The 288,358-nt window shown below is 38.1% G+C and overlaps 1 protein-coding gene across 1 annotated transcript; it reads left to right on the top strand.

The window, feature by feature from the left end:
- Window positions 1–8,222: 8,222 nt before the first annotated feature.
- On the top strand, window positions 8,223–19,944 carry PAX1 (paired box 1). The gene is made up of 5 exons (XM_043989816.1): window positions 8,223–8,493; window positions 9,166–9,795; window positions 11,641–11,783; window positions 12,464–12,683; window positions 19,853–19,944. Exons 1-5 carry the CDS (start codon window positions 8,223–8,225, stop codon window positions 19,942–19,944), a joined length of 1,356 nt encoding a protein of 451 aa, XP_043845751.1.
- The last annotated feature ends 268,414 nt before the right edge of the window (window positions 19,945–288,358 follow it).

Raw genomic sequence — 288,358 nt, 5'->3', positions numbered from 1 at the left:
GGTTAATTGTTCATAATCATGCAAGCAGTAAGGGGCAGTGGCAAGATTTGAACCCAGTTCCTCTGACTTCAAACCCACAATTCATTCCACTACAACGGTTCTGATTTTAAGCTTAAATGTCTCTCTCATATTATAATACTGCCACAAAAGGTAAACCAGTTTTGTAATCTAATGATAGAGTCTCATTAGCAAAACAAAAAGCATTCATTTGCAGCTTTTCTTTGATTTATGGTTTCCTTTTAGAAACTCATTGCTTAAACAAGACTCACCTGTTTTCTAAGAAACAATAGGAACTTAATTTCATGCAAAGTTGCATGTTGGTGCTGTGTGCCTACACAATCAGTGTTGTTACAGTTTTCAGAATATTTGTTCACCCTCTAATACTGATACAGGCTCTTTCAATGCGTACAATCTACAGACCCTGTCTAATATTTTCCATACTGGGCAATGAGATCACAAACTCCAAAACATTAAATCAAAACCTTAGGCATAACGGGTCTTCAATAAAACTCCATGGCTCATAGAGAAGGGGTGGGGGGAGTAGAAAATTAAAACCATCTCAAGGTAGAAAATACATACATACGCATAAATGAAGAAGGCATTTAGATATCAGGACAATTGCAGAAAAAGAAAGAAATGCTATGTCTCAATACACCTAGAGCAACTACTAAATTGTCATTAGGTTGAAGTGACAAGAATGGATTGACAATAAAACATAACTTGAAAAGAAAAACAAATCCAATTTGTGTCAAGAAAATTGACCATACTGTAGGTTTTACAGAATCTCTTTCAAAGTAATTTCAGTAATTTTAAAGACAGATAATACAGGTGGATGTGACATGTATTCTATAGAAATAACCGATAAGGATGTGGGATTAAAGAGAAAGCATGCAAATTTATGCTGAATAATCAATTTTAATAAAGTCGTTCCCCCAATAGTCATTCTTTCAGATGATACATAAATATAACTAATGAATAAACTAATATAGGAGATAGAAAGCAGTAAAGCAAATTAATGTAGGAGATAGAAAGCAGTAAAAGGCAAAATGATACTAAGATTTATTTTCAATGCCTCTGTGAAACTGGATGAAATTGTGGTTTTAGAAAAAATACAACACAAGGTTCACTGTCCATTTGAAGTTTAGGGAATCTGGAAACCATCCGTTTGCAGGTTTCAGTATTCTTCTATGGCGGAAGTTTTATTAAACAATCATTCATGCAACGTCACTAACTTCATACCATTTTTAGAACTTGAATTATGCATTTTGTACCGAAGATTCTAGGAACTGAATTTTAATAAGAGATCATAGATATCCAGGTAAGTGAAGGGATAAGGAAAAGGTTCAATTATGTTTTCTTATAGCTAATTCATTCTCCATTTACTGTTTATCAATTGCAGGCTAAGAAGCTTCTAAAACACCAACTCTAAGATCCTAGAGCAGCTCATTTCAAGATGGTTCCAATTAGATTCTGCTCATGTAGATGTCTCACATGTGTAAATATTTGCAATAGAGCAAACATAATCCACAAGGGCATCCTCTAGTCAGCAGCACCATCGTCACACTTCTCCATCTTTGCAAGTAATCGAGTCGTTAGGCACTCCATTTCTCTTCTTTTTACAAATGTCTACTCACTGTGTTTCCACTTCTGATCTTTTGTACTCAGGCTAGCACCTTTAAACCATTAGCTATTCTCTACTAATAATTCTTAATCCTCTGCAAGCTATAAACTATTTGGTAATGTTTTAAGTCTTCCTATTGTGCTATTTTAAAATATTGCTACTTAGTTCATTAGCATATACCATTAAAAAAGGAAGCATTTAAGCAAACCAATGCCTGACACCTTCCAACAATTTATAAATGAAAGTGAATATAACAAGAAGGGACTATATATACATATACAAATATATGTATATATACATATATACATATATTTGTATATGTATATATCCCAAAAGGCATATTTTTTAGAAAAAAGGGTGGGGGCTTAATAAGGTAAGACAAAATCCAAAAGAATGAAATCTAATTATTTTTCTGCCCCTATGACATTTTATATGTGGTGACAATAAGCCCATTTCCCCAGAAAATCATGAACTAATGCATAGCAGTAAAGAGAATTAGATCCTTGCATATTAATACAAATCTACACCTGGAAATACCCGGAAACAGAAGAGAGTCTTATCTATATGGCTATTTAATCTATCATCTACCCATATATATGTATATATACATATACTAAACACTTTGCTCATAGGCAAACTGCTGTTTTTATCTTTTTCATGTCTTCTACTTTACTTTGGAAACCCCACAAAAATTATTTTCTCTTCTGCTCAAAATAAAGCAGTATAGTCTAAATATAGTATCCAAATTCCTGCATCTCTTGGCAAAACTTTTCAGCTTTTATTGTACACAGCCTAGTTTAGCCTAATTTAGTTGCGATATTTATATGGGTAGGATTCCATAACGAAATAGTTCGATGATTTCTTTTTTCCCCCTTCTACTAAAATAACGTTTGAAACTTGTCTCTATGCACTTCTCTCACACCTCCCAACTCTGTTACACTCACACCTTAACTAGTCAGTTTCTTTGTTCTTTTCAAGTGAGACTTCTGACATTCAGCCTTATCACATTAACCATTTCCCGAGAATACTCCTGGAATGTCAGCAGCCAATATAGAAGGAAAAGACACTCCATCATCCTTCTAGCTGCTGACTTTAACCACTTTCGATAATAAACATTTTGAGCCTAGCAAATAAAATGAGATGCTTGTCAAAGATCAGACTTAGTCCCGCCTATGTTACATTAAGGCCGAGTTAAAATAAGCTACAAGGATGGGTCCACGGTAAGGAGAGAATGGCTGTTTATTGATCTTAGAAATATTATTTAATACTAATTGGCACGATCTTCAGCACCTTCCACTTACAATATGATGTGTTTGTATGTTCAACTTTTCAGCGGCAGGTGCTGTACGGAACATCCACAGCCAGGATATAAACACGGTGGTGGAGAAGGAGGGAGTAATGTCTACGGGGCGCCACGGGCGGTCTGAGCTAGCACACAAAGTTCGATTCAGCCTCCCCAGCTCACTAGTCCTCGCTGCGCGTGCACATGCCCTGTTCTGAAGGCAGCGCCAGCTAGGCGGAGGGAGGACTGGCGAATCCCCTTCCTTTTCATCCTCTTCGTTTTCTGGCTAGATCGCCCTCGGTTCGTGCATTTTCTTGGGTTGTTGAAAGGCCTGGGTTTGGGAAGGACCTCTCCTCCATCCTTAATCTCCTTTTTACTTTATTTCTTCAAGCACTCACTCCTGGACGAAAAATTTCTTTTGTGAACTGGAATCGAGACACAACAAACCCCAGTCCGGGACTTGTCTCGACAGCAGTGCGTCTTCACTCCCCTCCCCCTTCCTAAAGGATAGGTTTATAGGACAAGAAATTTGGCTTCTTTATTTTGATTCTTTGGACTCTGCAAATAATACCAATCTCAATGCAATGACTTAAAAATATATTGGAGTTTTGCCACATTGCCATTTTCCAATCTAAACTAAGACGTTTGGTTAAGTTTGCTCGGGATCCCAAGGTTGATGTGCAGGCAAAGAGGTCCCCTGAGACTCTTCTCAGCCTGCCAAATGGGAGCACGTTACTACTCAGAACCTCGTATCTAAATATCCAATTTGCCACTGAAGGCAGGGATCGGCAGTTTGCTTTTCGGGGCTTAGATGGTTACTTGTTGGTTTGAAAACCCATTTTATCTCAATCCTTGAGGTTTCAACTGGAGCTTCAGGGACTGTTCAGGAAAAGGAAAGGGACGTTTGAGAAACCGTCTTGGGTCTCACTTTCCTCATCTGTAAAATGGGCGTTGGATTACATGAATTCCAAGGTGCTCTGAAATTCCAAGTTTCTAGAATTTCGTAACCTAGTGACTGGGTTGAGGCTGATTCACCAATTTTCCCCTGCCTCCTGCGGGACTCATTAATAAACATATATTTAATTTGTATTCCTCTTCCCAAAGTACTTGAGTTCCCTCTCCACGGTCAAATCAGAAGACACGTTTTTTTCTGTGTTGGTCCAAAAATTTCCCAGGGTTTGGGGTACTAAGATACCTGTACAGATGAAGGCACTTCAGACCGAAAAAGGGTTAGTGTTAGTCTGAAAATTCTGCAAGCTGTGTAAGATACCACGCAAACAGATCTTGAGTTTTTGTTCCGTTTTACTCAGAGACATCAAAAATTTGCACTTTTTTTAGACCGAAACATTAGCTTACAGACACTGTTTGCGTTTGTTCTGTCGGGTGTCTGTGGGAGGGGTGGGGGTGGGGTTAAGAAGAAGCTCTAGGAGTGATGGTGGTGCTAGGAGGGCCGAAGTTATTGAAAGGACCGGGTGACAACTGGCAGAGGGGTTAGCTCCCAGTAGTATTACTGGGCCCCTGTTCTTTCGAATCCTGAACCCCTTTGCTCTCCTTTACTTTTAAGTCGGCCATCGAACAACAGTGGCTATCCCTATTCACTATTATCATTGTTATTAATAATGGAATTAAGTGAAATACCACCAAGAGAACCAAAACAGGCCACGGTACACGGAGGACTTTTTATATCGTCGAATTTGTATTCTTTCTTCCCAGTCGGGCCATGTGACTGCGTGCAGTAAATTATTCCAGGGACCCGAGCCGCGACTGATCAGATTCCCAGAAGCCTGAGGCCAAAGTGGATTCTTGACCCTGGCGGTTCCCGCAGTCGCCCTGTCCTTCCAAGTACTAGCTGCCTCTCTAACCAGACCCTGAGCTCCAGCAACATCAAAGGGGCTCCTGTACTGTGAGGATCATTATTAGCTCAAGAGTCCGGGATAGAATCCTTAAGACAAAAGCGAAAACGAAAAACAAAAAGTCAGTTACCTGCAGTGTTTTCGCCCTCGGGGGCTCCCTGGGGATCTAGACCCTTTGGGAGAAGTTTGGGCGAAGAAGACCAGGATCTCTGTCTGGATAGTAGTAGAAAACTTGGCTTCTTCAGGTTTGGTCCTTAAAACTAGCCTCCAGGTAAATCCCTTAACAAAAGCTGAGGTTGCAGCGCAGCGAGTAGTCCGTTTGCCGACAGGGGGCGACAAACTGTTAGCTTTTCCCGCAGCGGCGGCGGAGAGAAACTTTTGTGTGGTCCAAACTTCGCTAAACTGGCTGCTGCGGCACTAGCTGCGGCTGCTGCTGCAGCCGCCTCCACCGCCCCAGCAGCCGCCTCAGCGGGAGCCACCTCAAGCCAGACCCCATAAGTGTTTCTACTGTTCTTATGGCTATTAATATACCTTTCCTTTTACACCCTTGCTCCATTCACTTGGGAGGTTGCTTTTCAAAGGGGTCTTCCTACATAAGATGCTTTAAATAGATTGCCTTCTCTCCAAAGGGAGAGGTCAAAGTGAACATTTTACCTGTCAAAACTATTAGGGGGTAAAAATAACTCCTTAAGCCAACTGGCAAGTTGGCAAGTTTTGTACACGCATATTAGATAAACTTCAGCGCATTCTAATAAGAATAAAGCTAGTGTTTATTATTGCCCGTTAAGTTTACAAAGCGCTTTCTTCGCAAATGAACTCAGTATCTCTTGGGGATCCTGTGAAAAGTCAGATTGTGACGTCGAAATAGTTGGTCGAAGCTCTATTAAGAGACTATCTTGGAATTCTCCCGGGATCTCCAACAGAGCTTCTGCAAGGAGAAATACAGTAGATAACCTGAGCGACCAAGCGGCCCTTCTAACCATACCGGGGCTACCAAAGGTGATTAGAACATCTTGGTTGTGTCTCGAGATAGACATCTCAGGATGTCAAATTCCCAAATTCACGCGTGAGAGCCGCTAAAAGGGTGCTGTGGTAGAGGGATGTCCCATTCTCTGAGCAAAATTAATTGAGCCTCAATTACTCTTTTTGTTTTGACTGGCTCTTTGTGTGTGTAAGCCCTTTTGAAAGCATTGTCTTTAGAGCTTTTAAAGCACCCTTACTCCCAACACACCTTGGCTACTGGATTTGCTGGCTCAGACTTCCTGGTGGAGGTCGGGTTGATAGACCAAAGCTAACCCAAATCCAGTGCACCTTCTATTTACAAACTGAACCCCCAAATCCTATCGCATGGTCTGCAGAAGGAAAGGCTTTGGGGAAGGGAGAAAAAACGATTTTTTTTTCGATCCCCCGCCTAAGGCCTTGCTTTATCCTTCCCCCTTGTATCCTTTCCATAATCTTAACCCCACCTCTGATACTTTCAGAAGGGTCCCAAAAGCTAGTGTTTATTTAGACTCTTTGCTCTTCACACAACATTCTGCTCTCGGTTATCCCAAGTGAACGTTCTAGTCATTCATTTAAAATCCAATCTTTCTTTGAAAAAGGTGAAAGTTTGTCCATGCCTTGTCCCCCTCGAGTCTTCCCCACCCCATTTCCCGTCTTCTTAACTCCGAATCAATACAGAAATTTTCTTCCCCAGGCTTCGGTCCTCCCGGCTGTTCTGAAAAGCCCTAGGCTGCGCAGAGTGGGGATTTATGGCCCTGCTCCTTTTAATTGGCATATTCATATATGCTGCTTAGGAGCTAACGATTCTCTCTGGTCAAGCAGTCAAGGTAAAAGGGTCAGGGCCAGCCTGTTATCTGGGCCCACGCTGATCTTTTCCATCTGTGAGTCTTTGCGGGAGAAATAACTGCGGCTCAGATTGGCAACCTGGACGCGGTCCTGACAAATTGCACACAGGCGGGCTCTTGGGTTTCTCGGCCTAGGCATTAGTCTTTGGGTCCGACATTCTTGCGACTCGGATTTACAGAAGCACACCCTCTGGGACCCGAACGAGAAGACGGACACCCGGGGAGGAAGGACTCTAGTTTTCTTTTCCCCGGTTATTCCGTATTTCTCCTCTCTCACCCTCCTTTTCCCTTCTCTCCTGAGCCCCGAACATTCTCTTCTTCTAGGCACAATTGTACAGTGGTACTTTCTGCTACAAGGTCTATTCTCCAGTTCCAGACTGCGCTAAACCGGAGCTTGGAACGGAGAGCTCTCATAGATTTGTGGCTCCTGACTGCATTTTTGTAGTAAAGAAAAGGGAATTCCCACGGGACAATCTATAATCGCCCATTTGTTACGAAGGACAAAAACAATTTTGAATTTGTGATGAAAGTAGTTAGAACACTGAAATCACTGGTAAGAGAATTACTCGGTCCCCTAAGGTCTCTGATCTCTTAGAGAGAGATTCCCTCACATTCTCTACACTCTCCTCCAAGGAGGTTTCACTAGTTCTCAAGCTAACAGCCCATGTATATAATTCGGTCACCTTAGAAGCAGATTTCCTGAAATTGGGAGTCTTTGAAAACCAGACATGGACAGGGAAAAGTGTGTTTGAGATGATGGTGGTATCCGACACCTAAGCAAAAGACTGGAAATGGTTGGATTATTTGCAAATGATTTCCTTAAGTGTGAGTTTGGGGGGGAATGGGGGAAAGGGACTTTGCTAACTCTTGTCAGGACAACGACCTTCAAAGACCCACCCTTTCAGGCACTGTCATTTTTCACCTCCTAAAAAAGGCGGGGGGGGGGGGTGTCTGTCTGGGTGTGTGGGCCAAGAGTTGGAGTCTCCGTACCCTTTTCAGTCAATGAAATAACCCTGGCATCCGGGATCAGTCCCCCCTTAAAGGGATTGAATTCACAAGCTGTTTAAAAACAGAAAAAAATAAGCAGGGAAAAATTGGACCGGCCCGGTGAACCTAATCAAGGGCACAAACTGGTGTACACACATTGGCTGCCTCAAAGACAACAACCAACCTGCAATTATTTCCCAATTACTTAACAAGTGAGCCCTGGGAAGGGGAGGAGGGAAAAGATTTGAGGGGTTCGGGGCTGCGGTCAGAGCTGAATACCCAGGCTGGAGGTGCCTGCCTGGGTTTGGGTTTCGGTCTGGGATGAGTGAGACACTGGGTTGGGGCGGAGTGGGGTGGGGGTGAGGGGAAGGGAGGAGGAATGACTTTGCTTGGTGGGGGGGGGGGGTGGGGAGTAGAGAAGAGGAGGGTGTAGAGGTGGGTGGGAGGAGGGAGGTAGAGTTACACACCAGAAGGGAAGCCTCGCCGGAGCTGCCGCGGGAGCAAAATGACGGGAACCAATGAAATGCCAATGAACGCGTCTCCGGCGTGACCGCCGAGATTGACGTGGAGGACACGTCAAATTGATCCGAATACACTGAAGCCTCCTGGTCAGACGAATTTATCCCAATCGGATGAAGATCACCTTGGGGTTTAAGGGCTGCCGGAGTTGGAAAGTGTCCTGGGAGAGGGTCACCGAGGGGCTGCAGGGAGGCAGCGCCGCCGCGCTCCGGCTCCCGCTCCCCAGCAGGAGCGTCTCCAGTTCGAAGTGGGGCCGTGGCTCGCCGCTCTCGCTCTCCTTCCCTCTATGTATCTCCGCCCGCACCAGAGCACACCCGGACTGCGCCCGGCCCAACCCCAGCAGCAGCTCGGGCGCCAGGCAGCCGGCTCTGCGCGCTGCTATGGGTAAGAGAGGCAGCGGACGCCTGCGAGCAAACTGGGTCGGGGCTCTTCTCTTTTCCATTATCCTCGTTCTTTCTCTCTGCTCTCCCGCCCCCCCCCCCCCCCGGGTGAAGGGCCTGCCTGCTCTGGCAGGCAGCGAAACTGCGTCTGCCGGCTCACCCCCAGCGGAGGGGCAGAGTAGGGTGCACTTTCTTTTGCAAGTTTGAGTGTGTGTGTGCGCCTGTGTCGGGGGGGGGGGGCGGGGGCGGCGGTAAGAGGGGACTCGAAATGAGAGTGTAGCCGTGAGTCCCTGTGCTTTTCTCCCCTTTTCTCTCATCCTCACTCCATCCAACACAATCTTGCCGAACACAATAGCACCCGCACTGGGGAGTCTGTGTCAGGTCGCTCTGCTTTGACTGCTCAGATCTAAGGGATAGACCGACTGAACTGTCAGTTTATGAACATCCACTTGATCTCTTCGGAAGTTTATTGTTCCGGATCCCTCCATTTGCCGGATCAGCAGTGGTCCAGGAGAGAGCAGGAAGAGAACTTTTCTTTTCTTTTAAAGCGGTGTGAATCTTTGTGGGATAGGCTGGATTTTCTCTTTAATTCTTAATATTGAGTAATCATCGTATTTTTTCTTCTCGATTCCCATCTCTTTGCCCCGCATCCCCTCCCCACCCCATCCCTTTATAGAGCAGACTTACGGAGAAGTGAACCAACTGGGCGGTGTTTTCGTCAATGGGAGACCCCTGCCCAATGCCATCAGACTTCGGATCGTGGAACTGGCCCAGCTCGGCATCCGACCGTGCGATATCAGCAGACAGCTCCGAGTGTCTCACGGCTGCGTGAGTAAAATCCTGGCGAGGTACAACGAGACCGGCTCCATCCTCCCCGGAGCGATCGGAGGGAGCAAGCCCCGAGTCACTACTCCGAACGTGGTGAAGCACATCAGGGACTACAAACAAGGGGATCCGGGCATCTTCGCCTGGGAAATTAGGGACAGACTCCTGGCCGATGGGGTCTGCGACAAATACAACGTACCTTCAGTCAGCTCCATCAGCAGGATCTTGAGGAATAAAATTGGGAACCTGTCCCAGCCCAACCCTTACGAAGCCACCAAGCAACCTCCCCCACAACCGGCACTGCCTTACAATCATATTTACCAGTACCCTTACCCCAACCCCATGTCACCCACTGGGACCAAGATGGGGAACCATCCCGGAGTTCCTGTCTCCGCGGGACATGTCAGTATCTCCAGGTCCTGGCCCTCTGCTCACTCTGTCAGCAACATCCTGGGCATTCGGACTTTCATGGAGCAAACAGGTTAGTAAATAGCCTAATACGGACCTATAAATACATTTAGTTCTCTCTCTCTCTCTCCCTTCTCTCTTTAGGGTTGTTTGGGTGCCCTTGTGTGCTTTTGAAGGCAGTGGCAAGGACTAAGAGTCGGGGATGAGATTTGGCTAGCAGCACCAATTCTGGGACGGGAGAGGGGGTAGTTAGGGTCCCGGCCATGTGTGGGAACGTTTGGACATCTTGAACTTTTTATGAAAAACGTGGAAAATATTTTCTTGGGGATGATAGATTGTCGACCACAAATTCGGAGTTTTGAAATTTCGCTTTTTCAGTCTTGCAAAAAGAATGTGGGCGCAGCGAATCCATATCGCAATTTCCTTCTGCCAGATCTAAACAAAACAAATTATCTCCATCAGTTTGTTTGACCTTTTCCTGGAGGCTACAGTTCCTTTCCCACCATTACTACCACCCCCTCATAGGTCACCTACCCGCCATAATAAAAGAAAACGATTGTCTTCATATTTATCATTATCATTATTTTAAAAGTAGGTTTGTTCTTCTGGGGCCTGTGTAATGGGGGAATTGGAAGCTACACCATTACAGAGAGTTTGTGGAATACTTTATATTCAAGGCCTTTTAGGGTTTATCAGTTGAGTTAACTTCATATTCAAATTGTTGATCACTCATTTCTCTTTGGGCTCACCGACTTTGGGGAAAGACGGGTTCATTGTCTTCCTTAGGCAGGATGTAGTTTGTCCATGTAAAGTTTGCCGTTGAAGTTACTTCCTTTTCTGTCCTGTGCACATGACCTCTGCCTTTCTGTGGCTTGCCATAAGTGGGTAGGCATTGCGTCCCTTCAGTAAAACTCAAGGAGGGAGTCAAAGCTTTCTGTGGTAAAGAAATGAGGGGGATGTAGCAGAAGTTGAGAGGTGGTGGTGGGTGGTGGTGGTTTAGAGCTCCGGGAGCCAGAAAGGGGTTTTGTCTATGTGAAAATCCATTGTTTCTTTGGAATTGGTTTTCAAAACCCAAATGCTGCCCAGACAGACTTGGCCATTCCCAACTTCATTAAACCTTCTCTAGAAGGATTAGATTGCTCAGGCTGGTTAGTCAGTTCCCCACCAGAAGCCACAGACATGTATCTCAAAACTTTTTTTTTTAAAGAATATACAATCAGAATGCCTCTAGAGAATAATAATTACATATTATGCAAACACAAATATCAACACATCGGTGTTCAAGACACTTATCTCTTTGTTTACTGCTACCCCCAGAATGTTGTCTAAAAGTATTCCCCAAGTGGAACTAGTCCTCACATCTTGGTCTGCTTGGATTTAAAAAACAATATAAAAGTGAGGAAAGTATTTAGAATGCCCTAACCAGTGTTCACTTACTACGGCCCCCCAAAAAAAGTTCCTGCTACGTTATGTAGGGTGTTAAGGCCCAATCTCAAACATCAAATACTGCCCAGAAACAATTTCACAACATCTGTACCCGAAAGCCTCAGTGTTGGAGAGAAAAGGGAAAAGGGTTGAAATCAGATTGCAGCCCAGAGAAAGCTTTTGAGCAGGGCCCTGCATATAGTGAGTGAAAGCGAAACAAACTTGGGTGGACCGGCTTCTTGCCTACTTTAGATTCCTCCTTCCCCCCCCCCCCCCCCGTTTTTAAGGCTGCCGGGTGTTCTCTGGCTCTCCCAAGGTTTATTCAGATACAGTCACGCGTGGGCGAACGTGGGTGAGTGTAAATGACCCCTCGCCCCCCTCCCCCCCCCCCCCCCCCGCGTTTTAGTGCTAGGCTTCGTGGCTCAGGTGATAGGGCCAAAGTGGGTTCTCCAGGTTCCCAGATGTCTTCTCACATTCTCTTTTCCCATTCAAGGGGCACTCTCTGGGACTGAGGGCTCTGCCTACTCCCCCAAAATGGAAGACTGGGCCGGTGTGAATAGGACGGGTTTCCCCGCCACACAAGCAGTGAACGGAATTGACAAAGCGGTTATGGAAGCAGACATCAAATACCCACAGGTAATCAGGGCCTGGGAAGCCTGGGAAGCCTGGGTAATGCTGTAGCGACAATTAAGAGCATCCCATTTTGGTTTTTTGATAGTCCCAGCTACAAAATGGGGAGGGGGAGCAGTAACTAGATCCCCCCTCTTTTTTAAGATTCAAAACAGCTGAGAAATGTTCCTCTTTCTTGTCCTCCCCCCACCCCCAGCCGCATTTAAAAGTTGACTTTGCAGAGGATTTATTTCTCTTTTAATTCTACACTTTTGAATGTAAGGTTAGATCTTAGGGCGCAAATTTGGTGCTTGTTCAGCGCTTCACATCCTGTGAACTCTGCGGAGCGGCTGTTTGGATTCTCTGGATTTTTTTGTTTGCCCTCGCACGTCCCCTTCCTCCTGGTCCCATCCGGGGTCCATTAAAATGCCATTGTTTTCTGTCCAGCTGACTAACGTATTTAGAGTAAGGGCCAAGCTTCAAGATTAATAACTGGTAACCTGTTCCTCCTTCCCCGCTACTTTACAGCAATAAAGGGGAACATGGTGAGGGGGAGGCGGGCGGGTTGATTGGGAGTTATAATCGGGCTTTCAAAAGCACCTGAAGGGCACCAAACATTTGAGTCCTGGTCCAGGGATATCCGGGTGCAGTGGTGGTGGGTTGGTTGGTGATGTAGTCTCTCTCATTTTCTCGCCTCTACCCTTTAGCCCACTCCGAGTCTTTCCACTGTGGGCAGTTTCCTCCCAGCCTGCGCCTATCCCTCCTCCAACCAGCACGGAGTGTACGGAGGCCCCGGAGGCGGCTATCTCACTCCGGGCCATCCCTGGCCCGCGCAGGGCAGTTCCCTGGCTCATCACGGACCCGGTGTGACCGTGCACGGGGGAGATCTCGCCACGGCCATGGCGTTCAAACACCCCAGCCGAGAAGGTAAGAGGGCCGGGAGCCACGGTTAGGGGAAGGGATCCGAATGCCCAGAGGAAGTCATTAGCTACTAAGAGGAGACTGGGAGCTTAACTTCAGGATCACACCGCAGCTGAGGTAGGGTGAAATAGGATGGATGTGGGGGTGGTGGAAGTGCAGGAATGAAGTTAGAGAGATGTGTAACCGGAACAGAAATTTAAAAAGGTTTTTATTTATTTATTTTTCAATTTGGACATGTATGGTCATCATTCTATAAAGGCTTTTCAGTATATATGTAGACAGAGAATTACTTGGTTGTGGCACACATAAAACTATACTTCGTTTGAATTGTTTCAAAGGGCTTTTTTTTTTTTTACTTTTTACAAATAAAGGTAACTTTAGTCTCAGAACAGTGCTGAGGTAGGTTATATTTTTGTGTCCAGACTTGTGATTCGATTATTACGGGAGAGCATAGGATTAGATGACCTCAAAGGTGACTTGAATTCTTAAATCTATAATCAATCCTATGGTTCCCTTAAATTCCTTTCCTGAAAACCCTTTTCACCTCTGTAGATTTGGATCTGCAGATCACCTGAGAAGCACTGAGAAATACTTGCCCAATGTTACACAGTTGTGGGAAAGGCAGGACTTGAACTCAGATCTTGCTGACCTCAAGGTCTGCTCTCTATCCCACTGTCTCACTTTGAAACTGAGGTCAAGAGAGCTTGCCATAACAAGGTCTCCAAGGTTGTAGATAACATTTTTTTTTTATTGGACCAGTGATTTCATACATGTGGGGAACTCTGCCAATGCAAGTGGGCAAAAGCTCTGTAATTTATAGTGTTAAGAGAGCTTCCCAGGGCACTGAGAGGTTAAGGGACTTGCCCAGTTGCAGAAGTAACATGTCTCCATATCTATTTCAACCACTTTGACTCCAGATCCTTTCTCTATCCACAAACCCAGGACATTTCCCTATCTCTCTAAGTTTGAATCTTAACTCTGTTCATGATTTTGGCATGTTATTTATCTTCTCTGGGCCTGTTCTCTATCTGGAAAATGAGGGAGTGATTGAAGCATGTCTAAAGCTATTCCAGCTCTAAATCCCGTGGCTCAGGCTGAAAAAAAAAAACAACAGAAAAACAAAAACCCTTTCTCCTGCAAAGCCCATTTGTTCCCATACTCCATTTTGTCAGCCAGCCTCATTGGCTTTAGTGAGGGAGAAACGTTGAAGAGATAACTTTCCAATGACTTCTCTTCATCTATCTAGTCTAGAACCCTCTGTTGTTGGACCAATAATCAATTGATCTTTCCTCAGTTGGGTTTCCAAAATGTGTCCTGTTGCAGGTCCTATTGTACAAATGCAGTTTTCAAATCTATCCCTGATAGACCAGGCAGAGTTGTCTTCTTGATTTAAACAAACCCCAGGAAATCTGGGCCTTTTCGCTTTGACAACCTACTTCCCAGATTCACACATTGCTTTTCTGATTCCTAGTGTAACACATTGCTTTTCTGATTCCTGGTCACTTATCTATTGGTTCATGCTTTCCAAAATTAGTGAAAACTGATCATTCTTAGGGCAATGTGAACTCTGCTTTAGATATTGGCTTGTTATATAACATCAGCATAATGGAAGATTCACTGGACTGTGAGTCAGGAGAAGGGTTAAGTTTGGGCTCTATCATGAACAGTTTGTGACCTTGGACAAATCACTTCTAAGAGAATGTGCTCAGTTTCTATGATTTCAATGGCTGTGAGTGGATAGCATGAGGTAGACAGAAAGTGCTAATCCCAGAGGTGTGAGGGGACTGAATTTCTGTTCTTTCCTTAGCCTCATGTTCCTCACTTGTAAAATAGGATTCCCAGGAAGGGAATTGGTTTCAAACTGGGATTACAGTTTAGGTCAGCTGGATTTATCCTTAGTAAAGCACATGACTACCATATTTTAAGGAAGCTGGGGGTTCGGTTCACATTTCGTGAAAGGCTTAGATCAGATGAAATACAACTATTTGAAAGGGATACTTCTTCGCCAAACCCCAAATCCTAAACTATTTGGAGATGACTGCTGCAATAGTTCAAAATGGCATTGTCTAGAGGCTGGTGAATTTTGGGGTAAGATCTAGTTAATACAATTTTTTAAAAATGAGCTTCTTCCATTCTTTTATTCTCTTTTCAAGGGCTTGAGGTCTACTTTTTTCAGGGAAAAATGAAAGATCTGGGGAATAAATAAATTCTTAGCTCAGAGTTTTGCTTTACTCGGGCCTTCAAACTATCTGTGCCTTTTAATTAATTTATTTATTTTTAGACTACATTGTATTAAGTGGAAAGGAATTGTTACCTATGTGATTCAAAGAAGTAGCAAGTGACTCCAGTTTGTTCCATGTAAAATTTAAATTAGCAGATGCTGAAACTATATGTAAGATGAACATTTCCATGATTTAGGATTCTGTCCCAAATGTTTTATTCTACCTACATCTTTAACAAGGGGATGGGAATAACAGTTTCTTAAAATATTATTTTATCCAAAGACTTATAAAATCCTAACAAACCATGAAATGTTAATAATTACATAAAGGCAGAAATATTTCAATCCTAGGATTGTGATTTTTCCCTGAGGGTATTCCCTCTAATAATGTGGAATGAAACCTTTCCAGGCCTTAGAAGATGATTTCATGAATTGCCTTGGATCCCAAAATTCATCAGCTAATGGTCTACCAACTGGTGATTAGCCTCCCTGGAATTTGCTAAGCCAGTTGGTCCTCTGGCAACAGAAATATAGTCTTTTACAAGACCTTTAGATAAACTTTCCAATTATGAGCCTTTTCCTCCCTCTTTCTGCTAATTACTTTTAAATAGGTAGATGATAATTTACGAAATACAGAAACAACCTTTGAATATTTTACTTAATTGTCTTAACATTTCCAACTGGTGTCCTTTTCTTCATCATAGGGACATATTTGCACACATTTCTCAACCTTACTCCCACAGTAATTAGACTAATAGCTAAATTAGTGATTTCTTGGTTTGCTTATTTTAAAAATCATGGTCTTTGGTTCAGAACTATGGAACATTAAGCATCCCATTTAAAATGACTTGTGCTGAAATAATCAAAAAGTAATTTCTGTGGTAAGTCTGTTGAATCAGGTTATAGATCAAGATAGAACACAAATGTAGTTACAATAATGTAAATACACTTCGTTTGAAGGGTAGGGATTATGAAATGTGGTACTTTAATGGGATTGTCCATGCAGTTACAGAGATAGTAATTTCCTTACTTTAAGCACTCCACTCCCAATTTTAAATATAGAACTGAAGTAGTTTTTTTAAAGCTTTTTTTTTGGGGGGGGGGTTAGCATTTATTACTTTTGAGGCATCATTGTTTAGGAAATTTATCATTTAAAAATAAGTCATCATTTCCTGAGAATATAAATTATTATTGAATCTTCAACTTACATACATTTCTGGGAGTACCATTTAGAACCCAAGATTACTAATTTCTCTTTTAGAGGGTGAAAATAATATACCATTGAAAAAATAATGAATTTTGCTAATCTACTGTCAGACTTTTGAATTGGTAAATATATCAAGTCATATAGTAGTAACCGAGTGTTGGCCTGAGATTCAGGCTCTGGTTTGTGATTTTTTAAAGCAAGTTATTTAACCTCTTTGAGCCTCAGTTTCCACATGTTTAAAGCGACAGTTTTGAACTCCATATCTTCTGAGGTCTCATACATCTCTAGATATAAGTTGAGGGGTGAAGAATTCCATGGTTCTATTAAGACCTATGTTCAGGTCTTGCCCCTGTAAGATACTGATTATCTGACCCTAGGCAAGACACTCAATCTCTCCATGCTGCCAGAATTTATTCCCTTAGACTTTACAAATAAATTGTTCCTGTTTGTGGGTGGAGGGATTTTCTACACTGGAAATTCCCTACCCCAGATGAAATTACAAATCAGTGTCATATATTTTATTATGGTGTCCCACAATCTGAGTCAATGGGTAAAGAATAAAACTGGAAAAGTTCCTTTTCTTCAGTACAAATTAATTAAATTTCAAATTACTCTCCTCACTTCCTTTTAATAATCACCCAAATTCATCACCTGGTTTCCTATACTCTGCTAATTAGCCTCTACTTATTTCAAACTATTATTATGGTCATGGTGAGTCTGAAAATTCTCCTGATTTTCGAAGACAAATTAAAGGGCCAGATCATTTGGCTTCATCCACCAGTCCTGGTGGCAGAAGTCAGGCATTTATAGATCTTACCACCCACCACTCTTCTCTGAGTGTCTCAGGCAGTATCGTCTTGTTTACACAGCACTGGTGATCATTTCAATGTGGTCAGAACACCAGGACAGTTCCCCCAGGACATTTGGTATTGAAGTAGCAGTTTGAGAAAACATAGAAACTTTACTGTAAAATCGACCCTGTCTTCGCAATCAATCACTGGGCTACGAGCCTCCGACCCCAGCCTTTCCAACTCAAGGCTGTAGAGACTCAGAAAATCCAACTAAGTTAAATAAAAGAACACTTCCCAAATGTAGATATCTGTTTTATGTAATAGAGGCAGCATGGCATGGTAATGAGAGGGTCAGTTAGAATCAGAGAGACTTGGTCTCTGACACATAACTGTCTTCAGTGAGGTTGAACAACTCATTCAATTTCTCAGTGGCCTGAGTAACTCTCTTAAAGTCCAGAAATTTTAGACTAGGAAGTTTCTACACCAAGGAGTTAATTCCTTATATGGGTGAAATGATAAATCCCGATCAAAAAGGGGAAAAAATAAGGTTACCATTGGAAAGTTCTTGGAGAATCTTTGCATTTTTACCCTGCCCTCACACAAGTTGTCTCTGTTCGTGGACCAGTTGTCCAGAGAGACCTTAAAAGGAAAAAAAAATACACATTACGCTCTGTTTTTTTTTTTCCTTATGAAGAGCCATTAGCAAATGACTTTTCCCTATCAAATAGCCAAACTTTAGAAGAAAACTTCAATGACAGTCAGGGATCCCTATTGGCCCTTACTCAGCACTGGTGGCAATCTTTGTCAGGAAGCTGGGATCACCAATCAACTCAATCGAGAGTCATTTATTACATTCCTATTACTTATTCAACTCCAGGCACTATTCTAGGTCATACGAAGACAAAAGGAGACTAAACTCTTGCTTTTATAACTGAAAAAAAAAAACCCCAACAAAAACAAAACAATTCTTCCTGGAGTGATTCCCTCGATTCCCATCACCCTCAACCCCTAACTACAGGCAGAATGGATGTGCATTAACATCTGCAGAGACAAGCACGGTGGGCTGGACCTGGAGAATTGACTGGGTGCTCATAGCAAAGCTTATGGAAAAGTAGGGGGAAAATTCAAATAAGGAGTTAGTGTGGGGGAGGGGCTGGTGTTGCCAGTAACTAGTGATTTAGTGGGAAACACCAAAATCTGTCAGGGAGGGGGTATTTGTAAAATTTCATTTATTTATTTTTTCCCCTGTCTCTAAAGTCAAAAGGATGTTGGCGGAGGCGGCCTCAAATGTTTTCTAAACAGTATACTGCTTTTGATGTGTGCAAGATGGAAAGGAATTGAAAACAACTCAGGCCTGGGCACTGAGTACCGTGTTTTGGAAAGAGAAGGGGAGGAATCTAGAGTCTCCCAGTTTTTTAAATGTCGTGCCCAGAATGGACCATGGGTTTTCAAAACAATGCTCTATTTTTTTTTTTAAACTGGATCAGTCGATGAAGGACTGAGGGTGTGTTTATGTGTATGTTGGGGAGGCAAGGGCCAGGGCCAGGGGAACGCCTGGCGCTCTCCACCCTTGCTTGGAGGGTGCACACAGGTGCGGGCCCAATCCCCCGGGCAGCTGGAGAAGAAGCATTTGTTTAAACAGGACCCTTCCGGGGTTAGGGGAAGGTGAAGGCTTTCAGACATTTGGAAATGCAGAAGCTACTCAAATTAAGGTGTCCTGTGCTTGTCCTGTAAGCGACAAATGTCTGGGAAGGAAAATACAATTAGGCTTCTTGGGGGAATGGAGCTGTTGTGGCTTAGCATTTCTGGGAGAAGTGGAGAGATTGAATACGATGTGTGTATGTGTGTGTGTGTGTGTGTGTGTGTGTGTGTGTGTGTGTGTGTGTTGGGGGGACGATTGTGCAATTCTAGCGTCACTTTCTGGCTTCCAGTAGCATAAGTTGGGTCTCTTCCCAAAACCTTAAATAATAGAGTGAAACATTAAATAACATATGACCTGGTAAATACGGTGTCACTTAATATAGCGGCAAACATTCCTCAGTACTTGTTTATGACCATCAATTATGAGACAGTTTATGCCCAGCGGTCACAGACTAGGCGGGCTATATAAAGTCCAGCCCTCTTCCTCCTCCCTCCTTAAAGTGCAAATTATCCGCCTATTTCGGAGGAATTCAGACCGCATTGAGTCTTGCATAGTGTATAATCTTTGGTGAGCCCTCCCTCCCTCCTTTCTTTCAGCCGGTGGTTCCCTGGTTCCCATTGCTGCGAACAGAGCCACGGGTATCCAACCGGGACCAGCAGCTTCTCTGGGGGTTCTTGGGCTCTCGGGTCTCCTGCTGCATGCTGTGTGAAGTGCTTGCGCGTGTGGCGTGTGCTAGGAGACCAGAAGTCTGGGGAGCAGAAGGGAAGCAGAAGAAACTCGTTCGGTCCAAGTCTCGTTTATAATGCCCCAGGCTGGGGGAAGTCAGTTGCTGCGGAGAAAATAGGGTTCTCTGCTCTCTCTCTCCAGTTCAGCGCTATGGTCTGCAGCGCCGCCCGCCGCTTAGATATATCTCTTTCCCTTTCCCGGGTTGCTAGTCCTCCTTAGATTGCTTTCTTTTCCAACTCCTACTTGTTCTATTATTCTGCCTATTCCAGACGCGTTCAACATTTCCATCTGACTCTCTCCTCTTGGGGAGTTGCCATATCTTTTGCCCCTTGGTAGAAACGCGTGGTCTTTGTTTCTTCAATACATGAGCTCCAGCTCTGGAACAGACACGTCGAGTTTTCTTCCCTGAGATGCTCTCCTTTCAATATAGAGAAGCAGTTGCTTGGAGGGTGCATACAGGTGTCCGCGCGCGTGCGCGTGTGTGTATGTGTGTGTGTGGGGGGTAATAGAGCAGGAATATGATGCGCATCCGTTGAATTTGAAGACGCCTATTATATATAACTCACCTTTTTTCTTTTTCTTTCTCAGTGGCAGATCGAAAGCCTTCCAGCCCAGTCGGCAAACCCCAAGATACCCTTAATAGCCTACACGGACTGTCTATCCCCGCTTCTTCTTCCTAGAGAGGAGCAGCGGCTTCCCGGCGCCTGAGAGAGAGAACCGAAAAGGGATGGGACCTGTGAGAGGGGAGGGAGGCATGGCAGTGGAGATCAGGTGGGAATAAGCACCTGTAAAAACTGCAAGCGGGTTTTTAAGAGTCCTACGAGGATGCTCCGATGCAGCGGGCAACTTTGGGGAGGGAGGAGGATTGGAGAGGAAACGAGCTGAGATCCGTTCCCTGCCTTTAGAGGACCTAGGTTATCTGCCTGGGAAAGGGCTAAGAAAGCGCTTAAGACCCGCTATTTGCCTAAAGGATTTGCTTTCCAACGCATCCCCACCTATCCCCGCCTCCTTTCCCCCAGTCGGGGAAAGGAAAGGGTGAATTTGTCGCTTTTTCTTTTATTTCTTGTCCGTTTTTGCTTTCTCATAGTTAACTGGATTATTTAACTTTGCCAGACTTTGAAAAATTCTTTCTGCACTATGCGTATTTCCCTTCTAGACTGTCTCTCCTCACTGTCCTGTCTATATTTTCTCTCTTTATCTCTCTTTCCCGGTTCTCATATTTTGGTTGTCTTCTTTATTTTTCCTCCATCTGTTTTTCTTTTTGTCTACATCTTTCCCCCCTTTCTCTTTCTTATCTGTTTCTTTCCTGTTGGTTTTTTTTTTTGCTGGTCTTTTCCCTCCTCAATCTTCTCCATCCCCGTGTTTTCTCCAGTCCTTTCTTTTGCTTAGAGCTGAAAATAACCTTAGAGATCACCTAATGATTAGATTCCAATCCAATTCCCTCACTTTATGGATGAAGGTACTGAGGCCTAGTTTCTCCATTTTTGAACTGCCCTTTTCACTTCTTGCTGTCTTTAGCCTTCTTTCCATAAGTGGATAAGTGCCTAAGTCCAGGGACCTTCCTTATCCAATACCAAGCATAAGCCTTACAAATGATCATTCAACCTATCTCCTGGACTCCCAATCCCCAACCTTCTTTTGGGCTTCCCAAACGCCAACTTCTGCCCAAACTACTTTCTCAGTTTCACTATTGGCCAAAGAATTTGATCCTCAGGCCTCCATTCTTCCCTGCCTTCTCCCTCGAAGACCCAATGCTGCAAGGAGAGCCTGTATTACCAGAAGTCCACAATAGGAACTGTGATGATTGCCTCACTGCCTAGAGAAATGGACAAATAAGTCACAGCATTTTATTTTATATTTTTATAACATGAATAAAAATCCAATGAAACTGCTACTCTTTCAGCCCTTGGTATATTTTCTAGAAATCCATGTATCTTACTGCCTTCCTAGAGAGTTTCCCATATCTGCTCCTTATACTGTAATTTCACCTGAAAGGAGACTGGATCAGGGCCCAGGAGAAAAGACATCTTTTCTACCAGAACATTTTGTAGCTATACTAGTTTGGGAATTTTCTCCTCTCTTGGAAATGCTGACTTCCCAACCCAGTGAATCTGACTAAGACTAAAACATATTATTTTGGGTGTTCTGGAGTTCCATCATCTGTTAATTTCAACCACTAACTGCTGCCAACATTATGGATTGTAAAAGTGTGTAAGAACTTCTGGCTTGTGAGTAAACTGGTGGGTTGTAAAATTTGAGAAGGATTTCTCTCAAGCCATAATAGCTAATAAAAGTTTCAAGTTCAGAAGCTCTTGACCCAAGATGTAAAACTGCTGTTTAATAGTTACAAAAAACATCAGGGTGAAAGTTTGTAATATTACCTGTTGAATATGACTATCCTGCGAATAAAGATAATTATCTTCCAGGATTTCCAAACAAGTAGGGAAAGATAATCTTATTTTGTTGGTTTGTTTTACTGTTATTCCTGATGCCCCCTTTGCTCCACCCCCCACCCCAGCCTGGAGTAATGGAATTTTCAAGAATCTCAAAGTAATTTGAGTTGCCTCCTCTTACTTTTACAAAGTATAAGTTAATTAGAGGGGCATCTGATTTGCTTTTTAGCATCTCCTTATAGTTTAGGCAAGGAATAGGAATAGGAAGTAAAACTGGGATCAATTTATTTGTTGACCTGGAGAAGCTCAGGCAAAAAAAAAATGCTTTGTGGGAGCTGGAAATAAATTATTAAATTGAGGATTTAAAAAAAATATTTTATCCCCTCTCAAATGCATTAAAACAAAATTTTAACATTAGTTTTTCTTTTAAGTTTTAAATTCCAAATTCTATTCTTCCCTCCCTTCCCTCCCTGCTTCCTGAGATGGAAAGCAATCAGATATAGGTTATGTATGTGCTATCATGTAAAACATTTCCATATTAGGCATTATAAAATGAGTTTTGAGGATAATCTTTGGTTTCAGTTAATTCCTTTTGCCCCTAATTTACCAGAAATTACAGCCTACCACAAAAGGTTAATTCTCACCAGACTAATTAATGCTCAGAATTGTCACTCTACACATGGGAGAAATTATGGTGGAGATAGGCTTAATATAAATCATATAATGGCTTGTGGAATAGAGCTCATTCCCAGACCACATATTCCAGGTCAATCATGGGATAAATTAGTTTGTTAGAGAAATGCCACTGTCATATTTTATTTAAAATGTAGCAAAAACAATCAAATAAAAAAGCATTTGGATAAGGAGTGGGAAGACTATTCTAGTCATTACTCTGTTCCTAGCTAGCAGTATGACTTTAGGCAAGTTACATTTTGAGGGGCTTAGATTTCCTGACCTGTAAAAAGATGGGATTGTATTACATGGTTTGCAAGTCTCTTCTAACTCTAACATGTTAGGATTTTAGGGATGTTATGATTTATACACAGATTGCTTCATAATAGAGTTAATTCTTAGAGGGATAAAGGAGAAAAAGGAAAAGCAGCACAACTCAAGTTTTCTGAAATAGTAACCATTCTAGGTAAAATCTAAATAAAATTATTCCAGGCTGAATGGGTTGTACTTTGTATATGTTTTTCTGTAATCAATGATTTTTAAAACTCATGGGATTATTATTAAATTATATACATTTCTTTTAAAAGCAAATATGTGACTGCTTTCCTAGATATGTAGCCACACATGGCATGTTGAGAGAATCATGTGATATCAATGTGGACCATGCTTCAAACAAATTTGTTGGAAACCTTACTCTTTTTGAAGGTAGCTTTCACAAGATAATGCTGAGATTTTATACACAGTCTTTCTTCACAGTTTCTGAAAGCTCATTTCACAAAAATATTTCCATTTTATAGACAGGAAGATTGAGACAAAGGGATTAAAATGACTTTCAAAGGGCTATGGAGCAAATCATGGGGATGTTTGGGAACAGAATATAGTTTAATGCTATCTTCCCTGGGATGCATCATCTTATTAGGCAAGACATTATAATCAATCTCATCATTATTGCTATGTATGTTTTCTAGTCTGGAAGCTCTGATTTTCCCTATTCTTATAGTTTAATGGCTATAAGGAAGGTGTCCAATGAGGGTATTGAACTAGAGGACCTCTAAAGTATTTCAAAGTTTTAAATCTATGATACTATACTACTTAGGGTTTTGGATTTACAGATCTAGGATACAAGTTCAAATCATGAATCTGCCAATTACAACTTGTTAAAACAATCTTCCTTAGGGGAAGTCCCTTCTATGAGTAAGTTTCTCAGTCTCTTTCAGTTCTGAATTTCTCAACTCCCCATCTGAACTATGGCCACATCAACATTTCTTCTGTTTTCCCTTTATTAGGTTGGGGGGCATGATAGAAGGCATGGAAAAAGCTAGGGAATCATAGCTTTTTGTTGGGTAGCTGGTTTTAATGCTACATATAGGGTAGAAATAGGGTAAAAGAAGCATTTCCTGAAACACCACTCCTCTCAAATAACAAATTTGTATAACAAATAAAAATCAGCCAGGCACATTGTCTACAAATTTCCTAGGTGGGGTATTGCCAAATAGTTCTGGTGATTCCCCAGCTATACTTTATACTCTGTATTGGTAGGTCCAAGTTCTTCACAGTTTATGAACCCGCTTTATAGAATTCTTGAGGGAGGGGAAAAGAGCATAGACCAATCTGGCCTTGCAAAGGTGCCAATGTAAGAAGAGGATACTTGCTTTTGGGGCCTTTATTTTTCAATTAACAATGTTTTCTGAATGTTTTTGGGAAAATTTATTTTTCTCTATATCTCTAAAACAACTTTTTGACATTTGTCAGAGATAAAGGAATATTAACGAGAGCTAAAGGAGCAGAAAGTGACAGAAAGGGAGAAAAAAGACGAAGAAGAAGATGACGACGATGAAGAAGAAGAAGGAGGAGGTGGTGGTGGAGGAGGAGGGGGAAGAGGAGGAGGAGAATGGGGTACATGAGGAGGAGGACAAGGAGAAATAAGAAGGGAGAATAAGAAGACAACATTTCTTCTTTTATAGTTTTTTTCTTAATTAAGTACATCATAATTTGTTCTACAGATATTCAAAGGGAAGCTACCAAATCTCCTGATTCAAAGCTGACAAGTGTCATGGAGATGGAAGTTTCAATCACAATGAAATGGGTCACTCTTGGCTAAGAATAAGAGACATAAGCCAATCAGTGGAAAATTTTCATTTTGCAGGAGCAGTGGCTACCCATGGAATTTCAACATATACGGCTTCTAAGCAAATCCTTTCTACAAGCCCCAATTTTACTTAGAAGAAATATGGAATTGTCCCCTTGAAGGGTTAGCTTATCATTTGAATGAGCTGAAAGAAGCACACAGATCAGAGCACTCATTGACAAATGTGTTTGCATTACTTTTTCCCTTAGCTGTCTCTTGACTCCCACTTAAGAGGACAGGATTTATTTAATTGAACTATAGCTGAGGTTAAAGTACATTGTAGACTTCCTGGCATCCACCTCCCTACAGCTAGGATTACATTGACCTAGGTTTCTTTACAAAAGAAACTCTACCTGCTTGAGGTTATGTTGGGTAATATGAAGTTTAGAATCTCTGCAAAATTTGCCAAGGGAACTCACTTGAAAGAATTGTGCATCTAGACATGCTATTTAATGAGAAACATCTGATTTCCACTTCCAATAGTTGGGAATTATAAATTAAATGGTATTTGGTCTTCACCTTGACCTTAGTGCCTGAACTTTAGCTTCCTTCAATGAGACAATGTCCTGTGGGTGAGATATTTCTGGTTGGTTAATAATTGGCTCCCAAACTTCTTTGGCATTAAAAAAAGAGGACAAGAAGGAATTATTCTCCCCTGCCCCCAGGCATTCAGTAAAATGAGAACCACACATTTAACCCCCATCCAACTTGGGAAATCTAAACATTTTGGAACAACTATATTCAATGTAGTCAGTATTTTTCCTTGGGGTTGAATGCTGTCTCTGCTTAATTTTGAGGAGACCTTATATCTCAAGTCTCTCTATGTCTCTGTCTCTCTGTGTCTATTTATCTTTCAGTTTGCTGGGCTTTTCTCTCATCAGTCTGTCTGTCTCTCTATTGTTGTCTTTCCATGTCTGTGTCTCTGTGTCTCTTCTTTGTCTCTGTCTCTGTCTCTCTCTCAAAGTGATCTATGCTCTTCAATGGAACCACATATGTTCCTGAGTTGGCCAAAGAGAAAAGTGGGATCATAATTAGAGTTTTCATGGGTGATGGGATTTCAAATGTATTGCAATTTAACCACCTGGGTATTTTTAAATTTTTTTCCCTTAAGGATGAAATGAACAACAGTGCCTGGTCAAGTGTTCATTCTGCTATTAAATTACATTTCCATCCTGTAAAATTTTATTTTTCCCTTTTCTGGTGAAACACATTGACTTGATATATTATCCTCAATGAATTTTACTGTGTGGGCTGCACAATTTGATATTTCTCTGAGTCTCCCAGTCACTCCTGGGTGAAGTCCTATCTTTCAAAGAAAAAAAAAAGTCTTTCCCAAACAGACTCTGACTAAATGCTTTGGTTCAATGCCAGACTTTCTGGATGGGAACTCAGCTTCCATGTGAAATTCAGCAGGAACTCTTCAATCCATTTGTCAAATGATGATTTTAGCCAAATTGGAACCTAATATTTGTGAAACCTGAATAGCTTCTTTGGCATTCTGGTTACCCAGACTCATTAACCTGCAATGGGAAATGAAAGACACTGTTTTTGCCACCAGAGGGAGCACATATTGTTCCAAGAAGACAAAGGAAAAGTAAACATGAAGTTGTCAGTACACAGAAGTTTTATTATTCCACCCAAGTTGTATTCTTTCCAACTTTGAAGGAAACTAACCTAGAAGGTAGCCAATCGGACTGGTTTCATCACAGGCTTTGCTTCTGGAACAAAAGAAATAGGCTTTTTTTTACTAACTACAATCATCAGGAGGTGGGCCTTGCCAGTGTGTAAATCATTAAATAACATACATTTGAATTAACAGGAAGGCACTCGTGGATCCTTGAAGAAAGAATTTTCTACTGAAAGGTATTTGTTTCTAACACATACACACAAGTGAATATGAAGCAATTATATCTATATTTTAAAAGCTACTTACACCCAATGAATGGCATTTTTTTTGAGGGGCAATGAGGGTTAAGTGACTTGCCCAGGGTCACACAGCTAGTGAGTGTCAAGTGTCTGAGTCTGGATTTGAACTCAGGTCCTCCTGAATCCAGGGCTGGTGCTTTATCCACTGCGCCACCTAGCTGCCCCCAATGAATGGCATTTTAAGAAAATATCTGAAAACCTCAACAATTTGGTGATGGCTGTTTTATAATTTGGGTTAGATTTTCCCTCATCACATGAATCCATTTCTTTTAATATGACAATGAGTACTCTAATTTATATCTTGTTCATTATATTTAAATCATAGAATCATGTTGTCAATCTAGTGCTGGAATTAACCTTAGAAGGCATCCATTCCAGTTCCCTTATTTTGCAAATAAGGAACCTGAGACTCAGAGATTAAAACTTACTTGCAAAAGGTCACACTGGTATAAAGCATAAAAATAAACATCAGGTCCCAGGTTCTGTGATTCCAAATCCAGTATTTATTCCAATACACCAAGTGTAATGCCTTCAGTTTGAGGTCTTTAAAACATTTTTCTCACAATGAGTTTGTGAGATAACTTGTGTGATATTATTGCCCTCATTTCATGAATAAGGAAACAGAGGTTCAGAAGGGTTAAGTGACATGCCCAGGGTTACATACAACATGTAAGTGTCAGAGCCTGTATTCAAGATTAGGTGTCCTGACTCCATGTTCAGTGCTATTTCCACTATACCAAGTTTTGATAACAATATAATATTGTAATATTGTAAGTACACAATTTGTTATTGTTTCTTCAAGATTAGTAAACCTTATAGGGAGACAAACACCCCAGCAGAGTAACTATCTCCTAACCTTTCCCTTTATTTCGTGGATAGGGAACAACAATAACAAAACCAATTAGAGTTGATGAAAGGAAATCATCTTCTGTCTTAGGATAAAAAAGCTAGCCTTTTCCTTCTTTCCCATCTTTACCCCCAAACCTCAAGAGAATAAAGGGTGAAACTTTATCCCATACCTACTCTTTCTTTGAAGTCTTCACATTTTCAATGAGTCAAAAGATGGATTTAGTGCTAAATAGTTAACAAATACATGTTACAAATGAGATCTCAGAATGTGACAAAGCCTCATCTTACCAAAATATTTGACATCATTTAATATGCCTAGGTCCCTCAGGTAGCGACAAACAATTTAAAGGCTGTCAATGCCCTGGAGAGTTAATCAAGATCTTATGACTACTCATGGATTGTATGTTGGGCTATGTCAGAACTGTGGGTGCTCTGTCTGTTACTCATGGTGGTCCCATGACTCATCACCAATGGATTAAATCAATGTTTATGTGGTAGGTTAAATATAATTTATGTTATGTGACCATGTTTGAGGATATAATAAGACCATAAAAATGGTGTTAAAGGGTAGCCTTAGTACATCAGGAAACACATTCACCTTAGGTTGAATAGACCATGGAGCATCACTGGAAATCCATTTCACTTTGAACATAGATCTAGATAATCTTTAGGATAGCAATTTGGGCTAATATTTGCATTACTTGGGTTACTATTTGCATTCCACTATATGGAATCCTTGTTTTATTTTTTAATGGATCCCACATTATTTACATAGTATACCAAGTAGGTCTGCCTGCCTTATACTGAAAGAATATCTTGATCATAGCAGATTGTGGTTTAAAGAGATCTTGACATAACTAGGCCAGCATCTTGAAGAGTTCAATTTAATCCATCCTCTCAGAGACATCAATTCTATTTTTAAGATGGCAGAGAAGACATTTCTTTTCTTTTCTTTTTTTTTTTTCGAGAGGCAATTGGGGGTTAAGTGACTTGCCCAGGGTCACACAGCTAGTAAGTAAGTGTCTGAGGCTGGATTTGAACTCGGATTCTCCTGAATCCAGGGCTGGTGCTTTATCCACTGTGCCACCTAGCTGCCCTTAGAAGGTATTTCCAAAACAGCTTTGAGATATTCATGCTGGTGGATGATATGTGGATGTGTAGCACATCCTCCTGGGCTACTTTTCTAACTCCCATTCCCACTAGTGGGATGATCACTACCTTTCCCTTCAGAGTTATAGAGGGCAACCCTAAGGGTCTGGGGATAGTTTCTAGTAGTGTTGTTTATTAGCTCTCATTATTTGTGCCCCCTACTGATTATCCAGTTGATATCAATTAGCCAGCCAGTTAATTATTTTTTACTTTGGCATGTTTACCAAATATAGTAAAAATAGTTGGTAATAAACATTTCCCCATAACATCTAGAGTACATTAATCCATAAGGAATTTTAGTGTTCAAGGGAACATGGGCTCAAGCTCAGTGGCAATGAAATAACTCATAGCTTCTAGTTCAATCAAAGACCATTTTTTCCTTCCTGGAGTCCTAATAAAGTTCTAAGGTATGTGAAGCTATCTGCTGAGTACTGGGGGGGGGGCGGGGGTGTGTGTCTGTGTCATAGAGTACTGACTCTCCACCAGGGTCATACTTCATGAAGCTTCCTTTTCTCAATTCCTGGCTAGATGCATCATTACTGGTTTAGTTTTTCTGATGACATAGGTTAGGGGGGCAGCTCAAGGAGGAGCATGATACTTCTTCTGGACTCACTTTCCCTATTTCTCTCCCCTGCTCCATCTTTACCAAATCTTCTTCAAATGAAATCTTCTTTCTAAAAGTCCTCCCAAAGCTTGATTTTTGAAGTATTTTCTGGAATGTCCTTCTCTGATATCCAGAAGTATGAACATTTTTTTCAATCAATCCTAATAAGACTGCCATCTGATTTCATCCAAGGGCTTCTCAAATTGATTAACTGGGTTATGTGAAACTAATTTAAGCCTTTATGGATTGATACCTCAGTACCTAGGAATTGTTCACATTTGCTTTATAGCTTTGATTGTTTCATTCATTCTGTAACTCTAAGAAAGAGATCTTCTCACCTGATAAGGGTATAAAGACATAAAGTATTTTGTTATTTTATGTTAATTAAGGTTGGTGACCAGGATACTCTTCTCAGAGATAAATCATGAACCTTTTTTTTTTTTTTTTTGCAGGGCAATGAGGGTTAAGTGACTTGCCCAGGGTCACACAGTTAGTAAGTGTCAAGTGTCTGAGGCTGGATTTGAACTCAGGTCCTTCTGAATCCAGGGCCAGTGCTTTATCCACTGTGCCACCTAGCTGCCCCAGCCTACCTATATTCTTTTTAAAAATTTTTCACTTTCTTCCATTTTTTCCCTTTAAGCAAATTTTCTTGTACAAAATGACGGATATGGTGATGTTTTATATAATCATACATGTATTACCCATATATGATTTTAGAAAATGGGTATTTTGTCAATTTTTATAAAACCATGACTGGATACACATGTTAACTATTCTTTCATTTTTTCTGTCCTATACCAAAACTCTTTAATGATGGCAACAACATAGCTCTAAGACAAAGAGTAGTTTCTCTTCTCTGTTCTTTCATTCTTTCCTTTAAACATTCATTTAATCTTTTAATATTGTCCATATTAAAATTTTGGCATTTCCCTTTACAGGACTTCAAAAATCCTTCTATAAAAACATTTAGTTAAAAAGATGTACTTTGTATATCCCCTTACCAGTAGATTCAGCTCACTCGGGGCTAAAAGCAAAAGCTTTCAGACTGGTTTCAACAAAACACAACTGATATTTCTCTGATGAGTTTAATGTCTTTGAGCTTATTCTGTGTTCCAAATTTTCTTCCTCCCTCCCTCCTCAACCCTCCCTATGAAATCAAGCAATTCAATATGTCATACTTATGCAGTTATGCAGAACATCTTTACCTTCCTTGAAAGTGTTTTGCTGTTTACTACTCTCTCCCCAAATCTGCCCTTCCCTCCTTCCCCTCTTCCCCCCCCCCCAATCTCCTTCCTCTCCCTCAGGGCAACAATATATTACTACACCCACTTGAGTATGTATGTTAGTCCTTCTTTGAGTCAATTCTGATGATATTATGGTTCACTCACTCCCCAGTTCCTTCCCCCTCTTCCCCTCCCCTCCATAAGCTTTTTTCTTGTTTCCTTCATGTGAACAACCTCTCCCCAGACCATCTCTCCCCTTCCTCCTCCCCCAGTCTATTTCTCCTATACCTCAACCCTATTTTAAAGATGTCATCATGGGTTAGTTAGGTGGCACAGTGGACAATGCACCAGCCCTGGACCCAGGAGGCCCCAAGCCCAAATCTGGCCCCAGACACAAGACACCCCACCCTGTCTGCCCCACAAAGAACAAAACATAAATGCTTTACAGATATCATCCCTTCGTATTCAGTTCAGACCTGTGTCCTCTGTCAATTCCTTACTGAGATAGTTCTTATGAGTTTGAAGTATTATCTTCCCATGTAGGAATATAAACAGTTTGATCTTTTAATATCCCTCATGAAGCCTTTTTCCTGTTTATCTTTTTATGCTTCTCTAGGGTCTTGTATTTGAAAGTCAAATTTTCTATTCAGTTCAGGTCTTTACATAAAAAAATGCCTGCAAGTCTTCTTTCTCATTGAAATTCCATTTTTTCCTCTGAAAGATGACGCTTAGTTTTGCTGGGTATGTGATTTTTGGCTGTAGTCCCAGTTCCTTTGCCCTCTGGAATATCATATTCCATGCCCTCCGGTCCTTTAATGAAGAAGCTGATAGGTCTTGCTTTATCCTTATTGAAGCTCCACAGTATTTGAATTCCCTTTTTCTAGCTGCTTGCAATATTTTCTCCTTGACCAATGAGTTCTGGAATTTGGCCATAATATTCCTGGAGGTTTTCTTTTTAGGATCTCTTTCAGGAAGTGATCGGGGGATTCTTTCCATTTCTATTTTAGCTTCTACTTCTAGAATATCAGGACAATTTTCCCTCACAATCTCTTGGAGAATGGTGTCTAAGCTCTTGTTTTGGTCATGGTTTTCAGGTAGTCCAGTGATTTTCAAATTATCTCTCCTAGATTTATTTTCCAGGTCAGCTGTTTTTCCAAGGAGATATTTCACTTTGCCCTCTTATTTTTTCATTCAATTGGATTTGCTTTACTGTGTCTTGGTTTCTCATAAGGTTCTCATAACCTTCCATTTGTTCAATCCTAATTCTTAGGCAATTATTTTCAGCAGACAGTTTTTAAATCTCCTTTTCCATTTGGCTTTTCAAATTGTTGACTTTTGTCTCATGACTCTCCTGCATTGCTCTCATTTCTCTTTCCATTCCTTCCTCTCTTTTCTCTACGTCATTATTCTATCTCTCCTACTTTCTCTTCAAAGTCCCTTTTGAAAGCTTCCATGGCCTGAGACCAGTTCATATTTTTCTTGGAGGCTTTGGATGTTGGAGTTTTGACCCTATTATTATCTTCTTCTTCTGAGGATGTATTGTGGTCTACCTTTCCCCAAAGAAGTTTTCGATGGTCTTCTGCCTTCTCTGCCTACTCATCCTGGCTTACTATTTCTTGGCTTTTTACTCCTTCTTAAAGCGTAGCGCTGCTTCCAGGACACACTGTTGGTGCTACAGCATGGCCCAGGGGGTGATTGGGCTTCTTCTCAGCCTGTCTGGCTTTTGCATAATCACAGCCACTTTCTCTTTGACCCGGAAACAGAAGTCTGATTGAACTCTGATTCTCTATGGTCGGAAGCTTGGCGTGCTTTTGCCCCTCCCCCACTGGGCCACTTCCACTCGATTTAGCCCACTGGTTCAGACCCAGGGCGCTATGCCGAAACTTCAGTAGATACCGCCTCCACTTCACCCTGGCCTACTGCTGAACCCCCTCACCAGTCCGTGATCGGAGCCTCAGAAGCTGCCAGTGCTGAAGACTATGACATGTGCTGGAAACAGTGTCTGGACTGCATGCTGAGCTGTTCAGCCTGATCAGTAGATGATCAGAATTGCCCTCTTTTGCAGAGAAATAGTCTCAATCTGTTCTTATGTGCATTAGGCTGTTCTGGGTTTTGATTTTTTACCGCATTATTTGGGTGTGAATGGACAGGTTTATATGGAGCTTGTGGGAGTCACAGCCTCTCCTTTGCCATCTTGGCTCCGCCCCCAGCCTACCTATATTCTTAAAGCCCCATCACTTGACTGTTGGCATGGTGATGGATTTTTTTGACCATTGCAACTCTAAATTACTTATTGAATTATAGAAGACTTGTGACATTCATCAGTGTGTGTGTTTGAGGGGGTTACACATTTAAAATCTGTCTAATACACCTTGAACAAGAATTTCCTGTATAAAATATGTGAGTTCATCTGGTCATTGCTTGAAGACTTCTAGTCAAGGGAAACTACCTACTGAGTCAGCATTATACACTTTTGGACAGTTCCAATTGTTGGGAAGTTTTGCCTTCACAACAAGCTAAACTTTTCCTTTTTGAAACTTCTATCCATTGTTTCAAGATCTGTCTTCTGGGACCAAGAAGAACCAGTCAAATCTCTTACATATGATAACCATTCATATACTTGAAAGGAGCTTTAGAGGAGTTTATTACCTTATGAACCTACTATCCTCCTTAAATCTTCTCTTGTAAATTCTTTCAGATTATCTTAATATGACATGAAATTTTGAATTCATTAAAATTGCATATCTTTGAAGGAAATGTTCATGCCTTCAAAAATAGTTGTTTTGTAAAATATTTAAAAGGGATAATTTTAGAAGTTAACCTTTAAAATGATATATATATATATGTATATATATTTATATATCCACAGATGTTGTTATGTGAAGAGAAGGTATAATACATTAAATTACATATCTTTCTGAATACTTATGTCTCATCCACATGCTTGAATGTATACTAATTAGATATGAGAATGGACTTCCAAATCCCGATTTTTAAAAATTTATTTTCATAAACATAAAAATAAGCAAAGATATTAATAACCTTAGAAAGAGGCTAAAATGGTTTCTTACATATAAAGATTATATTTTAAAGAGAGAAGTAAATGAATTATAAACACATGCATGGACTTTCTCATATAGCATATATATTTTTTTTAAAAAGAGGAAATATGTGCTGAGTATTGTTTGGTTTTGGTTTCATTAATACTTGAAAAAAAATTGGAGATGTCAGAAATATTCAGACCTTAACTGGGGTCCACCATCAAATCTTCCATTTGTCACATCCAAGATACTTTTATTATTTGTTTTTTTCAAAGATGGTACTTTCTGAAAGCCAGCTCCAAAATGCCACTTGAAATTCAGGTTTCTATTTTTAAATACATTCCACAGTTTATGGTAAGGATCTTTTCTTCCTGTTTAAACTTCCAGGTTGCTCTGCTTAACTGACTGAAGTTTCAATTTCTTTTAAATTTGAATAACATGATAGTCAAGTCAAACAATTGTGGTCTTCAAGATAATATTTACACTAAGGCAGAAGAGGCCTATGAAAGGAAAAAAAGTGTAAAGAAAAATAATGTTCAGGTCATTATGGTCATGTGGAAATGATTCTATAAAGGAAGTAGAATACTGCAAATATCTTAGGTAGTATCTCCTTGAAGCTGAGAGGTCCAGCCAATTCAGCCAACTGCTTTTGCGGTGTCATGAAAATACAACCTGAGAAAATCATCTATATTAGCATGAGTTCAGAGCCCAAAAGAACTTGGAGTGGATGACAACCAAACAAACTAGAAGTAAGAGGAATAATTGTTTTCAATTAAATCCAAAAGTTCCTGTAAGACCATTTGGGTCAACTTTTTTTTTTCTTCTGTATCACTTTATACTAGTACAGAAAGTCTGGTAGAAATTTTGTGAGCTTGTATTCAAAAATGCCTAATCCAAATTTGAAGATAAACTACAAAAACCTGTTACATAATTTAACCATTTATAATTTCATCGATAGCTATTTTTTGAACCGGATCTGTAGATTCATTGATATAATAATAATAGTGCTTGGGGCAGCTAGGTGGCGTAGTGGATAAAGCACCAGCCCTGGATTCAGGAGTACCTGAGTTCAAATCTGGCCTCAGACACTTGACACTTACTAGCTGTGTGACCCTGGGCAAGTCACTTAACCCCCATTGCCTCGCCAAAAAAAAAAAATAGTGCTTTAAGGTTTCCAAAGAGTTTTACATATGATATCTTGATCTTCACAACAACCTTGTGAGATAAGTGCTTTTATTTATCCCCATTTCACAGATGAGGAAACTGAGGCTGAGAGAAGTTAATACTTGCCAAGAATCACACAGCTAGTAAATATTTGAGGAGAGATTTGAATTCAAGTCTTCCTGACTATACTGAGTCTTCTGTAATGATATAGAAAAGATGATGATAGTAGCTAATATTTATATTTCATTTTAAGCACTTTATATATTTTTTCTCACTTGATCCTAATGACAATTCAGTCCTACAGCTGCTAATGTTGTGGTAATTTTACATATGAGAAAACTGATGCTTAAAATGTTTAAGTGACTTGGCCAGTCAGGTAACTAGTGTCTAAGGAAGAATTCAAATTGAGACCTTCCAGACTCTAAGCACAAACTTCTCTCTTCCCTTAGAAAAGTAAGCACAGCCAAGAAAACAATATGTACAATGACTACAACAATGTAAATGGAAAGAATAAACTCACACACATATACACAATCAAAAGTGAATGCTGCAAGATTATAATAATCTTTATAATAAAGAGGAAGCTTTGCTCAAAAGAAGAGATATAAGAACATTCCCCTTCCCCATCCCTTTGTAGAGGTAAGAATTCCACAGGTGTTTCACATTGCACATATCTTCACACTTTTCAGTGTATTTATCAGTTATGCTGATTTTTTTTTCTTTTTGTCTTAAAATGCTGATTGTTATATTTGATGGATCTCTGGAAAGGGGAGGAGAAATTATGATGATGTAAAAAATAAAAGACCAATAAAACTTACTTAAAATACTGAGTTCAGCAGCATGAATAGAAATATACCATTAAGAAGGAATTAAATAAATCACCAGCCCTAGATTTAGCAGGACCTGAGTTCAAATCTGACCTCAGACACTTGACATTTACTACCTGTGTGAACCTGGGCAAGTCACTTCTCTCATTGCCCCTCAAAAAAGAAAGAATGAAAAACCTAGTAAAACTAGATTGCAATATTTTACCCACCTTTAGAGGTTGGCTTATCTTCTTCTTGGGGAAAAGATTAATTCCTGTTTTGGGGGTTTACTAAATTGACTACGAAGATATCATTTGCATACAATACTCAATAAATACCCAGTGACTTGTTTTAAAGAGTAAATTATCAGTCATCTAAGTGTTTAGTAGAGATTTGCCATGTTTGATATTTAATCACAAATTTTTTCAAATACTTAGAGTAAAATAAAATATACATAACACCCAAACTATATGGAACATAATTTATTTTTTCTTTGATGATTCAGAATGCATTTTCCTCATGGTTATTATTGAGAAGTGAGGAAACAGCTGATGTATACTTTTAATTTGGATGAAACAACTGAAAACCTGCCCCTGGTTGGGGCTCCAATATATTTATGGGGATCCAAGATCTTATCAACTCGCAGAATGGCTCTACAGGCTCCTAGCAACAGAACTGCAGGTTCACCCTTGGTCTTAACTCCTTGCTCTCATTAGGCAGCTTCAGGCACCACCCTGGGTCTATGGGCTAAAGCTCTAACTCAGATTGGGGTCAGAACAACATAACTCTTGATCAGTTCTATTCCTGTTCTTTGTCCAGTCTTCCTGATTGCAGGTCCAGTGCTCTACCCACTACACCACATATTTCTATTTCCTTGAATATTATTTGTCGATGGGAAATAATTTTTGGATTCAAGTTATGGTCCTAATTTCTGTCATTTAATGGGTAAAGACATGCCTCAAGCCATATATCTTAGGCATGCCTCCTTTCCTACTAAATGCCATTTCTACAATAAACTCACATGGCAAATAACAATTTATTTATCCAAGTTGATTTATCCACTCATCTAAGTTGATAGCAAAACAGAAATCAGAGCAGATGCATTTATCAAAGTATTCCAGAGTGAATGAGCTCTTCTATTGGGAATGAGAGAGAGAGAGAGAGAGAGACAGAGACAGAGACAGAGAGACAGAGAGAGACAGAGAGAGACGGAGAGACAGAGAGACAGAGAGACAGAGAAACAGAGAGACAGAGACAGAGACAGAGAGACAGAGACAGAAAGACAGAGAGAGACAGAAACAGAGGCAGAGACACAGGGAAAGACAGCGAGACAGAGAAAGACAGAGAGAAGAGAGAAATGGAGAGACAGAGACAGAGAGATAGATACACAGACAGACAGACACATGCACACACACTCAGAACCAAAAGGGAATTCCCTAAAGTCTGAAGTCTAGTAAACTGAGTATAGGGACATGATCAAGGTACTGGCTCCTCTACATGTCAGCTTCTTCCCTGTCTTTCTCTTCCTTCAGGCACCTTAAGATTGTCTGGAATCACATATCTTCTCTCTTCAAGTTGAAAGCTAGACCATGATCTCTTTTCTTCCAAGTTTTTACCAAGTTTGTCCCTTACAAAGGCAAGGAGTATTGATTAATCATTCTCCACCAACAAGGAGAGTCTTATCCAAATGGACTTTAAATCTTGCTTCTTGCAAGGGACATAGTTTCAGGCCCTATCCACACTTGATCCAGGACCTTGATTCTTGTCCTATTACAGAGCCATGGTCCTCAGCTTAGTCCTTGTCCTGGAAGGCACTGATTCCTGCTCTTCTCCCTATGGAAAAATGACTCACTCTGTGAAACTCCTTTGTATTTCATTATCATCACTTAGTCTGATGCTCCTCTTTGACCTTTGGTGGGTAGTACTGTGAGAGAGCTAGATGTACTGCTTTCTCCTACTCCATCATCTTTTCCAGTCAATCTATCCTAATAGTCACATTTTAGTCTCATCCATTTAAATATTTCAATGTGGGGGGCAGCTAGGTGGCGCAGTGGATAAAGCACGGGCCCTGGATTCAGGATGACCTGAGTTCAAATCCGGCCTCAGACACTTGTGTGACCCTGGGCAAATCACTTAACTCTCATTGTCCCACCAAAAAACAAAAACAAAATAATTATTTCAATGTGGCAGTAAGGACTTCAGTGCAATACAGTTATACACACATAGATACAACAGCCAGTTTATGCTAGGTTGCTGGCAATTAGAGGAATCCTGAAAGTCTTACTGCTTGACCTCTTAGTTTTTACCTGTCTAATCTTCCTGAATGTTTGAGTTGGAAGAAGGAACCAGCCAATGTTTCCATCTCTGCTATCTTACAGCTTCCATAGTTATGTAGAAGTACCTCTACTCTCCCATTATATACTTATAAAATGCTTAGTATTCAGCAAAACAATTTATAAAGTTTCTCATGGTATTTTTGCAATTGCAATGGAGAGGTGAATTATAAATATATAGTGAGGTGCATTGGAATGGATTAAATGGCATACATTAACAGTTTGATATCTTGGAGGACCTCAATGGAATGCCCCAAGGAATTGTCCCTGGCCCTGTGCTGTTTAACATTTTTTGAAACCAGGAAGACTTGAGTTCAATACCTTTTCTGATGAATATTGGTTGTGTGACCATGGGCAAGTCACTTCACTTCTCAGTACTGCAGGCAAGTCTAAAACCATAAGTTGTAGATAAGCTGTGGACCCTCTTTTGGTAAAGTAAGTTTCCTCTTCCAGGATTTATCTATATCAATGCAATTATATGTAAAGAATTAATTGTTATTTGAGGTTTTTATGCCTCAGCATGCACTGGCCTGGGGCTCCGCAAACCGCACGGTGCTCCACCCACTGGTTGTAGCCCTTGCCAGGGCTCTGGCACCTCACGTCATCACCACTCGATGCCTACAAGGGCCTGGGAAAATTATAATGATTGGAAGCCTAGTGAGGGCAGTCATGTGACTGTCAGAGCAGCCATCCCATTGGCTGGGGCTGTATGGGGTGTTTCTAGGTTTGGGGGAGGAGAATTGGACATTCTAAGTGGAAGCTGGAAAGCAATGGGCGTTCTGCTGCGTATTTTCAGCTGATTCCTGGGCGGTGGTATTTTTTCAGGTATTATAATTTCCCTTTCTCTGTTTTATTTCCTTTCCCTTGATCCTACTGATCTATTTGTGGTTTTTTTTTTAGGTTCATTCTTGTTAAAATAAATCTTGTTCTGTTTTGAGGGAGGCTGCCGGTCTCCTTGCCCCAATATTGCGGCGAGCCGCTTAGCTAGCACTCCCCAATTAAAAATTGGTCCCCACATATAGATCTAGTCTTGATCCCTCTCAATGACAGATAAAATAATAGGTGGCATGCTTATCAAATTTGCTTATGATACAAAACTAGTATGGTTAGATAGCATGGTGGATGACTGAGTCAGAAGTCAATAAAAGAACTTGCTCAGCTAGAACATTGGGCTGACTCTACTAAGATGAATTTAAATTGAGATAAATATAAAAAGTCTTACAATTAGATTAAAGATATGAACATCATAAGCACAAATGGGAGAGATATAGCCAGATATTCAACATGTACTTACTATGTGGCTACTTTATACCCGATACTTTGCTAGGCAATGTAAACAGAAAGACAAAAAATGAAATAGTCTCTACCTCCAAGGAGCTTACGTTTCATTGGATTCTGTAAGGGTGTATGGTCTTTTTCACTGGTACCTTGCTGAATGAACACAGGCTTGGGGCAGCCAGGTGGTGCAGTGGTTAGAGCACCGGCCCTGGATTCAGGAGGACCTGAGTTCATATTTGGCCTCAGACACTTAACACTTACTAGCTGTGTGACCCTGGGCAAGTCACTTAACCCCAATTGCCCAACAACAAAAAGAAAGAAAGAAAGAAAGAACGCAGGCTCATCTGAAACAGATATGGGGGTGTACTCTGAGGTCATTGTGGTTGAAAAATGTAATTCAACAGACCCCCCCCCAACCCCCAATCCTAATACAGTCTGATTCTGCACTAAAAGAGGCATAAAGTTCAGGGCAAAGTAGCTGATAATGCCATTGTACACAGTCAGACCCTATTAGGAGCATTGCATTTGGTTTTTAGAAAGGACATGAGTCAACTCAAGAATAACCAGAATTTGGGGGCAGCTAGGTGGTGCACTGGCCCTGGAGTCAGGAGGACCTGAGTTCAAATCCAACCTCAGACACTTGACACTTACTAGCTGTGTGACCCTGGGCAAGTCACTTAACCCCCATTGCCCTGCAAAAAACCAAAAATAAACAAACAAACAGACAGACAAACAAACAAAAGAATAACCAGAATTTGACAGGATCGTGTGTGTGTGTGTGTGTGTGTGTGTGTGTGTGTGTCTAAGGGAGAAAGAGAGTACTAACAGCTGGGGCAAGGAGTGGACTAGTCCAGGCTTCCTATAGGCATTGACATGTGAGCCAAAACAAAGAACAGATAACTATAAATCCCTGTTTTGGAGTGTAGCAGAAGATGATTGATCGGAATTCAATGTAGGTAAAGTATTTGAAGAAACTTTTTTCTCAGACCTCTGTCTAAGGTTTTACACAGGAGGTAATATTTGAGATATTTAAAAGTTTAGGTGGCTTCATTTCTCTTGTCTAGAACTATAGCCTTCCAGTCATACAAGTGGGCAATTTAGGAAAACCTCCAGATAAATCAAGCTAAACCTCTCATCCTGGTTTCAGTTAACATAGATCTGTCAGGCTTTTGCTCTGTGTGAGGAGACATAGTTAGTCCATTAGTGACAATAGGCAGTGCCACAAAAACGTCATTTATGTAATATTTCTATTAGGATCAAAAGAAGAGTGAGAATCTGGTGTAAAATCCTATAATTAGAAGCCTTTTGATCCTGTTTAGTTAAACCAAGGATTCTGGTTTATGCAAGACTTAAATATGTACCTGATATTCTGGTTATTTAGACAGATATTACTCTAATTCTCATTTTTTTAGATTCATCCTCTGCATGCTTAGTGTTCTACGCAAGAATGTTTATTTTCCTATTGTGGCTTGGCATGAAGTTAAGAACAAGGAAACAACAGACTGTTTATATAGGGGAGAGAAAAGACCCTCCCTTTAGAAGAAAAACAGGATAACCATAGCTTGCTGAGACCTGAAACTCTGGGTCTACAATGGTCTTGGGCAAGTTATCCAACCTCTCCAAGCCTCAGTTTACCCATCTTTAAAATTAGGGGGTTATACTAGCAGACTTCTAATATCTCTCTGTGTAATTTAAGATTCTAAATGTGGATTCTAATCTGTTCCCCCAGTTTTGGGGGAAACTGACTAAAAATCACTGATAAAACGAGTTTAGGTTTTTAAGGGTTTATTGGAAAATAGAAAGAAAAAGATTGAGAACAGAATTCTAACAGCCTGGCATTCCTATCTTTCCTCTAATTTTCTGTGAAGTCCTCTGCCGCCACCACCATCAAGTCAGGAAGCCAAAAAGCCCCAGCGCTCTCTGCGCAGGCTCCCTTTCCTCCTTCCTGACTCCTCCCAGACCATAGGAGGCTCCTCAAGTTGATTGGCTGGTAGCCTTGATAGACAGCACCCATGAGCAAACGTCATTTCCTGATGCCAAGGAAAAGCCACAATGACTCTGAGGCATTTTCCTCATGGTGGAGCTTTCCCACAGCAAGTCTCCAGTAGGTGGCGTCATTCCAATCATTACATCTCCCAGTTTTACATATAAGATCTAAATTAAGAAATATGGCAGGGAGCTAGAGTTTCTTTGTTAAGAATGTCACTCATTGAATTTTAATGGAAACTATATTAAAAGGATTCTGGATAAGTTTAGTATTCTGATCTTCACTTATTATGGGCAGGTAGCAGTTGTGATTTCTACAATTTAATTTCAAGATTATGCTTTTGGACATGTTTAGAAGGACAGAGGAATCTTTTAAATCTGGATTCAACCACTAATTTTGTTTTAAGAAGATGGACCAGATGAACTCTGCTAGTTGCTTTGATTCTAACTTTGTCTACTCAGTGTTTTTTTTTTTGTTTGTTTTTTGTGGGGCAATGGGGGTTAAGTGACTTGCCCAAGATCACAAAGCTGGTAAGTGTCAAGTGTCTGAGGCTGGATTTGAACTCAGGTACTCCTGAATCCAGGGCTGGTGCTTTATCCACTGTACCACCTAGCCGCCCCTACTCAGTGTTAAAAGAACTGGTAGAGCTAGTCAATTTCATGAAAATTCATCAGATCCTTCAAGCAGCCAGCTAATCTGGGAGAAAATTAAATGAACAGGCCTGATCAGTCAATTTATTCATAACAGTTGATCTGTTACTGTAGTCACAAACTTTATGCCATTTTTTTATCATAATGGCTGAGGTACCTTCATTTATTTATTTATTTTTTAAAGAGTGAGATTAATGACACAGGGAGGACAGATTTGTTCCTAGTGTGATATATAATGGGGGAGGAACACAGGAATGTAGATGTAGAGCTAGGAGATACCTCCAAAGCCATTTAGTCTTACTCACTCATTTTCATTTGAGGAAACTGAGTCCTAGAGAGGTTATATGATTTATCCAAAGCACAGGTAGTATCAGATGTGATATTTAGTCTTATCTAAACTTTGTTTCTTCTCTAGCATCTAGCCTAGAGTTCCACACACAACAGATGTTTAATACGTTTGTCAATTTGAAGAAGGCCCAGAAAATGAGATGATTTTCCAGGGCCTCATACTTTGGGAGACACTTGAGGTGGCTAGTAGCTAGATGGGCAAAATATGTTTGCTTCAACATGCAAAATGTCTTCTTATTACTCTGGGAACTGCCCTTTTAAAATAACTCCTTCCTGTATTAATTCTGAAGGTTTAGGTAGCAACAGTCATTTCTCATATTTAACATCTAGTTCTACTGATTAAGGCTGTCCTTGACGTTAACCAAATTTCACCTTAAAATTCTTAAAAAAAGATTTATGAAGAGTGGGATGCTGTTTTTTCATCTTTAAAAACCTCACCAATTCTCTCAGGATGAAGGCATATAACTGTAACTCATAACTACAAATGCCCTTGATAGTAATAAAGATGAACACCATATAACCAGCAATAACTGGCATATAAGAAGTAGTGGGAAAGATAAAGAAAAGAACATACATGGCAAAAATGAAAGTGGGTGGGTCATGTAGTTATATAGTGAAAGTGAAGGATAATAGTTACATGGCCAGAATACCACCCTGGCATCCATAAAGTATTAAAAGAACCAAAAAATTCCATAGCATTGGACAGATGCTTTACAAAGGCTTTCTGAAAGGTCTGGAAAAAAATTACATAGGATGAGAGGGTTGTGGTCTGTTCCTGGGAAAGGGAGTACCTGCAATATCTCAGGTCCATGGAAAAATCCACAACAATGCATCTTATGCAATGACAAAGGTACAGAAAGCAAAATATGTATCACTTCCTTCAGACTAAGTCATATACATCATCATTGGGCCATTGACAAGAGTGAGCAGTGCTACTAACATTTCTTTTGGGTTAACTTTTTTCATTGTTATTTCTAAAACTGCAACCTTTAAAAAACTTTAATTCATAAAGGAAATTATTTTGGTCTCCCTGATCCCTAATACTAAAGACATTGATTTATGTTTTTAAATGGATGTAGCAGATCAATAGTATAAATGAAAAAAAATAAGGTGGAAATCACAGTGGAAACAAAACTACACAATCTCAGCAAATATATGAAGAGAAGTGCAATATATAATAGTAACTAATCTCTATGAAGCATTCTGAACTCCGAAGAGAAAGGTGCTACCTAAAACATAAATAATACAGAGGTATTTTCTCCATATTTCTCATATCCTTTTCCGGACATAATTTCAAAATGTATAGGGCTTCAAATTTCCATCTGACCAAAATTATATTAGGGGAGGCCTCAAAAAAGGCTCCTCTTGGGAACACGGAGTGAACCCACTCATATCTACCAAGACCATATTGTTTTCCCATCATCTTCAATACCTGAGACCTTTCTTCAGGAAGTGAGATCTCCAGACTTTTCTTGAAGAGGACTTTGAATTCTCATTCTCTGTTGATCTCGCTTATTCAGGGAAGTTATTTGAGATATTACTTTAATTATCCCAGGCGCACACAGCCAGCAAAGGCAATGAGAATTATTTATTGTGGAAAACAGGACTGACTTATTTTGTAGATTACTAGTAGAGTTGGAGATTTGTGAGGTTGGGAGGTCCCAGACCTCATTTCCCATGTTTTTCATTGCCTGGTGTTTCCTTCACATACATAAGCAATGTTCTTAAATGTGACTTATAGCATGGACGAGGTTACTGTGTAAGCAGGGTAAGAAAAGTGATAACCCACAGGTTATATGGTGAGGGTGTTTCTGGGTACAATGAGGAGAATGCCCTTGGCAAAATTTTGTTTTGCCTAAGGGTTCAGAATTTAAACTTTTGGGATTATCTATGCCATGTATCAAAGCAGGCAATTCTTTCTCAATGCTGTCCTGTCTCTTGAGACTTTCTCAAGGACAGGAAGAACATTTTATTTTCTTCAGTTTGTTGAAAAATGGCTCCAAGAGACAATAAGTAAGATTTATGAGGCCAAAGTTTTTCAAAATACTCTATTGTTTCAGAGTAGTGTGTATGTGTGTGTGCGTGTGTGTGTGTGTGTGTGTGTGAGAGAGAGAGAGAGAGACAGACAGACAGACAGACAGACAAAAACAAGAGAAAGAGACAGAGATAGGAGAAAAAGACAGAAACACATAGAGACAGACATAAAAATGTACAGAATAAGAAGGAAAGAAAGAAAGAAAGAAAAAGAAAGAAAGAAAGAAGGGAAGAAAGAAGAGGAGAGAGACAGAGGAAAAGGAATGAGTGGAAAGGAAAGGACGGAATAGAAGGAGGATGGAAGGAAGAAAGAAAGGAAAAGTTTTACATAAGGTAGCTAGACTCCTATTGCTAAAAATTTAAAAGCAATTTCAGAAAGTATTCTAAATAGCCTTCTGGTCACATTTACCAAAGTCACAGATCTTTGTAGTATTCTTTGCCTTCATTACATTCTTCATGGAATGAGATTCAGAGAACAGAAGGACCTACCTGTAGTACTATTATGTTAAGTATGGAATCTGTGTGTGTGTGTGTGTGTGTGTGTGTGTGTGTGTGTGTGTGTGGTGGGGAAGGAACCCAAAGGAGAAGCAGAAGCTATTTCTTTAGGCTCACAGCTTGGTTTTGATTAGCTCTGCTCTGGTTTCTCTCAGGTCTTGGGCCCTCAGGCCAGTGCTTCTTTGCATTGCTGTATTAGCCACTATTTCTTTTTTTCAGAGAACACATTTTCTTAACAGACATGAGATCCAGCCATTCATTGTTTGGTCTGCCATCTGTCTTCAGTGGGGCATCCTGCCAGGTAGTCCCTTACTGGCTAGACAACATAGGAGGCTCCTGAAAGCAAAGTTATTTTAGCAAAGGTCAGTGATCACTTTCCCTCAATAAATTGTCTCCAGATCTATGCTTCATCAGAGGATAGCAAACAAAAATGTGTGTCTTGCTAAATCAATTCAGATTTGGCTGGACTATGTCTTTCCCTCCCTCTACCCAGTCTTCATTCTCTAAACCACCCTAGGATTTCAGCCAACAGAAATCACTAATGCAGAGATGAAGTCTACTCCTGCTGGAGACTGGGTAGATTGCAAATATATTCATCCTTAAAAGTGATATATGCCCATATTACAATCTATAGGCAGCTTATAAATATTTTGCTGTTGTTTAGTTGTTTTAGTCATGTCCAACTCTTTGTGACCCAATTTGGGGTTTTCTTGGCAGAGATACTGGAGTGGTTTGCCATTTCCTTCTTCATCTAATTTTACAGTTGAGGAAACTGAGACAAACAGAGGTTAAGTGACTTGCCCAGAGTCACCCAGCTAGTAAGTGTCTGAGATTAAATTTGAACTCAGGTCTTCCTGACTCCAAGCACATAAATAAGAAAAGCTTATAAATAAGAGAACTACAAATGCAGTGCCCTCAGGAAGGTAAAATCTCCACTGTATAATCCCATGGACAAAAAGTAAATACTGAAAGGTAACAAAACATATTCACAAGTAACATTTAGCTCATGGATTGTGTAGGAACTCCAAACATTTTTTCACATGGTTATTGTGACCAGGATGGACCTAAGGGGAAAATGTGTTGGATTTGTAGTTAGAAGATACATATATTTAAATCCCTCCTTTCACTCTAGCTGTACAATGGGTTATTTAACCTTTCAGAACCTCAGTTTCCTCTTTTGTACAATGTCTGTCTGCATCTATCTATCTATCTATCTATCTATCTATCTATCTATCTATCTATCTATCTATCTATCTATCTAATTTTGTTATTATCTATGCCATACATCAAAGCAGGCAATTCTTTCTCAATGCTGACTGAATGAGAAAATGCATTTAAAAATAGCTTTGCAGGGGCAGCTAGGTGGCACAGTGGATAGGGCACTGGCCCTGGAGTCAGGAGGACCTGAGTTCAAATCCAGCCTCAGACACTTAACACTTACTCCCTGTGTGACCCTAGGCAAGTCACTTAACCCCAATTGTCTCACCAAAAAAATAGCTTTGCAAATTTTATGAAAGTGTATAAAACCCAGCTATTATTGTAGGCAGTTTGCTTTTAGTTCTCCTCCCTTATCCTATAAGTACCTACTTTTTTGGGGGGGTATGTGTGTGTGGAGCATAGGTGTCAAACTCAAAGCATGGTATTTTCTTTCCACCTTTTAAAAAATTACTATGGTATATAGTACAAATAATGTTATATTTGAATTCAAAAGGGAACAGGGTTCTTCTAATTGTGCCTTTGATACTGATTATTGGCCATGAAAAATGAATAAATTCTCTTTCCCTCTGTTTCCTAATTTGTAAAATGGGAATTGTACTATCTGTAGGAGTTACTTCACAAGACTGTTGTAAGGCTCAAACATGATAATGTGTATAAACTATTAGTTCATTTAAAAGCCACCAAGTAAATATCAGTTATCATGATTATGATTATGATTGTGCATCTAAGGTTCAAAGCTCTTTGGAATTATTAGCTACTTCTACAACAATAATAAAACAACAACAACAACAAGTGGGGGTGGTGCTAATCAATCAAATAATCCTACCCTACTTAAAATAACTGACAAGGTACTATATAAAAGGTAGCCATTATTATTATTGTCACTGAATTTATATTGTTACTGATTTACATGGAAGGATCTTATTTATTACTTTCTGTAAATTCCTTTACTTATTTTTTGAAGCAGATCTCAGTACATATCTTTCAATGATATTAATTATTGGAAGTCAGTTTATTTTCATTCATCATAAGTACTATAAGGTGTAACGATTGGAATGATGCCACCTGCTGGAGACTTACTGTAGAAGAGCTTCGCCCATGAAGTGAAGTTCTTTGAGGGCAAGAACATGCGTCTTTTCTTTGGTGTCAGGAAATGACGTTTGCTAGTGGGAGGAAGAAGGAAGAGCCTGGTGCTCTGACTGGGGCTTTCCTTTGGACTCTGGTGGAGAGCGGAGCTAGAAATGTGCTCTCCCTTTAATAGATAGATGAATGTAGGCCTTTTTCTCTCTACCAAATTCTTATTCTCCTTAATAAATGCTTAAAAGCCTAACTCTTGCTAAAGCTTATAATTTATTGGCGACCACTCATTAGATATTTTAGACAGACTAGCTAGAATTTTAGCCTTTAACAAAGGTAAATGATTGAATGTCTCATGAAATTATATCTCATTGTTTGGGGCTGCAAGATGAACTTAACCACCTGTTTTATTTATCCTTACTTCTCAGTTGCAATTTCTTTATGTCTTTTGCTTTTGATCTTCCGTTATCCACTAACTATTTCCTGTTACTTACAAAGATACTCAGGTCCCCTTGATACTTTAAATGCCTTCACTTGACCTTGCCTTTCCCTCAAGATACTGTCTTACATCTCTTCTTCCTTTTACAACCAAACTCCTAGAAAAGATTGTCTACATTTGGTACCTTCATTCACTTCCCCATTCACATTAATTCCTTGCAATATAGCTCCTGATCCCACCACTCAACCCAAACTTCTCTCTCCAAGATTTCTAATGTTCTTTTAATTTCCAAGTCTAATATAATTTTCTTAGTCTTCATTCTTGATCTTTATGCAGCTTTTGACATTGTCGAGCACCTGGTGCTCTTGGGCAAGATTTTCTATTTAGATTTCTGTGCTATATTGGTCTCCTTTGGTTCTCTTTGTACATATCTGATCACTCCTTAAGTTCCTTTGCTAGTTCATCACCTTCCTCTTGTCCACTAGGAATTAGCATCCAACAAGGCTCTGTACTAGATCCTCTTTATGCTCTTTTCCTTGATGAGTTCATTGGCTTCTAAATAAGCTAAATTATCATCTCATTTTTTCTCATCTTCAGTTACATAGACATTACCTTAGTTCAGGCACTTATCTTCTCTTGCTTGGTTTATTGTAATCATCACCTTATTGGTCTCTCTCCTTTCCATCTCTCTAATCCAACCTCTATTACACTGCTAAACTGATCTTATGAAAACTTGTTTGATCATGTCAACTCCCTTCTCTCTGAAATCTTCAGTGGCTCCCTATTGCTTCTAGAATGAAATTACAAATCTTTAGTCTGGTATTCAAGACCCTTTGTAATGTACTCCCCATCTATACTTTCAGTTTTATTGTATATCACTTCTCTTTACAAAATTCTCCTCATCAAAGTGAATTACTTGCTGTTCCTTGGACAAAAAATGACATCTTTTTCCTTTGTGCCTTTATGCAAATGGTCTCTTTTGTAAAGTAATCCTTCTTCCTGACTAGCTTATAGAACCCTTTTGTTGGTGTTCAGTTGTTTTTCAGTCATGTCTGATTCTTCATGGCCCCATTTGAGGTTTTCATGGCAAAGTTCCTGGAGAGATTTGTTGTTTCTTTCTCCAGATCATTTTACAGATGAGGAAACTGGGACAAATAGGGCTAAGCGACTTTTTCAGGGTTACACAGTAAGTGTCTGAGGTCAGATTTGAATTAAGGACGATCAGTCTTTCTGATTTCAGGCCTGGCACTCTATCCGCTGTGCTATTTAGCTGCCAGTAGAATCCTTAGCATCCTGCAAAGTATAGGTCAGAGACCAGTTATGTGAATACTCTCTTGGTACTCTCAGTTAATATCCTTTTTACCCTTGTGAGGCAGTGAGGTGAAGCATTGCATAGAATGCTGGACTTGAAGTCAGAAAGACCTGAATTCAGGGGCAGTGAGGTGGGATAGAACACCAGCCCTGGGGTCAGGAGGACCTGCGTTCAAATGTGGCCTCAGACACTTGACACTTACTAGCTGTGTGACACTGGGCAAGTCACTTAACCCTCATTGCCTCACCGCAAAAGAAAAAAAAAAGACCTGAATTCAAATCTTACCTCAAACAATTAATAGCTATGTGACTCTGGATGAGTCACTTAACTACTTTCAGCATTGCTTTCCTCATCAGTAAAATGGGGTTAATAGTACCACTTACCTTTCAGGGTTGTTGTGAAGATCAAGAGATAACATATGTAAAACAATTTGGAAGCCTTAAAGTACTATACAAATATTAGGTAATACTATTATTAATTATTTTCTTTTGCATATATTCTGTTTTCTTATTTATATGTTGTTTTCCTATACCACTCTTCATTAAAATGTAGATAAGGCAGTTAAGTGGTACAGTGGATAGAGCACTGGCCCTGCAGTTAGGAGAATCTTAGTTCAAATTTTACCTTAGACATTTACTAGCTGTATGACCCTAGCCAAGTCACTTAACCCCAATTGCCTTAAACATTCAGGGCCATCTCCAGTCATCCTGATATATATCTTGCCACTGGCCCCAGATGCCTCTGGAGGAGAGAGTGAGATTGGTGATCTTGCACTTCCCTCCCTCACTTAAATCCAAATTCACTGCAGATCATGATATCACCCTGATGTCATGGCCCTCATTAAGAACAAAGAACAAACAACAACAATCAGTTGTTTTTGAGTTGAATTGAAATTAGTGTAAATATCAATATGGTTATGAGTCAGGTCTTATATAGTGTATCAATCTGTTGTACATTATGAAACATTTCATAATTAGCATACGGGTAGTTTAATATTTGTAGATGGTCTAAAATAATTTTAGCATCTTTGCCAGCTACATGGTATGTTTTCAAGTAAATTCAAAATAAGATTTTAGGATCGAAAGAATTTGTACTGCCTCTTGGAAAATGTTTTAGATGTATTATTAGGATTGAAGCTTGACTTAATCTACCTTTTAAAATCTGATATGGTCAAACATATCTTTTTTGATAATAGATATTTTTACTCAAAGTTTTGAGTTCCAAATTCTATCCCTCCTTCCCTCCCTCTCCTACCCCTCCCTGAGGTAGTAAGCAATAAGATATAGGTTATACAGTGCAATTATATAAAATATTACCATATTAGTCATTTTGTACAAGAAAACTTGAATAAAAGAAAAAATGAAAGAAAGAAAGTGAAAAATTGCATGAATCAGTATGTGTTCAATCAAAATCAGTTCTTTCTTTAGAAGTGGATAGTATCTTTCATCAATAGTCCTTTGGGATTGTCTTGTATCATACTGTTGAGAATAGGTAAGTCATTCACAGTTCTTCATCAAAAAATATTGCTGTCTCTCTGCACAGTGTTATCTTGGTTTTGCTCACTTCACTATACATCAGTTTGTAGAAGTCTTTCCAGGCATTTCTGAAATCATCCTGCTTATCATTTCTTATAACACAATAATATTCCATTACAATCATATGCAATAGCTCATTTAGCCATTCCCCAATTGATGGTATTCCTTTGATTTCCAAGTCTTTAGCCACCACAAAAAGAGCAAAGCATAATATCTTTAGTCTCATTTTACTACCTGGGAAATTGAGGTAAGAAGACCTAATATGACTTCCTCAAAATCATGAAGCCATCAAGGGACGTATAGCATGTTTAAAAAATCTGTAGGCCAGCTAGATGGCACAGTGGATAAAGCACTAGCCCTGGATTCAGAAGGACCTGAGTTCAAATGCGGCCTCAGACACTTGACACTTACTAGCTGTGTGACCCTGGGCAAATCACTTAACCGTCATTGCCTAACACCCCCCCCCCAAACAAAACCAAACAAAACAAACAAAACTATAGTCCCCAAACATGAAGGTCATGGGACCAACAAGGAGGAGGAATAGGCATTTCTTTTTTTTTTTGCAGGACAATGAGGGTTGAGTGACTTGGCCAGGGTCACACAGCTAGTTAAGTGTCAAGTGTTGGAGGTCAGATTTGAACTCAGGTCCTCCTGAATCCAGGGCCAGTGCTTTATCCACTGTGTCACCTAGCTGCCCCTAGGTGTTTTTGTTGATCCTCATGACCTCCTTTCCTCTTTCTAGTAATCTCCAGGGTGTGAAAGTTTGCTGGGCCTGTAAAAGCCAGTGGAGTGATAACATTCTTCAGCACAAGACAGTAGAGGAACAGAGGAAAAGGGTCTGGATACATGACTGGGCTAGAAATAGAACTCAACCTCCCCCCTCATCCCACTTACCACCAAGTATACAGGAGACCCAAATTCCAAATGATAGAAATCACCCTTTGCTGCAATGGCAGTTTGCTGCTAGGACAGAAAACAGGAAAAAGTGAATGGCACAGACTCTCTCTCTCTCTCTCTCTCTCTCTCTCTCTCTCTCTCTCTCTCTCTCTCTCTCTCTGCCTGTCTCTGTTTTTCTCTCTCTGCTTCTCTGCTGAAATAGTAAATACATTCTTTACACATTATAACATAACAGAAATAGTCATTGGTTCAGGAACCACTAACAAAAGCAATACTTAAATGGAGATTTAACAAGAAATTCCTTTTTTTAAAATTATAAAAGTATTTCATTATTTTCCAGTTACATGTAGAGATAGTTTTCAACATTCTTTTTATAAGATTTCTAGTTTCAAATTTTTCTCCCTCCTTCTCCCCCCTCCCCCTCCCTAAGACAGCAAGTAATCTGATATAGGTTATATATGTACAATCACATTAAAAACAATTCTGCATTTGTCTTACTGTGAAAGAAGAATCAGAGCAAAAAGGAAGAACCTCAAAAAAACCCCATAACAGCACTAAAAACAAAAGAAATAGTATTATTCAATCTGCATCCATATTCCACAGTTCTTTTTTTTTCTGGAGTTGGAGAGTATTTTCCATGATGAGTCCTTTGGAATTATCTTGTATCGTTGTATTGCTGAGAAGAATCAAGTCTATCACAATTGATCAACATATAATGTTGATGATACTGTGTACAATGTTCTCCTGGTTCTGTTCATCCCACTCATCATCAATTCATGCATGTCCTTCCAGGTGTCTCTGAAATCCACCTGCTCATTGTTTCTTACAGCACAATAGTATTCCATTACATTCATTTACCACGACTTGTTCAGCCATTCCCCAATTGATGGACAACCCCATAATTTCCAATTCCTTGCCACCACAAAAAGAGAAACTATAAATATTTTTTTACATGTGGGTCCTTTTCCCTTTTTTATGATCTCTTTGGGAAAAAGACCTAATAATGGTATTGCTGGGTCAAAGGGCATGCACAGCTTTTTAGTCCTTTGGGCATAATTCCAAATTGCTCTCCAGAATGGTTGGATCAGTTCACAGCTCTACCAACAATGCATTAGTGTTCCAATTTTTTCACAGCTTCTCCAATATTTATTATTTTCCTTTTTTGTCATATTAGCCAATCTGATAGGTGTAAATGACAAATTTTCTATTTAGTTCTGGTATTTTCATCAGGAATACTTGAAACTCCTTTATTTTACTAAATATCTTTTTTTCCTCCTGAAAGACAATCCTCAGTTTTGCTGAGTAGATTATTCTATGTTGTAATCCTAGCTCTTTTGCCTTTCAGGATATCATATTCCAACATGGTAGCTGCTAAATTTTGTGTGATCCTAACAGGTTCCACAATATGTAGATGACTTCTTTTTGGCTGCTTGTAATCTTTTCTGCTTTATCTGCTAGCTCTGGAATTTGGCCACAATATTCCTAGCACTTTTAATATGGGGATCTCTTTCAGGAACCGATTGGTAGATTCTTTTAATTTCTATTTTACCCTCTGGTTGTAGGATAGCAAGGCAGTTTTCCTTGATAATTTCTTGAAATATGATGCCTAGGTTCTTTTTTTTTGTTCTTTGTTTTTATCATGCCATTCAGGTAGTCAAAAAATTTTTAAATTTTCTCCACTTGATCTGTTTTTCAGGTAGTTGTTCTTCCAATGAGAAAGTTTACATTTTATTTTATTTTTCATTCTTTTGACTTGATTTGATTTTTAAAATCTCATAGAGTAATTAGCTTCCAGTTGCTTGATTCTAATTGTAAAGGAATTATTTTCTTCAGTAAGTTTTGTACCACTTTTTCTTTGAGCTAATTCTGTTTTTCAAGAATTGTTTTTATCAGTGAAATTTTGTACCTCCATTTCCATTTGATCAATTCTATTTTTTAAGATTTTTCTTCTTCAACATTTTTTGTACCTCTGTTAACTGTCTCTGCACAATTTTCTTGAATTGATCCCATCTATTTCTCCATTTTTTCCTCTCTTACTCATTTAATTTTTTAAATAAATTTTTAGCTCTTCCAGGAATTCCTGCTGGGCTTGTGTTGTGTCCACTGTTTTCTTTGAAGTTTTGCTGCTAGATGCTATGCATTGTTGTCTTTTTCTGATTTTGTATCTTGATACTCTGTTACCATAATAGATTTTCATAGTCAGGTTGTTGTTGCTTACTCATTTTCCCAGCCTGTTCCTTGACTTTGAATTTTGAGTTGCTGTTTTCAGAGCTGGGGGTTTGGAAGTTTTTGGTGCATCCAAGGTGGTGTGATCTACAGATAGGTGTGGTCACTGCTCTCCTGGTCTCTGTCCTGTGCCTTACAAAGAAAGGGTTATGATCCCTTGTGACCATAGGCAATATCATTCCTCAGGACCCTTGATCCCTTGTGGCCACAAGAGATATTGCTACTCAGGTTCCTTGCTCCTTTGCGTCTGCAAGTAACATTACTCTTCAGCCCCTGTGATCCCTTGTGACAGAAAATTTTCCTTTCTATCCTGGAAATAGCTGTAGTCAATGGAGTTGCCAAACAGTACCTGATCCTGCACCCAGTTCCTCTGTCATCTCTTTCTATTCAGCTGTCCAATCCCCTTACCATCTCTAGGCTGGGAATTCACAAAGCTGCTGCTGTTGCCTCTAAGACCTACAGCTGGTGTTAACACCTCATGTGCTCTGAGCCAGCCTCCATCTCAGTGTCAAAGACCTTACTTTCCTATCTCCTAAGTTCTTGGGATGGAAAAATGTCTCACCCTAACCTTTTGTTAACTCTGCCACTCCAGAATTAAAGTTGAGTAATTCTTTTAAAGTTGTTTGGAGGGGAATATTGGAAGAGTTTGACTAAAGTGCTTCCTCTACTCTGTCATCATGGCTCCATCCCCTAGAATAATGTCCATACATTTTGAATCAGTGACTTGATTACTAGGCTTATCCCCCAAGGAAGCCACTAATAATAAGAAACTCCCCATATACACAAAAATATTTACAGCAGCACTTTTTGTGATAGCAAAGAATTGGAAATAAAGTAGATGCTCATCAATTGGGGATTGGCCAAACAAATCATGGTTCATGAATGTACTAGAATATACTGTATAGCAAGAAATGATGTATGTGCTGAATACAGAGAAGCATGAAGTGATGCAGAGTGAGGTAAATAGTCAAGAAAACAATATACACAATGAGTACAACAATGTGAAAGGAAAGAATAACTGCATATAAAAATGAACATTACAAAATTATAATGATCAAACAAGACCTAAATGAAGAGATATGAGAAGTTGTCTCCAATTCCCTGCATGGAGGCAGGAGGTTCACAGGTATTACACATTGCAAATGTGTTTGAACTTTTTCGATGTATCAATCAGTTGTACTGATTTTTTTTTCCTTTCCTTTCTTTTTTTGTCTTAAAATACTATTTGTTATATGGGTATGAATCTTTTAGAGAGGGTGAGAGACAGGTACTCGGGATAGCTATGATTATGTAAAGTACAAATGACTTTGATACAAATATTTTTAAAAACACACTATTGTTTCAGTTCCTTCAAGTTGGTTTTTACATGTTTCCCAATATTATTCTCATTTTTTTATTTAAAAATTTCCTAAAGTGTTTTAGAATCATCAAAAGTGGATGATCTCATTTAAATTCAACACCATAAATAATTCATTCTCATTTTTCATAATCACATGAATATAGAGACAGAGTTAGATACAAAGGTTAGACAGATAGTGAAACAGGTCTGTTGAATGGAAGAACCAGGAGACATAGCTTTATTTTCTTTGGAAGTAATTTATCATTGTCAAACACAAACTGGCCTCTCTTTTAGCCCTGTTCAAACAAGAATATAGTTTGCATTCTGATACTTCCTTTAAAACTGCAGGTTTAATTTTCAATGGGGTAGTTTTCTTAGCTTCATATCCGCTGTTCTAAAGGTGAGTTAAGTTTTTTAAGAGAGGTTTTGTTTAGCAATAAGTTGTTACCTAATAAAGATGGAAAATAATAACTTGACATTTCAAACATATCCTTCAACATCCTCCCACCATCTTGATAAAACTTGCCAATTATTTGTATTTGTATTACACACTTATTGCAATTCAGCTTTTTAGTGTTACTCTTATATACACTGATGATAATAGATAACAGATACTCAAACTATCACGACACACATAAAGGCTATATTTAAAAATGGATGAATATATTTATTAAAATTGTTGACATATGGTATTAAAATAAATCATGTCCTTCCTCAGAATAATTATCTACATTACAAATTCAACATTAAGCAGAAATTAGAAGGCACAACAGATAGAACACTGGGCTTATAATCAGAAGACCTGAGTTCATATCTGGCCTCAGAATCTCACTAGCTGTGTCACCTCAGCAAATCACTTAGCCCCTGTTTTGCCTCAGTTCCCTAATCTATAAAAATAAGCTGGAGAAGGAAAAGGCAAACCCTTCCAATAGGTTTGCTAAGAAAACCCCAACTGGGGTCACAAAGAATTGGACATGACTGAAACAACTGAAACAACAGCAGCAACAACAACAACAACAACAACAACAACAACAACAACAACGAGGATTCATGGGAAGAAAGGAGCAAAACCAGTTATACTTCCCCCCTCCCCACTAATTTTTTTACTTCTGGTAACACATCCACAAGCAAAGTAATAGAACCTTTTAAAGTATTATTGTTTTTAAAAACAAATGATAAAATGTTCCAATAAAGTATTTATGTATTTCTGCTTTTATTTTCTTTTCATTCCAAATCATTTCTCAAAATTATGAAAAAAACACATAAACCTATTCAGGGCTAATAAAAAGAGATGAAACTAGAACTTCCCTGTCCTGACTTGCAATTCAAAGGTCCTCTTACTATTATATATGTATATACACATGTATATATATATATTATATATATGTATATGTGTATATGTATGTATACTCACACACTTTGATGAATCCATATGAGTGGCTTCTCCTATCAATACCTATTGAATCTCTTTAATACTTTGTATCCTATGTCAGTCCTGCTCAAATCTTTTCATAAATCTTCTACATATGTTCTAAACAACACAATGGAATATTTTCTCTTCATTAATGTAAATATATGAAGACATTAAAAGCTTAATATTGTCTAGCTCAGTGAGGTCACGTCATGTGGTCCACAGGAAGTACATATTTGAGGAAGCTAGTTGGTATAGTGGAAAGAATACTGGGCCTAGAGAAGGAAGACCAGAGTTTAAATCTTGAGACCCTAGGCAAATCACTTATTCTCTGGTAGTTTTCTGAACTGCAAAATAGAGATCATAACATACATACTCCATAGGGTTACTGTGAGGATTAAATGAAGCATTTGTAAAGCACTAAATATAGTTCTCAACACATAGTAAGTATTTAATAAATGCTTGTTCCCTCCTCTTCTCCTTGATTACTGAAAGAACTACTACATGGGTTTAGCTAAAATGTTCTCGATGATAACTGAAAGATTGTGTGGAGAAGTATTGAGGAACTGAAAAAAAGGCAAATATTGTCCCAATTTTCAAACAAAGAAGAAAATGAAATCAAACTATAGGTCAGTGAAAATGATTCTCATTCTTGACAAAATTCTAGAACAATCAATCAATCAAAATAGAATAGAATAGAATCAACAAACAGTTTTATTAAAGGAAATAGTGATCATAAATAATTGGCATGACTTTATAATAGAATAGCTAATGCCAGACTAACTTTATTTCCTTTTTCATAGGGTTATTGAACTGGCAAGGAAATATTGTAGGTATAGTTTATGTAGGTTTTTGTTTTGGGGGGACGGGGCAATGAGGGTTAAGTGACTTGCCCAGGGTCACACAGCTAGTAAGTGTCAAGTGTCTGAGGCTGGATTTGAACTTAGATCCTCCTGAATCCAGGGCCAGTGCTTTATCTACTGTGCCACCTAGCTGTCTCCATTTATGTAGATTTTTAACAGAGCATTTGATAAAATTTCATGGTATTCTGGTGAAAAATGTTAATACACAGGTTAAATGATAGTATAATGAGATGAATATGAAACCTTTTGAAGGACCAGACCCAAAGAGAAGTGCTTAATGCTTTGATTTCAACAAAGAAGGAATTCTACAGTATAGTACTCATGCTTAATCATTTATTATTAAACATTTTAAGATTAATGATATTAATAAAGTTACAGATAGCATGCTTATTCAATTTTGGATTCCACAAAATTGGGAGGAATAGATAACCCACTATGTCAAAATTGGGATCTGAAAAGACATTGAGAAGCTAGAAGTTTAGCCTGAATCTATTAAGATGCAATTCAATAAGAAGGAATATAATATCTTATACCTGAATTAAAAAAAATTCACAAGTTCAAGTAGCAAGAAGTATATTTCAGTAGCATAATATAATAGATTACAGTTTTAGAGCTGGAAAGCACCATAGAGGTGATCAAGCCAAATCCTCTCACTTTATATATGAGGAAACTGAGTCTCTTCAATTTGTAAAAAAGTTTTGATGGACAGCAAGATCAATACGAATTGTCAATTGAGATGCATGCAATGAAAAGAGCAATGTGATCTTGAACTTCATCGAATGAGGCATGATTTCCAAGAATGGATACATAATGATAGTCCTACTATACTCTTAGTCTTAGTCTTCCATGGAAGTATTGTTTTAATGCTGGTATTTTCATTTTAGGATGGAAATGATAACCTAGAGATCATCCTGAGGAGGGCAGCCAGCAATTATGATATATGAAGATTGGTTTAAGGAAGGGAGGATGTTGAGCCTGGAGAAAAGAAGAATGAGGGGAAAACATCCTCATGGATTTTAAGTATTAAAATGTCTATGAGGTAGAAGGGGGATTAGATTTATTTTGTTTGACTTTAGAACTACAGTAATTGGGAAAAGTTGCAAAAGAAGAATTTTAGATCAATATTGGGAAAATATTGAATAAATTGAGCTTTTTAGAAGAGGAAAAGACTGTCTTGGGAAGTAGTGGGATCTCCCTTCATGGAGGTTTTAAAGAGAAGACTGGATGACTGTATGTTAAGCATGTCATGGAGGAGATTCTTTTTCAGGTGAGAGTTAGGCTAGATGGTCATCAAGTCACTTACAAAATTAAAATTATATGATTATATGACAACCAATATAGCCCTTGGACTATGTATCATTTGTATTTCATTCTTACTGTGTGATAGTCCTACATCTCTTTTTTGGCCATGCTCATCTTCAGTGATTTCTTCTATACCACTTCTTGTTCTTATGTCTTTTTTTTTTTTTTTTTTTTTTTTTTTTAGTGAGGCAATTGGGGTTAAGTGACTTGCCTAAGGTCACACAGTTAGTGTTAAGTGTCTGAGGCCGGATTTGAACTCAGATACTCCTGACTCCAGGGCCGGTGCTCTATCCACTGCGCCACCTAGCTGCCCCTTTGTTCTTATGTCTTAATAGCTCACATGATTCAATCAAAATATGCCCAATATTCATGTTTTTATTGTGCTTTGAATTATCTACTTCTGAGATTTCTCCTGTATGTATTTGCTAAGTGTTTGCTCTTCCTAATTTCATCTTCCTATTGATATTGCTTTGGACACATTTTACCATCTGGAATTTTATGAAATGTGGTTCGGCCTGCTTTTCCCCTCTACAAAATGCGGATCCCAACTCCTATAACACTTGTATATATTGATGGACTGATTCAACAGGCTGCTTGTCTAGTTGTATGTCAAAGTCTAAGCAACACATGTCTTTTTTATTTGTCCTCTCCTTTTGTCCCGCCCCCCAATTCTACAAAGTGAATGGCTAGGCCATTTCTTCAATGCTCTTGTGAATTTCATTGAACATTCATTGTAGTGAGAATATGAGCACTTAGAGATCCTTCCTATTAGTAGTAATTCTGTATCTTGTTTGGACTCTTCAAAGAAAGTTTTCCTGACACTGGCAGTCAGCTTGGGTTGATGTATCATGCTGGTTTTATTCTTATAAGTTATCCATTAATAAGTGAGCAGTTACTGCTTTAAATGCAACTATTAGTAAATGAGTAATTTCAAAATGTGCATTTCTGAAGTAAAGCCTTGAGGCTTGAATTTTAAAAAATATAAATAGTAGGCACATGTGAAATCTTTTATTCTCTATACTTCTCAGACTATTGAGAGATCATAAAGCTGTGGTCTGCTGTAGAAATTTGCTTAGGAAAGCTTGTCTGTTCCCTTTTGTGTTACCAACCATGCCAAGATCATTTTTCTATATACTTTATAGAGACAAGAAAGCAGTAATGTGTATCAGAAGTTGTTAATATCTTTCTTCTCAGTCATTTTTTTTGGGGGGAAGGGGTATAATAACATTAACCACTATCTTTTTTTTTTCTCCAGGAATTGTGGTCATATTGATATCTCTTGAGAATGGAGTCCCAGAGTCTCTTTAAAATTGTTTATCTTCCAGCATAGATTACTTCTGTTTGCACTTGTTCAGTTACAACTACACTTTCCAGCCTTTAAAAGTGCCACCATGACTAACATTTATGTAGCACTTTGAGACTTTACTACTTCATCACGTGCCATGTTGGATAACGATGTCATTAGAGAAGGATATTTTCACTGCCCAAAATAGACCATGATAAAAATGAGGGCATATCCTTAAAAATGACAATTATTTGGCATGAAAGGCTATTAAGGCACTTTATTGAATGTTTGTGCTATATATGTTTGGGTTTAGCCACGGCCTTGCATGATATGGCTCTTATACCTCTTGCTTTTCTCCTGCTTCAGCCATTCTCAATTCTGTGTAGCACACCAAATAAATTAGTCTATTTTTGAAATACTTGGGCAAAATAAAAATAATGGACGATGATAATTCAATAGTTAACATTTATAAAGCATTAAAGTTTGCATTTATGAAGTGTTCACTGTGTCCCAGCAGATATGTGAGCACAGGAGTGGATAAAGTGGTTAGAAAGTTGGCTCTAGAGTCAGGAAGACTTATTTCCATGAGTTAAAATCTGACCTTAAATACTTAGTAGCTGTGTGACCCTCGGCAAGTCACTTAACCTCTGTTTACCTCAGTTTCCTCATCTGTAAAATGAGCTGTAGAAGGAAATGACAAACCACTCCAGTGTCCTTGTCAAGAAAACCCCAAATGGGGTAATGAGCAGTTGGACACTATTGAACAATAGTGACACAAAGTTTGTAAGCACTATATACATTAAAATTTATATATATATATATATATGTATATATACATGTATATATAAAATCTCATTTGATTTATATGACAATCCTGGGAAGTAGGTGCCATTATTATTATTCCTACAAAATGACTGCCTGGTGAGGCTTTACAAATAGCTGAGGAAGCAGGAAAGTGAAAGGTAAATGAGAAAGGAAAAGATATTAATGGAAGGCAGAATTCCAGAGTACAGCAAGGAGAGATAAAAAGGTTTTCTTAAATGAGCAAAACAAAGAAATTGAAGAAAACATAGAATGGGAAAGACAAGAGATCTCCAAGAAAATTAGAGATAACAAGGCAGTATACAATGTAAAATGAGCATTTTAAAAGACAAAAGTAGTAGGTACTTAACAGAAGTAGAAGATATTAAGAAGAGATGACAAGAATATACAGAAGAACTATCCAAGAAAGAGATTAATATCTCTGATAACCATGATGGTGTGGTTATTCATCTAGAGCCAGACATCCTGGAGAATGGAGAAGTCAAGTAGGCTTTAGGAAATTTTGCTAACAATAAGGCTAAGTGGAATTGACAGAATTCCAGCTGAGCTATTTAAAATCCTAAAGATGATGCTGTCAAAGTTCTGCACTCAAGCGCTAAAAAAACTCAACAGCAGATCTCAATCGTGAAGAAAGGCAATGCCAAAGAATGTTCAAATTACCAAACAACTATGTTCATTTCACATGCCTGCTAGTTATGCTTAAGAGTCTATAAGCTAGACTACAGCAATATGCAAACTGAGAATTACCAGAAGTTCAGACTGGTTTTAGAAGAGGCAGAGGAACTGAAGACCAAATTGTCAACATTTGTTGGATTATGGAGAAAGAAATGGAGTTCCAGAAAAATATCTACTTCTGCTTCATTGACTACACTAAAGTCTTTGACTGTGAATTACAAAAAATGTGGCAAGTCTTCAAAGAGACATTTAGAAGGGGGATGGGATATATAGAGAGTTCTGTTTTGGACTTCTTGATACTCAGACACATTGAATTTACAGATGGAGCTGTCCAGCAGGTCTTGTCTATATAATGCAATGTCATAGGTTTCAAAAATGATTTTTGTAAGCCAATGATTCCATTTTGTCCTCCACTTATACCTGGTCTGAAATTCCTGCCATTAGAGTTACTAAATTGAGTTGGGGTAGTGTTGTATCCAGAATATCATTGTTAAAATGGGGATTAAAATAAAGACCTAGAAGAGCAAAGCAGATAATGAAGCTTGTTGTCTTTAAGACAATGATACAGAACCACAGAATTTTAGAGCTGGAAGACATCTTCATGGTGATGTAGCATGATCTTTCTATTTAAGTAAGATTACAACACAGGAACTGATGAAATCAGCAAGAGAGTATGGTGGGTGATAAAAAGTCACAGGATAGAGCCTTAGGGGACATTCAGACTTAGTGGTCAAGGATAAGTGTGCTGATCCAGCAAAGGAAACAAGCATCAGTGAAATAATGGTATCTGCTTTCTCCCTATCTTCTAAGAATGTTGTAAAATGAAGGAGATCAACTATGAGAATGGTTTTGTGATTTGGATTGCTTTCTGTCCAAGTTTTACCTATTGGTAGAGAGATTTTGAGGTCATCTGGGGACTGGAATGAAGCTCTTGGGGCCGTAGAAGTTCTTGGGCAGATAGGTGGAGGTGGTGAAGTGGATAGAGGGTCAGGCCTGGAGTCAGAAAGAGGACTGGATCTGTAGTCAGGAGGACCAGAGTTAAAATTTGGCCTCAGATTCTTATGTGACTCTAGGCAAGTCACTTAACCTCTGTTTGCCTCAGTTTCCTCATCTGTAAAATGAGGATAATGATAGCACCTACCTTCAAGAATTGTTGTGAGGATCAAATAACATAATAATTATAAAGTGCTTAGTCCAGCACATGACATAGAGTAAGTGCTACATAAATGTTAGCTATTTTAAATACATTATTATTATTATTAATTAGGGGTGTCTAGGCTTTCTAGAAGTTGCTTAGTGACAATCATAGGGTAACTTTTTTTTTTTTTTGCGGGGCAATGGGGCTTAAGTGACTTGCCCAGGGTCACACAACTAGCAAGTGTCAGGTGTCTGAGGCCAGATTTGAACTCAGGTACTCCTGAATCCAGGGCCGGTGCTTTATCCACTGTGCCACCTAGCCACCCCCATAGGGTAACTTTTAAGGGAACAAGAAGCATTTTTTTGGATGAGGCAATTGGGGTTAAGTGACTTGCCCAGGTCACACAGCTAGTAAGTATCAACTGTCTGAGGCCGGATTTGAACTCAGGTCCTCCTGAATCCAGGGCCAGTGCTTTATCCCACTGCCACCATCTAAGTGCCCCAAGAAGCATATTCAAAGACAACTGCTGAGTCCCCCAAGCTCCTGACAAACATTGTACACTCCAGAAATAATGCCATAAGACAAATCCCGGAGCAGCCTAACCCACTAAGAACAGAGTGAGACTATTTTTCCAGTCCAAGATGGCTTAATTAGGTGACTGGGATCACCTGCTGTTAGGGCTGAGAGAGGAGCTCAGCACAGGGTATGGATTCAGCCTGGGACAGACAGTGCCTCCAGGGCCTTGGAGTCTTTGGTGCCAGCAGCTTCTTCTGAGGCTTGGCTCATGGACCATTGTGGGGGGTTTGGTGTTGACTAGGGTGAAGTGGCTGTGGTCTCTGCTGGAATTGGGGCAAAATGCCCAGGTTCTGAAACAGTGGGCTGACTCAGGTGGTGGTGGCTCGGTGTGGGAGGGGCACAGGCCTGCCAAGTTTCCCACTGTAGAGAATCAGATTTCAATCAGACATCTGTTTCAGGGTTGAGATGAGTAGGCAAAGAAAGCAGCGGACCATAGAAAGCTTTTTTTGGGGAAAGGTAGACCAGAATACACCCTCAGAAGAAGATAATAACAAAGTCATAGTGCCAACAGCCAAAACTTCTAAGAAAAATATGAATTGGCCTCAGGTCATGGAAGCACTCAAAAGGGATTTTGAAGAGAAAGAAGTAGAAATAGAAAGAAAATTTAGAGAGGTGGAGGAAAGAATGGAAAGAGAAATGAGAGCAATGCAGCAGAACCATGAGAAAAAAGTCAACAACTTGAAAAGCCAAATGGAAACGGAGATACAAAAACTCTCTGAAGAAAATAATTACCTAAGAATTAGGATTGAACAAATGGAAGTTAGTGACTTTATGAGAACCAAGACAGTAAAGCAAATCCAAATGAATAAAAAATAGAGGGGGATATGAAATATCTCCTTGGAAAAACAGCTGACCTGAAAAATAGATCCAGGAGAGATAATTTGAAAATCAGTGGACTACCTGAAAACCATGATCAAAATAAGAGTTTAGACATCATCGTCCTAGAGATTGTCAGGGAAAATTGCCCTGATGTTCTGGAAGCAGAAGGTAAAATAGAAATTGAAAGAATCTATCAATAACATCTTGAAAGAGATGCCAAAAGGAAAACTTCCAGGAATAATTATAGCAGAATTCCAGAGATCCCAGGTCAAGGAGAAAATATTGCAAGCAGTTAGAAAAAAAGAAATCAAATACTGTGGAACTACAGCAAGGATAACACAAAATCTAGCAGCATCTACATTAAAGGACCAGAGGGCAAGCAATATGATATTCTGGAGGGCAAAGGAACTGGGACTAAACCCAAAATCACCTACCCAGCAAACCAAGGATAATATTTCAGGGGAAAAATGGGACTTCAGTGAAAAAGAGGACTTCAGGCATTTGTGATAAAAAGACCTGAACTGAATAGAAAATTTGACTTTCAAATAAAATACCCTAAAGAAGCCTAAAAAGGTAAACAAAAAGAAATTATGAGGGAAATTGAAGGTTAAACTGTTTACATTCCTACATAGGAAGATAATACTTCTAACTCATAAGAACTTTCTCAGTACTAGGGCAGCTGAAAGGAATATACTTAGAGGACACAGATCTGAATTGAATATGAAGGGATGATAGCTTTAAAGCATTTTTTTTTGTTTATCCTTTTTTTTTTTTTTCATGTGGAGCAGGCACGGTCTGGTGGCTTATGTCTGGGGCTGGATTTAGGATCAGGGCCTCCTAGGTCCAGAGCTGGTGCTTTGTGTACTGTGTTACCTAGCTGACCCATGATGGCATCTTTAAAATAAAGTTCAGGGGTAAGAGGAATGCACTGGAAGAAAGGGAAAGGGAGAGGTGGACTGGGGAAAAGTAGCTTACATAAAAGAAACAAGAAAATGCTTATGGAGTGAAGGGAAAGATGGGGAAGGAGTAGGGGATTGAGTGAACCTCCTTACTGTCATCAGAATTGGCTCAAAGAGGAAATAACATGCACACCCAAGTGAGTATGGTAATATATTTTGCCCTGAGGGAAAGTGGGAGGGAAAGGAGATAGGGTGGGGGAGGTGAAGGGCAGGGAGGGCAGATTGGGGGGTGGAGTATAAAGCAAAATACTTTTGAGGAGGGGTAGGGTGGAGGAAGATAGAACATAGAGTAAATATCAAGGGGAGGGAGTAAGATGGAGGGTAATACAGTTACCTACAGTAACTGTGAAAGAAATGATGAGCAGGATGATATCAGAAGGATGTATGAAAAATGAAAACCATCAATAGAGGAAGAACTGATGGCATCTGAGTACAGATTGAAGTGTAATTTTATTTGTTAGTTCCTCTTTCTAAATTTATTTTGTCTATTTTCTTTCACAACTTGACTAATGTGAAGATGTCTTGCACAACTGCATATGTATGATATATTGAATTGCTTGATTGCATAGGGAAGGTTGAGGAGGGAGGGAGGAAGAAATTTAGAATACAAAAATTTTTAAAAATCAATGTGAAAAAATTGTTTTTTATTTTTCATATGTAACAGGGAAAATTCGAAATAAAATGAAAATTTAAAATGGTAAAAAAAGAAAACTGCTAGGAGGTTGGGAAAGTTTGAAATAAAATCAGGAGAATTTGTGAAAGAAATCAAAAAGTTTGCTACTTATGAGTTAAACATTTAAGTTAGAGTACTATCACTAATCCTTAATTCAGGCACTTGACACGAATGCTTTAAAAAATATTTAACTTGGATATGATCAGAAATCACCAGTGATCTCCCACAAAGAAACAAAGGTACAATTGCTGCTCCTATGAGTAGTCAGAATCAGGATCTATGTAGTTTCCTAATTTTGTCTGTCTCCTCTTTTTTGTTTGCTTAGATTTTTCTATCTTTCACTTTCACACATCTTTCTTCTGAGTGGATATATTCTTTGATCAGTTGTTACTGCTTTCCATGCCCATCTGTTCCCCCCCTGTTCTCTTCATTGCCTCTCCCCCCAGCCTTTGGGTTGGTTTAGGATCAACCTGAAAATTGCAATCTACTTTTAGTTTTCTACTTATCCCAAGAGCAAACTGAATTTTTGATTTTGTAAAACATCTCAATCTAGTTTCTTATTATTTTGGGATCATGGGAACTCAACATTCCAATCTGAAGCATATCATCAAGCACATTTTCTTTAGTTTCTGTGCATATTTAGAAGGAATTCAAACATATATTTTTATTTGTTCTCAGTGCAAGAAAACATAGATTCATGAAAGTAATCTGATATTCCCAAAGCCATTTGAAGCCTTTCAAAAGATATTTTTTTTGTATCTTCCTTTTGAAACAGGGACAAAAATGATCATATTTCCCCAAGGATTTCCATCTTGTACAAACATGAAACCTTTCAGATGGGAAGAAATGCAGAAACTACAGTCACTCAATTTTAAAATTTTTTTTGACAAAGATGAACTCTAGAAGCTTCTGTGATGGCAAATGATTAACAGCTCTTCACTTCTCCAAGGTCAAGTACCTGAGGTAAACAAACAAACAAAACATTAACAGATATGATTACTGTTGTGTTATTATCAGTCTTTATTATTGAGTAAATACTCTCTTCTTTATGATGAGATTTTATTTTTTTGTGGGGCGATGAGAGTTAAGTGACTTGCCCAGGGTTGCACAGCTAGTAAGTGTCATGTGTCTGAGGCCGAATTTGAACTCAGGTCCTCCTGAATCCAGGGCCGGTGCTTTATCCACTGTGCCACCTAGTTGCTCCATGAAGGAGATGATTTTAAGGATCCAAAGATGATAAATGTATGGATAAGGAAATCACTTCTAATCCAGGTCACAAATCTGTTCTAGTAGCATGCAAACTCTCTGAGGGAAGGTACTATTTCTGTTTTTTGTTTTTTTAAATATCCCAAGTGGTTTTTACATTGTAGAAACATAAAAAATGCTTGTTGAAGTTAATATAATTTGTGCAATAAAAATTATGAAATCTGAATTTTAGAAATATTTTCAGATTACTAAGATGTTTAGCTAGTTAAGGTAATACTTTTATGAAAAAAAGATCTTGTAATTCAAACAGCAAACAATAGTTCATGTGATTTTCTGACATCAGATTTTATAAAAGAAAGGTCCACATGCACTTGGAAGTACCTTTGACTTATTAGTTCATATGCTCAATTTATTTCAAATCGACAACTATTTATTAAGCACCCATCAAATGTAAAGTACTGTGCTAGGCTTTTGGGATAGAGACAGAAAAAGAAACATTAAATGCCTTCCCCAGGGTTAGAGAGACAGTGAGTAGGAGAGTTAGGATTTGAACCCACTTTCCCCAACTCTAAATGCTTTGCTCTTTTATTTTATTTTTGATTTATGGAATAAAATAAGCATTTCCATAATGTAGTATAATAAAAAAGATGATTTCACATGAAACTGCAAATCTATTATGTACAATGTGTTATTCCTTTAAAATATAAAATAAAGTCATCATGTCATTTGTTATCTTTTTTTTCTCCCTTCTTCCTCCAGGATGGCTACCATTAACAGAAATATGGATGCCTGGATGTAAGTATGTGTATGTGTGTATAAGCATTTATGTGTATATGCATGTATGTACATGTATGTATGTATGTATGAGTGTATATGTAAAATCATTCTCTACATGCTTCTATTTATCAATTCTTTCTCTGGATGCAGGTAGTGGCTTCCTTTAATGAAAGTGTAGGGCCAATGCTATGGCACATTATTCATTCAGGTCACTTAATGGGATAAACAAGGCATTGTGGCAAGAACATGGTACCTCAAAGTTCTAGGTCTGACTTCATAATTATAATGCACATTTATCTAATCCTTTATGGTTTGCAAAGTCCTTTACGTGGCTTAATTTTATCCTTATAACAACCATGTGAGGTAAACATTATTATTATTATTATTATGCTGATTTTACAGATGGAAAACATTAAGGCGCGGAAAAAGTTAAGTGACTGACCAGGTCACACAGCTAGTGAGTGTCTGAGTTAGGATTTGAAACTCAATTCTTCCTGATTTCAGGTCCAGCACTCTATCCACTGAACCACATTGCTGCTATGAGACCTGGGATAGATTGTTTCATGTCTCTAGATATGAGTTTACTAATCTTTAAATGAGGAAATTGTAACCAGATCATCTGATCTTTAAGGACTCTTCCAGTTCTAAAATTCTCTTCTTTAATTCTAGGATTTGTTCCTTTTCCTTTTTCTTTATGATTTGGTTTAATATAACATAGTTTGATGGTGGGGTTGGGATGGGTATTGGGTACTTCCCACAAACCTTAGTACAAAACTTCACAATCATTGCATGATTGATTTAAGGCAGGAAAGGACCTCACAGGTAATCCAGAAACCCCCCCTTGTACTTTGGATGCAGACTTGATGGGACTGAATATTCTGTTTTTGCGACCTAGAAATAAGTTACTGGTTTAATAGAGGCTGACAAAAGGATTTCAATTGTTACCATAATTAGAAGCCAAGGGCATTGAACTGTGGAAGAAGAAAGGCAGCAGTTATTGCCAATTTCCTTAAAGAGGGTCCCAAGACTCTCTCCTACCTTGAGGTTATTTATACGTAGTAGATGAAATCAAGGAAATGGTTCCCTAATGACCAATGTTTTTAGGGTGGCTCCTCATACTGTGATAATAGAACTATTTTGGAAGGAAGGAGTGGAGGAAAGCCAAATGAAACCCTTTTTTAGCATATCTGGGAAGTCTTGTTATCTGGATGCATTTTCCCTATGTGTTCATGTTTTATATTCCTTTGTATGTTCATGTACCCCTTGGGAAGTACTGTGTTGTAATGTTCTGAGGTCTTGGTCTAGAGCATGTTCAGGTCTGGGCATTGATAACTCAATGTCATAATCTCAGTGGACTGCCCAAGTCCTTGACAATGCCTCCCATGCCCCTCTTCAGTCTCTTGGATAGGCCTGTAAAAGAAGTCTTGGAATCCTAGCATTTGGCATCTGGGGACCCTGACAGCATTGGGAATTCTATAATGTAAGGAACAACCAATCCTCTTCTCAGAGAATTACATCTTCCTACTATGTTTGCCTCAATAGGGAGAGAGTATTGAATAGCTTATCCCAGGAGACCATGCCATATGTAGGGTTGTCTCTAAGGCAGGTTTTGAAAGGAGCACTGAAGGAGCTATAGAAAAGAGGATGATATAGAGGAAGAAAATGGTGGTGACTGAACTGGTGTCATACTCCCATTAGGGTTTGTAACTCTTGAGATTTCCCTCACTCTTCTGCTGTTACCAGACCCTTAGTCATCAATGAGGCAGCAGTATTACAGCTCAGGAAGATTTCATTGCTCTTGCAAATGGTAGACTGTGGACTTGAAGGAGCAGTACCCCATGATCCCTGGGAAGACCTCACCCATTATGTGCCAGGCACAAGTTCTCTAGATTGCTGAAGACTCAGCGTTCCTGTGGTGAATAGCAGCGGCTTCCAACATTCCTGTGGTTAAGGGCAAGTCTCTAGCACCATTTCTCATCTTCTAGATTGAGCACCAGGCTGATAGTAACAGTGTGGAGTCAGGGCTAAGGCAAACTTCTGTCCTTAGAGGTTGGGAAGTAGATTGCTTTAAGAAATAGGAATCAAGAATGTTTGTTGTTCATGCACTTTCCTGTTTTTATCCCGTGTTTCTATTTTTAGCAAATTATTAATTTTTATCACTACAATGAGATATCATGTGATTAATTACTGGCGGGTCATGGGAAAGCAATTCAGAGGGAATAGGGGCTCTGAGATTAATTTGAGTAGATATGAACTCAAATCCAGTTTAGATAGCTGGGAGTAATGGAAAGGATCAGTCATAGTTAGAAGATGATACTGAATGGCAGGGCAGGGGCGGGGTAGAGAACAAGTATTTATTTAGCACTGACAATATGCTTGGCACTGTGCTAAGGGTTTTATAGATATTGTCTTATTTGATACTCACAACAACTGTTGAGAAGTAGGTACTATTATGAATTCTCCATCTTGAGGAAAATGGGGCAATAAAGGTTGAGTAATTTTCCTACAGTCACACAACTACTAAGTTTCTGAGGCTAGATATGAACTCAGGCCTTTCTGCCTCCAGGACCCAGTGCTTTATTCACTGTACCACCTAGTTGAATAAGGAAGGATGAACTGTCCAAATGGAACACGCATACAAATGAATATAGATGGCCCCATCCACTTTTTCACATGTTAAGGGTTATATGGTATATGGTATTTTTTTTTATCAGGATACTTCCTCTACCAATGCACTATCAAAAATTCCTTTTGCTACTTACAGTTTTAGAAAGTTTCCTGGAATACTGGAAAGGACTAGTGACTTACCCAGGATCACTTAGCCAGTATATGTCAGAGGTGAGACTGTAACCCAAGTTTTCCCAACTCCAAAATTGACTTTCTCAGATGATTTGATCCATCAGCATCCTTGGAAAGTCTCCCGTTCAAAATTATTCCCCATCCTACCCCCATGTCCCAGCACCTGAAATTCTTTAAAGTTTCATGGGTCCTCTTTTTTCTTCTTCCTTTAAAATAAGGATAGGTAGCACCTTACGCTTCAATGTGAATGAGTTTGTCAGAATGATTCCCTTCAAGGCAAGGAAACCTTGATGGGCCAGCATGAAAATTGGTAGAAGAAGGGATTTTTTGGTAGGAGGGAAGGAAGGGAGGAAGCAGAAGGAGAGAGGGTTGAAGACATTCAAATTTATTTATTTATAATTTCTTCCTAGAGCCAGTCTAGCAAAATGAAATTATTTCTAGAAAAGGAAGGAAATAAGCATTTATTATTGACTACTATGTGCCAGTCACTATGCTAAGCACTTTACAAAATATGACTTCATTTGATAATCAAAACAATTCAAAGATATAGGTGCTCTTATTATATCAATCTTTAGCTGAAGAAATGGAAGCAACAGAGGCTTTAAATGACTTGACTAGGGTCATATAGCTAGTAAACATATCGAGGCTGCATTTGAATTCAGATCTTTCTGACTCCAGGTCCATGTTCTATCCACTGTACCATCCTAGCTTTCTCCAGATACACAAGAGGTCTCCCAAAAAATGAACTAAAAATTATATTGCATAGGCAAGGTCTATCCTCATAAAGTTTGATGACTTTGAAGAGAATTTCCTAAGAAGCAAATGCTAGAAATCAAACCAACAAAATTCAATGCCCAGATGATATTTGAAAATGTAATGTGGTTCTCTTTTCAGTCCCATTTTTGTGACTCAGAGAAAAATCAGCATTGATAATTTACCTTTTTATTCTCCAAGGTCCCACTACATGTCCTTTCAATAATAAAGCCTTCATTAAAATTAAGTTCCGACTCTTACCCAGAAAAGACAGGGAGTCTTTATAGCGAATCCTGTTGTGTGCCTGATTTCTCAGAATTATTTTGAAAGGTACATTGCTCAATTTCTGAAATTTAATTCCAGGGAAATTAACGTTTACACAGGTTTTGCATTTGAATATTCAAAATACCCAACCATGAATCATGCTTGTTGGTTGACTGACTACCTCTTTCTCTGTTTTCTGATATCTTCATGTCTTTGGAAAACTACTCGAATGGTATTTAAGAGAGGAGTCTGAAAATGTTCCAAAGAATGAACTTCATATGTAATTACTAAGCTTCTCTCTAATGTTGCATGTCATTTCACATTTACAGCAACCCTGTTAGGAGAGAAAGGAGTTAACTAAAGCAATTTGTCAGCTAAATACAATATAAACACATTCTGTTAGCCATAATTAGTTCTCCATCTTTGACAGATATATAATATTTGAAATAATTTTTATAAATAGGGCTTTCATTTTCTGCCTTGCAAGTCCCTTTGCGCCAACAGTGACCCAATAGTAAGAACACCATTAAAACGGTGCTAAAGATGTCCATTGAGCTATATTCTGACGCACACATATAGTGTGACTACATGAAGATAAACATTGGACTCAGTTCTCCTGTAGTAGAGTATAGGTAACCTATACTTGGAGAAAGTATTATCATCTTTTTTCCTCCTAAGGATTTTTGTCCTCAGGCCAACATAAAACCTGACAAAATAGAGAATTGTTTCTTTGACCATGAGTAACATGATTTCAATGCTTTCAAGGTTTTGCATCATATGTCCTGATAGAGACTGGAAGAATAACTTCATTGCAGTTTCAATGTGACCATCAGGTCTGCCCTAAGGTTTTGCCCTGTGTTTACTGCTGTTTGGGAGAAGGCACAGGAGTAATGAGATGTTATCCCCTGTTATCTCAGATATGAGAAGCAGTAAGGGTATAGTAAAGAGAGTTGGATTTGGGATTAGGGAATCTGGGTTCAAATCCTAGCTCTGTTACTTACTACCAGTGTGACTCAGACAAGTCACTTAACTTTTGTAGGTCTCAATTTCTTCATTTGTAAAATAAAGAAGTTAGACTGGCTGGCCTTAGAGATTCCTTCCAACTCCAAATCTAAGATCCTGAAAAGGTGCGGAAATCTTGTGAGTATCACACTATGTTCTTGCTTAATCTATTGTATCCTTCTTGGTGTGAAGACTATTTTGATAGTACACTACTTTCATTCTTCCTGCTTTTAGTTCTCTCTTCTCTCTTGGTCTCTGTCTCTATCTTTCTGTCTCTTCCTCTGCATGATAAGGGTGTATTCAAGTTCCAGGAATGAATGGGCATGTATGGGTAGAGAACTGCCATTCTGTGGTTATGCAAATCGGAAATATTACATACAAACTATAGATATTTTTTTTCATTAGAAAGAGGAAAAGAAGTAGCTCAACCCTGAAAATTATTTTAATTTCCTCTTTGAGAATTTCCCTTCTTCAAAACATCAGTGATGGTGCCAAACCCAATCAAATAATTGTGCTTACAACAGGCTAGAAGCAGGTGTAACCATTTATTTTTGCCCATGTGATCCAAAGAAGCACTAGCTGAAAGAAAGTGAGTCATGTCCAACTGACCACAAAGGTGGAAAATAGAGATTACACCTGAGTGGAATCCATTGGTCTAAGTAAATTTTTCACTAACTTGAACAGAGATTCTCTTATACTTTTGTGTTGCCATCTTGAAAAACATGCAACAATTTTGAAAATATATTTTTTGTACTCAAACTCATGTGAATCTCCTAAAATATAGGTGTGAATGTCCTAATTCTATGAATATTTTATCCTTCATCCCAATTTGTCTAAAGCAGATAAACCAGTAAGGTCAAGATTGACTTAAATTTAGCAGAGTATATAGGTCCCCTGTATGAAAGATTTTGAGGGGAACATGTAAAGCCCCCACAAATATCACTCCTATCTGGGTGGTATATCCAGGGAATTTTTTGCCCATTAGAGACATTTCAATACCCTATGGAGTATTTCTTCGTTAAAGTGTGGGTTCTGACCACATCACTCCCCTATTTAATAAACTCCCAATGGCTCTCTGTTACCCCTAGGATCAAGAATAAAACCCATGTCTGACTTTTAAAGCTTTCATACCCTGCGTCCTTCCTGGCTCCCAGTCCTTATTCTACTTTACTCCCATTTAAGCACCTCTAGGATTTAATAAGCCTGGCTATCTTACAGTTCCTCAAATAAGCCACCCTATAACCCAGATCTGGGCATTTTCACTAGCTGTTCCCCATTCCAGGACTGCTTTCCTTTCTTCTTTCTACCTCCTCTTTACACACACACACACACACACACACACACACACACACACACACACACACACACACACACACAGAGTTTTTTTCATGTCTTCTCCATTAGACTGTGAGCTCCTTAAGAGCAGGGAACATTTTTTTTTGCTAGTATCTCCAGTGCTTAGTACAATGCACAGAATATAGTAGGTGCTCAATAAAAGCTTGTTGATATCCCCAGAAGGGTCAATTAAAATGGTAACATATTACCTAAAAAAATTTATTACATTGAGCTAGCACATCACCACTCATAGGCACCTGTGAAAACTCTGCCTTGAGCCCCTTTCTTTTTTCTTCCTTCTTTTATGATTATATTATTAGTTTATACATGTTAAATTGTAATCTCTAAAAGGAATAGCATGGAGAAGATGATATATACAGTGTGAAAGTTGGAGTCAGAAAAGACCTGGGTTGCAAATCCTGTCCCTAACAAATGTTACTGACTGTGTGATGATGGACTTAACTTCTCTTCCTGGCCTGTTCTCTTTGTAAAATGTCATGCTTACTTCACTGGGTTCTTGTTAGGTCTCAAATGAGATAATGTATGAAAAATGCTTTGTGAATTTTTAAAGTTTTATATAATTTCCTATTATTGTTCTTTATGCATACATTGGCTAGGTTTATAATCCAGTCCTGATCTTTTTCCTGAGTTTCAGTCCTATATCACCCATTAACTGCTAGTCATTCTTACCTGAATAACACATAGACATCTGAAAATTAACATATTTAAAACTAAAAACTCATAATTTTTCCATTTGAATGCCCCCCCTCTTTCAAACTTCTCTATTTCTGTTGAGGGTGCCATTACCCTCCCATATACCCATCCTAGGAATCCTCCCTGACCCTTCTCCTATATCTAATCAGTCTGTTCATCTTGTCACTTGTATGTCCACAGCATATCTTCATTATTTCCTTTCTACTTGCAAGGCTACCATACTAGTCAAGCCTTTTTATCCTTTAGCTTGGACAGTTATAACACAACCTTTTTGGACTTCTTTTTTCTTCTAATTTCTTCCCTTTCCAATCTATCTTCACAAATCTGTCTAAAATATCTTCAATAAAGAATATCAGATCATGCCACCCCACTGGTGAAACTCAATCACCTTCATGAATCCCTAGCCTCTAGATTCTAGAATAAAATAGACACTCCTTACCTTAGGATTCAAACTACTATACATTGGTTGATTTTCCCCTGGCAATGAGGGTTGAGGTGACTTGCCAACAGTCACACAGAGCACTATACATTGTGACTCTAGCTTATATTTCCAGGCATAGTTAAAAATTTATTTACAAATGTAACTTTTTACTGCATTATATTCATCCAAAATGGGTTCCCAAATGGACATATATGTCACCTCTATGCCTCCATATAGGCTGACTGACCCTCAAGCCTGGGATGATCTTCTCCTCCTCATCTTCACCTTTTAGAATCCCTAATTTCCTTCAGTTTATATGGCACCTCCTACTGGAAGCCTCTTGGTCCCCGTGGTTGTCTTGTGTTCTTTCTCCTCTTCAATATCATGCATACCCTACTTTACATGTGTCTCCCAACCGCCTCCCTTCCTCACCTACCCTAGTAAAAGGTAAGCTGCTTGTGAGCAGAGGTTGTTTTTTCATTTTGTCTTTGTATTACTACTACTTAGCACAGTGCTTTGTAAATATTAGTATCTTGGCTAATGTTGTTGTATTGTATTAGCTATCCCATATTTATTCAGTTGGTGAATCTTGTCACTTTTACCCTCCATAACATATTTCACATCTGTCTCTGGTCTTTTACTACCAAGACTCCCATCCTATGTCATAATGCTCTACTGCTATTCCACCCTGCATTTTACTTATTACTTCAAAAGGAACTAAACTTTTTAAATCATAGAAGAAGGTTGGTCAACAGATGTGATGCATTAGGATGATGGAAAAGTAGTCACTATGGCAGCCAGGAAAAGTTAACGAGATCATAAGATACATTAAGAGGTGATAATGTCCAAGGACTATGGAAGTGATAATGCTCCTGTACTCAGCCCGTTTATTCTATGCCGGAGGATCATGTTAAGTTTGGTCACCATAAGAAAGGCACAGATATGAAGAAACTGAATAATTATTAAGTGGATAGAGTTTTTGGTCCTGGAGTCAGGAAGACTCATCTTTCTGAGTTCAAATCTGGCCTCAGATACTTCTTAGCTGTGTGACCCTGGGTAAGCTCACTTAACCCTGCTTGCCTCCTGTTTCATCATCTGTAAAATGAGCTGGGAAGGACATGGCAAATGTACACAGTTATCTTTGCCAAGAAAACCCCAAATGGGGTCATGAAGAATTGAACAAGACTGAAATGACTAAAAAATATAATTATAACTACTTAGAAGCTTGGGCCATGCAGAAGAGCTGAGAAAATGGATCTTTTCTTTCTTTGTTTTTTTTTTTTGTTTTTTGTTTTTGTTTTTTTGCAGGGCAATGGGGGTTAAGTGACTTGCCCAGGGTCACACAGCAGTAAGTGTCAAGTGTCTGAGGCCGGATTTGAACTCAGGAACTCTTGAATCCAGGGCCAGTGCTTTATCCACTTTGCCACCTAGCTGCCCCCTGGATCTTTTCTTTCTTACAAAGATGAATAAGTATGTTTGTAGAATATATTTTCAGAATAATTTTCCTGGCTTTATAAAATGATATTTTTTCACTTTAGGCATATTCACCATCATCATCATCATCATTATTGGAGTGGGACAGCTATCTTCAGAGATGAAGGTGATATAAAAATAGAAGATAGTAACTTCCTTTTGAACATTTCAGATGGGTTGGCATCTGAAACTCATGTCCAAAATAGAAAGCTTTATTTTTTGCCCTAAATGAATGCCCTCTTCTGAACTCTCCCTATTACTGTTGAGAGCAACACCATCCTTTTAGCACCTTGTTCGTGTCATACTCAAGCCTCATACTCACTAACCCTACAAGTCCAGTCAGTTTGCCAAATCCTGTCATTATTGTCTCAGCTGCAGCTCTCGATTGTGTCCATTTTGCTTCAGTCATATAATCTACTTAGCCCTTACCACCTTTTGTGTAGGACTATGGAGTAGATTTCTATTTTGTCTTTCTCCCCTCAGGTCTTTTCCTACACCAATCTATCTTCTATACAGCCAACAGAGTGATTTTTCTTAAAGTATGGGTCTTATCATGTTGCTAGCCCTCAACTTCCTCTTTAATAAAGGACATTGGCTCTCTACTTACCCTCTAAGATAAACATAAACTCCCCTGTTAAGCCTTTAAATTTCTGCATAACTGGCCCCTACTTATTTTTCCAGTATTCTTATGCATTCCACTCCTCTTCACACTCTAGAATAGTGACTATTATCCTTTCTAGAATGTTCTCTTTCCTCACCTTTTCCTCAGAGCCCACCTTCTTCCTGAAGCCCTGAATATAGTAGGTCTGCTAGGTCAACTCATATTATCAGTGTGGTATGGTTGCCTGTGGCAAACTTACAGGTCCCAGTCTTTCTTACAGTTCTTTGACTATAGTATTTGCTTCATTCTTTGTATTTGGATTACTACCACTTAGTATAGTGCCTGAAACATAGTAGGTGCTTAAGAACTAACTGATTGCTTGATTTTTTTTGTTTTTATTTAAAAATTGAATGACATGTCATTGGATACAAAATGGAAGACATTGTGTGCTTAAGTGTTAGTAAAAATAACTGACATGTTAGTATAACATACCTTAACTCCTTTAACCACGAGGCTGATCTCTGACTAATGGGAAGAGTCTCCTATATTTAACTTGAGTGTTTTGCTATACTTTATATGTATTGATCTTTTTTTTTTTTTTTTTTGGTGGGGCAATGAGGGGTTAAGGTGACTTGCCCAGGTCACACAGCTAGTAAGTGTCAGTGTCTGAGGCCGGATTTGAGCTCAAGTCCTCCTGAATTCAGGGCCAGTGCTTTATCCACTGCACCACCTAGCTGCCCCCACATGTATTGCACTTCTTCCAACTAAAGTATAAGCTCTTTGAAGACAAAGATTAAGTCTTATATTCCTTTTTATCCTCCATAGTTCCTAGAACAGTATCTTGTGTGTAGCAGTAGGCACTCACTTCATAAAGTTTCCCCAACTTTAGAAGTTAAGATAATTCTATCTAATGTTGCTCTTCCCACCCCCCCCAACCCCGCCCTTGGGCATCGACTCAGAAGAAAATTGTTGATGATAATTTGGAAAAGGATAATGCTGCAAATTTCATATACTTTTACTTACTTTTTCGTATTATTCTAAATCTGCTGCTGTTTAAGCCCTTAAAAATCTGAAGAGAGTGAAAACAAGTAACCTAGGGTCACATAAAAGACATATAGCTTAAGATTATTTAGGAAGGGCTCAGGATATTTATGCCTCCAATCAGTAACTATATAAAACATATGTAGGAGACAGTAATATTGTATGTTCTCCAAGGTATTTCCTCAGAAAGCAACCCTGCTCCTGCTGGGACAGGGCCTTGCCAAATAGCCCAAGCCCCCTAAGGTGCCCTCACAAAGTCTCTGCTATATATTGCTTGGGGGCCATGTTATGCCAGAAAACCGCCTGCAAGCAATTTCCTTAATCAGGTCACCAAGGGAACCCAGAAGAAATAACATGGTGTGATCTCTGTCACGATTCTCCAAGGTTTTCCCTTATGCATCCTGCATTGACCCCAAAGGGGCATTCATGTTTTTATTTAATAGCAGGGCAGCTGATAAAAACCACTTTGCAGTCCTCGGACAGATGTGAAAAGGGGTTACTTATTCAAGGTCTAGAAGATCATCAGGCCCATGTCCAGATTATTTCCCCAGTCCAGATTGTCTAAATTTACTTTCAGACTCTGGGCGGTTTATCCCGAAGTTGTTAGAAAGATTTGGTTTTCATATGGAGTTATGAAAACACAGTTATAAGTCTGATGGCTTTATTTCCCATGAAGTCTGTGGATGGAAGTAAAGCATAACTTTATCCTAAAGTTTTGGAGCTGAAAAGTAACATAATGGAGAAATGTTCAGCTTTCTTAACTAAGACTGGAAAGTGACCAAGGAAAATTCCTGTTTGTTCACTTTCATCCTTGAGTCAGTCAAAATAATGGTCCCCTTCAGGAGGTTCCTCAGAGATGATAGCTATAGTTTAAAATCCTCACTTTGCGATTCTAAGCTCTTTCATGGAAGTGACAGTGCTGTCTGTCCTTATAAAGGTAGCAGGCACCAGATGGTTCTTAATTTTTTTTATGCTTCCATTTAAGAGCTACCCCAATACCTTGTTTTGGTATGAAATGATCTTTGGTATTTGAAAGCTATGCTGGTGGAGTGCAAGCTCTTGATGCTGCTGCTTCTATCTTACATTTGTATCACACTTTAAAGTTTCTAAATCACTTTTCATACATTAGCTCATTTACTTCTCACAACAACCCAAAGTGTAAAGGCTTTGAATTTGGTCTGATGACATCTGAAGACTCAATCTCGCTTGCTAAGTTTTGGAAGGGCTTATCACCAGAGAGTCAGCCATTTGGTTATGTCTTTTTTTTGGATCTTGTTTTGCCACTAGTAATTCATATAACTGTTTACTAAGACACAGATTGGTGGAGGCAGTCCTAACAGTTCAAATCATGGGTCCTTGAAATATGATATGGTGGCAAGAAGAATAGATTTGGAGTAAAAAGACCCTGGGTTAAAATCCAGACTCTACTTGTTACTATCTAACTCTGACTTTGGGGAAAGTTCATTTAGCCTCTCTGTTCTTCATATTTTTCATCCATAAAAAGAGGGGCTTGGATCATGTGCCCTTTCAGGTTTCCTCTACTCCCAAGTTCTTGGATAGCAAGTATTGATGAAATAACTGAATAATGATGATGATGGTTCTGTGTACTTAAAATATGATTTCGTTTTGTCACAAGTATCTTGGTAAATGGTATAGTTTTTATATTATAGAAACTGGCTCTTTTGTTGTTGTTGTTGGATACCCAAGAAGACAAAAGTCTTTGATACTTGCTACTTGCCCACATGATCTAGAGTTTTCTTTTAAAATGATAATTTATTGTAATGACAGAAAAATAATGAGATCAGTTAATATCAGGCTAATTTTGTTTATACAGAAGTAATGATAATAATGAAATCTCTGTGTTCAAGTCTAGTGTGTTTGCATAAGACTGTCTCATTGAGGGAGGGAATGATGACTCCATGCTGAATGCCCACCTGAAGGTCAGAGTTGACATGAGAGTTGGGGGGAAGAGAGGACAGATTTCTTTTCAGAACTTTGTTCATGAGAAATCTGAACAGAAAGTAAAAGGCTTTGGAAATCAGCATGTAGAGGAAAGCTGACCCCTTTCAGTATGTTTCTGATTTCCAGTTTGCTTCCCTAGAGATTTGGGGGAATTTTCCCCTTGGGTAAGATCAGGACTTTCTATCATTTGAATAGTGATATCTCATTCTCAGTGCAGGATCTCATTGACTCAGTTATCCCCAATCTGTAAAACTTCTCTGATGACTGTTTTACTATCTGTTTTGATGGGTGGGTTTATTTTCCTATCCAACATTTGTGATGGTCTTCTGTGTAACATTTGGTGAGAAGGGATCAGGCATTCAAATATAAGTTCACCCTTCCTCATTAAAAGGACAGCAACAAGGAAGCTGCATGAATAGAAGAATGGCATAATTACTGCTAGACTGACAATATTTAGGGGAGGGGCAGACAGATATAGGAAAAGATAGAGGAAAGAAGAGAACAAAGTGGTCAACTTGTAAAACCCCTAATCTGGACCCCTCCGGGGAGCGAATTTCTTTGGAGAGGGGTAGGTGGGACTCCAGAGATATCTGTTTAAGCCTTTCTGTGAACAGAATTTAGACACCTCACTAGCCATAACATATGTTACATTGTAACAATAATAAAGAATAATAAAATGCTATTTGTTTTAAATGACCACTCTTCCTTCTACCAGTCCTCAAAACTTTCATCTGTTATTTAATTTCCATATCATTTCTTTTTGCTAAAACTTTTTAATTTTCACATCCTTTTGATGACGAGAACATAACCTTACTCTATGTCTGTACCCCAGAACTAGAAGTTTAGTCACCATTTGGGGGCTACTTGATTGGTCCATTTTGTGAACTATCACCAAGTTTGCAATTCCAAAATTGGCCTCCTCTTCTTCTCATATCTGCTAAAATTCCCCTTCCCCTTCTTCAAAAAATTAATAAAGTATTTTATTTTTTTCCCGTTACATGTAAAGACCATTCTCAACTTTTGTTTATACAAGCTTTCCAATTTGAGATTTTTCTCCCTCCCTCCCCTCCCCTCCCCCCCCCCTCCCCTGGACACGCAGGTAATCTGACATAGGTTACATATATATATATATATATACCTATATATATATATATACATACATATATACACACACATAATAACATTAAACATATTTCTGCATTAGTCATGTTATAGAGAAAAATCAGCGCAATGGCAAAAACTTCAAAATAGAAAACTTCAGCACCAAAAAACAAAAGAAATAGTATGGTTCATTCAGTATCTATACTCTACAGTTCTTTTTTTTTCCCCCTGAATTTTGGAGATCCTCTTCTATCATGAGTTCCCTGGAACTCTTCTGTACCATGCCACTGGTGAGAAGAATCTAGTCCATCACAGTAGATCAACACTCAATGTTGATGATACTGTGTACAATGTTCTTCTGGTTCTGCTCATCTCACTCATCCTGATTCACTCTTGATCACCATACAAATTTTTAGCATTATATTAATAACATATCACTTCTACAACTATCTCCATTAATGTTTTATTTTACTTAAAACACTGTGTAAATGTAATAGTACTATGTAAGAATTATTATTAATTATTATTCCCTCAATACAAAGAGGTAAATACTACTATAAAAATGGAGATATGTTGTCCAGAATCAAAATTTCTAACCCTGACTTCCTATTCCTTAGCTTTTTTGTTGGGGTATATCTTATTTATTCAATAGGAATGTAAGCTCCTTGAGGTCAGAGAACATTATCTTATAGTTCTTTGAATTTCCCTACAGCACTTCATACTAAACAGAATATCTAGAGCTATTGTAATGAGGGATAGGGGACAGGGACACGGGATTGGACTTGTGATTTCATTGCTAAAGAGAGAGAAAAATACTCAATTACCATGGGAAAAAAAGAATGTAAACCTGATTAGTATATTAAAACCCAAGTAGAAATATACTTTGGATTATCTGGTGCATTGAGTAGTCTACCATTTTGGATTTTCCACACACTGAGTCAATAAGATGGAAACATCAAGTCATTTTAAATTAATACCAAACTTAATGAGAAGAGAGACAAGTACCCTGTGATTACATGGCTAACGGAAAAAAAAACAAACCAACAACCCAAACCTCTTCTTTTAAAAAAGATAGTTTCTATACCTTTTCTGAAGCCACAGTTTTCATTTAACTTCATAGTCTGTGATACTGATCTGTGAGCCTGCCAAGAAAGTGTTCCCCCATCCCTAACCTTCTCCTACCCAGGGATCTCCCTTTGAAGTTACAGCAAACTTGATGCACAGAAGGAACACATTAAGGAGGAAGGCCCCACCAATATAGTATACCATAAATTAGAACACTAAAGAAACATTTGAAACCACTGAAAACTTGCTCAGCCTGATAGCTGCCCATGCCTTCTGATGACAGGCTTGTAAAGGGTTCTCTCCAGGCAGCTCATTTTGGGTGGTGACAGCATTACCCTTTGGACTTCTGATACAAGTTTGGAAAGCATACAGCCAATCATAGGAATGCCAAAATCGATGCTTTAACAAGCCTCCTTCCAAACAGTAGAATCTCTTGTGGGGTTTTGGGGATTAGGAGAAAGTCTTACAGTTGAGTATTAGGGCCAGCCCTGAGCAAAATCATTAAGCAGGCCAAGTTTCCCTTTAGTGTCTTGCCTAATCTGTCTTCTTCTTTAGTGACTGTCTCCAAGAGACCTAAATTTTCAGTGACCTCATGTTGTCTGGGGCCATCCAATATAGGGCTCCAAGGAAATCTTTATGTGCACTTCTCCTCCTGTCCTTCCACCCTCATCTCCTCCTTTGTGACTGATCCTCTTAACTCCTATAGAATCAATGAATGGGTTACCTCTCTGATCTAATAGATTTGCATTTTTAAAGAGTATCTTCTGCTTCCAGGCTGAGTGCCAGGAATATAAGAAATACTTTTTGTGCAGAGGGTGGCCTCGTACAGTGGAAAGAGTTTAAAATTTAGAGTCAGGAGACCGAGTCTGAGTCATATTTCTGACATTTCTTAGCTATGTGACATAGGGGAAGCCGCCTAACCTATCTGAGCTTCAATTTCCTACCTCAAAAAAAAAATATGGAGCCAATAATGTGTGGGGAATGGATAGAGGTAGCTAAGAGTAGTTTGACTAGATCATTGAGCACATGCAGAGGAATTATTGACTGGCAAAGGTAGGATAGTTTAAGATCACAAAGACCTTTGAATGTTAGGCAAAGGATTTTGAATGTCAGTGTCTATTGTAAGTGGTCTAAAGCTTGGATTAACATACTCTAGGAGTTCCCAATTGCCTCTAGGATCAAATCCAAACACTTCTCACTGAGGTTTTTTCCCCCAGGGCAATGAGGGTTAAGTGACTTGCCCAGGGTCACACAGCTAGTAAGTGTTAAGTATCTGAGTTCATATTTGAACTCAGGTCCTCCTGAATCCAGAGCCGGTGCTTTATCCACTGTACCACCTAGCTGCTGCCCTCACTGACATTTAACACACTTCACAACGAGATTTCAACCTAACTTTTCAGTCGTATTATACATTATTCCTTTTCAACACTACGTTTTAGTCAAACTGGCCTCTGCGCTATTTATCACAAGTGAAATTCCATTATTTCCCATCTCCATGCCTTCGCATAGGTTGTCACTGATGCTTGGAATGAATCCTTTCCTCACTTATCACCTCTTAAAATCTCTAATTGTTTTTATTTATTTTATTTATTTTGTGGGGCAATGAGAGTTAAGTGACTTGCCCAGGGTCACACAGCTAGTAAGTTGTCAAGTGTCTGAGGTCAGATTTGAACTCAGGTCCTCCTGAATCCAGGGCCAGTGGCTTTATCCCCTGCACCACCTAGCTGCCCCCACTAATTGTTTTAAGAACTCATCTTCAGTACCTTGAAGCCTTTTCTTATCTCCCAGTTTCTAGTGCCCTCCTCCAAATCACCTTACGTTTATTCCAAATATTTTCTATATGCTCACATATGTATATATGTCTCCCTGCTAGAATATTAGCTCCGTGAAGGCAAGGCCTTCTTTTATTTCTGTCTTGGTGTCTCCAGTGCCTGACATAGTGGTTTGGTACATAAATGAGCACTTCATAAATGCATGTTAATTGATTTATTAGATAGTTCTCCCAGGTTCTTTCCTAAAATTTGATGGATATATCAGAGGGAAGGAGGAGTGGAGGTAGAAAGACAAATTTAGCATTGCAATAATCTGTCAGAGAGAAATGATGACCTCTACTTGGGTGAGGAACAATTTGATGTAAAGGTCACTGGACTTGGAGTCAGTTCATATTCAAGCTCTTAAATTTATTAGTGTGTGACCTTGTCACTTGTCACAAGTCACTTTTCCACTCTGAAGCACTGACACACAATTTCTTCATCTTTAATATAGAAGAAATAATACAGTACTTACCTGATAGGGTTGTTGCTTTGTAAATATGAGTTATTATTATTATAATTATATAAGAAAGGATAGATAAAACTTGTGAAGCTAGAATCAGTAAGATTTACTGGATATAAGAGGAGTAGAGGCATGACTTAAAGATAGGCTCAAAGTTTTGAACAAAGGAGACTGGATGAATGGGGGGATTAGGCAAATAATTAAGCCAGGAGTAAGAAAGAGAAAGTTCAGGGGCAAATGTAAACTCCATTTTAGATGTGCTGAGTCTGATATTCATTCTTTTAGAAATATAGGTAGAGATATCATTAAGGCCCTAGAAGTTCTGGTTCGTGAATGAGAAAGGTCAGGCAGGACTTGGCTGTAGATCTGGGAACATTACATAGAGGTGATGCTGAAGTTGTGGATTAAATGAGATTTTCAAGGCCAGAGGATAGAACCCCTTGCTTTAGGAGAAAACCACTTTAAGAGATCATTGGGAGAATAAGAAGATAGGGCTGTTGTGAGGAAGATACTCTAAACTGCCCTCTTTCTCTCTCGTCTCTGTCTGCTACATACCTTCCTCCTTTCCTCCCTCCTTCCCTCTCTCTCTCTCTCTTTCTTTCTTTTTTTGTTTTGGTGAGGCAATTGGGGTTGTGACTTGCCCAGGGTCACACAGCTAGAAAGCATCAAATGTCTGAGGTCGGATTAATGTCTGAGGCCAGATTCCCTCTCTCTTTCTTTCTCTTTTCCCCTTCCTTCTTTCCTCCCTCCCTCCCTCCTTTCTCTTCCTTCCTTCCTTCCTTCCTTCCTTCCTTCCTTCTTCCTTCCTTCCTTCCTTCCTTCCTTCCTTCCTTCTTTTTTTCCTTTTTTCTTTCTTTCTTTTTTCTTTTCTTCCTTCCTTCTTCCTTCCTTCCTTCCTTCCTTCCTTCCTTCCTTCCTTCCTTCCTTCCTTCCTTTTCTTTCTTTCTTTCTTTCCTTTCTTTCTTTCTTTCTTTCTTTCTTTCTTTCTTTCTTTCTTTCTTTCTTCTTTCTTTCTTTCTAACTTCTAGTCTGAGGTTATAGACATCTAGGGATACTGAGAAGTTAAGTGAATTGCTCAGAGTCTGACCTTAGTTAAAATATTTCAGATGGTAGATATGAACCTAAGTCTACCATACCCCAAAGCCAATGATTCACTATACCATGCTTCCCCTCACAAAGGGCTCTTTTTACTATAAAGATAAATTATTTATTATTTTCATGACCTTCCAGTTATACCAAGGTAGGTACTTTGTTTATAAGAAGTTGACCTTCCTTTCAATGAAATTTAACATTTGTTAAGCACGTGCTTAGGCATGGGAGGGAATACCTATTTGTAAAAAGACACAGTCTACCCTTGGGGACCTTACAATCTAGGAAGGAAAAGAGAATAGCTGATATTTATGAATACTTTAAGGTAGGCAAAATGCTTTTTATATACATTAACTTTTTGATCCTCACAAAACCCCTGTCAGGTAGGTAGGTGTTATCCCCATTTTACACATGAGGAAACTGAGATTTATAGAGGTTGGGATACTTGCCCAAAGTTTCTGCTACATAATAGACTTACTTTAGGTCTTTTGACTCCAAGTTCAATGTTCTTCAATGTTCTAGCTGGGCTATTTCTTGGATTCTGTAGGAGTTACAGATTATGCCCTCTCTTAGGCAGTAACATTATATTTATATTTTACAGCAACATTAAATACATGAACAAATAATATCCAAGTTCCCCTGGAGTTAGAGACTTAGAGCTCTGGACCAAATTAAATTTTCAGGCTAGTCCCAACCCTGAGTGCTCCTAAAACTGACCACAACTCTGGAGGGTTCCACTAGCTTGTTGAAGGATTCAGAAATGAGACCTGCCACTCAAAACTTGGTCTTGACATACATAGTCTAAATGGAAGCAATGTCTGAGAGTGTGGAAATAGAGGATCATCTTCCCTGGCCCATGGTAGGGGGGCTGGCAGGAGAGACAACCCGATTGCTTTGTTTAAGGATCTTTGTTTTTCAGACAGATTCACCATCCAACATCATCAGCAAAATAGAGAGAAAGATCTGATTCTTTATTTTAACTTGTCAAATTTCTCAGCACTTGAAAGAAGCAGGAGAGCATATAAGATCCAAGATTAACTGCCCTGTGAAACGATTAAATTCAGGCTGTGGAAATATGAGAAGTTCTTGCCCCAAAAGTTAAGGGTGGGTAACTTTTCCAAGGATGTGTGTCCAGTTAGCATTCACTATGCTAAGAGTGGGTACAGTGGGGATGGTGAAAGTCCCTCAAAATAGGTGAATGTATATTGTGGGTGTATATGTGTGCATGTGAAACCTGCCTACAGCTCAAAATCTTTCTGAGAGGACATTATGACCTTCTGACATGGCTAAATAACCATAAGACCCTGGGTTATAATTCATTTCTTGAATACAAGGAGACTGACTGGGTGAAGTTCATCATTAGAGGTGTTGAAGTTTACCTTTCTTTCTGAGTGTGCTCCTGCCAGGAGGAAAGCAAGGTGTTCTCTATGGAGGTTTTCTACCTATAGAATTTATCCCCTACCTTAATTTAACTGAATCCAAGCCTTTTGGAGTCCACAGTGCAAATTAATCATTTCCAAATGGCCTTTCTGGGGAGGGGACATCAGAACTTCATACGTAAACTATGTGACTTTTAAACTATTTCATTTAATGAATTTTTAATACAGTTGTCTTTGTAACTTAAATCATATTAATTGTTTGCATTATCTAATGTAGTAAATTATGTTGATTGGTTTTGTAATATTGAACCATCCTTGCATCTCCGGTGTAAATACAATTTGGTTATTATGAATTATTTCTTAGATGAATTGCTGTGGTCTGTTTGACAGATAAAATGATATAATATTTGTAAAGCACTTTGCAAACCTTAAAGCATTACATAAATGCTACCTATTATTATGTTAGCTATAACAGGATTTTAAAAAATATTTGAGGATATTAAGGATATTGATCTATGGTTCTTCTTTTGTTCTTTCTCCTTCTCTTGTTTAGGCATTTGTCACACATTTGTCTCCTAAATGGAATCTGGTTGGATGCTTTCTTTCTAAAATTTGAGAATTACTTGTATGGTATTAGTATTAATTTTTCTTTAAAGGTTTAATAGAATTCTCTTGTGAATCCATCAGGATAAGGAGTACTTTTCCCCTTTTGATAGTTGCTTTACATCTAGTTTCATCACTGTGTGAATTTTCAATGGAAAACTTTGATAATATCTTTCTCTGTGCTCACCTCCACCCCTGGCAAAAAACAAAAACAAAACAAAAAACCCAGAAAACCAACCTCAGAGGAGGAATGAATGAAAAAAACAACATTTAATATGTGTTCTCTACTTGTAAGGCACTGTCCTAAACTTTGGGGATGCAAATAGAAAACAAAACAGTCTGTTCTCTCAAAGAGCTCACATTCTAACACAGAAAGATAGCCCATATATGAAATTTCAGCTCTAAGTCATGTGGAAAAGGCCCTATTGATCCTTAGGAGGTAGTATCAAAGCAGATGGTAATGCCTTTTCTTTAACATCATTTCCAGGGAAAAAACTTTATCCATTTCCAATGTAACAGTGCCAAAGATTTTAGTGGTGAGGGCTTTCTTTTCCTTGACTTCTGTAGTTATGAGTGCTGAGGAGGTGAGGGGTGCAGCAGCATCTGTAGAAGCAAGTCCAGTCAGTCAAAAAGCATTCACTAGGCACTTAATAGTCCTCCTCCTCCTGCTGCTGCTGCTGCTACTACTACTATTGCTAGCTAAGATTGTATATAGAACTTACTATGTTCCAGATATTGTACTAAGTGCTTTACAAATATTATCTTATTTGATCCTCACAGTAGCTCTTGGAGGTAGATGCCATTATTACCACCATTTTATAGATTAGAAAATTGAGGCAAACAGAGATTAAATGTTTTTAATGTGTTTTTCGTTGGGTGGTGAACAAACATTTCTTTTTTGCTGGAAGCAAATGGGGGCCTGCTCTTGTAATCATACTATTCATTTGATTCCTGACCCAAGTTCTATTTAATGGTAGGTTATTTAGCCTATGATTAGCCCCTATAACAATAGCTCCCATAACACCCAGCTAATTTCAGTCTATGTGCCAACATCTGTGGCATGGATGAGGAGGTAGAGAAATTCTATGAAGAACTTGATAGGTAAGTAAATTAGGGAACCATGGGAAAATACCTATCAAATATATGGATAAGGAAGAATTTTTGTACAAACAAAACATAGAGAGAATTACAGGATGTAAAATGAATAATTTTGATTATATTAAATTAAAAAGTTTTTATACAAACAAAACAAATGCTGCCCAGATTAGAAAGAAAGCAGAAAACAGAAAAATTTTTGCAGCAAGTTTCTCTGATAAAGACCTCATTTCTCAAATGTACAGAGGACAAAGTCAATTTCTCAAATATACAGAGGACAAAGTCAGATTTATAAGAATATGTTACTCTCTAATTGCTACATGGACAGGGGTAAGAATAGGAAGTTTTCAGAAGAAGAAATAAAAGCTATCTATAGTCATATGAAAAATGCTTTAAATCACTATTGATTAGAGAAATGCAAACTAAAACAACTCTCAGGTACCACCTCCCACCTATCAGATTGGCTAATATACCAAAAACAGAAAATGACAAATGTTGGAGGGGATATGGAAAAATAAGGACACTAATGAAACTGTTGGAGTTGTGAATTGATCCAACAACCATTCTGGAGATCAATTTGGAACTATGCCCAAAGGGTTATAAAACTGTGCATAACCTTTGACCCAACAATACTGTTACTAGGTCTGTATCCTAAAGAGATCAAAGCAAAAGAAAAAGGACCTATATGTACATAAATACTTAGAGCGGCTCTTTTTTTGTGATAGCAAAGAACTGGGAATTGAGGGGATGACTATCAATTGAAGAATGGCTGAACAAGTTGTGGTGTAAGATTGTGCTGGAATACTATTGTTTAAATAAGAAATTATGAGCAGGATGGTTTCAGAAAAACCTGGGAAGACACAAAGTGAAGGGAGTAGAATCAAGAGAACACTGTACACAGTAACAGCAATACTGTAATTATGATCAATCATGAATGACTTATCTTTTTCTTAGCAAGATAATTTCAAAGGAATTGTGATGAAAATATTATTCATATCCAGAGAAAAAACTGATTAAGTTTGAATGCAGATCGAAGCATACTTTTTAAAACTTTACTTTCCTGGGGTTTTTTGTCTGTGTTTTTCTTTTGCAACAAGGTTAATATAGAAATGTTTTACATGACTGCACATATATAATCTATATCAAATTGCTTCCTTTCTCAAGGAGAGGGGCAGAGAGAGAGGGAGAAAGAAAAAGAGAGAGAGAGAATGAGCAAGGAAACAATCTTCAACTCAAAAATTTTTAAAAAGAATGTTAAAAAGTTTTTTACATGTAATTGAGAAAAAAAGAACTTGATAGGAACTTCCACATTCAGTCAACATAATGTTTTTCTTTCTTTTTTTTTTTTTTGCAGGTGTGGTAAAGCGGCTTTTAAAGGACCGCCCCTTTTGGGGAGGAGACCATGACCAACAGCATGCGCGGGCTGCTGTCCAGAGAGCTTGGCCTAGCACGCAGTACTTCCGGGACGCCAACTTAAAAAGGAGGGTAGAAGGGAAGTTGGCGTTAGGTCTCCTGCACACTCTCTGGCTTGATGGTGCATTCTGGTGATCGGCTCTGGTTCTCGAGGCGGCATGCGTTTGATTCTGGTTCTCAGCCTGAGAGGCAGTTTTGGGATGAGGTGAGTTTTATAAAAGAATATAGACTAAGTTTAGATCTAAGACTATTCATTTGTATTTCTATTTTCCTATTTCCCTATTTGGTATCACCTGTTTTGTTGTCTAAACAATAAAGGCTAATCCCTCTCTAATTAAAGCTCAGAGCTTCTTTTCTTACTGGTCTGGGAGATATATAAGGGAAAAGTTAAAAGGGGAAGTTTAATGCTCTTATAGTCAATTTTAAATCTCACAGAGGGCAATGGGGGTTAAGTGACTTGCCCAGGGTCACACAGCTAGTACGTGTCACGTGTCTGAGGTCAGATTTGAACTCAGGTCCTCCTGAATCCAGGGCCAGTGCTTTATCCACTGTGCCATCTAGCTGCCCCAACATAATGCTTTAAAACTGAGAATGGAAAACTATGTTGAACTATATGACTCAGAATCAAGAAATGAGTATTGCAGGCTATACAGAAATCACTTATGAATACATCATGGATAATTTTTTTAAAGAAGGGAATCAGGAAGTGCTAGGTATGAAAAGTACCAGATAAAAATCACAACAATTAAAGTATGATTATATTTTAGCATATAGGAAATAGCTGGCTTTGATACAGGAGTAGTTGTTTACCATCTCAAGTAAGAGAAGATGCTTATTGTGAAACAGGTTCCTCAGCTAGCCTATAAGGATGGTTACCTGCATTCAGGTACTGTTTTGTATATTAGCTCATTAGTGGGTCCTTAAATTACTAAAATTGTTTTTTACTTTTTTACTTTTTTTTTAGAAGATTGCTCCATGTCTCAGAATAAGATAATTTCTAAGCTTTAATGAATTTCTACTCTTATTGAAATGGATACACTCTGCCCCAGAAACAGATCCCAAATTATCCAGGCTTCTGATTCTGTCTGATTCTGTCCTGATTTTTGCCCATGTCATCCCAAAACTCCATAGAGGATGTGCTGGAGGCCAAAACAACACACTTCACACCGATCAGAGGGACAAATATAACAAAAACATAAAATATGGATGTTGGAGCAGATGTGGTAAAGCTGGGACACCATTGAGGGAGCTGTGAAAAGATCCAACCATTCTGGAGAGCAATTTGGAATTATGCACAAAAGGCTATAGAACCTTTGATCCAGCAATACTACTGCTAGGTTTATATCCAAAGACATCCCAAAAAAGAGAAAAAAAGACCTATTTGTACCAAAATATTTATAGCAGCTCTTTTTGTGGTGGCTAAGAATTGGAAATCAAAGGAATGCCCATCAATTGGGGAATGGCTAAACAAGCGGTTGTATATGATGTTAATGGAATATTATTGTGCTATGAGAAATGACAAGCAGGATGACTTCAGAAAGGCCTTGCAAGATATGTATGGAATCATGTATAGTGAGGTGAGGAGAACTAAGAGACATTGTACTCAGAGACAGCAATATTGTTTGACAAAGAACTGTGAATGACGACTATTCTCAACAATACAATAATCCAAGATGATCCAAAGAACTATTGATGAAACATACTATCCACCTCCAAAGAAAGAACTGATATTGATGGAACAGACTGAAGCATCCTATTTTTCACTTTCTTTCATTTTTTCTTTTAATCAAGTTTCTTGTATAAAGTGACAAATATGGTAGTGGTTTACATAATCATACATGTATAACCCATATTGATTGTTTATTGCCTCAGGGAGGGGAGAAGGGAGGGAGGGAAAGAGGGATAAAAATTGGAACCCCCAAACTGTAAATAACAATGTTTATTATCAAAATTAAAAAAAAATCAGGGTGGCTCTCTGTTATCTGTCCCTCTTCTTCTGTGATAGGCTCATGACCTTTTTCAAATCAGACATGTCAGAGATGGTGTCTTATACACACTTGATAGGATCCCTGAAAATCATCATTGTTTAATATGCTTCAGCCTATGACACTCACTGTGCATCTTTCCATTGCTCTTTGGGTTACCTGAAAAAATGAGATCAGAAGATTGAACTCCCTGGGGCTTAAGCAGGAACTTTCAGAATTACTTATGATTAGATGACTTCAAAAGTTCTTCTAGCACTAGATCAATAATTGATCCTATGACCCTATCTAGGCAGTGCCTACAGGGTATGAAATTAAATGGCTCAAACATAAAGAATTCAGGATAAGTTGGAAATGCAGCATCATGGAAACCAACTCTATAAACAGTCTATTTTTTAAAAATGGAAACCAAACTTTCTCTAAAACTTATTTTTTACAGAACGCAATTAAATTGATGGTTTACAGAATGATCTCTTATGAAATTAGTCATTCATGTATCATGTAGGCTGGTGTTTTAAACCACCCAGGTCTTTTGTCAGTTTCAAACATTGTCCTCATGGATAAATGACTAAAAGAAATATTTCAATCATTCTCCCTCTCTTTCTAGTACTGGATAATTGGAAGATCTATGATTGCACAGTGAACTCTAGGTGTGGGAAATCCCTTCACCATGCAGCTCATATAAACCATTCTATTATGTGGTATTTTAGTTCTAGGCAATTTCAAGCAACTCACCCTGGTTCACATAGCCAGTGTCAGAAGTGAGCTTTGAACTCAGGTCTTTCTGATGCCAAGCCTAGAACTCTCTCTGCTATATCTACCCAGCTGCTTCTTTTCAGTTCTAAAAATGCTGCTTTATTTGAAAGCATCAAGGATGCTTTAGATTTTGGAAGAATGGGGTAAGCATGAAGATCTCCAAGCTTACTAAAATGCAAAATGCTATTGTGAAGGGCAGCCACGCGGAAACAGCTGCGATTTATAAGTCTTATTAATGTGAAGGGTTTTTTTTCCCTTGAACAACAACAACCCCCCCCCCCAACTCAGAACTCAGAAGGAACAGAAAACATTGTTTTCTTACTGATGTGAAGTTTAAAATGTATAGGCTTTGAAGTGAATTGGCCAAGACCACAACAATACTTTGGGCCTGACTGGAGTCTAGATTGCATACAGATGTTAATTTGGCATTTGCATGAGCACATACAAAAGCTTTCCTACTTGTTTCTAGGCACATTGGGATCTGGACTCACTTTAGCTTCACAAACTGATTATAAACACTAATTACCTGAAAACATGCTGTTTGCCTTAATATGTGGCCTGTGGACTTGGATCCTGATTTCTAAAAATGTAACATTTATCCAGGATATTTGACAAATGCTCAAAAATGTTGACTATGTCTATTGGAATAAAATGCACATACTTTCTCCATGTACAACTCATTAACCCCATTTTCACCTACTAAGTAGTCTTTGCTCTGGACTATGGGGAAAGAAAACCCCAAAAGGGGCTTACTTAAAAAGCTGTTGATTTTTGTTCATGATATATCCAGTGTCAGAGATGGTTAATTAAAGGGACTTGAACATAGGGCCAAAGTCTTGAGTTGAAGCCCCTATCTTCAGGTTTCTCTAGGGGGAAAAATTCTGCTCAAGAACCCAAATTCACCCTTCATTACTGCTAGCTGTCTTACCAACATGTGCCCAGGCTCACAAAGGAGAATAAATGAGAGTGTGCATAGTTCAGTGTAATTTACTTCATCATGTCCTGTTGATGATGGGTCAGAAATGTCATTCTTCAGTACAAAGTACAGGGAATTTTATTTACATTTGAAGTGAAGACAATAAAATACACTGCTTCTCCTATATATATTCAGCACGTGGTTTTAATTATTAAGCACATGCCAGGCACTGTGGTAGGCACTGGATATATAAAGGCAAAACAAAACCAAAAAAGGTTCCTATTCTCAAAAAGTTTACATTTTACTGATGGGATACAACATGTACAAAGATAAGTGAATGCAAAAAAAGATAATGTAAAGTGATTTTGGATGAGAGGAGAGCACTAGCCAATACCTGGAGTTATCAGGAATACCTTCATGTAGGAAGTGGTATCTGAGGTGAAACTTGAAGGGGACAGGAATTCAAAGAGGTAGAAGTGAGGGGGACCATTCCAGCTAGGCAGGGGAAAAGCCTGGGCAAAGAACCAGGCAGGAGATGAAGCAAATAGCAAGCAAGCCAGTTTGATTGGATCATAGAATGTATGAGGGAAAATAATGTGAAATAAATCTGGAGACATAGGTAGGAACCAGACTGGGAAAGATTTTAAATGCTAAACAAAGGAGTATGTTATTTCATCTTAGAGGCAATCAAGAACAACTGAATCATCTTGAGCAGAGATATGATATGATCAGAACCATGCTTTAGGAATGCCAATCTGTTACTGAACGATGAATTGGTAGGGGAGAAGGGGGAAAGCAAGGAGACTGATTAGGACGTTATTATGATAGTCTAACAAGTGACATTTACTTAATGTCTTTTCTTCCTTTCTATGCTTGGTAATCCCTTTCAGGTTACTTGCAGGGTGGCCTCTGACTCGGGTTACATCAAGACAAGTGAGGCTTGTCTTGCTTCTGGGAATATGGCTCTGAGTTCTGCACCTCTAACTATCCTTCATATTTGTTTATTCTTTATGTGCTTTTCACAGGATATTTTTTGTCTTGGTATACTATTCAGCAAGAGAAAGCTCAGTAGTCTCTAAAATCCATGGTAATAATAAATCTGCTCTCTAACGTAGCAATCAGTAGTCATGCCTCATTATTGAGTTGTGTTGTCCCAGCATCATATATTCCCAATCAGACTATAATTTCACCTTGTATAGACTTAAAGAATTTAACAAATGTCTCCACAAGGCCCACCAATGTCAACAGAAGTATTAAGGAAATACTTCCAATAACCCAGGCTCACAATATTGGAACCATCCTTCATCTTTGACTCCTTCTCCATCAATTCTTGTAGTCAATTAGTTGACACTTCTAGTCACCACATCTTGTATCCATCTTCTCTCCATTTAGATAATCACCATCTTAGTTCAAGCCATTATCACCTGGCAATTGATTTCTAATTGAGTCTCCCTGACTCAAGTCTTTCCCCTCTCTAATTCATCTATCCTCCACACAAATACCAGTAATTTTTCCTAAAACACAGGATTGGGTACGTCACTCCCCTGCTCAGTAAACTTCAGTGGTTCTACATTTCCTCCAGGTTCAAACATAAACTTATCTTTTTAGCATTTAAAGCCTTTCAGTGGATTCCTGACTCAAGCTCAGAAACAATTTGGTTTTATAAAGATTTTTGTGATATTGACATTTGCTAATTGTGGAAATTGGTCTGGACCTGGAGAAATTGTGGAATCTGAAGATTTAGGAGTGATGTGCTGTCTTCAAGTATTAAAAGAGAAGATGGATTCTTTTTTTCTAGGAGCTGTAGGTAGAAGTTACCTAGAGAAAATATTAGCCTTTTAATCCCTAACAGATGGTTCCAAATTGGAATGGGTAACCTTGGGAGTGTAATGATTGGAATGACGCCACCTACTGGAGACTTGCTGTGGAGAGCTCCACCATGAGGAAAATGCCTCAGAGGCATTGTGGCTTTTCCTTGGCGTCAGGAACTGTAACGATTGGAATGACGCCACCTGCTGGATACTTACTGTAGAAGAGTTCTGCCCATGAAGCGAAGGTCTTTGAGGGCAAGACCAGGAGTCTTTTCTTTGGCGGGAGGAAGTGACGCGGACTAGTGGGAGGAGGAAGGAAGAGACTGGCGCTGACTCTGGGGCTCTTTCCTGAGGATGCTGGCGGAGAAGGGAGCTAGAAATGTGCTCTCCCTTTAATAGATAGGAATCTAGGCCTTTCTCTCTCTCTTTACCAAATTCTTATTCTCCTTAATAAATGCTTAAAAGTCTAACTCTTGCTAAAGCTTGTAATTGATTGGCGACCACTCATTAGATATTTTAGACAGTTTAGCTAGAATTTTAACCCTTAACAGGAGGGACTTGGTATTGCCCTGCTGTAGGTCTGCAAGCAAAGGCTGGATGACCAACTTCCCTCAGATATTGTACAAAATATTCATTTTCAGTCATGGATTGGATTAGATGATCATTGAGGTTCCTTCCAACTCTAAGATTTTATGATGGTTTTTCTGGAAACATCTATAAAAAGAATTGGCTTCATTCTCTGTCTCTGTCTCTTTGTGTTTTGGTCTCTCTTGTCTCTCTATATCTTGTTCTCTCTCTGTCTCTGTCTCTGTGTCTCTATATCTCTCTATATCTTGGTCTCTCTCTGTCTCTGTCTCACTCTGGAATGGTTTGGATTCTCTGCCTTGTTTGAAAATGTTATCTTAGATGGTGCTTTCTCAAAAGGCCCTTTAGTCTGGAGCTTCTATGAAATCAATAATATTCACATTGCATTTATATCCTTTACTAGAGTATTTGAATGGCAATTCCATGACATTTGAGCTGATGTAACCTATTTAAAACATTACTATTCTGTGTGAATGCCTTCTTTAGTGGGTTTTACTCTTTTAATTACTAGATTTCTTCTTTGTCCAACACAGTATCCTCCTTACTTTCTGTACTGAAAGGCTTAGTCCCTTATCTTGATTTTAACAAAGCACATGAAATAATTTCTCTTGTTATTTTTGTGTGAGATAGATGGTATTAAATAAGATAGAATTGAAATTTGTTGAATGGCTAGAACCAAAGAGTGGATAATGGTTTAAACTCATCTGGAAGGTGGTCTCTAGTCCAGGGATCTGTGCTTGGCCTTTTAACATTTTAATCAGTGATTTGGATAAGGCTGTAGATGCCATATTTATCAAGTTTTCAGATGGTGTAAAGTTGGTAAGGTTAAGTCACACACTGGAGGACACTGAGAAGATCCACAAAGATATGAGAAAGGCTAGGGCATTGACAGAACTGAATAAAATGAGATGAAATTATATAGGGATAAATGTAGTCTGTTCTTATTCATTATTTCAGTCATATCTGACTCTTTGTGACCCCATTTGTGGTTTTATTGACAAAGATACTGGAGTCGCTTGCCATTTCATTTTCTAGCTCATTTTCCAGAAGAGAAAATGGAGGCAGTTAAGTGACTTGCCCAGGGTCATACAACTAGTATCTAAGGATGGAGTTGAACTTGGGTCTTCCCAACTCCAGGTCCCACAGTCTATGCACTGCACCACCTAGAACTACCCTTCCCCATCTGTCGTCACCAGAGCCAGTTTGTTGCTGTTCAGTTGTTTCAGTCATATCTGAGCTTTTGTCATGTCTGACTCTTTTCTTGGCAAACATACTGGTGTGGTTTACCATGCTTTTCTCCACTTCAGTTTACAAATGAGGAAACTGATGAAAACAGGTTTAGGGGACTTGCCCAAAGTCACACAGCTAGTAAGTGTCTGAGGTCAAATTTGAACTCAGAATGAGTCTTCCTGACACTAAGGATGGCCCTTTATCCACTGTGCCACCTTGATGCCCAAGTTTTACACTTGGTTAAAGAAATCTACTTCACAATTAAAAAACAAGGTGTGGCTTGACAGCAGTTCATTTCCATTCCTTCCTTCTTCCCTCTCTCCCTTTTTCTCTTTCTTTCTTTCTTTCTTTCTTTCTTTCTTTCTTTCTTTCTTTCTTTCTTTCTTTCTTTCTTTCTTTCCTTCCTTCCTTCCTCTCTCTCTCACATACACATATATACATACACACATACACATGTGTATATATATGTAACAATATACACATATACATACACATCCATATACATCTCTATATCTCTATACTCTATATCTATCTATCTATCTATCTATCTATCTATCTATCTATCTATCTATCTATCTATCTATCTTCAGGGGTCCTAACCTAAGACAACAGAATGCTTGGAAAAGGTTCTGTAAATAGATTTAGGGGATTCAGGAACTTGATTGGGAAAATTACATCTTTATTCCACTGGCCTTTGATTTCCTTGGTAATTCTACATATTTTTTATGCATTTAAAATAATATTCTAAGAAAGGTCCATAGCTTCACCAGACTGCTAAAGGGGTAAGTTTTAGAAAAAGGTTAATAACCCTTGATCTAGGGTGTTCAGTAAACTGACTGTTTAATAGAAGTCAACAATGTCATATGGTAGCCAAAAAAGCTAGTATGAATCATAGGTGGTTTATGCTTAGAGAAGCATAGTAGCCAGGAACAAGGAGATAATTGTGCTGCTTCACTCTGCCCTTGTCACATTACATCTGAGTATTATTTTTAATTCTGGGTGCCACATTTAGGAAGAACATTGACAAGTTCAAGCACTTCTGGAGAGGCAACCAGAGGGCGAGTGTAAGGGGCTAAAATTCTAGCTATACTGTCTAAAATATCTAAGGAGCGATCGCCAATAAATTATAAGCTTTAGCAAGAGTTAGACTTTTAAGCATTTATTAAGGAGAATAAATTGGTAAAGAAAGAGAGAAAGGCCTAGATTCATCTATCTATTAAAGGGAGAGCATATTCTAGCTCCCTTCTCCACCAGGTCCTCAGGAACGAGAGTGAGTCAGAGCACCAGTCTCCCCCTCCTTCCTCCCACAAGCCAAGTCACTTCCTGACGGCCCAAGAAAAGCCGCATGGTCCTGCCCTCAGAGGCCCTCTCCTCATGTGGAGCTTTCCTACAGTAAGTCTCTAGCAGGTGGCGTCATTCCAATTGTTACCCGAGGGACCTCGAGTATATATCATATGAGGGTTAGTTGAAAAGAATTAGGAATATTTATCCTGGAAAGAAAAGATTTAGGGGAACTTAATAGATGTCATCAAGTTTTGGGGGGAATTGTCTTTTAGAGAATAAGATTGACTTGATCTACTTGGCTCCAGAGAGTAGGACTAGGAGCAGTGAGTGGACATTGCAAAGAGTCACATGTAAATCAGTAACAGATTTTAAACTAGATTATAAGGTAGTAGTCTTGAGTTAAACTAAATTTTATTTTGCAGAAGACATGAATATCAACACAAACTTTTAACTTATACCTCCAAAAGAACTTAATTTTTTTGGCTTTTGAATTATTAGAGCATGCTTAAATTTTTTTTAATATTGGATGTTTATAGATATATTACCTTTTAAATAACCATAGTTTTGTTAGTTATGCCAGGGCTATACAAAAGTGGGTATTTGGGTATATTTCCCAATTTTTATTTAAGGTGAAAGAAGTTTACAATCTCCTATTTGTTTTGTACACAAAATGATGTGGTATATATGCTAATAGGCACAGTCAGTAAAATAATTGATTTGATAATTTATGCTTTGAGACATGATCAAGTTGTATCTGAAGTCTTTTCTGAAAATTCCTTACATTGATTCCTTTCTCTAACTCTGAATGTGCTTACGGTCTGTGCTGAAGTATCATCTTGTCCTTTCATTATTTTGTCTCCTCTTCTCAATTGGATTTTTCCTCCCTCCCTCCCTCCCTCTGTCCCTCCCTCTCTTGCTCCCTCAATCTCTCCCTCTTCTTTCCTTCCTTCCTTCCTTCCTTCTTTCTCTATCTACAATTTTGTTTTATAATTCTTTTGTTCATCCATTTCTTTCACCCGTAGTAGTAAGTACAGTGCTAGGCACACCAAAGTGTGAAGATATGTCCTTGATTAAAAACTAAATTTAGTTTATCCAGCAATTTTAGTAAAATTATAGAATCTGAAAGGTGAAAGGGACCAAAAAGCTTACCTAGTCCAATTTATAATCTCTTAAGTGACATCATTCTCAATCGTCATCCAACCTTTATTTGAAGAACTCCAGTGAAGGGAAACCTGCCCTCTTCCAAAGCCGTTTATACCCATTTTGGCATAGCTCTAATTAGTAGACAGTTTTTCTCGAATAAAGTCTTAATTTCCATTTTGGTCATCTTCCATCCATTACTACTGGCTCCCGTCCTATGGGGGCAAACATTTTTTTCAGGACAAAATTGATCTCATATCCAGTAATGATACTGATTTTTAGAATTTCATTTCTATGCATATATTTTCTTGACTACATATAACCAAGAAGTTTTTGTTCTTTTGTATTTGTAGCTATATTTTTTGTGGTTCAAGCATGATGGGGGTAGCAAGTTACTGTCTAGGTGGAGAAAACCAAAAATAAGAGGAAAGATTAAGAAGGGATAAATCAATAGTAATGGGTTCCTTCTAAATAGATGCACATACCAGTGCACAGAGTGGTGGAAAAACAGATTTTTTTTTTCTTCCCCAAAAACGTAGTGTGCAGGGCTCATGACATATCTCATCTGTGTGACTGGAACTTATGGAACTGCTAACTCAAGCCTGATAGAGATCACCAACACAAAGGTAACAGTATCATGAGAATACAAGGTTCCTGAGCACTTTTGAAAAGGGTACCAAGGGGCAGCTAGGTGGCGCAGTGGATAGGCACTGGCCCTGGATTCAGGAGGACCTGAGTTCAAATCCGACCTCAGATACTTTACACACTTTACTAGCTGGTGACCCTGGCAAGTCACTTAACCCCAATTGCCTTACCAAAAAAAGAAAAGAAAAAGAAAAGGGTGCCAAGCACTCAAACCCTGGAGGGGGTTTGTGAATTAATCACAGAATCAGCAATGGACAAATAAGGCAGGTTATTAGCAACATTATGTTGATGTGAATAAGCTAATGATCATTAATCAGCCACAATCATTATCAAGGCCTAGAAAGTGCCAGACAATGTGCTATGTGTTGGTGATATAAAAACAAAAGTGCTATTAAGGTTACATTATTATGATCTCACATACAGAGTATTTTTAACTTTTCAAAGTGCTTTCATTTTTATTATATCATCACATCCTAACAATAACCCCAGGAGGTGGGCTGGACACAGTTCAAAATTCTTGGAACCCTGAGAGAAAGGACAAGGGGCACTGGAGTCAGTTTATTGAGAAGACAGGTAGATTGTGTCATAGGTAGGAACAAGTATATGCTTGCATTTCCATGTATCCATTATTCCCTCCCTCCTTTCCCCTCTCCTTTCTCAGCTCTTTCTCCACATTTAGTCATCATTGGGAAATGAAGCCAAGGTTGGGAAACATGGGAATGAAAGGCAATCTATTTTTTAAAAGAATCATATAGTCCCTGATGATAGAAAAGCAAATATACAATATTAGGTCATAAAAATGTATTAGATCTTTGGGTTACAAAGGTATGTATATGGACTTGTTCAACGTTGGCATCTGATATACGTTCATATATCATATGCTCACAAATGATCTATATTCATATATATTGATATGTGAAAATATGTGTACATGTGTGCATATATGTGCACACATACACACATGCATATACATGTGTCTGTACACACACGTATCCTAAAAGTACGATAACAGCATACTTGGATGAGTTTGTGTTAGTGACCTATCATATATACTGCAATAGACAGAGGCTGAAATCGAGCAGGCATACATAAGCTCCTGGCCACTTTGTTTAAGAAAGGAAAAAAAAAACATTAGAAGGAGAGGAAACCCAAGAGGGACAATCTCCTTATGCACCCTCTCCCCAATCCCCTTGAATTCCAGCCGGGCCCCACACCAGACAAGAGGAGCAGCTCACCCTCCGAATTTTCGCTAATCACCGCAGAGGCCTAGGAATGGCTTCCAGATGCGTCCATTTTGTTATTTCTGGCGAAGGGAGCCCCTTTGCACTTGGCCAAGGCAAGGAGGAGGAGATCCATAAATTAACACCAGGAGTGTTCTTGTACTTACTACATATGGGAGGGAGTCCTTGGAGTAGGCAACGGAGCTCCTTAGGAATCACCTTCCCTCCTACAGCTAGTCTCCCTCTGATGACTATTCTAACCTAATATCTCTAGTCACTTCATTTTTACTGGAAACTATCTAACTCCAGTTCTCATTCCATCCATTGTTGTAAAGACATGATGGCCAATTCATTTTCCCATGCTCATTTCCCCAAAAGGAATGTTGGCTTGGTAGTAGTACAGTCAAAGTATTTTATTGCCTCACTGGGTGCCGAGTAGGTCTGGAGTGCTGGGCAAGGCAAGGCGCTGAGGAGAGGGAGTTTAGGTGTTCCAAATTAGTCCAGTATCAGACATCTGAGCAGCAAATAGGTAGTATCAAATAGCCAAACTGGAGTCAAAGCATAAAGAGCAAAGGTCTCTTGGCAGAGGTGTCAGAAGTCCAGTCAGACAAAAAAATAAGATGATGGAAGATATAAAGGCCAGAGAAAAGAGCAACACAGACATTGTCTCAATAAATAGTCAAGAACCAGGAGCTATGGGATTATAGACTCATAAGCTAGAAGGATTTTTGAGGGTTATCCAATTCAGTCCTCTCATTTTAGGTGTAGGAAAACTGAAGCCTAGAAAGATTAAATGATTTGTCTAAGGTCACTTAGCGTGATCTCACACATTCCAAATGAATGAAATTAATTTATTAAATACCACTATGTGCTGATTTTTTGTTTTGTTTTTTGTGGGCGATGAGGATAAGTGACTTGCCCAGGGTCACACAGTTAAATATGTGCCAAGTGTCTGAGGCCAGATCTGAACTCAAGTCCTCCTGAATCCAGGGTCCGGTGCTTTATCCACTGCACAAACTAGCTGCCCCCCCCCCCATAGGCTGGATTTTAAGCAAGAGAAAACAACCCATGCCTGGAAGGAGGTTATATTCTAATAGGATGAAAGAACACACAAAGGGGAGTGGTAGCCTGAGAGAGGTGTTTAGGTTTGGAAAATCATGGAGATGACAAGTGAATGTGAGGAGTCATAGGGGAATTGATTGATAGGTTCATACAGTGGCCAATGGCAGCACTAATGTGATGTCCCAAAGGATGAGGGAGGGGGAAAGTATAACATTCTTGGAAGCAGGGCTGATACAAAATGATTACCAAGGTAGAATGAAAGCATAAGTAGAGCTAGGTAGAAAGAGTGAGCCATGTGAGTTTGTACAACTAGATGGCACAGTGGATAGAGTTCCAGGCCTGGAGTAATGAAGACTCCTCTTCCTGAGCTTAAATCTGGCCTCAGACACTTACTAGCTGCATGACTTTGGGCAAGTCACCTAGCCCTATTTGTCTCAGTTTCCTCATCTTTAAAATGAACTGGAAAATGACAAGCACTCCAGTATCTTTACCAAGAAAACTTCCAAAGGGGTCATGAAGAGTTGGACATAACTGAAAAAGAAAAACACAACTAAACAACAACATTAATAGGAATCCCAAAGCTCAGTGGTTTAAGTTCCAAGCCATGATTTCTGAATATCTGTTAGTTCAGGAAGTGTGGAGACAGGGCTGATGGCAAGAGGATGGCCAGCGTAAATTGAAATCCAATCTGCTTTCACTGCACCATGTGGAGCAAAACAGAAGAACAAAGTCAAGGTAAAAGTGGCTAAAAAAGGCATTGGGTGCTGGAGGCATCATGCTGTACAAGCTCATAATAATATCTTTCATTGCCATAATGCTCTATATTTTCCAAAGCATTTTATCTACATCATCTCATTTTATCTTCATAACAATTCTTAGACATTGAGAATGAAAAAGGTTAAATGGGCTTCTCTAGAAGTCTGAATCCCAGGTGTTGAATCTATTTATCTATCTAGTCAATTACTTTATCTATTATGCTACACTGCCTCCAAGAATACTACTATAACTATTATTACTATTAACTACTGCTGCTGCTGCTGAAGATGATATTAGCTCACATTCACAGAATGTTCTCAGGTTTGCAAAACACTTACATGCATTATTCATGCTTATAACCATCAGGTGAGGTAGGTGTTTTAATGGATTGAAGACAATGGAAAGTGTAGAAATATTTTGAACTACTTTGCCTAATTGGGGGCTAATTTGACTGGAGGACTCATCTGGGATGGTTGACTAACTGGCTATCTGACTGCTATTAACTTAAAAATGGGCCGTTTAAAAGTTCCACCATCACTGCTCCCAAATTGATAGCAAAAGATTAAGATGCCTCTTAAGTAAATAATCAAAGCAGAGTTTATTTATGAGATACTATTTAAAATTAAGAATACAGGGAAATACATAGTACAACCTGACTGCGTTATGGCGTCTCTTTCCACCTGCTGGGCCTGGAACTTTTTCAATACAATAAAGGCCATTGCTGCCTCTTGCCTAGGGTATTTTCCACTTTCCTGCTCAGCTACTTTCTTCACCTTACTGTTCTCTTAATCTTTGCTTTCTCCAGCCCTGTGCTGACTGCTTCTGTGCTCTCCACTGCCTCCTGTCTCCATCCGTCCCGTCAGGCCTTGTCATTCGGCCCTCTTAGTGCTCCAGCCTTTCTGCTCTCTTAATCTCATCAGCGCCCTTCTGTCTTGTCTGCCAGTCTCCCCCTCTGTTCCTGTTCCTCTCATCTGCCGGCCTCTCTTGCTCTTAGCTTTTCTCATTCCCCGTCTCTTAGTGCTCCAACCTTTCTGTTCCCTTATCCCCTCAGCGCCCCCTGAGTCCTAACTCCCATGTCTATATATATTTTCCCGTCTCTCCACTCAAATCTTGGGGCTTTTTTTTCCGCCCCCACAGACCCCCAAGCTAATCTGCCAGCCTGGGCTGTGGCTGTGGCTGGGGGACGCTTGAGCATCACGCGCTCAGCATAGGCTATGCCAGAGTCCGTCCTGGACAAGCCCAGGATCTCTGGGATAGATCTGCTCAGGTCGGAGGGAGCTGGGGGCTTTTTTCTCCCCAGCTGTTTGACCTGGCGTCTCAAATAGCCCATGGGCTTTTTGGCTCAGCTGAAGTGGAGGGGGAGGGGACCAGCACCTCCCACACAGAAGAACCCTGAGGGCCTAAGGCTTTCTAATCTCAGTCCAAAGATAGGGTCCCCAAATCAAAATAAATTTCCGAAAAGGGAAGAGTCTGCTTTGATACCCTGGACTTTTAACTTGTGTGAACAAGACAGTGAATGGTAGCATTGCTAAAAAATAAGGAAGATAAAATAGGGAGATTCTTTCTTTTAAAGTGTCTTAGGAATCTATTTTAGAAAACAGAGCTGACACTTAAGTTATTCCTAAAGTCTAAATTTAAATTATTTTCAAATGAATATGCGAATACTTTGGATTTAAATAAACTTGTCCTTTTTAATGAAAATATTACCAAAGCTGAATATTATGGGATATGATAGCTTCTCTTAGTACAGAGCTTCTATTTTTAAAGGTCCACAATTTAGTTCGAGACTATTGACCTTGAGCCATCATTGCTGGTCAGGGCTCAGCTATATTGCCCTCTGACATGAGTCTAGCTTCTCTAACGTTGTGTGAGTCCTGGAGGTTTTTCTACTTATCAAGCCCAGGGCTGGTTGCTACTGACCTTGTTCCAAAATAAGGTCAGATCGTGAAGCGTGGTTCTGGAGGACACAAAAAAGATCAAATATGCAAAATCCAAAGAATGAGCCTCAGCCAGTCAACAAGAACTTATCAGAGCTTAATTATGTACTGGGAGCTGTACTAAGCACTGGGGGATACAAAGAAAAGGCAAAACACAATTTCTGCCCTCAAGGAGCACACATTCTGATAGTGTAAACAATATATCAATAACCAGGCCTATACAAAGTCTGTACAAAGTGGATGGAAGAGGTGATCTGGAGGGGAGGACGGCACTTAGCTTCTGGGAGGTCTGGTAACGGGCTCCTTACAGCAGGTGGAACTTGTAGCTTAGTCTTGAAGAAAGCCAGGAAAACCAAGAAAGAAAGGTGAAGGGCCCTAATAGACCAACACAGAGATGGCTGATGAGTGCCATGTTGGAAGAACTACAAATAGGACAATGTAACTGGGTTGTAGAGTACAGGGTAGGAGTGGGGAGGGTGGAGTTAGGTGAGATGATTGGAATGGCAGGCAGGAAGGTTCTGGTTCTGAAGAGCTTTAAGTGTCAAATGGAGGATTTTATAATCTATTCTTAAACAATACTAGAGAGTCATTGGAGGTCAGCAACTGAGTGAAGATGAATTGGAGGGAGGAAGAGACCAGTTAGAAGGCTATTGCTATAGTCTAGGTGAGAAGTAATGAGAGCCTGGCCTAGGTTGCTGGTTGTAAGAGTGGGATAAAATATCAGAGAGATGTTATTATGGTAGAAATGACAAGATTTAGAAACATTGGATAGATAGATGATAGCTAGCCAGACAAAAAGACTCAGTTGTTCCTCACAACGACAGATAAGACCTGTTATTTGGATATTTCAGGAGAGCAAAAGTGCCTCACTTTTGGTGTTTCTCTACCTCCTTGAGGGGTGCCCCAATTAACTATAAGAATTTTTGATTTAAAGTGAGAGGGATGTAGTATGTAGACAGGTTCTTAAAAGTGTTTTGGGGCGTGACTGGGGATAGCAGTATGAAGATATGTAGTGATCACATAGCGTTGCATGCTTTCTTTGCAAAGATAAATTACCCTGAGTAATAGGCAAGCAAGATAGGTAAAGAAATAAGAGAGGCATCATGGTGTAGAGGAGTGGAATTAAACCCAATTTGCGGGGGGCAGCTAGGTGGGCGCAGTGGATAAAGCACCGGCCCTGGATTCAGGACTCCCTGAGTTCAAATCCGGCCCTCAGACACTTGACTCTTACTAGCTGTGTGACCCTGGGCAAGTCACTTAACCTCATTGCCCTGCTAAAAAAAACAAAAAACAAAAAACAAACAAACAAAAAAAACCCAATTTGGAATCAGGGAAACCCAGGGTTTGCATCCTATCTCATACTCACAAGCTGTATGACCATGACCAAGTCATCTAACATCTCTAAGCCTTATCTTTTGCCATGAGGAACAAACGAGTTAATCTATCTATGTATCTATCCATCTGCATATCACCCATCTATCATTATCTATCATCTATCTATCCATCCATTTATCTGTCATCTATCTATCATCTATCTACATGCCTATGTATCTTTGTGTCTATCTATCCATCCATTTATCATCTATCTATCTATCTATCTATCTATCTATCTATCTATCTATCTATCTATCTACATGCCTATGTATCTTTGTGTCTATCTATCCATCCATTATCTATCTATCTATCTATCTATCATCTATATACATGCTATGTATCTTTGTGTCTATCCATCCATTTATCTATCTATCTTTCTATCTATCTATCTATCTATCTATTATCTATCTATCTATCTATCTATCTATCTATCTATCATCTATATACATGCCTATGTATCTTTGTGTCTATCTATCCATCCATTTATCTATCTATCTATCTATCTATCTATCTATCTATCTATCTATCTATCATCTATCTACATGCCTATGTATCTTTGTGTCTATATATCCATCCGTCCACTCCCAAACCCCCACCCATCTCTCTTTCTCAACTATTTATCGTCTATCTATCTATCTATCTATCTATCTGTCTGTCTATCTCTCTATCTATCCCATCTCTCTCTGTGTCTGTCTCTGTCTATCTCTGTCTCTCTTGCATTGATGTTACAACATGTGGCCCAGCCCTTTTCCTTCCAAAAGATTCTGGGGTCACACAAATCTAGGTTTCATGTTGGAGAGTGACACCAAAGCATTACTTTGTATTTTTGACTTGCTACCTCATAACTCATAGTTTTGCTCCAGGAAAAAAAAAATCTCCTAATAGAGCATAGGCAGGGTTTTCTACCTAGGTTTGTGCAAAAGTGGGTCACAGAGTACTTAGATACTCAATTATACTTAGTCCACTTAGATACTCAATTACAAAAGGGGGCATGAGATAGCTTTTCATCTACCACCAGAAACACATGAAATGTAAAAAGACTCATAGGAATTCATGAATAAATGAAGAACACAAAGCACTCAAAACATGCTTCTACCTTCCTCCTGGAGAGAAAAGACACTTGTAGAACCACTGAAAAGAACTCTACTCATTCATCCTGGACCTGTAGTGTCTGAAGAATTCACTGCAGTATTATGACAATGTTGTCTAGTTATGCAGGAAAGCTATCTTCACTGGTCCCCTCATGGAATGGCCTTTATACTTCGTTCAGGGTGACCCCCTGTGGAGGATCTTTTTTTCCCTTCTCTCTCTCTCTCTTTTTTAAATGGGACAATAAGGTTAAGTGCCTTGTCCAGGGTAACACAGCTAGTAAGTGTCAAGTGTCTGAGGCAGATCTGAACTCAGGTCTTCCTGAATCCAGGGCCGGTGCTCTATCCACTGCGCCACCCAGCTGCCCCCTTTTTTCCCTTCTCTGAGGAAGTTGCCTCTATAGAAAGCAGGAACTCAGCTACTGATTTTAGAAATTCCCACTCTCCTGATGTCAGGATTGTGCATAAAGTAATATCTAAGTCTGGAAATTTATATTCTCATGGTTATTAGCCTCTGAACTGGGTAAGCACATGAATGTAGAGAGGCAGAAGAGAAAGTCTTCTCTTCTTCTTTTGCTGTTCAGGAGCTACAATAAATCCCCATCCTACCCTTGCTGAATTCTGGTCAGGAAGTCTAAGGGAGAAGAAAAATTGGGAAAAAAGAGGGAGAAAGGACTTAGCTGTGAAGATAGATGATAGGAAGGGGGGGGTTTATTAAGTGGCTACTATGTGACAGGTACTGTTTGAAACACTTTACAATTATTTTCTCATTTAATTTTCACAAGTCTAGCAGGTAGGTGCTACTGCTATCCCCATTTTATAGTCAAGGAAACTGAGGCAGAGAAAGGTTCAATGATTTGTCTAGGGTTACACTACTAGTAAGTGTCTGAGGCTGTATTTGAAATCAGATAGTGTTTGAAGCCCTGGGTGCCCCTTATTCCTAAGCCTCAGCAAAACTATTCACCAGGAGACAGTCTCAAACACGGAAATTAAGTCACAGGAGTGCCCGGACACAAGCCCATCTCACATGGGAATGGCTTTTCAAAAAAAAAAGTCCAAACTTAGTACTATCATCATATTGATTGTGGGACTCAAAAAATTCATCAGGCTCCTATTTTTGTTTTTTGTTCAGTCATTTTTACTAGTATCCAATTCTTCATGATCCCCTCCCCCACCCCTACCCCCCCCTTTTTGGCAAAGAAACTGAAGTGATTTGCCATTTCCCTTCTCTAACTCGTTTTATAGATGAAAAAACTGAGGCAAACAGGGTTGGGTGACTTGCCCAGGGTCACACAGACAGTAAGTGTCTGAGGCCGATTTGCACTCAGGTCTTCTTGACCGCAGGCCCTGAGCTCTATCCACTTTACCATCTATGTGACCAGGATCTATTATCCTTTTTTTTATTAATAAAGATAGTTATAACAAATTAAGTCTAAATTAAGAATCTTTCATCTACAAAACATCTTCACTGTCAATCACAAAAAGCTCATTCAAATCCTCATCTTTCACACTGTGCAACATTTTGTTATGAGCAGCCAAGAAATGTTTATGACCTCACCTGCATGAAGATTAGCATTTCCCCCCCAATGTAACGTCACTCTCTTCAATTAGATAGTAAATAAAGTATAAATGCATGGTGGCAGAGATTTATTTAATTCTTTATTCCATATGGTTACATATTCCTTTTGTGATAGTCTAATAATGTACATATTTATGTTAGGGAGAATATAGCAGATGTGGCTACATCTGGATTTTCAAAAGTACCATAGGAACCAGATGAAAATCCAAAGGATCATATATGTCTACACATACATAACATGCTACTTCAAAAATGGGATTAACCATTTTTATGTCTTTTGGTTTTACAGTTAAATCTTATATGTGAATAGTTCTGACTACAAACCACATACCTATTTATTTTGGACGTTACTATAGTCACTTGCAATTTTTAGTCAACTAAGGTGAATTCTATATCCATAAAGAAGGCCAGTGTGGTATAATGTAATTAATTTTTTGGGGGGAATAGATACCACAAAAGGCCAGCTAGAAATATACTCTTTTTCACTCCCCATATTACTGTTAGTCAAGAGACTTGGGTTCAAATTCTGTCTCTTGCACTAATTACTCATGTGATCTGAACATGATACTTGTTTTGCTGAGCTTGCTTCTTAAATCTGTAAAAACAAGAAAATTAGATTGGATAGTTTCTAAGGCTCCTTTCAGTTTAAAATGCCATAATTCTATGTATAATTCATGAAAATGGGTTTATTTCTAAGTATAAGAATTCTCACAAGGACCTCTGTCACATAATTGCAAGTGGTATTTGGAAGGGCAGGAGGAAGGGATTGAAATCTAGACATGAAATTGTGATCCTGGACTAGAAGGTAATGTGTGTGTGTGTGTGTGTGTGTGTGTGTGTGTGTCGGGGGGAGGTGCATATGCTGGAGAAGAAAGGTAAAGCATGGCTGTAAATTAGCCTGAATGTAGTAGACAACGAGATGTCCTCATCATTCAAGTTAGTTGGGCTTGCAAAGTTTTATGGCAATGAAAGAGTTAAGTACTCGAAGGTTTACACTTCATCATTCTGTGCAACTCTTGTCCATGTACTTCAATAGTTCTCAATAGAAGATCTAGCTTCCACATTAGGGCTCTTCTGGAAGTCTTTTAAACATTTCATAATCAGCAACACTCCGGCTATCCCTCTCTCTGTCAAAGGATGAATAAAGTACCTACTGTGGTGACAGGAACTGTGAGAAGGAAAAGGAATAAAAAGAAAAGGTCTAAGACAGCCCTGTTGTTAAGGAGCTCATAGTATAATGGGGGGAGGAAAACATGCAAACAGCTGTGTACAAACAAGATGTAATACAAAATAAATTGGAGATAATCAACAGAGGAAAAGGCATTAGCATCAAGGCACTTGTGAAAGTCTTTGTAGGAAAGTTAGGATTTTAGATGAGACTTGAACAAAGTCAGGTAGCTAGGTGGCACAGTGGGAGAGAGTGCTGGGCCTAGAGTCCGGAAGACTCACCTGAAAGGAAATGGCAAATCACTCCAGTATCCTTGTCAAGTAAACCACAATTAGGGCAGCTAGGTGCGCAGTGGATAGAGCACCGGCCCTGGAGTCAGGAGTACCTGAGTTCAAATCCCGCCTCAGACACTTGACACTTATAGCTGTGTGACCCTGGGCAAGTCACTTAACCCCAATTGCCTCACTAAAAAGAAAAGAAAAGAAAAGAAAAGAAAGAAAACCACAATTAGAGGTCACAAAGAGTCAGACCTGACCGAAAAATGACTGAATAAAACAAAAATCTTAGTACATTTTAATGCAATTAAAACTTAGAACTGCACTCAGACTTTTGGGGACACCCTGTCTATAAATCCTTGGTAAGCCCACTACTAATACAACTTCTCTTCCTACTATAATTGCTATGGAAAATTCTATCCTGCGCTACAACCGCCACCACCAGCAGCACCAGCTACTACTACTACTCTACATACCATGGGGTTTATACCATAATCTAATAGCCCAGCAATAGTCTCCACATACTACTCTAAACATTGTTATGTATACTTTGTTCTAAAATGTTGGATTAAATCAAATCCAATTTTGCTTACTAGTTAGAGCAAGTCTTGAAATAGCCCATTGGATGAGGAACATGTTTTAATTTATGCTGTGATATTTTAACCACTACAAAGATAACAATGTTCTGCAGTCATTTATGAAAATAAGTTTGTCTTGGGCATTTTTCTAAAGTTATTCCTTTTAATTTTCTTAGTTACACCACAAAACTGCTATATAATTCATTCCAATTTTTTTGGGGGGCCTTAGCTCTGTTTTCAGAGTCATTAGTGAATATTTGCATGAACACACAAATAGATACTACCTACTGATGTACAGAAATGCTAAGGAATTCCTGGGTAATGAGACTCCTTATACCAATGCAGGTTGGCACCTTCTCTGCAATTTTTCATTTTAGAGAGCTGCTTGGGGCATTGAAAAATTAAATGACTCACTTAGGGTCATACAACCAGTACGTATCAGAGGTGGGATTTGAATTTCTGACTGATTCTGGTTCTCTATTCATTATGCAACACTGCCTCTCAAAACACATTGAACCCAGGTTGATTTTTCCCATAATTTTTGCATCTTAAAAATGTATGAACCATTCACCTTCCATTCTTTACCCACAGAGAAGACTAAATTAAGAAAAATGAATTCATTCTCCTTCTGACCAAAGTTACTTATCCAAGGACATTGAATGAGACATCTAGGAAAGTTTTGTTACTAGTCCAAATGTAAAAGTGGTTTGTGCTTATAGACCAAGTTTGTAGGCTATTGGAGCTGGAATGAGCCTTAGAATCCATATGGTCCAGCTTGATCATTTTACAAATGAGGTCTCAAGAAATTAAAGAATTGGTCCAAGATCACAGATTGAGTTAGTAGTGTTAGTGGTGGTGAATAGAAGCCAGATCTCCATCCTATCAATGTTCTTTCCTAGGCATATTGCCTAAAATTGGGTAATAACTAGGAATTTTGTGCTTTTGGGTTAATAATGGAAATCATAGCAAAGGGAAAGGTTGCAAAGCTCACCTTGGGTTGAGGTTGAGGAGTATTGAGCTGACCTTGGTGAGTCCTGGGACTAGAAGTAGGACAAACATCAATGTATAACATATCTTTTTTGTCATATATACAATTCAATACAATACAAAAAAGCATTTATTTTCTACTCTGTGTCAAAGCACTTTTCTAGGCCCTTGGGATACAGAGACATAAATGAATAGTTACTTTTCTCAGGGTCTGAGGAAATAAGATGTGCATGGAAAAGGACATACAAATATATATAACAAAAAATTAAGTATTTGGGAGAAGAGGTTGTGCTGGGGAGGACACCAAAAATTGGGAGAATCAGCAAAGGCCTTGCCTAAGAGATGGTACCTAAGCTGAGACTTACAGTGATCCCAAGATGCCAAAGTGATAAGGCATAAGAAATAGCCCTTGCAAGGACACAGACAACATCCATGAAATGTTATCTATGGAGAACAGCCAGTAGGCCAATTTAGCTGTAGGCAGAATGGATTCCCTATCATTGGAATGTCTTCATGCAAAACCCAAATGACTACTTACTTGTTGGCTATATTTTAGAAAGGATTTTTTTTTTGGGGGGGTGGTGCATATGGACTGGGCTAGGTGACCTCTGAGATCCCAGCAACTCTGAAATTCTGTCATTCTGTGATCTCTGAATCCGACATCTAAGTAGAGTTGCTTGTTCCTTCTTGCTCAGCTTTCATTCATCTGTAGGGAATAGCCCAGTAGTAACATGATATACAGCAAATATCAGTTTTAAAATAGAACCACTCCATCTCAGTGAAGGCTTCTGAAAGTAATGGAAAGCTAGCACTGAAGGGCTGTTAAACAAACAGTGTTATGTGGTGACATTATGCAGGCAATAGTTTTGAGTGTAAAAGATATTTTTCATTATATCTGCATTATTAATTCCATTTCATGGGATGGCTATAGGTTTCCTCTGTTAATAAATCTGCATAGGTTTATTGTTTCATAACAAAACCTATTTCCTCTACAATAACCATGAACACTGGTGTAACAAACACTTCTCAGGAAAGCCGGAAAGCACTTAAAATTTTTTTATTGGCATCTGAGGAAAATTGGATGCCAAACAAATATATGGGAATGTAGAGTTTGTCTAACATAAAGAAAATCTGTTATCTTTTATGACCAGTTTCATAAAGCTCCACTATCAGTTTAATTTACTTTAAAAATGCCTTTATTCAGTATCTGAAGTTGACTCAAATTGAATTAACATAACCAGCTCATGTTTTCCACCTTGTTGAATGGGAGGAGAGACATTCCAGTGAAATGAATATGATTCTTAAGGGCAAAAGCACCCTTCCTTGCTTGCTCTGTTCATAGATTTGGCAACTAGTTCCTAGATTCCCATAATATCAGAGGTCAGGTAGTCCCACCCTTTCTTGATTGTTAATCTCTTCTACAACCATCCCTGACAAGAGATTACAAGGTCATTCCCATTCTTTCTAGGTGGGAAGAAGGGGAGAACAACTGTATGTAAAGAAAATAAGGAAGTGGAATAATAAAAGCTACAATTATCTTTGACAAACACAGCGTTTTAAAATGGTGAGCATCATTAGATGGTCCTAATGGTTTCCTAGCAGCTAGATAGTATAATGGAATAGAATCCAGGCTTGGAGTCAGGAATACTCATCTTTGTAAATTCAAATCTGGCTTCAGACATTTATCTGTGTGACCCTGGGCAAGTCACTTAACCATGTCTGTCTCAGTTGCCTAATCTGTAAACTGAGCTGAAGAAGGAAATGGCTAATCACTCCTGTTTCTCTGCTAAGAAAATGTAAATGGGGGTCACAAGGGTCAAATTGAATGAAAAATCAAAAGGACAGCAAAGGGACCTTCTGGTGTGGAAACACCTTTCATCCACATAGAAAGCAACCTTGCTGTAAAATAAGAGTAGTCAATACTTATATAAATTATCTCATTTGAGCCTGTGGAGATAAGTGCCACAAATACAGGTTATATCCATTTTATAAACTGAAGTAGGGAACAATTTCAGTGAATTATCCAGGGTCACATAGTATGTATGAGATTGGATATGAATCTGGGTCTTCTTGACTCCCACTCCAGGACTCTACTCACTACATAAACAGTTCTCAAAGTGTAGTCCCAGGATCCATGGGGTCTCTGAGGCTCTTTTAAGGGGGTCTGGAGAGTAAAATTATTTTAATAATACACTAAGATATCTTAATTTATAATACAGTAATATCAATAGATATAAACACAAACAGAATCTCATTGGAGTGGGTCTTCAATAATTTTTGAGTATAAATGATCATGAGGCCAAAAAGTTTGAGAACCACTTCCTCTTAAGTGATTTTTTTTTTGGTGAGGCAATTGGGGTTAAGTGACTTGCCCAGGGTCACACAGTTAGTACAGCGTTAAGTGTTCTGAGGCCGGATTTGAACTCAGGTCCTCATGAATCTAGGGCGGTGCTCCATCCACTATGCCACCTAGCTGTCCCTTTCTTAAGTGAACTTTTTTCTGTATCATTGCTGGGTTGACCATAAGTCATTTGTAAACTTAAATTAAAAATATATAGATGGAGAGAAAAAGATATTTATCCATTTCTATGCATTGTATATGGAAGAGTGGGAATAAGCACTGGTATTGGATTGATAATGACTTCGGATTGAGTTCCAGCTCCAACATTTATTTTAGTAGCTGTGTGACCTTGGACAAGTCATTTAGTCAGCTAGGTGGACAGTAGCTGAGCAATATACCTGAAGTTAGGAAGACCCGAGTTCAAATCTGGCTTTATACACTTACTATCTGTGTGACCCTGGGTAGGTCAAATAACCTCTGTCTGCCTCAGTTTCCTCATCTACAAAATAAGGATAATAATAGCACCTACATCCCTGGATTGTAGTGAGAATAAAATGAGTCAATATTTGTAAAGTGTTTTGCAAACCTTAAAGCACTATATGAATGCTAGCTATTGTTATTAAGAAATTATATGAGCCTGTTTCCTCATCTGTAAAATGGAAACAATAACAATAGCTATAGTACCTACTTCTTAGAGTTGTTTTAAGGCTTAAGTGAGAAAATGCATAGAAAACGCATAGGAGACCTTAATGTGGTATATAAATGTCAGTCATTATTGTCACCACCATCATCATTATCATCATTATTTTGTTGTAAGGATTTAATTTTTAAAGTTAGTTTACAGCATACAATTTTGGGTGGTAAAAGAGAAAAATCATTTATAGGCAACACAGGTCCTCTGGTCAGTTACATTTTTGTAGGGCATGTATATGTAATATTATGCTTTGTATCATGGCCCTTTTTTCTCTGGAACGATCAGTTCCTAGTTTTTGGGCCTTGACATATGGCCAAATTGGAAAAGTCAGAATTTATGAAAGATGATTAATAGGCAGTAATGTGCCTTCCATGGACTTGAAAAATAAACATGCCACGTGCTCCTATTCGTGACATATTAAGTTACTAAAACTCCAGTTGCTTTTAGGCTTAGTAAAGTGATACTTTGTTGATCCTGGAAAATTTGTTAATTTAAGATGAGTCTCCTAGTACATAGTACATGGTGGCCGAGAAGATAAAGGCTTGAGATAATTTCCAGTATCATCAAAATGCATATGATTCTTTTACATGAGTCCATTTGGGATGTTTGCACAGACTCATGTTAGGAGAAGAAATAGATCCAGTCACTGTTTTTTGGAAATGTGGCACTGATAGGATCACCTGACAAATGGGTAAGTTCCTGTTGAGATGAGTCTACTTGAGGAGAACAGACTCTTAGTAGTTTTTCTTTTTTTTTTGAAAGAAAAGCAAACAAGGAGGTTGCTTTGAAATATAAACATTGGTGTTATCTAGTCAGACCCTAACCCTTTTCACCTTCTGTATCACAGCAAAAAGCTTTACCTGCACTTACCTTCCATGCTTAAGGAGCTCAAAAGAGACTCCCTGGCCCTCTGCTAAGTGCATGGACAGGATATTTCTTAGACTGAGGCTGAGGTTGAGGGGAGGCACAAGGGAAGGCAGGTATAGAGGCCAGCCCCTCTGAAGCTTTTTTTTTTTTTAAGGAACATAGAAATCAATGAGTAACCCTCTGAACCATTTTCACGTGCTTTACTTTTTCTTTTTTCTTTTTTTTTTTTGTGGGGTAATGAAGGTTAAGTGAATTGCCCAGGGTCACACAGCTAGTAAGTGACAAGTGTTTGAGGCGGTATTGAACTCAGGTCATCCTGAATCCAGGGCCAGTGCTTATCCACTGTGGCCACCTAGCTGCCCCCTTCACTTGCTTTTCAAAGATACATATTTCTGTCCCCCCCACCCCAGTATACATATGCACACATGCACATATACATATGTATCCACATATGTACACATGTATACATATATATTTATGTTTATATACATTTATACTTATGCAAGCATACCTGCCTATGGATTTTCACCTCATTAGTTATGAGACATTCTTTTGTGCAGCACCCAGCACTATAATAGCATTTCCATTCAAATCCTGACATTGATCCGTTTTAATTGTGTGCCGTGGGTAAATGGGGTTGATAATAACTGAGAGCACCTACCTCACTGGGATGATTAGAGTGAAATGACATATTATGGGTAAAGAGTTTTATACATTTTAAAATGCTATATAAAATGTCAGCTATTATTCTGATATAACCTCTATCTGCTCCCATTTCCTTAAGACATGTAGGTCAGGCATTTGGCTCACAGGGTTGTTGTGAAGGCCAAATGAATTCATATACTTAAATTTTTAGTAAACAAATACAATAAAATATCAGTTATTATTGTTATTATTATCTCATTCTCATCTTTTACATTTTTAAAAATGTGTTAATTTTTGTTAAAATTTCAGTGTGAACATTCATACCTCAGAATTCAACGAGTACAAACCAGGGCTGTATTTGTCATTTTGTTGATTGCCTAGAGTAAGAAAATGATCAAGGTACTATTAACAATGCAGGCTAAGCTTAAAAGTGTGTGATGCACACATTTGCCCCAAGAGAGCCAGTCATTAAACAATTTACCAGCCCACACCTGCCTATAAGAATGGTAGTAATTGTCAATGGTTATGGCAGCTGCAAGGTGTCACTGGGAAATTTCTTGTCCCCCTATTCTACCCTCACCCCACCTGCCAGCAAGGAAAAAAAAATAATTGTGATAGAGTACGTGATTTCAAAAAAAACATACACTCATGGCCCAGACCAGTGGTATCACACACTTGGCCTGTTGGCCACATGCAGCCCACAATGCTCCTGAGTGCAGCCCCAAACCATATGAAATGTAATTGGGGAAATGCTTAAGAAAATAAATACAAATAAATACAATGTAATTTTGTTCTATTGTTAATCTTAATGTTAAAAGTTAAAATATTATTTTACTAAATCAATATGTACTAATAGGAATCCTTAAATACCATTTCTATTTAAATTTAACACCACTGCTTTAGAAGATCTCAAGATCACTTTCAATTCTAAAATTCTAAGATGCTTCTCAATCAAAAAAGCACTTATTAAATGCCTATTGAATGCAAGGTACTATGCTGGGTCTGGGGATTACAGATATAAGAATTAAGCTATCCCTACTCTGGAGAAAATAAAAAGTACATGGATGAAGTAACACAAAATAAACAGAAAGAGAATAAAAACAGAAAATACAATGTAGTTTTTGTAATCAAAAAAGATTTGTAGAACGTATTTGAGTTGTACCTTGAAGGAAGAGTAGCATTTTATAAAACTAAGTTAAGATAATTCTCCTTATATATAATGTTAGTACTTTAAAAAATATTTTGGGGGTCATTCTCATTATTATTAAGTTAGCCTATATTTTGGCAATAATTATGTCAATGATTATAGTGTCTAGGCAAAGGTGATTAAATTTATGCATAGATTAACTTAATTGTATATATATATATGTATTTAAAGATAGTCTTATTGAATATTACATATATATTTATACATATACATCTTCTTTGCCAAAAGGACAAAAATAGTCATGCAAAATTGTAAAGCTAAACTCCATATAAGGAAAACTCTATTTCTATTTATTATAATGGAAGAAATTATGGACCACTCCTATATCTCTCCCAAATTCATCCTCTTTTTCAACCAAATATGTCCAAATAACAACTAATCAAATAAGTAGAGGCAATATTGAATTCTTGAAGGCTGTGTCAAAGAATGGGAGACCTGGCAAGTCTTACCAAGGTAGAGAGGCTTTCCTTAAAGCTTCAGACTCTCTGATGTCAGGACCCCAGCTACATGATGAGTCTTTTCCTCAGAAAAGTTTATCACTAAGTGAAGGTTTCTTTGGTTATAGTAGCCCATGAAATGGAAACACAATCAATCAGACCAACCTACAGAGGTATTAATAATAGAATTAAGTAACAGAATTATCAAATTAACAGTTCACTGAATTACCAAATTGGCTAAAGAAATGCTTTAAGTAACAATCAGAAACATTTGTAAAAACTTCAGGGTTCAGGATCTACTACTCAATTTTGCTTTGACTACAGAGGTAATGAACGAACATTGATCCTGTAATACTGTTGTATGTGCAGATCTCTAGATCTTATTGATATGATATTGATGTCCTTGAAAGGATTTTCTGAATTTATTCCTTAAAATTAGATGGAAGCTAGGCATACCTGCTGATCTTCTCTACTTCATCAGGGGCTGGCCATCTGTAATGATTGATAAGTGTATGCACAGGCCAGAATAAAGAATCATTGAACACATGTTCATATCCATCATTGAATTCTGAGTCCATTGATAATTTGTGCCTCTTATCAAAAAATATTATCTGACATAGTGTGATTGCCCTCATTTTCTGACTGCTAGGGGATCATAGAATTAAACATTTAGAAGTGACCTTTACACATGAACATGGTTCTGTCTCTCCCAATGTGTTAAGACTTCCACAGACAGAAAATTTGCCATTGGGTCTGTGAACTTGAAAAAAAAATTAATGATTGTATTTCATTGTAATTGGTTTCTTTTATAATCTTACTTATTTTATTTCATTTATTTAAAAACATTATTCTGAGAAGGGGTCTTTAGGCTATACCAGACTGTCAAAGGGGTCTGTGACTCAATAAAAGTTTAAGACCTCCTGCACAAACCCTTATATCTTCTGGTTCTCTATGTTTCTACTTCTCTCAGTATTGCTAGAGAAGACTTAGTACATAACTTTGTTTATATTAATCCTGAATACCCTTGGAAATGTATTTAAATGTATTTAAGTAAGCACCTTAACATTTTTCCCAGGCTAAGTAATCACAAGGCTACTACTTTTTTCTCAAAGACATTAATCAAATTTGTCATCCTTTCTTAATCCCCAGAGCCTCAGACCAAGTGAAGGCCTCTGTAAGGAGCTGCCTACCACTGAGCATGGTTAGAAGATGACATTGTGTTTCTTTTTGCAATGCTCCTGCTAGCATAACTAAGTATCATTAGATGGCAAATGTGATTTGAGACTATGACTTCAAACGCTATTGAATTAGGGTGCAATATGCAATAGATTATACTTTCCAAGGCTATGTATTATTTGGTAAACATCAGGAAATTCTGAATTAAAAAAAATCAGCAGCGACGTGTTTTCTAGCGACACCACTTGAAACAAAATCCATGAATTCACATTAAAAAATTAGTGAAAACTTGATTTTTCTCTTTATAGGCAGATTTGTCCCAAGTTCTTTCCAAATGAACTGTGTGGATTTCTATCAGATTTTAGAAGAAAATTTTTCTTTGGAAGAAAGTTGAGCCATTTGGAAAATCAACCCTCCCCCTTCAATAACTAGACTTTTAATGTCATTTTTATGCCCTTTTAATTCCGTATGAATTTTATGCTTGTTAAGATATCTTGAAAATAAGTCCTGAGTAACTTTAAATTATAAATGTAAATTAAATTAAAAATTAAAATAACTTCTAGTACATGTTTTTCTGTATATATTTAATCAGTTTTAAGCACATTTCCTGACTGTTTTTTAGTGCTGCTAACCCTTCCTTATATGATAATAAGGCCACTGTTGTCATGAATAAGAATAAATACTATAGAAATGTCAGCAGATTTGGTCTATATGTATGCTACTTTGTTGTTTCTCTTGCTTCATCTATTAATGCTGTTGGATGATCAAACATAGTTGTATCTCTTACTAAACTCTGTAATCTCATATTCTCCATAATTGCTTTGAACTGTTTTATTAAAATGATCTACTGAGTACTAGCATCATATATAGAATAAAACAGAGAGAAATAGATTACCTAAGGTGCTTGTTGGTGTCAGTCATGGAATATATCCTATACAGATTTCCTATTGGTGGTAAGGTTCCCTAAGTGTTCTTTGTGTTCATAAATCATATTTCACCTAATTCTAGGAAACTATAGAGTCTTCATAGTGAAATTCATAATTTAAAAAATTAGTTTGACTATCCACACTGAAAAACTAAAGTAGATAGAAATGCACACTACCCAGATTATGAATGCAGCTGGATAGAAGCTCATTAGATACTTAGCTCATTGTGGCCCCAATTTGGGGGCTTCTTGGCAAAGATACTGGAGTGGTTTGCCATTTTCTTCTCTAACTCATTTTACAAATGAGGAGATTGAGGCAAACAGGGTTAAGTGATTTACAGGCCAGTTTTTAACTCAGGAAGATGAGTCTTCCTGAATCCAGGCTTGACACTCTATCCTTTTGGCCATCTAGCTGCTCAATATGTACAGGCATAGATATAAGCATAGCTATTTATGTCTTGGACTAATGTTTATATAGAAATTAAGTTAGGCACATATTTGAATAGTAGGATAAGACGGGTTGGATTGCATCTAGGAAACTATAGAGTTCTGGAAATGATTCTAAGTTGCTCAGTGCTACAAAAGTCCATCTATCACAATTGCCATCCAGTGATATTATATGATGGTGAATCATGGAATTCCATCATCTCATAAAGGTAAGAATAGAAGGTAACAGACAACCATAGAAAGGCAAGTCAATCAACTCTGTGATCAACAAATATGTATTAAGTGTCTATCATATGCCAGTAAATAGTTCTAGTCAGAGGATAATAAGATATCGGAGTTGGAAAGAACCTCAAAAACTCTTCTAGTTCATGTGGTGGGTATAAATAGGTAGTAGCATATTTTCAGTGATTATTTGTGGTGGGAACATGACCTAAAACACATTATTAAGGACATGTATGATCAGAAAAGGATATGGGAGGTTATATAGCCAGAATGAGAGGAAAGTAGATGTGGTACCCTTGAAATACTGAATGATCGGATAAAGGCTTTCAGGAATTCTTGCATCTTTTATGTAAGATTCATTGAAATATATGAACATGAACAACATTCGTAGGCTGAATCAGTGTGCAGGTATCATGATATACATAGGAAGAAGAAATACTCAGACCAATGAGATTAGAGACCCATCAAATCACCAAATCCAAACAAAACTTTTATCTGATGTCATACAAATTTCCCATATTTCCTTCCAAATTAAAAGCAAAAATAATTGGCAATGTTTCACCATCATAAAGAAAGCACACATTGGATATCACCAAAACTCTTGAGTATTTTCAATCTTATCTTTTAGCCAATACCAGCACCAATGATATCTCACATTCATATACAAACTTAAGTTTTGCAAAGTATTTTATGTACACTATTATTTGTTTCATCATCAAGACAGCTGAAGGTATATTATGAAAGAGCCCTGGACTTGGAGTCAGGAAGACTTGGATTCAAACCTGGCCTCAGACTTTTTAAGACTTTTTAGCTATGTACCCTGGGCAAGTCACTTGGAATATTTATTGGGTGGGTAGGGGGCAATGAGGATTAAGTGACTTGTCCAAGGTCACGCAGCTAGTAAGTGTTAAGTGTCTGAGACAGGATTTGAACTCAGGTCCTCCTGAATCCAGGGCCAGTGCTTTATCTGCTGCCCCCCACTTAAACTCTTTACCAAAGTTTCTTATATGTAAATTAGGATAATATAGAACTTGCTTCCCAGGGCTATTGGTAGGAACAAATGAGATAATATTTACAAAGCACTTTATAGAGTTCTATATAAATGCTTATTTTAAGTCTTAGGACAACTTTTAGTCATTTAATTAAGGGGTTAATGCATGTGTCATCTCTAATTTAATATTATTTGCTACCAATGGATGTAATAGGATATCACGTTAATGAAACAGTATGGCTTAGCAGAAACTATAATCTAATTCTTACTGGGCACCTTATAGCATAAGCTGCACAGGTGCCACTGGAGAAAATTCCCACCTCCTACCCCAACCCCTGACCCCTCAATACTTACCAGGAAAAAAATATTGAAAATAGAGAGTGATTAAAAATGATTGGAGGCCACTGATCTTTAAGATCTCTCCCAGATCTAAAATTCTGCAATTCTATGAAATGCACAAGTGGATCTGTTTTGCTGGAACACATGCCTTATCACTGAAATGACTGGCTGAACTAAGCCCCTTCCTACAACATCTGGTCTGACTTCCTTTGCTAGTCAGATAGATTCTTGGCCAAACTCCAGCTCAGGTTATTACATTTTGCCTACCTAAATTCTCCTTGCATTTTCAATTAGACATGGTATTCTTCTTTTCTTCCCTTCATTAAACTGTCCAATGATGTTGTCTGTTAATAAGCAGCAGAATTTAAGTGGGAGCTTCATCTTGGTCATTTCTGTGGGTGGATTCCTGCACTTACGTGTTTTGGCTAAGTTTAACTCTACCATTACAACTCTACCATAAAGTTTGGCTGCAGATATTACACAGGTTGGTGAATTCCATTTTCAGAACTCTGAGGTGTTTGTTTCACCAGGCAGAAAACAAATACAAGATTGACATTGTTATTTTGTACATCTTTCAACAATAATGACTGCATCATGATTAATCTCAAAGGCAAACAGTTTTTGGACATACTGGGCTCCAGATGACATGCTTATTTGAGTTATAGGATGCAAATATCTAGAGCTGGAAGGGATGTCAGTGGCCAATTAGTCCACCCCCTCCCCTTTTTCAGATGAGAAATCTAAGTCTGAGAGAGGTGAAGTGATTTACCTAAGGTCATACAGGAAGTAGTATCTTTGAGGTGGATGTGCTAAGGAGGAAGGGACCCATGGGCTGAGCATAGCCCTGAAAACCATGAAGCGAAGGTAAATGGCCCAAAGAACCTCAGATTAGACCCCCAGGCTTTCCAAACACTCTCCATGCCCTGAAGTAACCACAACATGCAGATTTCATTTTCAGAACTGAATGATGCCAATAAAATATTTCTTAGTTTCTCTCCTTGATTGGCAAATTGTATCCAGTAAAATTCAACAAAATTTACAAGGACTGGAGACTGACAGGGTCAGCACTAGAATATTGGTCTCCAAGCTCCCAGTCCCCTTGTCCTAGAATAAACTTAAAAAGTATAGAAATGATAACTTTTAATTTATTTTCACAAAAATGGTGTGCATAGGCAGACAGCTTTCTAGCACTTCACATCAGTGAAATGCTACTTCCCTTCTTAGGCCAACTTCTTTGGGGCCTATAGCCATAGCAGGTCCTGCTTTGCCAATTTGTTAAACTCAGGGAACAGCTCAGGAAAACAACTTGCCTGTGTCATGGGAAATGCTAGGAACAAATGTTAGTACACTCATTGCATTTTGTTATCTCTTGGGGGTTAAGTTACCCCATTCAGTCTCTGCTTTTATAGACAATGGGCATAGGTCAGCAATATCAGAGTAATCCTTTTACTTTGCCCTATCTGAAGTGACATTGGAATGAAGGGAAACTTTCTGAGGGTATCAGTTTCTGGGTAAGTTCTACAAACAACCACATAGATTCATAGCTTAGTAATTGACTTCTACTCCAGGATAAGAAAGCTAGCCCTACTTGTCACATTAGGGAGGAGATGAAAGAGCCCCACGGATGTCTGGTGGAATTCTATTGTTGTGGCTGTTTACTTGCAGCAAGTACCTGCTTCTTAAATTAAACATGGGATGAAGAGCCAGCTATCACATTTGAAAGCATAAACACTGATTCAAAGCCATTAAAAATTATTTAGAAAGCTGGATTGGGTGTTTAACCAGTCCTGGGTGAATGTAGTAACCCCCAACATGCCGACTCTTCTCCTTGCCATTTCTCTCTTAAAGGGACTTCAGAGTACTTGCCTTTCATTTTTTTCAGACTATTTACATGGCACTATGGTTGAGAGACACTTAGGTATTTGACTGAAAAAAAAAATAAACTCAGATTACAGCAGGGCTGGGATGAGAAAGATGAAAAAGAAGAGAAAGGAAAGGGAGGGGAAACCAGGAAGCAGAGAAACAGGTTTCACATGCTGTCAATCTTGGTCAGGCTAGCCCAAATGAAGTCCAAGAGATTCAGGGGAGAATGGGAAGAAATGATTGAATCTTCTCTTTGGAGATTCAAATCAGTTCTGGATGTAAAGCAAAGCATATTTCCCCATTAACTAATTAGGATCCCTAGGTGTATTTTAAATTTTCTTAATGTAACTCAGTTTGATCAATACAACAATATAATAATAACAACCACTACCAACATCTAAGGTTAAGCCATAGCTGAGCTGTTGATCCTGCATTAGTGGAGTTTATGTAACAAAAGTTCTATTTATGAATGAAACTATAGGTCTCAACCAAAACCAAACCAAAAGAACCCTACCAAATTATATAATATTTGTGTGTATATACATACATACACACATATCTTTAAGATTTACCAAGTGCTGTTTACACAATAATCCTATGAGGCTGTTAGTGTAGGTGTTATGCCTCCCCATTTTATAGATGATGAAATGAGACTCAAGAGGTTTAATGATTTGCCTGAGGTCACACAGCTAATAAGTATCAGTGGCAGGACTTGAACTCAGGTAATCTAAAACAAGTATTCTATTCTTTTTTTACCAGGTGTAGAGGACATTTTTGTTAACTAATTATCTGGGTTAGACTAAAAGTAAATAATATCTTTGCTACATGAATTGCCTGTTTTCAAAGAATTAGAAATAGAATAGGACATACTTAACATTCAATATACTGAATTTACTGTGATCTCCTTTTCCTCTGAGCTATTATCTGTATTCCTCTTATATCCATACCATACTCAATAGTATATTAGACCTGTACCATATTCAATAGTATATTATAGTTATTTGTGTACATTATCATCTCTCTTATTAAATTACAGTTTCCTGGAGGGCATGACTCTCCCTAGTTAATTCAACTTTGTAGCTCCCCTCATGTCTAGCCTAGGGCCTTGCAGATCATACAAATGAGTGTTCAGTGAATGAAGGAAGCAATAATTTAGGATCTTGCAGTGCCCCAGGGTCATCATTCTGAACACTAATTGTCATTATTAGTCAGTGCTCAGTGGTAACATGATAAGAATGTAATTATTATTTATATACAATGATGTGCTGATGAATCTGTCTAATCAAAAATTGTACACCGAATACACTTTTAAATTTAATCTGCATTAACATTTTCTCTATCACTTTTTAAAGATTAGACCATCAACAAAACAATAAATCAAGTCTTCATTTAGAACTTTTGCCTATTAATGAAATATACAAGCTTCCACTGAAAATTTAACAGTTGACTCTCATGAGCAAGTTGGAATTGGCTTTAGCATAACACTGCATAATATTTCAAGGTAGGCAAAATTCTGTACACATATAATTTCATTTAAACTTTATCACAATCTTTTTATTTTGGTGAGGCAATTGGGGTTAAGTGAATTGCCCAGGTCACACAGCTAGTAAGTGTTAAGTGTCTGAGGCTGGATTTGAGCTCAGTTCCTCCTGACTCCAGGGCCAGTGCTTTATCCACTGCACCACCTAGCTGCCCCTCATCACAATCTTTGAAGAAAGTACTACAGAAATTCCTATCCTCATTGAATTTATGAGTTAATAAGATCAGAGAAAATAGTCTATTTGCCCACGGTTGTCACACAGTTAGCATAAATTACAGAAGAAGGCTTGAACTCAGAAGATTACAAGTCTAGCATTGCATTCAACCCACCAGAAAGTCATAGAAATGAGTGTTAGAAGGGAACTCAGAGGACAACTATTTCAACTTTCTCATTTTACAGATGAGGAAGTTTGGAACAAAGGACTTACCCAAGATACCCAGTGACTTATGATGATCTCCAAGGTCTCTGCTTTCTCTATAATTCTATAACTGTGTTGTAGGTGTATGAGATTGGGCTCATACTTTTCTCATCTAAGGATATGCCATAGAGGTTGTTTTTTTTCTAATGATTTATGGGTATCATCTTATTCATTTTTATAAAGATGGAATGAGGATGTGATAAGCATCTTTACCCAATCGTCATAAGCCTCAGAAACAGTAATGGTATAATATTGTGTTTTAGAGAAAGGGAAAATGAAAATTACATAGAGATAATGCAGGGCACCTAGGTGGCACAGTGGACAGAGTTCTGGGCCTGGAGTTAGGAAGATTCATCTTCTTGAGTTCAAATCTGCCCTAAGACACGTACTAGCTATGTGACACTGGGAAGTCACTTAACCCTTTTGCCTAAATTTTTCATTTGTAAAATGATCTGGAGAAGGAAATGCAAAACACTCCAGTATCTCTGCCAAGAAAACCCCAAATGAAGTCACAAAGAATCAGACATGACTTAAAAATAACTGAAAAACAACAAAAAGAGATTATGGGATTTCTTCTCTTAGTCTTGACGTAAATCCTGGCATGCCAAATTTCAAATGAAAAAAATAGATATTTTATTTTATTGTTGGTTCCTTTATTGGATGTTATCTTCTGTGAATTTTAGGACATTTCTACTACTATATATTTTTTACATGTAAAATCATGCAAAACATATATCCATATTAGCCACATATAACAAAAGCAAAAAAAAGTGAAAGAACATTTTACTTCAATTTGTACTCAGAGTTCACCATTTCTCTCTCTGGGAGTGGACAGCATTTTTTCATCATGAGTCCTTAGGCATTGTCTTGGATCATTGTATTGATCAGAGTAGCCAAGTTTTCCACAGTTGTTCATTATTACATTATTGTTACTGTGCACAATGATTTACTGGTTCTTCTCACTTCACATTGCATCAGTTCATATAGATCTTGCCATGTTTTGTGTGAAATCATCCCTGTCCTAATTTTTTATAGCGCGACTTGTTCAGCCATTCTCTAATGGATGGACATTCCTTCAATTTCCATTTTTTTTGCCACCACAAAAAGAGCTGCTATAAAGATTTTTGTATATATAGGTCCTTTATCTTTTCCTTTGATCTATTTGGAGATACAAACTTAGCAAGTTTATTTTTGGGTGAAAGGGTATGCAAAATTTTCTAGCCCTTTAAGCATAGTTAAACTGTTCTCCAGAATTGTTGGACCAGTTGTACAACTCCAGCAACAGGTTTTTAGTATACCTATTTTACCTCATCTCCTTCAGAATTTGTCATTTCTCATAGGTGTGATTTTGGTGGTTGTATGGAAGATTGATTGGAATTGGGAGGCTGACTTGAGGCAGGAAGTCCAATAACAATGCTGGCTGGTCATGAAGTCTTGAACTACAGTGGTAGTTGTTTAAATGGAGGAGATAGATTTAAGAAATGTGGTAGAGATAGAGACAACAAGATTTGATAACTGATTGGTTGTGTGGGGTGAATAAAATGGAGCATAAAGGATGACAATGTAGTCGTGAACCTAAGTGACTGCAAGGATAGTGGTACCTTTGAAAAAAAATAGGGAATTTCAGAAGAGGGCTGAGGAGCGTGTGGAGAAAGAGAAGTTTTGTTTTGGTCATGATGAGTTTGAAACATCTATGGTATATTCAGTTCCAAATATCTAATGGACAATTGTTGTATTTATATATATATATATATATATATATATACACATATATATATACACACACACATATATATATCTATATATCTATATATATCTTTTACAGTAATCTCCATAGAAATAATAATAGAACCCATGGTAGCTGATGAAATTACCAAGTGAAAGAGTATAGAAGGAAAGAGATGACAGACCAAGTCAGAGTCTTGGGAGACACTTATAGTTAATGAGTGTGATGTGAATGATGATCTGACAAAGAAAAACTGAGAAGGATTCATTAGACAGGTAGGAGGGGGACCAAGAGAAAGAGCATCAAACAGATGTTTTTAAAGAACTTGCTTTGCTCTGAGTACTGGGGATACAAAGACAAAAAGGTTAGTGTAAGTTCTCAAGGATCTTACAGTGTAGTGAAGTATGCCACATGAAAACTGATCTCCAAATAAGAGGTAACTAAAGGAGGAAGGAAGATGTACTTCTAACTCTCTGGACTTCTCTGCCATGACTTCATTGCCTTCTCACCCTTGGAACATCTCTCTGTCCCTTTGGCCCCTTTCTACCATTCATGAGTTCTTTGTAGAGCCTCCATTTTTGAATGGGCACTGACCAGCTGTGTATCATTCTCCTCCTGGCTGTATTTCTGACACTCCAGACTTTACCATCACAACATCTCCCTCCCCAACTTTTGAGATCTTTCTTTATCTTGTCCTCCCCATTAGAGTGTAAGCTGCTTGAGGGTGGGGATGGTCTTTTTTTCTGATTATATTTGCATCCCCAGTGCTTATCACAGTATCTGGAATATAGTGCTTGATAAATGCTTACCCACCATTAATAATCATAGAGACTAGAAAAGGAGTTAAATAGAGGTGGCATTTGAAATGAGCCTTGGAGAAACTTCAGATTTAAGGACATAGAGGTAAGAAGAAAGTCTATTTCAGGCATGGTGATGAGCATGTTCAAATCACTGTGTTGATACAGAAATGAGAGTCCAGTGGAGTCCAGTGAACAGCGAGTTTGACTGGAATTTAAGTGGTTGAAAAAAATAATATCAAATAAGTCTGGAAAAGTAGTCTGGAGACAGATTGTAAAGGACTTTAAATGCTAAGCTGAGGAGTTTGCATTTTATCTAGAGGCAATAGGGAGCCCCTGAAGATTTATGAGCAGAGGAATGACAGAGTCAGACCTGTGTTTTAGGAAAGTTATTTTGGCAGCTGTGTGGATAATGGATTGGGCAGGGATGAGTTTAGAAACAGGGAGACCATTTCAGGGAGGTATTTTAATAGTTCAGTCCAGAGGTGATGGAGGCCTAAATGAAGCTGTTATGTGTGGGGAGAAGGAAATGAATGCAAGAAATGTGGTGGAGACAGAATCAGCAATACATGACAGCTGATGAGATATGGATAGTGAAAGAGTGGTAAGTTGAAGATGACTCTTAGATAGAGAATACTGGATGGCAGGAAGAATACAAAAGTAGAGAAATTTGGAGAAGTGCTATTTTGGGCAGGGGAGAAAAGAAAGATAATGAGTTTCATTTTGGAGTTCCAGAAACCCACAGGATACCCAAGTTGAGATGTCTAGAAGGCAGCTGGTGATGGCTGCCATTCAGAAGACATATTAGGACTGTATATCTTGATGTGGGAGCACTTATGTGATTGTGATTAATTGTTTGCAGGAAAGGTTGAAAAGAAGAGTTGGTAAAAATAGAATTTAAGCATTAACAAGTATCAAAATATGATGATCAATTTCTGAAATTATAAAATAGAATCCCACCTATCCAAATTTAAACTACATACTTTCCAGAACCATATTTACATAAAAAGCATATGCATCAAAGACATAGCGTAGTACCTGGCCTGGGGTCAGGAAGGCCTGAGTTCAAATCCAATCACAGACATGTACTAGGTTTGTGACCTAGGGCAAATCTCTTAACCTCTGTTTGCTTTAATTTCCCCATGTATAAAATGAGGATAATAATAGTACCTACCTCTCTGGCTCGTTGAAAGAATCAAATAAGATCATATTTATAAAAGTTCTAAGCACAGTGCTGGGCCCGTATACTTTAACACAAATATAATAATGATGATTGATGATTATGATGATTATCATGGTCTTTAACTTTTCTCATTCTAAAATTTTCCCTGTTTTTAGAATTATTAGAGGGATGTGGTGGTAAAGAGAAAAGAGACTCAAAAAAGAGTCAAAATAACTAGGTTCAAGCCTAACTCTGTTACATTCTAGCCGTATGATCTCAAGTCATAACTTCTCTGGGCCTCAATTTTTTAGATCAGGATTATCTTACCCAATTTGTTTATTGTCAGGATCAAATATGTATATGTAGCTAAAGTACTTTATAACTGCAAAGTATCATTAACTTGCTTTCTTGTTCAGTCATTCTTTTAATTGCATCTGACTCTTCTGTGACCCCATTTGGGTTTTATTTATTTATTTTGGCAGAGATACTGGAGTGGTTTGCCATTTCTTCCTCCAGTTCATTTTATAGATGAGGAAACTGCGGCAAACAGAGTTGAGTGACTTGCCCAGGGTCACCCAGTTTATAAGTGTCTGAGGTTGTATTTGAACTCAGGAAGATGAGTGTCCCTGACTCCAGGCCCAGTACTTTCTCCAGTCACCATATAAGTATATTATTCACATCCTTTTGATAACAATATTTATATAGAGCTTTAAAATTTCCAAAACTCCAAGATACATTATTGTTATTGAAATCTACTGAGAAATGTAGGATTCCAGAGGAAGATCATCCATTGGTCCAACCCTTGATGATAGAGGCCACTTAACCTGCCTTGGGAATCCATCTCTGACTCTAACCTTTCAAGAAAGGATATTATAACACTTTGTGTACATTGGGCAGAGGTGATAATTAGTAGAATATAAGCTCCTTGAGGATAGAGACCATTTTATTTTTGTATTTCTACTACTATCATATGACATAGTACATAAAACTAGTTGGTGCTTAATCAGTCCTCATTAAACAGATTTGAACACTGTACAGTAATACAATAATTGAAATAATTCAGATGAAATAATTTTAAAAGTCAAGGTAATCAAGTGGCACCCTACCTTTGATCACAGATATGTACATGTTGGAAGGGAGAGGAGATGGAAAGGGAAGAAAATAATTTATTCCCTGAGCCAATGAGAGGGTCCTAGGCTTGCAGGCTTGGGACTAGAGTGGGCTGACTAGTTTTAGATCTGTCTTCCTATCCAAGCACTGTCACACTGCGCAGATCCTAGGGAATAGGGAAGCTTATTCCAGGTAGGGATGGAGGTATAAAACCTGAGCTTCACCAGACATAGAGAAGGAACAATAAAATTTGAATGATGCAGGGAAAAATTACTTTAATTCTAGCAGCTTCTTGGCTTGTCTTTCCTAATCTGTTCTGATTTCAGTCACATTCATGTGAGAAAAGCATAAATTTAGGTCAGCATTATTTATTATCTATCTATCTATCTATCTATCTATCTATCTATCTATCTATCTATCTATCTATCCATCTATCTATCTATCCATCTATCTATCCATCTATCTATCTAAGTATCTTTTCAGGGCAATGAGGGTTAAGTGACTTGCCCAGGGTCGCACAGCTAGTAAGTGTCAAGTGTCTGAGGTTGGATTTGAACTCAGGTCCTCCTGAGTCCAGGGCTAGTGCTTTACCTACTGCACCACCTAGCTGCCCCAGTCAGCATTATTTTAAAAAAGGAAACTACTATGTATCATGTACAGTACTAAGAGCTTTTGCAAATATCTCATTTGATACTCACAACAACTCTGGGAAGTAGGTGCTATTATACTTAATTTACAGTTGAGGAAACTAAGGCAAACTAAGATGGAGTGACTTTCCCAGGGTCACATAGCTAGTAAGTGTCTGAAATTTGAACTTAGGTATTTCTGACTCCAGGCTCAATCCTATTCCACTATCTGCTGCAGGAAGAGAGATTAAATTGTCCATGCTGCCTGAAAAAATAGCTCCAAAAGCCCTCTAAGCCATGGGTTTCTATCATTTTCTTGTACTTGCTGCTTCTGGGAAAAGAGGGGTATGACCTGCTACAGGAACCATGCTTGATACCAGACCCTGCTTTCAGGACTATAAAAAATTTTGTATCTGTCACAAGAAGTAGAAAATAATTTTTAAAACAGAAGTTTATATGGGATAGGAGACTCTTTCTTTGAAGCTGTTGGAGGGAGGGAAACCATAGAGGAAAGAGAACCTCGTAGGTGTAGCCTTGGTGGTGGTAGGGTGTCTCCCTATTTCAACTAAACATTCTTGCTTATCAAGTGCTAAACCCAGTTGTTTTTAAGTTGCTGAAGTACTTCAAGGGTTGTAAGAACCTTCTATATTTTGCCATGCTGGAGGAAAGCTCTGATCTACCTACCTTAGAGCTCCACCTTTATGCATGTCTTTTTGAATGTGATTAAAAGGGGATCAAGTCTAAATTAAGGGTGGCTGCATTGTAATCCTCTCCGTGTGAAGGCAAATTGGGCAAGCATGATGAAATGCATAATGTGAAATCTGCATGGAGACTTCCACGTTTACACATTTCTGAAAGGAATTTTGAAAGGTGCGGATTGTTGACAAGGACTAGGAAACTCTTCTCATTCTTAGGTTCTTTTTACTCATTCTATGCATCCCAATTCCCAATTACTTATATTAAACACAACAAAAGAAAGAAGGGAAAGTCTATCAACCAGTCAAACCTGACCAAATGGTCACATAAAGATCATAGGCTGTTAGAGATGAAAAAGACCCCAGAGGTCCATTGGTCCAATTCCCTCCTTTTATATAGATTTGTGGGGGAGAAAAGTTAAACTACTTTCACAAGATGACTAAAGTAGTAAATAATAGGATTTGGCCTTTGAAGCTAACTCCTCTGACTCCAAATACAGTGTTCCATCCATGATACCTCAAAAAATTCTTTTTCCTAAATTGATTCATAAAAAATACTCACTTAATGAATCCAAGTCTGTCTTTTTTCAATTATAAATTCCTTAAGGTCAGGAATTGGGTCCCAGTGGAAGCTTGTAGGTTTTTAAATAGTATAGTTTCTGAAAATGGGAGCTTGTCGAAATAGAAAACAGAGACAATGAAGAGAGGATTTGTATAGTCATTTTTAAGTTGTGTCCTACTTTTTGTGACTCTATTTGGAGTTTTCTTGCCAAAACTACTGGAGCATTCCTTCTCTAGCTCATTTTAGAGGTGAGAAACTAAGGCAAACAGGGTTAAGTGACTTGCCTAGGGTCACACAGCTAGTAAGTGTCTAAGGCTAGATTTGAACTCAGGAAGATGAGTCTTCTGCACTCCAATCCAGGCACTCTATCCCAGGCACTGTTCCACCTAGCTGTGTGAAGACAGAATAAGTTAAGTTAAATGAAGATTCCAGCACAACGTTTTATGCATAGAAGGCATTTATGAGTTCTTTCTTTTTAAATAAAACTTTATTTTTTTAATTAGTGAAAAATCACATCCTTTCTTTTTCAACTCCCTACTACCACCAACTCCCTGAGAAAGAAAAAAAAATGAAAATTCTATTACAAATATGTATAAAAACAAATTCTTACATTGGCCATGTCCAAAAAATATGTCTCAATCTGCACTTTGAACCCTTTCTCTCTTTAATAGGAAGATGCTGAGCAGCATATTATATCATGAATATTCTGGAACTGTAGTTGGACATTATATTATTCAGAGTTCCAAAGTCTTTCAAAGTTGTTTGTCTTTACAACAATGTTGTTACTGTACATTTTTTTCCTCCTTGTTATGCTCACCTCACTTGGCATCAGTTCACATATCTTCCCATGTTCTTCTGAAACTATCCCTTTCATTATTTGTTATAGAACAAAGCTATTTTATTACATACATTCATGAACCAAATTTGTTTTGCTTAGGACTAATCCTTCCTTTAATCAACCCTCTCTTTAATTCCGTCATCTCTAATATAGCTTCCCTCTTTCCCCCTTTCTCTTCTTTCTCTCATGTTTCCCTGTTGAGTGAAATGTATTTCTGTATAAAACCATGTGTGTATGTATATTCTTCCCTCTTTTGACCAATGCAGAAGAGAGTGAGATTCAAGTCCTGCCCACTACCTTTTTCTTTGTTTGAATAGACACCCCAATTGTTTGAGATAATTTCCCCCATTTTTATTCTCCCTTTTACACCCTAGTATATTCTACTTCTCCTTTTCCATTCTTTTAAGATCATCAAAGCATAACAGAGCCACTCTCAAGCCCTCTGTCTCATTAAATTCCCTCTTCAGCCCTGAGGATGATGAGAAATACGTATACTCTTATCATGTTAGAGTGTAAATAGTTTACTCTTTGGTCCCTTATGACTTTTCACTAATGTTTACCTTTTTAATATTTCTCTTGATTCCCTGTGTTTGCCTTTCAAAGTTTCTATGCTACTCTGGTCTTTTCATCAGTAATGACTGGAAATCCTTTATTTCCTTAAAGCTCCATATTTTTTTCTTTGTAGGGATATAGTTAGTTTTGTTGGGTAAATTGTCTTCGTTGTAAGCCTATACTTGTTGCCATATGGAATATCATGCTTCAGACTGTCCACTCTTTTACATGTTGAATTTTGTGCTAATTTGTGTGTATATGTTTCTTGTTGTGGCTCCTTGGTACATTAATTCTTTCTAGATTATTGCAGTATGTTTTTTGTTGTTGTTGAGCTGGGAATTTTAGATTTTGGTTATAATGTTCCTAGAAGTTTTATTTTGTTTCACCTTTAGGAGGTAACTGATGATTTTTTTTCTATTCTGCATTGATCTCTAGTTCTAAGAGTTCTGGGCAGTTCTAGTAGACTGATGCTGGAATTAGCTACTATCAGTCAGCTGGAAAGCTCTGTAGATTCAGAATGATAGATCTACATATTCCTCTTTGGTTTGAAATTCCTGTCCTGGTTATTTCACTACAAGCTTCAGTCTAAGCTGGAGCCTGGAGCTGAGACTCTGCTCTACTCCTGGGATCAGAGCTACACAGCTTCTGCTTTTTTCTAAACTCACACCTTGCCCAGGTTACAGCTTTGGTCCTGAATCTGCTCATCACCCTGGAATGCCACTCCTAATAACAGGTCACCTCCTCAGTCTACCCTGGGTTTAAGACATGGAATTTGTATCAGTACTGCCAGGTAGAGCCTTTTCCTGTACCCTGCATAAAATCAGCTTCATTGGGCTGCATTTGGGACTTCTATTTGCCCTAGTGTAAAGCCTCTCCTTGTGCTGCAATGCTCTCAGAAGCAGTTCCTGGTTAGATACTGCCTTTGGCTGAAAGGGGCCTTAGAAGCCATTATATCCTAATGTTCACTGTGAGGAAACAGCCACAGAGAAGAGAAAAGACGTGCCCAAGGTCATATATCTAGTAAGTGTCTGAGGCAGGACTGAAGTACATGTCTTCCTGAATCTAATGCCAGTTCACTAACCACTCTCCAATCCTACCCATTTCTTGCTGGATCTGCTTTATTCAACTTTGGGCAAGTCACTTAATCTTTGTGAGCTTTAGTTTCCTCACCTATAAGATGAGTGGTTTTGGATTCAATGATCTCTAAAGTTACTTTCAGTGTTAAATCTTATGATCTACATGGGCTTAAGTGCTCTGACCAAATCTCCAATTTCTCAAGACATACCTAGAATATCACACTGTGGTGAGTGACCAACTGAGAGAAAGAAGAACAAAAATTTATTTACCCCACATATTGACTCCACATTCTCCATTGCCAATGAGGTCACGGCCAGGTACAGTTCAAGGGGTTCTTTATTTTTTCATACAGAAAATCATCTTGGGAACTGTCTTCCTACCTTATTTTCTCAGTGTCTTCATGTATAAAAGGAAAGGGTTAGATTATATGACTTCTGAGATCCCTTCTGATTTTAGATTATCTTTTAAGTATTATTTTTCTCCTTAATAAAATACTAATATAAAGTCTCCCTTTCCTACCTCATAATTTATTTTGAGTAAAGTAAGAATTGTGAAAGCACGGGTGCCATGAAGTTCAAATTATGGGGGAGAAATGATGGCATGGGAGAAAAGACACTAGATTAGTAATCAGAGGGGCTTGATACCAGCTTTGCCATTTCCCGCCTGAATGACCTTGAATAAATCCCTTAAGGTGTCCAAATTTCAATGTCCTTAACTGTGAATTGAATGCCTTAGACTAGAAACACTCCTTCTGAATTTAAATTTTCTGACAACTTGGAAGTACTCTATAAATGTATGGTATTTCTGTTCTAAGATAAGATCAGTTTACCTGGCTATAGAGTTTAGGAAATTAGAAACATATGCAACCAGAAGGCCAAATGACATAATAGATAAGAAACTGGATTATATTGGAAGTAAGAGAACCTATGGGTTTTTTCCAGATCTGTTACCTACTCAATATCTGGCAGTGGGAAGGATTGTGGATTTTTTTTTTTGTGTGTGTGTGTGTGTGTGTGTGTGTGTGTGTGTGTGTGTGTACATTTGCTTACATGCCTTCTCATCCATAAAGTGAAGATAAATACTTGCTTTATCTTCTTATGGAAGTTGTGTTGGGAGAGAAATTGAGTTAATATTACAGAAAAAAGGTAATTTAAATATTTGTCATTAGCTGTAATGGGGAAGAACATTATTTACTGTGGGATCCCTGGTACCCCCTTCCCCATTAATTAATTTGTATAGTACTAGATAATTTCCATAGTAGTAGAGAGGAAGGTCCTAAACTGCATTTTCCTATCTTCTTCCCCATCCTTCATTTCTGTGTCAGGATATAGAAATTATAGGCAATGGAAAAGGGCAGTTTGGTTAGCATTTTAAGATTTGCAAAGGGTTTTTCTTACAGGTTTCAGGATAACTTTCCAAATGTTAAAATGTTCAAGGGGATAACGTTTTTATTTTTGTATCTGAATTAATGACTGAACTCCCACTGAAATCTGTAATTAGGCTTGCCTCCTGAAATCAAACAACAAAACCATAGGATCTCACAATGGGAAGGAACCTCTGAAGTTACCTAGTCTAGAGCAATACTGAACACATTGGATGAGTGGTCATGTAACTTTTCATTAAAGATCTCAGTTCCTCTCGAAAGCAACTCATTTTACTTTTGTGTAGTGCTTAGGGAATTTTTCCTTATATTGAGCTAAAATATGACTTATTCTAACTTATATCTACAGACCCTAGTGTTTTTTTTAATGGGGTGAAAAAATTCTATTGTTCCATAGAACTTGGGAGACAGGAAAGCCCTGGGATCAGTTCTTGTAAGGTTAAATAGGAGCATCAATGTTTTCCACATTTGCAATTTTCCTGAAGTAAGATAATGGGCTCCTTTTAGCAGAGAAATAACATGATTCTTGCTCTTATGTGTTTTTGATTTCACTCCGATTCATCAATTTACAAGAAGATACCCATTTCAGAGCTGACTGGCTCCAATTTAGGTGAGATATATCCACCTCCCTACCTCCATACCTCTCACCAGTGGATTCTTGTTTAAATTTAAAACGGGATATGCTTTCTTGACCTAGATATTTACATCCTGAGGCAAAGCACGAAGCAGCAAACGTTGAATGAGTCAGGGGAGACAATACCAGAATTTTCGCCTTTCTCGTTTCAGACCCCATGCTTCTGTTAATATAGCCTAGAATAACATTCCCTTTCTTGTCTTTCCTGACTATTGACTCATATCTCATTTGTTGTGAAGATCAAATGAGATATTTGTAGAAAGTGCTTAACACAAAGTGTACTGCATAGTAGGTGTTATATAAATTCTTAATCTCTTACTTGATTGATTTGTCTCCATTATTTACTACGCTTTGCATCTTGTCATTTACAAGTAAATGGGAAAAAACATTTGTTAAGTACTTATTATGTGACAGACACTGTACTAAGAATTGGGGATAGAAATATAAAGAAACAAGAGTCCCTGACCTCAAGGAGCTTACATTTGCAAAAGGGGAAGACAACGTATAAAAAGGGAGCTAAAAAGGAGAGGAGGTAAGCACATGGCATCATTTGGAAATGACCTGGAAGTGATGTGAAGATCTTTTTCCAGGCAAGATTAAATGGAAGGTCATTTAGAGCTCAGAGTTCCAAGGGCAAAATCTAAGATCCAATGGAAAGGAAATGAGGAGGATGATCTGAGTTCAAGGGGCATGGTTTTCATCTATTTCCAAAACCATTTAAATCTACTATCATTCAACTCATGCCTTTCTGTCTTGTTCACAAGGATAGTATAAGAAACCTTGTCAAATTGCCTTGGCAAAATCCAGACCTATTACATCTTGCCATTCTTTTGATCTAAAAGTCTAGTACACTGTCTAAAATGGTCAACCTGGCTTGAATTCTTGATGATTCAATGTTGGCTCATTGTGAGCATGGGATTCCTTTCTACTTTGTGCCAAAAATTATCCTTTTAATACACATTTTAGAACTTTTTCAAGAATCAAACTCAATATCACCAGCTAATAGTTTGAAGAATCAGTCTATATAAATAATGACTTCAATGCCACATTTCCGGGGATTCTAAAGACTCCAAGAGAATGTATTCCTTATGAAATCTCTACACCACAGCTTAATGACTAACTTTTTGGAGAAATCAATTAAACATTCCACAAATAGAAGACTGATTATATGCTCAGCACTGTACCAGGCACTACAGGATATACAAAGAAGTCTAAATCATGGTTCCTGTCTTCTAGGAGTTTATAGCATTTCATTGGAGAGACTAGACAATATATGAAACAGCAACATAAATACAATACATCCAATTATTATATAAATACAATACAATACACATAATAAAAATAATTAAGCACTTAATTATGTGAACAGAAGTTCATTAGAGGAAATCAGTGTGTGCTAGAATCATAGGTATTTCTTTAAGAAGGTGGCATTTGAGGTAGAAAAACCTAAGTGAAAACAGAGTCAGCAAAAACCTGTAAATGGAAGACATACCAGACTAGTTGAAAGCTTATTTATGATCCTGAGCAATAAATTAATTTGAGAAGGAAAGTAAAGCTCCATTGATAAATTTGTGCTGTTGTATGCTCAGCCCTAGCATTTTATTTTTGTAAATTCCTGGTATTTGTGACAACCCAGACAGGGCCAGGTCTGTCTATCCTGTTTGGACAATGTCTGGGGAATTGAGAGGAATTGATTTTACATGACTTGCCCTTTGAAGAATGTTTGCCTAAGCATGCACAGTAGCATCATCTGCAAAGCATATGAAAGCCAAAGCCAAAAAAGAAAGATCTCTTGGAAGATCAGAAGTGATCTTTTTAGGAATGCTAGAAGAACAAACAGATTTCACAGAAGCAAGCTCCTCATGTCTTTGCTAGAATATTCCACGTACAGAGTCACAATATGTATCCAGGAAAGGGAGACCAGCAGTGTTGACTAATTTATTGTGTTTGGCTAAATTGCTTTTCAGATATCAGCATTAAAGCCCATGCAACTTTCTAAAGGCCTATGTAGCAAGTTTTCATGGTGGAAGTCAAGATGAGAATTCAGAATTTCTAGTCAATGTGTACATCTAGCCAAGGTAACAAACTGGTGAGTTCAAGTAAATGCTGGTTGATCACGTGGGTATATTATTGAGGAGATTCTATTTTAGGTACAGGTTGGACTATATGGCCACTGAAGCCCCTTTCAATGTAGAAATTGCATGATTCTATGATTCTGGGATCAATTACTTTTTATAATATTAATATATAATCAAGGAGTTAACTATTTGGTCTCTGAGGGGGTAGATAGAAACTTGATATTTCTAATTTATAAAGAAGGGAGATCAGAGAAGCAATGTGTTTGTGGAGAAATGTATAAAACTTAAATCCAGGAGACTTCAGGGTTCCAGTCTCACCTCTGTACCTAATAGCTTTGTGACCATGGGTAATTCATCTTATTTCTTTGAGCCTGAGTTTATTCATCTGTTAATAGGATAATATCTATAATACTTAACTCACAAGGTTGTTATGAAGAGTAAGTGAGATAGTGTAGTTATGTTGTTTTCAAACTGTAAAGTGCTATATGACATAAGCTACTACTCTTAATATTACTACAAATCAACATGGTTCTATAAAAGAAACCCAGGATCATGATTATTAATGTTCAATATGTATATCTGCCTTAGGGAAATATGAGTGATGGAAGTAAATGAGTAAAGGGATAGATAGATAGAAGATTGGTAGATAGAGGGATGGTTGGCTTAGCTCCTTCTCTTCTTTTGTACTACCCCTAGGAAAGGGTCAATTGGCTAAGGACTGCCATCTGATCCAGGGCAATGTTTAGGATCCAATCTAGGCATTCACCCATGATTCTTATATTTAAAACAGATCAATAGTTCCAGGTACTCTCTCCAGCAGAAGAGATCACAAGCCTATCCATGGCTTGTCATCTCATGTGATTTTTTGGGGGGTATATATCCTTCTATAAATTCACCAGTCAAAGATCATAAGGCATATCTATCATCTTATTGAAAACATCAGAAAAATTAATTGTTGGGAATGATGCAGACAAAACAAGCAGCAGGCTGACCCCTTTTCTTTCTTTCTTTCTTTCTTTCTTTCTTTCTTTCTTTCTTTCTTTCTTTCTTTCTTTCTTTCGGGGCAATGCGAGTTAAGTGACTTGCCCAGGGACACATGGGTAGTAATTGTGTGAGGTTGGATTTGAACTCAGGTCCTTCTGAATCCAGGGCCGGTGCTTTATCCAACTGCACCAACTAACTGCCACCAACACTGATCCTTTTTCAAGGAGCCTTTTTTTTTTCTTTTTTCAAATTTCAGTTAAAATCTCTCCTTTTATGAAAAGCATTTCCAAATCTTCACTAAATGCTATGTCACCTTCTCTCTGTTGATTATCTCCAATTTAACCTGGTTATATCTTGTTTGTCCATAGTTGGTTCTCTGTTGCCTCCCTCATTAGACCGTGAGTTCCTTGAGATCAAGGACTGTCTCTTGCCTTCTCTGGAGGTCTTCCTCTAGGTCGTCACAAGGTACCTGGGTAACACCCAGTCTCTATATTTGTTATGCCTTTTTTGTCATTACATGATGAGCATGACTATTTCAATGTTTCCTAGATGATATATTTCACAATGCCCTTTGAGTGTAAATTGTTATTAGGACTACTAACAATTTTGATTCTTCTGAGACTGAGAGAATATTAGTGTTTAAAAAGGTGGGTTTTGGTGTCAAGGAGCAGCTTAGGATATTGGGGCACATGGACAGGATTGGGTTGTTGCCTAATTAGATAACTGAATTCACTTCAAGGGGGAATGAGAGGCTCTGCATTGCAATACCTGGGGTGGAGGAGGATCTTTGGGGAGTTTGGGTGCTCTACTAAAAAAGTGTGAAGATTTTACCTGATTTGCCTGAATTTTCCTATTTTCTCTATTCCTCTGTTTCTGCTTCAGGGCTAAAGATGGCTTTCATCCATAGTGGAAGGGAGAGCATTTCAAAGAAATTCTTTAGAGCTATCTTAGCTTAGTGGTTACCTGAGATGGTTTACCTGGCCTGCTAGTGTGAGCTGTCCTTTAAAGGTAGTGCTGAGGGAATAAGACTGAGTTCTCCAACTTCTGAAGTGTGCTTGAAATGAAAGGGAGCAACCACTGAGGACTCTATGTAGAATGTGAGACCAAGGAGACCTTAATGCTGTATGAGTGAGGGCAGTGAGGGCAGGGGTGGGAGGGGAAGAGAAGAAATCTACCTCTCTATGTCATTCTTGGACTTATATTCTTTGAGACAATTGTATGGCTCCTGAATAGTTGTCTAGCCCAGAAGGTATAGCCCTTACAAAGAGGGCAGCACAAGGTTTACCTTAGGATTCTTCTGACAAAAAGAAAGAACTTGGTAATCTTTGTCATATGAGTTACAAAGTGTTGTTTTGCCGAAATGCAATAATAATCCACCCAATGAAGTTTTACATGTGCTTACGTAGATGGTTTTGAAAAATGAGAGTCTATTGAGTTTAGAGTTAGTTGAGGACTAGCTCTGCCACTAATTAGCTGCCCAACAATGAATTTATCTATCAGGTAACTTAAGTGCAACATTCAGAGTAAAGGAGATGGTATCTTTTTTTGTACTCTGTCCTAGTGAGACAACATCTGGAGGATTGTTTTTAGTTCTGGCCACCACATTTTTAGGAAGGACATTGGTATGAAGAGGGTGGTGAGAGGACATGAAACCATTCCATATGAGGATGAATCAAAGGAATGGAAATGTTTAGCTTAAAGAAGAGAATGCATAAGGGGGACATGATAGATGTCTTCAAATAGTTGTGAAGGACTTTCACATGGAACAGCAGTTAGGTGGTTGTTGTCATTGGTGGTGGTAGTGTTTTTGTTTGTTTGTTTGATTATTTATTTTCCCCTGGCTGCATAAAAAAGAACCAGGACCAATGGGTAAGAGGTGTAAGGTCACAGATTTTGCATCAGTGAGGAAAACCCTTCACAAAGTCCTTCTCTGATACATCATTATATTATGGACATGGTCCTAGGTTCTTAAAGGATGTGCTCTGGAAAAACATTACCTGTCAGAAAGGATTTGAATATGGTACCAGGAACACATTTTGTCTGCTTTCTAATGACCAGCCCAGCTAAATTTTGAGAGATTTATCACAAATATGCTGGCCACTTGGTAAATTATTTGACCATGAAACCCAATGAAAAAATGGAAAATTCTGCCTTGTGCAGTCCTGTTGTGACGGTAGCAAAGTAATGGGACCAGGGACAGAGAGTGTTAAGGATCTCACAGTTTTTATACCATATATGAACATGAGTCTCCACATTTTATTTCCAGCATTATAGTCCCCATGAGAAAACAAGGATGGGAAGAGAAACTAGATTGTATCTCTCTCTCTCTCTCTCTCTCTCTCTCTCTCTCTCTCTCTCTCTCTCTCTCTCTCTCTCTCTCTCACGCTCATATATTTACCTATCATCTATCTATGTATGTATCTACCAAGAAGGGCTATAGTACAATTTTGGGGAAATAGAGGGAGAAATCCTCAAGATAGGTGAAAGGAGGGAAGATGCTAAATGCTTAGTTAAAAAAGTTATAGACTTTGGTAGTGTTTAAAAAGGCAATCAATAAACTACGAATATCTAACTCATGACTGCTTTCATCTCATTTCTACAAAATCTTTATGAGAAAAATATGCCTGTTTCAAGGATATCTTTGATAAAGGTATGAAAAAGAAATGGTAAGTCTTTCTTTACAATCACATATTTGCCTACAATGTACAGATAATACCAAATCCTGCTGTGCTTATTTATTAAATGTTAAAAAACCCCTCCAAAACATTTGATGTGGTAGAACAAAATGTTGACTTCAAGGCTCTCTTCCAACAAAATATCTTCTTTTTTATTTTTGGTTTTTAATTAACAAAAATTATTTTTCTTTTCTTTTGTCTTTTCCTCCCCAACTGCCATTAAAAAGTAAAAGGAAAAAAACACAAAATTATGGTTACAAATATTTATAGTCAAAGAAAACAAATTCCTACATAATTCATTTTCAAAAATGTTTTTCTCATTCTGCATCTTTCAAGAAAGTATCTGTTCGGGGTAGCTAGGTGGCGCGTGGATAGAGCACCGGCCCTGGAGTCAGGAGTACCTGAGTTCAAATCCAGCCTCAGACACTTAACACTTACTAGCTGTGTTACCCTGGGCAAGTCACTTAACCCCAATTGCCTCACTAAAAAAAAAAAAGAAAGAAAGTATCTGTTAAAAATCTAAAAATCATAAAAGAGTCCTGGAAAGATATGACAACAGAGATATGTTCATGCAAATATATTATTACTAATACCAAGCAAAGACATATACTGGGGAGGCATATATAAGACACTTATAAATGGAATTTCCTACTATAAAAGATTTCAGAAGTAGAGTACAAATGGAAGACGGATTCCTTATGGATGTTGAGATCCTCCAGATGTTCTTCTTTGAGGATGGCATTGTGCTGTTTGCATCAAACTGGAGAAGAATGCAGAAACTCTAAATGAGATCTTTCATTCCCTTCCCAACTCTGATTCTGATTCTCTGGACTTTACCATCACAAAGTGCTTCCTGCCTCACTCTTTCACTTCCTGACCTCTACTGCCCTTCATTTACCTTTGAGCACCATTTTATATACCATCTAATATATTAGAATATATGCTCCTTGAGGGCAGCAATTATCTTTCTTTTTCCTTGTATTTGTATCTCTAGAACTTTGTACAGTGCTTGGCACATAGTAAATTCTGTTTCGTATGTATTTACAAGAGTGGTCTAGCTATTTGCAAGGGAAAAACCAAGTGGATGAAGAATTCTTATCTGACAATGGATTTGAATGGACAGATCACAGAGCTGATCCAACAGTGAATCTTTTAGACAGACAATACAGATAAGCAAGAGCTTATCTTAAAATTGATTAGGAGGAAGAAAGTAGACTTCATTGTCTTTGGGAAATGATACAGTGCTTTTAATGACTTCCAGCCTCTTCCTGAAATAGCACCATTAAAAAACCAAAAAACAAAACCAACAATGTTTTCCTAGTGATGCCTTATGTCCATAAGTGTTAGAATACTATTCTATAAAAAGAATTAAAATTTGGGGGGGCACCTAAAAGGCACGGGAAAAGCACATAGTGGGCATGAGAAAGCTTTTTAAAAGATTAATGGACCTGTGATTTTATTGGTATAGTGAGTTTCTATGGTTTCACTGGGGGTAAAGAGGAATATCTCTATCCTCTCCTGTCATTCTCTACCTAACAAAAATATCCTGCTTTGTATACTCTAATATGATACATTCATTCATTCATTCAATCAATCAATCAGCAAGCATTGATTAAGTGCTTACTTTGTGCCAGGCACAGTGCTTAGTACTAAGGATACAAAGAAAAAGAAAAAAAAGGCCCTTCACTCAAGGAACTTACATTCTAATGATGAAGATGATAAACACCTAAATACATACAGGGGAAGCTATATGACTTAGTGTCTAGAGCACTGGGCCTGGAGTCTAGAAGACCTGAGTTTAAATCCAGCCTCAGACACTTAGCTGTGTGACCTTGGGCAAGTCACCTATCCTCTGTTTGGAAATGGCAAACCACTTCAGCATATTTTCCAGGAAAACCCTATGGATGATATAGTCCACCAAGTCATGCAGAGTCAGACATGAGTAAATAACTGAACAACAATAGATATGTACAAAGTAGATACAAGGTAACCTAGAAGTGGAAGGCAATGCCAACTGAGAGGGCTGGGAAAGGCCTCTTGTAAGAAGGTTTCAGTTAACAAAATTTTCAAACATACCCTATGCTCCAGGGGACAGCTAAATGGCAAAATAGAGCACTGAGCTTGGAATCAGGAGGACTCATCTTTGTGACTTCAAATCCAGTTTCAAATGCTTGCTGTGTGATCCTGGGTAAGTCAATTTTTTGCCTCAGTTTTCTCATCTGTAAAATGAGCTAGAAAAGGAAATGACAAACTCCTCAATTATCTCTGCCAAGAAAACTCCAAATGCAGTCACAAAAAGTCAGACATTACTAACATAATTGAAAGACCATCCTCAAAACTATCAAAGCCCATCTTTTTCTAGTCCTTAGTTTATGGGAAGCAGAACAAGTAGCATTTACAATAAAAAGATCATTGAGCTGGAAGTAGGGAGACCCTAAATTTTAGATGCAGAAGCGCTTTTTATTATGTTATCTTGTGACTATCTACTGCTGTCTAATCTGTAGTTCATTCATCTTTAAAATGAGGGTGAAGGTGTAGTGGATAGTTTCTGGATTCCTTTCCAAATCTCACATTCTGTTATGTGATACATTCATTATCCTCAGAAACATCATAATTGAATTCCCAAAGCTTTAAGGTTTGCAAAGTACTTTACATAGTTGATTTAATTTGATCCTTACAAGTTGTGAAGTATATACAGAAAAGAAAACTAATGCTGAAGGAAGTTTAGTCATTTGCCCAGGGTCATGTAGCTAGTCGATGTCTTAGTGGGGATTTGAATTCAGGTTCTTCCTGATGTCAAGGACAACACATTAGCCACTAAGCCATATTATCTCTGATGCACTCATAGCAATTTTGGATTCCTTATTTTTTAATTCTCAAGGTTTTATATCACTACCCAGATCTGTCTATTTTTCTCCCATTGGCACTTCCCTTATTCAGGTGTTGGTCAGCTTTCCCATCTGGAACATTTCTCCTAGTTTTCCTTTTCAGTGTGTTCCAAGAATCTCAAAAAGTCATGTTTACACCTCTTTTTGCCAGAATCACTATTAGCTTCAAAACTTTTCAGTGGTTCCCTTTTACCCACTGGCTCCTATTCTGAAACTCCTCTTCTCTGGAACCTTTATCTGCTTTCCTGATCTCCACATATATAAGTCCTTCCCTTCAGTTTAGTATTTAATTTCGGTTTGGATTTATTTTTGCATACATATGTACATATCATCTCTCCTGTAGAGTACAAGCTCCATGAAACCAGTGTTTCACTTTTGTCTTCATATTTCCAAAATATTCCAGCACAGTGCCTAACACACAGTAAGTGTTCAAGAAATGTTTGTTGCCCGATTAATTTTTCTCTTAATAGTATGCTTAAACATTTCTCACTTCCCTTAAACCAATTTGCTACCCTGTGGGGTTTTTTCTATTCTTCTCCCAATGCTGCCTGAATTATATCCAATTTAAATACCCAACTTCACCTCAAGTTATGATCAAATTGACCCCATGCCCCATATTTTTAATAGAACAATTCTGATTATAATAAAAATTGTTCACATTCATATGGAGTTTTCTAGTTTACAAACAGAGGCAGCATGATATAGTGACTAGAAGGCCAGCTTTAGAGTAAGGAAGAATGGGGTTCAAGTTTTCCCTCTGACATATTCACTCAATGACCATAAGAAGGTCTCTTGAATTTTCACTGCCCCAAGAAACTCTCCCTAGGCATGATTATAACATTATTTTAAAAGTGCTGAATTGTAATAGTGGAGTTAATTTCCATACTGTGATTAAGTCCCTCAGGGCATGGTCTCTGAAAGTCTGGTAGTCTGGAGGGCAGCAGTAGGGCAGAGAGATGATCTAGAGCAAGTGCTCCTTTCCTTCACTCTCAAAAACCCAGTGATAGAATTTGTGTGGCTTTCCTCCAGTGATATTGTTTTTTTTTCCATTTTAATTCCCTTGCATATAATTCCTTCACATTCTAGCCTCTCAGTATTCTGGAATTTCCATGAAGAATTTTATATATGTCCAGTATTTTTCAAATACCGCAACTTTTTGCTAACTTGGATAATTGTTACTGACATTGTATAGCACTTTATAATTTAAAAAGCATCACAAGAACCCTGTGAGACAGAGACAGGGACAGAGAGACAGAGACACATAAAGAGACATACAAAGAGAGACAAAGAGAGAAGGAAGGGGGCAGCTAGGTGGTGCAGTGGATAAAGCACCAGCCCTGGATTCAGGAGGATCTGAGTTCAGATCCGACCTCAGACACTTGACACTAGCTATGTGACCCTGGACAAGTCACTTAACCCTCATTGCCCCACCAAAGAGAGAGAGAGAGAGAGAGAGAGAGAGAGAGAGAGAGAGAGAGAGAAGGAGAGGGAGGGGGAGGAAGAGAGAGACAGAGAGACAGAGACAGAAGGGGAGAGAGAGAGACAGAGAGGGGGAGAGAGAGAAGGAGAGGTATCGACAGAGAGATGAACAGAGACAGAGACACAGAGAGACAGGCACTTACACAGAGACAAAGAGAAACAGCGGGAGGAGAGGGAGAGGGTGGGCCAGAAAGACACAGAGAGAGAGAGAGAGACAGAGAGAGACACAGGCAGAGAGACAGAGAGAGGGAGACAGAGAGAGGAAGACAGGGAGAGAGAAAGACAGTGCGAGCCAGAGAGCAACAGAGAGTGAGAACACTATTTAGAAGGAAAGCAGAGCTGAATGCTAGCAAGATTTCAAATACTGAACTTAGCAAAATTGAATTAAAATATCTAGAAAAGGAAATGGAGACACAAAGAATTTAAATGACTTGTCCAAGGTCACACAGGTAGTAAGTAGCAGAGCTTTCCCTGGAGTTTAGTTCTCTCAATCTTAGGTCTATTGCTCTTTTCCCCTATACCACATCTGCCTGCATCCTGACCGTCAATCAACATGTTTATTCCAGAACCTAAAAAGGTATGTTGTTTCCTATTTATCAGCCCATATCCAATTGTAAACCTCTCCCTTAGGCTTAGTATCTGTTTTTCTACATCATGTATCCACGCCTTATAGTGTAAAGTGCCCCGTAAACCCTCAAGAAATGCTCACTGAAGAAACTGAATATGAAGCAGACCAAGGTCATAATTCTCCAGGGAAGGTGCTGGGCAAAGTAGACAAATTTAATACCCCAGGAGCCAGTGGGTATCCATCCAGTGGCCTTTTGGAATCCTTCCATTTGCTTCAGGGGCATGTGCTTTCTGCCCTGTAAACACTTATATCTTTGAGCTCTCTGCTCATATTCAGAGTTAGAAGCTTTGATGTTAGTCAAGAACTCATAAGGGTTCATCCCTTCAATAAATGCTATGTTGTCACCAAGGAAAATGGACCATGGTCCCTAACTAGGAGTGATTAATTTTATGAAGCAGAAATGGGGTGCAGACATTGGAATGCAGGCTTGCCTTCATTCTCCCCCCTTCCTGGTGATTGCCATATGGCTGTTCACCTTGTTTCCTTTCAGGATGAACTCTCTTTACCATGGAAAAATGTCTTAGCATTACAGTCACAACTTTAGAAATGCAGTGTGGACCACATTTAAGAGATTTGGCAAATTTTTGGCTGATTTAATTTTTTTCTTTTCACTGAGATTTTTTTTTTAAAACAAGCCCAAATATAGAGATGAAAGCCGAGAATTAAAATATACATGCAAAATAGAAAACATTAATATTTTAAAAGTACAACGAATTGAATAATCATCATAAGGAAGCAATAAAACCTAAAGTTACTCATTCCAGATGACAATATTTAAAGACTAAAATGTTGGAAACATGTGGTCTAAATAGTGGGTTCAGGGAGCCCTGAGTTCTAGTCCAAGTTTTTGCATCAAATTTCCCCACAATTTTGGGTCCCTCACTTAACCTCTCTGCCTGAATTTCCTCTTAGTTAATTAGATCAATTAGAATTTGATTGCAATTAATCTTCACTATAAATGGGCAGTAAAGAATGAGTATTAAGTTCAATAATTGATCCCCTCCCCCATCTTTCTTCCTTTCCCCACACAAATAGTCTTGAAAGTTTACTTATGCATTTATCAAATTATTTCTGTCCTAGTTTTTTCTACTGAATCCTTGTGCCTTAATGCAGTGAAAACAGCAATGATTCCAACTGTAATTGAGATAGGGAGTTTAGGTCTTTTATATTTTGAGTGGGTCAGGGGTTGAGATGGGAGAAGGAAAAAGAATGAAATGCTTTATTTGCCCCTTCTTGCCCATATCCCTTTTCTCTGCCTTCTTTAGCATCCTTGGCTTTTCCTCAAAGCCTTAGACTAGTGGGAATTTTTTTTTTAAAGGCAACCTAACGCCATCAGCGAAAATGGTGAGTTGTGGAGAGTGTTCCAAAAAATAGTCACATACTTAGTAGTAGTTAGAATTTAAAATGTTTTCCCAAACACCTGGCAGTTTATGCAGCATGAAGAATGCTGAACGTGGAGTCAAGAGTTCCTAGATTTCAGTCCCAGCTCTGCCACTTAATCCCCATGTGATCTTGGACAGTGGCTTCACCTGTCTATGCCTGCAGTTCCTTATATGAAAAATAAAGGACTTAGACTAGATGATGTCAGGTATCTCCTCCCCTTCGAGACCCATGATCCCTTGCTATTTCTCCTTGTTCTCTTTCTCTTTTCTATTGCCTGCTCTGCATTAGGTGCTTCAGGGGCAGGAGCTGGACAGAACTTGTGAGACCACATTCCCCAAGGCAGAAGGAGGATGCTTTTAGGATGGGAGAGCTGACGCTGAAGTGGAGGTCACTGTGTGCTTAGCCCGCAGTCAAAAGCAACCACTAGCAACCTTCTGACCCAGTTCAAATACCCCACACATGGAGAAACTCTTAGAACAAACAATGGCTGGCAGACAGTAGCCTCTAAAAAGGGATTTTTCTTTTTGCTTTAAAGTGTCATTTATCTAATTAAGGGTTTTCTTGGTTTTATGGGCAAGGAGGCAAAGGGAAGAGGCTGGATTCAATATTTTTTGCAATCACCAAATACTCTGTGTCAAGGGGACCACTGCCAATATCTCCTTTGAAGATAATGTCTTACTGTATTCCTCTGACAGGCATTTTGTTACCAGTGTGGGGAAACCTTTGAAAATGTTTTTTCCCCTCCTTGTACTGTCAGAGAAGTCAATATATGAGAGTATGAAAGAGGAAAGATGGAGACGCTGTTGATTTCACATTGGCAACATCTCTTTAATAGACCTTTTCTCCTTGGATACTGGCACTACCTTGGCATGGGACTGCATCTTCTTTCGCCCTGTCTATTGCACTCAATCCCTTGTTGGGATACTTAACACACCTCTCTCCCAATTCCAGTTTCCCCTTCACTTAACTGTTAAATTGATCTTCTTTCCTAAAGTGAAGGTCTGGCCATGCACCATTTCCACCCCGCCCCCCCCCCCACCATAGACTGCAGTGATCTCCTAGCACCTGCAGGATCACATATAAAATCCTATGTTAGGCATTCAAAGGCATTCAAAACCTGCAGTCCCCTCCATACACACCTTTCCAGTCTACTTACAGCTTGTACCCACCCTTAACACTTACTCTTTGATCCAGTGACACCAGCCACTCTTCTGCTTTTTTTTCCTTCTGAAGGGCAATGAGGGTTAAGTGACTTGCCCAGGGTCACACGGCTAGTAAGTGTCAAGTGTCTGAGGCCGGATTTGAACTTGGGTCCTCCTGAATCCAGGGCTGGTGCTTTATCCATTGTGCTGCCTAGCTGCCCCCCTTTCTGCTGCTTTCTGAACAAGACACCCTGAGCTCCAATTTTAGACTATGGAAATTTCTACTGGTGGTGTGCCAAGTTTTGAATACACTCCTCTCCTTTATCTTTGCTTCCTAGCTTCCTTGTCTTCTTTCAATTCCCTGCTAAAAACCCATCTTCTACAGGAAGCTTTTCCCCATCCCTCTTTTTTTTTCTTTTTAGTGAGGCAATTGGAGTTAAGTGACTTGCCCACGGTCACACAGCTAGTATTAAGTGTCTGAGGTCGGATTTGAAGTCAGGTACTCCTGAAACCAAGGCCAGTGCTTTATCCACTGCGCCACCTAGCTGCCCCACTGACACATCTTAAGGGTGTTGGTCCATTCCCCACACTTTGAAATACAAAGGGGCCATCCTGGCACCTCAGCTTAATTCAGTTGGAATAGGGGGTGGTAAATACCTTAGGGACACCCCAACACTGCCATCCCTCCCTGTTGATCTGCCATTGATCCTTGGGAGTCCATCGACTCATCTCAAGACCAGGCAGAAATTGACAAAAATAGGGAAGATGGCTTGTAGAGGGAGAGGATAGCAACAGGGCTCTGGGTGAGGACTGAGACCTTGGACCTGGTGGGGGGTGGGAAGGTATGGGCTCTGTTCAGAGTGCCACTATTTACTGAAAAAAAATGCTCTCTACTCTCCTCCTCCTCCTCCCAAGAACCCAATACCCTATGCAAGTCCTGGTTCTCAACATATATTACTATCCCATAGTCCATGGTGACCTTGTTAGTATCTTGCTTTGGCCATATGTAAGTCCCCTCCACCCAAGCGATCTTCCTGTGAATTCCCACATTAATAGTGAATATAAGTTCTGATTGGATCTCATGAGCATTCTCCATTTTAATGGGTGGAACAGTGGATAGACCACCAGGTCTGGAATCAGGAAGAGGTGAGTTCAAATTTGGCCTCAGGAACATACTAGCTGTGGGACCCAGGGCAAGTCATTTAACATCTGTCTGCCTCAGTTTCTTCAGCTATAAAATAAGGGGAATAATAGTGCCTAGCTCTCAGGGTTTTTATGAAGAGCAAATGAGATAATATTTGTAAAGCACTTAGAACCTAGAACATAAGACACTTAATAAATCCTTATCCCAAGGATAAACTTATTTCATTCAAATAAAATGACAGTCAACAGCTCACATTTTCTTAAAAGAGTTGGTTCATTTCCATTTTGAGGCATGTGGGAATGATCTTTTAGAATTCTACTGTCTGTGTACTGTCAATTAGGCATCATTTTTTGAGTAGTAAGAAATCCTCAAGTACAGTCTCTCTCTCTCTCTCTCTCTCTCTCTCTCTCTCTCTCTCTCTCTCTCTCTCTCTCTCTCTCGTGAAGAAACTAAAACATAGAGAAGTTAATTGAACTGCTCATAGTCACAAATTAAGTGAGCCGCCAAACTGGGACTAGACCCAGCATCTCCTGCCCCCAGCAATGAAACTTAAAGGGACAGTACATTACACTTAAATTACTTGGAGTAAATTGTGGCTTAGGAGAAAGCTTTGCATTTAGTCAGAGGACTAGGCAGTCAAATCTGGGCTCTGCCACTATCTGTGTGGTCTTGGGCAAGTCACTTTTCTATGCCTCAGTTTCTTTAGCTGTTAAATGAGGTTAGACTAGGTTATCTGTAAGGTCTGATCCAGCTCTAAATCTAGGATCCTGTGGTTATATAGCGAACCTTGTCCACCTGAAATAATTTATTCTTTTGACTATGAACAGGTTTGAATTATCACTGATCAAAAATCTCTATCAGTTCCCATGATTCAAGGCTGCAGTGGTAAGTTTCTGGGTAAGGGGGAGGTGAGGAAAGGCATTTAGTAAATATTAGTTGAATTTACTGTGTCATATGATTTCATTGTTTAGTCATTTCAGTTATATATGACTCTTTGTGACCCCATTTGGGGTTTTCTTGACAAAGATACTGGGAATGGCTTGCCATTTCCTTCTCCAGCTCATTTTACAGAGTAGCAGCTGAGGCAAATAGGGTTAAGTGACTTGTCCAGGGTCACACAGGTAGTAAGTATTTAAGGCCAAATTTGAAGTCAAGAAGATAAGTCTTCCTGCCTATAGGCCTGGCACTATATCCACTGTGCTACCTAGCTGCTCCATGATTTCATTAGAGGAAGGAATTAGGCAATAATGCAGGAATACAGCTTGACCCATACATTTCTTCCTTCTTTCATTCTGTGATTAGTGTTGAAGATTGAGGGAATGTGGAGGAGGGGGTGTGGATATTCTGTCATCTGGGACAACTTTCGAAGTTCTTAAAAAATGAGAGGTCTGCCAACATGTGCTGGGTGGGGCGGGGGCGGGTTCCTTTATTACTACCTCGTTAGCTATTTTTTTTTTGCAGGGCAATGAGGGTTAAGTGACTTGCCCAGGGTCACACAGATAGTAAGTGTCAAGTGTCTGATTCCAGATTTAAAGTCAAGTGCTCTATCTCCTTCACTATTAATAGCAACTCTCATTTAGTCATTTCATACACACTTACACAAGGTTTTGTTCTTTCCATTTCCAATGTTGTTTTGGGTGTAGGAAGCATGATCATACACACACTCATATATGTATATATATACGCATGTATGTATATGTGTATAAACACACATACAAATACATACACACATGTATTTACCATATATGTATATGTACACATATTATATATAATTATATATACCCTCAAATGTTAATAATGACCAAATAATCCAAGGATCAATGCATATATTCATCAAATGGATCAATAAAGTCTACTAATTGAAAAGTGACTATTAACAGTTGCATTTGCATAGCAAACAAGGATTTAGAGTTGGCTCCATTACAATGCATCATTTCTTGTAGCTCTCCCTAGAGGGATGCTAAAAGGAATTAAGAACAAAAGAGAAAAAAGGCAGCTCAGTAAATCCAAGAAAGAAATGCTCTATATGACCTACTTTTCTAAGTATATTTAATTATTGGCAGCTAGGTGGCTCACTGGATAGAGCACCGGCCCTCGAGTCAGGAGGACCTGAGTTCAAATCTGGCCTCAGACACTTAACACTTACTAGCTGTGTGACCCTGGGCAAGTCACTTAACCCCAATTGCCTCACCAAAACAAACAAACTAAGTATATTTAATTTTTCAGCCTAGTAGCTCCCCACCTTGGCAAAGAAGGGAAGTAAGTGTGCTTCCTCAGCTGTTCTTCAGGGTCAAACTTCATGTCATCTGAATCCCAATATTTGGTTGTTTTCCCCTCTCATCAACACTGTTGTCATCATGCATAGTGGTACTCCTTTTTCCAGGGGGTCCTATGTTTTCCTGTGCATCTCTACAGTCAAGATATTCACTGTTTCTTATCGCACAGTGACATCCCATAATTTTCACATACTATGATTTGTTTTACCATCTCCCAATCTATGGGAATCTATTTTATTTCTAATTCTCTGCTAACACACACACACACACACACACAAATACTGCAATGGATACTTCAGGGTAGATAAACTGAAGCTGCTGAACTTGGACACATTATGTTGTTGTTCAGCTGTGTCCAACTTTTTGCAACCCTCTGAACTATACTGTTCATGGTGTTTTCATGGCAAAGATACTGGAGTGGCTTGACATTTCCTTCTCCAGCAAATTAGGCAGAGATTAAATGATTTAACCAAGGTCACACAGCTAGTACACATCTGAGGCTGGACGTGAACTCAAATCTTCTTGACTATAGGTCCAAAGCTCTAGCCACTGGGTCACCTAGCTTCCTGAAAGCACATCATAGGTCTTTGAAAACAGTATGACTAATAACTCTCCCACCCTGAATATTAGGAAATGATATAAGAAAACAATCCAGAACTTCTGAGCTATTTATTATAATAATTGACTGACGCTCCCCTCAAATTTAAGGCCTATTCAGGTTAATTAACCCCAAATTGTAGGAATGGGCAGCTAGGTGGTAGTGGGGAAACTATGTGGCACAGTGAATTGAGTTCAGGGTCTAGAGTCAGGAAGGCTCATCTTTGCGAGTTCAAATCAAGCCTCAGACTCTTACTAGCTATGTGACCCTGTGAAAGTCACTTAACCCTGATTGCCTCAGTTTCCTCATCTGTAAATGAGCTAGAGAAGGAAATGGCAAACCGTTACGGTATCTTTGCCAAGAAAACCCCAACTGGGGTCATGAAGGGTCAAACATGAGTGACAAATGACTGAACAACGGTAGGAATGGTGCTAAAAAGCAGATGTATGGTCTCCTGTTCTTGTTACCATATTTTGTAAGCCAATAGGCAATTCTTTTCTTCACTTAAAAAGATCAACTTACCATTTCAGTTTTATAACCCAAGATCTCAGGAAGAGAAGACAACATGGTAGAGTAGATAGAGAGCTAGCTATGAAGTCAAGAAGACCTGGGTTCACTTCTCTACTCTAACACTCACTGACTGGGACAAATAGCTTCAAATAGACTCCAAATTGACTCCCTGAGTTTCAGTTTACTGATCTGTAAAATAGGAGTGATAATATGTGGAATAACTACCTTTTAGAGCACTTGTGAGGCTCAAATGGGGTAATGTACTTATAGTGATTTGCAAATGTTAACACAATGTACAAATGTAAATTATTATTAAAAACCAAACATGAATCCAGAATCACTATGTTTCTGACAGTGGCCTTACTGTATAAGCAGCCCCATTTCCACTACATGAAAGCGTGAGTTGTCAAGGGGAGAACAAATGAGATAATGTACATAAAGGGCTTTGCAAACATTGAGGTGCTATATAAATAATACATATCAATCATTTATTACTACCACTACTACTACCACCACCACCACAACTACTATGACTACTGGTATGACGACTGCTACTACTATTTTATGCGTTCAGTGAGTTGGGTGCATGTATCAAGAAAAGGGAGCCCCCTGCTGTTCTTGTCCTGGGTTACCTTCAACAGCATAGGGATATTACTGTGGGTTTTTTTTTTTTTTTTGTGGTCAATCACTCTAGCCAATCTGCTTGAAACATTCTGCAGAGCAACCTACAGTGCTAATTGGATTTTATCAAAACTGCCTATATCATAAACATTACATCATTTCCTTGCCTCTTCTAGCAGACCTTTTGAACAAATGTTTTCTATTTTGCTGCAGGAGTCTGAATCTGGTAGAGTATGAGATGTACCCAAACTTGGCAGTAATTTACTTGCAGTCTAAATTTATGACATATTTAAGCATTTATATTCATTTAAAATGAAAGGCAGAGCTACACAAGCATTTTTCATTTCTATAGCTCAATATAATAGTTTTGCCTTAAGTAGAAATTATGTCTAGCTGTTTAGTTAGGGCAAAAACGTTCCAATTTGGTTCTCTGACTTCAGGGAGAAATGTCTACAATTACTATCAGTTTACACATCGATACTAATAGAAAATCTGTAGAATTGAAGTTTTGTGTCATGGTATAAATTGTATGAAGCTATTTTAAGAACCATGACACAGATTTCATTAAAACATGTTATCAAATTATTTGCAACATTCTTGGCAAAGAAATACAGTAAAGTAATAGGAACCACAAACTACCCTGCTCATAGTCTTTCAATCATTTAAATCTTTACTCCACTGTGGATATATTTTCAAAACGTCTTCATTAATATATACCCATTTCATTATTTACATGTCTTAGAAATTCTCAGTATTAATGGATTAAATAGAGCATTTTAAAAGCTTACTCAATTTAAACTTTGTTTTAAAAAAGAGGAACTGGGGGGCAGCTAGGTGGCACAGTGCATAGAGCACCAGCCTTGGATTCAGAAGGACATAATTTCAAGTCCGGCCTCAGACATTTAACAATTACTAGCTGTGTGGCCCATGGCAAGTCACTTAACCCCAATTGCCTCACCAAAAAAATAAAATAAAATAAAAAAAAAAAAGAGGAACTGGGTTATAACTTTGTACTAGGGATCCAAAGATAACTGTGCAATTGTTTCTGCCCTCAAGAAGCTTACATTGTATACCTGCAATATATCATGTGAACAGATAAGAGAGATAATTGAATTTGTAGGCATATACTGAATGGATCAAAGTAGGTTTCAAGAAGGTAATACCCGAACTAAATCTTAGAAATATCAAAATTCAATTTTTTATTTTTGCAGGGCAATGAAGGTTGAGTGACTTGTCCAGGGTCACACAGCTATTAATTGTCAAGTGTCTGAGGCCAGATTTCAACTCAGGTCCTCCTGAGTCCAAGGCCAGTGCTTTATCCACTGTGCCACCCAGCTGCTCCCTGAAATAGAATTCCTAGAGGTAGAAATCCAATTCAACTCACTTAAATTCAACACACATTTAATAAGGCCGGGAAGGTAGGTTGAAGCCAGATTGTGGAGGAACTTAACTACTAGGATGACAAGTTTTTAATTTTTTCTAGCTACACTTAGTGTTGTTGGAACCTTGTTTTGAGAAGATGAGTTACATAGTCAGACTTGTGCCTTAGAAACATCATTCTAGCCAAGGATTATTTTCATTAATAAAATGCACATATATATATATATATACATACACACACACACACACATACACACACAATGGGTAGAAGAGCATTATGTAAGTACATTTTACAAGACACTTTTCCCAATTAGCTTAGGCTTCAAATTCTTTATCCAGGAACATTATTGGCGGAAGACATTCATTTTAATTTGATATATTTATTTAAATTTGTGAAGAGATAACTTCCCTCTGAGCACAGCCAGTTGGCAGTAGCACATTTCATTTATGGGAAGAACCAACCAGCCCTTCATGTAGTTAATCCAACTCTGCAAGAGCATGCTTCAGAGCTTAGAATTGAGCTGGAATGCTGCTCCATCTTCTCCTTTTCTGTCCATGTCTACTTTTATTGCCTGTAGCTGGATAAAAGCTTCCTGTCGTCATCAAAGGCCTATCATCACATTGTCTGAAGCACATGAAAAAGCCTCACTCTCCCTGTTGGAAATATTAGTGTGGATTAGGGATCCATTGCTCCCTTTTTTAATAGAATTTAAGGGATAGGGTGGCATTGTCTACATTTCCACCTGGTGCTTTCTTTGAAGACACTTTTGTTTCATGGACTATCTAACTTGGGGATGCAGCAATACTGATTATTATCAGATATTTTATGTCAGCTGTAAAATAAAAAAAGGGCAGAGTTTGTGGTTTAATGTGTGGTGGAATAATGACAAGAATGTTCGACTCTAAAGATCTGGCTTTAATTTCATTCCTGTCTTGGTTTTTGAGTTGAAATGTGCCTCAGGGTGTCATCCTCATCCCTAGTAAATGTCCATTCTCATCCCTTTGCATAATTATCCATGATTGGCAGTCTTTCTATGGGATGTTTCCCTCCACTCCACACATTCTCTATTCTCCCAGCCCCCATATTCTTCTAGCAGAGTTAAAATAGTTTCAGGGCTAGGAGATTAGGAGAAACTCACCCAGATCTCTCTATGAAAGTGTGAAGGAAAAGATCACTGCCAACAGAAGGGATCAAGAAAGGATTCATGGAGGAGGTTAACTTCATGGATCTGTAGGAATTTCATCAGTGAAGAAGTGGAGGTAGATTATTTCAATCAGAAGGAACAATGTGAACACAAGCACAGAGGTAGGAAAGCGCAGGATATGTTTAGGATTTAGAGTACCAGTTTGGCAGAAGTTCAAAGTAAAAGGAGTAGGGTATTATGAGACAAAGATGGAAAGGTAGAGTGACAACCAATTGTGAAAGACTGAATGTTTGGCAAAGGAGCTTGAAATCTAAGAGAGGTAAATAAATGAATCTCATTATTTGCAAAGGGCTTTACATATATTGCCTCATTTGATGAACTTTTGATTAGTGATAAGTATGTTTCATTTCTATTTCTAGTAGAAGATTTAATGAATTTAATGTGAAGGTACACAGATCATAGAATTAGCTTTGTTAGTTAGAAATATACACAAAGAAGCGATCTGCCCAAGGACCATGACATGAAAAAGAACCTTGGGCTAGTTACTGTTACACTTTTATTCTTTTGGTTGTGAATGTTCAAGAAATCATAGGAATATGGAAGCCAATGATTTCAGGCAGTATAAAAAAGTTCAGTGATCAAAAATAGAAGCACACGTAAGGTGTGAGAAGCAGGAAGGCAATTGATATCTTGACCTTGCATGACAAACATGGTCAGTATGTGGAAGTTCCTATCAGGGAAGCCTCTGTGAATTAGAGCCTAGATTGAGCAGGGCAAACTAGTAGATAGCCACCAAAAAGTCTTCTGGAGAAAGATCCCACGCAATGTTGTCCAAGAAGTTAGAGGAGGGAGGTCATGTCTAATGGCAAGGGAAGGGAGAATGTCAGACACCAGGTTACAGCTTTTAGGAACAGTATACTTTGCTTGAGAGCTGTCAGGGTGAGATGTCATTGGATTGAGTTGGTTTCATGAGTAAATCAAGCCATTGAAGAAGGAATGGGTGAGAAACACAGGGATCCAAGTTTTCAGGAGTCTGATGAGGGGACCTTGATTCTGCAGCACTAGTTAGCAGGTAATGGATTGGTCAAATCACAGAGTTCAAGGAACACAGGGACTCAGAATTCAGGAGGTCTAGTAGATCAAGACAACAACATGAGTTAATAATGTACCTTTATAAGTCTCATCCTGAAGTAAAATATCCTCTTGGACATAGTGCTTGGGTGTAGTCCTGGCCCTTTAGACATGTTCATGGAAGTAGCGGATGCTGTTTGGAGGATGAAAATACAGAAGACTCATTATAACTTTCACTGGAACAGGTACTGGGGAATCTAAATTACAGGGTGACTCTTAAAAGGAGATTTTGGAACCCATGATCTATTATGTGCCAAGAGAAGAAAGAAGAGTTAGGCATGACAGAATAATATGCCTCCCCCCCCCCACCTTGGTCATTGCCCTATATCGTATTCCAGAAAAAAAAAAATAGTTCAAAGACGTTGAACTGTAATTCTAGGATTTTGGAGTTGAAAGGGACCACAGACATCATTTAATTTAACCCTCCCATTTTACAGAAATGAAAACTGAGCCACAGAGGGGGTAAAGTAAGTTACTCAAGGCCAAACAGGTGCTAAATAGCAGAATAGGACTTTATCCCAATTTTAGTTCCAAATGAAGTACATGATACCTCATGCCAGGGGGGTTTGCAGTAGCATACAGACCTGAGACTGAAGATGGTGATTGTGTGGTAGGGTATGTACCTAGAAATTAAGCCAAGAAATATTTTCCCTCGAATGAATAAATGAATAAAAAAGCATTTATTAAGCACTTACTATGTGTGAAATCCCTTGGTCAGTACTGGGAATACACAGAAAAAACAAGACAGGCCCTGCTCTCAAGAAGCTTTCATTTTAATAGAAGGAGGCAACACGTAAGGGAGGTTTGCAAGTCAGATGGAAGGGCCCCAAGGTCCTGAGGGTGCAGCATCAAAATAGATAGAAATCCATCTTCTTTATGCCATTTCCACTGATAATACCATATCAATTTCTGGAAAAAAGGGGGCTCTGTCTTGAATCTGTTGAGTTTGATATACCTAAGGGGTTCTAATTTTAAATATCCAGTAGGCAATTAGTCAGTGTTCAGGAGGTAAGTGAAAGAGGAGAGAGAGAGAGAGAGAGAGAGAGAGAGAGAGAGAGAGAGAGAGAGAGAGAGACAGAGACAGAGACAGAGACAGAGACAGACAGAGAGAGAGACAGACAGACAGAGACAGAGACAGAGAGACACAGAGACAGAGAGACAGAGAGACAGAGAGACAGAGAGACAGAGAGACAGAGAGACAGAGTGACAGAGAGACAGAGAGACAGAGACATTGAGATTGAGTTTTATGTTGATCTGGGGCAGAAAAAGCATAGACTTAGGATGTATCATTACTAAGGTTTAGGACTGATGAGTGACCTGCAAATCCACTGTGTTAAACTGAGCTAATTTGAATCTAATAACAAGTATATACCCATGTATTTTCTGCCTTATAGAGTTTTTACATCATGTTTTCTTACATGTTAGTAAAATCACTTTTTCACCCTCAATGGGAAACTTTGTGTTTGGGGAATAATTTTATATAGAGAAGAAAAAGGATAAATTTATGGCCTCAAAATTTCAGTCTTTGCAAGCAAGCTCTCCGTGTACCTCTATTCCCTTGGATGGGGGCAGTGATGGATGTATGTGGTATGGCCAAGGAAGTTTTCCTTCCGGTTTGGACATGTCCCAGGTCATTTTTGTCAAAGATACCTTTGGTGCATCTATTGATAAATGTAGAAAAGATGAAATAGTCCAATAAAATTGAATGACTTTTTCCTTTTCACTATTACCTAACTTGTGGATGCATACACACACACACACACACACACACACACACACACACACAGAAAATCATAACTTGCTATTTACTATGGGAACTTCTCTGAGCTTTCAAAGGGAAAGATGTTACAGTGAGTAAGGCATTATTATACTGTAGACAATGAGCACATATATGGGAAAGGAAACTGAATCAAATAAAAGAGAATGGTTTGAATAACAACATATTGATAGCAGATAATGCAAACTTTTTTGATTAAACTTCTGAAGAATTTGAATAAAATGCATTGTTTGGAATGTGTATGCATTGGTCTCAGTAAAAATATTCAGTTGAAGGAATATTTTATGTGGTTGGACTAACAGGAAAAGAAAAAAATCATCAATGTAAGCTAATATATATAATTATATATTTGTGGGGAGCAAATGTGAAACTATAGATTTGCTATGATAGTATTAACTGGAAGATGATTTGTTAGAGAAAATGTACTCACAGAAGCACAATTTTATTGCTTTAGAAAAATGTTAGATTTAAGGAAATCCACAGGGTAACTCGATGGGACAGTGGATAAAGTGCTGGGCCTAAAGCCAGGAAGACCTTAGTTCAAATCTGGCCTCAGACTATTACTAGCTGTGTGACCCTGGGCAAATCACTTAACCCTGTTTGCCTCAGTTTCCTCACCCGTAAAATGAGCTGAAAAAAGGAAATAGCCAAAGGAAATAGCAAACCAAACAGTATCCTTGCCAACAAAACTCCAAAAGGGGTCATGAAAAGTCAGACACGACTAAAAAACAACTGAACAACATGGCATTGAATGAAAGTTTATTTTAAAAGAGATGGATATGAGAATTGTGGTCTTCATAAGGAGGCATTTGCTCCATTAAAATTATATTGGTTTATACTTTATTTTGGCCTCTCCCAAAATATATCATTTTGACGTATGAACTAAGTACTTGCCAGGTATTGCTTCACTAATAATAATTTTTTACAAACACATAAAAACCCCACCTATGCAGTAATTGTTAAAACAAATCACATTAATCAACTGAGTTTTTTTTTTTCTTTTTTCTTTCTATGGCCCTCATGTTGGAAAAAGAAACAACTTGTTTTGCTATTGTACAAGGATGACATATCAGCCATTTTGTTGTCATAGAACCCTCTTGGCATCATAGAAGTCAGTGATGGAAAAATATCTCTAGTATTAGCTCATAGGGCCTAGTAGGCCTGCCAATGTCAGAGTATTCCATACAGAACATTCCCAAGTGCTTTCTCTGGCCCCTGTTTGAATTGCTCCAGTGACGGGATTCCACCACTTTCCTTGGAACCCTGTTCCATAGCCTAATTGGCCTTATTGTTAGGAAATTGTTCATAAAATTAGGAAACTCAGAGTAAACAGAGAACTCAGGCAGAACTACTTCACGCAGAGTGTTGTATACATATGGAATGCGTTACTGAGAAAAGTGATTGAAGCAAAGAGCAGAAATGAGTTCAAGAGACACCCAGGTTTATTTCTAGAGGAGGGGGAGGAGGAGGGGGAGATGAGGGGGAAATAGCAGGAAAATAGAATTGAGATGCATTCTAAAAGAGCAGACATGGGAATAAATCTCACTATTCTTTAATTTAAAAAAAAATGGCATTTTCCCAAAGAAACCCCTTTCCATGTTTCTCCCTCCTCTAAATTTCCTTCAATAGTTTAGAGCTAAGTAGAGATGTGGGACCAGCGTCTGAGGCTCTGAGTTCCAAACCAAACTCTCCTGTCAATTCAATTCAGTTAAGCGGTTATTAAATGCCAATGATGGACAAGGCACCATGGCACCAATGTCATTGACTTACAGATACAAAGAGCCTATGATGCTCTCTTCCTCCCTTTTTTTTTGTCACCTCTGAAAATCTAACGCATTGGCCACAGGGTTTGTCTGAAGAATCTAATGTTCAGAAGTGAATGAAGATATAACTCCCTCTGTTTTCAATGTGGTTTCACATTTGAAGAGATACAATTTAGGCAGACATACTCTGAAGACATCTGGCTCTTTTCAACTCCCTCCCTCCTCTCCTCCCCCATTTAATTCTTCTTCAAGTTTAAGGCAAAAAAGGTGGGGGGATGAGATGAGGAGAAAGAGAAGAGAGGCTGGTGAGAGGCAAGGCAGGAGGGGAATAAATTCTGCCTCCAGGGAGGTCCTTTTAGGATTTCTATAGTGCCCACAGGGAATATTGGGATCACATCATTTCTGGAGTATAGGGATCACAGGAACATAAACTGAAAACTGGAAGGAAAGTCAGAGGCCCTGTAGTATAGACCCATCCTTATGCTGATGAGAAAGCTGAGGCCCAGGGGTCTAATCAACCTGCCCAAAGTCACCCAGTCACCAAGCCTCAGAGGCAGAAGCTAAACCCAGGCCCTCTGACTCCAGCATAGTGCCTGTCCTTACCTCTTTCTGCAGCTCCATTTAGAAAGTGGAGGGGAGAGGGGCCTCTGCTTCAGGGCTTGCTTCAATCGGATGCTCTGTGCTCCATTACAACCCATCTCCAATAAATTCTGAGGCCCCCAGTCTCTGACTCACTTAGGCCCATTCTGCCTCTTACACGCTCATGAACACAATGTGACTCACTTAGATTGTTTTACAAGAGACAAAAGCAAAGAAAATGCGACAAGTGGGAAAACATTAAATGGTGAGAAAAATTGCCTTGGCTCAGACTCTCCAAATCAGACTGTTTTAAGTAGGAAAACATTTAATGTGGAGGCAACATGAGCAATGGGTCTCACCCAATACAGTATATCAAAGAGTGAGTAAGAGAGCCAACCTAGTTAATACTTACACAAAGTAAAATTTATTAGTCTACAATATAACTCCAGGCAAGCACTCTTTTTAGGTTAACTGTTTCATGGTCCTGTGTACCTTTCAGAATCATAGAATCTTGGGGGCAGCTAGATGGCACAGTAGATAAAGCACCAGCCCTGGATTCAGAAGGACCTGAGTTCAAATTCGGCCTCAGACACTTGACACTTATTAGCTATGTGACCCTGGGCAAGTCACTTAACCCATATTATCCTGCAAGAAAAAAAAAAATCACAAAATCTCAGGGTTAGAAGGGACCTCAGAAGACACGTAGTCTAACCCATATCAGAATAAGAATAATCTAGGAGAAGGGAATAAGCATTTAAGTCTGTACTATGTTCCAGGCACTGTGCTAAGCACTTTATAAATACCACATTTATCCTGGGAGGTAGGCACTATTATGATCCTTATTTGACAGTTGAGATTATTAAAACAGTGGTTAAGTGAGTTGTCCAGGGTAACACAGCTAGTAAGTATCTGAGGCTGGATTTGAACTCAGTTCTTCTTGACTCCAGCTTCAGTACTATCAGCTGTGCACGCCATCTAGCTGCCTTAGTATATTCTGAAACATATCCTCCAAGTGGCCATCTTACCTTTGATTTAAGCCTGGAATGAGTAGGGTCTCATAAGCTCCTGAGGCATTTCACTCCTGTGTATAGCTCTAATTGTTAAAAAAAACAAAACAAAACAAAAAAAAAAAGGTTTTTCCCCTCCTTGTGTAGTATGGGATTATACTTGGTATCAAAATGAAATTTGCCTCTTTGCCAGTTCCACTGGTTGCTCCTAGTTCTGCCCTTAGGGGCAATGAGAAAAAAAGGCTAACCCTCTTTTGGTGACAGCTTTTCTAATAATTAAAGACAGTTCTCACAGTCACTTGTTAAGGGCTAAAATTCTAGCTAAACTGTCTAAAATATCTAATGAGTGGTCGCCAATAAATTATAAGCTTTAGCAAGAGTTAGACTTTTAAGCATTTATTAAGGAGAATAAGAATTTGGTAAAGAGAGAGAAAAAGGCCCAGATTCCTATCTATTAAAGGGAGAGCACATTTCTAGCTCCGCTCTCCACCAGAGTCCAAAGGAAAAACCATGAGACCGAGAGCGAGCGCCAGTCTCTTCCTTCCTCCTCCCACTAGCCCACGTCACTTCCTGACGCCAAAGAAGAGACTCCTGGTCTTGCCCTCAAAGACCTTCGCTTCATGGGTAGAACTCTTCTACAGTAAGTCTCCAGCAGGTGGCGTCATTCCAATCGTTACACACTGATCCCTTCCTCCTTCTCCCTTCCCCTAAGTTTTCTTTCCTTCATGTTAAATATCCCCTGTTTATTCACCTGGTCCTCACATAGCATGATCTCCAGTCCTGCCACCATCTTGGTTGCCCTTCTCTGGAAGCCTTCTAGCTTATCCATGGCTTTTCTAAAACAAGGCAGACAGAACAAAACACAATACTATTCCTTCTTTGAGCCTGGGCAAATGATCCTTGGGTGCTATTTTTGAGAGGGACAACAATCCGCTCTGGCCCCCAAGGAGATCCCAGACTAGCCTGACAAGCTAGACATACTAGACCTCTTTTGTTAGAGTGCAGGCATGTTTGTATATGAGGGTGGGGGAGTGAGAATTGATCCCTGACCTGACTAATGCCTTAGATCCTTGGGAGAAACTATATTGTTCTGAACTCTCCAGACCTGCTATTTCTGGGAACCCCAGGTCAGGAAGATTTCAAGCCAGAATCCATGGATTTAACCAAGTTCAACTGACCTTCAGTATATCAGAAAAGCTATTCCATTTATTACATTTGGTTCTGCATTGGGTCATCAAAGGGAATAGATGGTAAGTAATGATACAGAAGAAGAGAAGCAAAGAACTTGGTTCATTTTCTTCTTAAACAATTAGCCTAAATAATTGTGGCAGCAATAAATGAGGTAGCAAAATGGAGTCGTTATAGAGTGCCAGGTCTGGAGTCAGGAAGGCCTCGGTTTGAATCTAGCCTCAGACTTACTAGATGTGGGACTCTGGACAAGTCATTTAACCTCAATCAGCCTTAGTTTCTTCATCTGCAAAATGGACATAGTAATAACATCTCTCTCATAGCATTATTGTACAGAACCAATCAGATAATAGGTAAAGCCACATAATGGCTAGCTGTGATTATCATTATAACTGAGCTGAGGATATACTAATTTATTGATATTCTCAGGCTCCATTTACAGGTAGTATGGAGTAGCAGAGCGTAGACTTGTATCTTAGTGTTGACCGTGTTACTAACAAATGTATAATTTTAGTACAGTCCCTTTAGCTTTCTAGGCCCCAATCTCCTCAGGTGTAAGTTGCTTTGAATGAACCATAAGCTCCCTTCTATGTCCAGCATTCTTTGGTTCTAAGTCCAAATGAACTTGAGTTATTTTAAGTCTGACTTCCTGCATTTCCTCAATGAAGAGGCCTTCCCACTGCTAAGCTGAGACAAGGCAGCTTTATTTTTGAGATTTCTCCAGAGGCATTAAGACTTGTATGGGCCAGGGGGAATAAAATCACCTCTCCCATCTCTAAGAGTGGTTCTTTTGGATCACCAAACACGTTTTGGCAGGGAATCAGGGAGAACTTGAGCTGCTGATGCTGGAGCAGAAGACCATAGAATTTTTAACATCTCGGAAATCAGGAAGTGGTGGAAACTCACAAAACCCAAATCTCTTGAGATTTTCTGCTTGTTTTATGAGCCACAGTTCTACATAAAGTAATCTTGGGCACGTTTTGAAGTTTACTTGTAACTGTCTCTAGACCATTTTATGGCCCCCATCTTTTCCCTAAAGGTGGCTTTGTTGGTGATTTTCATTTTCCTGAAGCTCTCTTTTATAGCAAGGGCTCCAGCCTCTGAAAGGGTCAGAGGAATTTACCTGGTTGAATTCAGTGAACACACATGAGTGACTTTTCCTGAACAGGAGCAATAGTTTTGGGGCTTTATAGATGTCCCCAAAGTATTTATACACATGGTACTAGAAAGGGAAATATTTAGCATAGCTGATGCACAGGTTGAACTAATTGGGAAGCTTCACAATGCTGTCTAGGGAGTTAAATATAGTGGCTTAATTTGTCTCTTCTCTGCCAAATGTTACTTTCGGGGGGAATTACTTACTATTTAGGAAAGAATTTTCTCATCTTGAGTGTGATGCCAGCAGAAGCAGAGAAAATTAAATGTGTTGAAGGAGAAGTCATAGGGATATCTCAACTCTTTCCCAGATTTGACTAAATAATGCCTCATCAATATTAATCAATTAGTTAATTAACAAATATCTGTACCCTGAGTTCAATTTAACTACTGTAGCTTAGGTACTTACTATGTGTAAGATAAGAAGCATCTTGGCATAGTGAATAGAATTGACTTTAGTGTTAGGAAGAGCTTGTCCTGATTCCCACACATTTTAATTACATGACAATGGATAAGTCACTTAACTTCTCAATGTCCTAGATAATCATTTTTTTAAATAAAAAGCTTTACAAAAGAGATATATACAGAGAAAGTATAGCAGAGACCAAAATATAAAAATATCCCTCCCTCTCAAAAAATAAAAAACAAAAAAAAATCCCAAACCAAACAAAACCGGAGCTAACCTTAACCTCTACATGCCTACTGATTCCTGGGGAGATTGGACTCAAAGTGGCTGTTACTAAAAATCCCTACTCCCAAAAGGAAAGAAGAGGAGTCTGAGGGGTTCCCAAACTTGGGAGCCCTTTTCTCCCTTTGTGGAACTCACATCCAGTTTACCTCTGCTTGTGGCTTGACAAGTCTCTCTCTTGATTAAAGGACACAGTGTCTCAGGCCTTGGGTCAATTGCCTGCTAAACAAGGTCAAACAGGTTACTCCTAATAGTTGGCTCCTCATCAGACTTGGCTTTCCAGCTGTTACTGGTTCTAGTTGCTGAGGGTACCTCTGAGGGCTCTTTTGAAACTCATTTGGTTGCAGTATGGTCTGTTGCATCTTCAAAATTCTTTTACCGGGGCAGTTAGGTGGTGCAGTGGATAAAGCACCGGCCCTGGATTCAGGAGGACCTGAGTTCAAATCCAACCTCAGATACTTGACACTTACTGGCTGTGTGACCCTGGGCAAGTCACTTAACCCTCATTGCCCTTGGGGGGGGGCGGGGAGAAAGAATATTCCTTTACCTAAGATCAGGAGTGAATAAACACAAAGAGGCAAGAGAGATAGAGTTTTAGGCCTTCATAACTACACTGTGGCTAGGTAGAAGATTGGGTCTGATTCACCTCCCCCACCAAAGAGAGATCCACAGCAGCTATTTTGCCTTGAGCTCCATCAGGGAAGAGATGTCAAGTAACTTTATAACCTTCTAAGTTGCAGATCACATGGTGATCTGCATTGTAAAGAGAGTTTACTCATTAGTAGTTCCCGGTACTAGTGGAGTTATAAGTCAAACAAAAAACAAACAAAACTCCTCAAAACTGCTTAAGGCACTGAGTTAATTTCCAGGGATACAGAAGCAAAGATGAAAAAGCCCTTTCCTTTTGGGACTTACATTCTCCTGGGGGAAACATGTATATAGATATACGCATTCACACACAGGAACCAAAAGTAAGTCATTTGAGGAGTTCTCAAAGGGCCTATTATTCCCATTTTGTAGTTGAGGAAACTCAGGTAGACAGAGGCTAAATGTAGGAGTCACACAGCTAGTGTCTGAGGCCAGATTTGAACTAAAGTCTTCCTGACTTCTGTCCTAGTGCACTATATAACTAAGGTGTTCCAAGGAAGGCTTTACTGAGGAGGTATTGATGGAATTGAACCTTAAAGGAAGCTAATATTCTGAAAGGTGGAAAGGAAGAGAAGATGCATGTCAGGTTTGGGAGTTGCCATCAATTAATCAGTTAACATTTATTAATCACAGGGCAGCTAGGTGGCACAGTGGATAGAGCACTGGCCCTGGATTCAGGAGGACCTGAGTGCAAATCTGACCACAGAAACTTAACACTTACTAGCTGTGTGACCCTGGGCAAGTCACCAAAAAAAAAAAGTATAAAACATTTATTAATCATCTGTTACATGTCAAACATTGTGCTTAGCATTGGCAATACAAAGACACATGGGAAACAGACTGTATCTTCAAGGAGGTTGCATTCTAATGTGGGGAAATAACACATACATATACACATAAATACATGCATACATGCATACACCCCATGTATACACACAAATATACATATATACATAGACACATTCACACGCACTCAAATATATACACAAATATACAAGCCAAATACAAGCTTATCATTGAGTAAATGGTACAGGTAGTTGGGTGGCAGGCTGAAGAGGGGAGAGGGGACATGGAAAATACTTCCACAGTAGGTGGTATTGGAGCTAAGGCTCAAAGGAAACCAGGGATTTCAAAAGTTCCAGAACATTAAGGACATGGGGGACAGTCAGAACAAAGGTGGAGAGCTGGGAGATGGAGCATGAGGCATAAGACATGAGGCATGAGGAGAGCAAACTGGAATGGCTAGCTGGACCATGGGGAATATGGATGGGATTAATATGTAAGTCAATGGAATTGTGGAAAGGAGTCAGGTTGTGAAGAGCTTTTAATATGAAAGGATTTTCTTTTTAATCTTAGAGGGAATAGGGAAACAATGGAGTTTATGAAGCAGGGGAGTGAATTGGTCATACTTGTAATTTTATTTGTTTTTATTTATTTATTTTTTTCATACTTGCACTTTTAGAAAAAATAACACACTTTGCTGCATAAAGAGAAGATGGGCTGGAGTGGGGAGAGATTTGAGGTAGGAAGAATAAATATGACATGTAGAAACAAATACAGATGGAGTACAGCATGTTGACCTTAGAGAACAGTTTATAATCCAGTTGGGCTGGAGCATATAGTGAACAAAAAGAAGTAAGGTGAAATAAAACCGAAATGATGGGTTGGAGCTAGATTGTGAAGAGGGTAAATGGGGATGGAGAAGAATAGACATTTATTAAGTATTTACTATGTGCTAGTCATTGTGCAAAAAAGTCCTTTATAAATATTGTCATTTGATCTTCACAATAATCCTGGAGCAAGGTGATATTATCATCCCCATTTTACAGTTGAGGAAACTGAGATAGGTAGAAGTTAAGTCTAGAGGTTAACTTGGGGGGGGGGTCACATAGCTAGTGTTTAAGGCCAGATTTGAACTCAAGTCTTCCTGACTCCAGGCCCAGTGTATTATCCACTATGCCACCATGCAGCCTTTGTATCACATTGAAGACAACTTTGGTTGATATTTCAACTAAAGAGGCTATGAGTATTGGGGCTATGTGTATGAGGGGATAGAAGTTAAGAGGCAGGGTATGATGATTTCTCATGAGGGGATATGTTGGAAGTAAGTCATAGGTAGACATCGGACATGGCATATCATCACTGACTCAGTTGTGCCATAAATCCTGACCATATGGCACTTGGCTGTTGAGTTTTGTTTGGAGGATAGACTAAGTTCCTCAGATTCCAGCCTAATGAGATAAAGGATACAGTAAAAATGGCAGCAAGGATTTCTTTCTCTCTTTTAGAGTTGCAAGCGACCTTAGAGGTCATAAATGGGAATGACCAAACCATCTTCATGGGTTAGGGAAGAAAATGGCCTGATTGGATCGGAAATTCATTTGAGGTGTAATGAGAATGTTGATGAGGTAGGGCAAGGTTATATACTATGATATACTTTAAAAACAATTGGTCCAGCCTTGTGATCGATCAATTTAGGGAATGCCCAGTGTGGAAACTTTTTTCTCTAATGCAGATCAGCTTCTTGCCTATATATATATAACTGAATATCTCAGAGTTGTCTATCATTGAAAGGTTAAGTGACTTGAACCCAAATTATCCTTATTTCAAGACTAGACCTTTCCCCTCTATACCTTGTCTCCGATTTAAGGAAACTAATTTTATAAAACATTTTATCATCCCATCTGTTGATTGGGTGCTTCCCACCCAAGTCTCTGAACCATAATTCCACTAAGATAAATCATTGCAAGAGCTAGCAATTCTGGTACTTGAGGGCAAACAGTACTAAATGGTTCTGGAGCTCAGGGAATCTTTCTAGGGGGATAGGTATTGGGAAAAGAGTTGAATCTTGGGGCACATGCTTCATTCAAGTTACACATCAGGGATGTGGTCACAACCTGAGTATAGGTTTGGGAGTCCATTATTTGGCAATTTTATAGTTTAACTACTACTTCTAACCATGTTGTAAACTCAGTTGTTTCTCTGTGTTAGAGTACCTGTGCTATTATCACCCTTTAAATTTTAGTACCCCTGAACGAAGCCCTAGTCATTGTACCTTAGCTATAGACTGATCACTGATCTATTCTTTAAATATTTGATTATAGCATTTCAAGTGACTTATTCTTATCATATGCTTTCCAAGTGACTTATTCTTATCATATGTTTTAACAGTGATTATCCATTTAAAGCAATTGCTTGAGTAATAAGATCTTTAACATACTATTATTCAAATATCAATATTCAAAGTATCTTGACATTGTTATTCATTGATAATGATTTTTCCCAGTTGCGAAAGATACACTTATTTTATTCTTCTAACTTACAGTGCATCTATCTGCAAGTTATTGCTGAGTTTTCATGGTAGCTTTTATCACTTTAGCATATGTCATTCAGACCCAGGAACTTTTATTTTGAATTAATTTTGTCTTATCTTTAATGTTCATTTTCCTCTCACAATCAAGAGAGATGACATTCCTTTTAAGTCCAATATCATAATCAATCAATTGATAAACATTTGTTGAGCACCTACTATTCACCAGGTACTGTGCTAAGCATGTGGGATACAAAAAGAAGCAAAAGACATTATTGGTCCTCAAGGAGTTTACAATCTAATGAATTGTAATGTACTGAACAATTGAGTTGAATTTTTTGCTGCTCTCAGGCTCATCTATTAAATAATGACATGATAAGAGCACTAAATAATGTGGGTGACATCAAGTAAGGGATTCTTAAGAACAATAAAAAAATCACCTTATTAATTATGCCATAATCCTAAGTATTCTTTTTTTTTAAGTGAGGCAATTGGGGTTAAGTGACTTGCGCAGGGTCACACAGCTAGTAAGTGTTAAGTGTCTGAGGCCAGATTTGAACTCAGGTACTCCTGACTCCAGGGCCGGTGCTCTATCTACTGCACCATCTAGCTGCCCCTAATCCTAAGTATTCTTATTTCAGAGAACCAAATGTACTTCTGGCTCAAGATTTTTTCCTTATTTACACATAGGTACTTTTAAGTTAAAAAGCTTGGTGCCAACTTTGTACCTGGTATTACCATAGTACCAGGTTTATACATACATACCTACCTACATATATATATATAAACACAAATGTAAACACATATATGTATTTTTGTTGTGGTTGTTGAGTGGTTTCAGTTATGTCCAACTCTTTGTGATCCCATTTTGGGGTTTTGTTGGCAAAGATGCTGGAGTGCTTTGCCATTTCCTTCTCCAGATTATTTTACAGATGAGGAAACTGAGGAAAACAGGGTTAAGTGACTTGCCCAGGGTCACACAGCTATTACATATCTGGGGCTGTATTTGAACTCACAAAGATGGGTCTTCCTGACTCCAGACCTGGAACTACACGTACCCCATCACCTAGCTGCCTCACCTGCATGTAATAGGCACTTAATAAAGGCTTGTTGACTTGGCTAATTGTGCCAGTCCAAACTGGACTGTCGTCTCTTTCTGGAATGTCATATACCATAAACTTTCTTACCTCTATGGCTCTGCAAGTGCTATTTATTCCATCTTTGGAATGTCCTCCTTTTCATCTCTCCACCTCTTTTTCATCCCTCCACCTTTCATCCCTTCATCCTCCATCCCATCCCTGATGAATACCTTCCCATTTTTTCAAAACCCAACTCAAAACAAGTTTTTCAATAAATCAGTAAGTATTTGTTAAGTGATTATATTGTACCAGGCTGAGGCAACTAGGTGGCTGAGTGGATAGAGTGTTAGGTATGGAGTCAGGAAAACTCATTTTCATGAGTCTAAATCCAGCCTCTGATACTTATTTTTTGGTTTTTTAATTTTTTTTTTTGTTTTTTTTCGGTAAGGCAATTGGGGTTAAGTGACTTGCCCAGGGTCACACAGCTAGTAAGTGTTAAGTGTCTGAGGCCGGATTTGAACTCAGGTACTCCTGAATCCAGGGCCGGTGCTTTATCCACTGCACCACCTAGCTTCCCCAGCCTCTGATACTTATAAGCTGTGTAACACTGAAAAAGTCACCTAACCCCATTTGCCTCAGTTTCCTCATCTGTAAAATGAGCCGGAGAGGGGAAGGGCAAACTACTCCAGTATCTGTGCCAAGAAAAGCCCCAGTACGTCACAAAGAGTTGTACATGATCAACCTACAACAACAATGTATGAGGCTCTGTGCTAGGAACCAGGAATATAGACCAAATACTCAAACCAAACAGCTCTTGTATTCAAAAAGCTTCTATTCCATTAGGGAGATTGATCTGTACATCTATACGTATGTACAAAAAATACAGAAAGCAAAGAGAAGGTAATATTGGAAGGAAGTTAGACCTGGAATTGGGGCAGGGTGGGGATTAGAAGAAACAAGGCATCCTTGTTTTTTCTTGTGTAACAATAATGACTAACATTTATATAATCTTTCAAGGCTTGCAAAGTACTTTACAGATATTATCTTATTTGTTCCTTACAAAAAACCTGTGAAGTAGATGCTATTATTCTGCCCATCTTATAGAAGAAACTGAGGCAGGCAGAGGTTAAGTGACTTGGCCAGGGTTACACGGCTGATAAATGTCTGAGGCAGGATTCATTCCCAGTTCTTCCTGACTCCAGGTCCAGCCCTCTGTCCACTATGCCACCTTCCTTCCTCAGACCTCACTTAGCACTTGATTGTGCATCCCATTTAATGCATTTGTCATCTAATATCTTGGATTATGACTGCCTGTCTTTGGATCTTATTGAGCATACTAAACTGTAAGTTCTTTTTTTTTTATTTTTTAGTGAGGCAATTGGGGTTAAGTGACTTGCCCAGGGTCACACAGCTAGTAAGTGTTAAGTGTCTGAGGCCAGATTTGAACCCAGGTACTCCTGACTCCAGGGCCGGTGCTCCATCCACTGCGCCACCTAGCTGCCCCAAACTATAAGTTCTTTATTGGCTAAACTTTTTCTTTCACTCAGTATATTGCAAAAAGTGGACATGATAAATGTTTATCATAAGCTTTGAATAGAATCCATTATAACCTCACAGAGAAAATGATTTCAAATTGGGATTTCCCAGATTGGTGTTCCATGGTACTTTAGTGATCCCAGAAGTATGAATAGCTGTTCCATAAGAAAAGCGATGCTAATAAGCTATCTTGAAAGAGCTGTGCTTTCTCTCAACTCAGAATTAGGATCTTTAGCTCTCATGCCCGACCTATAGAGAGTGTGTCCCAAAGGAGACAATAGCTCTTTAGCCAATCTATCTACAGACAGATTCTTACCTATTGTTGACTGACCACCCTTCCTGTGTGAGCCTGCCAACAACCCCTCCCTTAAACCTTGGTCCATTATTTCCCATTTCTTCCCTGTTCTTTTCCCCAAAGAAAGGAAAAGGTGAGGTGAAGAAGTGGAATGCTATAGCTCTGACCTCTGCCCTGTGTAATTTCACATATACATACTCCCTGTCTGAATTGAAACTCTAATCCTGGCTAATGAAGACATGCTCAAACTGACCTATGACCTTAACTGTGGAGCTTTATGTTTACTAGTCCAGTCAATATATTTCAAACCCCCAAATTTTTCATGGACAAAGTAATTTGGGCAACAGTGCTCCAAAGCATTCTCACTTTCTCTCATCTCTTTTCCCAATATAAATTTGATATGTTTAAAAATTAATCATATATATGTTAAATGAGCAATGGTATTGATAAAGAAAAAAACTTTTTAAAGGCAAAATCATTTTAAAAGGAATAATAAGATCATTTAAAATACTAATGAGGTTATGTGTTGAGGCTGCCTGGTGTGGAGCAGGGTGATGGGCTTGGTGTTAGGGAGATGGGTTAAAATCTTGACCCTGACACTTAGGGATATGGGTGCTGGATTAGAAATCAAAGGACCAGGGCAGCTAGGCAGCACAGTGGATAAAGCACCAGCCCTAGATTCAGGAGGACCTGAGTTTAAATCCTGCCCAAGACATTTGACACTTACTAGCTGTGTGGCCCTGGGCAAGTCACTTAACCCTCATTGCCCCACAAAAACAACAACAACCAAAAAAAAAGAAAAAAGAAATCAAAGGACCTAGGTTCAAATCCTTACTCAAGCTTAGTACCTGTGCATTCTAGGGTAAGTCAACCTATTCTCTTTGGCCCTCATCTGTTAAAATGAGGGGGTTGGATCAGATCACCTGTAAATTCCCTTACAATTTTAAATTTATGATCCTATGACTTACTAGCTGAGTAACCATGGACATGTTACCTACCTTCTCTGGCCTTTAAGTAACTCCCTAAGATTTGTTTATAGATGGGTTGTGATCAGCTCAGCCTGTGAAAGTAGATCTCATACTCACAAAACCACAAAATATGATTGTCATCAAATTTTATATATTTTTCATTAAATACTCAATTAAATATATTACTCAGCATGTTAGTTATACCTTTTAAGGTGGATGTCATATTGTTAAAGAAATTGAATAAAGAACCTGGGTTTTGCTGTAGGTCTGTCTCCCTCTCTGCAAGTTACAGAGTATATGATCTTGCATGAGTTTCAATTTTTTCCATCAGCAAAATGAAAAGACAAAATTACCTGTCTGGCCACTTAACAGTTATTGGGGAGAAGTGTTTATGGTCATGGGTTATGAATGCATGTTTGTAAACCCTAAAAGTTAATATTGTTGCAATGCATGTCAGTTCCACACAGCAGAAGGATTCAAAGTGTTCTCTTTGGCTTCAGAGATCAGAACTAAGAGCAATTCAGCTCTACATATATTACTAAGTGCTGCTATATTTCAGATAGGATTGAAATACAACATGGATGTAGATATGTAAATATACAATTAAGACTTGATTTAAAGCAAATTTCCCTAACAATTAGGTGGCCAATGCACTACCTGTGGAGTTCACCCTCCTTTCACCCTCATTGGAGGTCTTCTGGCAGTACTTGATTCACCCTTTGGGGATATTTAGTAGTTAGGGGTAGGTAGAGGTCAAACCCTTGAGCATCTGAACTTCCTTCCCATTGTGAGATTCTGCTGGATAGATATAGACATTAAAATCCCTGTCGATATTTGCTATATACTTCCCCAGGTTCATAGAACTAGTCCCCACATAGAAAAAAAAGTGAGAGAAAAGATATTTAAAGTTAATTACAATAATTCCTTCAGTATCACAGAATTCCAGAGTTGGAAGGCATTTTGGGATTATCTAGTCTAACCCATAATCTTTGGAATTATGCAGACTGTTTGGAAAGGGAAGTTTTGAGTTTCTCACTTTTCACAAAATTGCAATTTAATTAAGAATAGTGTAGCTATCATATATTCCTATGAAATTCTTTATTTGTAAACCAGTTTTAATGTTTAATGTCCAGTAAAGGTTGTTCCGTGTTTTCTTTCAAGGGAAAAAATGATAGCTATAATCTTGGAAGGCTTTTTGAATGATTTGCCCTAAATCCTTTAAATAAACAGATTAAACTTCTATTTGAAATGAAAGTAGCTGTTTACTCATGTAAATGCCATTTCCCCCCTGCTGTGTTTAAAGGCAAATAGATTAAAGGACTTTGAAAGTCTGAAGAGTCTTATTGGGGAAGGGGAGTGTGTTAATTCTGCCCTATTCCTTCCCCACATCCAGCCTACCTCTCCAGTCTATACCTGATTCAGGCTACTTTTTGTTTTTAAAAGACAGGAGAAAGAAATGTTTTCTTTCCTAATCAGTGAGGTTTTGCAAGGAGGCAGTGGCATTACTGTTTCCATTTAAAAAGGGAAAAAATGGGCAATTCTCTCTTTTCCCCACCCCCTCCACCTCCATTCAATCACAGCATGGGAAGGAATTGGCAACAGGCTCCCAGTAGAGGTATAGACTGTGCGTTGCAATTCTTGCCAACATGTTTTTGTCACTTAGCGGTTTATTTGAAAGTATTACTTTATAAATAAAAGGGCAATCCATCAATTGTTTTTAATATGATGTTGGTGTTTATAATTTAAAATTACAAGATGGGTGATATTAATGAGCTGACATTTGAGGTCATTATGAAGTGGCTGTTATGGTCCTCACTGATGTGTAAAAGAACTGGAGATGGCCAAGATGCATGACTTTTAATAAAGGTTATTTTATAATTCTCTGAGGAGAGATGAATGCAGGTCTTTTCCCTTCTCTTTCATTAAAACTTCTTGAAATACATTGAAGTCTGGTGCACTCTGATTTCTGGAAAGCACTCAGTTCATTCTGAAATTTAAACAAAACAAAACAAAACAATACAAAAGGAATTGTACTTAAGCCTTATGACATTTTTTTCCCAGTTCTCAGGAACTTCCCATGTGGGAATGACTCCCAGCCTGCTCAATGAGCAGTCATGAAATTTTATGTATGCTAGTGCAGCCATGTGGGCCCCAGTTATCACAGGACTTTGGTGTTAATATAGTATGGCCCAGGAGGAGCTCAAAACACTTTTGTAGACATTATCCAATCACTCTCCAGAGTAATTCAGCTTTCATTTTCTAGGTGAGAAAGAGCCTGGGATTAGATGAAACATTTTAAGTTCCCTCAGCCGAACCCTGACATAACCTGGAACAGTGTCCAGAATTCTAAATTTCAGTATGGGGTTGCTTACTAATGCCTTATTCCAAGCTGCTGTAGGCATCAATTTTTCTGGAGAATCCTGCTTCTTCTCTCTGACCTCCCTTACAAGGAGCAGAGAATTCACCAAGCTTAGCTCACTATCTTCCTACTTATCAGTATAAAGGTAGCTCTCAGGTTTAGAGATAGGCAAAATATGTCCAAAAGAAGTTAAGGTTTACTGAAAAAAACTGATGTGATACCACTAGCACCACCAGCACCAGCACCATCATCAACAAAACAAAACAGAAGCAAAACAAAACAAAAATAAAAAAACCTGATCTAGATTCATGAGAACCTGGGTTCAAATCCTGAATCTATCACTACTTGTTGTGGTAAAAAGTTTTAACAGTCAGTTAGATAATGGAGAGACCCCAGTTTTTTTTTAGGACCACCCTTTTGGGGAGGAGACCAACAGCATGAGCTACGCACACCAGTCCGCCTGCAACACATGCTAGATTGCCTGCTGAGCACTTGACTTCCGGGGTGTGAGCTTAAAAGGCAAGGAGAGAACGGAAGTGGGGCCTCTTTTCCTGCTCTGATGGTCTCCTGGCTGCACTGCACAGACAGCCGCGGACTGGAGTTTGACTCTGCCCGGCTCTCGGTTAACAGCATGCGCTTGACTTGGTCTCTCGCCCCAAAGGTGGCCTTACGCTTTTGGTGAGTTTTATACAGAATATAGACTAAGCCTAGACTTAAGATGATTTGTATTGTATTTCTACTTTCCTATCCTTCTAATCAACATCACCTTGTGACTACCATACAATAAAGGCTCTATCTAGAAAACCAGAAGCTTCTTCCATTTACTAGTCTGGGAGATAAATTAAGGGAAAGGTTAAGTAGGGTAGATTTATGATCTAATATCCAATTTTAGTCTCATCTCTGGGTATGGTTTGGAATTATTGTATATATCACTAATATATTCTCAGTTATGCAGCATAGCATGCAATTTTACCATCATACTGTCTTTGGTGAAATTAATATGAGATTTTGGAAGTATGGAAACTTATCATTTCAGAGACTAACTTGCTGTGAACTCTGATGCAGGCCCTGGAGAGAATATATGTGCAACAAAAGGAGAGACAGGTATACGTAAGTCCATGGTTTGCTTATGATGGTGACTATGTAGAGCACAACTACTAGGCACAGTCCAGTATCCTCTCTCCCTCCTAATTTAACCTAACTTAACTGAACTTATTTATCTTTTTATCTCACTCAGTTGAACTCACCTGTGGCCTAGCACAATCACTGGCTGTCTCGGAACCATGAGATATGGTATGATAACCTTTCCATAACATTTTCAGGTGTCATGAACACATACTAAATTTGGCTTTGATTCAGACACATGGTGGTAAAAAGTGTTACAGATTGCATAACTACCTCAACCCTCTATTAGAAGTCTAAGGATATAAAGGAGGGAATATAATGGAATTTATTAATTTGATCATTGACAATGCTATGCTAAGGTTTAGTAAAAATACAGCAATTCAAACAGTTAAAGAAGAGAATCCAGCTTTCCAGACCAGAGTCCAGAATCCAGTTTTTCCACACCAGAATCCAGACCAGAGTCCAGAATACAGTTTCCTCCTGATGACATCTTACCACTTCAAGAAGACAAGAGAACTCAGAGACTTTATATGTTTTGTTAGTTTTTACTATCTCCTTTCTGTTATAATATACACTATCTGTAACATGTACTCTCTGCAGAGGCTCTCCCTTTGCAAGACTAATGTCAAAGTGTCCGTTCATGAGGACAAAAAAATCACCCCTCTGGACAAAACTTTCCTCTCTTCCTTTTCTATATTGTTGTTCACATATTATTAGTTAGCAATAGTTATTATATTCTTTTTATTGTTCCGTCAAGGAAATATTTTGTTTCTTGAGGAACAAAAGGGGGGAATGTGGTAAAAAGTTTTGTCAGTTAGATAATGGAGAGATGCCAGTTTTTTTTTAGGACCACCCTTTTGGGGAGGAGACCAACAGCATGAGCTACGCACACCAGTTCGTCTGCGACGCATGCCAGATTGCCTGCTGAGCACTCGACTTCCGGGGTGTGAGCTTAAAAGGCAAGGAGAGAATGGAAGTGGGGCCTTTTTTCCTGCTCTGCTGGTCTCCTGGCTGCGCTGCACAGACAGCCGCGGACTGGAGTTTGACTCTGCCCGGCTCTCGGTTAACAGCATGCGCTTGACTTGGTCTCTCGCCCCAAAGGTGGCCTTACGCTTTTGGTGAGTTTTATACAGAATATAGACTAAGCCTAGACTTAAGATGATTTGTATTGTATTTCTACTTTCCTATCCTTCTAATCAACATCACCTTGTGACTACCATACAATAAAGGCTCTATCTAGAAAACCAGAAGCTTCTTCCATTTACTAGTCTGGGAGATAAATTAAGGGAAAGGTTAAGTAGGGTAGATTTATGATCTAATATCCAATTTTAGTCTCACATTGTATTCCATCCCACATTCCAAATGACTATGCCTTTCTCTCTTTCCAGCCTTCCATCCATGCTTCCAACCATTCATCCTTCCATCCATTTATCCAACTATCAATCTATGAACCCATTCATCTACCTACACAACTATCCATCTCTCTTATCTATCATCTATCTATCTATCTATCTATCTATCTATCTATCTATCTATCTATCTATCTATCTATCCATCCATCTATCCATCCATCCATCTATCATCTATCTATCTATCTATCTATCTATCTATCTATCTATCTATCTATCTATCTATCTATCTATCTATCTAATCTGTTATCTATCATTTCCTGTGCAGTGAGATTTCAGAGCACAGAACTTGAAGCCAGAGAACCTATGTTAGAATTCCAGTCCTTCCATTTACCACATGTAAGGTTTGCCAAATCCTTTCACCCCTTTGAATCTTTCCTTGTCTGTAAAATCACTGGGTTTGGACTAGATGATTTTAACATTTTCTTCTAATTCTTGATCTTATGATCTTTGGATGCCACCACCAGGCAGGTCAGCCCTGGCCAGAATTGTGAAATAGTTGTTTTCTTTAGCCATCTCTTTTGACCTTCTTTTTTCTTTGATCTTTAAGCACTTGTATTCTCATAGTGCTCTAGGTGTTACAATCTGAAAGAGAGAGGAAAGAGGATAAAATGATCCTGATGAAGGGTCTAGAGATTAAATTCGCTTCCCCTCCCAGCAGTATTTGCATCTTAAATATTGAAAGATAGTTTAACCCACTAATGGTGGGACTTTCAGATGTTAGTTTCTGACCAGGGGAAAGATATTTGGAGAGGGAGGGTTTCCTAAAACTTCATAAAATCACAGGGCTTAGAGTCGGAAGAGATGTTAGAAATCATATAGTCCAATATTTTCATTTTACAGATAAGGAAATGGAACCCCAAAGTCTAATCTAATCTCCACACAGCTGCCAAAATGATTTTCTTAAAGTATAGGTCTGACCAGACTACTATCCTGCTCTAGAAGCGTCAACAATATCCTATAAGCCTCAAGACTCCTCTGTTTGGTATTTAAAGCCATTCATAATTTGGCTCCAACATGTTTCTGCAGCTTGAATTCACATTACTCCCCCTCAAACATTTTATGTTCCAGTCAAAATGGACTACTTGCTCTTACATGTGCATATTCCATGTCACAACTCCATGCCTCTGCATAGACTGCCTGTCCCTCGTGGCCTCCCCTTGGGTATTTCTTTCTTTCTTTCTTTTTTTTTTTTTTGGCAGGGCAATGAGGGTTAAGTGACTTGCCCAGGGTCACACAGCTATTAAGTGTAAGTGTCTGAGGCCCGATTTGAACTCAGGTCCTCCTGAATCCAGGGCTGGTGCTCTATCCACTACACCACCTAGCTGCCCCATGGGTATTTCTACCATCCTTTAAGACTCAATTTAGGTGCCATTTTCTCCAAGGGACCTCCTGATACTTCCATTTACCAGTGCTCCCCAAATGGTTTTGTGTGTATGTATATATTTGTATATATATGCATATGCATATGTGTACATATTTTCCCTGAGTAGAACACAAGCTGTTTCCTTTTTGTCTTTGTGAGCTCAGAGCATAATATGGCACATAGTAGCCTCTACCAGCCCATCAACCAGCATAGGGCAGAGGGGGCAGTCAGGGCTTATTCGTGATAGGCTAGTTGCTTCTCTGTCTTGAGCTTGGTGAATCTCCACAGGGAGCCTGACTGGTGTAGTTAGATCATTGGCTTTTGGTCACTTGGTAGCCTTATGACTTATTTGCCCCCCTTTCTCCCCAGCATACTGGTACCTATAAGCTAGGTAGTTATTGGAAGATTATTTGGTAGGAATGATAGCCAATTTATACTGAAACATTTAAGGTAGTATTTGAAGGGTTTGTTTGCCTTGTGGAATCTGAGTTATTAGCTTCTCCTTCGCAATGCTACTTGGGTATAAAACCTAGGTTTCTAGGCCCTAATATTTCAGCAGAGGGATTCACTCCTTCCCTGGGTCAGTATTGTCCTCTACCTTCCCTATGATGACTTCCTTTATTAAAAGATAAACAGTAGAGAAGAAAATAAAATAGAATGGAGTTCCCCAAAATAACACAGCTGAAGCAGGATACAATCCTTGATCTTCCAACAACAAATCTAGTCCCTTTCCAATAGCTCACACTGCCCTCAAATCCCACCTTACAAGTGACCCCTTGTTCTACATCACAAAAGGTGGTTCCCCTTAACACACACAGGAAAGGGAGAGAGAAATTTTTTAAAAAGAGCATAATAAAAGAGAAAGGAAAACAGACTAAAATAAAACAAGAAGAGGTAGGCAAAAAGAGGATAGAAAGAAAAAAGAAAGAAGTGTAGATTATGTGGCTGGAAGGTAGAGCTTCCCCTGCCAGCTGTCTGAGATGTCTCACACTGGCCATTATGCTTATGAGCTACCCTTCCTAGGGTAAATGTCAGTTTTTCTCTGAGGGGTCATAAAACCATTCTGAAAACAACTAGCATGGAGCAAGACAGTTTCCTTCCTCCCTTCCCCCACTATATATATCAATATATGGTTATAGACCTATCTTTCCACCCCAGCTTTTTAATCACTAACAACATTAGTTCATGTAAGTTTATATGCAAACACTTCCTATATGATTCAGTGTTACTGGCTCTTTGCTTTCAAAATCTTTAGATCCCAGAGGAGCATCACAAATCCACATACTGTTCCCAAGTGTTAGCTTTTGCATTTGGATTTCCGATTGAGCCAACAGATGTGAAGAAAAAAATACAAAAAAAGCCCAGCATAGCCCTATAGGTCCCTCATGATAGCATATGTGCAAATGCTGGGGATCACAAATCATCTGAGCAAATTTAGCCATAATTCATCCTATTCCCCTCTCTCTACTGGCATCAGATGTCTGGGAGAGATTGACTAGAGGACTGAGCTGGCTGGGTAGGGGGGCAAGGGACAGCTGAAACTGAGAGAGAAAAGCTGTGTCATCAAATGCCCTTGAATTTCCTTCACTAACAAACTGTGGAGCCACGTTTTTCTGCACAGGATTGGCTATCAATAAAAGTCCGTTGAGAGATAAGAAGCTGGGGTTTATAATCCTAATTAAAGTCTGTTGGGGGTAAAAGGTAGTTTTCCCTAGTGGAGAAAAAAATGCTTTTTTTCCATCTTCATTTTAAATAGCAAAATAAAAAAGGTTTCAAAAGGGTGGGTAAAAGGTTCACAAATTTCTCAGACATCAAATAGCTCTGAAAAATGTCAACAACATCAGTGTAAAAGTAATAAAAAATATGGCACAGATTTAACACTTGTATTTAGAGGAAATATAAAAGGAAAAAAGAGAAGCATATGGAAAAGCATGTTTGGGGTTTGAGCAAACCAGTTCCACATATTTTAAAGAGGAACAGAACAGCCTGCAGGGCTGCCTAAAGTTAAGTGATGGAATGGGATGGGGTGAGATGATCATTTTTAATTAGAGAAAAATTTAATGTTTCTTTATTTAAAGTAGCTAGGTGGCATGGTGAAAAGAGCACTGGACCTGGAATCAGAAAAACCTCAGTTCAAATCCTGCCATAGACACTTACTAGCTAGCTGGGTGGCTTTGGGCAAATCACTTAACTTCTGTCTGCCTTAGTCTTCCAATGTGTAAAGTAGGGATATTAAGAGCACTTACATAGTAGTAGGGATAAAATGAAATAATGTTGGTAAAGCACTTTGTAAACCTTAAAGCCCTACATAAATGCTAAAACACTCCAGTAATTTAAGTCAATTGTTCATCCTAACCTCAGCTCATTCACTGGACTGCTCCCAAAAGAAGGGGATATAAAGCTTTAAGCTTTTTACCACTGGCTTCTATGAAACAGATAGAAATATGGAAGAACATGTCTTTTCTCTTCACCTCTCTCTCTTAGCCTCTGTGGCTTTCTTTCTTTCTTTCTTTCTTCCTTCCTTCCTTCCTTCCTTCCTTCCTTCCTTCCTTCCTTCCTTCCTTCCTTCCTTCCTTCCTTCCTTCCTTCCTTCCTTCCTTCCTTCCTTCCTTCCTTCCTTCCTTCCTTCCTTCCTTCCTTCCTTCCTTTTTTCCTTTCTTCTTTCTTTCTTCTTTCTTTTTCTTTTTTTTTCTTTTTTTTTTTTTTGTGAGGCAATGAGGGTTAAGTGACTTGCCCAGGGTCACACAGCTACTAAGCTGTCAAGTATCTGAGGCTCGATTTGAACTCAGATCCTCTTGAATCCAGGGCCGGTGCTTTTTCCACTGCACCACCTAGGTGCCCCCCTCAGCTTTCCTCAAACTCAAACAAAGATCACCTTTTGTAGGAGGTCTTTCTGAGTCTTGGCAACTGCTAGTGTGTCCCGCTGAGATTACCTTTTGTCTATTCTGCATATATCTTGTATGTTCATAGTTATTTGTATGTTGTTTCCCCCATTAGAGGTTTCTGAGGGGAGGGACCATGCTTTTTGCCTTTCTTTGTATCCCCAGTGTTTTGCACAGTGCCTGCCACATAGCAAATACTTAATAAATTCATTTTGTTTGTTTGTTTGTTTTTTAGTGAGGCAATTGGGGTTAAGTGACTTGCCCAGGGTCACAGAGCTAGTAATTATTAAGTGTCTGAGGTCGGATTTGAACCCAGGTACTCCTGACTCCAGGGCTGGTGCTCTATCCACTGCGCCACCTAGCTGCCCCAGTAAATTCATTTTGAATGACTGAGAGTAGCACGAGTGGATGGCTGCAATGGGGCTTTTCCTTGTAGCATTCAAAAATGTCCCCTGCCAGGTTCTAGTCTGATGGGTGAAAACTTGTGGGAAGGCCACTTCTGGCCATGTATGATGGAGAGACACTTAGCAATGATGAAATGCAGCCAAATAGTTGCTAAACTAGGAGAACTAATGGCTCAAGGACTTGCAATGGGAAATGAAGAATTCCCTAATTGACTATTGAGGTAGAACTCAGTAGATATACAGAGGGTGTAACTCGCTCTTACATCACTTTTTTTTGCTTTGTGTAGTGAGTTAGGGAAGACTAATTTAAGTTGCCTCCAGGAATCTGGGGAGATCAGGGGCAGCTTATACCAATTTCCTACCTGACCATGGTAGCCATGAGGACTTGTTCACCTCTGTCTCTTTATTTGCTCATTACCAATCTTAGGAGAAGTCATATCCTGAGGCAGAAATTTCTAGGCTTCTGAAAAGTCTGATGATCATGGGAGGCCTGTGAGATGGGAACTTTCGTCCAGTACAGAATAGTGGTGGCTGAAGGTAAGGGTTAGTGTTTACATCAGGTGTAGGGTATAGACATGTGTTAATGGTTTGATGACCAGGTGGTGAAATGGGGCTAATTGGAACTTCTCACCTAATTCGTAGGAAACAACTCAAACTAGTCAAGACTAACTCATTGCCAATAAGAAAAAAAATGATGAAGAGGGTGGGTTGTTGGGAGGCAGTAAGGTGGCATTGTGGAGGAATCATTGGACCTGGAGTTAGGAAGACCTAAGTTCAAATCTTGCCTCAGATACTAGCTGTGTAAACCTGGGTAAGTCATTTAACCTCTGTTTCAATTTTTCCACCTGTAGAAGGGAGATAATAATAGCACCTACTTTTCAGGGTTGTTGTGAGGATCAAATGAGGTAACATATGTAGAGCACTGTACAAATCTCAAAGGTATTGATATTATTGTCATTCTATTTTCTAATTTATTTCAGCTCCTGTGTCAAAAGTTTTGCAGGCTCAACATCTAAGTTGGGAACTCTTTGTCATTCAGTATAAGCCCCTCAGCTACATAGGACTAGATGCAGGCTCCCCTCAAGTTTTCATATAATGGATTGAAACCAGACATGTAATATTTGCTCTTGCTCCAAGAAATAACCCCCATAGTCCAGGCTGCCTAATTTAAGGCTAGAAATTATCTTAGAGACTGGTCTGGAGAGTCTAAGAGGTCTGTGGATATATTTCAGGAGGTCTGCGAACTTGGAGAGGAAAATAGATCTTTATTTCTATATAATTGGTGTCCTTTGTAATATCATGCATTTAAAAACATTATCCTGAGAAAGGTTCATAAGCATCATCTATGGTCCATACCTTCAGCCCTGCCAAAGGGGTTCCTGGCCAAAAAAAAAAAAAATAGATGAACTTCCTGGTGTGGTCCAATCTTCCCTATAAGGAAATGGAAATCCAGAAATGTTAGGTGATTTTTCTCAAGGCCAAACAGCAAAGCTGGAATTTGAATCAAGATCCTTTGATCCCCAATCCAGTGACATCTGAGTGATTAAAAATGTAGATGTTTTAGGGAGCCTTCTTTATGGTAAGGAGATGTTTTTATGCACCCTCCTATGATACCTCTTATAGGTGAATTATTTAGTAACTAAATACCTTTGCATGGGAACTAGGATCAAATGTTGCTCCTAGCAAATTATGTTATATCAAGGTTCCTATATATATATATATATATATATGTATGTATGTATGTATATATATATGTATATATATGTATATGTATGTATATGTATATATATGTATATATATGTATATGTATATATATGTATATATATACACACACATATATACACATACATACATATGTATATATGTATGTGTATATGTATGCGTATATATATATGTGTATATGTATATAAATAGACACATAGGTATATAATATGTATGTGTATATATATGCACATATATGTATTTATCTATAACATTTAATATATTATAATATATAAATATATTGGACATCCTTTGGTTTCAAGTTTTGTAGATTTTCCAGCATGATCCAAAGAGTAGACTACTTAACTGAAATAGAATTGTCATGAAACAGTGGGGCTCTTGATTTACACAAATACCAAATGTTTTCATCTCAGTGATGTAGTCATAATCTACAGGTGGAATATTATTATTTGTTGATATTTGGATTGATTTATGATCTCATCAGTGTGGGTATTCCCTCCGTCATGGCTGTTTCCCAGTATGCTACACAGAATCCAGCATGGCACAGGAAAGAGAAGAAACATCCAAATGTTGTCTCCCAGCTTGTCTCTAATCTTAGACTCAACATCCCCTAAGGTGTTTGCATTTTTCCCCTTCCTTAAGACTTTCTGGTTTGCCTTTCCTACCCCCTCCCCAAAGTGGCTGACACCTTATTCTTTCAATTTATTTGAATTTTGGTGACTCTACCTTTTGCAATGTATTTGGTCATAATAAATGCCTGTGTCCAGACTTGGGAGTGCTCTTGGTTTTCCAACCACAACTTGAAAAGGTGCTGGGTAGACAAGGTGGTGGGGGTCAGTGAGTTAATACACCTTCCACCTCTGGAGGATTAGGTTATAAACTGAACAAGAATCAGGGAAATATGAATTGGGTGCCTTCATCCAAGTAAACACTGGACATTTATCCACAACACGAAACCACCATACTATTCAGAAACATTGGCAGAGGCTACAAGAGAGCAACCCAAAAGGAGAATAACAGGCCAGAACTGAGGTGCACAAGCAAAGCTGTGTGAGGACATACTTGCAGAGAATTTTTTTTTTTGCACTCAGCCTGGCTCACACCATGTGGGCTCCCAAACTTGTTTTCATGTGTACCAGATTTACAAAAACAAAACTGAATTGGAAGTGATAACCCTATTCTACTGTGCCAACTAGGATCTGCACATTAATCATTGACTAGTTCCATTATTTAGCTAATGTATCATGGGCAACTCCACATTTGTATATCTGTAGAGAGCTTTATTTTACCCCTACGTTGACCAAAAATAAAAAGACACATTAATTTTTATTACTAAACGTGTTCTTCAGTGCTGTTCATAGCTTGGAAATCCAGCATGCAAATTTCAGGCCCTAGAAAGCAGTTAAGCTGATTTACCAATAAAAGGTTTAGAAAGTCCTTAAAAACTCAACCTTGGCAGGCTTTTCAAACAGAAATAAAATGGCTTTGTTTTCTCACTTTAGTTTGAAGATTTAGGAAAATAAATTCTTTTGGTTAGACAGACCATATGCTACTTACTCCCACGGGCAGAGCCAGCCCTCAGCAAAATTCCGAAGTCTATGAAGTATGTCATTGGCATCCTCACCCTTTAAGGGTACTTTACTTGTCCTCTACATTGGCTTCTACCTTCTTTAGGCACCCGATGTCCTTTCCCAAGGGGACTTTTAAACATTCTTTGTGTACCAGTGATGCATTTAAGACACTCATCTATTCATTTATCTATTACCTCTTGCTCTCACTACATGACTGTGTCAACTCCTTTTCCTATTTTGTTTGATGCCTTTACACTACTTCTTGTGCATAATTCATTATTGGTAATTGATTTCAGCTTTCTTATTTATACCATGTGCCTTTCTGTTGCCCATTGTCTATAAGGTCACCTCTTATTCTTATCTTTCAGAAATGATGGTATTTCTTGATAAAACAACCATATAGCACCATCAGAAGAATATTGATATTCAAAATATTGTGTATATGTGTGTGTGATAGAAAGAGAAAGAAAGAGACATATAGAAAGAAAAAGACAGAGATAGAGAGAAAGGGGATGTGGAACTTTTGGGATTGTTGGAAGTATTGTAAGAATTCTCAGATATAATCCAGCCTTTTTTTCTAATTATTTATTTCTGGGCCCAGATAATAGTTCATATGCTCTCTCTGTCTCTCTCTCCATGTATACCTTGGATGGACACTACAGAAATATATATATGTATGTATATATTGATATACATATATCTATGTATGTATACACACATACACACATATATACACATATATGTTATTGGACTAATTGAATGGCTTGCTCATCCAAATGGATCTCATAATCTGGATAATATACACTTTAAATTAGTTATTCCTTTGTGGTTTGTCAGGCTGATCCTTTGAGAGGTTTCAGATTGCGTTGAGGAGGTTTTGACATATTCTTGGACTTGATAAAATCGTTATAGGTTAATTCACAAATAGTATACTCTGAAGGGCTATATCAAATATTAGAAATCCCTCCTAAATTTGGACTCTGTACATGATAGCCTCCATAGCAACAACCAACTTCTTTGGTTAACATGTATCTCCCTGATTTTGTGTTTAGAAGATCATCAAATAAAGTTTTCCCTGTGGTTGTATCTATTCAGTATCCTTTATAAGCGTAATATAGGCATGAAAGACACCTTCTTGGGAGAGAAACTTTAGGGATGCATCTTACTCTGAGTGGATTTTTCTATCTTTTTAAAATATCAATAAGTTAAATGATCAACAAGCATTTATTGAACACTTTCTATGTGCTAAGCTCTGTCTTAGGTATGGAGGAAATGAATGCAAAAGTGAGAAAGCACTTTCCCTAAAGGAGCTTACATTTAAGTAAATGCAATAAATAAACAAGTAAATGATCAGAGGAAGATTTTGCATTTTATTTACTTTTTAGTCAACTGGGTATATGTATTCTGTGGTAGAAAACCATCTGTAAAAGAATGCCATTTACCTTATATTATAACTGAAGAAACCCTCAATTAACAAATATTTCTCTTCAGTAGCCATATTGTTAAAGAAATTATTTTTGACTTCCTGATTACTCTTTAAAATATTATCAATTTATTAATTCATCATTATATACCCTCTTTCAGAGATCTTGGATAACTACCGCTTAATACTTTCAAGTCCATTTTAATTCCAGCACACATTTATTTTTTATGGATTTGTTTTAGACTAGTGATTCTTCCCAACACCATTTTTCTTAAGTGCCCTTTCTACTTCTTCATATTGAACATAACTAGACTGAGTTGTTAGAATCCATATACAGTTGGTTTTTCATTATTTTCAATGATAGAAAGAGCTTGTTATAGAAATGCTGGCATATTTGTTTCACTTTTCATTTGCTATTCTCATTTCATCTGTAATTCTGTATTAGATGAGTCTCATGCCAAACTTTTTCTCTTGATTTGTTTTTCCCTCTCACATCCTGGAGTTTTATGGGAAGATATGAATTGTATTCTTCCACTAATTTGTTGGAAATACATAGTGATGACAAAGCAATGATATGTAATTGATTTGAAGCTGATGAAAAGTAGTCTCATATAAGTCCATTTCTGAGTTAAAGTAAAGCCTTTTTGGGGAATAAAACCTATAGTTTCAGCATTATAGGGAGTCTCCATGACGATACTCTGCCTACCATTGTAGATTAAAACATGCTCTGCAGCTTATGATTTTAGATAATTTCTTGGGTCACTGATAAGTAATTTGCTCAGAGTAACACAGCTAATATGTGTCAGAGGGTAGCATCTAAACTTAGTTTTTCCTTTCTCTGAAGTTGGCTTTTGATCCATTATTACACGTTGCCATTATGCTTAGTTATACATTATACCCATTCTTTAAAGCAGAATTAACTTTTTAGAGTTCTTTAAAAAACAAGAACCCTGGGGCAGCTAGATGGTGAAGTGGATGGAGCACCGGCCCTGGAGTCAGGAGTACCTGAGTTCAAATCCGGCCTCAGACACTTAACACTTACTAGCTGTGTGACCCTGGGCAAGTCACTTAACCCCAATTGCCTCACTAAAAAAAACAAAAAACAAAAAAAAACCAAGAACCCTCAATGTTCTTGTTATAATGTACAGTGTATTTGATTTTTTTTTTGGTAGGGCAATGAGGGTTAAGTGACTTGCCCAGGGTCACACAGCTAGTAAGTATCAAGTGTCTGAGGCTGAACTTGAACTCAGGTCCTCCTGAATCCAGGGATTCAGGATTGGTCCTTTATCCACTGTGCCACCTAGCTACCCTGTACAGTGTATTTGAAAGGTACTGGACTATGATTTAGAATGTCAGGTTTGTATTAACTCTTTCACTAATTAGTTATATGAAGTTTAAAAAGACAGTTCACTTCTAGGGGTCTCATTTTCCTTATTTGAAAATGAAAGGGTTAGACTAAATGATCTCATCTATTATCATTTAACTTCTTTGAAGGGCAGAGCTGGTTTTTTGTTTGTTTGTTTTTTGTTTTTGATCTCTTTCTTTGTATCCTCAGAGCTTAGCACAGTGCCTAAAACTCAGTAGATACTTAATAAATACTTCTTGACCCGTTGATCAATGCCAGTTACTAATCTTAAAGCTCCCAGCTCTATTTTTTATGACAATGATGTCTCTTGGTGAGACTTCAAACTTTTTCTCTACCCAAAATAGCCCCCTCTGTTTTTGGTACTCAACATCACAGAGAACATAAGCTGTACAAGGTCAGAGACTGTGTTTGTTTGTTTGTTTTGTTGTGGTTTTGTTTTTTGTTTTGTCTTTGTAGCAACTAGTGGTAGTATGTAATAAAGCACCTAGTCAGTGCTTTATAAATGCTTGATAAGTTTAGTTTAATTGTTCAATCAAAACATCACTTCTGATTTTGTCATTATGTTGATAAATTATCCATGAGGTATTCTTATTATTGTAATTTTTAAATTTGTGGAGTTGTGTCCCCATTTATCTAAACTCAGTTAATGAGTTTGTGGGAGAGACCACATGCAGGTATTAACCACCTATTAATTGACTCAGGTTTAACTCTGTTAACATAACTAGATGAGAACACAACAATCAATCAAGAGACCCTAGACTAAGTTTGAAAGGCCTTTAGATAAAATGAAATAAATAAGATAATCTGTTCCAATAGCTGGGAAACTTGGTTATATGATTGGGAGGGTGAAGGGATGGGTGGGGGAGTTCATCAATAATTTATGAAACAAATTGAAAAGGGATTCATTTCAGATGATGGAGCAAGTTTACAATTCTAGCTGAGCCCTCCTGAAAAATAATCTCCTGGTGTGGGAGAAGGTGGTATTAGGTTCAGCTTTGGTCAAGTTTCCTTTTCTCTTCCTCCCACTTTTGAGCAGAAGTGGAACCTGGCAGTTTTGAAGGGTCTTGAAAATGTTGGATCTTCCATTGGTATTCTGTCATTACATCCCGAGGACAATGATCACTCCCATCTTCCAACTGGTGTCCTAGTGGGTGTCACCAGATCATCTGGCAGCAATGTAGAGATGTACACATATTTACCACGCTTAAAGGGAACTTCCTAAGTATCCCATGAATAGTAGAAAAATGCTTCTAACAATGAGAAGTTGTGGGTTACCCCTTTGCCACATATGCTCCTTAATTTAGACCCCACTATATTTTTAAAAAGAATTTTATTTTCCAAAATATATGTAAAAACAAAATTTTAACATCAATTTAAAAAAAATTTTGTGTTCCAACTTCTCTTTCCCCCCTCCATTCGCACCCCCCACCCACAAGAACTCAAGCAATTCAAAATAAGTTATACAGGAGTAGTCATAGAAAAATTCCCCTATTAGCTAGTTGTGAGAGAAAACAGTCAAAAAACCCCCAAACTTCAGATTAAGAAATTGTCAAAGAGGAAAAGAAAAAAAAACATTTTAAATGTGTTTCCATCTGTTTTCAGATACTATCAGTTTTTTCTCTGCAGATGGTCTGCAATCTTCATAAGTCCTTCAGGGTTATATTGGATCATTGCCTTGCTGAAAATAAACACATGCTTCCCAGCAGATCATCCCCCTTGATTGCTGTTATTTTGTATACAGTACATTTCACTCTGCTTCAGTTCATGTAGGTCTTTCCAGGTTTTTCTGATATTATCCTGTTCATCATAACCTGTATATAGTACCTTAAGCTTGACAGAGAATTTTCTTCATAAAAGCCCAGCAAAGTAGGTACCATACGTTTTGTCATTATAATCAATCATCATAACTATTTCCCTCCATCCCACTCCCTTCCCATGACATTTACTCTCTCTTCTTTTCACCTATTCCTCCTCAGAAGTGTTTTACTTCTGACTATCCTCTCCCTCACTCTGCACTCCCTTTTTTCACTCTTCCTTCCTTATCTTCTTCCCCTCCTATTTTCCTGCAGGGTTAAAGAGATTGCTCCTCCCAATTGGGTATGAAGGCTATCCCCTCCATGAGCCCACTCCAATGAGATCAGGGTCCCTGAGCTCATTCTTTATTCTAAAGTGTTCTTCCTACCTCCCTCCTCAACCCTCCCTATGAGATCAAGCAATTCAATATGTCATACTGGTGCAGTAATGCAGAACATCTTCATCTTCCTTGAAAGTGTTTTGCTTTTTACTGCTCTCTCTCCCAATCTGCCCTTTCCTCCTTTCCCTCTTTTCCCTTCCCCTTTTCTCCCTCCCCCCTCCCCTCAGGGCAAAAATATATTACTATACCTACTTGAGTATGTATGTTAGTCCTTCTTTGAGCCAATTCTGATGATATTAAGGTTCACTCACTCCCCAACTCCTTCCCCCTCGTCTACTCTCCTCCATAAGCTTTTTTCTTGTTTCCTTCATGTGAACTACCTCTCCGCAGACCATCTCTCCCCTTCTCCCTCCCCCAGTTTATTCCTCCTACACCTCAACCCTGTTTTAACAATGCCATCATCCTTGAGGTGGTAAGCAATCAGATATAGGTTATACATGTGCAATTGTGTAAAACATTTCCATATTAGTCATTTTGTATAAGAAAAATTGAATAAAAGAAAAAAATGAAAGAAAGTGAAAAATAGCATGCTTCAGTATGTGTTCAATCAATACCAGTTATTTCTCTGGAAGTAGATAGGATGCTTCATCATTAGTCCTTTGGGATTGTCTTGTATCATTGTATTGCTGAGAATGGTCTTCATCAAACAGTATTGCTGTCACTGTGCACAAAGTTCTCCTGGTTCTGCTCTCTTCACTATACATCACTTCATACAAGTCTTTCTAGGCCTTTCTAAAATCATCCTGCTTGTCATTTCATAGAGCACAATAATATTCCATCACCATTATATACCACAACTTGTTTAGCTATTTCCCAATTGATGGATATTCCCTTAGGCACCAAGAAAAGAGCTGTTATAAATATTTTTGTTCAAATAGGTCTTTTGTTTTTCATCTTTCAGATATCTTTGGGATGTAAACGTAGCAGTGGGATTGCTCGATCAAAGGGTATGGACAATTCTATAGTCCTTTGGGCATAGTTCCAAATTGTGGAGCCCACTTTTTATAGTCTATAATATTTTTGTGAGAGACTGTATCACAGAGTTTTGGGGGTGTTTTATAACTACTGTGCTTTTTCTACAACCTTATTAAGTACTCCTTTCTCATAAGCTATTGACGAACGACAAACTAAATTGACTCTCAACTGATAATCTTGTGGGGATGGAGGAAGGAAAAGGAATAACCATTTTTATAGCACTTACTATGTACAAGGCATTGTGCTAAGAACTTTACAACTATTATCTCATAGATAGGTATTAATATTATTATAATCCCCATTTTACAAAGAGAAAACTGAGGCAAACAGAGACTAAGTGACTTTCCTAGAATCACATAGTAAGTGTCTGAGTCTGAATTTGAACTTATCTTCCTGACTCCAGGGCAAATGCTCTATGCACAGTGCTATCTGGCATACTGGTGTTGGCTTAAGTCAAAGACTTTAGAGAATCAGTATTAAACCCTCAGGGATACCCCTAGAACTCTGAAGTGGAGATGCAATCAAGCTCTAGGGACCCTACTCTTTGTTGGAAATAGAAATATGATAAGGATTTTCTAGAGCTTATGTGTGCTATAATTGGTTCCATGGAAATATAAAGTTGGTTGAAATGTGGCCATAAGGAACAGTTAGTGCCAGTAACTAGGATTAATGGGAAAAAAGTTACAGAGAGGAAGATTTCAGGAAAAATTTCCGTAATAATTATTAAAGTCCAAGAGTAGACTGGACTGCCTCATCTCACTGAAAGTTTTCAAAGAAAGATCAAGAATGATATCGTCAAGATTCTTGTTCAGATAAGATTGGATTAGATGGATTTTAAAGTCACTTCTTATTATGAAATTCTATGATTCTATAAATATTATACATGGACAACTGTCCAAATGATATTACATTAGGGTATCATGATTCTGTGGTATAATTTGAACATAATAAAGTAAAATGGAGAGACTTCGGTCAAAACTTTATATGGGATATGTCTATTAGGTTTGTTAAAGGGCAACAAGGTGGCACAGTGAATAGAGTCTCAGGCTGGGAGTCTGAAAGACCTGAGTTCAAAGCAGCCCTCAGACCCTTAACTAGCTATGTGACTGTGGACAAGTCACTTAAGCTTTGTTTGCCTCAGTTTTCTTGTTTTCTTATCTGTAAAAAAGAATAGCTAAATGGGAGGCTAAAATGAGATAACATTTGTAAAGCATTTTGCACAGGGCCTAGCATATGTCAAAGTGTGTGATGTTTTTACTGTTATCGTTATTTCTACCTCACAGACAGCTAATGAAATCTCTATCAACTCTGTACTCTGATCCAATCATGTCTAAGGATTATTCAATTCTTCTCATTGGTTATTTCTGTTTTTAAATTTAATATACAAAATATTCTGTGAACAAAGCTAATTGAAGAGAGTGTTTTAAAATTTCTGAGTTAATGAAGTGACTGTGTTTAGATTTTCAATACAAACCCTCATTACCACTGCCTGGACTATTTCAATGGCTGTAAGTTTCCCCACCTCTGTGTTTTTTCCGATCCAGCTCAACCTTTGAAATGGTATTGGATTTTCTCCCCTAATATGCAGATCTGGGAATGTCAGTTCTTTGCTGAAAACCTTTCAATGCCTCACTAGTGACTAATGAGTAAATTCAGACCATTGTAAGTATGTGGTGGAGGGCGGAGCCAAGATGGCAAAGTAGAGGCAGCAACCCAGCTAATCTTTCCCATCACTCACTCCCCTCTAAATAACTTAAAAATAATGCATTAAATTGAATTCTGGAATGTTATAACCAACAAAAGGTTAGGGCAGGAAAATTCATCAGCTGAAGACAACTTAGGCAGTTGGAAGGAGAGGTATGTGACAACAGTGTGAGGACTGGCTCAGAGCAAATGTGGTAATGATATCTGCAGGGGGAAGGGTGTTGGAGGTATCTGTTACAGTAGTAATTTCAGGAACTCTTAGCCCAGGGACTTTCTAGGCAGAGAGGAGCACAATACTACTTGTGGCCATAAGGGAACAGGAGATCCTTCCTGGGTAAAGACCAGGTACAAATCAGGATAGCAGTGACCACACCAGTCCTTAGATCACACTACTTTGGAAGTACCTAAATTTTATTGACCCCTAGAACTTACTCTGGAAATAGCAGCACAAAAGATTCCTCACCCTAACTGAGTAGAGCTCAACTTTAAGATGAAGTCCAAACTTAAGAAAGCTGGAAAAATAAGCAAAGAACAAAAAAAGCACTTGACTATAAAAATCTACTATAGTGTGTAACAATTGGAATGACTCCATCTGCTGGAGACTTACTGTAGAAGAGTTCTGCCCATGAAGCAAAGGTCTTTGAGGGCAAGACCAGTAGTCTTTTCTTTGGCGTCAGGAAGTGACGTTTGCTAGTGGGAGGAAGAAGGAAGAGCTGGGTGCTCTGACTCGCGCTTTTTCCTGAGGACTCTGGTGGAGAGTGGAGCTAGAAATGTGCTCTCCCTTTAATAGATAGGAATCTAGGCCTTTTCTTCTCTCTTTACCAAATTCTTATTCTCCTTAATAAATGCTTAAAAGCCTAACTCTTGCTAAGGCTTATAATTTATTGGCGACCACTCATTAGATATTTTAGACAGAATAGCTAGAATTTTAGCCTTAACAAGTGGCATGGAGGACCAAGGCACAAATTCAGAAAAAGATAACAATGTGGAAACAGCTACAAGCAAAATTTCAAAGAAAAACAAGGGCAGCAAGGTAGCTCAGTGGATAGAGTACTGGCCCTAAAGTCAGGAAGATGAATCTTTCTTAGTTTAAATCTGTCCTTAGACACCTCCTAGCTATTTGAACCTTGGCAAATCACCTCACCTTGTTTACCTCAGTTCCTCATCAGTAAAATGAGCTGGAGAAGGAAATGGCTAACCCCTCCAGTATCTCTGTCAAGAAAACCTTAAATAGGGTCACAAAGAATTGGACATGACTGAAATGATGAAACAATGACTACAAAGAAAAACAGATTTTAATTGGACACATGTCCAAGAAGAATTCCTGGAAGGATTAAACAATGAGATAAGTGATAGAGAAAAAATGGGGAAAGAAATGAGTAATGCAAAAAAATTATGAAAAGAGAATAACTGGCTTAGTAAAAGAGGCACAAAAATTCACTGAAGAAAAGAATTCCTCAAAAAGCAGAATCAATCAAATGGAAAAGAGGGACAACAGCTCACAAGAAAATAATTCCTTAAAAATTAGAATTGGGTAAAGGCAGAGCCAAGATGGTGGAGAAATGGCTGGACTTGCCTGAACTCTCCCAAATTTTCCTTCAAAATTTTTTATAATACCTCAAAATGAATTCTGGAGTGGCAGAACCCACAAAAGGACAGAGTAAATCAATTTTCCAGCCCAAAACAACTTAGAAGATGACAGTAAAGGTCTGTCACACCTGGGTGATATTGGAACACAGTCCAATGCAGTCTCTGCCAGTGCAGGCTATGCCTCAGAAAACCAGCAGCAGACTTTGGGAATGAGTGAATCAGCAACAGCAGTGGTGGTTTCCAAAGCTCTTAGCCAACAAATGGCTGGACAACTGGGAAAAAGTAGATTACAGGAGTTCCTTTGTTGGCACTGCTTCAGAACTCTGTTGCATTACCCATATTCAGATCCATGTTGTAGTCCTGGGTTGAAATCCCAGGGTGAGGAGGAGCACTAACATATCAGAACTTGCCGCCTCAGGGGAGCAAGGACCGTGGTTATAGTTCCAGGGCAGAAAAGAGTATTTGCGGTTTCTCAAAGACTAGAGCACAGGCCAGGAGAGTAGTAAACACACTTCTCCTTAGATCATACCACCTTGAGAGAACTGAAAACTTACATACCCCCAGAATTAGCTCTGAAAACAGCAGCACAAAAAACCCAAAGCTTGGAACAGTGACCCATCCACTCTGGGAGCAAAGTCCAACTTTAACCTTCAGTTAAAAGCCAAGAAATAGGCTGGAAAAATGAGTAAACAACAAAAAAGAACCTGACCATAGAAAATTACCATGGTGTCAGGGAAGATCAAAATACAAACTCAGAAGAAAACAACAAAGTCAAAACTGCTACATCCAAAGTCTCAAAGAGAAATGTGAATTGGTTTCAGGCCCCAAAAGAATTCCTGGAAGAGCTCAAAAGGATTTTAAACCTTAAATAAGAGAGGTAGAGGGAAAAAATGGAAAAAGAAATGAGAGTGATGCAAGAAAATCATGAAAAAGAGTAAATAGTTTGGGAAAGGAGGCAAAAATACTGAAAAAAATAATGCCTTTAAAACAGAATAGGTCAAATGGAAGAACATATACAAAATTCCCTGAAGAGAATAATGCCTCAAAAAGTAGAGTTGTCCACATGGAAAAAAATGTATAAAAGTTCACTGAAGACAATTCTTTAAAAATTACAATTGGGAAAGTGGAAGCTCATTGAGACTTTAAGAAACACTAAAACAAAATCAAAAGAAGAAAATGTGAAAAATATCTCATTGGAAAAACAACTCACTTGGAAAATTGATTGAGGAGAGATAATTTTAGAATTATCAGGCAACTTGAAAGCCAGGACAAAAAAAAATGAAAAGCCTAGACACCATTTTCAAGAAATTATCAGTTAAAACATCCCTGATATCTTAGATCCCGAGGGTAAAATAGAAATGAATAGAATCCACTGATCATCTCTTAAAAGAGATCCCAAAATAAAAACTCCTAGAAATATTATAGAAAAATTCTAGAGCTCTTAAGTTAAGGAGAAACTATTGCAAGCAGCCAGAGAGGAACAAGTCAAATATTGTGGACCTAAAGTCAGGATCACAGAAGATTTAGCAGCTTCCACATTAAAAGAATGAAGGAAAAAAAATGGGGGGGGGGGCGGCTAGGTGGCGCAGTGGATAAAGCACTGGCCCTGGATTCAGGAGTACCTGAGTTCAAATCTGGCCTCAGACACTTGACACTTACTAGCTCTGTGACCCTGGGCAAGTCACTTAACCCCCATTGACCCGCAAAAAAAGAAAAAGAATGAAGGGCTTGGGATATGAGTTCTGGAAAAACAAAGGAGCTAGGAGTAGAACCAACTATAACATTTCCAGCAAATCTGAGTTTATGTAGGGTACTCAATCAAATCATTTATAAAAATCAAAGCTAATCTTCAATTGATATATGGTCAAATGATATGAACAGGCAGTTTTCAGAAGAAGAAATCAAACTATCTCTAGCCATTAAAATTGTCTAAATCACTACTTACCAGAAAAATGCAAATTAAAACAACTCTGGGACAATACTTCATGTTTATCAGATTGATTAACATGAAAAAAGAAAAATGACAAATGCTGAGGGGAATGTGGAAAAATTTGGACAGCAATGCACTGTTGGTGGAGTTATGAAGTAGTCCAACCATTCTGAAGAGCAATTTGAAACTATGTCCAAACTGCTAGAAAGCTGTGCATATCCTTTGACCTAGCAATACTACTATTGGATCCGTATCCCAATGGGATCAAAGAAAAAGGAAAAGGATTTATATGTAAAAATATTTATAGGGGAAGCTATGTGGCACAGTGGATAGAGCACCACCCCTGGATTCAGGAGGACCTAAGTTCAAATCTGGCCTCAGACACTTAACACTTACTAGCTGTGTGACCCTGGGGAAATCACTTAACTCCAACTGCCTCACCAAAAAAAAAAAAATATATATATATATATATATATATATATATATATATATATATATATATATATATAGCAGCTCTTTTAGTGAAGGCAAAGGATTAGTATTGAGTGGATACTCATTGGTTGGGGAATGGCTAAACAAGTTGTGGTATATGATTGTGATGGAATACTATTGTGCAATAAGAAATGACAAGCAGGATGGTTTTAGAAAAACTAGGGAAGACTTGTATGAAATTTTAAAAAAGTTAAGTGAGGAGAACCAAGAAAGTAACAATAACAGCAAGTTTGTAAGAAAGCTCAACTGGGAAAGACGTAGCTTATCTGATCAAGACAATGATCCAACATAATTCCAAAGGGCTCATGATGAAAAATGCTGTCTACCTCCAGGGAGAACTGATGATATGTGGGTATAAATTGAAGATAATTTTAAAATGTATTTTTACTTCTTTTTTCAGCATGGCTAATATGGAAATATGTTTTTTGGGGATTTCACATGAATGATTGATATCATATTGTTTTTCTTCTCAATGGGTGAAGGAGGAGCTGGAGAGAGGGAGGGAATTTGGAACAAAAATGAATGTCATAAATAAATAAATGATAAAAATTTTAAAAGAAACTAATCAGTTCAGGCCATTTAACCTTGCAGTGAATATCTGTCACAATATGACCACTACTTCTTTACCTTTCCAGGCATATTCACTTCTATTCCCTTCTTTGTACTTCTTCATCCAAATTGTACTACTTACCATACACATCTCTGCTTATGCTTACAGTGCTGTCCTCCCTTGCTCCCTGACTGTTGAAATCTTACTGGAGTTTTAAATTTCAGCTTAAATGATTCTTCATCTATGAAGCCTTCTCTACTTCTGCAATTTTCAATAACTTTTTATTTTGGATTTCACATAGCTCTTTTTTTCTCTTTGTGGCACTAAAATGTTATTTTGTATTATAGATATTTATGTATATGATACCCCTTTCCCTACTGGAATATCCATGAAAATAACAATAGATCTGTGTACTAGGAATTATTTTGTATACTGTAAGAATTTCACTGAATGTTGGATCTGATTGACTCTAAGGGGTGATAACACAATGATTCATTTTTTCCCTAAATTTCTTGAAAATTAACTTTGGGGAATCTTTGACACCCTTCACCTCAGAACTGGCTTAAAAATTTCCAGAAATTGTAGTGTTCTAGGTAATGGATTATTTTTTCCTCTAGGAAAGGAAATGCAGAAAGATCTTTTCAATGCTGTTGAAATCATACCAAATTTTGTCCCGTTTATTCTATCTATGTACATAAGGTTGTCCTTTGGCAGGGAAGTTTAGGTAATTCTCCTCCTTTTCAGCTTTGGAATATCTTCCTTAAAATCTAATATCTATATCTGAACAAAATACTTCAGATGCAGTATGATTTGGTAGAGTTCAGTGGGATAATAATTCTTATTATTGTGGGTATTATGCTTGTCATTTTAAATAGAGAAATTATTATTGATATCTTTTTTTTAATCATCTATATTTCCTAAAGTATTCATTCTAGATGGGAAGACCTAATGATAAAAATGGAAAAAAGGAACCATCTTAAAAACTAACCAATATGTTTCCAAATTCCTGGTGTCTTCTTATATGTCTTCTTTGGGACCAAGACTGGTTCTCTATAATTTTGCATTTTTCAGTTTCTTTTAAAAATTGTTTTAAAATTAATTTTTTATTTGTTTAATAAGAATTTGTGTTCTAACTCACCTTCCACCCCATTGGGAAAAAACAAACAACCCCCCCCCCCCAAAAAAAACACAATTGCATAGTCAACCAAAAAAATTCCCATATTAACCATTTATAAAAATGTGTATCTCATTTTTGTCATTTGGGCTCTAACATTTCTTTATTCAACACCTCAGCACTCTCATTTGCCTTTCCTCTCTGATTATAGAGTTGGCACACAGGGCAATGAATTCTTCCTAAAGCCAATTTTCAGCTTCCTTTTGCTGATTGCCTGATGCCATTAAATTGTAAGCCTCTTGAGGGAAGGGACCACCTTTATTTTTTCTTATTTGCAATCCCAAGGCTTAAGGCACTGCCTGGCACATAGTAGGTACCTGAAAAATATTATTTACTATTGACTATTTTATATGGAGATGGGTAGCTTTCTTCATTATTGGCCTTCTAGAATCATAGTTGAGCAAATTGATCAGTTTTTTCCATAAGAAATGATGAAAGAGATGGTATCAGAGAAACGTAGGGAAGCTTGTATGAACTGATATAGAGTGACATGAATAGACCTGGGAGAATAGTTCATGCCTACAACAATAACATTGTAAAAATAAACAGTTTTGAAAGTTGTTCTTTCCTTCTACCTTGTTCTTCTCTTCTGTACATTGTTTTCCTGAATATGCATCTATCACTATCTATCTATTTAATAACTTGAAATAGTTTATATGTCTTCTTATGCTTTTCTTCATTCATCATTTTCATTGTTTCTTGTAGTAATATTCTATTATATTCCTGTGCCAGAATTCATTTATAAAATGTTCAGTTCATGGGCATGTGCTATTACAAAAAACACTGATATAATTTTTCCTGCATGTATATAGACCTTTCTTCTTTAATTGATTTCCTTGGGATATATGCCTGGAAGTGCATTCTTTTCATCAGAGGGTATGGACATTTTAGTCCATAATTTGTTCAATTACAAATTGCCTTCCATAATGGTTGGACCAGTTCCCAACTTCACCAATACTATATTAGATATGTTTTCCCACAACACCTCCAAAACTAACTTATCTTTTGTTATTTTTTTCAGTTTGCTGGGTATAAGGTGAAACTTCAGAGTTGTTTTGATTTGCCTTTCTCTAATTATTGGTAATAGGGAACATTTTTTGTTATAGTGAATAATTTGAAATTTTTCTTTTATGAAGTGTTTATATTTGATCACTTCTTTGTTGGCAAATGGCTTTTAGTCTTGCTCAGTTCTGCTTACAGTGCTATATATTTTTGCCTATCAGGCACATTAAAACATTACATATAAAATAGTTTCCCCAGTTTTCTTTTTTCATTCCTATTCTAGTTGCTTTAATTTTGTTTGTACAAAAGACCACATAATTTATTAAATTCCACATAATTGATTTCAATTCAATTTAATTTAATTGATTTCTAATTAATTGTAATTATTTTATCTTTTATGATTGCTTTTGTAAGATACACTGTCATTTTTGGGGTGGTAGGGCAATGAGGGTAAAGTGACTTGCCCAGGGTCACACAGCTAGTAAGTGTCAAGTGTCTGAGGCTGGATTCGAACTCAGATCCTCCTGAATCCAGCACCAGTGCTTTATTCACTGTGCCACCTAGCTGCCCCTACACTGTCTTTTAAAGGTACAATTGTTAAGTATAAGTTATTGATGAAAATGACAAAAGTATTTTGTGCAAAAGAAAATATTTCTATTAATTGTTGAAGGATGTAAGCTTCTGCTACAATTACAGATGAACATTTGGATACCTAATCCAAGTAAAACTTGATTCTTATATACATTGCCAGTATATGTGTATGAAGAAACACAACTTTCAAATGGTTTTTGGATAGTTCTGGAGGAAAATGAACTGTGACAGAGATCTGAGGGACTTGGATTTCTTTATCAACCATGTGGAGTGGTGTCTCACTTTTGTGGGAAGTTTAATGTTATAAAGAAGCAGAATGAGTTCTTTTATTTAAAAAAGTCTAGAGAAATTTGATTGTAAAGCATGACAGTTTTAAGGGCACCAAAGAGATGGAAGAACATGTTAAAGTCTTCAGAATCACATGCATTGTGGGAATATGTTTTATGACTAAAGAGGACAAAGCTTTTAAAAATGAGAAAGCATAAAAAACATTTGGAGCCTAAGGTATGATTTTTTAAAAGCACTACTTAATGAGGAGTAATTGGAGAATTCTGACTTTTTAAATAAAAGGTGAGTCATAGTGAATCAGAAGTTGTTCAATTAGGCAACTGAAGATGCAGGAATAGGAGAAGAAGGGGAACCTAAGAAGAGTTGAAGAGGAATAGGGACTATGAAGCTGTTCTTTTAGGGCTGTGGCAGTTTGAAGCAGTCAGCTGTTAGAAGGCTTCAGCTGAATGATTTTTGATTGGTCAGAGAAGAGAATTGACTTTGTTGGCCAAGAGCTATTGCCCCTAGCGACACCTGAAGTTGGAGGAAATTGCAGCTGTTCAGTATGGCCTATTGTTCTCTGCTGCCACCTGTTGCTTGAGAGGGAAAAGTGTTTCTTGAAAAAAATGGGAGGACTTCAAGGTAAAAATCAAAGGACCAAATAGTTCTAAAAAAGGCATAAAAGGACTCTCTCTTGACCTGGGTCAGGTGTTACAAGGTAGAAGAATATGGTGCAAAGAAAAAAAAAAGAATGACCCACTAAACACCTCAATGTAAATAATAGATATGTTTCTTTGCATGGACAAGATACTTGGAATTTATGAGTAAGAAGCAACTGATTATATACCATGGAAGATGAGTAAACAGTGTGATATGACAGTCAAAAAACCTAATATGATCTCGGGATGCATTAAGAAATGTATAGATTGGAAGAATGAAGAAGTGATAACCCTACTGTATTTTACCTTGCTTGGGTAAACCATAATTGAAGTATTTGATTCTAGATACTTAGGAAGGAAATCAATAAACTGAATAGTATAGGGTGTGGCCAACAAGGATGGTGAAAGTCAGAATTGTTGACTAGGGGTGTTACCATAGCATAGTGTTGTGAAAAGAGACCCTTGAATTCAAGAGGATCTAGGTCCAAGTTTTGCCTCTGATATAAACTGGCTGTGATTCTTAGCAAGTCACTTAACCTCACAGAGTTCTAAGCAGCTCTCTATGACTTTAAGTTGTAGAGAACCTGCCAATCTGCAATAGTAGAGGTTCCTCACATGTTAATTTCCCATGCTAATAAAATGACAAATCTGGTTCTTATCTCTTTCCCACTGAAACAATTTCTGAAAACAAATTCTGAGCATCTCTGACTCATCTTTGAAAAATTATAGAAAATTGAAGAAGTGCTAGACTTGGAGAAGGGAAGATGTTGTCTTTCCTCTCAAAAAAAAAAGAAGACAGAGCTAGAAAATGGAGTTTTATTTTCCTTCCTGGTAAAATTACATGGCATATTGTTAAAGGTATTTGTTTGACTAAACGTTTAAAAGAGGTATCAGTGGAAGTTAATAGCCAAAATGGCTGTACTAAGAACAGGGCCTATCAGACTGACATCATTTCTATTTTTGCTCAGTGTTACTAGACTGGTAAGTAGCTCAGGGACCTCCCTTCCTCTCTCTCTTCCTCCCTTCTTCCTTCCTTCCTTCCTTCATTTTTTCTATCTTTTCCAAGACAGAAGTTCAGTGGACACCCATAAGCCTGATCCTTTTGCTAATTTGCAGAGAAGCTTTGGCCTGATCCATTTCTTTTCTTTTCTTTTCTTTTTTTTTTTTTTAGTAAGGCAATTGGGGTTAAGTGACTTGCCCAGGGTCACACAGCTAGTAAGTGTTAAGTGTCTGAGGCCGGATTTGAACTCAGGTCCTCCTGACTCCAGGGCCGGTGCTCTATCCACTGTGCCATCTAGCTGCTCCTGGCCTGATCCATTTCTGACCTGGGTCAGTTTGGTCATCTAATCAGACTTGTCCTGCTCCCCTCCACCTCAGATTCTCAACATGTTAGTGCTAGACTTAATATAGACATCCTTTGGGCATTACCTTTAATGTAGGGTAAACAGTCTACCAGCCTCAGCCTATCCCCAGTAGCATGGATTATAGACATATGCCATTGGACTGACATTGGTTCTCTTTCAAATACATGTTCGTACCTACCCTGTTTCCTAGTCCTTGGGGAAAAATTCTTATTTTTATCACTTTCCTTTCTCTCCTTACAGTGTCTGTGTCAGTCTGGGTGAAATTGTTTTCAGCAAAACAATATGGATGTACTTAAATCAACTTAAAGTTAAATTAAAATAATATATTATTCCCCTACTATGCGCAAGGCTCTGTGGTACAACAAAAACCTGATTTTCTAAAAGCAAGTCACGCAATAAAAAATAATAAACTCCAGAACAAAACTCTTCTTAAGCCAATACTGACTATTTCAGCCTGATGCATAGGTTAATGTTTTCTGTGAAGTGCTTTTTGCTCTTTAAATTCTCCATTTTCCGGATGTGAAATATTAACACCCATCTAATAAGGTGTTGTACTTGGTATTTATTAGAGAAATAGAGGAACATGAGCCCATAGGCTAAATGGCAACTTGACAGAACTTACTTTAAGAGCTCACACCTATGAATACAGTATGGTTCGCCAGAAATTGGGCATTCAGCTCTCTAGCCAAATAGAGTACACAGGAGCACTAAGATGGACGAACTGAATCCTGACCTGCTGGTATGCAAACTTTTCAAACTTCCCAAATTTGAAGACAGGTTAGGTATTTTACTTGCAGTGCTCCTGGATAGAAAATTATTTTTTTATGAAACACTTTTATGAAATTTATGATGTGAGGATACAATCTGCCTTTTGCTGACGAGTCATCAGCACTTTGTACTCATAGTGCATATAAGCGCCTCTGTAGCAAGCTGGCAACAGACCCAGAAGAACTTTCTGGAGATGGTCAGAGGATACTACCTGTCATTTACCATAAGCTTTTCATGAATCATATGGTGGGACCTATGGTTACTCTGAGAGGGGCCCTATTCATTAGTGAGCTCTCTCTCCAAACACAGCTGGCAGAATAGACAAACTTCAAAAATAAATAAGATTAGTCATCTTGGCATGAGTGACCTGTAGGACTTTTATTAGCTAGGTGTTCTACGGTTCTGTGAGTGATTTCTCTAAGGCACAGGTCTGACCATGTCATCCTCCAATTTATTAAATTCTAGTGGCTCCCTATTGCCTCCAAAGTCAAATATATAATTCTCTGTTTGGTTTGTAAAGCTCTTCATAACTACCTTTCTAGTCTTATATGTTAGTCTCCTCTATGTACACTATGATCCAGCAACTTTGGCTTCCTTGGTGTTCCTTTCACAAGACTCACTATCTTGACCCTGTTGCCTTTCACTGGTTGCTCTCATGGCTTGAATTATTTCCCTTCTTACTTGTCCCTCCTTCTTTCCCTAGTTTCTTTCAAGTCTCTACTAAATTCTCAGTTTTTGCAAGAAGGCTTTCCTGATCCCTTTTTGGGGGGGGGGCAATGAGGGTTAAGTGACTTGCCCAGGGTCACACAGCTAGTAAGTGTCAAGTGTCTGAGGTCAAATTTGAACTCAGGTCCTCTTGAATCCAGGGCTGGTGCTTTATCCACTGTGCCACCTAGCTGCCCCTCTGGTCCTTCTTAATATTTTTGACTTACCCCTTAGCTTATCTCCCCTTTGTCCTGTATGTCTCTTGTTTGTACATAGTTATTTATATGTTGTCTCCCCTATTAGATTGTGTGCTCCTCAAGGGCAGGAACTGTTTTTGCTTTTCTTAGCACAGTGCCTTGTACATAGTAAGTATTTAATAAATGTTTATTGACTTACCTCAAAATCTTCAGCCAAATCAACCTTCTGGAAAGAATTACTTCAAGAATTCCTTTTCACTCAGTCTACTAACATTTATTGAGATACTACTGTGTGTGGAAAATTATATTAGGCTTTGCAGGGACCTCAAAGAAAAAACACGCAGACCCTACCCAAAGGACCTCACAACCTAATGGGAATAAGAGTTTTGAGGGCATTGATGGACATAGAATCCATACTAGTGACATCACATATCAAAATATCATGGTTAATAATAAGTTGTTTTTTTCACATAACATTCATTATTAATATGCCTGGTGCATAGTGATATTGGCTCTCAACAGCAGCTCACATTTCATGGACAGATGCTATACATGCCTCACTTTTTAAAGTACAGAGTTGGACAGCTTACAGTTTCTACCCAGAGGGGCAAATAAAGAAGTTGCTTTCATTATGTTGTAAAAGGCAGCAAGAAGCACAATTTCATGGGACATTTTGTCATCTTACCTTTTAATATTTTTGATGCGTGTAAATAACCATATCACCATGGAGATAACTGCAGCTGATGTGCCAACATCTTTTGCAAAGTATGAAGAATTAAATAAATCTTAGAAAGAACTTGACAAGATAGTCAGAGTGAAGGTAAAAGTAAATACTAAAGAAGAAGAAAGGTGATAAGTAGATGGTGCAAGTGACTACTGCAGCTTCAATGAAGTCCAGATGAGCTGTTAAGTCTTTAAAAATTGGGAAATGGACAAAAGTAAAGATAATGACCCTGATGATTATCATTGCTTAAAAAAAGTTTAGTTAATACAAAAATATCATAGCAACAAATAGGGCAAAAGAGATCAGAAAATGCCTTAGCAAGAAAACCCTTAAATCTAGACAAGCAAAGACCTGGCCATAAAGGGCAATGCTGGTTTATAGTACAAGTTAATTAGAAAAATATCATGGATCTCTGAGACTGAATATGAGGAAAAGTTTCCATTTATAAAACCATTAAAATAATTGAGAAGACTGCTGTGAAATTTGGTGTGGGAACTACATAAGGTAATTCATTCCAAGACAATTTAGAGAGAAACAGAAGAACAGAAAAAAACCCATATATATAATGGAAAAGCTTTGGTTGTGTTTTTACATTGATCTATTTTCATCAATGATAATAGTAGAGTCACCACATTTGACTTTATTACTATATTAACTGTCAATGTCCCTGGAACTTAAGAAGATAAAGTCAGGAATAACAGCTGGACCTGAATGAACATATACAGAAGAAGTTGAGGCTGGAGGTGATATAACAGTAAAGGCATTGGACCTATATCAATATGGACAATGTTCCAAAATAATGGAAGAAAAATAATGGATTTGTGGGGAAAGTGGCTGAGGAGACATAAATTACTACTGCCCCATATGACTGGGTTTTCCTTTTTTATAAATCCACTTTGAAATATTCAGGATAGGAGATATAAAGAAGTTCAAGATGTAGTCAGCTTTGGGAGACATATGTGGTTAAAAAAATTGGCATGAACCAAGAGTTGGCAAACTATGGCCCATAGGCCAAATCTGTCCTGCTGCTTATTTTTGTATGAGCCACTAAGAAACAAAAAATCCCTTCTTAGTCTATGGGCCATACAGAAATAAGTGGCAGGCTGGATTTGGTCCACACACTATATAGTTGCCTGACCTCTCCATATAGACAATGACATTTTTTTCTTTTAAAATATTTAGTATTGATGTGACAGCAACATTTATACCATGGTAGAAGAAAGAAGAGGAAGGAAAAATCCCTGTGGGTTGGGATAATAAGGGAAAATTTTATAAGGACTTAAGATGTGCATTGAGAGATGAAAAGATCAGGGGAAAGGCTAGGAGAATGCCTACATGTAATATAACAAACCAGTTCAGAATCACATATACTGTCAGCAGGACAGTTGAATGACAGTTAAATCTAGCAATGAAGGATTATCTAGCACTTTAAGGTTCACAAAGTTGTTCACATATGTTAACTCAGTTGATGCTCATAACAGCCCTGTGAGGTAGGTACTAATATTAGCCCCCATTTAACAGATGAGGAAACTGAGACATAGAAATCCTAAGTTCACATAGTTCGAAGTATCTGAATCAGAATTTGAAATTATTTTCCTGATTGCAAGTCTCAAGCTCTATCCACTGGACCTCTTAGTTTCCCTTGGGAGAAGGATAAAAGACTCTCTCTCTCTCTCTCTCTCTCTCTCTCTCTCTCTCTCTCTCTCTCTCTCTCTCTCTCTCTCTCTCTCTCTCTCTCTCTCTCTCTCTCTCCAGTGGAGCCAATAGAGGTGTCCCTGGAATAGTAATACCTGGCAGTAGTATCTTCAATGGGAGCTGAGAGCTATAACAAGGGAGAATTAATCATACTAACGAAAGGTAGCTTTAGGACACATGGGCAGCAAATCTCAGAACCCATCAGAGAAGTGCAAAAAAGGGAAAATTTCTGAAGATTTCACACAGAAAGAGAAGGGCTTCTAGTAACAAGGAGTTGTGAATTTTTCTTTTGGACACATGTTCGATCTAAGTTTAAGCCCACTATCTGCAAGGACTTTGTATGTATAAGACAAGACTGTGTCCCTGATTTGGAGGGATGTTTTTGATACAATTGTCTTTGCTGAACCTGCTTGGTAAATATCCCCTCTAAAATCTAATTGTCAGAATGATAATTAAAGGAGAACACACTTAGAGGACTCTTTCATAACAATACTAGAAACAATAGCCCACGAAAGGCTTCTTCTGCAGAGCCTTTGGGGAGAAGTAATCAGCCACTGTCTGGGGACCTAGCCTCATAATTCAAGTATGGGTTCAAGAATTAGTTATTGAAGGGCTACTACATAGGTTTATTATAACAGTAAGTAGTCCTGTCAGAATAGAGCATAGGTGGTGCATGGGGAATAGAGAAAGATAATTTCAATAAAAATTTTATCCATGCAAGACAATAGTGTGATGTTTTAGAAACTTAGAGGAGAAGACAATTGATAATTTTGGCTTGATTTTCTAATTCCTCCATTAGAGATTTATTCTGATATCTCATCATAGCATGCAGATGGATCTGGGTTTCTGAGGGCAATACCAGTAGACCAAGCTTTAATAGATCCAATGAAGCTAGGAAGGCTTCAAGAACGGAGCTAGTCATGCTATAGGTCTTTAATGCTAGGACCAGCTTAGCTAACTTCAAAGCATTATTACCATTTTGACAACAGCTTGATGAATGTTTTGGCAACATTATTTTCAATGACCTTGAAAAAATCACAGAGAAATTGTTGTCATTTAGTTGTTTCAGTCGTGTCCAACTCTTTGTGACCACATTTGGGGGTTTCTTGGCAAAGATACTGGAGTGATTTGCTATTTCCTTCCCCTGCTCATTGTACAGATGAGGTACTGAGGCAAATAGGGTTGTCACTTGTCCAGGTTCACAGAGCTAGTAAGTGTCTGAGGCCATATTTGAACCAAGGAATATGAATCTTCCTGATTCCAGGCCTGGCACTCTATCCACTGTACCACCCAGCTATCCAAATTCAAAATAGAGTTTTGATCTATGTCAGTGAAGTGAGTACCCTTACTGGGATGCTTGAGGTGTTAAGGAAAAACTAGCACATTTACTGTGTTTGCCTTGCCCTTTTCAGGGCTGTGCATCCACCTCTGTTGTCTAACCAGTCATCCAACTCTCACACATGGCTCCAAGAAGCTATAGAATGTGCAGGGGCTACACCAAGGCAAAACCATCTCAGACAGCCTAAAGCAGGTTAAGGGCAACCAACAGGCTTCAAACCTATTGGCTACTTAGGGGGAATATCTATCACAAGCATGTGAAGACTCGCCCCCTCCACTTCTGAACTGGGTGGTTGAGAATAATTTGTTTTACCTGTCACAAAGGCAGCTGAAGCAGGTGCTATGGAGTTATTAGAGCTTGCTCAGACCTCAAAGATTCCAGAGTCATGGAATGGGCCATTGCCAGTCATCCCGATTTTTGTCTTGCCACTGGACTTTGATAATTCTAGAAGAGAAAGTAAGGCTGATGACTGTGTAACTGCCTTACTTAAATCCAATCCGCTTTCAAGTCAATACATCACCCTGTGATGTCATTGGTCTTCTTCAAAAATGAAGGAAAAATAACCCACACTGAAGCAGTTATAGGTTGTTCAAGTATTGAAGATGTACGGTCCTCTTTACATACTGAATCAATATATATGCCATAATTTACAACAACATGCACTAAGTATATTTTTAAATGATAGACTAGTTATATAGCACATTTCTCTTTGCTATATCACACATCTATTTGAGGAAAATTCTGAACTGAGAAATATTGGCTTTATTAATAAAAAAGGAAAAAATGCAAAAAAGTTACCAAATTGTTTTATAGAGCTAGAAAAAAACACAACAAAATTCATCTGGAAGAGTAATAGGTCAAGAATATCAAGGAGATTAATGGAAAAAATGCAAAAGAAGGTGGTGTAGCCAAAACAGACCTAAAATTATATTATAAATTGTCAATCATCAAAAATATTTGGTATTGGTTAAGAAATAGAGTGGTGGATCAGTGAAATGGGTTAGGCACACAAGACAGTAGTGAATGACTACAGTAATCTACTCTTTATAAGGCCAAAGACTCCAACTTCTGGAATGACAACTCACTATCTGACAAAAACTGCTGGGAAAAATGGAAAATAATAAGGAAGAAACTAGGCATAGACCAACATCTCACATTGATAAGATAAGATCAAAATGGGTACATGATTTAAACATAAAGGGTGATAACATAAGCAAATTAGGAGAGCAAGGAATAGCTTACCTGTCAGAAGAATTTATGACCAAGCAAGATAAAAATATTATGAAATGCAAAAGGAATAATTTTGATTATATTAAATTAAAATGTTTTTGCACAAACAAAACCAATGCAACTAAGATTGGAAGGAAAGCAGAAATCTGGGAAACAATTTGTTTTTGTGAGGCAATTGGGGTTAAGTGACTAGCCCAGGATCACACAGCTAGTAAGTTTTCAAGTGTCTGAGGCCGGATTTGAACTCAGGTCCTGCTGACTCCAGGGCCAGTGCTCTATCTACTGCGCCCCCTAGCTGCCCTGGAAACAATTTTTACAGACAGTTTTTTCTGATAAATGCCTCATTTCTCAAATATATAGATAATTAAACCAAATTTATAAGAATAGATATCATTGCTCAATTGATAAATGGTCAAAGGATATGACCAGGCAGTTTTCAGATGAAGAAATTAAAGTTATCTATAATCACAAAAAATTTTTAAATCACTATTTATCAGAGAAATGCAAATTAAAACAACTCTGAGTTACCATTTCATATCTATCAGATTGTCTAATACAACAGGAAAAGAAAATGAAAAATGTTGGAGAAGATGTGGGAAAATTAGAACACTAATGCATTGTTGGTAGAGTTGTTCATTGATCCAACCATTCTGGAAATCAGTTTGCAACTATGTCCAAAGGGATATAAAACTACATTCCCTTTGGACAGCAATACACTACTAGGTCTGTATCCCAAAGAGATCATAAAAAGAGATAAGGACCAACATGTACAAAAATATTTATAGTAGCTCTTTTTGTTGTGGCAAAGAATTAGAAATTGAGGGGATGCCCATAAACTGGGGAATGGCTGAACAAGTTGTGGTATATGAATGCAATGGAATATTATTGTACTGAAAGAAATGATGAGCAGGAGGATTTCAGAAAAACCTGAAAAGACGTACATGAACTGATGCTGAGTGAAGTGAGCAGAACATCATACACAGTAACAGAAACATTGTGGGATGATCAACTATGAATAACTTAGCTCTTCTCAGCAATACAATGTTCCAAGACAATTCCAAAAGACTCATGATGGAAAATGCTCTCCATATCCAGAGAAAGAACTATAATTTCTGAATGCAGATCAAACCGTACTTTTTTCACTTTTTTTTGTTTTTTATTTCTCATGTTTTTTTTCCTTTTGTTCTGTTTTTCCCTTCAAAACATGACTAATGTGGAAATATGTTTAACATGATTGTATATGTATAACCTAAAAAGGACAATCTTAGCTCTACAATATCGGGACTTTGTACTTTCTGAGTTTGTTTGCTGTGTCTTCATGACATTTTGACTAAAATAATGAAAAGTAAGGAAGTCATGAATATATTTGTTGTAATGTCATTTATATATTAGTTTGCCACTTGGAAAAGTCCTTTCTACATAATTAGAAGCATTGGAAGAATAGTTTGAGGCAGTCACAAAAATTAAAGAAATATGATTTTATTAAAATTTAGATGAAAAGATTTAATGATTTTTAGTCTCAGAGCAGTCAAGGTTAAACTCACCATCTGAAGTTAGTTTGAGTGTTTCATGTATTCTTAAAAAAATCCAGATTTCATTTAAAAAATGTGGGGGTCATCAAACCCCACTCAATAATCTTTGCCTTCATTTCACTCTAAAAAATGACCTATAAAGTTGCAGGCATAGTATTAAGCTATAAAGTTCTCCTGGACTTTTAAAGCTTGTCTTTGCAAATAGGACTTCAACTCACAGACCAGACAATCTTGAAAAGACAATCTTTCAGAAGTGGTTTTGCTTGCTTGGCTTTCCATAGCATTTTATAAAGTTGTCAGCCACGAAAACCTTATTATAGCAAAAATGAAGTGATGGTTACTAGAATGCCTCTCATCCATAAATCATACTTTGCCATAGAGATTTCTGCATTCATTACTTAGAAGGGTAATAAAGAGCATTCAAGCCATTTTCATGGAGGCTTTTTACAGGGGTCTCGATGAACTGAGGTTGAAGGGTTAAAAATACCTTAAAGGAGGCCAAGGCCTTATTTTAAAGTTCTGAACTCAGCTTATTCTACGTCCTTATCCTAGGAACTCATGGTGAAATCAAAGAGTTGATGATAATTTATAGGCTTTGCCCTTCACTCCTACATCAGACCTAGTTACAGACCTCAGGAAGGGCACTAAGGTGAGGAACCATATTTCAAAGCTAGCCTTGTACTTATCGTCTAATTGAGAAGCCGTCCAATCATTTTAGCCTTAGGTTACTTATTCCTTTAGCATATCATAAGAAGGCAACACAGTTTAAAAAAAATCATTCTTTATATTTCTGTGAAAATCCACTGCATTTTCGGATGCATAGTATATCTACAGAATTGTGTCTTTGACCAGAAAACTTTTAAAATCACACACATATAGGTAATACATTTTAAAATTAAGCAAAATTAAGTACTATGATGACTGACTCATTTAAAAAAATAAACAGCCTTTTAAATGAACATAGTGGAGACATTTTTTTCTTAGGCAAGACAAGGTGATGGATAGAAGACAAATAAAGGATGGATGAACTAACTTAGAAGTTCGTACAAAGATGAATGATATTTAACAATCTGGCAAACCAAATATGGCGGGAATGTCATCAGGCAATAGGCAGTTTCCAAATGCTGTGGCCACCCATCCTGTTAGCTGGCAGCTGCTTGGATTTGTTCTTGGCATTTTGCCTTGTTCCCTACCTGGTATTTTTATTGAGAGAGAGAGAGAGAGAACAGAAAAAACTTAGTGAAAAAAGAAAATGTTATCAGGTGTCCAAACTTTAGGATGTTGATCTGAAAAGAAAAATGAAGATTGCAGCCCTAAGCTACGTTTGGTGTCCAAGCTAAAGGAAAAATCAGTGTGCCCAAGGATAGAGAAATAGAATATTTAGGTTTTCATCTATATTGGAGATGAATAAAAATTGTGAAACTGAAAGTGTTGTTCTTTAGGACATCTGCCATCCCTCTCTTGCTCCCTTTCTGTCCTGCCTTTGTCATACATAGGATTCTCCTCATCTATCCTCAACAAGATGCTCCACAGCTTCCTGGATTTTGAGAACCTCTCACTGTTGCACCCAAAGAGTCATCCCATACAACAAATATTTACCTCCCCCTCAAGCCCATGAAAAGAACTTACCCATAGAATACCTGTTTGGTGTCCTATGGTAATTCAATTAGAAGAAGTAACTAATATGCTAACATACAAATAAGCATGAATGGATCAATGAGTTACTTATAGTTTTTTACAATAATCTTCAGCAAATACTGTTTTGATCAAAAGCAGAGTCTCTGGTGGGAATTTTAGTCAATAGCAGGCTGGTATGGGGAGGAATGGGAGACTGTATTGGCAAACAAACCTGCTACCACTGTTCAAAGGACGATTTACAGGTACTTGCCTATTCAGCTTAAACATAAGGCCAACATATGTCCTCTAGAAGAATTTAAATTGATTATCTCTATTCAAACAAATTCCACAAACCAGGAGAACCATTTATTTGTGAGAGCACTCTTAACAGCTCTAACAGAAAAAAAAAAAAGAACTTGAGGTTCCTGTCCAAATGGCAATATTTGAGACATGCCATATACAAATTTAAGAGTTTTGCAGGTAAAAGGGTAATTAAATCATGAGTATAAATTTGAACCATCTGATTAAAAATATATGCACAGTTTGGTACCCATATACAGAAATAAGCAGCAGAACTGGGACTAGAAAATTCAGGAGTTTCTTAATCAGTTGAATCTAGTGTGGCACAATGGAAAGAGCCCTGGATTTGAAATAAAAACAACTGAGTTAAAATCCTGTCTCTTCCTTACAACCTATGTGACCCTAGACAAATCACTTATCTTATTTAGGTCTCATTTCCCTCATCTATATGTAAGGAAGATGAGGGATAGAGTTGGGATAAATAGTATTTTAGGCTTAAATATATGATTCTGATCCTGGCTTATGAATTTATGGTTCTATGTAATGTGCTTTAATATGGGTGGAGTGAATGGGATGTTTTTGTTCTTTTCCTAACATACCTGGGTTTATATGACAAATCACACTCGGATGATGGAAGACAAATAGGACTGAGAATTAATCAATCTCTGTACTAGCCAAGTTTTGCTAGAAACTTCCTTTGAAAGCTGTTCAATCCACCTTAGTGCTTTATTCCTAGATTTCTCCATTTGCAAAATTGGGGTAAAAATTCCCACTCCTTATTTCCTCCATAAAGATGTTGTGATTTTTTTTAGTTAAAAAATCCTGTGATGACAGAGATCATTTATTGAGAAGGGCTTTGGACTCTTTGGAAGAAAGTTCCTGCATAAATTCAAAGTATTATTGTGAGATGATATCCTGGAGACGTATGTGTGAATAATAAAAATGTCAACACCTACTGCAAAGAACCACTGAATGAAAGCAAAGAAAAATACCATACATCAAAGACAGTTAGAGATTTATTTAGGTTGCATGCCCCCCCAGGGAGAGACTGCACCTAGTATACTGTCACATCCAATAAATGTTGAACAACAACTGTCTGGCACATGATGCACCACTTCGGTGACACCCCGGGACTGCCTGGCTGCACACTCAAAGTGTGGTGGGGCCAAGATGCAAATTCACTTTTTACTTATATGCCACACTCCATAAACACTCATTAGTAACATGAGGCTTTACAAATGAACCAAGCCTAGGGCTTTGCTTTCTAAAACAGAGTGGAGAGCGTGCCTGGGACTGCTGAGAAGAGGCTAACTGGGTCCCCACATGAACCCATAAAGAAATAGGTAAACAATCAAAGCTCAGTTTTCCCCATGCTAACTGAACCACTTCTGAGGCATGATGAGGGACTTTGTGAGGTCTCTATCATCCTGTTCAAATGTTTTTGCTGACATTCAGAGGCCTGTAGGTCAATATCTTTCCTTTCTTAGAAACCTAGTACTTAATTTTTCTGTACACCAGTGTGCCTACACTCATTCTTGGTCATTTTAACATTCATATTGGTGACGCCTAATTGAAATAGCACGTCTCCCAAATAATCAACCTCTTCTACTCTCATTACCCTCATCTCCATTCCTCCTTGGACCTTAACTGGAATGTCCTTGAACTCTAAATTTTCTTCTCTCTTTCATTTGGAATTCTAACGTCCTTTAAGAAAGAGTGCAAATACCACTTCCTACATGAGGCTTTTATTGATACTGTTTATGCTCTCTTCCTTTAGAAATATTTTTATATTCCGTTGTATATAATATGTATCTACTAAAATGTACATTTTTCCCTGCCCTCTCTCACATTCCAGTAGAACAGAAGCTATTTTAGGACAAGAACAGGTTAGATTTTGATTTTTTTTTTTAATCTCCAAGGCCCAGCATGGTGCCTTGTAACCAGGAGGCAATTAATTTGTTCCTTGAATTAAATGCCTTGTTCTTCCATTTCTCTCTCACTCCTAAATCTATTCTTCAACCTTTAGTTACTCCATCATATCCCTGTTTTCTTCTACACTGAAATTACTTTTCTCATATTAAGTTAAAGAGATGGGATTCAAAATCAGGTACTCTCACCCCAGATCAATTTGTCTTATACCGTACCACATTTCCTCCTGATTCCATTGTCCTTTGACTAATCTCTTGAAAGCTAAGAATAAACTCTTTTCATAACTATTCTATAGCACAAGCCATTGGAAGCAGGGGCAGGAAAGATTATTTGCATACTAGGCCACATGATGGGTAGGGAGAAGAGGGTACACTTAAGTTTGCAAGGCATGGAAATCTTTGCCGAGTGGGGATGGGAATAGGATATGTGCGAATTGCTCATTCTACCATAAAATTCTACTTATTGATAGGTATTCCATTCATCAAAATGGAACATAATCATCCAAAATATTGAACCATTGACAATTTGGTGATTGCAGTAAAGGAAACTTCAAACTCTACACTCATACTTGTGCATTACACTTGTGTTAACTTGTGTTAGCCTTTAATGGGATAGAAGTTCTCAAATTTTCTTTCTAAATTTGTTTCCTCTAGGTGGAGTCAGCCTATCTCTATCTCTATCTCTATCTCTATCTCTATCTCTATCTCTATCTCTATCTCTATCTCTATCTCTATCTCTATCTCTATCTCTATCTCTATCTCTATCTCTATCTCTATCTCTATCATCTCTAGCTCTAGCTCTATCTCCATCTCTAGCTATGGTTCTGTTTTTCTAAACAGTTCTCCAAGTTCTTTACCGCCCCCCCCACACACACATGTCCATCCCCTAGCATACCAGGTATAATATTTCTTGTATAGCCTTCTCTGCTCTGACATGGTCAACACCCTTGTGCAAGCCCTCATTACCTCAGGCCTGGACTATTTCAATGGCCTTATTGTTGGTCAGCCTGCCACAAGTCTTTTCCAACTCTAGTCCATCCTCAACTCAACTGTCAAAGTGATCTTCCTAAAGGGCAGATCTGACCATGTCACCCTTTCCCTACTCAGTAAACTCCAGTGGCTCCCGATCACCTCCATGATCAAATATTAAATCCTCTCTTTGGTGTTCAAAGTCCTCCATAACCACCCCTACCCCACCCCTTCTAGAATTATTACAACTTACAGCCCCTTATCCCCCACCCCCACCCACCTCCAGTGCTACTGGACTCCTTGTTCTTCAAATAAGACACTCCATTCCCCAAGTCTGGGCATTTTCATTTTCTGTCCTCCATTTTTGGAATACTTTCCCCCCTCATCTCCTCCTTCTGGCTTCCCTGGATTCCTTCAAGTTCCAGCTAAAATCCCACCTTCTACAAGGAAGCCTTTCACAATCTCTTTGTGAAATTCCTTCTGTTGATTATTTCCAATTTATCTTGTAGAGAGTTTGTGTTACATTATTGCTTGCGTGCCATCTCTCCCATTAGACTCCTTGAGAGAAGATTGGCTTTTACCTATTTTTTTTTTGTACTCCCAGTGCTTTGAACAGTGTCTGGTACTTAGTAGGCGCTTAAATATTTATTGGCTGACTGATAGCCACCCTGGTCCAGTCTGGAAGACCCATACTCCCTTCAGGGTTTACTAAAGCCTTAAAACAAAAGATATTTCTTGAATAAGAGCATAAAGTTTGAATAATGCCAAAGATGCCATCAAAATTTTTGGAAGTGAAGTTTTAGGTTTTGGATATTTTGTCATTCATTTCCTTTTCTCTGATATAATACTTCTTAGTAAAATTAAAGTATAACTTTTTTGGTGTTCGGCTCAAAATGAATCATACTTCTTTTTAGTGCATATTTGACAAATCATCAGATATTTATCACTATCAGTGTTTCCAACATAGAGCACTGTTGAAAAAAGATTCTTCAATGCATATAGGTTGGTCTAAATGACCTTTGAGGTCTTTTCTAATGCCAAGATTCTGTGAAACTAAAACACAAATACAGAAATAAGGATGAAGACTAATCAAAATACATTTTTAAAAACTTGGTTAAATTTTTTAAAGGTGAACCAGAATATTATTGATGTAGAATAAAACAGGTAATACAATATGTTAGCCTATCACTATTGACTGATGTTAATTTGTTATAAAGACCGTGGAGCTAAAACTAAAATATCTGCATACTGTTTTCTGTCTTGGGTACCACATTTTGCAAAGGGCATTTGAAAGCTGGAGAGTGGCCAGAGAGAGGAAACTAGGTGATGAATGATTTTAAGTTTATATCATATGAATTGGTGGGAAGAAATGCTTAGCCAGAAGAAGAGAAAATTTCATAGGTAAGAAAATATGTTTGCTGAGCACAGTATATTATAGTTTTAAAAAATTGGATTTAGAGTAAATTTAAATCCCATTTCTGCTGTTTTCTAGCTATATGACCTCAAGCAATTCATTTAGATTCTTTGGGCTTTTCTTTTCTCATCTGTAAAATTAGGGGGACTGACTCCTTGCAGAGATCAGTTGAGAATATTGCAAATGCATGGTTAAAGTGTTGGTTTTGCTGAGGTGTTTTTGAACATTTAAAAATCTTTGTTATAATAGATGGTTTGCCAAGTGGGGAGGGGAAGAATTTATTATGAAATGAGATTGCTGTAAAAGTAAAAAAATGTTAATAGAAATTTAAAAAGGAGGTGGGGAGGTAGCTAGACTGAATAACTCCTAAGCTTTCTCCTATCTACACTTATGATTCTAAGTATTTGACGGACTGTAAAATAGAAGAAATATTAAACTTGTAAGATCATAGATTAGAGTTAGAAGATCATCTAGTCATTTTATATGCATTGGGGGTATATGCTCAGATCTTGCTTGGTTGTGCAACCTGTCCACCTGAAAGATGGTTTTGGAAGAATTGTGATACTATGTAAGAGGAATGCCCTGGAGACACTGTAGAGGATGCATACACATTCTGTAACAGGCCCTAGTCAACTAAATGATAGACTCTTTGACTTTTAAAGGCTTTAGTTGGTTTTTACCATCTTTCTTTTCCTCTCTTCCCTTCTTTTGGTTGCTTTCTTCATTCATTGTATCTAGTGAGAAACAACATTGTCTTCTCTCCTCTGTTGCCAGGTTGTCCAAGAAACAGGCCTTAGTCATTCACCTTTTCATTTGTTCTTTTCTGTTCCAGGTTAAGGGACTAGAACCTTAGGACCTAGAATTCCAAAAGTCATCAAAAGGGCATACTTGTATTTGGGGTTTCACAGTCTGGTTTCTAGAGCCCATGGAGCATCGATGTCCCAAGGAACAAGAAATAGTCTTTCAGATGACCTTCAGGACTCTAGGCCAGCAGAAGTAGTTATTTAACAGTTATACTATATCTGGACATGAACTTGCTGGGACCAGTGCAATATAGGAACTGAGCTAACTTTTGAGCCTTCTCTCAACCAGAAACTGAGGTGGTATTAGAAGGAATAGACACCCCAGGTGTTGGGGAAAATGTTTGCACATTTCTTCTGGTTATACCTTTAAAGTAAATATCCTTTTGCAAAAGGCACTCAATTTTACATACTTAAATGGGATGGGGATGCTGATCACTAGGCCCTAAAATGGGGGAACATAGCTTGTGGCGGCTTGAGATGATCACAGTAGAAAAGAGATACCTCACCGTCTTGAGGTTACCCCCTGGAAATCCTAGCTAGATACAGCTGCCTGATTCTGGAAAAGGGAGCAGAGTGCCTATACTCCATACACATAAAGGAACTGAGGCCCAGTGAGGTAAATAACTTAACCAAGGTCACATGTGGAAATGACAGAGTTGGGATTCAAACCCAGATCTTCGGATTTTACTTCCAACAGTCTTTCCACTACATGATATTTTTTTGACCTTAACCTAGAGGAGCAAGAGGTTAAAGTTACAAAGTGGGTAGATTTAAACTGAGGTAAAGAAAAACTTCCTAATAATTACTTATACGATTAAAGTTATACAAAAAAAAGACTATACCTCAGGTTTCTCATCTATAAAATGGTAATAATAGCATCTACCTTCCAGGATTGTCGTGAAAATCAACTGAAGTCATATTTGTAAAGTACTTTGTAAACCTCCAATTGCTATATAAATTCTACCTCTGATAATGTTGGTGGTGGTTGTGATGATGATAAAGCTAGCAGGTTCCCTTTCATTGTGCCTCTTTAGCAAAGATCAGATGATCACTTGGTGGGCATGTTGAAGAGGGGCCTGCTGTTTGGATATGTGTTGGATTAGGATCTCTGAGGCTCTTCCACCTCCAAGTTTCTGTGTTATTATGAAACTAGGACACAAATACAAGTGCAGGGATAAAAATATAAATGGAGGGGCAGCTAGGTGGCGCAGTGGATAAAGTATTGGTCCTGGATTCAGGGGTACCTGAGTTCAAATCTAGCCTCAGACACTTGACACTTACTAGCTGTGTGACCCTGGGTAAGTCACTTCACCCTCATTACCCTGCAAAATGAATAAATAAATAAACCAACCAACCAATAAATAAATAAATAAATAAATAAATGGAGCTCAGCCTTACTTTGCAGTTGCTAATAGACAATGTGCCCCACACTTACTGAAACAATATATAGCTTGAACAAATGTTTGAACCTCATCCATCAAGATCGCTTCATTTACTACTTAAATTTTTTTCTTCTTTGTGATTTAGAATCACTTTAAACATATCTTTGAGTAGGATCCCTAGCAGGCTTATTTGCACCCTTCAGGCAGTAGCTATTCCAGTCATCAATAAATTTCCCTGCCTGAGTTGAGGCACCTAGAAAAAGTGTGCTAAAGAGACTAAAGCTCAGACTCAGGATTTACCTCAAGTGTTCCTTCACCCTCAAATTACATAATTACTACCTGGGCTTACAAATGGGATGGGCTACCCTGCTGGGCAAGCAAGAAGATGTGAATAGCATCATGCATTACAGAAGATCATACATGTGCTTGCTTTAGGTCTATCTCACAGGAAACAAACCTATTTCTTTTCCAACTGTTATAAGATATAGAGCGGATGCATTTGCCTCAGTCACCGAGGAAAACACAGATCTTTGACATTTTGCCACATGTGCTAATAACCCCCTTACAAGTAACTCCACAGACAGCCCTTCTTCTTCTTCCCCAACTCCTTAGGGATCTATGACCTACAGGGTGAGAGCCACTACACTGGATTATCTCAGGAAGGGAGGTAAGGAGTTTAAGGGATGGTAATAATGTTTAGGACATTTTTCATACTCCGAACCCAGCACTGCTTTTTTAAAAGTTTCTTTTAAAATATGCTTTCCAATGTGGGATTGCTTCAGTTCAGAGGCCAAACTGTTGTCTTATAGTATTGAAATATATGTGCATGTATTTATGTGTGCTTATACACTTATCCATACACACATATGTGTACACAGAATACCCACATATGTATCTACATGTGTGTACATACATGTGTCTGTACATGTATATATGTGTACACATGTTTATGTATGTACATACATACACACAAATATATATATATATATATAGTGTGTGTGTGTATGTATTCTTTAATTCACCCCTCAGTGATCCAGGGTCTTTTGAATTTTTCTTGTTTTTCTAGTAATATTTCTCCTTTGTTGTAGATTATAACTCACATTACTAATAAATTCTGGCTTGATTCTGGAGTTCTCTATTGACTTTGCCAGCATGAGATGTGGAGAGGTTACCCCTGCATTCTTCATTTACCTCACCAGGGTTCTACATAAGTGAGATCACCTCTATGTCTCTTCCACTGTAGGATGAAGCCTATTACAAAAGCATGCAGGCTCTGTTTGAGCCTCTCAGACTTGGACACAGTGGGAGTGCCAGGAAAATCCTGAAGGGACTAGTGGTTGAGCCTCTGCCATTCAAAAAACAATAGCTCAATTTAAGAAACAATAGGGCTGCCATTTTAATATTTGAGAAGAATAATGGAGCTTTACTGAAAAAAGGCTTAAACAAAGTTTTGAGGTCTCCCAAGACCCTGTGGGGTTCTTCCATAAAGACGCACACCTTAATTACATGTATCCCATTACAAGTCTGGCTGATGCAGCTTAGAGAACTTAACTATGACACAATAGGGGTAACTTTGGGTCTCAGTGTTTGGTGTTTTTTATATACTTTTGTAGTTTGTTTTCTTATTCTTTGAAAAAAAAAGAGAATGTATCTCTTTCACAAAGCCTTTCCAGTTGTTATAGGATTTTGAGCTGGAGTGAGTGGTGGTGGTGGTGGTGGGGGGAACTTTAAAGATCATCTTATCAAAGTACACCTCTCCTATTCCCCTTCCAATTTTGTAGAGGAGAGATAGACATGAATTGCCCAGAATCACAGAGGGAAGTAGAGAGCAGTGCCTGGATTTAAACTCATGTCTTCTGTCTACGAGTCTAGTGTCCTCTCTACCAGATCACAAGATCTTCTGCATGGCACATAGTAAGTACATACAGTACTATATTTAGAGTTGGGAAAACTTGAATTCAGATCTGGCCTCTGACAATTATTAGCTGTGTGATCCTGGGCACTTAATCCCTCTTAGCCTCAGTTTCCTCATCTGTAAATGAGGAAGGTGGACTAAGAGGTCTCTACGATCTTTTCTGGTTCTAAGTCTATGATCCTGGAAAATATAATTCCTGAGACCAACGTTTAAGGGAAAACTCCCTTCCCAGACTGCTTAGTCAGATTGTGCCCTTTTTCCTACTCCTGAAATTGTGGACAGGTAGCTGCCCAGGAAATGTGGTACTTTTTCTTTATCTCTTGATTCAGAAATAGCCAAGAAGTTGTGGGGTATTAGAGGAGAAAGAAGGTCACCTAGGGCCCAGCTGGTAGAAAGTAGGATGCTTCCTATGAAGTGCTCCTAAAGTCAGGACTTGTTCCTGTGCTGAAAAACTGTGTCAGAACCTATAGCTCAAGGCAGAAATCTATAGCAGCGTCCTTTGGATGGATACAGGGGATGAGGTAACGGTTACCTGAATCTTTGACCCAGACAAAAGAATTCTGGGAGCATCTCATTTATGGTGATGTAGGCACTTAGGTAAATTACTTAAATTCCCAGGTTTTTCACCATGGCAATTTCCTCCTTGCTTGTGGCCTTTCCCTTCAGAATGTCCTTGCACCATGATGGTCCTCTTTTCCCACTGCTGAGTTCCTTCTGGGGTCTCCATTTTGGAGATGGGCCTAAGCTGAACATGCTTCATTTCCTTCCTGCTTGTGTTTCCAGCTTTCTGAATTTTACCAGTGTGATTCAGCTGCCTTTTTCAACTTGAAACTTCTTTCATTGCCTGGATCCATCTTATCTTGGAATATCTGTTCACCATGGTAGTCCCATTCTTCTGTTAGCAAGTTCTTTCTGGGGCCTCCATGAGACAGCTGAGTGTCATGGATAGAGAGTTGACTTGAAAGTCGAGAAGATCTTGGCACAGCTTGGCCACACTCCATTCTCTTCCCAGTTATTCCTCTGACTCAATGGACTTTGTCATTGTACCTCCTGTGTGGGGAATCTCCTCTTCTCCCCACCCTCTCCTTGTAAAGCTCCTATTTATGCATTATTTTCCCAATGAGAATGTAAACCCCATGAAGGCAGGGCCTGGCTTGCTTTTTACTTGTAATACTTAGTACAGGGCCTGGCACTTAGTCAATGCTTAACAACTGCCTGTTAACTGTCTACCTGAGTTTTTTCATCTGTCAAATGAGAGGAGGCAGACGAGATAACCTCTGATGTCCCTTCTAGCTCTGTATCTAAGGTCCAGGATGCCATTTGCGTGTATTGGATGTACAAAACAAGTTGAGCTCTGTTGTCTCCCTCATTAGAATGTGAATTCATTGATGGCAGAGATCATGATTTTACTAACTTTATATAGAACTTTCAATAGACTCTGGTGGCTAAGATGATGATTATCAACTTCTGGCATGTGAAAGAAGTAACACAACCAGAAAAGAGAACGGAAGGAAAGGAAGGGACTAAGCTTTTATAAAATCCCTACTAGGGGTATATGCCAGGCACTGTGCTAAGCACTTTACAAATATTATTTCAGTTGATCTTCATAACAATTTTCTAAGGTGGGTGCTATTATTACTTCTGTTTTACAAATGAGGAAGCACACAGGGGTTAAGTAACTTGCCCAAGATCACACAACTAGTCAGTTTCTAAGTCTGGATTTGAACTCAGGTCTTCCTGACTCCAGGCTCAGCACATTACTTAGCATGCCACGTAGCAGCTTCATTTGAGAGACCAAAAGTGCCTCTATGGGAGGTATGTACTGAGAAGCCTCTTGGGAGAGATGCTGTGGAAGCTTTACCCATTATATGTTGTGAGTGGCTAAAGTTATATACAGATTTCTAGGCAGGGACTATGTAACTTTAATGAGGTTTAAGGTTATCTCTATGGACTTTAATAAGAATTGTATTTGTTTTTATTGATCCATAAAGAAAATGTGTTCATTCTTTCAAATTGGTGAAACTGAGTACTTCCAGTTCCCCTTGGAATACACTGAATGGGGTCACTTCACAAGTTACCAAGGTAGAGATTGGGAAATACAAAGTTCTCCATGACAATGAACTGTCTCATGCAGGGTGAAGTTGATTAAATTGATTTTTTTTGACCTTTTTGGTTAAAGGCAACCTTTTCCAAAATATCCACAATTAAAAAAAAAAAGAAAAAGAAAAAGAAAATATCAAAGATAGACCTAACTCATATTGAAATGAACAGGGCTATGGTGGGGGTTCTGGCAGGGGTGCCTGCTCATATAGGCTGTGGAGACATGATTGTGATACTTTCAGCATGAGCATTTCCACATCATAAATCAACAACAGCTACAAATTAGGGTTTGAGTGATTATTTTGTTTATTTTCTGGACTTAGAAAATGATGAATAAAATATTACTAATTCAGATTAAACTTAAAAGTATGTTGTAAATGTATAACCTTTCCTTGCCCACTCCCACTTTCCTACTCTCTGCCCCCCAGGCAGTTGTTGAACATTTACCAGCAATACCACTGGGTTTTAGTGTCTTATTAGGCAAGTTATCAATAGAGCTGGGGTAGAATATATAGTTCTTGATTTTTCTTGTTTGTTTCATAGAGGGCTAACAATGTGCTGTCCCTACTATGTGGAAAGTTCTCTCCCATTCTGTCAACTTATCCTTATCTGGTCCCTCATGATTAGAATGTGAAAAGGTGCCTAGGTTCAGTCCACCTTAAACTGGTGAATTTGTAAAATGCTTTAGCCTTCATGTTTCTAGATCTTGCAGTAAACAAAAACAAATTAAAAAAAAGCCAGCCAGACCCTATTCCCTGTAAGATATAATGGGCTTTTTGTCAACACCCAAAGCCCCAACTAGAGGAAATTGATTTAGATTGATTGAATTAAGTGAGACTGACTGACTAACTCTGCTGATTAATTCATTTAAAGTTGACTTGATTATAACCACACCTGCCTGAATCTCAAGAGGGAGTGTTCTTTGAGGCTTTGGACTATGACATCAATATAGGACCACCCTCAACCAATCAGCGTGAAGGACCTCCCCTTCTGGGGAAGGGAGGTAGGAAGTAGGAAGGGAGGCTGGCTTCCTGGCTCTGTCTCTTTCATTCCTGGAACCTCAGGTTGGTGTCTGAGGGAAGGAGAAGAAAGAGTCTAGTCTGAACCCTAGGAAAGATAGTTTTCTTTTTAAAATTTTCTGAACTCTATGTGTTCTCTTTTTACTAACCCCTAATATACTTTAATAAATGCTTAATGCCTAAACTGTTGCTGAAACTTCTAATTTATAAGTAAATCCTACTTAGTTTTCCCACACACACACACTGTGGGCAGAAAAAGGTGACCACACACATTAGGTTTTAAATGTCACATAACCTTGGGCCACTCTATTGAGTCTGCAATTTTGGACAGGGCTGATTTCCTACCTTATGGTTGGGAGTGAGGCTTACTTTCCCAGGAGCAACAAAAGATTAGCATGAAGGGGTGGTACTGCAGTTGAAGCTGACATTTCCTTGAATCGATATTTTGGGGACTAAGTATTCTGATGGTGGTAGGTTTTCTATTAATAAAATGAATAGATAGATTAGAAGAAGGTATCATCATTTTCTGTTCCTTGAGATCTAAGATCAAAGTAGCTGCACCATCTTTCACAGATCCAATTCAAACCCAACTTCCTCCGTGACCTCTTCCCCATCACATCCTCTGACCATTGAGTGATCTCTCTCTCTTTCTGTCTGTCTCTGTCTCTTCATCTCTGTCTCTCTCAGACATATATGACTAACTTTCCATGTGCATGTCTCATTTTTCTTATGAAAAGGAAAGGCCTTGATATAATGAAGAAAATGGCAGCAGGGGAACAGAATAAGCATTTATCTGAGGAAATATTAATAGTGACTCACACTGAAGAATGGGCTGGGGACACTCAGTCTCTGAAAGAACGTGAGCCTTTTGCAGCCTGAAGCATGCAAGGGATCTCTAGCTGCTTGCCTTCCTCCTCACCTTCACCAATACATATCTTCCATGGCCACTAAATGAATTTATTTCTATCTGTATGGAAATATAAATTAGTTTTTGACCGACTGCTTTTCAGAATAGGGAAAGCAGGTCACATGTTGGGGACGGGATCCTTCCTACATTACTCTGTTCTCTTTTTTGTTTTTTCATTGTGATTTGTTTAGTAACTTTAAACTTAAAACATGTTTTACATAAAGTTTGGACTTGTCTATAAAGAAAGTAAATGCCTTGAAGGGAAGGAATACTCTATATATTATTTTTATTCTTCATGAAATCTAGTATGGTCTTACTAATGAATATATACTTACTACTTGCTTGAAGTCACTTCTCACAGGGGCTTAAATATAGGATGGAATTTTATACTAATTGCCCAACTTTCTCCCCCCCTTTTACAACCCTTCCCTCACCCCAATAATTATGGAACACAAAAAATGGGGTGAAAAAAGGACAGCTTCCAATAGCAGTCTGTGTGTCCTTCAGGGAGTTGGAGAGTGTACCTAGATGCATCAATGCAGTTACATGCTACATCTCTCTTCTTCTGAAACCCTTCAAATGTCCAATTAACCACAGCAAATGGTTGAGAATTATATTGACTGTGCTGTACCTTAGGGCAGCTAGGTGGTGCAGTGGATAGAATGCCAGGCCTGGAATAAGGAAGACTCTTCCTCCTGAGTTCAAATCTGGCTGCAGATACTTACTAGCTGTGTGATCCTGGGCAAGTCATTTAACCCTGTTTGCCTTAGTCTCCTCATCTATAAAATGAGCTGGAGAAAGGAACGGCAAACCACTCTAGTAACCTTGCCAAGAAAACCCCAAATGGGGTCATAAAGAGTTAGACAAGTCCGAAATGATTGAACAACAACAAAAACAACAACATCATTAACACTGTGCTTTAGAAAAGATAAAAGGACAAATGGTAGACTCCAAACCTACTAGAATTATGACTAGGAAAGTATTGAAATTTGAAGAACAATTGCCTCATTTGCAGCTGGGGAACTTGAATTGAAACATTACTATGTGGAAGGTTTTCACAGGCTTTTAAGGATCTTGTACACTAAGAAGTTGTCTTTACTTCCTTCCAAAGTCTTTTGTACAATTATGTTCCATCCTTGACAGGGGAAGGGTCTAACTTTCATATTCAACATCCAAACTTGTTCGTATTTAATACTTGTTTAATGTTCTTGCTTAATACTTATGCTTGCCTCAGCCCAGATCTTCAAGAGATCCAGCAAGATGAGTGTAAATGCCTTTGGAAACATGCGACTTTTGGCCACTTTCACTTTATTCTCTCTCTCTCTCTCTCTCTCTCTCTCTCTCTCTCTCTCTCTCTCTCTCTCCACCCCCCCCCCCATTTCTATCTATTTGACTAATACCACTATGGCTTATTTTAGGGCTTAGTTGGCTGCAAAAATGTATCCTTCAAAATTAGACCTATTTCTTAAATATATCTGGAGCTGTGTCAAAAACCCATCTGAAGCCAAGGCCAATGTGTTTTTGAAGCTTTATAACAGAAAGTATCTCTATGGATTTAAACTATGTTTAAGCAATATTTTGTGGAGAAAACTTGTATCCGGGCTGACATTTTCCATCCTACATTTTCTACCTGCTGTGATGTGAACCAGCCAAGATATGAAACCTCTGAAATGGGGGTTATAACAGGATGTAACTAGCCTCCAAAGACTTGTTACTTGGAGCCATTGTTCACAGATGCCAGATGATCTAAGAAGATCATGGAAACCTGGCACCTCACTAACTTTTTGGCTAAAGCCCTTGAAGAAAATTAATCACTATTGTTTTTGGATCCTTCTGCATAATGCACAAAATAGTAATATCAACAGTAACTTTTTTTTAAGCAACGCAACTTGAGTGTCTCTGCCCAAAATGGTTAGTTTTGAGGCTGAAAATGGAGATTACGTTTAGGCAGCCAAGAATCTTGTAAAACTATCTCCACAAAAGGGCTCTGCTAATTCAGCTGCGTTAATGAAAGTCAATGACCTTGAAGCTTTCTTCTATTTTGACTGAGGCTTGAATTCCCAGTGACTCCCTGTTCTATGTCCATCTCCATGTCTTGCCTTTATATTCAGCTGCTTTCCACATCAAACTGCTGTTCTGATGGATTCTTCATGCCTAGGATTCACATTTTTACTTTAGATCCTTTCCCTAAACAATTGAAGATGCTTTAACAACCTCCCTTCTCCTCAGTGCCATATTCACACCCTCTGGGAGGCCTCTCTCAGTAAACTCTACCCATTTTTCATCTTGTCTGAACAATACCTGACTGACTCTTTCCCCTCATGACACTTTGCATTAATTAATTTTATTTCTATTGACTTACTATGTTCTATTTCCTATATGATTCTTAAATCATAAGTACAGGAACCATATCTACACTCTACTATCCTTCCCAGTGCTGAGCTGAGGGCTAGGAATCCTGTGGGACTAAATCAATACCTTTTGACTTAGCTAACAATTGACTCCTTCCTCATACTAGCTTTCTAGAGTGATTAGGATTCCTTTTCAGAATGATAAACATAGCTCTATCCCTATAATAATTCATTAAATTGAATTAATCCTCCAGAATGTGCTAGGGAACTCTAAGTTGAAGCCCAGTTCTGGGCCTGCCACTCCTTAATACTAGACAAAAAGCAAAACCATTCAATGCCCCAGTTTCATTTTATGAAAAAGTGATGAGAATATTTGCTTGGTACTTGGCTCTCAGACCTTGGATACAGATGTTTGAGACATAGGAATCCGGCTACCTCTCATCCACACCCTCATTTTCTTTTTTTTCTTTCTTTCTTTCTTTCTTTCTTTCTTTCTTTCTTTCTTTTTTTGGTGGGGCAATGGGGGTTAAGTAACTTGCCCAGGGTCACACAGCTAGTAAGTGTCAAGTGTCTGAGGCCAGACCTGAACCCAGGTACTGCTGAATCCAGGGCTGGTGCTTTATCCACTGCGCCATCTAGCTGCCCCCTCATGCGCACCCCCATTTTCTGATCAGTATAGACTTGCAGCTTATCTATACTACATATTATTACAGAGTTACATGGGGGCAAGAAAGGCTAAAAGACTTAACCAATGGTCATGCAAGTATCAGGCAAATCTTGAATCTGAATTGTCTTGACTTCATGATTCATTCTTCTACTTCGTGGGATATAGCTTCCTAGGATATACATTTATTATGAGTGTGGCATGACAATTTCTTTCTTTCTTTCTTTCTTTCTTTCTTTCTTTCTTTCTTTCTTTCTTTCTTTCTTTCTTTCTTTCTTTCTTTCCTTCCTTCCTTCCTTCCTTCCTTCCTTCCTTCCTTCCTTCCTTCCTTCCTTCCTTCCTTCCTTCCTTCCTTCTTTCTTTTCTTTTCTTTTCTTTTCTTTTCTTTTCTTTTCTTTTCTTTTCTTTTCTTTTCTTTTCTTTTCTTTTCTTTTCTTTTCTTTTCTTTTCTTTTCTTTTTTTTACTGATGGTCTCCATAGCTTGTGGCTCAACTAATAGTTGTTGATTTAATTTGCTTGCATAATGAAAGTTAAAATAGGGAAAATGAAGATTAAACTGAAAATTTGTAGACATGATTTCTACCCCTTTCCCAAAGAACAGAGAATGAGTCTTTGGATGGGAAAGGCACTGTGACTGAATAAAGAGGACATTAGACAACCCCCTACCTCCGACTCCATGAACACACACCAAAAAAGCAGTTCAAAAAACCATTAGGAATTCCCAGGCTGGTCTTTCTAAAAAGCATCCTTTTGTGGCTAAAGCAAATACAGGAGGGATCCAATCTCAGGATGAGCAGATTGCATGTTTCAGAATCTGGCAGGCCATTGTTGGGAGGTGAGGGAAGCTATAGACCTTTCACTCCTATGTGGGTGGGGCTTCATCCCCCCCACCCCACCCCCTAGTCCTTTTGGCAGATGATATAAAAATATATTGAGGAAGTTACAGCACTGTACATACCACTGGAACTGAAAATGTACCTGCTAGCTTTATTTCTAAAAATTCCACATCTGAACTAGAACAAGGATCTCTGCAACCACTTAATCCATGCCAGGAAAAATGTGGTAGCTCAGTGCTGAAAACAGGCCACAGTGCCGTCAGAAACTGAATGGCTGCAGTGAGGCTGGTCTGTTGTGATTATGGATAAACTTCTCCAGTGAAGAGACAAATATCTACCATATTCCACTCCATGGTCTCTCACAATTCCGGTGCTAAAGCCACTAAGTTTGTCCATTTTTTTCTGGGCTATAACTTGGTGGGGGGTAGGGTGGAGTGGGGAATGATAGTCAAATTGGATTTCAGTAAGTGGGCTGACATAAAATTTTTCCTCCTTAAGCAATATTGTAAATGCTGAGAAAAGGCTAAGAAAGATAATAGATTTGAAGTGAAAAGAAATAAAAAGTTATGGCAGCTGAGAGGTGCAGTGGATAGGGTGTTGGCTCTGGAGTCAGGAAGACCTGAATTCAGCTGTGACCTCAGACACTTACTAGATATATGACTTCCAGCAAATCACTTGATCTCTCTTTGCCTCAGTTTCCTCAACTGTAAAGTGGGGACAATAACAGCACCTACCTTCTAGTATTGTCGTGAGGATCAAATGAGATAATATTTGCTATGTGCCTGATGCATAGTAGGTGCTATATAAGTTTTAATTATTATTATTTTACATCTAGTAATTGCCTAAAAGAAAATTTTATTTTTTCTCTTTATAAATCAAATGGTGGTTGGGAGAGTTCTTTATCAGAAAGGAAATTATGATTAAAAAAACAAGTAATTGCATTTACTATACTTCCAAATGTATACTTTGCAAGTGGCTTACAAGGAAAATGTATTTACCATAACAAATTTATCATAACAAAAAATAAATTTAAAAAATTACAAAAGAGGCATTGCATAAGATAAGTGGTATAATAATACTATCAGAGGAATGCATGGGTAGAATGAGATGAATTTGTCATAGAGTAAGACTAAGGGACATCCTTTCAAAAAGGAGTCGATATGCTCTTTTGGTTTCTCTATAATGTAAAGAACTAGAAGAAGGCTCCTACCATGTTGGGTGGTCTCCCTGTTCCCCCTGCTGAAGGGAGGGCAGAATTTATGGGAGTATGTGAACAAGTGTCACACAGAAGAAGAAGGCATGGATGGATTGCAAACTACATCATTCAAAGGAATACCCATATGGATGAGAAAGATTGATTGGGAGTATTGAAAAATAAATAATACTGTAAAGTTGGGATGAATTCAAAAGGTCAGAAACATGTTTAAATAGAGCAACAAAAGTATTATTAAATATAGAGACTGTAGGCAAGTCACTTCCTTTCTCATGGTCTCAGTTTTCTTATTTGTAAAATGAGAAAACTGGACAAAATCATTCATTCTTAAGCTTATTTTGTATGCCCCGGACCCCTGCATTGAAGCATATGGAAATCTGCTCTGAATAATATTTTTAAATGCTTAAAATAAAACATATAGGGTTATAAAGGAAGTTAATTACATTGAAATGCAGTCTTCAAAATATTACAAAAGAAGCTCAAAGACTTCAGGTTAAGTACTAGATATTCTTCAAGGTTTCTTCCATGCATAAATATATATGTAACAGTGAAACTTTTATAAAGGAATGTTTACTTCTAAAATCATAATCACAAATATACAAAATTATTCCTCTAATACAAGGAAGGCATAACCCTCCCTTCCCCCTGGTACTATCTTAGTCTCTGTGGAAGGGAAGAGAATTTGGTTTATAGCTGAAATTACTTCCCATAGAGCACAGTCCCAGGTCCAAGGCTAATCCCACTCTCTACCCCATCCCCCATCCCAAGGTCAAGTCAAGCTGATTTCTTAGGGCTTCCATGCTGGGCTACCTAGTTCAAACACCTCACCTGCAATCCTGGTTCTAAGGTCTCCATGACTCTAACTCCAAAGTCTAACTCCAAAGAATCATTTCCAGCATCTGAAACTGAAGACAAACAGAAATGAAAATAAATGGTCCCAGGGCCATTTCTTAGAGCTAGAGTAAAAGTTCTCTAAAGAATATTCTAAAAAAGTTCTAAAAAGGATGGAAAAGATGTTCTTCCCCCTCTCCCTAGTTCAGTTCATGGTGTTCATGTTAGGCATAACAGATAAAATTTGCCAAAAAGAGCACAGCTGAAAAAAGGGAGTGTTAGAAAAGAGAGGGAAGCCAACAAGGTTGGAAAAAGAGAGTGTGCTGTTCAGGCTTGCCAGTTTTAAAGAAGCAGTCAACATATCAAAGGAGGTTACCACCACCCTAATGGTAAGAGATGAAGTGGGCTCCATGTTAGGAAAACTGGGCATTCTCAAAAGGCCGTTCTCAAGTGCCTCTCCACCTTAGAACTGGGCATTCCCAGAGAAACCTGGGCTACACATTTTCTCCTGTTTGAAATGTGCCATCCCTGGCAACTAGGCAGGAGTACATTTTTTCCTTTTTTTCACAGTTCGCTGTGGTTTCTGAGGAGACATAAGTAATGTCCTTTCACTTGCTTCCCCAGTGTCACCCAGTCAAGTCTCAAATATATGTGATCCCATATATTCAGATCACAATTACCTCCAAATACAAAGTTTTGAAGATTCACAGAACAAGATGCATTTCAAAAATTTTCCAAAAAGCAAGCAAAATAAGAAACATTTTTACAAAGTTTACCAAATAGTTTTCTTCACTTAGCCTTATTAACATTTAGGGCTTCTCTCATTACATAAGCTGAAGAAAGCAAAGACAAAACTGGCCTCCCAGTTACATGGGATACTGTAAGCTTTTCTTCTGGTGCTGGGAAAACCAAGGCTGAGGTTCATTGTTTTTTCTATGAAGAGATCTTGTGATTTTCATAGTAAGAGGAAGGAAGAAAGAGGAAGAGAGGGAGGAGGAAAGAAAGGAGAGACAGAAAGAAACGGAGACAGAGGCAGAGCGAGATAGAGAAAGAAAAAGAGAGAGCAACAAAGAAAGCAACATAGTGTGAAAGAAATGCCAAAAGGGAAATCTATCTTACTCACCCAGTGTTTTTCTTCTCTCACATCTCTCCTTTTGGTAACAAGAGCTCCCCATGGGGTGATGGACATTACCAGTAAGGAAAACAGACTGTATTAGTGTGTCAACCAAAAAAGGAAGTAAGTCTAAAAAGAAATTCATTTTGAGCAAGTGCAGGAAAATACCTTCCTACTTCCCAGTCTTCCACCATAATGACTTTTTTTTGAAAAAAAAAAACAAACTTAAAAAAAACTTTATTTATTTATGTGGGGCAATGAGGGTTAAGTGACTTGCCCAGGGTCACACAGCTAGTAAAGGTTAAGTATCTGAGGCCACATTTGAACTCAGGTCCTCCTGAATCCAGGGTCAGTGCCGCCTAGCTGCCCACCCCAAAAAAACCCAAACCTTTTTGCATCAAATCTTAGACCAAAAGCTAACAGCTAGGTTAATTATAAAAAAAATTATAGGAATATTATTGTGTTTCATTTTTTTCTTTTAATCAAGTTTGCTGGTACAAAATGACAAATATGGCAATGTTTTACATAATCATGTGTGTATAACCCATAACTGGTTGTTTGCCACCTCAGCAAGAGGAAAAGGGAGGGAGTGAAAGAGGAATAAAAATTGGAACCTAAAACTATAAATAAAATGTTTATTATTAAAAAAAGAAAAATGATAAAAAAATTTTTGTCAGTAGCTGGGGTAATTGATTTATGAGAAAAAAGACTTAATATAAATGTAAGATATAGCTACCTTATTTCTGTGGCTGTGGTAAAGAACCCAGGATGAAGGATACATTTCCGCTGTGCTGGAGACCTCTGGAATTAGTACAGTATTTTGGCTTTTTGGTACAATTAACAGACTAATCATTTAACTTCTATTAGCCATATCCAGAGACATAACTAGGACTGGACAATCAGCACTTTGCCACAGGGCACAAAATTTAGAGAGTACATAAGTATAATTAATAGAATAACCAATTTTCCCCTTGCTCAATTGAATTTATCTTAATTACTTATATTATTTTCACATTACGATTTATACAATTGATTCAGGACACATTTGGGCATAATTGCCAGAGGAGTGTTGTTACTTCAGAATTGGTAGTTATGGCTTTGTTTTTAAATTTTTTAAAAAAGAAGAACTGAAGTTAAATACCAAAAAAGAGTATTTCTGTGCACCAGCATAACACAGAGGATTCTATATGAAACTGTGAATGTCCATTTTATTTTGCTTCTTTTTTTGGAAAAAAAAATTCTACACATTACTTTTAAAACTGTCTTGTTTGCCTCCGCTTCCTTCTAAACTTCCTTATATTCTCTTCTTTGTATTTAAAAATGCTTCAAATTTTTTTTTTGGGGGGGGGGGCACGAGGAAAAGAAGGTTTAGTAACTTTCCTAGGATCACACAGCTAGTAAGCGTCAAGTTGTGTGAGGCCAGATTTGAACTCAGGTCCTCCCGAATCCAGGGATGGTGCTTCATACACTGAGACACCTAGCTGCCCTCTCAATTTTTTTCATCACTATTGCTAACTTCCCCTCACCTCCCTTCCTTATAGTCCCGCCTTTCCCCTCTCTTTTCTCTTCCCTTTCAGGATAAGGAAGTTAATTTTGCTTGTGACTATTCCTGCTCTAATATTATCCTTCCTCTTACCCTGTACCCCTCCCAATTTCCACTTGTTTCCCTGTGAGTTTGATATATTTCTTCACCAATAGTTTGTGCGTATATGTTCAAGACTCCTTTGTCCGTCCATTTCAGATAAGAGTGTGATTCATCTGATGTACATTTCCCCACTATCCCTTCTTCAATATTTTTATACTTTTATTCATACACATCCCATTTAAGAGAAAATTTAAGTTATACATACCCCTTTCTTTTCCCTTTTTTACATTACCCTATTGTATTCCTCTTATAGAAGGTAGGTGGCACAGTGGCTCAGTGGATAAAACACTGCACTTGGAATCAGGAAGACTCATCTTCATGAGTTCAACTCTGGCCCCAGATGTTAATTAGCTATGTGAACTTGGGCAGATAACTTAAACCTGTTTGCCTCAGTTTCTATAAAATGAGCTGGAGAAGGAAATTAAAAAACACTCTAGTATCTTTGCCAAGAAAATCCCATATGGGTCACAAAGTGTTGGACACAAATGAAAATGACTAGGCAACAACAATTCCTCTTTTTTCCCTTCTAAAAACCCTCAGAACAAAACCACCCCAAGGATGTATTTTTTTTTTAACTTCTTCAGTACCTGTTAAAGATATCAAGTTTCTTAAGGGACATTTGTTTCTTCTCCCTCTCCCCTCAAGAATCTTAACACTAAATCATCATATAGTTCCTTTACTAAAATACATTTACCTTTCTTTGTTTCTATTGGCTATTAAGTTTGTATTTCAAAGTTCCAAATCAGCTTTGATCTTTTCAACAGAAATGCTTGAAAGTCTTCTACACCAATAAAAGCCCTCTTGTTTTCCCTATAGTTTATACTACACTTTGTGAGGTGGTAGTAGTAGTAGTAGTAGTAGTAGTAGTAGTAGTAGTAGAAGAAGTAGCAGTAGTAGTGGTGGTAGTGGTGGTGGTGGTAGTGGTAGTAATAACAACTCACATTTATATAACACTTTTAAGGTTTGAGAAGCACTTTACATACAGTATCTTGTTGATCCCCACAAGAGCTCTTCCCATTATCACCATTATTGCCTCAATAACTATCCATCTCCAATTGACCCTGGGCATGATTTACATATGACTCAAGTCCAGGGTCTTCTCCCAAAAGAAGAAAGCAAAAGGGAGTATTCAATATACAATATGAGTCAAATATAAGATATGTCATTTATTCCTACATGGAAAGAAATGATAAACATAGAATCATAGCATACATTAAGCAAATGATTAGAATAGAATTCACTATCTCATTTTAATATATTTATAATCATGGAGAAGTTAATATTTAAGCCCTATCATAATATAACACAGTTTTTTTTTAATATTGCTCATTAGCCACTTTACATTTCATCTCAACTTGAGAATACTCTAATACCTTTGGTACCTGACTTCTGGTAGATTGGGCAGATTCCAAACAATCCTCTTGTTGGTGGCTTCTTTTGTAGAAGCTCCCCCAGCATCCATCCACAGTCATTTCAGGGTCACTTTAGCTGCTATACTGCAGGACTCCCAGGCAGGACCTCTGGACTTTTTGCAAAACTAAGGTTAGCACCAGTCTTATATATGCCCATCACAGTAGACTCATTTGCCTAGGATCAGGAAAGAATACATAAAAAAGAAACAGAGGTAGCTATGTACTCACATCCATTAAGAGAAGAAATAGGAAGCAGAATAATCTCCCACATTTCTTTCACTCAACTGTCAGAATATAGCTGTAATCAGTCCACACAAGAAAGACAGGGAAGTCCTACAATAACTGCGTCATCACCTCTTCTTTCTCAGCAGCCAGTTGAGGAACTCATAATCTCTTATTGCAAGCCTTTGAGTCATATCTTGCCAGAAGCAGGCTCTTAAAGATTCTGAGTGGTCAACCAGGAGCAGATAGAGAATACTTGTGCATGCACTGTACAACTCATATCCAATGGAATAGAGCAGGAAAAATAAAATTGTCTTAATTTTATATTAAGAAATATTCATGCCTTAGGAACTACAAATTAGCATGGGCTGGAGTTACAAGGGAAGACTGTGGGGAAAAGGAGTAAGAATTTGAAGTAGGACTTAAAAATAGGCAGAAAAAAGGGAGCAGGATATCTTGTGCAGGTGGAATAGCATGAGAAATAAATATAGAATGTTTGTGCGACAGTCAGGAGAACAGTCTGATTAGATGAAAGGATTTTTGCGGGCAAGTAGTAGAAAATAAAGTTGAAACTATGAAGCAGAGGCAAACAGTAGAGGACTTTGAGTATCAGGCTGAAGATATCAATGAGCCGACTGTGATTATATCAGAGTGGGAAATTCTCAGTGTCATCTTCATTCTACAAACACACTTATGATTTAGATAGTTTCCAGGGTGCTACTTGAGTCATGCTAAAGTTAAGTGACTTGCCCAGGGTCACAGCCTTGAGGGAAGACAATAGAGCTAGGGAATTATAGGCCAGTGAGTTTGAATTTGATTTCTAGCAAAATTTTAGAACAGATTATTTTAAAATGGTTAGTGATCATCTAGAAAAAGGAAGTGATGGTCGGTCACAAAGAGTTAGTGTGGTTTCATTTAGAAGTCATGACAGGTTATACTTGTAGCTATTTTTGACAACATTACTAAATTGGTAGATTATAGTGAAGAGTTTGATAAAGTATCTCATTCCATTCTTGTGAAAAATATAGAGAGATGTGGACTAGATAGTAGGGTAATATGGTGGATTTGGAATTGGTTAAACTATGGAACAAAAAGAGAAATCATTAATGGTTTAATATTGACTTGGAAGGTTTCCAGACTCGGATAGAACCCTGGACCTGGAATCAGGAAGTTGTTGTTCAGTTGTGTCTGATTCTTCATGACTCCATTTGGGGTTTTCTTGACAAAGATACTGGAGTGCCATTTATTTCCTTTTCTAGCTCATTTTACAGATGAGGAAACTGAGGCAAACAGGATTAAGTGACTTGCTAGTAAGTGTTTGAGGCCAGATTCGAACTCAGGTCTTCCTGACTCCAGGTTCAGTGGTCTCTACATACTACACCACCTAGTTGCCCTTCAGGAAGAGTTAGAAGACCTGAGTTCAAATCCAGCTTCAGACACTCACTAGTTTTGTGACAAGTTACTTGACCACTATTTCCCTTAATAGCACCTACCTCACAGGGCTGTTGGGAGGATCAAATGAGATAATATTTGTAAAGCAGTTAGCACAGAACCAGATACATAGTAGTTCCTATATAAATGTTTATTCACTTCCCTCTCCTTCTTCCCTTCCAGGGGAGTGTTGCATTTTATTAATGACTTGAATAAAGGCATAGAGTGTAGACCAGGAAGTTATGTTGTAGACCCCACATAGTTTGAGTTAACTATACAACCACTCCACTCCATCTCCACCTTCTCCTTGGATTTACCTAAATCCTAGGTGTTGGGACCCTTTTAGTAATTGGATTGGGGACTTTTTAGACCTAATGGAACTTTTTTATAGACTTCTTCTAACTGGGGAGGAAGGTGGGGTATTAAGAACTCCTTGAGAAGAGGTTAGGGAAGCTGTGCCAACTTGAAACTCTGCCAAGTAAAGCAATTGTTTACCTTAACCCTCAGTCTCCCAATCATTCATTGTCTAATAAAGAAATACGCCCTCCTATGGCCCCATTCATAGATTATAAAATCTATGGTTGAAGTAAAACTAGAGGGAGTGCTAAGAATTAGAGTCCAAAAAAGATTTATACAAGTGAGAACACTGAGTTAAACTGAATATGATGAAATTTAGTTGGGATATATTTAGGTAAAGTCTTACACTTTGGTTAAAAAAATGTATAAGATATTGAGGGAGAAGGAATTGGTGTTTATATAGCATCTACAATGTTCCAGGCACTATGCTAAGTGTTTTCCAAATATTATCTCATTTGATCCTCACAACCCTGTGAGGTAGTTGCTATTATTATCCCCACTTTACATTTGAGGAAACTGAAGCAAACAGAGGTTAAGTGACTTGTCCAACGTTACATAGTCAGTAAGTGTCTAAGGATATATTTGAATTCAGGTCTCCTGATGGATGCCAGGCCTAGCTCTCTATCTAGTGTACACCACCACCTTGGCATGGGGGACACATGGCTAGGAAGCAGTTTATCTGAAAAAAAATTGGGGGTTTTATTAAACTTCAAGGTCACATGGGGGCACAGGGAAATGAGAAAAAAGCTCATAATATTTTAGGCTTCATCAAGAAATATATGCCTCGGGGCAACTAGGTTGCACAGTGGATAGAGCACCAGCCCTGGATTCAGGAGGATCTGAGTTCAAATCCAACCTCAGACACTTAACACTTACTAGCTGTATGACCCAGAGCAAATCACTTAACCCCAATTGCCTCACCAAAAAAGAAAGAAAGAAAGAAAGAAAGAAGAAAGAAAGAAAGAAAGAAAGAAAGAAAGAAAGAAAGAAAGAAAGAAAGAAAGAAGGAAAGAAATATATACCCCCAGAAGTAAGGAGGCAATGGTCCCACTGTACACCGTTCTATATACTATATGCTGCTTGGTCCAACTGCATGTGAAATGTCATATTCCATTCTTATCATTGCAGTTTAGGAAGGACATTGATCAACTGGAGAGTATCTAGAGGAGGTCACTTTGGAGCATGAAGATCCTTGAGTCCATGCCTTGTGAAGGAAGTGGGAAAATTTACCCTGGAAAAGAGAAATCTAGGAGGATGTCATGCCTGTCTTCAAAGGGCTAAACTTGCTTGCTTTATTTAGCTCCTGAGGGAAGAAACAGGAAAAATGGATGGAAGTTCCAAAGAAGAGAATTTAGGCTGTTGGTAAGGGAATATTTCCTAACCATGGAAGCTGTCCTCAAGGTGGAATGGGTGGCCTTAAGAGGTGGGAGTTTTCTTCTCATTGGTGGTCTTCAATGAGAAACTTGAGTACCATCATCTGGCATGTTGCATCTGAGATTTTTTTAAAGATATGAGTTGGATTATTTAGTTTCTAAAGACAAACTCCAAAATTATATTAGATCAATAAAGGATTTATTAAGGCTTACTTTGTGCTTGGCATTGTAATTAACACTGAAGATTCAAATAAAAGCAAATAAGCCAGATCCTACCCTCAGGGAGCTTACATTCTAACAGAGGAGGGTAAGACAAAGGGGAGCTAGAAAGTGAGAGTGTAAAATGGGGTAACCTTGTAGGACCAAGGATGCTGGCAAAGAGTTGTAGAGGGTCAGAGAGTGAGTTGGGCTGGGAGTGAAGCAAGTGTGGCTAGGGGTTCCTCATCAAATGACCTTCCTGGCTAGATACCCACAAATCAGGAGAGCAGGATTTGGGGTAGAAAATCTAGAGGGTGGCAAGGTATTCTGTATATATGTCAGGGGAAATCTTCTTGACTCTAAATTCAAATGCATTGAATCCATAACACCCTGTGAGTTTACTATTCAAAAAATGATGGGAGTAATTATAAAATCTTGACTTGCCTAGAGCTCATTCAGGGGCTGGAGAGTCCATCTTAGGTAAGGATTGTGGGATTCCTTTTCCTTAAACTTCCTGCAAATTTCCATTTGTGCCTCTTAGATAGATGCTGATACACCATCTTCACCCCTGAAAGAAGGAATCCAGAGTGTTTACTTTCTCAAATTCTCAGGCCCATGCCCTCCCTTCCTAATAGCGGTGATTGGACTTCTCCATTCCACTCCTTCAAACTCATTCCTTTTCTAAACTTCTTAATTGATGCTCTATGACAGACAGACTGATACACCTGAAGGACCTCTGAGTCTCACCATATGGTGTTGCAGTTGTGACCATGACCTCTGGGTCTTTTTTATCTTTTTTGAAGCTTAACTCTCCTGTTATAATGTGAGATCCTTGATTACAGAGGCTGGCTCCTTTTTCATTTATATTCCCAGGATTTGTACATTGCTTGGTACATAGTGAGCATATAAAAAAAATGCTTCCTCACCCAGTCAATCATTCAACTCATTTTCATTCATTAATTGAATAAGGCATGTCAAAGTTAGGAAAAAAACCACAACAATTGACGATATGGTCCATACTAGAAATAGCTTACATCTTTATAATGGGAGAAGATACAAACTCCCAGAACACAATGCTATGATGCTTTCATGGTGTTAAACTTCTAATTAAAATTATAAGATTTTGTTCTGTTTCTTCATAGTAGACAAGCCAGCTTCGTTCCTATATAGTTACATTATATTGACAAGTTTTGGAAGAATGTTACTGGGGACTTTTAGATTAGAGTGCAATTTGCAATATAGAATTTGAACCATGCCAAGCTTCATACCACTTGTTTCAAAGAAAACTCTATGTGGGAGGATGCTATCATTTGGGCCAAAGTAAATGAGAATTGGCAGGATAGCTGGTGATAGTGGGTATCTCCTCTGTTAACCTTAAAAAAACTATACAAACAAACATAAAAACCAAAGAACTTCATGAAGGTGATATAAATAGTGAAATGTGGATTTTAAAACATTTCTATAATGATGAAATCTCAAATATTTGTTCATATATTAACTTTTTTTGCATTTGTGCTTTCAATAATCATACACATTTGAAGAATACTATGGGTATAAACTATGTGCGAGCGTGTAACAGACACCTATAAAACTTCCTGGAGGTCAATGTACACATATGCTAGAGAGAATGCAATAGAGAACAGAAATTAAGCCATGAGGGAGCACATGATTTCTTTCCTTCCAGGCTCAGATGAAGGTGTGGCTCTTCTTCCTGCCAAGATCAACCCCTCTGTGCATACCCCCTATGCCTTCCCCACTCTTTTCCATCAGGTTGAACTACCATCACTACTCTCTTTTAACTTAATTTTTTCCACCTCATCAGTTCAGTGAAACAGTTTTCTTCAAAGTAACTACTGATCTTTTTCAATTCTCACCTCTCTCCCTCCTTCCTTCCCACCCTCCCCCTCTCTGTATGTGTCTGTCTGTCTCTCTGCTTTTGTCTCTTTCTCTGTGTGTCTTTTTGTCTGTCTGTCATATTTCAGTGTATGGTTCCCTTCTGAATCCCCTCCTACAAGTGTGACTTCTCCTCAGTCTCCTTTGCTGGTTCTTTATCCATATGCCACCTAGTAAAAGTAGATGTCCCCTAAAACTCTGTCCTGGGCCTTTGATCTCTTTTTGCTCTAAAGTATATTATTTGGTGACATTATCAGCAATCATGGGTTCACTTACCAACTCTCTGCAGATGATTCCCAGATATACATAGGATGTTTCAAAAGTCTTAATTCAGTTTCAGCTTTAACAAGCTTAAAACCATGCTAAGACTTTTGGGACACCCTGAATAGCCAACCTTATCTAGTCTCTCCCTGAAACTGTAGTCACATAAACTGCATTCTGGACATCTCAAACTGGATGTTCTGTAGACATCTGAAAGGCAACATTTAAAAAAAAATCATTTTTTTACCCTAAATAATCTCCTCTTCTCAACTTTTATGTCTTATTGACAAGGGCAGTACCATCCTCCTAGTAAGCCAGGCTCACAACCAACTCACTTTCACTCTGCTCACATGGCCAATCTGTTCATTTCTCTCATATAACTCCCCCTCTCCACTCACACAGCCACCACCCTAGTCCAGACTCTTATCAACTTTCACCTGGACTATCACAATAGCTTTCTTTTTTTTCAGTCAATCAACAAACATTTATTAAGCACCTACTCTGTGGACTGAGATTCCAATATAAAGAATGAAACAATCTACTTTTGACGAGATTTAATATCCTCTCTTTTGTTTCCAATTTTCTTAAATGCTTTTTATTCTGATGGTATTCTATCTTCCTACTGGGCCTCTCAGCTAATTATGATTTCTCTTAGTATAATTAAATCCTCAAATGCTTAGAGGCCAAATTATTTTTAAATTTTATTTGTGATGTATAATTAAATTTTATACATATATCAAACATAGATATAAAATACACATACACATATATGACATATATAATGAATATTTTTCATGTTATTATATTTAGATATACCTAGATATATTCTAGGGCATATAACTTAGTATTTTATTTTATTTTATTTTGGATGGGGCAATGACGGTTAAGTGACTTGCCTAAGGTCACACAGCTATTATGTGTCAAGTGTCTGAGGCTGTATTTGAACTCAGGTCCTCCTGAATCCAGGGTCGGTGCTTTATCCACTGTGCCACCTAGCTTCCCCCATAACTTAGTGTTCTAAATCCTTTCTCTTCCTTTTTCTAATTGGTCTCCTTTTTCTCAGTATTCTCCCTACTCCAATCCATCCATCTTCCCCTTATCTGGCAAAGTGATTTTTCTAAAGTATGGGTCTTCCCCTTTCATCCTCCTATTCAATAATGTCCCATGGCTCCCTATTACCTCCACATTCAAATCTGAAATAACCCTGTCATTTGTCCCCATTTGATTACTTTAGTCTTATACTTCATCTTCGCCCCTACCCCTCTTTCCTCCCTTCCAATGCAACTATACTGGCCAGCTTGCTGATTCATTTACCTGACACTTCATATCTCTTCTCCATCTCCCTGTCTTTGAACTAGCTGCCTTCCTTACCTGAAATCCTCACCTCTGACTTTTATTTTCCCTGACTTCCTTTATGTCTTCGCTCCAACCTCTCTTTCAGGAGGCCTTTCCCTTGTCCCCTCAGTACATTTCCTTTGGAATCAACCTCTTATCTATATCTTGTACATCCCTCATTTCCATTCCCATTAGAAGGTGAACTCCCTGAGGGCAGGTACTATTTTTGTCTTTCTTCCTATCCTTACCACTTAGCACACAGTGCCTACCATATAGAAAATATTTAAATGAGTTTTGGATGGAATTATTTTAGAATAGCAGATGAGAGACATGAAAGTGGTTGTGTGAGATGGATTCTGTGTTTTCATATAAGTTTTTGGTAATAGCAATGTCCCTATGATTGAACAAATACAAATGAGGCAATACCTAAAAAGAATGAAAAGGCATTGTGTGTGTTTGTGTGTGTTGTGTGTGTGCATGTGTGCACACATGTGCATGCATGCCTGTGCAAAGAGACCAGAACTTTTCAAAAACTTGCTTTGGTTTATGGCTGGTCATGTCTTTTCCAGCTGTCTTGTCTTTCTGAGGTATCTTTTTTCCTTTCATGTTCTGTTTGAATGAGACCGAGCTGGAAACCCCCTTTTATAACTTGCTTTCATCATAATTTTAAGATTTTAATTTTGTTTTTTTGAAAGGTATGGGATTGAGGGAGAAAGGGGAAAAAAGCCTTCTTGTTCTGCCATTTTATCTCCAAAGTCACCTGCTTTAAAATGTCTTTGGCCTGGCCACTCTCAAATAGCTTGCGTTGCTGTTCTGGCCTATATATTGTTTCCAAAATAGCTTGAAAAAGTTTTCTCATTGTATTTCAAAAAGAAAAATGTTCCATCTACATCTGGAAATACTAAAAATTGTGCTTTCCTACAGTATTTTTTACTAGGTATGGACAAGGTTTTGACCCTTATTATTAGAACTCAAATCCAGATGGGATTTTGTAAGGTTCCAATCATTTGAGGGGTATTCTTTTTTGAAGATTTGTGCATCTTTGGGGGGAATTTCTACTTTAAAGAAGTTATCATTTGTGGGAGGTCTATTATGAAGATTCTAAATAGTTTGGGGAGTTCTCTGTTTGAAGAGTTCCTAAATACAATGAAAGCCTTTGCCAACTGAGATGTTTGCATTTTGATATTCAAAAAGAGGTGGTGGGGGAGGTTTCCAAAAACTGTCTTTTGGTGGAGAATCAAATCTCATGTAATATATTGGCTGTATGTTGAGTAAGGATTTTTCCCCATTCCAAAAACTGGAAACACTGAAAAGAATATTCCTGTGAATCGAATGAAAGTAAGTTTTAAAAATGAAGGGGGGACAACCCCAGTAAAGAAAATAAGTTTTATTTAATACCATAGATTAAAATAACATTGTTCAAAATAGAGTTTATTAGAATTTATAGAGTGTGTATAATTTCTTCAGTTGGCTGGATCTCTGTGAAAGCTTGCTATCTGCATTTTCTAAATAAATGGTAAAGATGTGTCCCCTTTTAAAGGCCCAGACAAAGCTGAAATTCAGTTTGAGCCCACAGGCATCTCTGGGAATTTGCAATTGGCCTCTCAGCAATCTGTTGTCCCACCTCTAGGTTGCTGAAGCACCTCATTTCATTCCTTAGATGGACCATCTGTAGGAAGGAAATAGCGGTTCTTGTTGCTTGGGTGGTTCTTAGTACTTAGACATTAATGTAGGGCCATAACTAAGGCGTGATAACTGATGCTTTGATGGTGCTGACAGCAGTTCTTTATCAATGTTGAAACAACTAGGTTTAACACCTAATCTTTTGGGTGTTAGGTTTTTGGGGGAAAGGAGGGGCCATACTTGTGATTTCATTGGTGTGTGGGGGACTTTTGGGGTGAACATTTTATCAATGAAGATGGACAGTTACTCTTCCCTAAGTCTCAGAGAATTTTCTAGTACACTGACAGGATTAGATTATTAAGCCCATATAGCCAGTATGTGTAAAAGACAGGATTCAAACTCCTGGGGAAGAATCTCTCTCTTGTAGGGAAAGGAAGGGTAATACACATTTATTGAGGACCTACTATGTGCTAGGAACTGTGCTAAGTGCTTTTTACAAACATTATTTCATTGATCCTCACAACCACCCTGTGAAGTAGGTGCTATTATGATGCCCATTGTAAATTTTTTTATCTGCCTCCCTATCTGAAAGCTCCTATCTGGATCGCCAATCTGTAAATTTAATAACTTTCTGAGCAATCTGAAACTTTCTATATCTGGCTCGTAAGTCCTGCCATGGTTGCCATTTGAAAAATTTAATTCTATAGCTCAAATTAGCTGGCTGGCTATCTGACTGCTGCTAGCTGTCTATAGGCTATTAGCTGCCTAGCCAATCTGAAGGGGCCTAATCTGTAAAGGCTGCCCCCTTCCCAACTGCTTCTGCCAAATTAACAAGAAACGAGATCAAAAAGCCTCCTTTCAGTTAAACAAACAAACAAAAAAAAACCCAACAACAACCAGGGTTTATTTATAAGAATAAACTTAGAGATAAGAATATAGGAAAGTAAGATATATGACCTGAAACCTCAACCAACAAACCATGCTGCTTCTCCTTTAACTTTCTATATCCCCCTGTGTCTCTGGCTGATGCTCTTCTTCTCTACCTCTTCACTATGCCCCCTTGTCTCAGTAGTGTTCCCACTAGTGTCTCTACCCCCCAGGCTATAAAACCCTTCTCTCTCACATGAACCTCAGGCCAGCCACCTCACACACACCAAGCTAATTGGTTGGCAGCCCTAGGGCTGCAGCTGGGGGGTCTTGAGGGAGCTGTCTGTACCATGCCTTGGTCAGCACCCTTATCCTGGCTCTGAGGCCCACAGGGCTTGTGCAGCTGAAAAAGAGGGGGAGGGGCGGCTCCAGCTGGGCTCACACAGAGAAAAACCCTGAGGGCCTAAGGCTTTCTAATCTTAGCCAAAAGCAAGGAGCCAAAACCAATTCTTGTGCCATCTTACAGGAAAGGAAACTGAGGCAGATAGAGGTTTATCAACTTGCCAAGGGTCACACAATAAGTATCTGAGGTTGCACTTGAACTCAGGTTGTCCTGACTCTAGGCCCAAGGCTCTATCTACTTTTCTACTTAGCTGACTCATATAACAATTTGCTTCTAGTTAGCAAGAATAATCATCCAAAATATGAAGCCATTGGATTGTATGAATTTTTCCTTGTGTTATCTTGTCTATCCACCTCTCTCAGACACACATCTTTAACTAGTATGCAGAAGATTCTTTCTTTACTCCTAGTTTACTGTCCCACTCTTATCAACAGAGGTCATGCTTCTTATTACTTACTATAGCACAATAATTCCTAATTCCAGCTCTGCAACAATGGTCAAGGCTTAAGTATAGATTTTAATGGAAGGAGGAGGAGGGGAATTATTGGATCCCCTTTTCTTTTTTGATTTTTTTTTCTTTAAAAAAATTTTAAATTCTGAACTTAAGCACTAAAATAAAATGAGCATTTCCATATACATAGTAGGAGAGAAATAGAGGATTGTACATGACATTTCAAATATTTATTTCTTACAGATTGCCTTTCTTTTAAAGTACATCATAAACTTAACAGGTAACTTTCACAGCTCTCCTGCTTCTCTGTGATTCTGTCCTTTCTTCTATTTTTCTTTGTGCATGAAAATCCTTCAATCATCCTTTTTTTCTTTTAAAAATATTTGACAGCCCTATTCCTATCTCCCTTCTCCCTCCCATTCCTGAAAAAAAAATGAAAAAAGGAGATAAACAAAATATTTGAAAGAAATATACATAATCAAACAAAATATTTCCACATTGGACATGTCTTAAATGATACCTCTCTGTTATTACTTATGGATAATATGCCTCCTCACTGGTCCTCTGAAATCTTGGTTGGTCACTGAATTGATTAGAGTTCTTAAATCTTTCAAAGTTGTTTTTTGTTACAATGCTGTTGTCATTATATAAATTATTTTCCTGTGTCTTTTCACTTTATTCTGTATCAGTTTATACTAGTCTTTCTAGGTTTCTCTGAAATTTTTAGTTTCATAATTTCTTACAGTTCTATAATATTCTATTACATTTATATACCATAATTTGTTCAGCCATACCCATTAGTTTCTAGTTCTTTTCTATAATAAGAAGAGAAGAGCTGCTATAGATATTTTGTATGTATGGGTCCTTTTATTCCTACTTTGATATCTTTGAGGTGCTCTTCTTCAATTTTATCCATCGAAGTATATGTTTCCCTAGCTTCTTTTCCCTACATGAAGTGAAATGTCACCACCATATGTAAGATCTGAGATCCTTTACCCCTAGAAAGGACTAAATGATACATGAAAAAGTATTCCCCTATGATAGACTATAAAATGCAAAGATTCCATTGGGCATAATTTCTAAAATAAACATTTTTGGGAGAACCTTTTTCTGATTTCAGAAAAAAAAGCTTGTGCTTCCTTCTGTATAATGAAAAGGTAAAAAAAGTAAATTCTAGGAAAGTCTTCCTTTACAGGCTTCAGGTTAGCCTTTCCTCTTTTTTGTTGCTTTATAAATTAGTGAAAATATAGGCCCAGTTTTAGTGCTCCTTGTATCTTTTTACCATCCATATCTTACAATTTGTACTTTAATTTATTGGTTAGTACTGATGCATAAATGGTCTGTTCTTTGATTTACTACAGGCTTAGGACAGATATTCCCTCCTGGTAGAGAAAAGGAATCACTGAATAAAGTAGCAAAGAGGAGTTCTATTTCCAAAGCATTTTGTTTTTGTCTTTAATTAATAGACATTTATTAAGCACCTACTATGTGCTGAGTGTTTGTGCTAAGTCCTGAGGATACAAAAAGAGGAAAATTCAATTCCTGATCTTAGGGAGCTCACAATATAATGTCTTATATGGTACCTAATATATTTTGATAATGCATGTATGTCTGGCAGTCAGAAATAGAGTATTTATTTTACAATTTTATGTTCATTTGGGTATGAATACACACACGAACATTTGAGGGATCTATGATTTTATCAGTATAAGGAATTCTTTCCACCAGCCATAGTCATAGATTTATTAGATAAGTTCTGGGAAGTTGTCAGAGGCACAGAGAGATGACTTGACCAGGATCACAAAGTTAATAAGTGTAAGAGGCATAATTTGAATCCGTCTTTTTTTAACCTTCAAACCTCCATGCCTATTTGTGACTAAGTATATATATATATATATACACATACATATATATATACACATACATATATATATATATATACACACACACATGCATATATATGCATGTGTATATACATATACATGTGTATGTGTATACACACATACACGCACACACACATATATGACATATTTCAATCAACACACGTTTATGCGATAACTACTTTGTATCAATCCTCATGTCTGCTAAGTTACTGTACCATTTTCCTGTGTGTTGTGTAACAGAAAGGTGAGATATAGATGAAGTCCTTGTTCTGAAGATGCTTATAGTGGAGCAGGTATTAATAGAAGCATGATGAAATTCAGTGTATACTATCAATTCACTAGGAGTTCAAGGAAGAGAGAAATCATTGAACACTGAAATAGTCAGGAAGGCTTCATGGTTAAGATGTCATATGAGCTATGCCTTAAATATGGTACCCTTCCATTTTAGACTCACAATGAGAATGATTTGTTTTTGAAATAAGGTTTTATTGATAGCTTCTGTTTCTTACATCATTATAGTTATCCCATATATCTATCTTCATCTCCTCTTACAGAGCCATTCCATTTAACAAATACTATTATTAGAGAGGAAAAAATGTCACAACTGATCAATATATTGGAAAAATCTGGAAACATGTGTAATATGTTACATTTATGTACTTCCCACTTCCATGAAAGGATGTGTGGGGGCAGAATTTATCCTCATATCTCTTCATTCCAGTTCCACTAGATCTTTATAATTTCTTTTCAATTACTTTTGGTTTTTTGATACTTAGTTGTTCTTTTCATTTACATTGTTGTAGTCACTGGGCATGTTGTTTTCTTAGCTATTCTCACTTCACTCATATCAGTTCATATCAATCTTTCTATACTTCTCTATTCATTGTACACACCATTTCTTATAACAGAGAAGCATTCTATTACAACATTGTACCAGTTTGTTTAGCCATTCCCCAATTGAGGGGCATCTCTTTTGTTTCCCATTTTTCCTATCACAAAAAGTGTTGCAATCAATATTTAGGAGTACATGGAAACTTTCTTTTTCTTTTCTTTTCAATGACTTCCTTGAGGCATAAGCCCAGTAATGGAGTCTCTGGTTCAAAGTGGATGGACATTTTAGTCATTGTATTTGCATAATTCAAATTGCTTTCCAAAATGCAAAACCCCAATTTCCAAAGCACAGCTCAAATTTCTTTGGGTAATACAGTAGCTTTCCTTTTCAGATGGATAGGATAACCACTTCAAACTGGAAATATTTTTTTCCTTTTCTTTTTCCTTTTTCCCCCATTCAGCTTCATATAATTGAAAATCAAAACCACTGACCAGCTCTCTAGATTAATAAGGTATAAAAGTCATATAGACCAAATAGGGATAATTGATGGCTATAAGTTACAGAGCAACAGTTCCTTCAAGGGATTCTAGTGATGTCATAAAGGATGGGAGTAAATTTTGAGTCAGCAGAACCTTGAGAAGGAATTTACTTCAAAAGTCAGAAAGTTTTGCTCTTTTCTTCTGGACAATACATGGCACTGTGAAGAGTATATTTTAAAGCTTTCTATGAGTGACTTCTTTTGGAAAATGTTCTTGCACATACCAGGGAGCTGCTTCAACTGTAATATAAAATGTCCTAGAAATCATGCAATTTATGGGCTTAACAGCACACCTGAGGATTAAGACGTTTTTTCCATCCAGCCCCAAAAGCTTAGTGACTGATTTAGCATAGAAGCAGCTCGATGAATAATCCTGATCACCTTGTGACTTTTCCCTCCTGTTTCTCCAACTTCAGAAGGCCTGCATGGATTCAGGGTGGAAATGTTAAGGACATCCATATTTTTTTGTTTTTAGTGATATGTTGCCAGATGAAATTCAATTGCGGAAAAGTAATACCTATAAACACAAATAGACACATACATATATTTAGCGTCTACTTATCTGCAAGTGAAATTTTTTTAGGAAACTTAGGCCTCATTGCTCAACTGAGTTTCAGACAAAGATGGAACTTGGCTTCCCAGATGGAATTGAGCATAGAGGAAGGGTGTGTGTCTTAAGTGTGTCTTTCTTTGTGTCTCTGAATTCCAAAGCTGTAAATAAATAGATTAAGTGCTTTGTTTTTAGCTACCCTCACTGTTTTTCCTTTCCTTGAGTCCAAATAATTGAAACTTAGCTATGTGTCCTAAACTGGTTTCTTGAAGCAAATGGAATCTCTGTTTAGCTCATCCTTTTGCATATAGCAGGCTAGGCAAGTTTCTTTAGTTTTTGCTATATCAACTAAGAATATTAAAAAAAAAGAATATTCTAAAACAGTGAGGACTCTCAAGCATAGCTGAGTTTTGTTATCATTTCAGAATAGTAGTTTTTCTTGGATCTACCATTGTTTTTGAATGACTATTTCAGGGTTTATAGTATTTTGAAATTTACCATTATTAATTTCATCAATGGATTCTCATATAAGAGACCCTCAAATATATGTGACAAAAGGAATTATGAGAAATTTGAATAGAGTTCGAATGGGGGTGAGTTGTTCCATCAGGGACACCACCAAAACTACCACCTATAAAGTTTCTTAAGTTCATGGGATCATAGCATCTAAGAGCCATAGATGACCCAGAAGGGACATTAAAGATCATCTATTCTATCGTTTATATTTTACAGCTAAAGAAACCAAAGATAGAGAAGTTAAATGACTTGGACAAAGTCATACACACAATAATAAAAGATCTGGGGTTTGGATTTAGGCCTTCTAAATTCAGTGCTTTACTATCTCAAGCTGCCACTATTTTGGAGGGAGAAGAGCTTTGGTGCCTTTTTACTGGCTATGCCCATGACTGAAATGCTCTCCTTCCTTACCCACACCTTTTGTAATCTCTTCTTTCCTTTAGGACTCACTTCAAGTGTCATCTACTTAAGACCTTCCTTGGGCTCCTCAGCTACTGGTTTAGTGCTTTCTCTCTCAAGGTTACCTTGTCTGTGCTTCATAGGTTTTTTTTGTTTAATGTATTTATTCACATGCATTCTGTCTCTTCTGTTGGAATGAAAACTTCTTGGGAGTAGGAATGGTTTTGCATTTGAATAATTAAGGTTAAATGATAGGCCTGGAATAGAAATGTGGGCTTTTGGGTCTGCAGAGTTTTCCTCATCATCTTCCCTGGCATCTTCGACTTCTACTAATCTTCAGGAAAAAAAGCACTTGGATCTTTCAGCTCTGAAAGGCTATGAGGTGAGGGCAGGGAATTGCTTATGAATGGGTCTGAAAGGTTCAGCATATCTACCTGTTTCATTTCTCTGTTACACTGCTAATAACAGGGATTGCTACTGCTGGAGCAATCTCTTATTATATCTTTTATTATATTTATTATTATTTTATAATTATTTTATTTATTATTATATTATATTATTATTTTTATTATATATTTTATTATAGGTAAAAGGTTACTTTTCTTCTTCCTACTCCTAGCACTACCACCACTACCATCACCACTACTACTACCATTTGTATTTGCTTTAAGGTTTTCAAAACCATGAGATAGGTGCTGTTATTATGATTGCCATTTTATATCTAGAGAAACCGAGGCAGGCAGATGTTAAATTACTTGTTTGGGGTCATTCCCCTAGGAAGTATCTCTGAGGTAAGATTGGAACTCAGATCTCCTTGTCTTCAAGTCTTAGCCTTTGACTTGCTATACCACCTAGCTACTAAATTAAAAAAAAAAATTTGTTCATTAGTTAAGATCCAAATTTTCATGGGTTTATCTACTGGTTAAAGTAAGACTTTTAATCTGGGTACAATACTCAGGTGTATAGGTATTATATTTGTGTTACTAATATATACTTGTGCATATTAATATATATGTACAAATCAAACAATTTATCTGAATATCATATGTTGTTATTGTTTAGGTCATGTCCCAAACTTTATGATTCCATTTGGAGTTTTCTTGGTAGAGATAATGGAGTAGTTTGTGATTTCCTTTCCCAGTTCATTTTATAGATGAGAAAACTGAGGCAAACAGGGTTAAGTGTCTTGCCCAGGGTCACATTGTTAATAAGTTCCTGAAGCCAGCTTGGAACTCAGGTCTTCCTGATGCCCTCCCTAGTGCTCTATCCACTGCACCATCTAGCTGCACCTAGAACAGGGCTTCTTAAACTTTTTTCACTTGCAACTCCTTTTTGCCTGAGAAATTTTTATGTGACACCCCCAGGTATATATAGATATAGATAATCTTTTACTGTTGACAAATTTTTTGCATTCCCCACATTGTCATGTGACCCCACATGGGGTTGCAACCCATAGTTTAAAAAGCTTTGCCCTGGCATAATCATTTCTATTGTCACATCTTTTTCATATACCCCCACCTCTATTGTCATCCCTAGTTACTCACCTCATGTCATCTTCTGCTTTTGATCTCTTTTAGTCTCTCCACTGTCAGTTTAGTGCCTTTTCCTCCAAGGTTCCTTTATGCTTTGGTAGATATTTGCCTTTTGGATTACATATTTATATGTGTGCATTTTGGCCTCCCTTTTAGAATGAAAACTTCTTTAGAGAAGGGATTGTTTTGCAAGTGTGTTTATTCACCCAGCAACTAGCACAGTGCTTGGAACCTAGTAGGAGCTTAGAAAATGCCTGTTGATTGATTGTGTTGTGTTTTGTCTTTGTATCTCCATTATGTAGCACAATACCTTGCATGAGGTACATTCTTAATAAATATTTGTCAAATAGAACTGAATTGAGTACTAGTAACCTCAGAGGAGATTCTAGAAAAGGACTATTTGTATCTTCTTTTATCCAAGGTCAAATTTCAATGAATTCATATCTATGGGCCCTTTCCATTGGTCCATAGTATTTTTGATTTCTTTTTGAATAGAGATAAGGGAAGGAATTTCTCTTTTTTTCATTACAGAGATTACTTTTTGTAAACACCCCTAGAAGCAAGTCGTTTCTTAGCAAAAATCAATAGCATCAGAAAATTTAGAAATTTTGTTGCTGTTGTTGTTGCATGAAAGCAATAGACTAGAGGTAGCTGAAATAGGTCCAAGCCACTGAGGACTATGGTTGGTCAGGTTTTTGAAAGAGAGTTTTTATATAGAATGTCTTCTTAGAGGGATGTGAATAACATTGCTTCAAATCCTAAATCTCTCTTGTTCTTCTGTGTTCTTTGTGAATAAAATAACAGAGAGGATTGAAACAATAACAACAAAAACCTTTCAGTCACCATACCCTTAAGAGATTTGCTCTCTGTAGACACTTCTTTTTTCCCTGGCTTCAGAAGAAAGATGCCTCTTAAGGATTTCCAAGCCTTTCATTACTTCAGCAGAAATCAAATTCTATGGTTTTATGGGGACCTGAAAGATTTAAAGTAGAGGATGTTGCCAAAGGCTCAATTCCTAAATCAAAAAGTTCTGCATCATAGAATGGAGATAAGAATTGTCCTCATATAGAGTGTAGAAATCACATAAGGGACATAGTAGGGACCTTTGCAAAATGTGGTAAAAACACTAGATCGGTCTAACTTGGGTATTGATATTGATGGAACAGATTTAGGGCAGATCTTTAAGGATTCTAGGTAGTCTATGTTGCGCTTTCTAAGCATTCCCAAAGAACTTTACCTATTTTGTCAACAAATCCCTTAGACTCATGGTGAGTAACATATGTGCTATGGAAATCTGTCCATAGACTCCTGGAATGTGCCTCTGTTGACCCTCCCATTCAACAAATTGTGTTATTATAAGGAGTGGGAGATGGATTTGTCCTGAGGCACATTCACCATTTGGCAAAAGGCTTCCAGGGAAAAGACTGTGATACCCCATCCCATCTTGTCCCGTTCCATTCCATCCTGTCCTATACCATTTTATCCCATCCTATCCCTTGTCATCTAACAAGCATTTTTAGGTACCTACCATGTGGAAAGTACTGCATAAGGTATTGCAGATACAAAGACAAAATAAGAGACTAGCTTTCAACTGCAAAGTATTTACATGCTACTGGAGACAAAAATAGGTAAAAATAATTATCTGAGAAGGGAGAGGGCACACATCACTAAGGGAATGGAGAAAGAGTTCCCATTGGAGATGTTGCATAAACTGATGGTAAGGAGTGTAACAATTGGACTGACTCCACCTGCTGGAGCGCTACTGTAGTAAAGTTCCGCTATGAGGAGAAGACGTCTGAGGGCAAGCCATGTGGTCAGTTCCTTGGCATCAAGAAGTCATGTTTGCTAGTGGGTACTGTCTGTCAAAGCTACCAACCAATCAACTTGAGGAGCCTCTCATTTCTAGGAGGAGGACACGAAGTAGGAAGCAAGAGTATTTAAGTGTTTAAGTATTTATTAAAGAGCATTAAGATCAAAGAGAAAGGTAAAAATCTAACTATTTCTAAAAGACCCCATCATCCTACCCACCATGGCAAGGTGAGGAACCAAAAGAGGAAGAACCACTCCGCCAGTGTCTGCTTCCTACTTCGTGTCCTCCTCCCAGAAATGGGAGGCTCCTCGAGTTGATTGGCTGGTAGCTTTGATAGTACCCACGAGAAATGTCGCTTCCTGATGCCAAGGAACTGACCACATTGCTTGCTCTCAGACGCCTTTTCCTCATGGTGGAGCTTTCTTACAGCAGCTCTCCAGCAGGTGGCGTCATTCCAATCATTACAGGAGGGAGTTCATTTCAGGTATGGGAGATAGTCTGAACAAAGTCACTGATGTGGGAGATAAAAATTAGATCTGGGGGAGCAGTAACTGGGTCATTTTAGTTGACTAAAGAGGGCTTAAAGAAGAGTAATGTAAAATAGGCCTGGGAAGGTAGGATGGAACTGGATCATGGCAGGCTTTAAATGCCAACCTTCTTTTCTACAGAGGGAGATAACAGCCAAGTAGTGACATTGCCAGTGAGAAAACTCTTATGGATTGATGAATTCCACCCATGTCTATATTATCTCAAAATCTGGGACTCCCCTTTCCTACCCATGCATTTTATTTAATACAAATTAAGAAGCTTTGTGTTTAAAGTGATATTCAAATTGATGTTATAATGATGATGTAATGTAATAAACAGTATTCAATCATAACCCACCATAGTCAGAAAATTCCGAGGTGGAGCTGCTTCTCTGTGAATGCTATTGGAATAAACCGGGTGACTTCCTAATTTTGGTTGATATTATCACTTGCTTGTAGCTGGAGGCACAGTGGAGAGAGTGCTGGAGCAGGAGTCAGGATGATCTGAATTCAAATCCTACCTCAGACACTGCCTGGCTATATGACTCTGGACAAGTCACTTCACTCTATCTGCCTCAGTTTCCTCATAAGCAAAATTGGGATAATAATAACACCCATCTCCCACAATTGTGAGAATCAATTGAAAAAACTCTCTATATATGTGTTAACTATAATAATAATAATAATAGCCATGATTAATATTAGGATATATAACATAATATTTTCTGGTGCAATTTTGCATAACTTTGTGAAGTAGTAAAATAGAATGGTCTCTTTCTGAAAAATACTTAAAACTGGTTAATTTTTTCACTCAATAGTATTTTATTTTTACCCAATTTCATGTAAAGGTACTTTTCAAAATCCATTTTTGGAAGATTTTGAGTTCCAAAGTTTTCTCCCTCCTTCCCTTCCCTCCCCCTCCCCAAGAGAGCAAGCCCTTACATTTTTTTCTTAATTAAAAAAAATAGCAATTTCACCCTCTCAAAATATTTTTTCCATATTCTTCCCTTTTCTTCCCCCCATCTTTTTTGTAGGCAAAGGAGATGGAGAATTTCTGTGTTTGAATCTCATATATACTGCCTTGTTTTTGAAATATTTTTATCCTGGAGTGATAACTATTTGGTTGCCAAAATCTAAGTTGGAAATGCCACCTCAGACTTATCAATAGACTGGTGTGTGCAAAACACAAGGCACATGTTTTCTGACCACAATTGAAACCGTTGAAAAGCAGTGTTTTGGGAGAGGCAAGAGTGTATAAAACTTCTGCAAGCCATTTGCAAAGGCAGCTGGACAGGTCCTTTCTTCATATGTATTAGATATTTTTTTCCTTAAAAGATGACTATAAGGTAAATTTCACAGAACCTCTGAATAAATCTAGTTGAAAAACACTGAAATGGACCAAGTACACTTTGGGGAATCAGTGCTCCTATATAATTACCTTGGGGATGGGAGAGACTCTGGAAAGGGATAAGCAATTTTACTAATTTTTTCTCACAAGGCAATTCTGAGAATGTAAGCATAAATAGTGAACAAGTTGTCTCTGAATTATGATGGAGATTATGGGACTTAGAGCTAGAAGGGACCTTAGAGATCAAGAGGTTCAATGCTCACATTTTACTGATTAAAAAATTACCAAAGGAAGAGAACTTGTAAAAAACAGAGACATGATGAAGAACCCTATTTGTTAACTGTAAATCTGTTACTGCTTTCTCTATGCCAGGCTGCCAGGAGCACTTATTTGCAGATCCTCCTTTTGAAATCTTTGAAGTTTGTCCTCTCTGAAAATTGTATTTGGTGCCCCAAAATCTAGCCCTTTAAGAACTTCTTCTGCTGACTTCATAGAGAAGCCCAGGTGTGCAAAGGAGAATAACGCTGAAGAAAAAGCCAGCCCCAGAATCTTTATTCCTCTCCTGTCACGTGTTCCCAAGCCATTACTGGGCTATTTTGGGAATGGTCTGCACAGATATTAATCTTTGTGACTATATGTCTAAAACATTTCATCACAGGAGAACAGCTGAAAGTAGTTGGGTGGTGCTTCTTGGGATCCACCTAAGGTGTTGGGTCAGAATAGGAACACATGTCTGGTGCTCTTGGGAATGTGATGAGAAATGGAACCTATGCCTTTTGTTATTGCCTTTTATGCTTGGGTTCCTTCCTGCAACTACCGAGCTCCAGACTCATTCATTAGGAGAATAGTGGGGAATCGTGATTGCCATGGTGGGCTTCTGTGGCCAGGTGCAGCTACCCTGATATTGTCTTCTGTTAATTCCACCCCTCTCTAGATCACCAAATTTCCAGAAGAACTATCCTCCAAAGGCACTTGGACATCTGGGTCATAACATCACATACAAGCAACCTGGTATTTAAAAAATGGCAACATTCTCACTAGAAATGCAATTTACTAAAGCATGAGGAAAGAGGTGTGATTGTTTTCTAGGTATCTAGATGTATTTCCCAATAAAGTAGTGCCTGAGTGCCTCATCATTTCTAAATGATATATGGTGGAATTGCTGGTTGTATTACAAAAATAAATAGCAATGTTTGTGGAGGGGAAAACCATGAGGAGTAAACTCTGATACTCACTAGCTTTGTGACCATGGTCAAAATCACTTAACCTCTCCGAGTCTCAGTTTCTTCATCTATGAAATGTGAATAATAGTAGTTGCTACTGCATAGGATAGATGTGAGGGTCAAATGGGCATCACGTGTATTTGTGTTTTTGCAAAACTCAATAGTGTTCTATAAATGGTTATTGTTATTTTTATTGTTTTTCATCTTATTTGATGCAGGTCAGAGAGAAATATTTCTAGGACAGACCACTGTCCTGCTATTATTCTGTGATAAAATAATGGGATTTAGCAGATACTCAAAGGCCCACCTGGAGATTAATCTAAACTGATTGAATTAAGTGAGAGTGATTGACTGCTGATTAGCCTACTTCAAGTTAAGTAAATTCTAAGCACATCTGGCTAGCCCTTAAGAAGGTATTCTCAGAAGCTAAAGACATTGAACTCAACTAGAGACCACCTTCAAGTCCAGTGAACCAATGGATTTGGATGATGCCAATCAGCTTGAAGCAGTGTGTAAGGACTTCCTATGCTCTAGACCTATAAAAACTTCCACACTCAGTTTGGGGAAGTTCATGGTTGAAGTAGTCTCATGGTGAAGGACTTGAGGAAGAACCCGACCAGGCTGGAACTCTAGGCTAGATAGGCCTTTTCTTAACTTTCTTAACTCCACATGAATACTTGGTATGCTTTAATAAATGCTTAATACTCAAGGACTGGTTCTAATGCTTCTAATTTAAGGCAACCACACAATTTAGATTTTAAACATCACAATTCTTTTATATTTCTGTATGGATTATTACACAGGAGAGTGAAATAACTAATTTTTATTGTTAAGTAAGAGTATTAGGATGTAAATTCAACTTTGGTAGCAACCTCCTTACAAATCCGATAGCTGGTAGGATGGCAGGGCCATGTACTCCATCCTGATCTGATGTGATTTTGATCTCCCCTACAGGGTCTCTATATTTGTAAAGCTTTTAATATATAACTTGGAGATTTAGAGTATTTGCTGTGGTGATATGTATCAAATTCCTTGTTCTTAAGTTTTTAATGGAATGTTGTTATGGTTGGGCAGTTGTAGGCAACAGTCTTATTCTAGTACAGTTTATGGGTTGAGTTCTCAAGGATGCATTGAGGTCTATGCTTGTAATTTAGGAATGTGTTGTCTGTCTGTCTATGAAAGATAGTGAGATTCTGATGTATAATTGTAGCCACTAGGTCATATTGTGCTAGGCATTTGATATCTATTGTAATTCTACAGTGATATTTTGCTTAGGTTTGGGTTTTTTTTTGTGAGGCAATTGGGGTTAAGTAACACAGTTAGTGTTAAGTGTCTGAGGCCGGATTTGAACTCAGGTCCTCCTGAATCCAGTGATGGTGCTCTATCCACTTTCGCCACCTAGCTGCCTAATATTTTGCTTAGTTTTTTACTCTTTCATTGAATAATCTACATGAATCACTCAAGTGCAGCTCATTAAGTATAAGCTTTCCTTAATTTATGGTGGTGTGATGTTCTCATCTTGAATTGTCCTCATTGGTCCACCTGTTTGCATAAGTGAATCTATAGAAAAACCATTTGTTCAACACCACTTTGTCAATATATTATTACTTGGCACAATATCTAGCTTCTGTGATGTTGGCTTGTGTGAAAAGGTGAGAAGACAAAGGAAAGATTTTGGGGTTTTTGCTTTATTATTATTATCATTAATAATAGCGCTATAATTTTTAATTTTATGCAACTTTGTTAACTGACTTTAATGTTCTGCATCCCTACATCTTCAAGGCAATGGAATGATTTTCTTTTTTTTAATTTATTTAAATTTTTTTTAATGAAATGACTTTCAAAAAAAATTGTCCTAAATCAGTGTGATAGTACTTTAAGATATTTTGCAATGATAAAGTGAAAAACTTTGGGAAAATGAATGTTCAAACACCCATTCATTCAACACATTTATTTCTGCATATAATGTATTAAGATGAATGTTATTTACATACTTATGAATATTTATTTTATTTGTAGTTAGGTGATAAAGACCAGCTTATTGATGGGCAAAAATGGCACAAAGATACCATCTTTTTCAGTCCTGTATAACTAATCTAGCCCTCATTATTTGTATTCCCTACTGATCTAGGGAAGTTGCTTTTTGCATGTGAGAAGGTAAAATCCTGAGAATATTTTCCATCTAAAACAGATTATGATAATAACTAAGAACTAAAATGTGTTAATGACCTTACATCAATGAGAGTTGAATTGAAGGAATCAGAAGAAACAATAGAGGACAGAGTAGCTCAAATAGCTGAAAATATCTTAGTCTGAGAATTTGTAAACCTTCGGGGGCAGCCTGGCTAAAAAGTAATTTAAATACTGCATGCTAGAGACATAAGCTTCTATCCAGAGAGGGTTACAAAGCACAGTGTTCCTTAGTGGATTGTGGATATAGTTACAAATGGTGCTAATGATAGCTTCTCTGAGGAAGTCTAAGGCTGAAGCTCAGGAAGAGACTGAATAAACTACAGCCTTTCCCAGTAATGTAGATACTTACAAATTGCAGCATCCCTCAGTGTATGGCAAACATATTAGGGGCCTGGAATAACAAGTAGTTTTAAAATTTGCAAAGCTCTACATAAGCTAACTCCTTTGATACTTATTGATAACTGATTAGCTGAGAACCACCAACAGCAAAGAAATAAGACTCAACAAAGATCTGTAGAAAGTGATGCCAGGAGAAGCAGGCCTAGCAAGGGACTGTGATGATATCATCAAAAGACTTAGATATCTCTGAAATATCAAAGGAGTGAGTTGCCTTCCACCCGAATCCTCTGACCACATGTCTTCCCTACATTTGTGCCCTTACACGAAGATAACACACAAATATGTATGTCTTATATATACATATACATATATATGTATGTGTGTGTGTGTATATATATATATATATATATATATATATATATCCCACATGTTGACTCATCCCATCAAAAGTCTGTATATTTATGGGACATTCCTTATAAGGAGAAATGCTATATTGTTATTTTTATTATTATGTTATTTCTTTAAATGCCTTTATGTTGAGCCGTTTCCTGTAGTTGATTAGTGAAAGTAAATATACCAATGGAAATGTGTAAGCTGTGGTTTGGGGAAGAATTTGATCCACAAAGTATCTTTAAGTAGTTTTCTACATAGTTAATGAATGAAGGGCATAGAGATAGATAGATAGATGTATGGATGGATGCCACTTCTATTTAGAGGTATAATTTTTCTTCTAGTCAAGTGGGACATAACCAAGGCAAGTTGTTTATTTTCCAATTAAATAATGTTACACAAAAAGACAAAATAGGAGGCATATAAAATATCAGACTTAAAATACTGCCTTACTTGGGAAGACTAGCTCCAAAAATAGGATCTTGCCTTGTGTTCTTAAAATCAGAGTAGGAAGGGGCTTTGGGAGCTGAGGAGCCTGTACAAAACATATTATGCTGCTGGTCTCCCAGTGATGAAACTGGAGAAACCCCACTAGCAAATAATGATAGAAACTTCAAGTGATTGGTTTTAGTTGTAGTCTGGAGAATGAGTGAGGTATCCTCGAGAGTAATCTTACCTCCTTAAAAATGCATGTTTCATAAGGATTGAAACTTCTTTTCAGGAGAGAAGTAGACACTTCAGAATGCTTTCCATAGAGAGAAAGTAGGAAATGGATTTCTATCTCTTCAGAGTTCTGGAGATGTCCTGGAGATACATTTTCATGTCTTTAAAGTTCGAAAGCATTTGTCTGGGCTCAAAATTACCTCTGTAGTCAGTGGTCTTATATACATTGGATATATTCACAGAGCCATAATTAGGTTGAGGTAACCAGGGTTTTGAGGCAGGCAGGTGGATCAGTGGATAGAGTGCTGGGCCTCAAATCAGGAATACCTGAGTTCAAATCTGGCCTCCAGCATTCACTAGCTGTGTGACCCCAAGGAAGTCACTTCAACTCTGCCTAATCCACCAAAGAAGGAAATGGCAAACCACTCAAGTAACTTTGCAAGAAAACCTTAGTCGTAAAGAACTGGACATGACTGAATACCTGAACAATAACAATAACCAGGGCTTTGCCTCAAGGTGTGGAAATTAGAAAGTACAGACAGCAATTGCAGTCCCTTAGCAGCAAGAATAATTAATAAAATATTAATTTACTGGGTGGCATGTTGCAGGAAACTTTTTCCCACCCTGCCCTGGGTGAACCCACCTTTAATCCTCCCCAAAAGAGGCTTTGTGTCACTGCCTCGGTCTCTGTCTTTTTGTCCCCTCAACTCAAATGTCTTTCATGCTACTTGTCATGGACATCATTTATAGTGCTTCATTCCTGTACAAAATCCCTATTTACATTTTTTTTGGTTGCTATTGTTGACTGAGGATTCTTTCTCTCTCTCTCTCTCTCTCTCTCTTTCTTTCTTTCTTTCTTTCTTTCTTTCTTTCTTTCTTTCTTTCTTTCTTTCTTTCTTTCTTTCTTTCTTTCTTCCTTCCTTCCTTCCTTCCTTCCTTCCTTCCTTCTCTTCTTTTTTCTTCTTCTTCTCATCCTTCACAAATTAACACTTTATAGATTTCATATATTTCTGAATCTAAAACACCTTTGTCTTCACAGTATGAGCTATAGAATGCAGTCAGAGCTGAAAATTAAGAAAGTGATAGTTACAGTGATTACTGTATTTAAAAACCTTATGGGCATTCTCTTTAAAAGTGGAATTTTTTCTTGTTATTCTTGGCACCTTTTCTAAGAAAAAAACTTTTATTCCAAGCAAAAAGCACAAAAGGTGGCATTTATATACAGTAGAAATTAATTATAATATAGGTTACAATAGTAACCACATGATCCAGTTTTGGGTATATTACAAGTGGTTTGGAAATAAGGCTAGCTTTCAATTTGGAAGACCTGGATTCCAATTTTGGTTCTGCCAGTTACTGTGTTGTGACTTTTTGGAAAGACAGTTATTTTCTTTGGTCTTCTGTTTCCTCATCTTGAAAGGCAGAAGGACCTTCCCAGATCCCTTTTGGCCCTAAATGATAATATTCTGCCTCCTAAAATACAAACAGACATCAAAGTTTGATGTTATATCGTTTGCCTATGAGAGAAGTGTTACACCTGTCCTTTAATACTGCTATTCTGAAAGGGTTTCCTTAGCATTCAGTTTTTAAGGTAATAAACACTAAGGTCAGGATGGGTATATATCCTTAAAGTCCCAGACAGTGCCTGACTTTTGTTTATGATCACATATGAAACTTATCAATTCTTCTTAATGAGTTGTGTCTATTCATTTATTTTGCATATCCTCAAAATGGCAACAATGAGCATCAAGAACCCCTTAATTTATGTATTGTCTGATCACCTTAGAAATTACATGCAATTACTCTGAATCGATGTGTAACCTAACATAAATGAGGATAGAAAACAGGAGCCGATCTGGAAAGACTGAGGATAAACAGAGTGACCACCAGGCAGGGTCTGAGTGATTCTCCTAACTGTATATGCCATAGCTCAGTAGGAAAGAAAGAAAAAGAAAGAAGGAAGGAAGGAAAGAAAGAAAGGAGGAAGGAAGGAAAGAAAGAGAAAGGAGGAAGGAAGGAAAGAGAGAAAGAAAGAGAGAAAGAAAGAAGGAAAGAAGGAAGGAAAGAAGGAAGGAAGGAAGGAAGGAAGGAAGCAAGGAAGGAAGGAAGGAAGGAAAGGAAGGAAGAAAGAAAGGAAGAAGGAAAGAAGTGCATTTATATATCTCTATCTCTATCTAATCCATGTCTGTATTTCTGTCTATCTATCATCTATCTATCCATTCATCTCTCTCTCTCTCTCTCCCTCTTCCTCTCCCTCTCCCTCTATCTCTATCTACTGCCTACTATATTCCAGGCACTATGCTAATCCCCCGCCTTTTTTTTTACAAATATTATCTCATTTGCTCATCCCAACACATTAAGGCAGGTGTGTTATTATCCCCATTTTACAGTTGAGGAAACTGAGGCAAACAAAGGTTAAATGACTTGTCCAGTGTTAAAAAGCTAGTAGATGTCTTAGCCTGGCTTTAAACTCAGGTTTACCTGACTCCAAGTCAAGCTCCTGACCCTGGGTCCTGAAGAATAATGATAACTAACAAAATAGAGTTTTAAAATTAGCAAAGGACTTTCAATAGTTCTCATTTGATGCTTACCCCACCCCTATAAGTTATATAATAAGGGAATCTGAGTAGCACAGTAAGTAGATAGAACGTGGGACAAGACCTGAGTTTTAATCCAGTCTCAGACATTTACTAGCTGTGTGACACAGGCAAATCACTTAACTTCCTACTTTCTTAATCTATAAAATGGGACAATAATAGCACCTACTTCACAGGGTTGTTGTGAGAATCAACTGAGTTAACATGTAAAACATGTAAATGTTCAAATGCAATGTAAATGCAAACTATTATCAGCTAACTCCTTAGCTATTCTTATGTTCACTTTACAGATATAGAAACAGATTCAGAGAGGCAAATAGACCTGTCCAGGGTCACATAGCTAATATTTGGAGAAGGGATTTACATCAAAATCTTCTTGACTTCAAGTCCTGCTGGGAAAATGAATGAGCTTACTGTACTGATGTCTTACAATAAAATAGTGTATATGAACAAATCAACATGGGGATGTAGTGACCGCACAGTTTGAAGTCTTATAGAAATTGGAAGTAGTCTTAAAGAGGAAGTTGTTCTCTTGATTTAGTTTCATCTCAACAAACTTAAAACACATCTTTTTGGCTAAGAGATGAGTAGTTATAAGCGGTAAAGAATAAAAGAAACACAAAAAGGGATATAAATACAACAGTTATGGGCAGACTCTTCCTATTGCCTTCCACCCCGATGAGACAAAACTGCTTCACAGCTTTTTTAAGACTACCAAAAGGTCATTTTTGTGGGTTAAAGATTGAACTTGTGGAACTCTAAATCTTGATTTTCATCCATTTAATGGTAAGGAGCCAAAGTCTCTGTCATTTTTTGTATGCATTGTAAGAAGAATGACCCCCATACCATAAGGAATATAATGTTCCCATTGATTTATTTTTTGTAAATAGGTGAATATTATGACAAATTTTATTGGAGTTTTATCCAAAGTACAGTGGACTTTTAAAAAGAAAAATACCTTTTCTTCTTGATTCATAAGAAGTCCTTCTCTCCTTTTTTTAAAAAATTTTTCTGTCTTTCCTTTAAGCTGCTGCTGTCCTTCCCATCACCTCCCAGGCCCTTGTGTCAGAGAAGTCATCTTTTCTTTCAGGTTAAGCAATCTGGACATGATTCCCTTTCAGATTTATCAATGCCTGACTCCCTGAGGGGTCAGAAAGTTTGCCCTAGAGCAACACAGCTGGTCTCTCTGTCTTCCCACCCCTACCCAAAGGACAAATACACAGCTTCTACAATGCTCCCTGCTCAAAAGAAAAGGATTCCCTCATCTGAAGCCACCCATTTCAGTATCCTGCTAGAGACTGTTGTGCCAGGTTGTTTATTCTTGACAAGATGAGATGACTGCTACCTGCGATGGTCAGGGTTTGCCACAGCCAAGTCAAAAGATGATTATTCAGTTTCCTTTGGCCAGTTTTGCGTTTTGAGCCGAACCTGTAATTAACCAGCTGCTTCTTTTAACCTCCCTTACATTGTCCATCGTATGGATAAATCTGTTAGCTCTCTAGACCACACAAGTCAAAATGGTACTTGCAAATAACTCTTCTGCCCTCTGACTTCATTTTAATAGCCCTCTAAGGAAATAAGGTCGCAAGTTCACTGATGGCAGGAAAGACCTACTGGTGGCCTGAGCTATCCCAAACATTTACTGTATCATTCCTAATTCATAAAGAAACTACAGCAGCCTTTAGAGCCCAATGACTTTTCCATGTGTTTGATATTTTTGGTTCCAAATGCTGTCTTCTTATGGCCTCCAACATGTGTTTGAGAACTACCCAGTGGTCCCATATTAGGATAATTATTTTAACTGCTGTTTTGAAACATCACAGTGGCGTACCAAGAAACTTCCTACCCAGTAACCTGCACAGTTGGTTAAACAAAAATTGATCCCTAGTCAATCAAATGGATCTAATAAGTTGTAGATAAATACATGATTTCATCACCTACAGTATGCACATCCAAAGGGAAATAAGTGATCTCACTCAAGGTGTTGATGTCTCCTTGTAATAAATGGGTCAGCTGTACCTTCGTGCTAAGCAATAAATGACCTCACAAGGCGGACTGCTGTAATAAACTGAAACAATAAGAATGTGCAGGAAGGAAAATACTGCCCGTTGCGAGTATGACTACCCAGGAACATGTCTTAACAGCCACAGACATAAATTAGCCACTATAAATCTCATTGGTTGTTTCTTTCCTGACATCCATGTCCTGCCAAAATATTACATTCTTGAAAGGACTGTATGAGTGGATGAAATGGTTTCTGTCCTTGGGAATGTGGAAGCTTTTATTTGTTTTGCTAAGAGACTTTTTGAATATCCTCACGTTATACGTCAAACAGATGGCTGGGGTAAATGTTCCTGACCCATTTAAACTTTTTTTTTTCTTTTTAACTTGGATTAAGGTCCAGTTTTTGCAGCTTGTATATAGTTAAACTCACTGGTCAACACCTGACAAAACTGTGAGTCTGGTAATGTTAAGGTTTAACGGTTGTATGGTGTGACTTTTAATGGCAGTGTTGAGGAAACTAAGATAAATTAAAACCTAATTGGATACGTTAACAGCTTTAGCAGTCTACACATATGGACCCCAGGAGAACTCTTTGAAAGATGTTACAATTTAGCTCCTGTTCCCGGGCTTAGCAGCAGTATGTGACCTAAACAGTTGTCTTACTCATGTGTGACTCTCTCATCTGTTACTTGAGGTATCTTTTTTAAAAGTTGTCTATCCAATGAATATAAATAACACATTTCCTTTTCCTTCCTCTACTCTGGAAGTATACTGAGAATGAATTGGGGGTTGCCATTATGAACACACCCACTCTGAATATTTTCTTTAGACAGACTTCCACTGTATTTGATAGTCATTTCAGAATTTCTTGGTGTCTTATCATTTAATTCCACTTGCCCAATTCTAGATTTTGAGGAGTTATCTCCTTCCTTAAGACTTTGTACCTTATTTTCCAATTGGTCAACTTTCTTTTCATAAATGTCTTGGATTGCTTTTACTACATCATTTTCCCCAAATTTCTAACTTCCAACAAGCCATAGCTCAGGTGCACCTCCTATATGAAGCCTTTCTTGATCTTCCTAATTCTCTCTGTCTCTGGGTTTCTCTTTGTCTCTCTGTATGTTTCTGTCTTTGTCTCTCTCTCTCTCACACACTCTCTCTCTCTCCATACACACACACACACACACACACACACACACATATATACATATATACTCCCAATTTATATGTATTTGATATTTTTATACATGTATATCTTATATCTTGCAATAAGAATATCAGCTCCTTGCAGACAAGGATTGTTTCATTTCTGTTTTTCTCTTTAGCAACTAGGGTTATAACTAGAAAAATATAGCTACAAAAATGAAGAATCACAAAGAGAGCTTCAGAATCTTTTAAAGTGACACAGTTACTTCCACATTGATCAAGTGACCATATCTGCCCACCTCTATTTGTTTTGTAACATTAGAGCACCTGTCGGGCAAATGCCTGCTTGGATGCTTTACAATGAAAACACAATTAGTTCCATCTTTTCCAACAACCAGCTACAGCCCTCACATTCTTGAACATTCCAGCTCTCTTCTGCATTCCCTTGACTGTGACTGTGGAACAAGCAGAAAGAAGAATAATGTGTGGACAAAGCCATCTACATGCATACTTCAAAATGGCCATTCACTGGGCAAAATTTCATTTTTCATAGTGATGTAAAAAATTTTAGAAGAGAACTGTTAGCTGGATAGAGATATGACTATATCTATATATCTCTCTATATATATTTATATGTATATATGAACACAAATGCAGATACAAATATATATACACATATATACACACATATATAATATATATGCATACATACATATGCACTTGTGAGAAGAAATAGGGAGCAGAAAGTTTTTTATTACCATTCAGGTGGCATTTTCTCACCCTCTATTGTTAGTTGAAGTAAACTAGGGAATCTCACATCTGGTACAAGATTTGTTATCTCTGACCCCAGGGTTTCAGGGTTGAGGCCTCTGTAGGAAAATGGAAAGATCCATGGATTTGGAATTGTAAAACCCAGGCCTGAGTCTTTGTACCTCCACTTGGACTGCTGTGTTAACATGTGCTGAATAAAACAAGATACAATTGAATCACAGTAAATGTAATCCACTTCAATGAATCCCATGTTAAAAATCCTACACTTTAAGGCTCAGCTAGGTAGATAGCACAGCGAATAGAACACTAAACCTAGAATCAGAGAGACCTCAGATCAGTCTAGTCTCAGACACTTATAAGCTGTGTGACCATGGGCAATTCAATTAACTGCTGTCTGCCTCAGTCTCCCCATCTGTAAAATCAGAATAATAATAGTACTTTAACATTCAGAGTTGTGAGGGTACGATGAGATAATATTGGCAAAGCACAATGTATATGTGTTATTATTAGTACTATCTATAGTATAACATTTTCCAGGTCCTTTCCTGATTTCTTCAGTTATTCTGAGATCACTATGCATTTATTTTGAATCTTATTGTTATCTTGTTTTCTAACATATTTATTTCTAAATATACCACCACCATCCCTTCCTCCTTAAAAATGAAGAATAAAAGAAGAGAAAAAACCCACAGTTTAGCAAAACTATCTAACACATTAGTCTGTTCTGGCAGTGGATGTGATAATCTACTCTCATAGTCTCCCTTCCTAGCAAAGAAGAGAAGGTGGTGTATTTTTTTCCATTTCTCCTATAGCACCAGGTTTGGTCATTATAGTTATGCAGTATTTAATTTATTTTATAGTTGTTATTTGCATTTGGAGTGTTCTATATATTGGTTTCCTTATTTTTAAAAAATTTCATTTTGTATCAGTTCATTTGATTTCCCACGCTTCTCTGACTTGTTCACATTCCTTGTTTCTCATGACACAATGATATCCTATTAGAAACATGTCCCATAATTTGTTTAGTTAACTCCAGTCATTGACATTCTACTTTATGTTCAGGTTTGCTGCTAAAAAAATGTTACTCATATTTTTTATATAAATCTTTCTATTTTTAATCTCCTTAGGTTATCTGTCTAGCAAAGGAATCTGTGTCTAAAAGTATGGAAATATTGCTGCATTTATTTTGTAAATATCTTGGAATAAATGCATTTAATGCATTTTATATATAGTGCATGTATTTTGTATATATTATTGAGATGTGACTATATTGTACACTCTCAATACAATATAAGATCTCCTGGGCAGGAGCTCTTTTAACTTTAATAATTATTCTTAGCAACTAGTGTAGTATCTGGCAATAGCTGACACAACAAATGCCCATTGATTGACTTATTGCGAGTGGTATTACGTTTAGTTCTGAGCACCATTTTTAGAAAGGGAATTTATATGCTGGAAAATGTCCAGAGAAGGCAAACAGGATGGTATAGTACCTCAGGCTCATGGCATATGAGGATAATTTGAAGGGATTGTAGCTGCTTACGCTGGAGAATAGAGACTTGTTTGGGGCATGAAACCTCCAAACATTTGAAGTGCTGTCCTACAGAAGAAGAATTGGACTGTTTTGTTTGAACAAAGAGTAATTGGTGGAAGGAGCCAAAAGGTAGATTATTTAGCTCAATACAAGTAGACTTCCTAACATTTAGAGTTCTTCAGAGACAGAAGGGGCAGCCCCAAGAGATGGTGTGTTCTCCCTCACGTGAAGTTTCATGAAAAGGCTAGATGATCACTCGCTATTTTTGCTTGTTTTTGTTTTCATTTTTTTTTGGAAAAATGGGAGTAACAATACCAACATAGTCTACCTCACAGAGTTATCATAAGGTTCAAATGAAATATATATATTGAATAGAGTGTGGGACTTAGAATGTGGAGACCTGGGTTCACACCATGTTTTATATAGTTAATGGCTATGTAATTGTGGGCAAATCACTTAACGTTTCATAACCTCATTTTCCTAATCTGTAAAATGGGAAGAATAATGCTTGTATTACCTATCATATAGAGTGACGAAAAATTGCTTTACAAGCATTAAAGAACAAAACAAATGAGGTTTATTATTAAATAAGAATGCATAGAATATGTTTGTAAACTCTGAAGGTCTAGGCAAGTGTCAGATATTATTATTCTCTTATTTACCAGAGAGGGGACTTTAAGACCTCTTTGTTTGATGACCCTTGTTCACCTCTGTTGGGAGAATAGGAGAAAAGGCCTAAAATATGGGAGATGGAAAAGAGTAGCAGTTTGACACAACATAACAACCCTGCCTCTGAAGATATTTCCTTAATAGTAGAACACTCCTGCAAGCTAGTTTTTAGAAATTCTTTGTAAATTTCAGATTCAGGTCATACTTATGTCATCAATTATATTAAATTAAATTCAACAAATATTTAATAAATTCTTTCTATTTTTCGGGCATTCTGGTAGATGCAATTAAATAGTACTTGTAAGCAAGTCATGTTCTAGCATGTATAATTAAATCTTGGCTCTACCTATGGGACCTTGGGCAAGTCACCTAACCTCTATCAATATCATTTGATTTATTTGTGAAGCAAGGTCCTCTATATTTGCTTGGGAAAATAAAGTCCTCTAGATTGGAATAATTGTCTTTGGGACTATTCCCATTAGTTAATTTGTTCAGAAAATATAAAATTCTCTATATTCTCAATTGGCTCTTTTTGTACACTTGGCTCTCAGCACAGCATCTGGCACATCTTAGATATTTAATAAATGTTTATTTAATATTTGGATAGAATAAGAGATTCTCCAAAGAATTGTTGAAACCTTTATGTATCCTCAGTAGAATAGACAGATAAAAGTCATGATTTTAGTGTGTATTTACACACACAAAATCTATTTTTGGTGAGAGGAAGAGCAAGTTATTTATACTATACTGCTCTATGAGAAATTAAGGATAAAACACTCAAATATACTCATATAACCATCATTTCTTCCTACTGAATATGCATTTGTCTAGCTACAACTATGTTTAAGTATTCATTCAAACAAACATATAATTACACAATCTTCCCTTCCCAATCTCCCCAAGGAATACTGACTAATAGTGCTTTGATAAGGTGAATGAGAAGAGAAAGGCAATTGTTCCTTGTACATACAAAGACCTATAATTGTGTCTTCATAGGAACATGGTATGGGGCTTCTCCACACCAAAGCGAACATAATGCAAGGGCTAAAATTCTAGCTGTGATGTCTAAAATCTAATGAGTGGTTGCTTTAAATTAGAATCTTTAGCAAGAGTTTAGCATTTTAAGTATTAAAGCACATTCAAAGTAAGTGAAGAGAGATTGAGAACAGATTCCTTATAGCATGGGAAATCCTAGTTTAAATCTATTCAGTATAGCCAGAGAGAAAAAAAAAAAATCCTTCCTTTCCTAGAAGCCCACATGAAGTCTGGAAAACAAAAGGACCTTGCTCCTAAGCAGCTTCTCCCAGAAGCCTCCAGTGAAACTGGAAACAGGGCCGTCCACACACACAGTTCCAAGCTAATTGGCTGGTAACACTGATTGATAGGACCCATGGGCAGCAAACATACCTTTGGGATGCCAAAGTCACATGGTTTCTTTTCAGGCTCACAATGTCCCTCCCAGCTGGGGGTGTAATTCCAATTCTCACAATAATGAATCAATACCCCACAGTTGCTTGAGACATAGAGAGACTAAGGAACTTTCCAATGTTCTTACTGATGTGTCAGAGATGGAATCTGGATGTAACTCTTCTTGGTTTTATCCAGTCTAGCACTGTATCTGCTATGCCCCATTACTTCTTGCTTGCATATAGTAGATGCTTATTGTGGTAGGTGAAAGATAAAATGGCTGAGGAAAACAAAAGTTCTATTGTTCAAGAATATAGATTTATTAAGCAATTTATGCCAATTGCCCAAGAAACCAGTATCACACCATCTCAGCTTAGGTCTGGACCCTCAATATAGAAGACAGACTTTTATATATTAAAAACAATTAATCAAACAAGGCCAGTTAATTAAAAGGAAACAATACAGCACTGGGTCATCTGATTTCTAATTGAATGAAAGATTAAGCACTTTCCAAGTTGGGAGGGGGAGAGTGAACAGATGAAATTCCCTGAATTCAGAAAAGGAAGTGTCCTATTCCCTAAGTATCTGTAAGCAATCAAAGGCACATGAAATAATAAGTAATTGATTAGTATGGGCATGTTTTCAGATAAGAAATATGAATTGCTTGAGATGTACAATTGTGTAAAAACTCCTTTCAATTATCTTTCGATCTGACTGGCTTTCTGATCAGTATAACCTCGTCCTTAATTAAGGGTCTATAAGTAGCAGGTAGGTGTGGTCCAGCTTCCCAGGCATGCAGGGGTAGGTTCAAATAATGCAGTAAAGTTTTCTCCCAATTCTCACAACTGAATAACATTTTCCCTCAGAACAGAAGTTGAACTAGACCCATAATTGAATAGAAAGGGAAGTGAACTAGCTCCAGAATTGAGTCACAAGATGGAGTCAGTGTGATTCACTCAATTCCCACAATTAACCACTTCATGTTCTAATCCCCTCAGTTCCCTCATTAATAAACATTTGTTGAAATGGCTACTAAATCTGCTTCTTTTACAATAAATAGCCATTTGGGCAATATCTTTGGAATAATGAGGGAAGATAAATAATCTGCTAGCATTTTAATCAAAATTATCTATACCTTTCCTCCATCATTACCTGCTAAGATCTTTCTCCTATTTGTATGGTTACCTAACAAAAAACAGTAGGTCTTACATTTCCCTAATCATAGCAAGAAATACCCTTTTCCCAATCCAATGTATGGAATCCATGGGTTGATACTTTTTTGTTGTTGTTATAGCTCTTTGCTAATATCTTTCAACTTACTTGAGTATTTATTTAAGATGTTGATTTTTTTTTTCTATCTCTGGTTCTCTCCAATTCAAGTACTACCTTAAGCATACGCTCCCTTGTATGTTTCAGATCTGGAGGAAATCCATGTGGGAATAAAGTTTTAGAATCACTGATTTTTGTTAAAAGTTGTAGTTGAAAGGAAGATTGTACACCACTTAGTTCCTTGATCTTATTTGAGGGAAGTTATTAAACCCTGAGATTTAGTAACTTGCTCAAAGACACACTGCTAGTTAGTGGCAAAGCCAAGAATAGAATCCAAGGCTATTGATTCCCAGACTGATCTTCTTTAGACAAAGAGCAATGACTTCCCCTATACCAACATGTTTTTCTTTCTAAATTCAATAGTCACATTTAAGTAGGCATCTGCTATATTTTAAACATATGTTTTTCATGCTCTTCAATGTTAATATACATTATCAAATGAATTCTGCCCCTTTCCCAAATTTCCACCCTTATAACTTCAGAGAAAGTTTACACTGTCTATGGGAAGTGACTTCCAGTTGCCAGGATTTGAAAGTCCCATAGTGTTGACCTTCGAGTCACACTGAAAGGCCACTCTATTTACTCTGACTTTAGGATGACAGTTGGGTGGTGAAGTCCTATCTTTTTACTTAGGCTGCTGCCTGAGATTGGGTGTGGTTAGTTGGAAGCATTGACTCTGGAATCTGTAGGGAGTTATTTAGTATAACAATTTTGTGAGGCAGTGAAATCCTCTTTTAATATTTTCCAGAGGAGTGAATAAGAGGGAAAAGTTATCTGGAGGGAAAATGTTATAATGGAACTGTTGGTAGACTCTATAAGTTTGGGCTTGGGAAGGTTCTATGTCATATTAGTACCCTTCAATCTGGCAGAGGGAATAAGGTAATACACGATAAATGAGATATTACATGAAAAGTACATTGTGGGTGGATTGGGAGGGGTCCAAATAGGTGATTTCATTAATATAGGGATCTCTCTCTATTGATACAGATTGTCAACATGGCTGTTACTTAGGGAGTTGTATGTAGCTAGTATATTGCAGAGACAAGATGTGAAACAGATCTTTTTGATTCTGAGGCCTGATTTCTATTCACTATACCCACAATATATTTAATTAGCGAATTTTAAAATTACAAGAGGAAGTGGTAAAGTGTTATTTTAAGGGGATTTCTTACTTGTAATTGGAAATAAATGTAGTAAGTCATTTATTATAACATTTATTTGAGTTTATTGAGTACTCACAAGCTCATGGTGTTGTCCTGGGCTCAGTGACAAAGCTAATGAGAAAAGGTCCCTGTTCCCAAGGACTTTACACTCTAAAAGAACAACATAGATATGGCAGAACATGACTCAGTCATATAAGCATATGTTAACAGTGAGTAATGCTAATCTAAATACTTTAAGAGTCTTGATAGTTTGCCATTTTTGTCATATAGAAGAAAGAACGGGTAAAATGTATGAGAAGTGTATATATGGGCAGGTAGGGGGAAATGGGCATTACGCTCCCAGTTTACCTATAAAATGGAGAGATTGTATTGGATGACTCATAAGGAGACTCAGACCACTAAAACCCTATGGTCCTGTTGTCCCAGTTAGTGAGGGAGTAGTACTTCAAGAAAAGATATTTTAAGAGTTTTATAAAAGATTGAAGTAAGAGTGAAAGTATGGAGTGGGAGTTCTTAAAGGTACGTGTGGATTGCATCTTATAAATATAAATCAGCTCAATCAGTTCTATGGGTCAGGACTATTTCTTTACTGATTATTTGCAATCAGGCTAAATGATGTCATTCTATGCATATATTCCTGAAGCTGGACTCTTTCCATAACCTATTTCATAAAGGGCAGATGAGAAAATATATTCAAATTCATTGCAATGTTCACAGTGGAAGAAAAGTCCTGCATTTTCATAAACTCAATTAAAGTGCTGTCCTTTTATGCTTTCAAATATAAAGTAGGGGTTTTTGTTTTTATAAAAAAGGATTCATTTTTAACTAACAAAGTCTTTACAAAACAATCAATAGCTGACATTTGTAGAGAGCTTTTGTTTTACAAAACATTTTACAAATAGTATTTTATCATCACAACTATTCTGTGAGGTAGGTGGTCAAGATATTATTAGCCATGTTTTAAAGAAGACCTTTAAGCTCAGAGAGGTTCAGTGACTTTCCTGTGAGCACGTCTGGGAAATTTTGTAGGTCTCCTCTGACTTCAGTTCCAATATACTTTTAAAAAAAAATTTAAAAAGTTTATAAAAGGAGGTTTACTTAGCTATAGCACAGGAAGGGACATTCAACAAAGATATTTAATAAGGACATTGCATTGATTCAGCAGAGCCCGACTTCCTGATGTGAGTCATCCTGTCAGTCAGTCTATGTTCAGAGGCCTGAGATGGAAGGCTGGAGCTTTTTGTGGCCTTTAGTACTCAGATAGAGGTCTGATTTGCTTTCCATTACACTTTGATGACTTTAATAGGAACTGTATCATAGAAGGACTGAGTTTATTAAGAACTATTTAGATCCTAGGAAATGGGTTTATATTTCTTTTAATATTTCTACTCATTCCTTCAACAAACATTTATTAAGCACCTACTGTAAAGTGCTAGGGGAGATAAAAAGTTTAAGACATAGATCCTGTCTTCTTAAAGTTTGTGGTCTTATAGAAAGATAAGAAATAAGTGCATAAAAATAAGACAGACTATTACATGATAAGGGAATAATTAAAACAAAAAATAAAGTGTTATGTTATATTTGGGGTGGGACAGGCTTCAATTGATCTGGAAAGTTTCATGAAAGAAGAAGCATTTGAGTTGTATTAGAAATCCAATACTTAGAGAAAGAGAATGAAGATGTTCCTCATATTGAAAGTGATGTGATGTTCAGTGAAATTGAGATTTAAGGCATGACGATGAAGGTGGCTGAAGTGAGGATGAGGAGATCATTGGAATTGAAGAAGTTGAGAAATTATGTGGTCATAATTAGGTAATAATATTAGATAATAATAACAAATAGGTCATAATAATCAATTTCAACACTAGAGCCTCTGGGACTGATGAGTTAGTTGTAAAGGGAGACTATGAGCTAAGCGCTAATATAATTGAGGAAGTTGGGGCTATAACTTAGAAGTTGATAAGTGACAGCAAAAGAGAAAGAGAATGGTATAAATGGACTATATTCACCTCAAAAGAGAAAAAAAAATCATTGGTTGGGGAATTAGTCTAAAAGAAAGGAGACCAGCATGGAATATTTATTAGGAAGAACATAAATGATAAATGACTTAAAGACTAATTTAATCCAGAGAATTTTTCCCTGTGAGTCAATAATTCTAACGGTGATTAAATATACCTATAATGAGAAAATGTATGTCTCTTATGGGCTCTAGTCAATTTCAAGTATTAGAAATGTTGCCAAATAGCTTGAAAATGATGATGATGTAAATTATACATATTGTATACACATAGTACATTATTATTCCACAGGTTTTTTTTGTGATACTTGGTAATGACATTTTAGGAGAGACATAGAGGGGGCATAAGGAAATAAAAGTTTTACTGTAAGAAATCATGCTTAGGCACTAAAGGAGTTAAATTATATTTAAATATTATGGATTAGAAAAGGACAAGGCTGATAAGTTAATTCATTGAATAAACATTATGAGGTTTCATAGTGTTAGGGCTAGAAGGAATCTTTGAGATCATCTAAAAAGAAACTTGCCTATTTTCACCTCTAGCTACTGAAGGGAAAAGATGGGATTCAGATCCAAGTCTCTGTGTTATAATTTCAGCCAATGTCATTTTGATGACACTAGCATTCTTCTTTATCCATTCTTCTCCAGAGTCTGCATTTCTTAGATAGGAAGTCAGAATGTTGGTAAAGGGGCAAATGTGGTGTTTCCATCTTGTTTTTACTCTGGCTCAGTGTCCCTTGTGCCACAATTTTCCACAGCTTTTAGAATAGTACCAAGCCACATTGTTCTTTTTGATGTGACAGGCCTGAGTCTCTTACATGGATTCTGGTTTACATAGCACCTTGCTACAGAGTCAATCATATCTGGCATTTATAGAAGACTTTAATGTTTGCAAATACATATTTTATCTCATTATCTGTAGTCCATTTCCCAGTTTTCCACATTGTTCTTACCTTGAATGCATGACTTCCTTAAAGTTGATTTTTCTTCTTTCTGGAACTACTTTCCTACCTACCTACTTTCTTGCCTGCCTATTCCCATACCCTCTGCCCACACACACATCCTTGCAAAAAGTTGATCTGAAAATAGGCTGAACCCTAAGATGAAATTTCATTTAAAAGGAAAACATGTACATGTATGTGTATGTGCATGTGCTTATGCATGCCTGTATGTAGGCACACATGTATCATATTCACAAATGCATGTGCAATACATATACATATGCATATGTATATATGTGTACATGCATGTATACACATATACCCAAAGCATGTATATTATATGTGTATATATTCCACACATATCATGTATCAAATATGATACGTATACAAAGATATATTTATATGATATTCTATATGTTATAAACATGTATACACTGAAGAAAGCTCTGATAATATACTACTTTAGTTTTTTATGAGGTCAGTGAAAAACAAAGTCAAAAGAGACACAGGAGATCTGGATTCAAATGCTACCTCTAACAATTACTTGCTATATGACCCTGGAGAAAGAAAGGCTTCTTGAGCTTCAGTTTCATAATCTATTATATGGATATAATAATTATTGTATCACCTATCTCATAGAGTTTTTTGTGAGGATTCAATGAGATAAAATATATAAAACACTTTGTGGACCTTAAAATTCTTTATACCTATCAACCATTATTATAATACAGTATGAACTATAATTGGAGAAAGGCACATAGTTTATTTGAATGGATATGTTGAACACACGTAGAGTATCTAGAGTGGTATGATGGGAGACTGAGCAGCAAAGAAAACCTTAAGACCTGTGGGATGTTGCTTCGACTTGCCACAAGGTGTCTGGACAGCCAAGGGCTTGGGGTGCTTCTTCTGGGAGCCTATGGCATTACCAGCAGCTGCCTCTATTCCTTGCTGCCGAAACATTTTAGCAGGAAAAGTTAGTTAGAATGGCTCATTTGCTCTCGTCTCTCTCCATCCTCTGTTGCCACCTCCATCATGGACACTGGCCATGTGCAGCCCATCAAGCTGGCTCTGGTCACCTAGGTTCTGGGCAGGACTGGATCTCAGGCCCAGTGCACCCAGGTACACATGGAGTTCATGGACGACAGAAGCTGCTCCATCATCTGCAACATGAAAGGCCCCATGTCGGAGGGAGAAAGTGCTCACCCTGCTGGAGTTGGGTCCGCAAAACCCACCAGTGGAGGTCTGCTGTTGGTCATGGAAGGACTGCTAAGGGATGTATAAAATAAAAAGTTTTGTTTAAAAAAATAGGGTCATTCTAAATGTAATATAAGAGGCTCTGAGTCCATATCTTGTCTCTGCCACTTACTTGGGGCAAACCAGTTCAACTCCCAGGGCCTCAGTTTCTTCATTTGTAAAACTGAAGGGATTGAACTAAATGACTTCTAAGGCCTCTTCTATCTCTAAATCTATGATCATAATTTGATTAAGTTCACTCCTCTTACTGAAGACAATAATAATAACTGGAATTTATTTAGCTTTCAGATTTACAATGTACCCTAGACAAATTATTTAATTGATTCCTTACAACAACCCTTTGAAGAAGATTCCATTAGTAGCCATATTTTGCAGATGAGGAAATTAAGTTTCAGAGAAGTTATATGATTTTTTTCAGGGTCAAAAAATATCACATTCAAACCCAGGCCTTCCTGATTCCATCATACTGCTTCTCTAAGATGATATGTCATAATAAACAGAAAAGAAGCCTATGCCTTCCTATTTCCTATTCATACAATTTGAATCTCCAAGGAGCTTGTTGAAGAGAATTCTATAACCAATATCTAGTATAGAATCTTAATTCTGGAAGGGTCCTTAGAGATTTCAAATGTTTTAACCTTTTTTGTGTCATAGATCTCTTGGCAATCTAATGAACTTTATGCACCCCTTTTTAGAATAAACTTTTAATCTCTAAAATAGTATTACATAGGAAATCAATACTATTGAAACACATTTATCAAAACACTAAAAAATAAAGGTCACAGACTTCTAGTTATCCTCTTCACTTTCCCCATTTTATGGATGAAGTAAATAAAACCCCAATGTCCCTGGTCTCACTTTTGTAAATTGAGGGAGTTAGACTAATAATTCCCCTTCTAGCCATCAATCCTCTGATGCTATGACTTGTTCAAGGTCATACATAGGGCTAGGTGCTGTTAGGATTAGATTCAAGTGACCTGGAAGCTGGGTTAATACTATTTCTCAGACACTTTACTACTCTGTACAAACAGTCCAACCTTCCTTTTTAGAGGTGATGCCTTTGTGTTCCCACTAAAGAAAGCTGCAACTGAACAAATCTTTTTCATATGCATCAATATGGACACATTAATTCATGGCAGTGCATTTTATCAGTGGCAAGAAACACTGCAACAACAAAGGTTCCTGATCAAAGCTTAAAAAGGGGCAGTGATACGTGATGAAGGCAAAGTCTCCCACATGGCAAAAGCAAAAGCTTTGGCTAAGGGAATCCTTAGTGGCTTTGTTTATGCTCCATGAATACTTGATGAATGTGAGAAAGACATCTAGTACCTGCTGGTATCATTTATTGTCATTGCTGTGGATTCAGGCATCAAATGGACCATACAAGTTACGAGTCTCTGGGGATCATGAAATAATGTGTGGTTCTTCTTAATTTTTTTCTTTCAATTTTGCATTAATTTTTTGTCATTACTTAACCTTTGTATGTATATTGCTACTATTACTACTGCTACTACATGCACACACAATCAGATTTCAAACTTTTGTCAAATTGTAATGTTTATTGTAGATTTTTAATATGAGAGTCAATGTTTCTTAGTGTTTCTAGATGATTCCTTAAGTCAATTAAACATTACTTTCAAAAACAGTCTTTATCTAGAGCATTGTTAAGAGAAGTGTTGGGAGCAGCTAGGTGGTGCAGTGGATAAAGCACTAGCCCTGGATTCAGGAGGACCCAAGTTCAGATCCGGCCTCAGACACTTCACACTTACTAACTGTGTGACCCAGGGCAAGTCACTTAACCCTCATTGCCCTGCCCCCCCCCCAAAAAGTGTTGGCATTTGAAGTATTTCAGGGAAACGGCTTTTATGAAATGCCTACTATGTGCTAGAGATAGAAAGGCAAAATTAAAAAGTCTCTGTTCTCAGAGAGCTCATATTCTTTTGTTTTTTGAGCATCTAGTAAATTCAAAGACAAACTTATGATGTTGACTTAAAGGTACTTTGAAAAATAGTAATAGTTCATACTTATTCTATAATTATTGAATACTTATTTTAGTGAGATCACAATCTCCATGAAAACAGAGACCATGAATCATATTTTCATCTCCCTTGGTACCTAGGATAGAGCTTTTTATATAACATGCACTTAAATTGTTGAATAAATGTTTAGCCATACAGTCAGATGAACAAAACTACATAACACTGCCAGAAGTGAATGAATGGATCTTTGTGATTGTGAAGTATTTTATCTAACTTTATTCTTAAAACAACTTTGTAAATAGGTGGTATGAGTAGTCATCCCCATTTTATAGATGAGAAAATGTAGATAGGGATAGGTGGCCCTTATTAGCTTTGAAAATCCAGAAGCAAAGCAAAATAGTGGTAGAAGAAGCAACAGCAGCAGTAATAATATAACAGTAGTACTGGTGGTAGTAGTAGTAATACTAATAAGTAGTACTAGTAGTGTGGGTGTTGTTGTTGTTGTTGGTGGTGTTGGTGTTGGTAGTAGTAGTGGTGGTAGTGGTGGTGGTGGTGGTGGTGGTGGTGGTGGTGGTAGTAGTAGTAGTAGTAATGGCAGCAGTAACAAAAATGATATCTGATGTACTTGCTATTGTTTCCTGTAATTAAGGAAAATGAGTCTGAGAGAGGTTAAATAACTCACTTGAGGTCACATAGCTAGTTAGTATCTGCACCAGGATTTGAATGTAGTTTTTCCTGACTTCAAGTCACTTTATCTACTATACCACCTGGTTACTGCTACAAGATTACCCCCAGTTCTGCATTCTCAGTATTATTCTGAAGAGTGTTTCTGAGGAGTTGGAAGTCATTTGAGAATCATTTTAGTCTGCTACACTTAAGTAGCTTTTAGTAGCTTTTTAAAGTAGTTTTTTGGGGGATGGTATAGTTAAGAATAGTTGTTATAATAAAAAACAAAATCTAATACTCTCTCACAAATACAAAGGGAATCCAGGGGAAAGTGGGTTCAAAATTAGAGACCACATGTGCAAAGAGGGAATTCATAACTCCTGGTTGCTAGAAGTCTTTTTCTCTAATTCAGGGAATACTCAAGAAGTTCTCCTTAGGCACAATGTAGTTTCTTCACTGGGTTTATTATGGAGTTATAAATCTATATTTAGGTTTTTTTTATTGGCTTTCAATGAAGATGCTACAATTAGCAGTGTACTAATGGATACCACTAGGACACCAATGTGAAGATTGGGTGGTCCAACATGCTCTAGACACTTTGAAGCTCACAAGAGCCTACTCTGGCCAAATAGAGTGGTAGAAGAGACCTAAGCCAAGGTTGAAATCAAGACCTCTCCTTCCCCAGGGAATTCCTCTTCAGAGGTTTAAATGGAACAACAAACCACATTTAATCAAAATCCTTGAATGACTCCCCTCTCAATTCACTTGTTAATTTATATACAACCCTTATAGTGTGACCAAGTGCATCCTTCTTTCTGTGTAATGTTGCTCTTGTTCCAAGCATTTTTCAAGCTTAATTTAAAGTTTATGGCTGATTGTTGTTACCTAGTTAAGGTATCATGATATTTTATAATTTATTTTGGGTAGCATGAGGTGTCTTGATGAAGTAAGTCAATCAATCCTACTCTTACAAAGAGATGGTTATTGAATCCACTGATTGAACACTTTCAGTGATAAGGAACTCATTCCTTACAAGTCATTTTTAAATAGATCTAATTGTGAGAAAGTTCTTCTATTTATTGTACTGAAATCATCTTCCCTGTAATTTTCTTGCATTTGTCCCTTTTCTTTAGAGCTATGCAGAACAAATTTAATCCTTCTTACAGATGGCAAGCAGTCTTGAAATATTTGAAGACAGCCATTGTGAATTATCTTATGGGCTGACTCTAATAAGATGAAATTTAATAGAGATAAATGTAGTACAATAGTTGAATTCAGAAAATCAGCTTTTCAAATACAAAATGAGGATGGAGAAGAATAACTTAACAGGAGTTCATCTTTAAAAAGATCTAGGACTTTTAGGGGGTGGTAAGATCAATATGAGTCAACAGTGTAACATAGCATCCAATAAAGGTAATATATTCTTAAACAGCATTTAGAGAGTGCCATGTGTGTGTGTGTGTGTGTGTGTGTGTGTGTGTGTGTGTGAGTGTGAGAGAGAAAGTGATGTCATTGGTCATCTTTGAGAATGAAGGACAACCAACAACGGGTGGTATTACTGAGATCACATAAATAGTATTATGTTCATTTTGGGTTCTTATATATTAGGAGGGGAATGCTAAGCTAAAGAGTATACAAAGGAGGGCAGTGAAGAGATTAATATCCTTCATATCAGGCTATATGAAGATCATTTAAAAGAATTTTAGATGTTTAGCTTAAAGAAGATCATTAGAAGGGCAGCTAAGTGGCGCAGTGGTAAAGCACCGGCCCTGGACTCAGGAGTACCTGAGTTCAAATCCGGCCTCAGACACTTGACACTTACTAGCTGTGTGACCCTGGGCAAGTCACTTAATCCCCATTGCCCCACCAAAAAAAAAAAAAAAAAGATCATTAGACTTTGAGCTCCTTGAGGGTAAAGAATAAAAGATACTAACTTTTTCTTTATTCTCAGCACTTAGTAAAATGTCTGGCACATAGTAGGCACTTAATAGCTGTTTATTGAGTGACTATATGAGGAGAATATAATTAGGAAGTATATCATAGTAGAGTGTAGATGAGGTCCTTTTTTTCAAATTGTGATGAACATTTGAGCATGTATAGACCTCTTTCAGATGGAGTCTCTGTACATGGAGCATACCATGACACTGCTTCTAGGAGAATCTTAATGACATTTAAGAGAATTACCTTGGAGAGATAGCCTGTGGAGAAGAAATAGACATTCAATAACTGACTCCACTTGGCTAAGCACATGCAGATGAGGAACTTGTTTGATTTACTACAGATTCATTAAAATATTTAATCAGATTCATTTATGGTCTTTTTGTCTACATACTCTTTTAAAAAATGTTTTATTATATTTTTTATTTATTTTGTTAAATATTTCCCAATTCCTTTTTTCCATTTAGAATTTTATTTTCCAAATTACATGTAAAAAAATTTAACATCAATTTTTAAAAACTCTGTCTTCCAACTTCTCTTCTTCCCTCCCTTCCCACTCCCCATCCCCAAGAACTCAAGCAATTCAATGTAAGTTATACATGAGTAGTCATGGAAAACATCTCCACATTAGCTAGGTTGTGAGAGAAAAGAAATAAAAAACAAAACTTCAGATTAAGGAAGTATATATATATATATATATATATATATATATATATATATATATATATATATGCGCTTCAATCTGTTTTCAGATACCATCAGTTTTTTCTCTGTAGACGGATTGCAATTTTCATAAGTCCTTCAGATTTATATTGGATCATTGCATTGCTGAAAATAACCATGTGCTTCCCAGCAGATCATCTTCCACTATTGCTACTATTTTGTATACAGTACATTTCATTCTGCTTCAGTTCATGTAGGTCTTTCTAGGTTTTTCTGTTTATCATAACTTTTATACAGTACCTTAAACTTGGCAAAGAATTTTCTTCACAATAGCCCAGAAAAGTAGGTACCATACTTTTGCCATTATAATCAATCATCATAGCTATTTCCCTCCATCCTATTCCCTTCCCATGATATTTACTCTATTTTCTATTTTCTTTTACTGAATGTTTTGCTTCTGACTGCCCCCTTACCAGCTCTGCTCTGCCCTCCCTTCTTTCACCCTTCCCTCCTTATCCTCTTCCCCTACTACTTTCCTGTAGGGTTAAATAGATTACTCCTCCCAATTGGTGTGTATGTTATTCCCTCCTTGAGCCCACTCTGATGAGATTAAGGTCTTTGAGCTAATTCTATGTTCTAAATTTTTCTTTCTCCCTCCCCAACCCTCCCTATGAAATCAAGCAATTCAATATGTCATACATGTGCAGTTATGCAGAACATCTTCACCTTCCAAGGTACACTGTCCCAAGGTTTAGAGGGTCCCAGGCGTTTAGGTTTGAGGGAGGGCAGGTTTTTCTCTCACCTGGCCTGTTCTCTGGTCTGAAGATAATCTCAAACCAATTTTCTAATTAAACGGCCAGCAGAACTATTTGTGCTGTGGACCTTAGCTTTGGTGAGCCTGCGCTGCTCCTCCCCCACCTGGGCCTCCTGCCACTTAAGATTTCTTCCTGGTTCCCTGCTGGGGTTGGATAGTCAAATTCCTCCTTAGGTCCCAAAGACACCCCTGTATCCCCTGTATTCCCCACTCTGCCTCTCCCCCCACCAGCCATTCAGCCCTCTCCCCCAACCATAAGCTTAGTTCCAGAAGACTCTGGTGCTACAGCTGATTTGGAGGCTCAGGGTAAGTTCCTCTGGTGCAGCATGCCTGGGGTCTGTGTCTTCATGATTGTGGGGTTGAACTCTTCTTGCTGCCCAACACAGCCCCCTATAATCTGTCTTTGGCTGGAAAATAATCTCAGCCTGTCTTTTTTTTTTCTTTTTGGTATTCATACTTTTGAAAAGAGCTCAGCAACCAGTGAAGGTAGCAGGGTCAAACCTTATGAGTTTGAAAGGTTCAGATGGCTGCTCGAGATCCCATCTTTTCAGAGTTCAAGTTTGCAGCCAGTGAAAGATCGATGACTTGAGGTATAAAGTAGAGGCTTTCTCAGTAAACTTCCCAGTTTAATTTCATGTTTAGATCTGACAAGTATGTTATAAATATCTTTTTTCCAAATCATTGATCTGAATGTTGGATGTCAAAGATAGCTGTAGTTTGTCATTAGCGATTTCATTCAAGGTTGAAATTGATCAAGAATTTTTTTTTTTGGATTCCACCATCCAAGTAGCTATAAATCTGCCTAAATGCATTATAAGCTATCCTCCATTTCCCCATCTTGTCTACAAAATATAATGAGCTCTTTAAATAAAAGGTTACTGAAATCCAGATATACTTTATTTAAAGTATAGTAACTCTACTCCAACAGGAAGCTTGTGTATTTTGGCAGGACATACTTAATGATAAGCTTCCATGTTAGCTTCCTTAAGTCCTCAGGAGCCATCTGTTTAATAAACTATTCTAGACTTTTGATGCAGAACAATATCAATTTTACTGATTATCATTCCGCAGAACCCACCTTAAGTCCTATTTGGAAAATTGGAATGATGCATGCCTGTTCCCAGTTTTGGAGGATTTCTCATGCCAGAGTTGCTCAAATATGATCAATAATGGTTTTGTGATCTCACCTGAATGATTTTTTTCAGTATCCTAGGATACAATTCATTTGATATAGGGGACTTGAATTTATTTAAAACAGCAGGTTGCTTTTGAGAATTGACCACCTAATTTAGGTTTCAATTTCCTTTTAACTATGTTTGTTCTACTCTTACCAGTACAGCATGTGTGCTTCTGCCCTCTCTCTCAGAGTCAGGCAGTTATATCTCCCTTCTCAGGGTTATAGGATACCCTGAGGGATTGAGGTTTCTCTTTTCTGCCATTGGCTTGAGTCACCACCAGCTGTTCCCCCCACCCCCATTTGTTAGGGGTCAGTAACTAGCAGCCCTACTTTCACTTAACCATTTAATAACAGGTAGTTTTTACACAGAAATGTTAACATCCTTCAGCTTTCACATGACAATATTACTTTAAGATATAGCAACAAAGGTACATCCTTCCCACCCCTGCTCCATCCCTCTACCAATATTAATAATCTCTCATATCCTACCTCAGTAGCTAGGCTCAAAACTTAGCTCAGTTCCTACAAAGCATTGCATCCATCAAGTTTATGTCCAGATGAAGTAAAACTGCTAGACAAATACTTCCACTGGTCTAGAATCCTAAAGGTTGGCTCTGCTTTGCTTCCTATAGCATCAATGCAGTGCTGGCTGAGTGAGCTGGCTTGAACTCTGATTCCCAGATTCCTGTGGTTTACTCTCCCGACCTTTCAAAATTCCCAAGGTCAGACATTCTATTCCCTTCAATGGATGCTATAAGGAAAGGAACCACTGAGAGAAGCCAGGAATGAATAAGGGGGAAAAAAAGTGCTAAAGATGATAGGCGTGCTTTTTTTTTCCTTCTTCTGTGCAATGAGGGTTAAGTGACTTGCCCAGAGTCACACAGCTAGAAAGTGTCAAGTGTCTGAGTCTGGATTTGATTTCAGGTCCTCCTGAATCCATGGCCAGTGCTTTATCCATTGTACCACCTAGCTGCCCTGATGATAGGCTTTTTGAAATCCACCAGTAGCTAATCAAAGAGCATTTTCTTCAAGACCTGATTAACTGACCAAAACTACTTATGGGATGTCTACCCATGCTCCACAGTCTGTCTCTCTAAGTTGCTTCTCTTACATGTCATCTAAGTTCTTCTGAAGATAGGCTTCCTAGGTTCTCCACATAGACAGAAACCATATAGGTGTTCTATGCATGCCTCAAACCTTTACTCTAGTATAAATATAATATTTCTTCATGGAGAAGATAGAAACAAAATACCTCAGGTTTTTTGTTTCCTTTTGCTTTTTCACTGCTATAAAATTTTATCACTCTCTCCATACTTAATTTTTTTTTTGTACTGAAGATATTTTTTTGGGGGGGTGGGGCAATGAGGGTTAAGTGACTTGCCCAGGTCACACAGATAGTAAGTGTCAAGTGTCTGAGGCCGAA

This window comes from Dromiciops gliroides, chromosome 2 (genome assembly GCF_019393635.1).
Source record: "Dromiciops gliroides isolate mDroGli1 chromosome 2, mDroGli1.pri, whole genome shotgun sequence".
Taxonomy (NCBI): domain Eukaryota; kingdom Metazoa; phylum Chordata; class Mammalia; order Microbiotheria; family Microbiotheriidae; genus Dromiciops; species Dromiciops gliroides.
The sequence above is the reverse complement of the archived record's forward strand: the minus strand, read 5'-3'. Positions and strand labels throughout refer to the sequence as shown.

Excerpts from the sequence above, each read along its gene's own strand:
- PAX1 (XM_043989816.1), top strand. The coding sequence starts at position 8,223 with ATGAAGATCACCTTGGGGTTTAAGGGCTGCCGGAGTTGGAAAGTGTCC. Across the intron at positions 8,494-9,165 it reads GGCTCTGCGCGCTGCTATGG|AGCAGACTTACGGAGAAGTG; the intron begins GTAAGAGAGGCA and ends ATCCCTTTATAG. Across the intron at positions 11,784-12,463 it reads CAGACATCAAATACCCACAG|CCCACTCCGAGTCTTTCCAC; the intron begins GTAATCAGGGCC and ends TCTACCCTTTAG.